Source organism: Mytilus californianus, unplaced genomic scaffold (assembly GCF_021869535.1).
Source record: "Mytilus californianus isolate M0D057914Y unplaced genomic scaffold, xbMytCali1.0.p SCAF_9, whole genome shotgun sequence".
In the NCBI taxonomy this organism is placed as follows: domain Eukaryota; kingdom Metazoa; phylum Mollusca; class Bivalvia; order Mytilida; family Mytilidae; genus Mytilus; species Mytilus californianus.
In genome coordinates this window covers 54,322,479-54,610,836 of record NW_026262745.1, presented here as the reverse complement: position 1 = coordinate 54,610,836, position 288,358 = coordinate 54,322,479, and the positions used below count along the sequence as shown (strand labels likewise).

The following is a 288,358-nucleotide window of genomic DNA, read 5'->3' as shown; positions in this document are numbered from 1 at the left end:
TTCATTGATCACGCTTGTGTCCTGTCATTTTCAACAAGGTAAACCCTACAATTTCAGTGAAAAGCTGTAAAGGGTTATATATAAACGTTATCATTGTTTAGTATTATGTCTCATTGTAGGTGTGTATTGCTGCAAATAACATTAATTTATTCCACTGAAAGGAAATACACCCTCATCAAAATATCCTTTTACAGTTCATTTTGAATGAACGATTTATCATATGTACTTTATCCGTAGTAATTATTACGTCCCTAGGAATTTTCATAAACAGTTATGCTTTGAAATATACTGTAGTCGAGAAAGCAAGTTATACAATCAAATATTTAACATTCCCTTTCCAATTGTGAAATGCACGATTGACTGAATAACATATATATGATTCTTATATGATTTTCATATCTACAAAACTTAAGTCGGGTTGGTCCATTTGATTTTTTCCCTTAATTTACACTTCGATGAACCATATTGCCGTAACGACTTTCTTAACCCTCCCATGTGGTGTACTGTAAATTCAAAAATTATTGTGTGCATTTATTATTGCAATTTTTGAGAATTAAATAATAATGGGAAATTGATTTATGCGATTTCAGGAAAATCGTAATACAGATATATGTATTAGATATTAGAATGCGAATTTTTATTATTGCGATACTCACCTAATCACATTATTCGCATTAAAATCATATGAAACTCCAAAATTAAAAGTTGAACATGTTTTATATACTTAGATGGCAAAGTTTTACTCTAAAAGAAGAGTACGTGAACTTCCTTTTCAAAGAAAATCCTTTATATTATCAAAATCTTCATAAATGTACCGATATTGAATTATTGGCTTCCCAGACACTTATTCACCGATATTTTCCCGTATACAGTGACCGTAACTACGAGACCTCTCGTTATAACTTCGGCCACCGCACAGCGCAAGTGCGAGGGGAAAACCGTGATAAAAGAATGTAAACACATGTGCTCGTGAAGGTAAATAGAAATAACAGATACTTAAAGAACAAATTTAATACAACAAATCATTTAAAAACTGTCAAGGAATAGTTTAATTAACAAATGGGTACGCATGAAAAAATATAAAAACTAATGTCATGACTTTTTCAATTCAATTATTTCTCACGTTTGCCACGTGCTCTGTTTTTATTGTTGATCAATGTCACGATCCGGTAAACTTCGGCAACAAACTCGAAAGTTAATAAGCTTGCGATAAACAACCACTGAATGAAATATTATTGGTCGATTATACGTTAAAGATGTGTAATAAACATAAAGAACGTGCATGCAAGACTGAATTTAGTAGATATGCATGCATTGATTCGATAATTTAGATAACATTAAAATTTCAAGAAACTCGTTTCATATGACTTTAAGAAAAACCTCGCAATCATTTTTGGATTTACAGTATTATTGCGTGATACAAATGCATTTTATACAAGGGTACCAAGCATATTGTTTGAAAAACAAATATTTAACTGTTATTTCTATGCTAATGCAGACACGACAAAAAGAAAATTAATGCATTAAAGCTTGGATAATGAGAAAACTAACTTATAAAAAATAAGTTAAAATTCCTTGATATTTCATAAATGATCTTGACAAATTAACGTCACGGCAAAACATGATGTCATGCGAATAAAACTAGCAAGCTGAAGATTAGTCCATTATATATACGCTACAAATTCAGATATTATCTCTTTAAAATAAGGTTTTTGAGGTAGGTGTAATTTCGTTTTAGATTGTTTTGCATTAATTAAACATTTATGGATTTCAGAAGTCAATATGACGGCTTACTCCTTAGTTAAGACATGTCAAATGTACTTTTGAAGGTAAATAGTAACCAATAAACAAAACATTAATAATTTAAAAAACTTTAATTATATTTTTATTCTGTTTGTATGTTAATTATATAACCGCGCACGTTTACATTTCATTAACCTCTCAAAATGTGTTTGATCTTGTAATACATTCTGGATATACACCATTCGCACTTAAATGATTTAGATAATTTTTGACAAATATTTAAAAGTCATCTTTATTAAAATTGACTCAGCTGGATACGTTTTAATTATAATTTTTGTTTATATCTTTTTAAGGTTAATAAAATTTGTCAATTAACACTCTTTACAAATAAATCGTTAATACATTATTATCTTGAAGATGTTAAACATGATCTTATTTAGCTACATATTGGTGTAAGCCTGTAATTTACCTTTATCCAAGTACCCAGTGTTTTAGATGGATGAAGATCTGATATACATGTATACCTATAGAAACATTCAATTCCGTTTTTCATTTGACAACATTTGAATGTCCATTAGTCTCAAAAGCTAAATTTCACATGGCATTTTCTAAAGTACGATAAAAGCAAGGTTGGTCTATAATTTGGAAACATACATACACAAATATTACTAAAAAACTGACAAATAGTCCAAAACTACAATACCGAAATACATACCAAAAAAATTTGATTGAAGTTTGATTCTTGGTAAAATGAGATTCTTGGTTGTAACAGTTACTAATAGATTTAACTCACACACGTTTATTATAGTGATTTATTTTAGCACGTCTTTAAGCAATTACTCAATTGGCGCACTTTGGACCATTGAACTTTTGAGTGTGTTTCCGATTGTTTTATGACCATATTTGTCTGGTAATTCCTTGACATGTGATGCATCATAGAGGTCTGAATGCAACTTGTTCAACAATTTTATAAATTCAGTGCAAGGATTTGTCATTTATTTATATACGGACTCCACTGAAATGACAATTTGCACTTAAGTGTTTGAAATGTAATGCTCAATAAAATAAACATAGTTTTGAAAATCTTTAACCGTTTTACCACTTTTCCGATTTCAGGGGTCTAATAGTGTCTCGTAGCATACCTACTCCTATAACGGAGCATACGCTACTTTTAAGACAAAAAGTTTTAATGTAATTTGTTTTGTTTCAAACAGGTATTACAGGGGAATAATATGAAATTCTATTTGGTTTGTATCTGTCAGTTTGGTTTAATTTGGTCAAAATAAAATCGAAAACATTCCAAATGTATTTTAAATACTTGCAGTTGAATCAATATTTGTGTTACCCTAATTTGAAATTAGCTGAAGAAGCGTTACGCATGTCCTCAGAGGGGTCAGTTATTAAAAGAAAAATCATGTCAGCATTGAAAAGTGAAACAAGGGATCTTGACCGATTCAGACAAGTAATCATTCATATCCAGGTAAAACCATGATTAACATATGTTTTTAAAACTATGACATGAAATCAAACAGAGCTGGAATTACTCAACTCCACGTGCTTCTAAGTCTATTTTTATTTATTTGTAGGACTCTGAACCGCGATGGTACTACGAACCGCGATGTTCACGCTGAAGTGCGATGGTTTGACGCTGAAGTGCGCTTTTGATCACGCTCAAATGAGATGGTGCTATTGTGATGCTATCTTGTTTATGGCTACGCTGAAGTGCGATGGTGGTAACGCTGAAGTGTGATGGTCTACACAAACTACATTTGCAATGCTTTTCATGCCGATGTAGAAGTCAATGTGTATGCTAAAGCAGTTTTTACGATTTTTAAGTTAAAAAGGGGCTCATAAACGTTTAATACTACCGGAAACGGGCAGGATTAGAGGATAGTGGAAAGGTAACCTTGTGCAGCGTTTTTTTCGAAATCTACAAAAGGTTAATTTTACTAACGATGGAGCGTGACATTTTTTTAAATACATACGGGTCCGCAGACAGACTCTCTTCATTATAATATTTAGGTAAACGAGGAACTCAGGCGAGAAACAACGTATAGATAAAATGATAATGAGGAATTATATAGATATAAGAAGGTGTGGTATGCGTGCCAATGAGACAACTCTCCATCCAAGTCACATTTTGTAAAAAAGTAAACCTTTATAGGTCAAAGTACGGCCTTCAACACGGAGTCTTAGCTCACAACGGACAGCAAGCTATAAAGGGTCCCAAAATGACTAGTTTAAAACAATTCAAACAGGAAAATCTATATAAAAATCTAGAAACGAGAAAACACTTATGAACCACATCAACAAACGACAACCACTGAACAACAGGTTCCAGACTTAGGACAGGTGCAAAGAAATGCAGCGGGTTTAAACTTTTAAACAGGCGCAAACCTTCACTCAACCTGAAACAGTGGTATAACATTCATATGGCAAAATTTGCGGTACTTTGCTAATTTGCATAGCGGCCATCTTGCCTTATCATGACGACAGCCATTACGATAGGATTACACATGCCCCTTAAATATAAATGCAAATACGCCAATTCCTGTGTCGAATCAACCATTTGTCTGCATATAGGTGAATTGTACATGTTTTTTGGCTTCTGCCCGTGAAACTAAAACATTGTCTTCTTTGAAAACTTTGGATTTTTTCAGTCTGAAAATCGGAAGCGTAACCGTAATATTGCTTTATAAAATAACGACAATTCGTAAAAAAGCAAGATTCAAATTAGAAATAAAGATACAAGACGATATTGTTCATGATTTGTCCGCATACAGGGAAACAGCTTGTAAGTTGAATTTTCAGGCTTAGTATCTTTTATCTTACCTGTTTCTTAAGTTTTCGGCTAAATTCTTTTAAAAACATGATGATTTCATCTAACCCATTTAGTAAATAGTCAAAATGTTAGCATTTTTTCCTTAGAATACCACAACATTTTTGTAAATATCCGCCAAAGGAAGTTTTCAAAGACACATTAGTTTTAGATCCAAGACGGAAAGGACTTGATTATCCACAAATTTGATATATTTTCTATTTTCAATCTACAACTAAGGGAAGTAATTTAATCAAAAGGGCCAAAGTCACGTGATGCAAATCACATGAATAAAGTACCTAGGATTTTGCCATATGTACATTGTACAACATAGAAAGACACACTATAAAATATCAATCGAAATGGCTTAACTCGATCAAAAAGAAATATTAACAAAAACAAGTAAACATACACTGAACGAATAGATTTGATATATGACACAATATAAATACAATATGTAAAACAATGTCAAAAATATATATTACGACAATAGAGATGATTTCAGCTTCCCAGTTGTGAACTTTCCATTTATATGTAGCAACATCCCAGCAGCGCCTGATTACGGAGTATATATCTCCCAGTTGAAACGATATTCCAGGGCTTGTATTTCCTATCATGATTTCCTTGATACAGGTTTGCTGCTCACAAGGTAGCTATGAAACCAAGATAGGAAATACAAGCCCTGGAATATCGTATCAACTGGGAGATATATACTCCGTAAGCAGGCGCTGCTGGAATGTTGCTACTTATAAATGGAAAGTTCACAACTGGGAAGCTGAAATCATCTCTTTTGTCGTAAAGTTTTGTTTTCCATCGACCCTCATTGTCAATTTCCAGATGTAAATCAAGATATGAGGTAGACTTGACTTTATCTTTTTGAATCCTTATCTCAAGATCGATGGAATGGATGCGTTCAACATAGTCATCTAATTTTGAATTATTTAGTGAGAGAACATCATCTATATAGCGGAAAGTAAAGTTGACGGATACTGCTAGCTAGTTCCTGTTTGAAATCAGTCTCATATGAATAAAGGAACAAGTCGGCAAGAAGGAGAGGCACAGTATGTTCCCATGGTTATTTAGATTGCGTGTAGTCTAAAATACGCACAAAATGCTAATACGTTCTACCGAGTCTATACATCGTTAATTGTTTATTTTGAACCTTTGTAATTTGGATTAACATTTTAGTATGCTATGAATCAAATATGAGAATTTAAGTCAAATAGGTGATCAATGAGTAATTTTGATAATATTCAACTAATCAAAAAGGGTTGTATTCTGTTTGAAGGCTTAACATATGCATGTTTCAGAGTGATCAGGCATATAAGTTTTTTTTTATAAAAATGTACAAAGAAAAATTAACAATGCATGAGATAGAATCAGGAAAACGCTTGAAAAAATAAACACTTCTTATGGGACTGTCGAAAGTCAGTAATTAGACTGTATTTCAGTTTTTGCCTTATTTGTTTTCAGCATTGATGGAATGTGGGTATCAATTTTTGATTGTTTCACATTTTGTTGAGCCTGGGAATTTCGTGTCTTATATTACGAAACTCTGAGGGGCAGTCAAGGTCGTTAAATACCCCTGGTAGAAATGTATATGGAATGGTAGTTTGCTCATTGTTAAAGGCCGAACAGCGGTTTAGGCTTTGTTGTTTAAATCCATGTTCTTATGTATCTGCGGATAATTGAAGTTCTCTCATTCACAATTATATCACAACGTATTAGTATTATAATATATCAAAATTGAAAATAAAAATAACTACAATGTCAAGTTGGATTTCGAATCTGGACCGTAATAAAGTTGACAAAAAGGACTTAGCACACATACATGTTTTTCGCATCTTCATTACATAACACGCCCCCTTTTTTGTAACTCGTCTGTTATGTTAAATATTTAAGTATTTACTTCTAGCTGATTGCATAACATAAATTGCAATGTCTTGTCTTGTCATGGGTTAATAATGAATTATGAACACTGTCATGAAGATGCTAAATGTCAACAGCATAATGAAATAAGATCAAGTGTCGAATAATTTCAATCATTTTAATAGGACTAAAAGTTTGAATGGTAAGTGTGTTTAATATGCATAATATGACATATGAGAATCACAATGACAAATCCTTAAATCAGTGTAAATTATGAACTCTATATATATAAGAAAGCATGCGCCCAGAAATATAGTTCAAAGTAGGCAAATGTATTTTCCTATATGAAAATATTTAACATAGATTAGTGCTTATTCATATTGTTAAACTATAATTCTTTCTATGTAGTCTTATTTTTATATGTTTTTACTTATTTTCAAGTATATTTACTCTGCTATACATGTATATCGAAACCTACCTTATGTTCATAAACTTCATTTTGTTAAGTTACTTTTCGTGGTTGGTTCAATTAGTTATTGTTTGTATTCAGACATGAATTTTTGTCCAATTTTGGTTTACAAGCTTTTCATGTTTTTAATATCTTTTGTACTTTCAAATACTGTGGATTCATTTATTTTCGTGATTACCAATTTTCGTTATTGAAGGAAAAAGTTATATTTCGTAGATATTAGATTTCATGGGTTTACAAAAGTATCCATGCATGTTTATACAAATATTACATTGTAGTACTTCGTTGAACATTTAGAAAACTGTGATTCACGTGTACCCACAAATTCCACTATCATTGGTATCCAACGAATACTAATACGTTTACAATATTTTGACCTCGAGCATCACTGACATTCGATTTATTGTTGAAATGCGCATCTGGTGCAATAAAAATGGTATCGTTAATGTTACCGTATCACAGTTTTTACTTAATAATAATCAAAATAGTTTGTGACTGAAAAATTATTGTGAAAAAGATATTTTATCGTTTTTCTATAGTTAAAGATATTTTTGTCTAAAATTAAACGTATGATCTGAGTGGAGAAGTTTTCTTCTGTGAATATGTTCACGTTTGGTAGTCCGTTTTAAAAAAGTGAAACACTTCCCTCTACAACTGCAAAAGTAAAAAACAAACCCTTTATAATTGACATTTTTCAAGATAAAAAGTCTCTAAAGCTAAAACAAAAAATTCTATGGCTTTATCATGTATCGGTATGAAGTTATAGCAAATGCAAAAATATTGAACGTAAAATTATCATTTGACCTTGACCTCAATTTTAAGCCCATAAAGGGAGTATTTTAAATCAATATCTAATTAGGTATCTATTTTGTGTAGTTCATGAGTTATATCTCATTACAACTTATTTTAAACATTAAAGGGGAGAAAACTCATATTAAAAGGGACGGTACTTTTTCGACTAAAATTTTAAAGTTATGAAATGTCGCAACGAACAATTCAGTAAAAGGCTTTGTCATAATTTATTATGGTTTGTGAGGGAAAACGAAAACAATCAAAAGTTAAAATTTGGATCATGACCTTGACGTTTGACCTTGATCTTGCATTTCTTTTGGTGGAACAAGGAAATTAAATCAAAATACCCCAGGTCTTTATGACTTGCAGTTCATGAGTAACATTTATTTATGACTTTGTAAAAAAGAGAAGGGGAAATAGCTCTTATATGGAGTCTACGTATCTCTTCGGTAAAATTTAACAAAACATCCTTAGGATTAACGAGCAATCTGGAAAAATAAATTTACCGATTTCTTTCACGGTTTCGAAGGAGTGGGCATAACAAGAAAATCAGTGTAAGGGGGAATAACTCTCACAGGAGAAAGTGTTAGGTTGCAAAAGCGTATTCATTGTTCGATGTCATGTACCAAAAATCTTTTCGATATCTTGCGGAAAAAAAAATCTAAATATCAAAAAGTGACGGAAGAAAAAAAATAATCAGAACACAATCAAAAGGTCTTTCCACGGAAAAGTGGAAAGAACCAAATATATAATCAAATTTGAATATACTAGAACCGCGCAAGGTTTTTTTATTCAAAATTTGAAAATCGACATTTGTTTTCTTTTTCACTACACAGCCAAGCTATAAAACAAATTGCTTTAAGTCATCCTACAAAACTGCAAAGTTTGACGAGGGTTCTATTTACAGTCGGTTTTCTTGATAATGATTGACTTTGTCAGATTTTATGGACTTTCCTTTTCTTAATTTGGCTTTGAGTTTGGTATTTTTGATATATTTTATTTTTGTTTTTGAAAACATCAATTCCCAACTAGTCCACTTGTTATTGTTAATAAATTGACATTTCATTGTTTATTAATGATAACGTTTGTCTATTACTGATAATCATTGAATAACGTGTTGATGAATTGTATGCTTTCTCACAAAATATTTACATAACCAAGAATTGATAAAGATCATAGTGTCACTTATCATCAGAAAGCAAGCTGATATGTTATCAAAAAGTATGATGTCGTCTCTAGTGCTCATAGACAAATAACTAAAAGCAACGATAATTTTGTATTTATAGGGAACTTAATTAAGTGAAAAATAGACTGATTGTATAATCTCATATTATATACAAAAAGAAAACACTGTCCAGTTATATTGAGACATTCTTCATGTTCTTTGAAATAAAAATGTTTTGACTCTTTTGAATATATTTTGGCTGAAGGAGTATTTAATGTCGGCGTTATGATATACGGACGAAGTGATTTATAAAGTAAATTTTAAAATATTTATTTAAGTTGGACATGTTTGACATGTCACTTATATGAATAATATGCAGAGCTTAACATTTTCATCGTATTTTATACAGACCGGGTCAAAAGTTATACATTTGATACCGTGAATTGATTTCAACAATACATGAACTATAAAGACTTAGTAAATACATTTGAATAATTTAAATTTTTATATCATAAACCTTATTTGTTATTTTTATATCAATTCATACGGTTAAAATATTTTTTTTAATTCTGACGTAAAACTACTTTAGAAAAATACAGAGGAAAAGTACCTATGTATATTTTCTTAACACATTCTCCGATACGACATTTAAACATCGTTTCAATCTAGAGGTGATTATAATGTAAAAGAATTAAATAAATGAAATTTAATTTCATAAACCTTCAATCAATGAAGTGAAATATTCTAAATATACCACGTAAAGATTGAGATGACTTCTTTTTCCTATGTGTAAAATGTGTTTTAACTGTCGAGAGTGGAGAAATATCGTAAAACACTCGATTCAGTGGTAGATTCTATATTTCTTCAACGTGTACCTCGTTTGATCTTCGTTCTTTATCGCTGCATTGAAGACCTGTTGGTGACCTTCTGCTGTTGTCTGTTCTATGGTCGGGTTGTTGTCTCTTTGACACATTCCCCATTTCCATTCTCAATTTTATTTTAAATTATTCGCCAAAAATACCAGCACGACAGATGCGAGTTTCGTCCATTAAAGACTAATCAGCGATGGTCGAATCAAAAAGTAAAAAGGCTAAATACAGTACAAAGTTGGGGATCATAAAGGGAAACAAATATGAAAGAATATAATATTGTTTTCGTCGAATACGAAGTACAACTATGTCGATATTCATAAGATCTGGACGCCTATGATATATATCACACACCTCCACATCTATCGTTTTTTTTTTTTTTTTTTTAACTATATGGCAATTAAAAGAAGGAAATACAAACTACTTCAGACTTCGGTTTATCTGACTGGTCGATTTAAAGACATATAGATCTCTGCCACTGCATCAAATGCGGTTCGATCTTCCTCCACTGAAGACTGATAATTTTTGAAAATTAAAACGTGTGGCTCGTCGAGCGTTTTTTTTTTTTTTTTTTTTTATAAAAAAATTAAATGTCGATGGTACAGAAACATCGTATTGCACTTTTGAGGTAGAATCTGTTTTGATTTTTAGACGATATGAAGACAAACTTTATCCTTCTTTTCCAATAATCTGCAAAAAGTTGTATTCTTTTTATTTAACATCATATGGCATTGTTGTATTTTTTCGTGACGACACCATAGTAAAATCTAAAGAAAGCTAGAAAATTTGACGTCATAGTTGAATTTTGACCGATAAAGAACGAAGATCAAACGAGGTACACGTTGAAGAAATATAGAATCTACCACTGAATCGAGTGTTTTACGATATTTCTCCACTCTCGACAGTTAAAAGTTCAAATTTAAATTGCGAGGCTCGCCGAATGTTCTAAAATATAACTTTCGAGAGTGCAGATATATCGTATTGCATAAGATTTGGTGGTAGAATCTGTTTCTCTAATAAATTTTAGACGATATGTAGACAAATTTAATTCTTCTTTTCCAATTATCTTTAGAAAATGTGTTCGTTTTATGTAACGTCATCCGACATTGTCCCCTTTTTACGTGACGTAGGAAATTCAGAGGAAAGCAAGAAAATACGACGTCATTATTAAATTTTGACTAATGAAGAAATGAGATTAAATGAACCATACGTTGATAGAATAAAATTAATCAACAGGTCAGGAAAAGAATAAATCGGCTCAGAAATAGAGAAATAAATATATTCAACAGGTCAGGAAACGGATAAATCAGTGAAGAATTAGAAAAACTTGCATATCTTATCGTAGGGAAAATATTTTACAGTGACGTGTATTCAAAGAATTCAAAATCATTCAGGATTGGGGACAGTCCTACATGTATGTTTAGTTATACGATATTTGAGGAAATGTCTTATTACTTACTTAATACTTAGGCCAGACAACCGCACGTATGGCAAACGCACGTATTCTCCAGACAACATAAATTCTTGTGAGCCTGACGTTGGTCTGCTGCATCAATGTCCGTGAGTGTATGTAATTCACTTACTCATCGACCTTCGTTCATGGTCTATGGGCATTTTTTGTATTTTTGTTTCTTTTTTGCTTATGTACTTAGTCTATATGCCAATTTGTTTTTCTTTGTTGAAATAGTGATTTGTTTTCAAAGTGATTAAGATTATAACACAATGCTGTCTGTTGTACCCTAATTTTTAACATTTTTACCTGTTACGCCGAGTTTTTTGCTTACACTTTGTTGTCAATATAAGGAAATTCTATGCGACTGTTATACAAGTGATAGGTTTAATTAGCTATAATATAAAACAGGTTTTTAATTGGTACCTGAATTTGCCGAAGAAAAGGCTGGTTCATCCTGGTTTTATAGCTATTTAAACCTCCTACTTGTATGATAGTTGTTTATAGTTCCGTTATATTGAAAAAATCGGGTGTTTACAACTTAAAACTAACACACTAAGAGACAAAAACAAAACAAAAGGCAAAGAAAATGAAATATATGCAAACAACAAAGGCATTTAATAGATGCCATAATGCATACAGTTATATTTATTGATGTCTGTACCGATTCGGACGTTCTTAACTCACATTGCTTAAGTTATCTTTTTTGTTATTTTTTCTGAATCGGATTTTATCCTCGTGAATATTTATTGAAATCCATATGGCCTTAAGGAAGAATAGCAACCACTACATCTTCGTTTTATATTAAAGAATAAACATTTTGACATGCATATCTTGTCATGGAATTTTACTTGTTTCAATAAAATTCAGATACGAGTTTTGCAAGAAATATTTTGCTTGTTAATTATCAGTGTACATAACACAAATTGAATAAAACTAGAATATATGTATTATCTAAACAAATGTCACTTGAAGTTGTTGGATAAAAGTTGTTTTCATTCTAATCAATAAACATGTTGCTTAATTGCTGCTTAATGTGTAGTGGTAACTAATCACGCATACTAATGATCAAAATAACAAGTTATATTATTTTACTTTACACTAGTTCAAGATGTACTTAGTCTATATAGTGTCTATATGTTGAGCAAGATTTAGTTTTCTCGTGAAAGGATCGGAACATTTTATTCATTCATATAAATAAACAAAATCAAAAATCAGATTCTTCCTGATTTTTTAATTGAATGCAATAAAACCCTAATGTATAAGTGACAAAACATTAATTGCTGGAATAACATTGATAATTAATGACAACGTAAAACATGACACGTCAGTACAGAAACAACAGGAACAAACATTCTCTCTTTTTTAAAAATAGTAGTCAATATTTTAAACGCGATATCTTAAACATAGAATAAAAAAAAATCCATAACAGAGAAATGGTACTCGCACTGCGATCAGTTAATCGGGAAAGTTCAAAATAGTGATAAGACACATCTTAAGAAAAAGGTTTATTCAAAGTTGTATAGCTTTCAGATTTTAAAATTTTGATGTCCCTTTGACGTCCATACCCAGTTTATGGTGGGGTTCTCGAGTCGCTCAGTCTTTGATTTTCTATGTTGAGTTTTGTGTACTGTTGTTTGTTTGTTTGTCTTTTTCTTTTTTAACCATGGCATTGTCAGTTTATTTTCGACTTATGAGTTTGAATGTTCATTTGGTATCATTTGCCTCTATTTTAACGTGTTAAAATTTCGATGTCATACGTATAAAAATTGATACGATGTACTCAACTCAATGTCAACTATTTTTTACAGTCTCAGCTTATATCATTATATATAACTATTATCGTCTGATCTGTTATTTTACCGAATTTGTCCTTTTCAAGATTGAAACATAATTTTGACTGAGTGATGCAATGAAATGTTATGCGAAATTTTGTCTATAGTACTGGACAGGATAAAACTTTACTCATGCCAAGTATTTCTTTATTTGAAACAAAGATAAATTCTGCACAATTTAGCAAAAACTAATAGGGGAAAATCAATGGTAGTATTACACTTTGTTTCCTGTCATTTCCAACGTAAAACGATACAACTGAAGTGAATTGTTTTTTAAAAGATAATATATATCAACGGTATGGTATTTTATTATTATGTTTCCTTGTAGGTTTTGGAAGCAACTTTATGATATAAATACTTATCAAAATATCTTTTTGTTAATGGCAACTTTATATTAAGGATTAATCATATTTACTATATCTGAAATTGTTATCAAACCATCTCACAGATTTGAAAACAGTTACGTTTTATAACGCACTCGAGCTTAAAAAAACTTATTAAATCCAATGTTTATCATTTTCACTCAATTTGAAACATGCACGCTTCACTTAATATGTACAAAATGTTTATATTTTAATTTCCATCTATTTGTACTTTTATAATATAAATTAGTGATGTTAATCAATTGACACAAAAAAAAATAATGAATAAATCTATTTTAACTTAAATAAATTCAGACTCAGTACGACTAGCTAGGTTACTTTACATAATTTGATTTTCATTTATATCTTACTTCAAAACTTTAATAATATTTAAAAATATTTTCAACTTTATAAAAATATGAAATAAATGAATTTTATAAATAAATAGAAAACGCGAATAGATAGTTGTCTTTAATTGAATACTGTATGATGCCCTCTATTTTTTCGTTATGTCATTTTGTCGTGGGGTTGCTATAGATATGTGTGCTCGAATGATTTGTTTATCATTGCTTTTGTTTAAAAAAGAGAGACGAAAGAAACTAACGGGATATCCAAACTCACTAGTTGACAACGAACTGGCAATGCCATGACAAAAACAAAATTGAATTAAATACAAACAACCGTATAAAATACTAGACCCACTTACGACTGAGCAGCACGATCCCAATCAAAAATTGGTGGTGTTCTGGAATAATAAGCACATCCTGCTCCACATGAGGCAATACATATTCAAAAATTGTTCATACATGCTCCTTTATATTTCAAATGTTTTACGTTATTTTGGGTTTTTACTCAAAAGTTTATGTGGATCCATTCGTGCGGAAATGTGTCCCTACCAGCTGAAGTGGATCACCTTCTTTTTTTTGTTGTTAAATCTTTTGTGATTGCAAAATAAAATCAGTGCATTAGATTATTATGCAACCCAAACTCCTGAGGATATATAGTTTAAAAGTAAACACAAAATTGAATAAAAAACCCAGACCGTGTTCACTGCAAAACACAGAAGAAGTACTGGTTGGACTCAATGCAAACCCATGCTTTGAAGTATTAATCAATCAGGTTTATGTCCTATCATTCTCAACGTAAAACACTACAATTTCAGTGAAATTTTGTAAAGGGTTATATATAAACCTTATCATAGTCTAGTATTATGTCTCATAGTAGGTGTGTATTGCTACAATCAATATATATTTATTCCACTGAAAGGAATTACACTCTCATTAAAATATCCTTTTATAGTAAATTTTGAATGAACAATTTATCATATGTACTTTATCCGTAGTAATTATGACGTCCCTAGAAATTTTCATAAACAGTTACGCTTTAAAATACTGTAGTCGATAAAACAAGTTATACAATCAAATGTGTAACATTCCCTTTCCATTTGTGAAATGCACGATTGACTGAATTACAAATATATAATTCTTATAAGAGTTTCATATCTACAACAACTTGGTCCAATTGATTTTCCCCCTGAATTTACACTTCGATGAACCATATTGCCGAAACGACTTTCGTAACCTTCACTGTGATGTACTAGTATTATTGCGTGATGCACATGCATTGGATATAAGGGTACCAAGCATATTGAGATTGAAAAACAAATTCATAACTGTTTTTTCTATGCTAATGCATACACAACAAAAAGAAATAAGGCATGAAAATAAGAAAACTAAAATAAGATAAAATTTCTTGCAATTTCATAAATGATCTTGACAAATTAACGTCACGGCAAAACATGATGTCAAGCGAATAAAACTCGCAAGCTAAAGATAAGTCCGTTACCTGCACGCTACAAAATCGGATATCATCTCATAGAAATAAAGTTTTTGAGGTTGGTGTTATTTAATTTTAGATTGTTTTCGTTAATTAAACATTTAATAAATTCAGAAGTCAATATGGCGGCTTACTCCTTAGTTACGACACGTCAAATGTAGTTTTGGTGGTAATGAGTAACCATTAAACAAAACGGTAATAATTGAAAAAACTTTAATTGTACATACAAATCTTTATATTTTTATTCTGTTTGTATGTTAATCGCCCCAGTTTACATATCATTAACCTCTCGAAATTTGTTTGATCTTGTAATACTCCTAAAGATACATCATTCGCACTTCAATCATTTAGATAAATTTTGACAAATATTTAAAAATTATTTTTATCAAATTTGACTCAACAGGATACGTTTTAAGTATAATTTTGGTTTATTTCTTTTAAAAAGTATTTTAGTGTTAATACAAGTTGTCAATTAACACACTTTACAAATAAACCGTTCATGCATTATTGTATGGAAGATGTTGAAGATGATCTTATATAGCTACATATTGGTGAAAGGCGGGAATTTTCCTTTATTTAAATACCCAGTGTTCTAAATGGATAAAAATCGGATATACATGTTTATCTATATGAACATTCAATTCTGTTTTTCATTTGATAACATTTGAATGTCCATTAGACTCAAAAGCTAAATTTCACAAGGCATTTTCTAAAGTAAGACAAAAGCAAGGTTGGTCCATGATTTGGAAACATACATACACAAATATAACTAAAAAATGACAAATAGTCTAAAACTACAAAACCGAAATAAATACAAAAAAAGTATAATTTGATTGAAGTTTGGTTCGTGGTAAAATGAGATTGTTGGTTTAACAGTTACTAATAGATTTAACTCACACACGTTCATTTTAGTGATTTATTTTAGCACGTCTTTAAGCAATTACTCGATTGGCGCACTTTGGATCACTAACGTTTGAGTGTGTTTCCGATTGTTTTATGACCATATTTGTCTGTTAATTCCTTGACTTGTGATGCATCATATAGGTCTGAATGCAACTTGTTCAACAAGTGTCCATAAGCTACCCGTAAAAGAGAGGTGTGAATAATTCATGTATATCTTACCTTCTGTTTAAAGGACAAATAAGGAACTCAAGGAATATGATGTTTGCCGTTTTGTTGTTCATTCATAATGTTAGGTTTTGCTCGCTTTGGATTTTAGCTTCGTGCATATGTTCCTAAATTTCATTTTGTTAAGTTACTTTTCGTGGTTGTGTCAATTAAATATTTTTTGTATTCAGACATGTATTTTTGTCCAAATTTGATTTACAAGCTCTTCATTTTTTTAATACCTTTTGAATTTTCAAATACTGTGGATTAATTTATTTTCGTGAGTACCAATTTTTGTTGATGAATGAAAAAGTTGTATCTCGGAGATATTATATTTCATGGTTTTACAAAAGTATCCATACATGCCTATTCAAGTATTACATTGTAGAACTTCGTTGAACATTTCGAAAATTGTGATTCACGTGTACCCATGAAATCCACTTTCATTGGTATCCAACGAGTAATAATGAGTTTACAATATTTTGACGTCGAATATCACTGATTTAATCACTGACAACATTTAATTTAATGTCGAAATGCGTTTCTGGTGCAATAAGATTGGTATCGTTAATGTTATCGCATCACAGTTTTTTCTTAATGATAATCAAAATATTTTTGACCGAAAAATAATTGTGAAAAAGATATTTTATCGTTTTTTTTTTATTGTTAAAGATATTTTTGTCTAAAATTAAACGTACAATCTGAGTGGATAAGTTTTCTTCTGTGAATATTTCCACGTCTGGTAGTCCAATCAAAGCGAACATCTTCACAAACTTATATAAGCTGTGCTTCAAACAACTTGAATCTATTGATTATATGTCTGATTTCAACAAGTTAAAAACTTCCCTTTCCAACAGCAAAAGTGAAAAACAAACCCTTTATATATGTTATAATTCTGTAAATAAAATACACTGAGAGGATGTATACCCCCGATTAGAGCTGTTGCAGAACTCACGTGCACGTATCGAGGACGTATCCGTATATAACGGAACGTATATGAAGTATTTGTGAATATGCTAAAATGAGTATTACATGTATTCGTAATAAACACGATATTTCATTCCCTTATCTTAACATGAAGGAGTGAAGTTATTTAAAAATAAGACGTGCCACTCGATAAATGTAGTAACTGTTTTAAAGTAGGATTTCGTTGAACTTTTTCATGATTAAAGGGAAGTTTGAAAAATTCCTAAATAGGCCGTTTAAATTCTATATCTTCTATAATGAATTATCAAAAATCAGACTTTTAAACTACATTGCCTATTTTGCAGTTTATATCTATCTATGTTGTGTACGAACTCTGACAATTAATCTCAGAATGTTTGCTTGAGTGTTTTAATCGTTCGCTATTAGGTATTATGTATAAAATTTCTTTACAAGGTAACAGTAATTGAGAAAACGAGTTGACCGTGGCGGCAACTGGTCCGATGTCCTATTCTTAATTCTAAACAGCATAATATGAATGGAGATTATCTTGGTGAAGGGTAATCCGTTTGTATGTTAGTGAATTGTTCTGCTAAAAACAAATAAATGTGTTGTGGTAAGAATGTTAAGTAAGAATTCACGACATAGACCTAATGAATAACTTCATTATTAATAGACAAAACATTCTGGCAAAATATTCATAGTTCGTATGACAATTAGAAAAAAATGGAATATAAAATTCAGCTACATGTACCATATATGAAAATCGGGACTTTTTTATTGTTTATTTTGGAGATTCATAGAACTCAAGTGGACCATACAAATAAATAATTATGAAATTAGAACAGAACAATCCCTGTTATACAAGAGGCGGAAGAACCCAAGGGGACATTCAAAAGTCGAAGTTTACTGGAATGGTTTTTAGTCTAGTATAGCGCCAGCTTTGTGTGACAGTTATTTATGAAATAAATATACTATCATCACAGCTTATATATGAAGAGATTTAAGAACTTCGTACAATTATTCAATGACGATAAAATGGTTTATGCGTCAGAGAAAGTTAGCAGAAACTGACAATGAAAGATTTTGTAATTTAACGGAATTTGTCTTTTGGTAACAGTAAAGGGAAGGGCGAATTTTTATGTTGAAAACACCCATCACTGATGGTATTTCATATATTTACATTTATCGTTCTTGTGACAGCCAAACCTAATAGGCTAATTTGACCACTGAAATGAACAGATCATGAATTGAGATTTTTAGTCCATTATTAATGTACATAAAAAAAACCATATTTATCATGTGAAATTCTTATCAAGAAAGAATATATATATATATCACTTCCTAGAGACTTGAAATAAAACATTCCGAAAAAGTTTCTGTAAACCACTATATGTACCGATAAACCAAGAAGACGAGTACACTGAAGTCGAACAAGGTCCACTTGATGAGCACGACAAATACAATGGACTTTCCTAAGAAGCTTCTGTATGTATCTAACAGTCAATGAAATAACAACATCAAAAATGGAATGTTCATCCGACTTATCCTTAAAGTTAACAAAAACACGCCTCGTGTATTATAAAAGGTGTGTTCAAATTCATGATCTTTTAGATTAAGGCGTGTTTGAGTTCAACGTTGTCCAATGGAATCCAAAATATAATCGTGTTTAAAATACTTGTTATTTTCACATTTTGTGACGCCTAATTTTGATTTCATTACTTAAAAAATTCAAAACAAATATCAAGTGAAACATTAACCAAGAACGATTGAATATCACTCCATAGAGACTTATAATAGAATATTCCAGAAAAGTTTCTGTAAACTATTATACGTATAGCTAAACCAATCAGATGACGAGTACACTAAAGCCGAGCAAGGTCCGCTTGATACGCACGACAAGTAAAATGGAACCTTCATGTGTAGATTCTATACGTATCGAACAGCCAATGAAATAACAGCACCACAAATTGAATGTTCCTCCAACGTATCCGATGTATCTATAAAGTATGCTGTTAATTCAACCAATCAAATGGTGTACATCGCACGTGGAGTAAAATGGAATGTTCCTCCAACGTATCCGTTGTATCTATAAAGTATGCTGTTTAACTCAACCAATCACATGTTATGCATTGCACGTGGAGTAAAACGGAATATTACCACGACGTATTTGACGTATAATTCAATCTCTGAAGTGAGTGTAACTAAGGGGCTGTTAAAATCTACATGAACCGCTTTAAAAAGAGGGCACTATTTTAATAAATATAAAAACACAGACAACTGGGCATAGGGATGGTGTTTCAGGTGTGTAACATTCAACACTCTCTATGATAGGGAGAGCAACACATTTTTGCTCCTTTTCAGCACATCTTAAAGCGCAAGCCGTGAAATCAACAGCAAGTATGTATATCATTATGTACATTTATTAATGAACCTTTAAAATTCAGTAAATTCCATTGTGTACAGAGATGCCTATATATCATGATTGATTGTTGTTTGTTTAATGTCTTGTGCCAAATATTTCATGTTCAGGACGAACAAAAACCTTTCAATAAATACAATAGGTATGTATTGAAAGGTATGGGAAACTGGGATATTGAAATTGTTTCACTTGTAAATTGTAGAGGGAAAAAAATATTTTTACGACAAGAGATAAAACTGACGTAAATCAGTTTTGCTTTGAAAAACATACGCAAACACTGTCATTTGAAATGGGTGTTTCATTAAAATACTCGCTTTAGTCTTTCATCAATGTTCTAAAAATATAAAAAATAAAATGTCCCCCCTCCCATTCTTTTACTTAGAATTATTGTAAAGTCCGCAATATTTGTATTTTTATGTTTCTGCTTTTATATAATATGTAATAAGTCAGGAATATGACAGTTGTTATCCATTCGTTTGATGTGTTTGAGCTTTTGATTTTGCCATTTGATTAGGGACTTTCCGTTTTGAATTTTTCTCGCAGTTCGGTATTTTTGTTATTTTACTTTTTAATGAAATTCTTCGTTAAATAAAACAAAGTTTTATAACTCACAGTATATTTGTTTTTCTCCATCAAGAAAACGGTAGACCATGTGAATAAAGTTGACGCGTTTTCGTCAATTTTATTCACATTGCTTCATTACGGATGTACTTGAAAGTTATATTCTGAAAGATAAAGGTTTCTTCATTTAAGATATGTGCTAACCTTTATAAAACTGAAAGTTATTGTATAATTGTTTGTCACGACGAATTTTTGAAAGTTCAATAAAACACTACTATTCTCAAAAATTATATGAAAATATTTCATGAAACGGTAGACAAGGAAATTTCAGAAGTTAAAGGTTTTAAAATAGTTACTGAAAATATTTATAAAAAGTGATTTGTTTTAACTTATGCATTTTAAAAATCCAAAAGTACTGGCTCGTCAAGTTTTTCGGCATAAAAAGAGAATCCGACTTTTATTTTAAATAACATTGTCATAAATAAGATAATAAGTATGCAATAATCTCATTCTAAAAATTAATCAAATGAAATTAAATGCGAGCACATTGATTTTTATATTCAAACACTCCTGCCATGTTATGATGACGAATTTCAAAGATATTTGACCCATATATTTTGTTTTTTTTCTAGTAATATGAAATTTGAATGTTGATACATACATATAGCTTTAAAATATAAAAATAACGAAATTGCTAGCAAGATAATAAACACTTTTTTTTTCCTGTATAAAACATTTAAAGGACGAAACAGGTGACCCAAACAAGCTTGAATATAAAAGGTGTACCTGACTTTCTTAACATAATAAGATTGTTAGTAATATTAAGAATATTATTCTTCAAAATACTGTTTCCGGTGCAGAGATGTAAGTCAATGCTTTTACAGAACAATCTCTTATATTTACGCGGAAACTCATTTCAATGTAAATTTATGCCTGCTTCTTTAAGATTCAAAATGATATTACCTACCAAAATCAGTAGTTTTGTGAAAATTTTTATTTAGTTAAAACGATTTTATTTTTTTTCTGAATTCTGTCAAAGTAAAGTTACTATTTAGGGATAAGTACTAAGCAAATCAACATACTCACACATTGTTTAACGAACATAAAGATGAACCGTAGCGCATTGCACGATATTAAATGCTCCAAGCTTGCATGCCTGCATGAACTAAAAATAGCCAAATATAATAATTTAACACTTTGTCAGGATTTTCTTTGTGAAAATGCCTAAATGACCTTGTTCTCCAAAATCCTACTTAATGTATTAAAACATAAGAAAAACGGTAGATATTTAATCTACACAAGTTTTGGGTCATTCTTAAGAGAGCAATGGTATTTCACTAATGATTTGCCTAAAATGCATATGCAGTCATTGTTCATAGAGCAAGTATTAAGGCAAAAATTGTATTTCCATGGAAAATGAAAAAGCACTACTTGTTTTGCACCAATGAAAAAAATATAGCGGTGCGACATAATTTCACTTTTTACTGGCCTTAATTTATAAATATTGCCGGATCGCACTGATTTTTTCCATTAAATTTAACTCAACACCTAAATGGCGTTCAGTCTTATGAAAAACAAGCTGAAAATATACATTTTTTTCGATCTAATTTTCCACAATAGTCTTAAGAACAAACATTTAGATGGCGTACATGGCAACAACCAAGTAACAGAAGCAACATTGATGTGCATATTACATATCAATAGAGGCATGGTATCAGATTTCAATGTTAGGTTTTCCGTTATTAATTTTTTATAGTACTTCTAGTGACTACATCCTATTTGCGGCAAAGTGTGTTTTTTTTTCCTTTCCTTTTTTTTTTTGGTATTAAATATATTACTTTATTGTCTGTTTAATAACCTAATTTTGTTTTTTCGTTTGTCTTGTGCCTTTTCATGTATAATAACCTATTAGACTCATGGTTTATTTGTCTACAATCTGTCTATTTTGTAAAAACTCTGTCTTCTTTATGTACTATACCATCAAATGCATGCGAAGTTAAAACAAAATGACTAGCTAAGAAACCATCTTTATACCAACAGTTTACATTATCTGTTTCTTTTCTGGTTATATTTTAGTGAACAAGCCTGTCAACATAAATAAAAAATAAAATTAAGCGAGGTCAACTTGAATGAACTTCCATTCTAAATTCTATTTTCAACTGATTTTTACAGTTTATACTTATATTGTACTGTTACACCACTGGCCCGGGTTAGGGGGAGGGTTTGACGACGAACATGTTTAACCCAGCCAGATTCTGCATGTACCTATCCAAGAGCCTATTATTCAATGACTGTCGTTTGTTGCTATATATAATACTTGTTTTTCATTTAAATGTTTTGTATATAAATTTGGCCGTTAGTTTTCTCGTTTGAATTTTTTTACATTTGTCTTAACTGGGCTTTTATAGCTTTTTCAAAAGATTTTGTTCATTTTTGAAGGCCGAACGATGACCTATTGTTGTAAATCTCTACGTCATTTGGTCTCTGTGGTCTCTGGTGGAAAGTTGTCTTATTGGCAATCATACCACATCTTTTTATTCCTATATTGTAAAATTTCAAAATAATGTGATTAGCCAAAGTGACGATTTTTAAATGATTTCTAAAGAAATTGTTTATCTGGGGTAACCTTCACTACCATCAGATATAAACAAAGAAAATTGTGATATATGATGGTTTAGTTGTATGTTGTGTTTTGTGTTCTATTGTTTGTCTGTTGGTCTTTTTTCTTTTTTTGTCAGTTTATTTTTGACTTACGAGTTTGAATGTCCCTCTGGTATCTTTCCTCTCTCTTTTGTAAGGTCCTATAAATCGATGTTTAAATGTTAAAATATGGAATAACATGCATTTTAAAATATTCTTACAAAAACCATGAGCCGGGTCCCATGGCGTCTGAGGGAATACACTTTTCAGAAAGAAAACAAACCATATAACAAAGAGAGAGCAATAACCAGAAATAAGACTTTACCTGCTGACATCAGTGAGAATACCAAGTAAGGCTTGTATGATGTAGTGACTAAATTTGATCATACAAAGAATGCTTAAGTAATTCTAGCATCGACAAAGTCAGCTCGCTTTCTTAGCCCAATTCGTCCTACAAAAACTAAAGTTGACAAAATTAATGTGGGGAAAATGAAACTAAAAACGGTATAGAATACTTTATTTGTTGAAAAACTTTCAAAATAATCAAACTTACATTGTAGGGGAGGTAATTCAAAATAAAATCATAACATTTCTCAAACACCAGTTTATGACCAAGAAAAAATTTCATTTCAAAGAAATGTACATACAGCTCTACACAATGTAAATTATAATCCTGGAGAATGCATCGTGACACTCTGTCAAGCGGCTTGGGTTCCTATTGAACCAGGAAGTCTTGATCCACGGGGTCTGAAAATTATTCAAAGACACAAAGAATAACATGATTTATACAAACAGTCAAACCGTTACACAGAACAGAGATGCTAGAAAAAGCATGATCTATATGAGATATATGATGAAAATTATGAGGAGAAAGATTATGAGAAAAATAGCTTTTACCAACAAAGCGGCCGGCCACAAAACAGCCTTTAGACCATTCATATGCAGGAAAATGACATCAAGACAGGGTAAAAATGAATCAAAATTATATATGATAACCTGTATCAGACTAGCAAATATGGTAAATGACTTTTTGTACAGAGTTTATTCGTCTGCCGAAAAGTCTACCTATGGTTATACTACATTGTACATGTATGTGGATCTAAAATCTGGTGCTCTCGATTGATACATTAAGGGTTATGGCAAAGGTGCTGAATTGATACATTAAGGGTTATGGCAAAGGTGCTGAATCATGGTTCTCCATTTACACTGTAACAGAGAAGATTTTATCTAACATTTTCTTTATATCCAGAATATAAAATAAAAAACCTAACGGGGTTTGTCAAACTGCACTGACATTTTCCATTAAATATGACTCAACACCCAAATGTCTTTCAGGTCTCCTGAAAAATACGTTAACATCTTCATTTCTATCCATTGAATTCTCCAATCAACTATTATTAAAAACAATAGTTTGCACCATGACTATAGAGATATAGGAAGATGTGGTATGAGTGCCAATGAGACAACTCTCCATCCAAGTTACAATTTATAAAAGTAAACCATTATAGGTCAAGGTACGGCCTTCAACACAGAAGTCAAAAGTAAATAAACAGGTTTAAACAAAGTTAAAGTATGATATCATTGTGAAATATATACATTGTTGTGCTGATATTCAGAGTAATTATGTATGTATATATATATATATATATATATATATATATATATATATATCTATATATATATATATATATATATATATATATAGCTGCAACCATGTTAACAGTAGCAACATTGATATGCATATTAAATATTCTACAAAAAGAGGCGTGGCTTGTAAAGTGCAGCCGAAAGTCGTCATAAAAGGACCCAACATGAAAATGTGAAATAATTCAACAGACATGAACCAACGCTAACCTCTGACTTACAGGCTCCTGATTTTGGACAGACGGGATTAAACAAGTTTTTGAGCGTTCAACCCTTCCCTATCCTGGGACAACACAACATGATAACAAACTGTAAAATTAAGTTGCAATTGTCTTTACTAAAAAAATAGTACGAGTCACGAAAACAACTAACACAATAATGATGGCTAATTGCAACTAATAGATACATCAAGTTCTCACAGACTAAACTATCAATCTGTTCAGAATAGATTAATGGTCTGTACACACAATTAGTACAAACGTAGAAAAGACATGTACGATACAAAGCAACTGGTGAAAGGCCAACAAAAATAATAGAATTAGCAAAAAAACTTAATTAAGAAACAAAGTCCTTCTTTTTATCACATTGGTTATTATTTTACTAAACATTTCGAAGAAGGAAGAATTGAATGATGATTTTGGTGTCTCTTAATACGAAGAGGCTTTTTCCTGGACTAGGTAGTGACATCCATGAAGACTTGCTTGCCCACCAAAGCCTTTTTTCTCTCTCTTGGAAAACTATTGCAGCTTCCTTCTTCGTGTATTTTAAGAACGCACACTTTAACCAACCTACAGCGTAAGTTAGATACGCATTATTAAAAATATATAGATTTTAAAATAAAGAAATGGCAAGAAAGATGCAAATAAGGGTTTGATTGTTCAATCTCAATAGCCATTTAAACCTGAATAAATACTGTCAGAAAGTGAAACTGAAGTTGCGACAACATTTGTAAATGAGGAAGACCAAACATTCCATGCAACCCTTCAATCATCCGTAGTCGAATGCAGTCCTTAAATATACATGTAGCAGATAAGACTTCCAAACACCATCTGAAAAATCTTTGGAATATTGCACACGACTAATTCTCACTTACGAAGGTTTTGTGGTGAATAATTGATGCTTAATCGAACAATGGTGAGGATAAACTAATGCTTCTGGAATTCCTGTCGACAAGATGTGAAAAGTCTTGAAAACAGCAATATCGAGGGTAAACTAATGCTTATGAACTTCCTGTCGACAAGATGTGAAAATTCTTGACAACAACAATGATGAGAATAAACTAATGCTTCTAGACTCACTGTCGACAAGATGTGAAAAGTTTTGACAATAGCAGAATGTATAGTTGCATTGAAAAAATATTTTACCACATTTTATCTTGGGTTGGCATCATAACGTTACAATGAGTTTTGATAAAATTAGTATGATTGAAAATCAAAATAAACATGGATTTTGAGCCTCATACTAGCATAACTAAGAAGTACGAAGATATAGGCATAATCCAAGACATATCATATTTTCTTAATGATATTGTTGCATTTGAAGAAGATGTTCATATAACACAGAAGAGAACTTATAATATTGACATCGTTAATAAATACATGTATTCCTTTCACTTCGTACCAAAATTGCGACTTAGTATCTGTATAAAAAAACACTCTCGTAAGATCCATTATGGTAAACTTGAACTAGAAAGATCTATGACGTTCTATATTTTTGATACCAAACTTATGCCATGCTTACAAGTCGACAAGCCAAATGAACGATTTTGACATCCTTGTTTTTCGTACAGCCACCGTTAGATTAAGCCTTGTTCTAGGAAAAAAAACTAATTACATCTGACATGTCTTGAATATTTCACCTTTTTATTTCAAGACAACACTTCGAACTTATTCCCGTTTCTGCAGAAAGCACTCAATAAATTTTTCGTTTTGGAGCGATTTTTACAAACTGCGTTCAGTACTTGAATTTAGATATAAGTTTCAATCCGATGCTCCGGTCTAGGACGCAAAAAAAAGCAATAGAGCAAAAGTACATTGTGCATACCAATATAAAACATAGTTTAGATATGTTCAACATGTTCAATAAAATTATGTGCAAACGTTTGACACGCATTGTATGATATTGCCCAAAAAAGAAAATAGTCTCATACCACCCCATATGTAGCTTCAGAAATCCTCGGAAGTATATTATGTACAAGTAGATCACATTGGAACTCATAGAGGGATGATGCTACTTTGACTATGCGGAATGTTTAAACCCATGGAAGTAAAAAGTTTGATGTTCAGAAAATTTCGAGCACCTTGCATGTTAAAAGTCCATAGGAGCAACTCTTTCTGCGAGGTCCATCAATTGATAGACATTTCCTTTTTTTTCTTCTTCTTCTTGTTGCCTACCTTGTTTTCCTAAAAATGGGCTTTCAATGATTTCAAAATATTTTCAAATGTAGTCAAAATGAACTGCTACTGTTTGTTTCTTTCATTTAAACAGCATGTTTTCGCTAATTGTACGATTCAGATATAATTATATGACTTTTTATTAACCCTTGTGAAAATTAACACTTTACAAAATGTCAATCATTGACCATTGACCTTAACTTGCAACATTGTTTTCGATTCTACGACCAGGAAAAAATGAAGTTTAAACATTTATCGAATCAAACAGTCATGATTTAGACTGTTGTTTGGGTGGCCCATGAATGTTACACACTTGTTGGCTTGGTCACTCCCCTTTGATTTATATTTTCACAGTGTTGGTTGTTAAATCACAAACATTGTCAATTATGTCTGTTTTGGTTGCTTACTCTATTTTGTCAATATAACAAAACTACAAACAACTGTCATAGAAGTGGATGTTTAGCAAGCTATACAACTAGGCTTAACACACCATTTTATTGAGAAAATGCCTTTACTAAGTCAATATGACGTCTGTTTTCCATTTTTCTTCGTTGGTTGATAGTCGAGCGTTTGATTTGTCAGTTTTATTAAGAATTCCTGCTTTTCTCAATTTACCTTTGAGTTTCGTTTATTTGTCAATACCTTATTGTCTAAATTTTGACAGTTTATATTAATTTATTCTGAATTAAACAAACAAAGTGTAAGATCTAAAAACTTATTCGCACCCTAAAACTAACATTCTTAATAATGTCTGAAGTTTGAATAACGTAAACCAGTCATTTAGGCAAACTTGATTTTTTCACAAAAAGAACATTGCCAAACAGTAAGTAAGACCATTAGACCACAATCGCCAACAATCTTGCAAAATTTGAAGTAAATTGTTTGCAGTTTACTCACGCATGTCAAGTAATTATGCGATATTTAAAATAAAATAAATCATTTTTTCTATGGGATTTCAGTGACAAAAGTGATTAAAACTTATTGTATATAGACCCTTGTATCCTTGTTCTTAATAATTGAAGTAAATCTCGTAAGAGCATACTCTACAGTTACACGAGAAGGTACTGACGTTGCTAATGTTAAATGGGTTTTTAAGCGACGTCAAACGATGACATATTAGGAAAGACGCGATTTCCGACTGATTTTAATCATTAACTTGAAAACGAGTACATGGACACCTCATTTTTAAAATGACATCTTTTTTAATTCATATCTTCATTGGGTGAAAAAAGTGTATAAGTCTATTTGTAAACAGACCCCAATACCATTGTTCTTAATAATTGAACTAAATCACTTCAGACATATTGTAAGTAGGATGCGATTATTAACCCACTAATTTGAAGAATAATTTGTCCATATATGTTCAACCTACATACCTATCTTATGGTTTTCTATATGTGTATTGTACAAACAAACTGAAACAATCTTGAATAGTTCTTAATTACAGGTAAAGATATAAAATGTCTTTGAATTTATAGCATTTGGCAAAATCTGAGTAGTTTATGCATTAACAGAAATATTTGCATTATATAAATCAGAAAAGGTTTGCAGATATCAACACTGCTCGAAACACATAAGAAAAGCACCACGAACCACATAAAAAAACCCGAGGTGCATTAAAGTATACCTGGATATTACATTTAACATGTAAAAGTGAATAGCTGTTAACCATGATGACACTACATGTTATGAGACAGAGACCGTGTTCTAAGATTGAAAACGGATACTACATGAAGTAATTGAGCGCAGGAACTGAGCCACACTCAATACATGTAATTTTAAATACTCGCTCTGATTCCCTAAAACTCACGGAAGTCATGTAAATGTCATTCAAATAAATTGAAACGCAGAAGTCTGAGTGTGCCGATTTTTGACCTGTTTATTAGATATGTCAATACTTCGAATGGCGTTAATTCCAACAACGCTAGGTTATTTAACAAAAAAAAAGGAAAAGAAAGCCAGAAATGTAACATTGGCAATCAATATTAAGCAGTTTTTTTTTTAATTCTACATCGAATTGGTAAATGGTCTTCAGAGTAATATCATTGTTAATATGTCTTATAGTTTCAATATTTTCCTTGTTAAGACAATTTTACTTTCATTAAATGATGCAGAAACAACAAAAATAATGAAAGTATTCGACGCGTTTTTTTTTGTTGTTGCTTACATTTTCTCTTTTTGAAATGATTCCAATATTTAAAGGTACAAGTTAACCATGTTAACTGAGCCCGACGACAATGTGGCGCATCTATAAGAAAGACTTGTCTACCAAAAGAGAATTGTTTGCAAAGGCGACCAAACAAGTAGGTTTATTTGGTTACAATAAACTATCTTAACATATCGTTTATACCATACTTACATGACTTATGCTTTTTAAGTCACGTGTATTTTGTAGTTTACTGGTAATGTCGTGTTTAGGCAGAATTGTCCTATGAGCTTTCACTTTCAATGAGATCAACAAACTCAATCGGTCTACCAAATAAATTTGAAAACATCCGGCAACAGACAAAGATGTGTCTGGAGTTCAATCTTTGTTTTCATTCTTCAACACACACTTAACTGGAAAATAATAGATATTATGACCTGTGACCCAATTTAGTGACGACAAATATGGCGTCCATGCGCAAACATTAAAGGCAACAACTGTCTCTATTAAAGTTCGATATCATGTTAATATCCACAGGGACATAACTAATTCAAGGACGATCATTATAGTATGCAATTATTATCATGAACAGAGACTTAATAGATATAGTTTTAAAAAAACAGAGTGTCCCTACCATATCTGTATTGAATTCAGGCGGATTTCCAGTATTGTTTACGCTTGTTCCATCTGCAATACTATGCAAAAGGGCGAAAGGAAAACGAATCCAAAAGACACAACAAAGACAACTGTAAAAACTGAGCAACATCAACATAAAGTACATTCAAAATAAATCTCTTTACTGAAAAAGCAAATAAAACAGAATACTTTGCATCTTGCTCCATTTGGCATGTACTCGAAAAGAATAACATTTTTTTTCTTCCCGTTTTGACGGTTTTAGTTTACCTGTATCGGACTTTAAAATGAACATTTGATTGTATTTTTATCTTGCTGTTTCGTCATATTCAAAGAATGCCTCATTAATTTTCATTGGTTGTCAATGTCTAATTTCTAAAACTGAGTCAATGCCACAGATGATGGGTGTTTCGTCCCAAAAGACATAATCAGCCAAGTAGTCAGCACTTTTGTGTTAACCTGTAATATCATTTTCTCTCGATATACTTTTTTAAAACGTTTTTTTATTTTTTTACTGTTTTAATACTTTCTAACTCTGTAGATAATTTGTCTTTCCGACTGTTTTTGAATCGAGCGCCAATGATGAGTCTTATTTAAACGAAACACGTCTTGCGTATCAAATTGATAGCTTAGTTTCATGGATGTTTTTTTACTATACGTACCGTTTTTTTTTAACACAAAGCAAAATAAAATGTAAAACCTTATTTTAGGCCTTTTAACAATAACTATAGCGATGCAATATAATGTACTCAATGATAGTATCGTTCGCACAATAACTTAAGTTGCGTTCAACTCTTTTACAAGGAAATTGTCAAAACAGTTCTTAAGATTAACTATTGAGGAATATAACACATATCATCTACTTTATAACTCTTTTTGATGACAATGAGCAAAATCAAATAAAATGACTAAGAAGGTAACACAAAACATTTACTTTTAAAGTCATTAGATGACATAGTAGAGAAATACATATATTATTTCTAGGAAGAATAGCATAAGCGTTAGACATAAGAGAGAATACAAAATTAATTACTAAGGAGAATACATGTTACGTCTGTTTTATATTGCATTTGATACCATTGGAGAAAATAGAAATATTACTACTATTGTTCATTCACAAAACCCAAGCTTGACCTGGCTTTCTTTTAACATGTTTAATGTTTCACAGTCTGCAAAGGCTCCTGTAAGAGAAATTTAAAAAAAATTACAGAAAATACAGATGGATCCAGGTGTTCATGTAGTTACAATCTGATTTTCAATGTGTACATTGTCGTTGGTTGACGTTTCTGTAAATGGTTTTGTTATAAACTAGGCCGTTAGTTGCCTCGTTTGAATTGATTAACATTTTGTTTAAAAAATCGGGCTTTTAAAGCCGACTATGCGGTTTGGGTTTTCTACGGACATGATTTATAACAAACCTTCTGAAATTGTCCGTTAATTAATTTTGAAATTATTAGAAACTAAAGTTTCAACTCCCTCAGGCAAAGTTGACCTTAGATGGATTTAGCTATTTTTTATGTCCTTTTTGGTAATATAGCTCTTCAACTGTTTCTGTTCTTGTACATCCTTGGCTTTCAAATATTCGGCTTTGAGCGTTCCTGATGAAGGTAAATCCAGAAAAGCGCTTCGGACGCATAAAATTTATAACGTGTTGTTTTCATTTTTCACAGCATTGGGTCGATACCTCTGCTGGTGGACTATCAGTCCCCGAGGGTATCATCAGCCCAGAAGTCAGTACTTCGGTAGGACATGATTTATAACAAACCTTTCTAAAATTGTCCGTTAATAAATTTTAGAATTATTAGAAACTAAGGTTTCAACTCCCTCAGGCAAAGTTGACCTTTTGTCTATATGCCTTTTTGTTTTTCTTTGTTGACATATTTGTTTGTTTTTATAGTGATTAAGATTATAACACAATGTTGACTGCTGTACCCCTGTTTTTGACATTTTTACAAATTATGTCTGTTTGTTTTGTTCACACATCGTTGTCAATATAATGGAATTTCATGCGACTGTCATACAAGTGACAGGTTTAGCTACCTATAAAACCAGGTTTAATCCACCATTTTCTACACAAGAAAATGCCTGTACCAAGTCAGGAATATGACTGTTATCCATTCGTTTGATGTGTGTGAGCTTTTGATTTTGCCATTTTATTAGGGAATTTTTCTCGGAGTTCGGTATTTTTGTTATTTTACTTTTTAGATGGGTTTGGTTATTTTTTATGTCCTTTTTGGTAGAATAGCTCTTCAATTGTTTCGGGTCTTGTATATCATTGGCTTTCAAATATTCGGCTTTGAGCGTTCCTGATGAATGTAAATCCAGAAAAGCGCTTCGGACGCATAAAATTTATAACGTGTTGTTTCCATTTATTCCATGTATGACAAAACGAGATACTTGAGTTTTGCATAATATATAAAAAAGAAGATGTAGTATCATTGCCAATGAGACAACTCTCAATAAGAGACCAAATGACACAGAAATTAACAAATATAGCTCACCGTACGGCCTTCAACAATGAGCAATGCCCATACCACAGTCATATATAAACGGCCCCGAAATGACAAATGTGAAACAACTCAAACGAGAAAACTAACGGCCTAATTTATGTACAAAATAATGAACGAAAAACAAATATGTAACACAGCAACAATCGACAACCACTGAATTACAGGCTCCTGACTTGAGACAGACACACACAGAATGTGGCGGGGTTAAACATGTTAGCGGGATCCCATCCCTCCCCTAACCTGGGACAGTGGTGTAACAATACAACATAAGAACAAACTATAAAAATCTGTTGAAAAAACAACTTAAAAAGCTATTCTCTCTTTCAGAGAGTATTTACTTGGCGTTATTGCATGTTGATCTTCGTATTGAAGGAACCAAAAAGTGCCTTTATCAGTTCTCCTCATTTATGCGAATATTCGTTTTCATATTTCTGTATTGGATGAACTTTGTATTTATTTAGACTTCCTCATATAGGTACCTAATTTGTTCTTACAAATGTTGCAAATAATAAAGCAAGAAATTCATTGAATCATACCATATTCAAACAAGTATAATTACATATGATGTGCAAGTAATATTTGTCTAATTGGTTTAGATTTTGTAGGTACCTAGTCTAAATTTTTTTTTAAAATATTTATTATGTAACTCTTTCAGGGGGTATTGACCTTAGTTGTTGTTTTAGTCCCCTTTTGATAATATAAGGCTTTAGATATTTAGGTGATTATATAGGACTTCATGTATTTATGTAGATAATCGTCATTGCCTTTCAGCGTTTTGGTTATAATCGTTCAAGATGAAAGTTTATCCTGAACAGCGCTTCAGAAAAAAAACACATATATAGAGGGTTATTTCCATTTGTTTAGCATTGCGTCGATACCACTGCTGGTAAACTGATTACCCCTGAGGGTATCACCAGTTTGCGTTTTGTGACATGATTTATAACATGTTGTTGAAATTAAATAAATTTTCCTTTGATATATTGAGAAGTTAATAAAAAAACTTAGGTTTCAACTCTCTAAGGCAAAGTTGACCAAACATTACTTTGGTAATTCCTTTAAGGCCTTTTTGAATATATAGCTCCGTACTTATTTAAGGAGTTTGGCTTTCAATGTTTTGGTTACTGTTGATTTATTTTTATTCGTTGGATACAATATTTGTGGATTTCGTGAAAAGAGGTGAACTACTAATTTGAATATTCAACAAATTACAAATTTTCTATAAGCTTGTATGCAGATTTTGGCAAAACCACGAAATCAAATATCCTAGAAAGTGCAATATTCCCTAAATCCACGAAAATTCGTAACACCGAAAATCCACAGCATAAGCGATCCTGATGAAGGTAAGTTTAGAAAAATGCTTTGGACGCAATCAATCTATTAAACTTTATTTCCATTCATCAAATATCTACTGCAAGATATGAATCAACCTTTCAAATTGTTTTTGACTAATTTGTTGACATTACAGTCTTATGGGTCCTTTTGTATTTCGCCATTAGGAGTACTTCATAGAGACTTTCAACACAAATTTCAACTGTTCTTCTTTTGTTACCATACCATATACATGATATAGTCCTTTACTTTTTTGGTTTTGCAAAATATAATTTAAACTTTTTGCAAGCTAGTTTGTATAACATATGTATCTATAAAAGCTGTAATAGGAGACCTAATGTACTTCTCTATAAAGTCTCAAATTGATTTTTATTAAAATAATCAAGAGATTGTTCAAAAATGATTATAGAATTACACAACACAAGTACAAGTACGATCTTTTAAAATGGTTAATTTTGTTTTTAATATACAGGCGAAGATACTTTAAACATAAAATATTGGTTAGTTGTAATTTACAATACTGTTTCTAATTTTACTTCAATGTAGGAGAGCGGTATTTGAAAAGATTCGCATCAAAAGCTAAGTGTAAATTACAATGCATGTTTATCCGTGGACGTGCTCATTGCTCAATATAGGCCAATGTCGTTTACACTTGTATCTTTATTCAAAGACGAGAGACAGAATTTTCCAAAGGGATAGTCGAATATGTCAATCGAAAATGAACCTACAATGCCAGGGCGAAAAAAAAATGACACAAAGACAAACAAAAGTCTACAAAACAAGCAAAACTGAAGACTTGGAAACACAAATCCCAAGCGTCGATCATGTATTGGTCGGTTTATTATTATAACCTTTTGTTTTTTATTATATATATAATTATTGCTTGTACGTGTTGTATCAATGCTTATTCATTGAGAGTTGTTAGTACCTCAGATATGATTGCTTTGCAAAACACACAAATAAGCTAACATTTGGTGAATTTTTGGATGTGGTTTAGCATTTAAGCTGTTGATATCAATCAAAAAGAACGAATAATCATTTGGATTTGGCATCACAATAGCTACATTATTGGCCTCTTTAGATGATTTCTAGTATAACATTTAAAATTTCAAAATATAAATAAATTTGGCTAAAACCAAGAGACAGATTCATAATCCCCTTTATCGACGTTGTTTATAATGCAATAGACTTCACAAGTACCAGGAGGAAATCACTTGGCAAACCGTTTTTAGACAATCTGGTACTTACTAAATTTGCTTGTCGATTTAATTTTTTCATATTCCTATATATATAAACTGATATAGAATTATGTGTTATAAATGTTATATACCATGTATGAAACCTAAATGAGACTTATATTACTGATTTTCCCTGCAATAATGTTTTTTTTCTAGTACCAATGTATTGCATTTAAAATTGTAAATAGTAAAATTTTTCGATCCTCTCAAAATTATGTGCTAATTTATATTGATATATGAAAAGATTAGCATAAATGTCTATCAAATATGATGTAGATTGGAAGACATAGATTACAATTTCCTGTTTAGTACTACTCGAATTGAAATAATATGTCTTACCTTATCATAAACAACATTTTGTACAGCAGCAGATAATGATTAAAAGGACAATAATCACAAAAAGTATACAACCAACCGCTAAACCAGCAATTTCCCTAAAACAATGTTCGATGAAAATTAACGAATTTGCAACAAATGACACTTTACATCTGAACAATATACTTTTTATCATTTAATTACCACATGTTATTATCTTTGTTTGCGGGAATTGATCAAAGATTCATATCATTAAAACAAACAAAAAATTTCAATTCAAGTTGCATTTTGTATGATGTGTTTCCTTTAATAAAATTATTTAGTTCTCCTACGCGATTATATCATATGTTTATCCGGTCAATTGGTAGAGATCGCAAAACATGTTCTCAATGATTTATATAGAAATATGTTTGCGTCAATTTGTGATGTAAGTTGAAAAGAGCGAAAGATACCAGAGGGACAGTCAAACTCATAGATCGAAAACAAACTGACAACGCCATGGTCAAAAATAAAAAGACAAACATACAAATAATAGTACAGATGACACAACATAGAAAACTAAAAACTAAGCAACACGAACCCCACCAAAACCTGGGGGTGATCTCAGGTGCTCCGGAAGGGTAAGCAGATCCTGCTCCACATGTGGCACCCGTCGTATTGCTTATGGTATTACAAATCCGGTAAGTAGTCTTATTCGGTAGGTCACATTCGTGAAAAGGGAAGGGTATTGTAGTTACGACATAAGGAACATATCCGATATCATCTGCGAAACGGTTATTCCATAACGGTCAACCAACTCGTGATGGCGTCCGTAAAATTTACGAAGGGATGATTTTAACTTCACCATTTGAAACTCTTGGTTTAATAGCTTTCTTGTGAGCAGCAATCCCCTATCAAGGAAATCATGATAGGAAATACAAGCCCGGGAATATCGTATCATTTGGGAGATATATACTCCGTATGCAGGCGCTGCTGGAATGTTGCTACATAGAAAAGAGATATCTTAGTTCATAGATAATTTGTTGTACTCGTGACTACTTTTTTATTATTTTTTTCAAGATGAAAAGCAATAAATTGCATTTCATGTATTCGTTAATAGAGATCTGGGATATGGTTTCATGTTGTATGCGTCAGTGAAAACAAAATCGACCCAACTATAGAAAAGTTGTAAATTAATTTCAAAGACTACCACAGATTATCACAGCGGCTTCAATAAAAGTTTACTAAATGATAAAAAGTTGAGATATGAATATGAAAGACTGTTTTAGGGGTCAAATCCTGAAGTTAAAGGACAGGTCAACATCTGCTGTGTATCAAAAAAGTGTTTCATACACATTATGTAATGAATAATTATGATATGATGGGTTGGGACTTGACCGCCGAGGACAAACATATTTCTCAACTGAATTGTTTCATGTCGGGGCCTTTTATAGCCGACTATACGGTATATCTTTTCTCATTGTTGAACGCCGTACGGTTGCCTATAATTGCTTATATCCAGATCATTTGAACTTTTGTGGATAGTTGTCTCATTGGCAGTCATACCACATCTCCTTATTTTTCATATATAATGTATAGGTTTACTTAATCGATGATATATACGTGTACTAGAATTGTCTACTCATAGCAAGAAAACACACATATTTCAATGTATTTGGAACCTTAACAGTTTTTGAAATATTGATAATTTAGAGAGTAAATATTGAATTGGAGAAAAGAATGACCCCACTTTGTTCTCGGCATCAACAGTAAAGCAAGTACACCCGAAAGATCTTTCAATGGCAAGAAATAATTAATATAGTTTGTGAGAGATACTAGGGTTGAAGAATGTATTCCTGGCATATTATTGTATTTGAAAGTGAAAAATGCAAAATTAAATTACTTCCTACGGAAACCATGAACATCACAATAATAAAAGATATAAATTATCAGGAACAGCGGTTATCGGAAGCATAGCATAAATACAATAAACAATAAACTGTTTTATGATGTTATTTGTTTCGTTTGGCTGAAGTCTCAAAGCCTTTTAGCCCAAACATCATTTTATTCATACTTAAAATTACTTTTTGTGTTCATATATAACAGTCTTAAGAAAACCACAAACTATCCAACTTAATTGTTGAAGGATCGCATAGAAATTGATTATCTAACAAAAAAATATGACAGTCTTATGCTTTGTGTAACGACACTGATACAAAATATAAGCAAAAAAGATGAACTCATATGTGTAAAAATGAATTTTTTTTTTATTTACATGTGTCTTGAGATATAAGTATACTCGCTAATAAAAGTACATTTACCGATCTGATAGTGAATTGTGTCCGGAGTCAGAATTCGTATTTGAAATTGTGGTACCTAAAATTTTGGTGGTATCTGAAATTGTAGTATGTGAAATCGTGGTGGTATCTGGAATTGTGGTATGTGAAATTGTGGTTGTATCTGAAATCGTGGTATCGTCTAGAATAGCTGTTTCTGTAAGATATATAGTGTATAAAATTTATTATAACTTAACTTTATATAAGCCAACGAAACACAAAAAAATAAAAAATGCGTTTAAATTAAAGATGAACGATACAGTATACGCAGTTAGACAATCACCAAACGGCCACTCAGAAATTGACAATTGTGAAAAGACTTTTTAGGAACTATCGTAGATATGATATTAATATAAACTCCCTTTAGGTTGCAATTCTGTAAATATAGACAATGCAAGTTCACATAGGATCTTTTACGGCTAAAACTGTGCCACATTTAGTATGAAGTTTCGTAAAAGATTATATGATAGAATGGAAAGTTTATATGCACTAACTGTTTTTTTCAAAACTCAAAATATGGGCCTGCAAGGGATACTTTCAACATTTATATGCCTCGAACGTCTAAGAGTTTAAACTTATACTAAAATTCTGTACTACCCCTCCTTTCACTTTGAGTCTTCCTCAGAATTCAATTTGGCTGCTATTCATGTGTATTTATACTGGTAAAATTCCCAAGTTGTGGCAACACAAACCCCACCATAACCTCGGAAGGATAAGCAATATTGCTCATGGATAACAAAAAACCTAACAGGTTTTAAATAATACAAAAATTGCAGTTTCAGCAATGAAATCCAATGTAAATAATCTTTTGATATGAGGCACTGTACTTCGCTGCATTCATAATTGATGTAAATGATTTATATATTCATCAAACGTCTAGTCTTCTTTAAAGGCTGTTAAGAACGTAACTGCCACATGATTTTAGACTTGCCTGATATCGAAGGCCATGTGATTGACCATTTTTTAGCTATGATGATTATACTGTGGGTGCATTTATTTTTGTGGGTATCAATTTTCGTGGATTGAGGAAAACTGATATTTTCGTGGATATTTGATAAAGTTGTTTTGCCAATCTCTGCGTACAAATCCTATAGAAAATTTGTTATTCGTTCACATTTAAATTCGTGGTTCACCTGTTCCCACGAAACCAACGCCAATTAGTATCCAACGAATAATAATGAGTCCACAGTATATTGTGAATTAACTTATTTATAATTGTCTTGTCGCGTGGAATAATAATTGATATATATTTATATAATATGCACAACTTAAAATGCAATGTCCTTCATTTGCAAAAATAGAAAAAAAGTGTTCAGTAAGAAATTACTAAATTGAATGTTAATATAAAGAATTTATTATTAGTAGTCTAACTTCTTTTATATTCGAGATGAACTAATGATAAAAACATTACCTCGTGTATATCTAGGAAGTTCGTACGCTGAAGCTTAAATGTTCTTCTTTATGTTTGGTTGTGTTTGCTATCTTATGAGCCTTTACCCTAAACTGTTTTTTGTTTTGTTTTGTAGAAAATATTAAAACAATGTAATTGAACAATATATTCACTAAAACTTAAAGTAACTTACCACAGTGTGTTCCTGTAAAACCTGTAGAACAGATACACATGTAAGGAAAAATCTGTGAACTGCATGTTCCTCCGTGTTGGCATGGATTAATGGAGCATGCTGAAAATAAGATAAAATGTTAAACCGATCAATATATTAACTAATTAAATTGTTTCTTATATCCTTTATTAGTCTATACCCATTAGTGACAAAAGTCTTTTGCTTATTTAAAAAATAAACGAAGGTGAAAGTAGTCCTTTAGCAACAAAAATCACAACAGATTACACGTTACAATATACATAAGCTCAGAAGTGAGGGTTTCGGTACTTACACATTTATAAAAATCCCCGATGATAAAGTAAGAAAATATTGCAAAGCTCTCAGGCAAAGTTGACCTAAGCTGAATTTGGCTTTTCTTTTAGGTTCATTGTAGTCGTGTAGTTCCTAACGTATCTGTATATTTAACATTCCTGGCGTGCATAACTATGGATTTAAGTGTTCTCGGTGATGGATTTTTTTTAAGTAACTGAAAGAGTCAATGATATTCCAGCACTTGTTTTTGAAAATCATGCACATGAATGCGTTCACTGTACCAGACTATATTTAGTAATATATTGTAGTGGGAGAATAATCTACTTATATCCAGTTGAATAGAAACATCTGTGGAAAAATCAGAATACATATGTTTAACGATGTAAATCATTTTTTTTTCATTGCAGCTTACATGATAATGATGTGTAGGTGCAGTTATGAAAAAAAATACACTAGTAAACCCAGATCACCATACACATGGTATCATTTATCTGTTGATGTGTGTTACTTATAAAGTTGTGTTCATTCGTTTAAATTGTTTAATGTAGCGTGTTTTGTACATTTACCAGGCCGTTAGTTTTCTCGTTACAATTGTTTTACGTTTGTCATTCCGGGGCCTTTTATAGCTAACTATGCGGTATAGGTTTTGATCATTGTTGAAGGCCGTACAGTGACCTTTAAGTGTTTACTTCTATGTCATTTGATCTCTCGAGAGTTGTCTCATTGGCAATCATACCACATCTTCTAATTTTTATATTTGAGATTAAAGTTTATGGGGTCAAATTTGTTCATATTAACTGTTTGTTCTCAAACTAAATTTAAATTGTTTCTTACTGAATTGCAACATCTGTGATTTTATTTTTCAGTGGAATTAGTATTTTTATGTAGAAGTTTATTGCTGATACTCAACATCTAAGATTATAATGTTCGGTGGTATTTTAATGAAACTTCAGTCAGAACAAACACTATGTAACAAGTGATCAGTATGCTTATTGACAACATATTTGTTGAATTTGGAGGTAGTTTTATCAACAAATTGCGCCTCTCCTTGTCGACCACTTCTTATTTTCATATGAGTCGGAGTTGCTAAAGACACTTGTCAAAAAACAAGAAGATCAAAGATGCCAAATCATTTAATGTTCATTCAGATATATTGATAATAAATTGTTCAAATAAGGCCTTCGAAAATAGTGGAATTAATTACTTTTGGAGTGTCAAGAACTCGTTGGAAGTACTTGATAAATTGCATGCATATATTGGTGATTTTGAATCTGTTCAAAGTTGTGATTTCTCTACCCTATATACCACATTGCCTCACATTCTCATTAAGAAACAATTCACACACCTAATTAAATGGGCATTTAAAAAGTCAGAATGTGAATATATATGTTCAAACTCTTTTAGGTCATTTTTTAGTAGCAATAAACAAAAAAACTATGTCAATTGGACATGCTTTGATACTATATATGCCCTTGAATTTTTACAAGATAACATTTTTGTTCGCTTTGGAGATTCCGTATATCGTCAGGTTATCGGAATTCCAATGGGGACTAACTGTGCACCACTTATTGCGGACCTTTTTTTGTATTGTTATGAGTTACAATTTATGACAAAATCAGCAAAGACCCATCGAAACAACATCTGATACACAAATTTAATAATACTTTTAGATATTTAGATGATATTTTGGCTCTCAATAATGACGACTTCAGTATGTATACTAAAGAAATTTATCCTGTTGAACTTACTTTAAATAAAGCTAATACTAACAATGACCACTGCCCTTTCCTCGATCTTGATATCTATATCATTAACGGAAAGCTTAATACTAAAATATATGATAAAAGAGATGATTTTTCATTTCCTATCGTTAATTATCCATTTTTGGATGGTGACGTTCCCTTGTCACCATCTTACGGTGTTTATATATCTCAACTTGTACGATTCGCTCGTGTATGTAACAATGTTTTAGATTTTAACGAGAGAAATTTATGTATTACTGAAAAATTATTACACCAGGGTTTTCGATATCACAAACTAGTCAAAACATTTACTAAATTTTATCATCGGTATAAGGACATCATTCGTAAATATAGCTCAACATGCAGACTTCTTATACGTTCAGGTATTTCACATCCAATTTTTTATGGAAATATTCTTTATAAAGCACAAAAATGTCAGTATTCACCTCTGAAGCTAACAAAACCTTTAAATAGACTTATTAAGAAGGGATATAGTTACGATACTGTTGTCAGGTCATTAAAGATTGCATATTTTGGTGTTAATATTGATTCACTTATAGGGTCTTTGCATCGGCACTAAACACATTTATTTAAAAACCAGTTGTTGGCATGACACGGGTTATGTTCTTCTCATATATATTATGATGGTATGATACTAAACCCCTAACGGGAAGGATTGTGCCTGATATTCATATGATGAAGACATAATCTTTCAATCAGTTTAATTGAAGTCTGGAGCTGGCATGTCAGTTAACTGCTAGTAGTCTGTTGTTATTTATGTATTATTGTCATTTTGTTTATTTTCTTTGGTTACATCTTCTGACATCAGACTCGGACTTCTCTTGAACTGAATTTTAATGTGCGTATTGTTATGCGTTTACTTTTCTACATTGGCTAGAGGTATAGGGGGAGGGTCGAGATCTCATAAACATGTTTAACCCCGCCGCATTTTTGCGCCTGTCCCAAGTCAGGAGCCTCTAGCCTTTGTCAGTCTTGTATTATTTTTAATTTTAGTTTCTTGTGTACAATTTGGAGTTTAGTATGGCGTTCATTATCACTGAACTAGTATATATATTTGTTTAGGGGCCAGCTGAAGGACGCCTCCGGGTGCGGGAATTTCTCGCTGCATTGAAGACCTGTTGGTGACCTTCTGCTGTTGTCTGTTCTATGGTCGGGTTGTTGTCTCTTTGACACATTCCCCATTTCCATTCTCAATTTTATGATGTTCTTTCTATTAACAATCCTAAGTTTTCTGATTGGGTTCCATTACTATATCCTCCAGAACTAGAAATAAAAGTAACAACAGACACGGCTTCCTTCTGCCTCATTTTGAGACTAATTTCTCGAGTTTGGCATAAGCGGTCATCTCAGCACCAGAATCAATGACAAACGAGACGATTTTGATTTTAAAATTATAAATTTCACCACCTTACCAGCAATATACCAATTCGCTTGCATATGGAATATACAGTTCCCAACTCATTCGGTATTCAAAAGCTTGCAGCTGCTACTCAAACTTTATAAAACGTCACCGGTGTCTGGGCAGAAATTTGACAAACCAGGATTATGTAAAAGAACGTCTCGTCTTTTTTCTTAAAAAGTTCATCGGAAGATACCAAGACCTTGTTGATAAATATTCCGTATCAAATTCACAAATAATACATGAAGGTCTTGAAGTATAGATTCTAGGTACTGACGTTGTTTATCATCTTAATTACATGTTATGGTGTTCTTTTTATTTGTCTTGGTATATTTTTAACCTTTACTGTTTATTCCATTTTTAGTAATACCCTTTTTGTGTGGCTCGGTATTTATACAACCGGCATTGTGTTATTGTGCTGTTGTCATTTTTTTGTATTCTTCTTCATTTTTGCTTATGTGCTTTGTCTATAGAGTGTCTATATGTCATTTTGTTTTTCTTTGTTGACATAAATGTTTTTTCTTAAAGTGATTAAGATTATAACACAATGTTGACTTCTGTACCCAGATTTTTGACATTTTTACCTACTATGTCTGATTGTATTGCTCACACATTGTTGTCAATATAATGGATGTTTATTCGACTGTCATACAAGTGAGTGGTTTGGCTAGCTATAAAAAAAAAAGGTTTAATCAACCATTTTCTACATAAGGAAATGCCTGTACCAAGTCAAGAATTAGACAGTTTGATGTGTTTGAGCTTTTGATTTTGCCATTTGAGAACGGACTTTTCGTTTTGAATTTTCCTTGGAGTTCGGTATTTTTGTTATTTTGCTTTTTAGACGTTCATTATGAAGTAATACTCTATTCGTATTTGTGACTAGCTTTGAGATTATTGTATTTATTGGCGCTTAGAAATCTCCAGCAGCGTATTTGATTACAAATTTCAAATATATAAAATGTACTGCATTACAAACAGTGATTTGCTTTCTTTCAGAAAAATGTAATTTAAACTTGTTGTAATGAAATTAATATAAAATATATCTCAATGAAAGCTTATAGATTATTTTTGAAGGTCTTTTAACTTAGATGCATGATGCATTTTTCTACACCACATAGCATGCGAAGCATAACAGCTTATAAGTCGTTGACAAAAAACGACACCTCATATATACATTTGATACGGTACATTATTATGATATAGTTAATTATTCAATTGATGAAAATCTACAGAGCAGATAATTTGTTTTTATCAATTTATGCACGTAAAACTTCTTCAGAACTTATGTACTTGCTAGTTTATACATTTGTAAATGGTTAATCCTCATTTCAATATATGAAGTATTTCTACCAGGCTTTAATTTATGAAGACAGAGGCGAATTTTTATATTTATTTCTTTTGGGGGCACTGAAGGTTGGACATGGCTGGGCTGGAGCTACATATATTGTTAATGCACAGACTTCTAGTGCCACTCATTACGATGCCTTAATTCCCCCATTTCTTGTCAAAATTCACTGCAACTGAAAGGTAATTACTAATACATTCAAACCTAACATGCAAACCTATCTCAAGATTCGATGGATTTCTAGGAGAAATATGGTTTCTTTTCTTTTCTGTTTATTTATATCTAGATATACTGAGGATTTGGACTCCAAATTGTGCATCACATAAACTATGTGCTCACGTTAATCATTTTATATCAACTGACTGTACCTCATATTGATAAATGCATCTTCTTTCTTCAAATGATAAGACTGGTCCTCATAAAGACACTTGCATTTTTATGGAAGCTAGATATTTTACAGTTCCTGACTCATGTATCCAATTAAAAGCGTTAAAAATCATATATGATGGAAAGGGGAGTATTTAGAGGCTATGACAGTGTCATTTGAAAAGTCATATATCAAAATAAATGAAAAACTTAATCAGAGAAGAGATAGCTATTACGTTTTCTAATAAGAAAAGTTGATCTTATTCAAATATAATACAGGCAACCCTCAAAATCAGTAAGACTATATTGAATGTGTATAGCTGTATTCGTATTGACGGTTATTCCTATGTTATACATACATTTTATATCAAATACATGGTGACTTTGTGTTTATCATAAGACTGTTTGCAAACAAATATTTGTAAGAAACGTGATGTACAATAAACCAATGGAAAGCATATGAAAGAAAAAGAACTTTACAAAACATTCATGTTTTGATACTTTAAATGGTAAAAAAGACAGAATGTCACATCTTCTTGTTGACATTTATGATTAGTTCTCTCGATTTGGATAAAAGGTTTATATTACATTAATGTCATATACAATGCTAAAAAAACATCTAGAACTTAAATAAGACATAAACGTGTATGTCACTATACAAAATTTGACGTCACGTTTATATATAGTTAACGTCTGTTGATTTGGGGATCAATGTTTCAAAGGATAGAGTAGGTAGTAGTACAGTAACTCTGACGCATGGTTTTGAGCGCTGATAATTATAATATAGACTTTCATTTGGAAAGAGGTTTTTCATTGAGTGTTTGACAGACCTATCAATATAACGTTGTTTGTAGAAACAAATGTAATATGGGAAACAGGCAAACTTAGTCCTCCATCTGTAGTCGAAATTTCAAATCAACATCAACATTATCATGATCGTTCAGGTTTTCCCCATCATTTAGAGACTTTCTGTTTTGAATTTTCATTGGAGGTCGGTATTTTTGTTATTTTACTTTTTAGTAGGTACTGTGTTAAGAATTAATGATTAAAGATAGGAATTAGAAATAAAACAACTTTCTCGGTTCATTATAAACTTAAGATGAGCAAGTTTGATTCAAGTGACAGATTTAGTAATAGTTTCGTCTCGATAACAAATCGAGCAAAAAATATATATGTGTCTGAAAAACGAACTATTTTTTTTCGGATTTTTCGAGGAGGAAAGATACCAAGTCGGCAAATAAAATCATAAGAGAAATAAAAAAGACATCACCATGGCCAAAAAGATAATCAACGAAAAGACAAACAACCAAGTAAAAACACTACACTAAGAAACACAAACCCTGCAAAAACAGGTTATGGATAGTTGCCTCATTGGCCATAATACAATAACTCCTTACTTTTATGTGAGCTCAGGTGCTTCGGACGGGAAATCGGCTCGTTCTCTGAGAGGCACCTGACGTGATATTCTTGCCAGGTACAACTACGTTGATAAGCCGCACCTTTATCGATGACCAAATCATGATGGCATCTGCCAAATGAGAAAGGGTTACTGATAACATTGAAGGCAAATTATAGCATCGAGGATGGCATCCCTTTGAAAGTTTCATGGACAACAAAAACAGTTCTTTTTGATCTTATCAGATAATTTAAACAAAATTACAAAAACGTTCAAGTTGTTATTCTCGCAACTAAACACGTTAAAATTTGTTTTATGTATTATTAAAAGAACTTATCTTTATCTACAAATTATATCAAAATCACAAAAAACACAATATAAATTAAAACTGTTCGACTCCCCTACAAGGTTCTTATCTCATTAAAAAAAGTGCATATGTCGAGTATTCATACTTGTATGTTTTCCATTTTTGTGAAAGCTTTACAATCGATAATACTGTTTTGCTGTAGAGATAAGCCAGATATTGAACAACCTTCAAATATTGCAAGCTTTAAGATTAAACTCAACAAAGTATTACCATTACTTAATATCTTGAAATTATCATGTATGAGAAGCGTATACAGTAACTTAATTGCAAATTTGAAATAGGTTGGTTATGATTTTCATTGCGGTTATTTTCTATCAACATGTCAAGCAACATATCGTTCACACGTCTGGACAAATTATGAATTAATTAAACTAAAAACATTTACGTACGATCTGGAAAAGGTCCTCCACAAATGATTTGTTCAAAACTTATGACGAAGATTGTAAAACACAAGATCATATTAAAACTTTCCATGATGTATTGCTTATGAAGTTTCGCACTTTACGTTAAACGATGTTGGCTCAGCTATTTCAATTTCTTATCTAAATTACTTGTGTGTATTTACCTGGAACACTGTACTAGGTTGACTGTATAAAACGTTAACCTTCAATAATCTTTAAATGAGTAAAATATTTCGATTCCTAAATTTGGATTAGTGAGAAAGTATCCTTCAATAAGTTTGTTGCACTAATATTATTAGTTACATGGTGTGCTAGTGACCTAATGCGATATATATGGGGTCAGTAAATTCCATATGGGGTTCGAGCGAAGCCGATGTAACGCATTTATCTTACCGACTATCTTCCCATGTGGTATTAAGACTATCGGCCTATCAAAGTGATTTAAAAGACTTCAATACTTAATTTTAACATGTTTAAGAACCTACTTCCATTTGTCTATACAAAAAAAAAACAAATGCCAACAATAAAAACGTGTTAGCTTTAAATTTAATTTATGAATGTATTTCAATCGTTTATTACCAGTTTCTTCGTCTGTTTAAACCTTTCAGATGTCATTTTTGTTTTAAAAGGGAAGTAACCGCTTACTAACCCCATATGGTTGCTAAACCTATATGGTAACTAACCGTATATTTTTTAGGACACCCTATATGAAATATATATGGTCACCACATGTAGTCGATTAACCAATCATATCACCATAAATCTATAGAAAGTAAGATATTATTAGTTAAACAGTGTGCTAGTGACCTAATACGATATATATTGGGTCAGTAAATTCCACATGGGGTGAGAACGAACCTCGAACCCCATATGAAATTTAATGATCCTATATACATCGTATTAGGTCACCAGCACACTGTGTAATGAATTCATCTTACTGACTGTCTTAACATTAGGCATTTAGACTAGTGGCATGTCAAAGTGATCAATTCTTCAATATAAAAAACCTACTTCCATTGATCTATATAAAAAAAAAATTGCCAACAATAACAAATTGTTAGCTTTTAATGTGTGTTCTGCATTTATTTCAATTGATCATCATCAATTTCTTCGTGTCCTATTTAAGTATAAAGTTCTAAGTAGAAATTAAGATTGTAGAACACGTCCATTTTAAGTCACTTAACGACATCCATGGATCAATGTCTAATATCGAGTGAAACTACCATGTGCTTGGATGTTGGCCTCAACCCTGCGTCTCGTCTCTCCAGTCATTTGTCCGATCTCCTGCTGTGGTATAATGTAGCTGTCACCACTCCCATTGCAATGCTGTTTCAAAATGACGTAAGTTTTGTAGAGGCGGTTCGGCTACCTGTAGACGACAGCCTAACATGTCCTAAACATCCTCTATCTAATTCAAATCCTAGCTCATGGGTGGCCGTAGAAGAGAAGTCACGGCATATCCTAAAAATAGGTACACATGTCTTGCAGCTAGTAAATGGTGATCAACTTGGGGGACAACGCCTGGCTAAAGGAACTTATCTGACGTATTTATCATCTGTTAAGTTTCCTCGTATGGTCACCAAGTCCAACTTGCAATCATGAGAGATGCACACCATGTCATTACTGAGCCTTTATCGTGAGGGACACTTGGTTGGTTGTTCCTTGGAGTATGTGCCGTATTTTTCGGTTTCCAAACTCCCAGTCGTTCATCTGTTATATGCAGTAGAAACTGGGTCTCGTCCGACCAATGGATCCTGCGTCAGGTCTTCGAGTTCTAACCATTTAGCGGTAAAAACCATGCCTTAATCATCCGATGATGTCAATCAGATATCAGAAGACGTTTAATTACTATCCTTGACTTCAGTCCTGCTCATTTTAACCAGTTCCGCACTGTTCTGGTTGACGTCTTTTCAGGTAACCATTGTCTTTTTAGAAAAGCTAGTTGCAAACGGCATTTGTTTAACAAGGCGATGCAGTGCCCTGTCTTCACGCTGCGAAGTTACATGTGGTATTTCGGATCTTTGCAAGTCGTTCACGGAAGTTTGTTTGGATGTGTTTTCTCCCAAGCCGGCAGACTTAAGTATAATGGTAGCCCATCTGATGTCCAATAGCTTTAAAGGACATTCATGTTGACCGCATACCGATAATTTGCCATCTTTAAGCCTCCGATATTCGATTTCGTACCATTTTTACAGAGAATGAATAAATGTTTCAAAACGCCGGTCTTAAATACCCAAATTTAAAGCGTGGACATACTGTTGTTTTGATATTTCATGTGAGTCATGGTTCACGTTCATGGTCCCTTAATTACATTGTCTTAATAACCGGTCATACCTGTATGATCACATCTTTTTAATAGAGCAATGGTCTGGTTAAAATCAATATTTGCATTCAAATTCAAATTCGTGGTAACATGGTATAATTTAATATATCGAGAGGGGGGGGGGTTATTTTATTTTAATTGTTTGTGGATAGAATACAGCGACTGACGTTAACGATTAAGATTTTTATGTATTTCTTCAAAATTACTTGGAATCAACTGCAATTGTACCTCTAATTGTGTCGAACTTTTCCGTCGTCTGATTACAGGTGTGACATTATTTCATACATACTGAAACTCTTTATAGCATTTCAAACAAAATTGATTTCTCAAAATCTAGGTGTTCTCTTAAAAATGATATGAAAAAAAGATAGATAAAATATTTCATTAGGAACTTGGAAATTTACCCGAAAACAGTACTATGAAAGTTATGCAGTTGCATATATTAGCACTTGGTTTTGTGTATATATCTTTATAAAAGGGGGAAATGTGGTATGATTTTGAATGATACCTTTACATCAAGTACAAACGACGAAGATGTCGAAAAGTTCAATACACCTGTAATTAAATTTCCGGTCATTGTCCAATGTACTGGTTTTTGACACACTTTTACCGCGAGTGTTTATCAAAGATATTCTTTGATCACTATAAAACATAATTGTTATAGATTATGATACCGTAATCATACATTAATGAGCTTGGTTGTACGGAAGTGAGGATTAAGTGAGCAACTCAAAACTACTAAATCAGCGTCTTTAATCTTTCGTATCTTCTCTTTGTTGAAAAAGATTTAAATAAAAGAAAATGAAAAGAATTCTCTCAAATCGATTGTTTACGAGAATGAACAACTTCGTCACCTTCATTCACCCTTAGATCAAGTGGAAACTATTCTCTCGGCTAAAACCACAGAAAAAATGTTACTGTACAACGAAATAACTAAGAGAAAAAAACAAATAATGTTGGTATAATAATTACGACCATTACATACAGATACTTGTTCTTATGTTTTGCTGTAACATTACTGTCCCAGGTTAGGGAACGGATGGCGCAACCGTAAACATGTTGAACCCTGCCACAGTATGTAAGTGCCTGTCCCAAGTAAAAAGCCTGTAAGTCAGTGGTTGCCATTTTTTTTGCTGTTTATCATATCTGTATTTGTTTATTGTTTTGTACGTAAATTAGACCGCTAGTTTTCTTGTTTTAATTGTGTTACATTTGTCATTTCGGGGCCTTTTATAGCTTGCTATTCGATATGCGGTTTGCTCATTGTTGAAGGCCGTACGTGGACCTATAGTTGCTAACCTTCTACATCATTTCGTGTCTGGTAGAGAGTTGTCTAATTGGCAATCATACAACATTTTCTTATTTTTATATTCGTCAACAAGGGTTTTCTTGTCAAGTAAAAGCTGTTCATCTAAGGTTATGATAACGACTGAAATCGACGAAACATTGACAACCACGAATTGGTTGACCAATACGATGTGTCTGTTTGGAGCTGAGACTCGCGAGGGATATGCATTTTTGGTTGTATATCTTATGAATATGAAAAGTTGTCTGATCTCAAGATGTATAAAATGAATCCTTTTCCATATCGTGACATTTTGATTACTGTAAAGTAACTTATTTTCGCAGATACTTTATTTTGCGTTTAAACCTTTCTAGTCCACTTCCCGGCGATTTAATTTCGCGATTTTCAAATATTTTTTTGAATAGTTATATAGGAAAGATCTATGTTTTACGTATTTGAGGCGATTTATATTCGCGTTATTTTTCTTCCCGGGACAGTCGCGAAAATTAATCGCTCTCGAAAATTAGTTTGTTTACAGTAAGTGTGGCGGTTTTATGGATGCATAGCAGGATACTCTTATTCTACATGTTCTATCAATGACCTCATCATAAATGTAGATACCAGGCTTAAAGCTGTGTACGCAGAACGCGCGTTTCGTCTACAAAAGATTAATTAGTGCCACTCGAATCATACAAATTAAAAAGGTCAAGAGCATTGGGGAACCAAAATTCCGAAAGGTTTTGCCAAATTTTTATAAAGTAATATATTCCTGGTAGGAACATTTTAAGTATTTCTAAAATTGCATCCTGTTAGAAAAAGCCTTGTATAAGGTACCACATGCAAGACTGCTTCACAAATGGACTACTTTGGGGAAAGAAATGTCCAACTGGAATGGATTAGACAGTTCCTTTCCAACAGAACACAGTATGTGATCCTTGAAAATTACAATACTGACCCTCTAGATGTGGTATCAGGATAACCAAGGGCACTGTGATGGGTCCCTTACTTTTTCTGGCCTACATCAACTACCCCAAGATGCAACAACACCAAGCGCTCGACATTTTGCAGATGACTGTCTCCTTTTCCGACGCATTAAGAAAACCGAAGATGCTGCAGAAAGATATCGCCTCGATGGAAGATAGGAAAAAGAAGTGGAAACTTGGTCTTCATTGCGAAAAATGTACAGTCGTTCGACGTCAATACCAGATGTCCTACACTCTACATGAACACACATTAAAAACAGTAGACATATCACATGGACAATAACATTAAGAATGGGAATGGGGAATGTGTCAAAGAGAAACAACCCGACCAAAGAGCTGAAAACAGCCAAAGGCCACCAATGAGTCTTCAATACAGCGAGAAAATCCCGCACCCGGAGGCGGACTTCAGTTGGCCTCTAAACAGAAATGTTTACTAGTCCAGCCAAAATGGACGTCACACTAAACTCCGAAACATATAAATGAACTAAAATTAAAATGACTAACAAAGGCCAGAGGCTCCTGACTTGGGACAGGCGCAAAAATGCGGCGGGGTTAAACATGTTTTTTTTTAGATATCAACCCTCCCCTATACCTCTAGCCATGGTAAAATAAACAAACACACAGTAATACGCACAGTAAAACTCAGTTTAAAAGAGTCCGAGTCCGATGTTAGAATAGGTCATAGAAGAAACTATTCAGCAAAATGACAATGATACATAAATTAACAAAGGACTACTAGCAGTAACTGACATGCCAGCTCCAGACCTCAATTAAACTGATTGAAAGATTATGTCTTCATCATATGAAAATCAAGCACAATCCCTCCCGTTAGGGGTTTAGTATCATACCATCATACAATATACGAGAAAAACATAACCCGTATCATGCCAACAACTGGTTTTAGAATAAATGTGTTTATTTCCGATGCAAAGACCCTATGAATGAATCAATATCAATTCCAAAATATGCCATCTTTAATGACCTGACAACAGTATCGTAACTATATCCCTTCTGAAAAAGTCTGTTTAAAGATTTGGTTAGCTTTCGAAGAGAATGACGATATGTTTGTGCTTTGTATAGAATATTACCATACAAGATTATATGTGAAATACCTGAACGTATAAGATGTCTGCATGTTGAATTATATTTACGAATGCTGTCCTTGTACCGATGATAAAATTTAGTAAATGTTTTGACTAGTTTGTGACATCGAACACCCTGGTGTAATAATGTTTCAGTAATACAGAGATTTCTTTCGTTAAAATCATATACAATGTTACATACACGAGCGAATCGAACAAGTTGGGATATATAAACACCATAAGATGGTGACAAGGGAACGTCACCATCTGCAAATGGATAATTAACAATAGGAAATGAAAAATCATCTCTTTTATCGTAAATTTTGGTATAAGGCTTCCCGTTAAAGATACAGATATCAAGATCCAGGTAAAGGCAGTGTTTATTGATAGTATTAGCTTTATTTAAAGTCAGTTCAGCAGGATAAATCTCTTTAGTATACATACTGATGTCGTCATTATTGAGAGGCAATATATCATCTAAATATCTAAAAGTGGTATTGAATTTTTGTATCAGATGTTGTTTCGATGGGTCTCTGCTGATTGTATTCATAAATTGTAACTCATAACAATACAGAAAATGCCCCGCAATAAGTGGTGCACAGTTAATACAAACACAACAGCCAGACATACGGTAAAGCCTCCAAAACACTTGGCTTTTCGTTTACAAAAAATCCTAATTAAAAAAAACGTGCCTGCTCTATCTCAAAAAAAATTTACAGTGTAAAGTACTATTTGTGAGACAAATTATATCAATATTATAGAGAGATCTACCAAGCCTTGCGGTCATAAAACTTTGGAGCACGATTTTTTTACTCAGACTCAGAAATCCACCAATCAAAATACTGGTTTTGGTGTTCTGAGCACAAATTTTGTACTTCGGGTATTGATTAAAATTTTATGACCGAGGGCCATGATCTATCTCAAAGTATGGACTATTTAATTTAAGGGGGTCTATAATTCAGTTTGAACGGTTCAGACTATATTTTTTTCCTTTTTTGCATTTGACCAAATCACTTCTTTACCTAAAAATTCATTATCCCGATTTTTTTTACATGTAATCCTGCCCCATTCTTACTATTTAAGCATAACACACAAATAAATAAATTTAGAAGGTGTATGAAAACAATTTTACAAATTATACACTGTCCACATCAGGGTCTATATATTTAGACAACGAAAATCAAGGGACGAAAACTGTGTCCCCGTACCAGCATTTGTAAAACAAATTCTAGAATATGGGAACGCCTTAAATCCCCTTCATAAGAGATATCGAGTAAGTACAGAGACGAGGAGATAGCTTTCTCTATATTTGCTATCAGGATAACTCTCCAGGATATGTAACTAAGTTACTGGACCAACTTCAGTTGGAACCGCTTCAGCATAGACGTGGGAAACAGAGTCTTGTGCTGTGTTATAAGACCCTACACCCACTGATTGCCATTGATCCAGCCTAGTAAAACGCATCAAGTGACAGTAAGTCCAAAGGCAAACACTTATTTAGACAAGCTAGATTTAAGAAAAACGTCTACTATCACTTCTTCTTCCGAGAACAACAAGAGAATGGAACAAATTACCAGAATATGTAGTGGAGATCGGATCATTGAAGGACTTCAAGACCAGTGAACATCATCTACTGGACCCAGCAACATAGACAGCAGGATATCCAGTGTACATATATGTAGTTGCAAATAGGACCATACTGATTTTACTGTAAATACCAGCCAGGTTTCCTTGACTTTAACTTTTGGCCAAAGGAGTAGCCTCCTGTCTGTTTGAGATGAGTATGAGTCAATAACGCTCAAGTAAAGAGTCCAGTCAATTACATTCAAGTAACCGAGAAGAAAGAGAAGGCCTAGTAAAATGAGTTCAGTAAAACTTGGGGCCTGAGGTTATTCAAAGGGTTTCACAGAGGATGCTTAGAGTTGAGTTAGTTGAGATAGTTGATTGAAATTTTTTAAACATTATAACTCGTTATATAGATGTATAAATCACAGTATCTTTGAATTTGGTGGAAAAGTTAGGCAACGGTCGTTTAGCTAGGTGGGATGTATAGATACGCACACACCTCTTCTCGGAATATAGATGGTAAAGTTGATGCTTCGTGTAGAGATAATGTCACACTATCTGCACGTTAAAGTACCCTTAAACATGTTTTAGGGATCTGCGTTCATTTCAATTTTATACACTTATCTAACATGTACTGTCCTTCCAAAATAGATGCCATTCAACTTTGGAATTCATTCTGAGAATACAATTTCGTCTCCGAAATGCTTTATGTTCTCTATACCAATTTTGTTCTTCTTATATCTTTACATAGATTTCGTTTAGTGTTACGCCTTCATGTTCAATTTCCAGAAAAGTCTGAACTTGATTCGAAATGTTTCTCAATAATTTCAATGACAATTATAACACAAATTAAATCAAATAATGATAGCTTCTATCAATCAAATAAAAGCCATTGTCTTTATTGATGCTTATATCGCAAAGTTTATTTTTGTTTCAGCAATTTAAAACGCGACTGTGGTTTTCCTTTTCACTACTCAGACAAGCTATTAAAAACAAATTGCTTTGATTCAATCCATGAAACTGTACAGTTTGACAGAGGTTCTATTCACATTCGGATTTTTTTTTGAAATCATCAATGCGCAAAGTTCCCTTGATATTGTTTTTATTTTTTTAAAAACGTTAAAGTGTTTTTTTATGATGATGTCTGTTAATTACTGATAATCATTGCACGATGTGTTGATGAATTGTATGCTAACTCGTCCAGTATTTACATAATAAAGAATAGAATAAAAAAGGTCATAGTGTCACTAAATTTCATGAAGCAAACTTATATGTTGTTTAAACGTATGATGTCGTCCTTAGTGCTCTATGACTAATATGTGACAGCAATGATATGTTCGTGTTTATGGGGTACTCAAATTTAATTAGAATGGGTTTATTGCATATTCATCAAATATGTACCGTACGAAAACGCTGTCCAATTATTTTGAGACATTCTTTGAAATAAGAGTGTTTTGACTCGTTTTGTATTTCGGTTTAAATAGTATTGAACGTCGACGTTATGATGTACGAACGAAGTGATTTATAAAGTATTGTTAAAACATTTTCAAGTTTCACATGTCGATTACATGAATAATATACAGAGCATAACATTTAAACTTATTTAAAACAGACCGTCTCAAATATTATACATTTGTTACCGTGAATTGATTTCAACAGTGTAAGAACTATGTTGAGCAGAAATGAATTTGAATAATTTTAATTTCTATACCTAAAACCTTTTCTGTAAATCTTCATATCATTTCAAGCGGTTAAAATATTTTTCAACACGTAAAACTGCCTTTGAAAAAAAAGATGAAAAGTAAATATGTACATTTCTTCAAAAGTCCTCCTATACGACAAATAAATATTATTTAAATTTTGTGGTGATTATTACAAAAAATACCAGAACGACAGACGAGCGTTTCGTCTATAAATGACTAATCGGTGATGCTCGAAAAGTAAGTAGGCCAAATACAGTTCAAGTTGAGTATCATCAAGAGTAAACATTCCGAAAGAATATAATATTGTCTTTGTCCTATACAAATTACTTATATATCGATATTCAAATGATTTAGACTCCTATGATATATCACACACCGCCACATCTATCGTTTTTTATTTACTATATGGCAAAAAAGGGAAATACAAACTACTTCAGACTAGTGTTTAGCTCACTGGTCGTTTATGAAAATATATAGATTCTACCACTGCATCGGAAGCGATACAATATTTCTCCAATCGAGAAAGATAATTCTTTAGTCTAAAACTGGAGGCTCGCCGAGAGTTTACAATATTTAAGATTTAACTGTCGAGAGTGCAGAAATGTCGTACTGCTCGAGATCTGATGGTAGAATATGTATCGCTAATGATTTTTTGACGATATGCAGACAAACCTAATCCTTCTTTTCCAAGTATCTGCAAAAGACGTGTTCTTTCTATGTAACGTCACCAGGCATGGTCACTTCATTTGGTGACGACACAATAGTAAATTCAGAGGAAAGCAGGAAAATATGACGTTATAATTGAATTTTGACCAATGAAGAACTGAGATCAAACGAACCACACGTTGATTAAGTAAAAACAATCAACAGTCAGGAAAACGGTTAATCTTCTCAGAACTAGAAAAATAAAAATATTCAACAGGTCAGGAAACGGATAAATCAGCGAAGAATTAAAGAAACTTGCATATCTTATCGAAACAAAAATATTTTACAGTGACGTGATAGAATTTTGTATTCAAAGAATTTAAAATCATGTAGGATTGGAGACAGTCCTATGTTTGTTTATACGATATTTGGGGAAACGTCTTAAAACTTAGTTTAAACTTAGGCCAGACGACCACATGTATGGTAAACTCACGTATTCTAAAGACTACATAAGCTCTTGTGTCTAGGAATTTATGTATTTCAATTACTCGTCGATTTTTGTTCAAGCTGTCAACTTCAAGTGACAGATCATACGGTACGGACAAGTACTAACCGTGTACAAGTTTAAATTGAACAAATTGGGATTTTATAATTTTGCAACAGGCTATTGTTGCATTCTTTTTGTATTTATATAAATGTTTACGAACTATAAAACTGAAATATACTGTAAATAAATGAATATTTGACCCGTTCGAAATGGAACTAAATTATGGAGTGGTCGTACATTCTTGTCAAATTCGCCAACTACTGAAGCGAAACTGAGAAGCCTTTTCATGCTAAAAAGGTGAATATTAATTTATGAATAATGTCAATCTAAAAAGTAAAATAACAAAAATACCGAACTCCAAGGAAAATTCAAATCGGAAAGCCCCTTATAAAATGGCAAAATCAAAAGCTGAAACACATCAAACAAATGGAAAACAACTGTCATATTCCTGACTTGGTACAGGCATTTCCTTACGTAGAAAATGGATAATTAAACCTGGTTTAATAATATACTATATTTGAATGAGCAAATATGTTGCCAATATAACTCAAAAAGTAAAGTGCAAGAGAAACTTAGGCTTTACCCAAAACAAACAGACGATATACTTTTTTGTTGTGACATTTCAAAATATATGTGATACGGTATATCCCCTTCTACATGTACAGTATGTTTGAATTAAACATAGGTTGGACTGACATAAAAAATAAGCAGATTTAGTTATATAATTGTCATTGCATTAATTTTCAAATGAAAGAACAAGAACAATATACAGTATGTGATAAATTTTCTTCTTGTTTAATTTTATATCGAGCGTGATTAAAACATTTTACGATTAAGAACAAAGGCAATTTGGGAATGCACACACCTTTTTCTATAGATTTTATTTGAGTGGTTTTCGTTGTCCTTGTAAATACTCTTTGAATTTAAACTTATTAATGCGTTTGTTGCTCTTATGTATACAAAAAAAAAATATATGAAAAAACTATCTTATTTTCCAATAACACGAAAAAACAAATATAGAACAAGATATCAGTGTAACAGGATACTGTTACGAAAGTCTCTCAAACGAACAGCAAGAAAATCCCCTCCCTCTAAAAATTGAACCCAGGACCTGTATAATGCTAGAGAAATGCCTTTAAAAATGTTTTTGGAACAGCCTTCCAAAACAATTTGTGCAGGGGTCTCCAAAACCCCGGCTTACCCAACAGGTATGACCGGGGGAAGGGGGGGGGGGGGGCATTTATCCGATATAGATATCATGAACACGATATAATGAACATACTGTTAAAAGTCTATGAATAAAGCTTAATTGTATTCCCCAAGGGCCTGTAATATGCTAGAAATGCCATTAAATGATTTTTTGGAACACCCTTAAAAACAAATATTGGGCAGGGGTTCCCCAAACCCAGGCTCAACCGCCTGGTCTAGGGGGCATGCGCCCGATAAAAGTATGCTAAAAAAGAAGATATAATGAAAAAAAAATGTTTAAAGTCTAAAAGTGAAGCTTCATTTTATCCTCCAGGGGTTGTATAGAGCTGGAAAGGCCTTTAAATATTTTTTTGGAACACTCTTCAAAACAATTTGGGCTGGGTCCCCCAGAAAGTCTTAACATGAAGCTTCAGTGTATCTCCCTGGGCATGCATAAACCTGGAAATGCCTTTAATTGTGTTTTTGAAACACACTTCAAAAACAATTTTGGCAGGGGTTCCCCGGACCCCAGCTTACCTGCCGGGTCTGGGGGGATGCGCTCAATATAGGTATGCTGAAAAAGAAGATATAATGAATGTCAATAGAATAAGAAAACTGAATAATCCTGAAAATGAAACATATCAAGCAGAAATTACTCTCATCCCCCAAAAAAAATTGCACCATCCCTCCCGGAAAAAACCAAAACATCCTATTGTTGTCTTACAACAGTTATTTAAGACCCCTTATCATTATGGTCATTAGGGCTCAAGTTGTGACAATTTGAAATTGTTTATTTCAATTTTCTCATAGACTTTTATAGTAAACCTCACCCCTTTTGCCCCCCCCCCTCCAAAAAAAAAAAAACCCAAAAAAACTTCCCTCCTACATATAACCAATTTAGGAATTTGACAGTTGTTGTTTTTCAATCGTTACATTGGTGGATAACGTTTTGTTTTGTCAGGTTTTTTTTTTGAATTATAGACCCCCTTAACATACACTGTAATATTGTATATATTTTGAGTTAGAGCTGGTAGACAATTCTATAATTTTGATATAGTTTTTCCTAAAAGTAGAACACTATTCTACAAAGTAAAAATCTTATTGAGAAAATGCAAGTATGATTTTTTTTATTTTCATTTATTGTCTAAAAGACATGAACTAGCCAGATGCGGATCCAAGATTTTAAAATAAGGGTCCCATACTAGGCAACATTTAGAGTGGGACATGTAAAAAGTCTATGCATTTACCATATAAGTAGCCCCAGGTCTACCCTAAATCCGTCTCTGCTATATATGAAAAAATGTGTTTTCGAACTGAAAAGAAAAAAATAACCAAATTTATTTAAACTTGGCATGACCTAAGCTTAGGGAATTATAAAAGATTTGACAAAGTTTCATAACGATACAATCTATGTTATAGACAATATGGCCATCTTTATATTTTAATTTTAGGTGTATTTTTTTTACATTTAATCCAAAAATTTCAACAATCAAGATTTGGGATTAAAACAATTAAGTACTGGAAAAATATGCTCTTTAAATGCCCTAATATATAATGTAGCATGTATTTAAAGCAACCGAACAATCCTTCAAGATTTATTACAATTATTCAAAATTTAAAATTTGTTTAGCCTGTGCCTGAAAATAAAGATTTTCAAATATAGGTTGCTTTACATGAAAATGTAATTTTTTCTACCAATTTAAAATTTTTAAGGTTTTTTAGTTTAAATCATTCTTCCACATGCATATATTTATATTTTAATGTACCTTAAATGGAAAACAAAATTACAAGTATCACACCACATCTGTATAAAATAGTCTTGGGCCATGTATGATTGAATCTCATTTTGGGTCAATTTAGGCAATAACACATATTTACACATTAAAATGCATACAGAAGCCACATTGTATCGTTGCTCGTTTCTTTACTAAGATGTCTGTTACAGGAAGTACAAGATATGCTGATGCAGAGTTTTTTCTCTTTTTAGCGGAAATCTTGCATCTAATTTTAGTCCCAATAGACATATACATGTACATTGTATTTGGTCCACTTACTATCCTACCAAATAAAATAAAGGTAGTATATGAAATGACACAGGTACATTTGTACACTTATCAAAATAATTTATTGTTGAAAACTTTATAAATCTTAAAAATCACTGTTTTTAGCATTAAATACATGTTTGCCTTTTAAATTTTTGTCCGAAATCCACCCAAAATAAACAGACGTCTATAATGACCGTGTTGAATTGCTGTGATACGATTTGGTGAGCAAAATAAATGTTTTTGTCCTTTAAATTCTCAAAATCACTGACATTTGTACAAAATTAAAGTTTTTCGCCATGAGTCAAGGTCAAAACTATCATAGAAACCAAATGGAAAGTATTGGAAATCGCATTTTGCTGTTTTTTTTGTCTCAAAACAATCTTTACCAGATGCATTTGTATTTGCATAGTAATTTCTCAAATAGAAGGTAAACATGGCTTTGAAAAACTGACCATTCGACTCAATGAACTACAATGCATTGAAACATTTGGAATTAGTGGGAAAACCGTCAATTTATATGGTGTCTGGGACTCTCATAATATATATTTTTGTTCAGCCTATGTATTAAATGTCAAATATATAACATAATCTTCAATTTGCATGCTCAGATTAAAAAAAATTGTTTATTGTTTATTGATTACACGATTCGACTTTATGTTTGGCCTTGTAAAAGTAGTTGAACAATTTTTGTCCATTGTTATGCATTGTACCTGTGCATTGATTTCACGTGAAATAGTGAAATTTCCAATGAAGAGACCAATGTCCTGTATAAAATTCATTTGAGCTCTTTGAAACCTGTCAAAACGGTTTATAGGAATGGGTTTCATGCCTCTCTCTATATATGCTCTTGGATTTTTTTTTATTCTGTATAATGCCATTGAAAAAATACTGCTTCGAAAAACTCAAAAAAATGTGTTATAAAAAGTTGGGACGGTAAATAGCTTAACATACAATGTACTCTTTTGTCCATAGATGAAGTCCATCTGTTGCCAATTGTATCTCAAAATACTGTTATCAATAAAAGAGAAACCAGTCCATTACAGACTTATACCTGACCATTTTGAATGAGCCTCGCCATTCTTAACGAACTGGACCTTTATGGATTTTCAATTATTATCAATTTAAATACATATTATGGGAAAATAAGTATTATGAAATTAAGAGTTCCAAAGAAGAAATATCTTATTTAACGCATATGAAAAGTTAAGATCTTTTGATAAAATCATTTTTAGAATAAATAAAAAGGAAACATAGATTACCAGCCAAAATTCAGTCAACTTTGATTTTTGTTCCATGAAAATATTTTTTTCCAAGTGGGGTATCTTTGATCACTGTATCACATATTTATTTTTATACCCCCGCATTCATGGTAAAGCGGGGGTATATACATGTAGTGATTGGAGTCCATCCGTTCGTTCTTCCGGTACGATATGTTTCACTTTTGTATCCACAACTCAAATCTCTTTAACCACTCATCATAATGGAATTAAACCTCATATTCCTTACCATACAATGCCATTTTGCACTTCATATTTTGTTTTTGGTCAACAGTATTTTTGGGCTTTCTATTTCTTTAACATGAACTTTGCCATCTTTTCATATGGGGTACTCATATTGTATCCGCAACTCCTCCTAAACCACTTATCATGATTTAATGAATCTTTCTTAGATTCGTTATCATATAAGACCATTGTGCAACTCATGTTTGCTTTAGGATTAAAATACTTTATGGAATTTTATTATAATAGTTAATATTTCTTTTCATGATAATGGAAAACCAATCTTTCTGAAAGGTATTTGTGTCTGTTTCTTAGAGATAAGGTAATAAATGCATACCCTTCCTCGATTTAAATGACTTTTTTTTCATCAAAAAAGTAGATACAATATCATTACATCAATTACATCAAAAGCTGGGACATTTTTAGTGACCCCAACCGATATTTGACACACATTAAGTCTTCTCCTTTTTTGCCAACCCACTCAAAATTCCAGGATCCCTTATTTTTTAACTAACTGAATGAAAGTTCATCTTATGGATAATTGTGTTTTTCACTATTGTTTTGTTGCTGTCTTGTGGACGAATATCTTAAATATTCGTTTAATCATCTATTATATTAATGGCTATATTTCGGGTAATTCAAGCACTCGTTTATTCGCATAGAAACAACTATTCGTTAATCTGAGCATAGAACGAATATTTTATATCACGAACTATAACTGTAGATAAAAAAGTTGAAAAAATAAGCGAAATTGTTTATCTCGTAATGCATGAAAAAAATGTGTTGTATTACAGTAAATAACACGTGATCTCGGTTGATCCTAAACACGTAGTAGTCCATCATGCATTGTTACCCATTTATTGGATAAAATGCGTCATACGTAATTTAACCATTGTCGTGACGTCAGCCTATTCATTTACCGTGGATTCTTTTTCTGGAATCAACGCTTCCTAAATCTGTCGCTGAAATGGACTCACCAAACTATATTCAATTGTTTCAATTGTGTGTCTAATTTCATTATGTTTAAATTGGCTAATTTACTGATTTCTGTTCACTAATGGAATTAATTTAAAAACTTACATTTCATTTTTGTTATTTTTATATGCCTTCACTGGGAATCGAACCCGTCCTTGAAATCTGTTATGTGTGACTGACATCAACATATCGACAAAACATCTCGGCTACCAATCGGTGACAATTTAAATGTCTATTTTATATATAGAAATGAACATATGATATACATCGGTACAACGGACACACATGACTTGTACCTTTATATATACATAATAGGCAATCCTATAGTATAAGTTGGTAGCCCCGAGGTTAGCATGGTTAAGATCAATGAGTTAAAGGTAGGGACTTGTCGGTTTATGTTCGAATCCCATAATTCTCTTTTTTGTCCCTATTCCTTAGTTTTCCTGTTGTTTTTGTCTTTTGTTTTCTTGTTTTGTATGTTATTGTGGATATTTTTGTAATAATATCGATTTTTACCGTTTATTTTGGACTATTATGGACTATTTCACATATTTGAAACGAAAACGATTACATTCTATTTGTCCATTTTTGTTTTATAAATATAGTATGATTTCATCTGTTTTGCTACATAATTTTACAAATGTTTATTCGCAAATTCCTATGCGAGAAAATCGTTATGTGACTAGAATTAGGCTTCTTGCTGGAAAAGTCGGTAACATACCTATTATTTATACTTTATATATGTTCTTTGGTCGGGTTGTTGTCTCTTTGACACATTCCCCATTTCAATTCTCAATCTTATTAGAAATAAGTTCGAATATGTCTTATTTTGTAAAAACTGATAATATTCAGATGCCTGATAATATAAAAATCTTTAAAGGCAGACGTGTTGTGTTATGTTTGTATATTTTAACCAATTAATTGTGATCTTAGATTTATTAATGCATCGTTGGACACGATAACATGGTTATTTAAACTCACTTACAATACCTTCTAAGTAAGAAAAAGCTTTAATTTTGAACAGACATTAACACAATAGTTTAACTTATAGATACAATGGATAAGCATTGATTCATGAAAATCAAACCATTCGCCCTCCGGGCTCATGGTTTCTTTTTCAAGAATCAACGCTTATCCATTGTATCTATATAACAGAAACAATTGTATTTGCAAGGATATCAGTTTACTAATTTATGCATATCCATATAAGGTAGTGTTCCCGACCTGTTTAAGGTTCATCTGGACCCTTTGGCTAAAATGGCTGCATTTTCACCTCAAATTTTACTCTGAGTACAGACAAACATGCATGCTCTAGATAAATAAAATTCAAATATTTTTTCTCTTTTAGAAAATTAAACAACTGGGTTAAATGGCCGAGTTTTACTCTGAGCACAGACTAACATGTGCATCTGGAAAAGTTCTAAGGCATAGCATGCCCGGGATAAATAAAATTCAAATGCATTTTATGTTTTAGAAAACATTTAAACTTATCTGGATTTTGCTGTGCACTTTTTTTCATTCCTCTAGATGGTGCCAAAATAAACAAATTTGAGAAAAAAGGTTTGAGAACTATCCCATAGGGAATAATTGAAGTGAACTGTATTGATTCCATAAATGAAATGTACATCTTAGAGGCATTTGAAAACCATCAATTTCCTAATAGCCAAGTTGCAATATCGTTGCATGAAGCTGCTAAAGCCAATACAATTTACGCATTTTGCTTTTCTTATTCTGTGCAGTTGGATTCTAGAAATATTTCTTAATTTGAGAAACAGATAACAACAGGTCACAACCATAAGATAAAGTCTGTTAAGTCTATTTTAAATTGTAAGATTCGAATATTGTATAGACATATGCATATCGGTGACGATTTGTGTTGTACATGTTGTTGGTTTGCTATCGAATTCATGTAAACCAAAAATTTTCGTCTATTCATATAAAATATTCGTACTTAGGGTTTATCATATTTTATATTTATTTGTAGACACTTCCTCGCTGCAAGGAATGCAAACACATAAGTGCAAAGAACATTTTTACTTTTATTTGAAGTAGGCATATTCATCAAAGAAAATAAATATTTCATTTCTTAATAACGTAATTAAAGATTCAGATATCATAAATATAGCATCACACCTCTTCTTTGGTGTATTCAGTAATGTATAATGAAAGGTGAGATGGTAAGCAATATAAGTGAAAGAAATATTGTTTACTTGTACCTCTGATGTCTTTATACCTGTGCATGTAGTATAAAGTTGAATGGTTCGTGTGAACTGATTTCTATTGTTCATGTTTTACTACGTTATGTACGTACCGTTAGCTTTTTCTATGATCAATTCAAGAATAAATGAAAAAAGTTCAAGTGCTAATATTGTTACGGTTCGGGTCTGTTTACCTCAATTTGTTATAAGACAAAATTAGTATTATAGGTCAACCTTGGTACATGTATCAGGTTTTATATTTCTTTCTAATGGTATTATAGATTCAAATACTGGTTTTTAACCATTGGTAGCATGACAAAGGCACTGGTTTTCTTTGAAACACAATGAAGGATAACAGAGTCAAAATCAACTCTCAATTCATTCAATATGTTCAAATAGATAATAATTCATTCAAATATATAAAGTAAAAACCCCAGAGCAATAAACTGTACAGAGACTCCCCTTGGAACGTCAAGCGTCAATCATGGTATTTGGTATTTCGGTTGTAAATGCAGTCTAGACGTAGTAAAATAATCTAGGTCACACAGGACAGTCTATATATTATACGGGGAAACCTACTCAGAATAATCTGGTGGTGATTTGTATGGATTGCGGGTGGTATTGCTCATGTATTTAAGCACAGGGTTAAGGTACAATAAGTCCCTTGTATCGGGTCGCAATCTTAGCACCAGAGCAGACGAAAGATGCCCTTTTTATACTTAGAGCCCACAACCCACATCCCCATGGTATCAGTGGGCCATTCTACGGTAATTGATTGGTTGATTGCCCACAGGGTTATAGGTCGTGTGTCGTCTTTTTTTGCCTTCAGTAAACGTAGGATAAGTCTAGGGAATAAAAGGAAAAGGGGACGATTGAAGCTTTGCATTAACAAGGGATATGCCCAGTTACAATATGTATCCCTTATATAAATATACTATAAAGGTGAGAAAGCGTGACAATGATAACCCGGGGAAAAAATAAAGCTGGGAACATGTCGGGACCCCCCTTTGGACAAACAGTGAGACGAACTCTATATCTTATCATTCCCAATAAATATAACAATAAATACATACAATAATAATATAATTCGGACACGATAACTGAAATATAACAGTGTTCGTACATACAATCTCAGTCACACAATAAATTATCCAGACTGTAACGGCCGCGACCGCGAGCAAAGTAAAACAGAAAAAGTGCAATCTGGATAATAAGAAAAGAATAATCTTGGCTTTACATAAATATACTTATCACCCTTAACCCTGACCCTTATTTGTAACATTACCCTCACCCACGGGAAGAGTTCGCCTCGAACTAAAAATAATAAGGAAATACTACCTACAAAATCCTATCTATTCTAATTTATACATATTCCTCGGTGGTGTTGGAAGTCGATATGTCTCTAAGTTCCAGAACTGTCCCGTCCGGTAGGTAACATCTTTCTTCTTTCATTATACGGCTGGTACCAATTGGTATTAGCCTCCTCTGGAACCAATAGGCACGGGTTCTTCTGCAGAGATTAATCTGTTCTTGTAGAGTTTTGACAAGTGGGTGTTTTAGGTATGAAGATGGTGCCCCAGCGAAAAACAGCCTTGGATCCAGAGATAAATCGTTGTAGATTTTATCGGTATGGTCAACCTCAATTTCTTTTAAGTTATTTCATTTATTGGCTGGTCGGGTGCAATCAATTTCTGCTGGTTCTATGGCTTGCTCTACATTGACGGTAAGGTCTAAAGGTGCTTCAGGTAATGGAGTTGATAGTGGGGGAGGTGATTGTAACGATAATGGTGATGGTACTGGTGATGGTACTGGTGGTGGTACTGGTGATGGTAGTGGTGATGGTATTGGTGGTGGTTCTGGTGATGGTAATGGTATCGATGATGGTGTTAATAATGGGATTGATGTTCTCTTGGACAAATCTATAGGTTCATCATTTGTTGACACTGCATATACTGGTGTAATGGTCTTTGTCAAATCAAGGTGTGTGTCTGTAGGTGTTGGAGGTTCTGGTGATGATGGAGGATTGGTATGTGTGCAGTCTGATGGTATTGGAGTTTCTGGTTGTGAAATAAATTGTCTGTCTGATGGGGAATACGTCATTGGGTCTTTGAAAGGTTCTGGTGATACAGGTTCTAAATATTTACTAAACAGGATGTCAGATGGTACTAAAAGTGATGGAGACAGTATAGGCGTGGTCATTTCATTCCTCAACCTCTTCATTGGTGAAGGTGTTCTTGGCTCATTGAGGAGCTCAGCAAAATCTGGCATTTGTTCGTCCAGAAGTGCTGTTATTTGTTGTATTGTTGCCTCAGACTGCATTTGACTGGTAATTGTAGAGGAATGGGTAATTACAGTTTGACTTCTTGAAGGAAAAGTATTTCCCACTCTTTCCACCGATGATCTGACACTGCCTGTATGTCTTGGTGTGTCCCCTGGGTAGAACTGATGATATTCATGTCTAGATGATTCATGTTGTCGGAGTCTGTATTTAACATCAGAACTACAAGTACAGGGGCAGTACCGGCACTGAATCTTAGTCCCATGGTTGTGGCGTCTATGTTTATGTAACTTTGTTGTGGTAGGAAAATCTTTTCCCACAGTCCTCACATTGATGATTCCATACTGGTCTATCCATGGTCTATAAAGTAAGAGGAAGAAAAACTCATAAGTAAAGAATAATAGGTTATTGTAGGTAGTGATCCATTGGTCACATGGTCCTGACATATTCATTTTTCGTATTATTCAATGATTTAACACGAGTTATATATAAGGCAGCTACAGGGTGTCTGATTAGGTTATAAAAGGTAGTTATATATATATACATAATAACACTCAGCTTCTTGCATTCCCTAAAAATAAAACATCGCAATGGTCCAACTTTTATTATAATTGGTAACTACATGAACTACATGTACCTCTACTGGTAATGTATAACATTACATAACAATACACAGTCAAAGATAATAGAAGAATTTTATACACTTCACTTAATTTAGTTTTGCAAATAAAATTTTAATTCATGTATTCAACATGAATAATTTGCGAATACTTTAATTATTGGTATGGTACTCATAAATAATATCACTGGTCATGTGATAGAAATTAATATATACACTTTCATGTGTAGATACATTCGAATTCATCTGTTTATATATCTCGATAATATATACATGCACCCTATAGAAATTTTCCAGATGCAATATGCATTCAATTACTAGAGCAATATCATGGACAGGTATTGGTCTCGTCCTGCTTATACTAATCAGGCAGAGGGCAACACTTGCACACAATAGATTTGTAAATAAAATTATATATACAACCAGACTTTATATTTTGTTTTGGTCCATAAAGACATAATTCAAGATTCTATATGCCATATTTTTTTTTATGACATCACATTTTGAAATATAAAAACACAACATCATGTTTATGCTAAACACTGTAATAACACGTTAGTAAAAATAAATATTCGTTATGGTCTGTCCGTTATTCATCAGTCTTGTCCTTTGTCTGACCCCTGGTATTTAGGGCTGGTTCTCCCAGAGGTTAGTACCACTTTTTTAAATAACCTTTACATGGTTTAAGTCGGTTGACATGAATAATGTTTGTCTTAGACTTTGGTCCTTCTTGAATTTGGTATAAAATGTCTGAAATTTGCTTTATTACAGTAAAGGGTCCCTCCCATTTGAACTGAAATTTAGGACTTCGTCCTTTATATTCTTTGAGTCCCTTAACATGACTCCGTCTCCCACTTTATATTGATCATTTTTACTGGTGAGATCATATTTGCGTTTCTGCCGAGCAGCTGCATGCACCAATCTATCCCTGACTACAGTATGCTCTTTGTCCATACGACTGGTCAATTGGTCTATATATTCTGGTCTCGATAGTTTACTATCAGGGGAGTGAACACCAAAAAATTAAATCAATGGGCACGTGAACTTCACGACCAAACCTCATGTTATTTTGGGATTCTCCTAAGATTTCATGGGGGCTGATCTATAAGCCAGCATTAATAAAGGAACATATGTATCCCAGTCTCTTTGGTTTTTGCTCAGCATATCTTCAATTGTACCATTTAATCTTTCAACTAGACAAGAACTTTGGGGGTGAAATGGGCTATTTCTGGTTTTGTCGATATGTAAAAGTTTACACAACTGTAAAAATAAATCTGAGGTGAACTGGGAACCTTGATCCGTATGGATTTGGGTGGGTAGTCCGTAACGGCATATAAATTCGGTCACCATTCTTTTAGCCACAGTAGAAGCATATATATTTGGTATTGGATATGCTTCGGCATAACGAGTAAAATAGTCTGTAATGACCATCAAATATATATTGCCATTGTGAGTTTGTGGTATAGGTCCTAATATATCAGTTGCAACTCTGTCTATGGTCTCTCCCACAATATAGGTTTTCATTGACGCCCTGGTACCCTTTGATGGTTCCTTACGTTTTTTGGCATTCTATGTACCTTTGACAATATTTATCTACAAACGTTTGGTAGCCCACCCAATAAAATCTATGACGCACACGAGCACTAGTCCGTTTAATACCCATGTGTCTAGTTACAGGGTCGTCATGTAGCAGTTTTAACACTTCACGTCTAAAGGTATGGGGTAAAATATACTGTAAACTTTGTGTATTGGTAATGGTATTTATCCATTTACGATACAAAATTCCCTCCACAACAACTAGCTTGTCCCATTGGTCCCAATATGCCTTATGTATTTTGCTAAGGTGAGATATTTCCTGCCATTGTGGTTTAACATCAGAATTAACTTTCCATTGCCTAACAATTTTTATGATATCGTCTTGCATTTGAGACTCCATCAGCTCATTTCTTGATTTCCCTTGTACCCAATTGGTAGCAATAGGGTTTGACTCTACTTGGTCTTGGTTATCAGCACTTATAGCTCTTATTTCCATGATTTCAAGACTATTGGATTTCTCATCAGCCTGTTTTTGGTTTTCCTGTTTTTCACAATGGGTACAATGACGTACTGCATGGTCTCCTAGATAAACCATCAGCATTACCATGTTTAAGTCCTGCTCTATATTTTATAGTATAATTATAGGTGCCCAAAATTTCTAACCACCTGGCTAATTGACCCTCTGGATTCTTAAAATTTGTAATCCATGTCAATGCTCCATGGTCGGTTCTAACACAGACATGTACACCATATAAATAACAGTGAAAATGTTTTATTGCATTTATAATAGCCAGTAGCTCCCGTCTAGTCACACAATAATTCCTTCCAGGTTTACTAAACGATTTACTGTAATAGGCAACTACATGTTCTTTGCCATCATCACCGATTTGGGAAAGAACTGCTCCACCTCCGGTACCGCTGGCATCTGTATCCAGTATAAATTCCTTATCTAGAGTAGGATATATTAATATTGGGCTAGTTGTCAAAGCATCTTTTAAAATTAAAAATGCTTAAGCACATTTAGAGGTCCATTTAAAAAGAACGTTTTTCTGGGTCAATCTATGTAAAGGGCTAGCAATTTTAGAAAAATCTCTTATAAATTTCATGTAGTAGGAACAGGTACCTAAGAAACTTCTGACTTCTTTTATATTGGTAGGGGTTGGCCATTCCTTTACAGCATCAACCTTTGACGGGTCAGGGGAAATATCTTCGCTGCTAACGACATGTCATAAAAAGGTAACTTGTTTCTGGAAAAGATAACACTTTTTGGGGGCTATTTTTAGGCCAGCAGTATATAATCTATCAAAAACAGTCTGGAGTCTGGTAACATGCTCCTCAAAAGATTTTGAAAATACAATTATATCGTCAAGGTAAACGATACAGATCTCCCATTGGAGTCCTGCCAAAACATATTCCATCAGTCTCTCAAAAGTTGCCCCTGCTTTACACAGGCCAAAAGGCATTCTTTTGAACTCAAATAGCCCCTGGGATGTAACAAAAGCAGTTGTCGGAGCATCTTGAGGGTCCATGGCGACTTGGTAATAACCGCTGACCAAATCTAGAGTACTAAACCATGAGTTATCCCTTAAAGCATCGAGGGAATCGTCTATTCTTCTTGCAAGGGATAGGAATCCTTTGCGCTATTTAAATTGACTCTGCGAAAATCACAACACACTCTGATAGATGAGTCTGCTTTCCTAATTATTACAAGAGGACTGCTGTAAGGTGACTGACTTGGTCGTATAATATCGTTATCCAACATTTTATTAATTTCGACCTCAACCTCCTTCCTTTGAGCGATGGGTAGTCGTCTAGGTGCTTGTTTCACAGGAGGGGCCCCATTGGTATTTATTTTAAGCTGAACAATATCAGTAAGACCTATATCATACTTGGACATGGAGACAGCATTTTGGTTTTTGTGAAGAAGATCTCTCAGAGTACCGGTTTGTTCAGGTGTCAAAAGATTCTTACACCTATCAAAAATCTCCTTAAATTGTGGTATTCCCTCAGATTCATCATTGGTGGTATCATTCATAATGGTCTGATCTGGTACCAGCTCATCATGGGCTGCCCAACTGTTTTTGGTTAATGTTTGTGGACTATCTGACAGGTTTATCACCCTTAAAGGTAGCTCATTTTGTTCCCCCCTGTATAAAGCTTTGGCCAGAAGAATGCCCTATTTTATAATAACTCAGCTGTCGAATCAATAACTAGGTTTGCCTTGCCAGTTGCTCCCTCATTAATGTTGGCTTTAACCATCATTTCACTACGAGGAGGTATGGTGACCTTCTGACAAATTGTAATTCTGAATAAACTAGGTAATTGACTCTCTAATTCGCAAGCAATGGTCTGATTGTTTAATGTTAAGGTACATTTGGCAATATCAATTACACATTTATTTTTCACCATAAAGTCATAGCCAAGAACAGCTGGTATTTCAATATCTGCAATAATCATCTCTCGCTGAATAATCTGGTTTCCTAATTTCATTGGTATGGACAGGACACCTAATGGTACCACATAACTGCCATTTGCCATTCGTAAGTTGCACTTATATGGCCTCAAACGTACTTTTACTTTTTGTGAAAAATTATTATATATAGAAGTGTTTAAGACACTCATTGAGGAACCAGTATCCATTAAACAATTAACATTTTGATTATGAATAGATGAAGTGATAAATATTCCTTCATTACTATCTTGTTTAAGTTGAAATAAGATGGGTCTAGGGTTATTTTCTTTCCCTACAGCTGAAAGTTGACCCTTACTTTTAGCTCCAATTAGTTTTCCTGGTCCCCAAGTTGTTGCCTTGGTTGTTTATTTAGGTTTTGTACATCATTTAGAACATTTTACTGATCAAAAAGCCTTTTTCTCCACTTTTGGGCAATATGGCCAGGTTTATGGCAGTAATAACAAAGGTTAGATTGGTCATCTTTTTCCCTGGTAAATGAGGTTTTGGTATTTTGTTCATTGGTCTGATATCTTAGGGAGGGCCTCCTTCTGCTTAAATGATAGGCCTCAAATTTGAGGGCAAGGTGAAGTGCCTCATCAATGGTATCAGTGCTGGTCTGGACAATTGCCTATCAAGCTCTTGGTCATTAAGTGCATTTCGGAATGTTCTGTATGCTAGGTTATCTTGAACATCTAGTGGGGCTGTTGGATTAGCCAGGCGTACAAGTCTTTTAATATCTTGGGCTAATTCTGGTAAGGACTCGCCTCTTTTCCTAATTCTAGCATCAATTTGGGTCATATACATTTCAGACTGGTTAGGAGGGGAGAACCTCTTATTTAGAGTTTGCATTAGTTTATTGTAACTTGGTGGGTTATTAGTATCTATATGTCCTACTGTGGCTAAAGCAGCCCCTTGCATGCAAGAAATAAGTTTTAATACTTTTATTTCATCAGGCCAGTTGTTAAGTTTTGAAACAGTGTCGAAATGAACCCTATAATCAATCCAGTCTGACTTGCCATCATACTGTGGATTCATTATTATTCGTTGGATACCAATTTTCGTGGATTTTGTGTTTATATGTTAACCACGAAATTAAAAGTTCAACGAATGGCAAATTTACTATAGGCTTGTATGCAAACATTGTCAAAAACCACGAAATTAAATATCCACGAACATGTAAGTTTTCCTTAATCCACGAAAATTGGTACCCACGAAAATAAATGAATCCACAGTATGTGAATGGTTTGGTATATTGACATTTGAGTTACTCTGGTGAGGGTTGTACGAGGCAACTGGTTTGCTCACAGTGTGTGGTACTTGTATAGCTATTGTAATAGGTACAAAGGCACTAGTGTTACTTGTACTGGTAGGTTGTACTGCTGGACTGTTTTAGGGCCATATAAGTTACTAATTCTTGGTAAATTTGGTTGGGAGATTACAGTGTTGTAATTACCACCATCTGGTATTATCGTTAAAGAGGTTTGTCCATTTGTTACACTTGGACTATTTATATGGGTTCTAACAGGTGATTTAGGAGAGTTTTCTTGTTCACTCTCTGTACTGAACCTTCTAGTCAGAATAGTTGCAATATTATTGAGTAGGTTATTATTGCTGTCTTAATGTCTCTTCATTGTTCCTTCATGATTTTCAAGCTGTCTTTTCATATTTTGTTCATTACTATGAAGTCTCACTACAAACCAGTAAAAGTCTGAAATGGCCTATATCTGTACTCGACTGTACTGATTTTTACTCGACCAGTCTGAATTGGTCTGAATTTTACTCGACATTACTCGACCCAAGTCTTAACCATACTCGACTGTACTGATTTGTACTTGACCCTTATCTTTGCCATTGAAAATAGTCTGAACTATTACTCGACCAGTCTGAAACAGTCTTAACCCATTCTCGACCTGTACTCGACCTATTTTTTTCAGTCTAAACCATACTCGACCAAAGGTCTGAACAATACTCGACTAGTCTGAACCATACTGGACCAAATAACCTCTACTTTTTCTAAATTTTGACTGTTAAAATAAATTTCTTTTTAACTGGCATGACAACAGCCACAATAAAATAAAGATATATATTATAAAAACAGATTTTTACATTCTCACATGATTCTCAGATTTATCGAATAGAGATAGTTAAATCAAATTATCTTATATAATAATTTAATTATATTAATTTTAAAGTTTTAGAGTTTTGTTAAAAAAAGATTTTCTTTTACCTAAAAACCACACCTATACTGAGGGTAATTAAACCTGGCAAACGGACAGAAAGTCACAGGACAAAAAGTCACAAGACATAAAGTCACAAATTTGATAGGACAAAAAGTCACAAATAATTTGTTGACAATTGTTTGAATATATACATGATATAAGAGAAAGTTCTTGAAATATTTTAGGTGCTTCTTTTTTGGCATGTGTTTTTTTTTTAATTAATTTTCCTAAATTCCTAAATAAAAACTACATAGGTTTCATGGTTACATACAAAAAATGTACAATAGTTATCTTTTTAATGAGGTAACAACAGCCAACAAAATCACTGAAATTGTTTAACCTTATTTTAGAAATATATCTATTGTTATAATTTGGGATATACATTGTATTATATACAATATATATCAAAAAGGGATAAAAATTAAAGAAATTAATAAAATTGTTCTTCTGATTAGTGGTGAAGTATAAAGTAATACCTCCTGCTTGGGGCAAACTAATGAAAAAGATCACACCTGGTCAGAGAGTATTAAATTCTAAATAACATGCATTCAAAATTGCAACATCCTGTGAAACTTAAATCGCAAGGCCTTTTGAATTCACTTGATAAGTAATACACGAGTTTAAGAAAAATAGGGCTTTCTTTTTACCTGTAAAACACACATGTACTGAGGTAATTAAACCTTATTAAAGTGCTTCTTGTATGCCATGTCTTTAATTTTGACAAAAATTATTTAAATTTAATTGAAATAAATTTTTACTGTAACTTTGGAACACATTTCCTTTTTTAAAAGTTTATCACAGGATTACTATGGAAGTTCTATTATCATGATTATATTAAATTCTTGGTTTAACAAAACAAAGGTGTCATTTTTAAAATTTATTAAGTTGCTTTATATGCTATTTTATATATATTTTAATAAAAAAAAATGTTCACTGCATTATTAACCAAACTCAAGTGACACCATAAATCTATACAAGGCTTAAGTAAATGGTGAAAATTGTCCAGTAACCATAAAATATATCTGAAACATTCAAAAAAATTTGAATAACATTGAAAATATTAGTCACAATTCAGTTTTGAGATTATTTGATCAGCTTGTTTTATTTTAATTTTAAAGGTGATATATATGTATGTATATAAGTGTTGATGAATATGGTGACGAAGTTATATTATGTTTATTGTGAAATTTTGGTTTCAATGCTATATTGAATACATTTTTAATTTCAAATTGTTGTTCAAATTTCTAGCCAGGGGAAATAGCTGTTGTTAAAAACAGTTCCTAAATTGATGAAATACAATAGATAGATACAAAAAATAGGTCTAGGTTGGTTAAGACTTGGTCGAGTATGGTTCAGACTATGTCGAGTATGGTTCAGACTAGGTCGAGTATGGTTCAGACTAAGTCGAGCATGGTTCAGACTAGGTCGAGCATGGTTCAGACACGTATACAATGGTTAAGTACTGGTCCAGTAAGGGTCAAGTACAAGTTCAGACTGTTAAGTATGGTTCAGACTACAGTCGAGTATTATTAAGTAAATTTCAGACCAATTCAGACTGGTCGAGTAAAAATCAGTACAGTCGAGTACAGATATAGGCCATTTCAGACTTTTACTGGTTTGTAGTGTCTATTATCAATATGTGTCATCTGGTATTCCATCTTATTGTCAAGATTTCCAATATCTGTTTAAACATTTGTATGTTTTTGGTATTAACATTCACCTGACTGGTCATTTTGTCAACTTGTATTTTAATTTCATTGAACTGAGATGTCTGGTAAAGACTATCCCCCTGAAATCTGACCTGTGATGGTAAAAGTATCTCAGGTGTGCTAACTCTTGAACTTCCACTAAGTGGAGAAATACTCCTACTTTCAATTTCATCTTCTGAACCCTCACCCCGATTCATTTTCAGTTTTTAATTATACAATTTATAATTATTTATGAAATTTGGTAAGTATATTATAACAATAAAATTTAACTTGGTCCTTAAATTTATTTTATAAGGTTAAGTTTTCACAGTCTCTCACAATTATGGTTTTAATTTTCGAGATCCCACTGCCGGACACCAAATGTTACGGTTCGGGTCTGTAGACCTCAAACTGTTATAAGACAAAATTAATATTATACATGTTATAGGACAACCTTGGTATCAGGTTTTATATTTCTTTCTACTGGTATTATAGATACAAATACTGGTTTTTAACCATTGGTAGCATGACAAAGGCACTGGTTTTCTTTGAAACACAATGAAGGATAACAGAGTCAAAATCAACTCTCAATTCATTTAATATGTTGAAATAGATAATAATTCATTCAAATATATAATGTAAAAACCCCAGAGCAATAAACTGTACAGAGACCCCCCTTGGAACGTCAAGCGTCAATCATGGTATTTGGTATTTCGGTTGTAAATGCAGTCTAGACGTAGTAAAATAATCTAGGTCACACAGGACAGTCTATATATTATAAGGGGAAACCTACTCAGAATAATCTGGTGGTGATTTGTATGGATTGCGGGTGGTATTGCTCATGTATTTAAGCACAGGGTTAAGGTACAATAAGTCCCTGGTATTGGGTCGCAATCTTAGAACCAGAGCAGACGAAAGACGCCCTTTTTATACTAAGAGCCCACAATCCACATCCCCATGGTATCAGTGGGCCATTCTACGGTAATTGATTGGTTATAGGTTATAGGTCGTGTGTCGTCTTTTTATCCCACGGCAAGCACATGCGCACACAAGGTAAATAAATGGCGGCCTTCAGTAAACGTAGGATAAGTATAGGAAATAAAAGGAAAAGGGGACGATGGAAGCTTTGCATTAACAAAGGATATGCCCAGTTACAATATATATCCCTTATATAAATATACTATAAAGGTGAGAAAGCTTGACAATGATAACCCGGGGAGAAATAAAGCTGGGAACATGTCGCCCCCCCCCCCCCCCTTTTGGACAAACAGTGAGACGAACTCTATATCTTATCATTCCCAATAAATATAACAATAAATACATACAATAATAATGTAATTCGGACACGATACCTGAAATATAACAGTGTTCGTACATACAATCTCAGTCACACAATAAATTATCCAGACTGTAACGGCCGCGACCGCGAGCAAAGTAAAACAGAAAAAGTGCAATCTAGATAATAAGAAAAGAATAATCTTGGCTTTACATAAATATACTTATCACCATTAACCCTTACCCTTATTTGTAACAATATTAAGTTGCATTCTCCTTCTTTTTCAGGCAGCTTTCCGGTGTCACAAGAGTCGTCAGTGTGAATCTTAAGTCATAATTGATTGTTTTGACCTGCAGGATATTTTGTGTTGATAACCGATCTTTGAAAGCCTATGTTTGATTTATTCGCTTCTTTTTTTATAGACGTAAGACGATTTGATATTAGAATATTGCTTGGAAACTTACTTGGTGTATGAAACGTACGTTCAACAAACGATGTCTATAAGGTTATTACTGTCTAGATTGATCTACACTTCACATACTTTGGTAACCATAGGAATAAAAGCGTTTATATTATATGTAATTGACAGAGTGGTATTCAAAATATGAGTTGACAGTAAGTTATCTACTGCATGCTCTCAATCATTTAGAATGCATCAACATTTACATTTAGAACAATAACAAAATCTATGTTTAATACCAAGTAATCTTTTTTACAACCGCAAAAGACAACCAACGTCCCCAAACAAACGGACATTCTGCATGAGCCTGTAAATAAATGGTTTTTTTTTGTTGCTAGAATTTGTTATTTTTTTACTGTTTACTACATAAACTAAGCCGTCAGTTTTCTCGTATTTTTTACATCTGTAAATTCAGAGCCTTTTATAGCTTGCTATACGATAAGGATTTACTCATTGTTGAAGGTTGTACGGTGACCGCTAGTTTCCTACTTCTAAGTTATTTCGTTTCTGGTGGAAAGTTGTCTCATTATCAATCATACCACATCTTCTATCTTCTAATTTGATATTCAGCTGTGAGAGAAATTTTTACTTTTTTAACATGGGATATTGTATTATGTAAATTTACTCTATAATCCTTTCGTGTTTAAATGTAAGCTGTTGCCATCTGAAAAATAAAACATGTTCAGCTGCAAATGTCTGCTCGTTTTCTCAGCAGGGAAATATAACCTTTCTGTCTAGTATTTGTCATAACTGATCATGTGCTGCGTAACTGTTGTTATAAATCCTTTGTTGTATCAGAACCAATCGTGCTCAATATGTTGTGAGCATTGTCTTTATTCTCTTCATTTCATTACATTCAGAAGGTTGTACGGTAACCTATTGTTAATTGTCAATTTCTACGTCACTTTAATTCGTTTTGAAAGTAGTCTCATTGACAATCATATCACATCATCCTTATTTTTGTATAGATAGCAAACCCCCTCCTAAAAACCCAAAGAAAACAATACAATACAAGAATAACAGTTCTTCCTTTTTTTCTCAGTACAAATCTCAGTATATTTAAAGGTGTTTTTTTTATTGTTTGGCATGTGTGTTTTATAGCTTTTATTCTAAATCGAGCTGTTTTCAAGAAACTGAGGGAATGACATGATCACAAAAGAACTAATTGTTTCTGGCTATGCTTTTATCATCCATCAAACAAATTCACATTGAATAAAAGTTTCACAATCGTAAAATGAAAACAATTCTTAAAATTAATAATCAGATTCTGGAATCTAAAGCTCCACATCAAGTAGCAACTTGTTCATGTATGTATGTATGTTCATGTATGTTCAAAACAAGAACAAGATCATGAAATAATAGAGACCTTCTACTTTCGGTAGTATCTTTAATTTCAAGATCACTTGAATACATGAAAGGTATACGCATTGAAATGATATTCTTTGAAATTATTCTTGTATACTCATTGAAACGTGGATTACTTAAAAAAATAATTCTTTCATGCCATGCTTTACGCTCATTTTATCATGTAAAGGCATTATATTTGTCAATATTTGTCAATGTCTTTAATTATATTGAGGGTTAGCGAGGTGAAAAATGTTGACAGATATAATGCCTACACATGTTAAAATGAGCATAGAGCATGGTATGATAGAATCGTTTCGATTCTAATAGAAAAAGTAAGAACTTTTGTACTTCGAAACGGGCCTATAAAACACGTTCGAAAGGCAGCCCTTATGATTTTATGAGGCCAAACGATACAGAAAATCTACCGTTTCACGATAAAAAATTAACACGTGCATGTTAACTTACTTTTAAAAAGATTGTATTTAATGTCCTAGCGAGATACACCAACACAAATGTCCATTTTGATCCCCAGCGTTGTTCAAAATACAACTGACTTTACAATTTCAATTTTGACGTCAATCACGTGCAGCCCATGTTCTATTGCAATTAGACATGGCTTTGTTGTTTCCATAGCAAAAGAAGAACGTCATATAAAAATAAGTGACAGAACATCATAAATATATCTAATATCAAATCAAAGAACTTTGCGAGATGGGTTTTTTTTCAAGAAGGTTTTATAGGTATTCTGCTTCATATGAGTAAAAAAACAAGTCAGCCAGTAGTGCTGCACAGCTAGTACCCATTCGAGTACCGACTATCTGCTCAATTATCATTTCAAAAGACATAAAAATTCGAAACAAACTTGTTTTGTTTCTTTTTTGTTTCCTTTATATTTGTGTAAATGTTTATGTACAGCTCAAAAGTGTACGACATATTTCAAGTAAAACGAATTTATGTTTATCTTCTGTTGATATGAAGTATTTTGCAATTTCGACAAGAAATGTAATCAATCAGTTCAAAAATGGAAAATTTTCACGAACTGTTTATGACTCTCTTTTATAGTGAATTCATTGGGTTTGTTTTGATCTATATTTTAGTCTGGGAAAACAGTTTTTTAATACTTGAGAATAGTTTTATACTAGTTATCAGTAACTACGAGTAGCCTTTCGGCCGATTCTTAGTAACCTTCGTCTTTAAAACTACAACATGTACTTCTTGCAGATTTGACGAGTTTAGACATGTCCAAGCTTTTTAACGTATTAGTGTGTTATACTGATGCGCAATCGTCCCGGGTTAAGGAGCGGTTCAGACAAGAACAGTTTTCACGAGTTTGTGATACTTACAAAATACATCAAATTAATCGAGTTGAACATAAACAGAAAGGGTCAGCAAAATATTTTATTGATTATAAACATAGATCGTAAAGTGCAGTATCATATACAATAGATATCTTGCACTGGGATTAAATAATAATAACAATAATTGGACATGTTGGATTCCTTCACGCTAGAACTTGCTAGATAACCGTTTACCTATCAAATACCATTGTATATATTGTGTATCATATATTTATACATAATATTTATAAATGCTATAATTCCTGATGTGTGTCCAAAACACAAACGTCCTGTGATGTAACACATATTTTTTTCCGAATCTACCGAATTTAAAGGTAAGGCACACGATTAAAAATATGTTACACACATTCTGTGTGTGCCTATTTGAAGTCAGCGGCCTGTTGTTAAATTGCTTTTGTTGGTTAGTCCTATTTGTTACTCGCTTATTGTTTTATGATACAGCATAAACCAAGCCGTCGATATTCTCATTTTAATCGTTTCATATTTTGTCCGACGGCTTTTTATAGACGTGGTCCTTGATTGTTTGTGGGTCGCACTGTGAACTTTAATTGTTTACATACGGGTCCATTATTCCTTTTTGTTACAGTAACGATATCTTAATGTGATATTTTATCTATTTTTTACAAATAAAACAAAGAATAGAATGCATACGTAATTACTCATAGGCACAACGTCCCAGTGTTTGAACAGTTCATTTAGTCGGTTATAGTCCGCCAAAAAAAAAATACTTGTGGCAAGACTTTATACCAAAAAAATCCCATGTTTCATGTCATGTATTGATTATTCATCAAAGCTCCAACACACAGGATCGATGTCATTTTCAGAATTACAAATTATTGAAACTTATTCAATCGTGTAAAAGAAATGGATGGCGGATAGTATTATTGCATTTCCTAAAGCGGTAAATAAGTCTAATGTTTTAATACTATTGAAAGATGAAAGAGACGTAACAGTCTTAACAGTCTCGGAAATATTTTCCACAGGCACTTTCCAACAAGAGACGTTTCTTTGGCAAAATATGTTTACATGAAAGTAATTTGCAGTTCAGGAACCCTTTGTTTTATATACCTACAAATTTGTTTTGATTTGAAAGAGAATATGTACATTAATTATGACTAAAAGCAAACTTTGATATTGTTATCCCATATTTATAACTGCCAAATTTGTTCCTTTCGAGATAAAACGCCAAGTATTTGTTTGTTTGCAGAACGACGGATTTTTATTCATAACCAAGATAACTTGGGTTCAATTATCTCAAATGAAATGTATATCATTTGAGGCAAAACATTTTAAATCTATATAAATTGCTCTAAAACGGTTGATACATCTGTGTTAGCTACATGATATATTCACTTTAAGAGTTCAATATTTAATAATGTTTGATGATAACACCTTTCGAGCTGCATATCGTTACACAGTTTAATTTAAGTGATTTTCACCCCTCCATATAAGGATAAGGGAATAACAAGCTCGGAAATATAGGGAACATGTGTAAGACTTATTTTGTCTCCAAATAAATCTTAGTTTTGCTGATATGTGTTCTATATATGTTTTCTGCAACTTCTTAATTTTCAACGTGTTCTGTTCATCAACAAGAAACATGTAATACGTATATATATGTAAGTTATGCATTAACATATGAAGATGATATCTGTGCGACATATTATGTGTTAACAGACAACATGCCCCGCTTGCAATATCATATTTTCGATTGTATACCGTATATTGCCTTATATGGTGAAAAATATTAACACCGTGATGAATATGAGTCTTCCGTTTCAAGTGCATGTGAGCCAAAAACTTTAACTAGAAAATGTATTGCTTTCTGACTATAACATTTCGGTTTTTTGTTAACCCTGAAATCAGTATCAGAACCGTAATTTTGCATATACTGAAATTCAAAAATCATTTCGATGTTTTTATCAACTGCAAAATACTCACAGAAGAAGACTTTTCTTTATGAGATACAAACTGGTAAAATCTTTCCTTTTGATTGATTCACAATTGTCAATTTGATGTTGAACAGCTTAGATGCGATTGTCTAAGTCGGAGTTCAGTATTTTTGTGATATTTCTTTTTTCATATATATAGCAAAGCAAGTTGACATCCAAATTATCTTCTGTTGGTATAATACAATGGTGAAACTGCGTAGATTCTGGTCACAATAATATAGCAACGAATAGACAACAAACAGGTGCCAGAATATAAAACAAATCCAGCAGCAACATTTTCTAAATTTGGGAGTGTGGGTGGGTTTTTGTTTATCCTGAATTTTCCCGGCAGCACTTGGCTCCTTGTCGCCAGCTTAATAAATGCCGATTCAGGAATTCAAATTTCATAATATCATATGCTAGTGCCACCTATCGGCGATACAATATATGACTGTAAGCCAATCACGCAGGTTAATTAAACCAAATAATCGAAAATATAAAATTTTGATATTACTAAATAAGATTTGTTTGTTAGCTCTTTTTTTTGTTTAAGTCAAGAGTCAAGAGTTGTCTTTCTTTACTTGTTATTGTAGTTCACAAATGCCAAGATTAACTGCATTTCATATACATGTTGTATGTATTGACTCGATTGTGTAGAGTTGACGTTTTTTTTTTATAATAAACAGATACAAATTACGGCTTATTCTAATAAATTGTAACTAAACCAATTTAGGAATATCAATTCTCATAAGTGTACACTTTCGGGTTCACGCTTAGAATATAGACCCAACGGTAACGTTTTGAGCAACACACGACCAAGTTGCGCCATATTTGACATTCTCGATACAGCTAATAACTTAAAGTAAACCGTTCATTAATTCCTCATTAAAATATACTTTAAAACTAGGATTAACTTCTAATAACTTATACACTATCTCAAAATCCAAAAGTAACAATATTTCATTACTTTCAATTCATAAAATGTTAACTACTATATAGAAAACCATACCACGTGAACATTTCATGCCATAGTAAAGTGACAATACCTTACTTGCATTTAACAAATTGCAATCGTCCCGTAAACACCCTATTTACAACTTATTAGTAGGGGCGTATGACAGTACCTGTCTCCATTGTGTAAAGTTATGAAAACCAAAATATATATAGTGATACAATTTTGCAAATAAATTGAATGCAAATAATAAAAACTTTACATTACTCAATCGGAAATAGGTTAAAATCATCGTTTTGTATTTCTTTAATATGATAACCCAAAGATGAATGATGTTTATGTACTCCTTACATGTTTGCACTCTTTGGATTCTTTTATCAATAAAAAAGTATTACAGAAAGTCGCAAGAAAAAATTAAAGGACAAAAAGCCACAATGTAGTTTTTGTCTCGTTTTAACAGAATCAAAAAGTGAGACCTAGATATGCTGTTTCCGACGACGGTTTCGTAAACAGTTTGTTAAGATGTGTGAAAAGGTCAATTTATAGGGAACCAGAAGATAAATCAATGATATTTGGTATGCAGTTGTATAATCATTGGCACATATCATTTCGAGGGAAATTATTTGGCCCAGCTCCTCTGCCAGGTTCTATTTAGTTTGAAATTTGTGCATTATTTACATGTTAAATATTGTGATTATGTCAGTTTACTTGGAACCACTTACGATCAGTCAATGATAATTTGCGTATCTTATTCATAGGGAAATTATTTGGCCCTATATCTTCAATCATGGTTAATTGACTTTGAATATTTTGGATATATTTTAAATGTTAAACTACTGCTATTTCAATTTCAACATTTGAATTTAACTTTAAAGGTAATAAGAGACATCTCTGTATCTAAAGTCTATTAAGATGATTTTTAGATTGTGTTTGCAAAAATTTAAAACAAAATCTTAGACTTTTACATATTAAATACATTTGAAGTAAAAATCAAGATTTATAATATTTTGTTAGAAAAACTTGCTATTTTAGAGACTTCAGAATTGTGAAGTTTAATGGCAACAAGAAACAATTATCCTTTCCATGGTACAAATATATCTAATCTCCATACCACAATGCTAATAGACTGTAAAATAACATGTTTCGAAATAACTGTAAGCATATTAATCTTGAATTTCGGTCCTGTTAATTTTATTAGTTTAAAATCTTAATCTAGAATATGTCCTCTATAAAACAAGTTTAACGTTGTGATAAAAGTATTAGTTTACATGGAAATGCATTCCCTGTTTTTGTACGGGCAGATGAAAACAGATCATGCACTCCTTCTTTGAGTCGCACGAAAGGGAAGCTACCCAAATTTCATATTTACAGAGGTTAAGTTTGCTGACTAGCGTACACCAAGAGCCCAAAAAGATGTAACTGGCTTGATTTTTATGTCATACAGAAAAAGAATCTGAACATATGCATTCCCCTGTACATGCCGTACGATAATATGAAAAGTTAACATTAAACAACTTTAATTTCAAATGAACAAGATTTATACATCCAACAATTTTTAAATCAGTTATGTTACATGTATATTTTTAAGATTCATTTTTATTGTCTGATAGTTTATGAGTAAGAGCGGCATTGATATTACCAGGCAGAAAAAGGTAATTTATATTAAGGCCACCTTTCCCTGTCATCGATTTACTCACAGAGACAAATCTTATAGTAGGTCTAATATTTCTGTTATTGCTTTACTCACAGAATCAAATCTCATAGTAGGGCAAATTTCCCATGTTATTATTTCATTTCCAGAGTTGCCAAATCCTACTGTTATATTTGAATATTAGAATCTATATATGTCATATACATACAAATACCATGAAATTAAACGTATTTTAAGGAAATTAAGAAATTTAAATTCATTTAACCAAGATTCTGTTGAAGGCATTGTTAAAAAATTTCCAATTTTGTGTATCAAGGGCTATTATGAAAAAGCAGTCTAACAATGTATATACAAATTTTATTGTAATTGTCATGCTAAAGGTGATTAATTGGTAATTTTGTATTGCTATAAAAATGTCCAAACTATGCTTTCATACAATTTTTCTTTAGAAAAGTCTTCTATATTCAAAAGAATCAGACATCAATTTGAATTAAAACATCTTATATTCAGTAAAATACAGGTGAAATTAAAATACGTTGTTAATAAGTTTCAATGGGAGATAATCTAAAATCATTATTCTTATGAATATAGAAGACCTCATTTTATTTAATGATATTTGTAATATTTTTCAGAAACAAACATGACAGCAATGTCATATAATAAAAAAAAATGGCTGAATATTTTCACAATTGCAGGAGCAGAGGGCATTTATCATTGTAATTGTAAAGACAAATTAAACACATTTAGCATGAACAAAATATACAGTTTTGCATCCACCTCAATTTAAGTTGTGATTTTAAATATCAAGTTTCAATGTTTCTAGTCAATAATTTCCAACAAAATATTTGAGATTCCGGGTGCTAGGATGATTGCTATAGAAACCAAAATGTGTCATTTTTGTTTCTCTTCTTCAGAGATTCTACCATATTGTTAAATTTACACAAAACAGTAATTACTCTTGAATGACTATGATGTGAAACCTATTGAGTATAAAATGACCTTCAATTTAATCTAAGGTCAAAGGTCATTGGTCATCTTGACCTTTGATCTTGCGTATATTAATTGGATTTTGTAAGAAAAGATAAAAGGAGGAAACAATACGTGAGGAAAGTGTTCAGGATTATTAAAGCCACTGTTTTGTTTACATGTCAACAGTAAGAAGTCAAGGTCTTGTTAAAAGTGCTTAGCAACCACCCGTATTTGATACAAAAGAACCTAGTAACCATATATGTGTGGATTCAGGACTGTATGGATTATTACAGAGACCCTACCTAAAAGGTAAGGGGTTAATCATATCACACTAGTCCGTAGCAACCATTCATGTATAGCGTAAAAGTGCCTAGCAACCATTTATTTATATTGGAAAATTGCCATGCAACTATTTATTTATATTGGAAAAAATGCCTAGCAACAATATATTGTTGGTTTCATTAAGACAAAAATCAGAACAAAACAAATATCAAACATGCAGTTTTCTTTAAATTAGTAATTCCATTGAAGAATACACATTGTATGTACCGAATTGTTGAATTACACTGACTTGATTGTACACGTGCATAATTCAGAATAGTTAATTATATTGAAAACTCAATTTCAAGGTTGAAAAATAAGGGTTTGATTACAAATCCAAATACAAAAATATGATGTGGTATGATTGCTGTTGAGACAACTCTCCACAAGAGAGCAAACGTTATTTTTAAGACGGATCCTTTGAATCAACAAAAAAAAACCCGAAACGAACAAAATTGTTTAGAGAACGACCAATCTATTTCTTTGATTAGGGTTGGACTGTTGAGCAGTAAGTGTCGAGTGGACTAAATAATCATTTTCACCCGTTTTAAGGCTGGATTACTTATTTAATTTTGTTTGTTCATCAAAAAAAATATTTTCCGTTGTGTATACAGTCAACTGTTTTTTTCAAATCTTATATATGCATCTGAATTTACAGAACATTCATTTGGGCAAATTTATTGATCGTTAGTTCTAGACACCATCACATTTATTTCATTCAGCATCCCTTATCCCATCACAAAATATAGATTGGTCCTTCCCTAGCTAATATAACTACTCTGAATCCGCTCAATTGCTACTTTTGTATTCTGTAGATAATATATAAAAAACTCCTTCTTAAAAACAAATACATTCTGCATGTTGTGTGTTCTGCAAAATTTACTTTTGTATCATGTAGATTTTATCTTGGCGTTCACATTTTTCCCTTTCTATTATAGTTTTAAAACAAATTGTAAAATCTCAAAAAGTAGCTTAAAAAAATTCGTTTTGGGCAATAACTGCTAAAGAAAGTTGATTAACTATTTCAGCAATGTTAACTCATTGGTAAATTTTATATTTAAGCTCATTTAAGCTGTATATTGCTTACTTTACCTATAAAAATTTTCAAGAACAGCCAAAAAATAAATGCCAATTTCAGTTATGTCAACGTATTTCAACTCTTTTCTCGTTGATCTGTTTTTTTTCCTGAAAATATATCTCTATCTATTATACATGTTATAGTTCTTAAAATAAAATCCAAAACGCAGAATTTGTTAAAAATCAATATTTGAGGACAATAAATGTTAAGGAGTTGATTTCCAATTAAATTATCTTAACTTTTTTTTTTGATCGTATATGACTGATCTATTTCCGCTAACATTTTCTTCAAATCTATAATACTTTTTAAGCTTGTTAAGAGAATAGCCAAAAAAACAGTTTACAGTTTATCTATTTATTTATTTAATGACAATTTGCCGCACCTGGGACTAGCATGACTAATACAGTCTCTTGGTCTCAGGTTGTCTATTCATTCATTTTTTTAGATATCAAAGGCTACTAGCTAATTTTATTTTAAAAGAAACCATTATTTTATTTAAATGTTTATTGTATTTCGATACTATGCGAATAAAAGTCTTTAATGTGGTCATCAAAAGAAATATTTTGTTTTATGGTGTAAAACATGAGTGATTAATATTGTACAGTGTGCAAATGATTACTTGTTTTACTTAGATAATAATCTTCATACTATAACGAGAAAATATTAATGTACATTGCACTAGAATGGACATGTATATATACTGTATTTTTTTTTGTGAATAATATCTTTTACATGTTTTATTTCAAATCACTGGATACTTAAACCCTAAGCAGTCCAGGGCAGGTGACAGAGGGGTCCATGCTTTTATTTTACATATCCCATTTGCCAGTGAAAATACAAATTGGTGAGAAAGAAATACTCTCTACATAATATATTCAATATAAAAACCAGCATCTGTTTTCAATAAGTTACTGTATTCTACACACCTTGAAATCTTTAAATACAATTATAAACATATATATAACTGTTATTTTTTTTTCTTTCTGACCATTTATCTGGTGTGAATAAATGATAAACAATTATGAAATCTTTTGTTATTTAAATTATGTTCCCGGTTAATCCCTGTTAAATATTAACAGCGACAGGACACGTGCTTCAAACAATTTAGAATTTTCGATGAAGGATTAATTGTGAAGTAAATGTATGCGCACGTATAAAGAAACACAATCTGTGGCGAGTAAAATACTGTTTCAAAAAAGGTAATACAATTATGTAGTATGTAATATAAATATGTATAAAATATAAACTACAAAATTAACTTATATGAATAATGGCGATTGTTGGTAAATAAAGATGTATTCAATACACTAGTTCAAAGTGAGCCTTTTGTATTCAAATGAGAACTGTAAATATAATACAGAGGCACAAGTTATGTCATAAAATGTATATATATCTGCAAAATGAACAAAGAATAAGCAAAGTCGACTCGTAATAGTAACTGCAATTTTTGTTTGATTAAGCGATCATTTTTGAAAAATACAGAGGATGGATGTTTCATTAAATGCTGTTTTGTTGAAATTAATGTCGTCCCTACCTTTCCAGATACTAAATCTTCCCGAAAACACTATACAATTTCCAATATTTATTTGCGTTTTATCAAGATCTTGAACATATCCAATAATCATGTTTTGGACATCAAAGTTAGGCGTTATATCTATGCACAGATGTAGCAATACTTTTATTTTTTAAATGAAGTTTTGAATTTTATAACAATAATAGAATAAATGCTATTGGGTTTAAAAAAATTCCATATAAGTTACATAGGCCATCGGACTTTTGCATTTGATACAATTTAAATTCAGTATAATGTATATTGGAATTGGAAAATATTGTTTGATACAGGCAGCTTGTGAAGTTTTTTCCGAACTGATTGCCAGTCTAGTTCCGTATTAAATGTTCTATTCCATTTAATTTCACATATTGCACTAGTACATCTATTTAGTATTTTTTGTAATGTTTTTTAATTGATTTTTTTCTGGGGGAACAAATTTTCTTTCCATATCATATATTTTGTTATTATGTGCTTCAAATTTGTTGGATAACTAATGGCACTTCTTAGTTCGTTAATCTAATGAGTGAGGAATGATTTCTTTATTAGATTGTATTCAAATACCCAAACACGTGTATCTATTAGTTTATCAACTATTTTTTTATTACTATAAATGGTTTCCGTTTCGATATTCCAAACATCTTTTGGAGATACGACTCTTGGTAAAGGAAGGAAAGAGGAAAGGTTTCCATTTCCATTTTATATTGTTGTTACCAAATATATTACATTGAGGTTCTGAAAAAAGAAATCACCAATTCACCAACATTCCAACTGACTCCATTTTCAGAAAACGACATCTGTAACAAACATAAACTTTTAGCTACCGCTTTACAAGCAGAACCAAATACAATGAAAGTACTAACTATGTATTGGCTTCCGAAGCTACACAAAACACCTTACAAATATAGATTTATTTCGTCTTCAAGCCATTGTTCCACTACTAAATTGTCTATTCTTCTTACCAGTACACTTGGTACAATAAAAAACCTGATAATAAATTGTTCAAATAAGGCCTTCGAAAATAGTGGAATTAATTACTTTTGGAGTGTCAAGAACTCGTTGGAAGTACTTGATAAATTACATGCATATATTGGTGATTTTGAATCTGTTCAAAGTTTTGATTTTTCTACCCTATATACCACGTTGCCTCACATTCTCATTAAGAAAAAATTCACACACCTAATTAAATGGGCATTTAAAAAGTCAGAATGTGAATATATATGTTCAAACTCTTTTAGGTCATTTTTTAGTAGCAATAAACAAAAAAACTATGTCAATTGGACATGCTTTGTTCTATATATGCCCTTGAATTTTTACTAGATAACATTTTTGTTCGCTTTGGAGATTCCGTATATCGTCAGGTTATCGGAATTCCAATGGGGACTAACTGTGCACCACTTATTGCGGACCTTTTTTGTATTGCTATGAGTTACAATTTATGACAAAAATCAGCAAAGACCCATCGAAACAACATCTGATACATAAATTTAATAATACTTTTAGATATTTGGATGATATTTTGGCTCTCAATAATGACGACTTCAGTATGTATACTAAAGAAATTTATCCTGTTGAACTTACTTTAAATAAAGCTAATACTAACAATGACCACTGCCCTTTCCTCGATCTTGATATCTATATCATTAATGGAAAGCTTAATACTAAAATATATGATAAAAGAGATGATTTTTCATTTCCTATCGTTAATTATCCATTTTTAGATGGTGACGTTCCCTTGTCACCATCTTACGGTGTTTATATATCTCAACTTGTACGATTCGCTCGTGTATGTAACAATGTTTTAGATTTTAACGAGAGAAATTTATGTATTACTGAAAAATTATTACACCAGGGTTTTCGATATCACAAACTAGTCAAAACATTTACTAAATTTTATCATCGGTATAAGGACATCATTCGTAAATATAGCTCAACATGCAGACTTCTTATACGTTCAGGTATTTCACATCCAATTTTTTATGGAAATATTCTTTATAAAGCACAAAAATGTCAGTATTCACCTCTGAAGCTAACAAAACCTTTAAATAGACTTATTAAGAAGGGATATAGTCAGGTCATTAAAGATTGCATATTTTGGCGTTAATATTGATTCACTTATAGGTTCTTTGCATCGGCACTAAACACAATTATTTAAAAACCAGTTGTTGGCATGACACGGGTTATGTTCTTCTCATATATGTTATGATGGTATGATACTAAACCCCTAACGGGAAGGATTGTGCCTGATATTCATATGATAAAGACATAATCTTTCAATCAGTTTAATTGAAGTCTGGAGCTGGCATGTCAGTTAACTGCTAGTAGTCTGTTGTTATTTATGTATTATTGTCATTTTGTTTATTTTCTTTGGTTACATCTTCTGACATCAGACTCGGACTTCTCTTGAACTGAATTTTAATGTGCGTATTGTTATGCGTTTACTTTTCTACATTGGCTAGAGGTATAGGGGGAGGGTTGAGATCTCATAAACATGTTTAACCCCGCCGCATTTTTGCGCCTGTCCCAAGTCAGGAGCCTCTAGCCTTTGTTAGTCTTGTATTATTTTTAATTTTAGTTTCTTGTGTACAATTTGGAGTTTAGTATGGCGTTCATTATCACTGAACTAGTATATATATTTGTTTAGGGGTCAGCTGAAGGACGCCTCCGGGTGCGGGAATTTCTCGCTGCATTGAAGACCTGTTGGTGACCTTCTGCTGTTGTCTGTTCTATGGTCGGGTTGTTGTCTCTTTGACACATTCCCCATTTCCATTCTCAATTTGATCTTCAAGAATGCTATTTTTTAACGTTCGGTCATTTTACTATAAAGTTCACAGTATGTGGTTTTGAACTAGCTGTCAGTAACTGTGAGTACTCTAAGATCTTTACTTAGTGTCTTTTTGTTGTTGGGATATACAAGTACCCGGCCACGTCCACTCTGTGTTTTTGTTAGATGTATTTCTATTTGTATCCATCTGATGAGTTAAGCCTTTTTCAACTGATTTTTATAGTTCGTTCTTATGTTGTACTGTTACACCACTGTCCAAGGTTAGGGGAGGGTTGGGATCCCGCTAACATGTTTATCCCCGCCACATTCTGTATGTATGTGCCTGTCCCCAATCAGGAGCCTGTAATTCAGTGGTTGTCGTTTGTTGATGTGTTACATATTTGTTTTTCGTTTATTTTTTTGTACATAAATTAGGCCGTCAGTTTTCTCGTTTGAATTGTTTTACATTTGTCATTTCGGGGCCTTTTATAGCTGACTTGTGGTATGGGCTTTGCTCATTGTTGAAGGCCGCACGGTGACCTATAAATGTTAATTTCTGTGTCATTTGGTCTCTTGTGGAGAGTTGTCTCATTGTCAATCATACCACATCTTCTTTTTTATGTTTTGGTAAAAATTTGACATAAACTTAATATTAATTCCATGTAGATCTTTATAGGTACATATAAAATATTCAATATCAAAATTTGTTGTCACAGTGCTTTAGCCAGTATTTTACAATTGCATTCCAACTTTGTGTTGGACTTTCTAAAATTCTATAAATGAATTATATGTTTGCTTTTTATGAAACTTTCAAAACTGATCATTTTGATCCCCCCTCAACTTTCATCTAGACAACATAATTTTTTGTCGACAAGGCTAACTTTAGAGCCCCAAACAAAAACCCAGAAAAGTGAATTTAATTCTTTTTCACCCTCAAATTTCCAAACGTGAATACAGTTTCGTATCATGCCAATTATGGAATCACTTATTTTACTGTTATTAATGTTATAACCATGATATGGTGAACCCCTAAATCTTTTATGTTGTCTTTGATCCAGGATATTTTTTTAACCTTGGTGTTTTGCCCTTTAGCCTCCAAATAAACAAACCTTTTGTTTTATCAAAGTTAATTTTGGAATCGGAGGCTTTTTCATATATTTCCAATACCCATGTGTTTTAATGCAAGTGTTGGCATTTTTGGATTGATTTTTTGTCCAGCTACAAAAATTATTACAAAAATTGAAGCCTTCCATAACCTTTATCAGCCATCCCTATTTGACTCTATCAAAAGCTTTCTTGTGATCTAGAAATATGAATTAATCCTCATTTTCTACATATTAAATAATATCCTGTGAAAGTCTATTTCCATCACTTATATTTTTCTCTTTTACAAACCCTTTTTGATCCGGGTGAACAATTTTATTCAACAACGGTTTTAGACGCTTTGCCAACACCTTTGATATAATTTATTATCCGTATTCAACAAGCTTAAAGGCCTCCATTTGTTGTTATAAATTATTGTTCCCCTTCCTTATTTGTAAAGTTAACATTACCTGGTATTGCGATTTACTGAGTTCATTGTTGTCAAATACTTCCTTAACTACTTTCTAATCAGTGAAATTAGTTTTGATAAGGTCCCAGTATATTTGACCAAATTTCGTATATATTCCGATATAATCCCATCCCTTCCTGGAGACTTATCTTTCTGAAGATTTTTAACTGTCTTTGTTAATTCATCAACGACAATTAGTCGTTCTATATTTTATCTATCATCGTCCGTCAGTTTCCTGTCAATACATCCGATACGTTTTTTCTGCGTTATTTACGTCCCAAACCTCAGTGCTAAACAACTTTGAGTAAAATTTAACCTGCTCTGATACTTTTGAATCAATGTCGTTTTTATATTTGCCGTCCGAGCATTTTAGACAATTAAATTATTTGTTTTTAGTTTTCTGTTTTTTTTTCTAAATTAAGAAATATTGTTATTTTAAATGAGAGCAAAAACTTCCATAATAAATCGAGCCGATTAATATTATAATTAATATAAAGATATTAATTTTGCCTAATCTTACTTGTTATAGTTACTCTTTTACTAACATATTTTCTTTAATAATTTCCAAAAAGACAAAAGTTATCACAAAATGACTTAGAATTGCAATATGTGCCGATTGTCAATTGACTTATTTGTAGACCTTTTTTTGTTGATTGATTTGGTTGTGTACATTTTCTCTTTATCGACCAAAAGATTTAGCAAAACGCAAATCATACAATCATCATTAGAAGGGGAAGTTGACTGAAGATTCATGCCAGATTTGACTTTCTTGTAGATCTTGTTAGGCTAATTAGTGTTGTTGTATAAAGTTTTTCTCGATTTATAGCAGTTTAAAAAAAAGGGTAAACCTCGTCGTTTAAAGTCATTTTTAGTATATTGTGATTTTCTTTGTAAAATACTTTTCAAGTAGAATAACTGTAAAATTTGCTAAAAGCTGACATTCAATTTCTGTTCTGAAATTTTAAGATAGATCAACACCTACCTACCATAATATACCGGTAAGATTATTTTCATATTGCCGACATTTGACTCCGGACTATATAATTTTCTGACAGGTTACATACTCTGTGGTAGGACATCCTGGTACTTAGTCAACAAGGAACAACAGAAGAAGTAAAATCAAACATATAATAGGTGCAACTTGGGGGAAAGGTAACAGTTTTCCGACGATTTTGTCGTGAAAAGAAAACATAAAACAGTTAATTTTCCCCCAAAATTGTACCGATTACAAAAGACTGAAGTAGACATTCTCATATACTGTAAATTCAGAAATTATTGCGTGCATTTATTATTGCGATTTTGTCATTTTAGACTAAAATGCGATTTTAGTTTTTGCGATATGAGAATGTCTACTTAAGTCTTTTGTAACGATATTGACCCCCCTCGTATTTCAATAATCATTTATATAGGAGTTCATATTAGTCTGAACCCAAATATGTATGGTTGCTGAGCACTTTTATATCAAGAAAGGGTCGTTGCTAAGAAATTTTGACATGACCTTGAACTTTGGCATTTATCCTTGTTACCAAATGAAAGCAATAATCGTTCAAAACATTTCTTCTATTCAATGTATTGGTATATAATAATGTAACCATTTCTGACAAAATCAAGGTCAAAGGTCAAAGTCATCAGTATCCTTATACCTTGGGATCAAACTTAAGGTTTTTTCAATTGATTTTCATCCTTTATCTGTCATAGTTTATGAGATATTTTAATAACAAGGTCAAAACTATGTTACAAAATAACAAATATTTCCCTTTCAGGTTCCCTTAGCAACCACCCTATCAACCTGAATCCCAAACCTTCAGTTATGAATTATTACTAGGCAACAGTGTTGGTTTACATTAATAACTTCAATGTAAATGGGTGTGGATGCAAAATTGTGTAATTAGTTCATACAAAATGCCTATAATTTGCCTTCTTGAATACAATGAAAACTCCCTTATTTCAATCAGTGTTGCAACCTTCTCCCTTTTTCATTAGAATTATGTTTTATCTTTTATCTAACTAATTTAATGTTATATTTTAATGAACAAATGTCATAATACTCATCAACATTGAAATGTGTGCATGATAACTTCCTGATAATGGGAATTTTTCTACCTCAAAAAATGCAATGCTATAGCTATCAAAAAACAAAATTTCAAGAAAATCAAAAAAAAATATACGTGCGAAACGCGGTTGGTGGATACAGAGAATTGCTATTAATAAGAAAATAAATAAATAAACTAAATTAGAAAAAATGAAACCAGAATCATTTATAGACGACAAATTTATTAATTCCTCGATAAAACAACAAAGTAAATAATAGATTTAATCGATAAAATGTAATTTAAGAACAACAAACATATACATAAACATATAATCAACAGAGGGTTCTTTCTTTAAGTATTCCAAAGTTATGTTTAATTCTAGTATAACTAAAAATTATTTTAATTCAAATGTATCATCAACAAAAAGGAGCATCTGAATGTGAACACGGTCTGACAACTTTGAACTTAATTTTTCATGTTTGGTCTGATTTCTTCGGAAACCATCTTAACATATCTGCACCGTAAGCTAGAACCTTCCAACTTATTTATCTTGACATGACTGAAATTTGTTTTCTTTTGAATAACATATACATATATTACAGTCTTTGGTTTTCTTTGTTGTGTTTTGTATACTGTTATTTGTCTTTATTTCTTTTTTCTTTTTTTGCCATGGCGTTGCCAGTTTATTTTCGACTTATGAGTTTGAACGTCCCTTTGGTATCTTTTCCTTTTCTTTAAAAATTTAATCCTTGTATCTATGATGAGTTTTTTTTTACGAATTATCTTAATTAATAAGTATACCAACAAACGCGTACAGTACAATAGTACACGTACTTAAAGATAAGTAATCTATACCTTGTACAGTTGTATTATGTTTCCATTTACTATTTAGGATACAGCTTTAAACTATTTAGAGTGGTCGTCGGTCGTGTTGACCATTTTTTAGCGTTCTCTGCAGTCTTTTCGGAATGTCCTTTCATCCTTTTTTTTTCGCCACGGGTATGTGTGTACTTTTTCGACATATTTCAGTATATACTTTCGTGATAAAATTAGTCATGCCCAGTAAAGATTCCTGTAAGTAAATTTGGTTTATTAACTTTTTTCATTCGAGCGTCACAGAATATTCTTTTATAGACAAAACACGCATCTAGCGTACACAAAATTTCCTCCTGGTATCTATGATGAGTTTATTTACATAGTCTTCAAAATGGTCAGAAATTTGTTGCTAATAGATTTACACCCTGCAAATATATATGTTCATATTGTATGTACGAACGAGACCTTCGTTTGGCGTACAACGTTTACCATAAGCTTGGAATATATGAAGCGTTTTTTACACTATCTTCCCAAAAACCAAAATAGCGTATAAGAAAGACATAAGACTCCGAAAGGATACCCAAACTCATAATTCCTAGACAAACTAACAACGCCATGACAAGACACATAGAACAACAAAACGACAACAGTCTACAAAATACAATATAGAAAACTATAGACGATACAGCACGAAACCAACAAAAATCCGTTGGGGATACCATGTGCTCTGGAATGGTAGCAGATCTTGTTCCACAGTTGCACACGTCACAGCGTTTCATTTAAAAATATCCCTATATAATGCGTTTATATCCATGATATCGTCTTTCTACACTTGTTTTGTTTCATTTCGATATAGAATTAAGCATTTTGTACTCTGGTTTAATTACGATCATAAATTCCTTGTTAATCAAATAAAAGTTGAAATGAGAAGGCATTAAGTAGTAAAATGTTAAGTAATTTACAACATAATCTGGAAGTTAGAATAAACAATGACATGGTATTGATAAGATATGTTTGCAACTTTCCTATTAAAATCATTATCTTTCTCTGTGATAATTCGCGATGTCAAATCACACGGCTGATTGGATGTTGTTAGTCGAGTATATTGAAAGCACGATGGCGTTATAAGACAATGTCATGTGCGTTGCATATGAAAATAGTGATACACATATTATATATGGTCTTTCAACTCAAGGTCGACAACTTTATCGGTGTGCTCTTCTTTTATTTTGACTACCTCGTTAGATCAAAAACCAAAATATAGCTGTACTTATCCCCTTTTTTGGAGTTTTGTTGTGGTCCCATTGTCCACCTTGGTATTGCAAACAACCAGTGTTTTATGGTAAACCATAAATTTTGCATGTTCATTCTCAGCATGCGGTTATACGCACTGCATTTACGAGCCAACATACATATGTCTATATAAGTCGACATTAGAATCACAGACGAACTTATTTTAAATGAAATCAACAGTGTAAAATATTTTTGTTGAGGTTTGCTAGCAACAATTGTCCTGAAAAATGAGTAAATGTGAACAAATGCTTTATGAGTATCAAATATACATGCATAATTTACAAGAAATATTGGTACTCTTCGTGAATTCAATGCCATTCAAATAGTTGTACATACAATTTGAACATTTGTTTTTTTCTGGGTAAAAATCTATTTGCAACCATTTTCCCGTCATTTTGAAGGCTATGCGACTGCCTCTTATTTTAATTATGTATTATTCCTAATTTGTATGAACATATTTACTCTAAGACGTTAAGCATATACCATTCAATATCTATGAAGAACAAAGATTGGTCGCTAACAAGTTTAGTTTTCAGATCATGTGTATATGTACATACCACCATATTGCGATGAACATTAGACGGTCACTAATCATTCGGATTGATATGTTTCATCCTTTTGATTCATAATATATATTTTCAATAATGAAATATACAAATCGTAAATATTTAAATTCAGTAAGTAATACAGAAAATCGGACACGGTAATTGCTTGTACCAAATTGACTATTGCAAATTGTAATATTTAGATAGTCACAGAATTTATATTAAGGTGTTTTTTGAAACATATACGATTGTATTTCTGTCATTTTTCTAACTTTTAATCTGTAAACACTATCTTCAGATGCATTGCCTGCAATCGATTTTATTTACAAGTAAGATGGGATTTTTTTTTTAAAGAAACAACATCTGTGCTCGTTTTGAATATGTTTTTGTTAACTACCTTACAGAAATGAGACAGCAAATGTTACATGTCTAGACGAGTTGAAGGTATAAAATCAGCTACATCGTCATCATTTGTAGAAATGCAGGTATAAACCATTTTATACAACAACAACCAATTAGTCAAGGCATGAATATACCATTTTCAGCGGTAATTTATCTTGGTGTAATTACCGGGATCTGTGATAATGTGATGGCATATAGAGGCAAACATAGAGGTAAAGAAAATTATGATTATGAATTTAAATTTCTTATATAAAAAATGAAATTAATAAAGTAAAGAATATTTAGATGAAAATGACAACAACGTTAATATCTTTCAGAAGCAGGCCCTGCAGGTGTGATATACACTCTCATTAGTTAAATTTGTTCCGATTGTCTGACGATTTTACATACTTACTAGAATACTGTGTTACAGTTAACTGTTCTCATGAAATTTAAGGAAACATGTTAAGAGGGTTTCTGATTTTGTTGTTTTCTTGAGAGGAAGAAGCTCAAAATATGCTGGTTTTCTGTAGTAGCGGGTAAATTTTGACCCTTATTTTGAGAAAGTATAACATTTTATATATTTTTTCTTATTAGTATTATTCTGTTGGCAGCCGTTTTGTGCAGATTTATGTTGTGTGTTTTAATTTTACGACTCATGATCTAGGCAGGCAATAAAGGAGCTTTATGTTCACGTAAAACCGGTTAAACCATACAACATTTTGTGTGTGCACCATGTAAGACCATCTCTAAAATATACTGTCCGTTTAAAATATATCATTTGTGCTTGGGTTTCTGATTTGGTTGTTTTCTAATATCAAAAGTTTACATAATGTATGCAAAGTTCTATTTACAATATCTGCCAAAGAACGAATTACATTGATAAATATAATACGATATACTGTAAATTAACTTATTCTCACGGATACTTTATTTCATGTTAAAGCCCTTTCTAGACCACTTCCCGGCGGTTTAACGTAGCGATTTTCAAATTTATTTGATGTATATATATAATATAAGATCCACGTTTTCCAAGTTCGCAACGATTTAAATTCGCGTTATTTTTCTATCTGTGAAAATAAATCACTCACGAAAATTAGTTTGTTTATAGTATTGTTTTTTTAGGACCTCCAGGACCACCAGGACCTCCGGGACCACCGGGACTAACGGGACTAACGGGACCTAAAGGCATGACCGGTATTTTTCCACATTGATATTTGTTTGTTGCAATGATTTGTCTATGTATACTTCTCCATTGATAATTGAAATTATCCAAAAGAAAACTGTATAAAAAAGGCTTTTGAATCCTTTAAAGTAATGATTAACATGGATTTTGATTGCATTATGTGTTGGTAGCTATTACTTGACTTTTTTTGATTATCTAAAATCAACATAAATTAAATTTTAAAAAGCGAAATAATTTAATTACAGGAGAACATAATTAAGCAGTTATCAGTATCTGCTTTAAAGCTTTCTTCTTCCTTGTAATTCTTATATTTATAATGTGTTTTGTTTTAAGGAAATAAATGTGCAAGAATAAACAAAACATCAGTTGAATTTACCTGACTTGTTCTCGATTATAGATATTGGTAAAATATATAAGATCTAGATTCACAGTGATTTCAATTGCGTTCACGTAATACATTTATGAGAATGTATATCTAAATGGAATTTCATTTTCACTTCACTATATATAAATGTGTACATATTAAACGACTAACGATTTATGAATCAGTTCCAATGTTTTCTTAAAAATAGCTTAGTGTTGAACACTGAAACGTCATATCTTATGTTCGTTTAATTGCTTCAGGCTATTTAAGATTTGACAGAAAACGTAATAATGTTATTCAGCAAAAAATCGTGGTCGGTAACTGCATTCATATAGAATTAATATCAAAAGCTTATTAAAATTATCTTAAGATATATTAAGACTGTATGTCGAAGAATGACTGTTGCATTGATGAATAGAATACGATACTAAATATTGTTTTTCTTTAAGGAGATCCAGGACCAACGGGAACTAAATGCATGGACGGTATGTATCCATAGTGATACTTGTTTGTTGCAATGCGTTGTTTTTGTTTGCTTCTCCATTATCAATTTTAATGTAATTTAAAAAGAAATCGAAATGATTATACTACAAATTCAGGGTCGAAACAATGTATACACTTATTAATACTTGATTTTCCAACCAGACCCTTCTTTTTCTTGTGTTTCTATCATAAGATTGGGATTAATAAAGACTAGCCAGACAACGTTATAACACTACATTACATTATATGAATCAGTTCAGATGTTTTCTTAAAATTAGCCAAGTGTTAAATACTGTAACGTAGTATCTAATGTGTGTTTAATTGCTTGAGAATAATAAAAGATTTGAAAGACAAAGTCATAACGGTATTAGCAATGATCCGTAGCTATATTCATATAAAATCAAATATCAAAAGCTTACATAAATTATGCAAAGTTCTATCTACAATATCTGCCGAAGAACGAATTACATTGATAAATATAATACGATATACTGTAAATTAATTTTTTTCACGGATAATTTATTTTGCGTATAGTCCTTTCTAGACCACTTCGCGGCGGTTTAAATTAGCAATTTTAAAATTTACTTGATGTATATACTGTAAATTCAGAAATTATTGCGAGGTTTTTATTATTGCGAATAATGCGACTGGTTGTGAATCGCAATAATAAGAACTCGCATTCTGATATCCGACAGATATAAATGTGTGCAACTTTTGTACAACTCGCAATAATTAATCTCGCATTTTTGTCCATTCAGCAAAAATCGCAATAATAAACGCACGCAATAATTTCTGAATTTACAGTATATAATATAAAATCCACGTTATACAAGTTCGCAACGATTTGAATTCGTGTTTTCTATCTGCGAAAGTTGCGAAAATAAATCATTCAGACACGAAAATTAGTTTGTTTATAGTATTGTTTTTTATGACCTCCAGGACTACCAGGATTGCCAGGAGGTCAAGGATATCGAGGATATCGAGGACCTCAGGGACCACCTGGAAAAACGGGACGAACGGGACCTAAAGGTATGACCTGTATTTTTTAACATTGATATTTGCTTGTTGCAATTCTTTGTCTATGTATACTTCTCCATTGATAATTGAAATTATTTAAAAAAAACTGTATAAAAAAGGCTTTTGAATCTTTTAAAGCAATGATTAACATGGATTTTGATTGCATTATGTGTTGGTAGTTACTACTGTACTTTATTTGATTATCTAAAATCAACTAAATTAAATTTTTAAAAAGTGAGATCATTTTATTTCAGAAGAACAATATCTGCTTTAAAGCTTTCTTCTTCCTTGTAATTCTTATATTTATAATGTGTTTTGTTTTAATGAAATAAATGTGCAAGAATAAACAAGACATCAATTGAATTTACCTGACTTGTTCTCGATTATAGATATTGGTAAAATATATAAGATCTAGATTCACAATGATTTCAATTGCGTTCACGTAATACATTTATGAGAATGTATATCTAAATGGAATTTCATTCTCACTTCATTATATATAAATGTATACAAATAAAACGCCTTAAAAGTTGCGAATCAGTTCCAATGTTTTCTTAAAATTACCTTAGTGTTAAACACTGAAACGTCATATCTTATGTTCGTTTAATTGCTTTAGGCTATTTAAGATTTGACAGAAAACGTTATAATGGTATTCAGCAAAAAATCGTGGTCGGTAACTGCATTCATATAGAATTAATATCAAAATCTTATTAAAATTATCTTAAGATATATTAAGACTGTATGTCGAAGCATGACTGTTGCATTGATGAATAGAATACGATACTAAATATTGTTTTTCTTTAAGGAGATCCAGGACCAACGGGAACTAAATGCATGGACGGTATGTATCCATATTGATACTTGTTTGTTGCAATGCGTTGTTTTTGTTTGCTTCTCCATTATCAATTTTAATGTAATTTAAAAAGAAATCGAAATGATTATACTACAAATTCTGGGTCGAAACAATGTATACACTTATTAATACTTGTTTTTCCAACCAGACCCTTCTCTTTCTTGTATTTCTATCATAAGATTGGGATTAATAAAGACTAGCCAGACAACGTTATAACACTATATTACATTATATGAATCAGTTCAGATGTTTTCTTAAAATTAGCTTAGTGTTAAATACTGTAACGTAGTATCTAATGTATGTTTAATTGCTTGGGAATAATAAAAGATTTGACAGAAAAAGTCATAACGGTATTAGTAATGGTCAGTAGCTAGATTCATATAAAATCAAATATCAAAAGCTTACATAAATTATGCAAAGTTTTGTTTGCAATATCAGCCGACGAACGAATTACATTGATAATATAATACGATATACTGTAAATTAACTTATTTTCCCGGATAATTTATTTCGCTTTTAGTCCTTTCTAGGCCAGTTCGCGGCGGTTTAAATTAGCGATTTTAAAATTTACTTGATGTATATATATTCACAAGTTCGCAACGACTTAAATTCGCGTTATGTTTCTATCTGTGAAAGTTGCGAAAATAAATCACTCACGAAAATTAGTTTGTTTATAGTATTGTTTTTATGACCTCCAGGAAAATCAGGAATGCAAGGACCTAAAGGACTTCCGGGACCACCGGGACAAACGGGACCTAAACGTACGACCTTTATTTTTCCACATTGATATTTGTTTGTTGCAATTCTTTGTCTATGTATAGTTCTCCTTAAATAATTGAAATCATTTAAAAAAAAGAACTGTATAAGAAAGGCTTTTGAATCCTTTAAAGTAATGATTAACATGGATTTTGATTGCATTATGTGTTGGTAGTTATTACTTGACTTTTTTTGATTATCTAAAATCAACATAAATTAAATTTTAAAAAGCGAAATAATTTAATTACAGGAGAACATAATTAAGCAGTTATCAGTATCTGCTTTAAAGCTTTCTTCTTCCTTGTAATTCTTATATTTATAATGTGTTTTGTTTTAAGGAAATAAATGTGCAAGAATAAACAAAACATCAGTTGAATTTACCTGACTTGTTCTCGATTATAGATATTGGTAAAATATAGAAGTTCTAGATTCACAGTGATTTCAATTGCGTTCACTTAATACATTTATGAGAATGTATATCTAAATGGAGTTTCATTTTCACTTCATTATATATAAATGTATACATATTAAACGGGTAAAAACAACTGCAACATCTGCTGAATCTATACAGGTCTGAAAAAAAAGAAGTACTCATTGACCTTCAACCTGAACTTTTCGTATTAAAGCTGTTGAATTGTTTTTAGATTTAGAGATAAAAGGACGACCGTTCAAAAGACTAGGAATAGCAAAGACGGAATAAGACAGGTCAACAACCCGGAAACAGCGAACTTGGGAGGCGGCAAACTTCAATTGTTAAACTATTTTTATAATTATTATTACCATCGATAAAACATTCGTTTTTTCTTGATAATGTGGAAATAATTTCTATTGAAATAAAAATAAAATATTTGAAGATATGCTTTAGTTTTCCGTTTTCTTGGAAGATTCCAATATATACGAGGTCGTACAGGCTAAATGGCACCCAATAAAATTACCGATAACTTTTCAGTAAACAAAAATAATGAGAGATAATCAGCCTAGCAGTACACTACACCTATGAAATATGTGCACTACAGATTTTGTATACCAATGTATTAATTGCCAAGTATTCTCATGTTCGAACCCTTAAATACTGGAGTGAACTCTACCAAATATATTGAAGATGGCAGAAAGAATGTGATGCGACTTGCACCAGGAAAAATATCTACCATTATCCCATACCATTTTTTATTTTTATCAAACCTATAAATAAATGTATTCTTGTAGCAGTAATTTTTAAATCATTTTATTACGAACTTTTATTAGAAAACTATATAGAAATATTGGGAGATATCCCTTGAACACCGAAAGATTATTTCCCACTCATTTCGACAGAAGCACCATATAGTAACTTTCTTTAATTATCAAGGATTATGCCCTTTGTTGCACAAATGTCTATATTAACTAACCTTTTATCAATCAAAAAGCACTGGAGAACATCAGTTCAATAGTTGCGGAAGTACCATGAAAAACCATCAAAGCAATGTTCGGAAGGAGAGAGATGAGACTCATAAAAAGTTTATGCTTTAATCATATTTGTAGCTCCATAAGCCCACCTCAACCCCCATAGTTTTACATTTAAATACGTCTAAATCAACACCAAGACAAGTTCCAATCCTCAATAGTACTCAATTTGTTGGAATAGAACTCTGTTTCCTTTTGAGCAACCATATACCAATGCAGTCCTCGAACACCAGGATATTTTACATAAAAGTTTCAGATACCAACGTCATGCTTTTGGAAGTCATAAATCTCAATTTTTTTCGAAGTGCAAACATATCTGGATTGATAATTTCCTTTACTTAAATTATATACTGAAGCAGATTGCAAGTTGACAAATACTAAATTCTTTGTACCACTTAAACAAAGGGGTGACTTTTAGGAACAATTAAATTTAACAAATTGTCCATTGGTATACAGTTTGGATACACAGAGCTGAAATAATTAATAACAAAACACCATTTAAGTTTTATACATTTTAACAAGAAAATGCATACTTTATGATGCATATAGAATATATACATTTCCATAGATAAAAAATACTTTAGTAAATCATAACAGGTGCTTTGGTGTAAACAACAAGAGCAAACAACTTAAAATACATCAATGAGGCAGCAACCTAACTACAAAATACATCAATTAAAACTGCAACCAAACTACATAAAACATTAATGAGACAGCAATCGAATATATAATACATTAACGAAACAGGAACCCAACTATAAAATACATCAATAAGACTGCAATTCAATTATAAAATACATCAACGAGGCAATTTCCACTATACAATACATCAATAAGGCAGCAACCCAACTATAAAATACACCAATGAGTCAGCTAGCTAACTACAAAATACAGCATTAAGATAGTAGTCCAACTACAATATAAAACAACAAGACAGCAACCTATTACAAAATATAACCAAATGACATCTAGAAGGCAACATAATTTAGTCTTATATAACAGTGTATAAACACTGGACACTTTAAATTTGCAAAACACTCATTTGCAAATCCGCCGCCACCATTTCTTAACAATATGGGGTCATGTAAATAACCGAAATGTGCAGAATAACATGGGATTCATTAAATACCAAGTGTTAAAGCTCTGGACTTTAAAGTTTATATGCAATTTGAATTTAAAAAAAGGATTTTTTTTTGTCCCATGGGATTTAAGTTATAAATATACAAATATGTGTATGTTACAATGAATTCTGTTTGGTAGTAAACTGTTATAAGTTTATAATATAATATAATAGTTAATGTAGTATTAGAAATGCTAGCCACTAAACTATAACTATAAAGGTTTGAAGGATTCTATTTGAAGTCAATCAAATAAAATCCTTTAACTGAAATAAAATAATGAAATGTTTAAATAAAAGAAAAAAGTATTGTTTTGAAATCTTTGTCTTGTTTATTTCATTATGAAAACTAGAATTGAAAAAAATATTTCATATTCTAGACTGAATAAATTGACAAAGCACAGTTTACTCCTTTCACGAGGTATTGTTTTCTTTGTTATTGTTTCATTGCAATACATGAATATGCAACCGATTTGAATTCTATACCATTTGTGGTGTTCATAATATTATGTTCATATTACAAATTTAATCAAATAAAAACTTTTCATGTTAAGTTTTAGTTTTCTTAAGTTTAAGTTATCTTGTTTCAGCTTGCTGTGTACAATTATTTAATCCACTATATAAGAGTCAAGTAAATAAATTATTCCATCCACTAGAACTATTCTTACAATTCTTAGAGAAAACATTTTTGCAATTTGTTCTTCAAAGATCTTCCTCTGTACATCTTTATTGGATGGAGGGGTGTAAATGAGTGGACAAAGCAAGTGTTCATTTGGACAACAAAATACTCATTTTTTTCTTCATTTGTCCCTTCTTTCAATTAATACTAATGTTGTTGCATTTACACAATTATGTTCTTGTGCATCTATGATAGGACTCAATTTTGTTTATACATGTAGTCATTATGTTGAAATTTCCTATTTCTTTTGTAGGAAAACACACATTCCATTTTATATAAAAAAAAAGCACACATTGCAGAAAAATATCAACTTTAAGTTTCCTCTTCAGTATTGACCTGTTGATGATCATGAAAACTAAGATGTCTGACCTATAAATACACAAAACTCAAAAATTTTTATAAATGGAGAGAAATACAGCAATAAAAATTGCTATTTTATCATGTTTATGAACATTTTGATAAACTTTCATTTGAATATCAATTGTGAGTACTCTTATCTCAGTGCTTTGTGTCTATGGTTTTTATATTAGTTGTTTTTGTGCCTTGTTGCAATCTTTTGAGTTGAACCAATTGCAACACATGTTTACAGTTTGTTCAAATGTTGTGCTGTTATTATAAAACCACTGTCCCTGGTTAGGGTTGGGTTGAGTGCTCACAACATGTTTTTTTTTAATAGTTGTTATTGGCTTTGAACTAGATGTAAGTAACTGTGAGTACTAACAGATCTGTACTTTGCGTCTGTTTTGTTATAGGGAAAGAACAAATTTCCAGCCACTTCCGGTCTGGTTTTTTTGGTAGCTGTTTTTCTGCTTTGTTGCATTCTGATGAGTTAAAAAAATTGAGAGTGGAAACGGGAATGTAGCAAAGAGACATCAACCTGTCCAAAGAGCAGAAAACAGCCCTTTTCAACTGATTTTTATATTGAACTGACACTTACACCACTGTTCTTGGTTAGGGGAGGGTTTGGCGCCAGCAAACATGTTAAAACATGCCACATTTTGCAAGTGTCTGTCCCAAGTCAGGGGCCTGTAATTCAGTGGTTGTAATTTGTTGCTATATTCATATTTGGTTTTCGTTTATTGTTTTGTGCAAAAATCAGGCACTTATCTTTCGCCTTTGAATTGTTTTACATTTGTTATTTCATAGCCCTTTTATAGCTTTCTATGCGGTATAGTTTTTGTTCATTGTCAAAGGCTGTACAGTGGACTATATTTGTTAACTTCTATGTCATTTGGTTTCTAGTGGAGAAAAGTCTCATTGGCAATCATACCACATCTTATTAATATATCAACCCGGCAATATTCTGATAGTCCAAAATCAGGAGCCTGTACATAGTTCAGTGATTGATGTTGGTTCATGTCTGTCATATTTGTTTTTCATAAATTGTTTTGTTATAAATTAGCCCGCTATATTTGAAGTTTTAGTTGTTTCAAATTTTGTATGTGGTGCCTTTTATAGATGACTATAGCATGTATAGGGTATGGGTTTTCTCATTATTTAAAGGTCACCATTGGCCCCTAATTGCATTGCTTACATCCACTTAATTAAACTATGGTGTATAGTTTTCTCATTTATCTTACCACATCTTCTTTTCATAATAATCATTATTCAAGGGCAATAACGTTTATAGAAGTGGACTTACCATTTAGGCTTTGTTGACTTCTGTAAATCTTGTTTTGTTGATAATTTTTTTTGTTTATAGTTTCCCTTTATCTTCTATAGTTCTTGCCCTACACATTAAAGGGTAAAAAGTATCATTTAATGACAATAACTACTATGAGTAGGCAACTGACAATTTTGGCCCATTTGTATATCTTTACTTGCTCATCATTTTTGCTGTTTAATATAATTGCTGTTCTATGAAAATGAGGTCACAGTAATATTAACCTTGGCAGACAGACATCTCCTTATTTTTATATGACACCTTGCAGTCATTCCATACACCAAAAAGTCGACCTATGCTTATAATATCTGATAAAATGACAAAACCAAGAAAACTAAGCATTGACCAAAGAACCATGAAATGCGGTCATAGTTATATGAATCTGCCAGACAGACATGCACACTTTACAATCATTATATACACCAAATATAATTAACCAATTGCTTAAAGTATATGATAAACTGACAAAACCATGAAAACTTATCATTGACCAATGAACCATGAAAATGAGGTCAACGTCATATAAAACATGCCAGACCCGGCCGGGGTTCGAATCAACGACCTTCTGCACTCGAGGCGAACACGCTACCACGAGAACACCAAGGCGGTATATAAGGAGTAGACCCAGGATTTAAAGTTTCTAAGTTTTTGCAAAAACTGGATCTAAACCATCATTGAAAAGCAATAACTTTTTTAATAAGATTTAAAAGTTTCTCTTTTAATATTATAGTTTTCAAGATAAAAAGGCAAATACATGAAATATGAAGAAAACAAAATTGGTAAAAATCTTTATTTACAACAACTCCTATGAGTCAGCTGCCAGTTTTGGTGCAAATGAACAGTAGATAGATTTCAACATTCTGAACATTTCTGCCCTTGTCAGATATTGTCTATCTATTTTGGCCTTTTATAGCTTACTATGCAGTATTGATTTTTTAGCCCATTGTTGAAGTCTGTACGGTGACCTATAGTTGTTTACTTCTACGTTTTTTGGTCTCTGTTGAAGAGCTTTCACATTGGCAATGATACCACATTTGTATATGAATATGTTTTAGTCATTCAGTCATGTAGGTGTAAGGGGACAACCATTTGATTTTCTGGTGGGATAAAAGGGGGGAGGATTTTGTTAATGCATCACATGGCCTGGTATGAGTTGAACAAAATAACCTTGCATAAGATAGGATGGACAGATGTACAATAGTAAAAAATATTTTTCGGGGGAAAAAAAACATGCATAGCCACTATACGTCTCTGCAAGGATTTGTCTTACTATATACTAATCCTTGGTCTCTCGTAGCAAGTTGAAAATTAATAGCCAATTCACAAAAAATCCTTCGACACTTCCACCCCACCCCACCCCATCCCCTTTCACTGCATCCAAATATCAAATGGAATGGTCGTCATCTTAGACTTAGTACGACCATATTTGCCAAAAGATGTACCTTATTCTTATTTGTTTGGGGGAGAGGGGTTTAACCGAACCCCTATTCAATCTAAATCAGTGAACTGAATTATTAAAATTGAGAATGGAAATGGGGAAGTCTGTTTGCAAGTAGTCCGGGGTAATGAGTCTACATATGTAATCATGAAAATTGATAGTCAACAGTATACCTTTTTTAGAATATCAGCTTACTGCAAATGGATTACTGTTGATAGGGGAATGAAATATTTATCAGATCAGATAAGATTTTCCCAGCAACGGAGAACCCCTTTCTTTGAGAAAATATAAATAGTGTCGGTGGTCTCACAAATTAATATAATAGATAAAAGAAGATGTGGTATGAGTGCCAATGAGACAACTCTCCATCCAAGTCAAAATTTATAAAAGTATTAATATAAATCTGAATTACAGGTACATCGATTAGCAGAGTTGGGTCAATTATCAAACTTGCATATTAATTTCGCAGTTATTTACGGTTAATTTGTAGCTGTATATATCACAAGGGTTTTAAGGCAGACCTGTGCTCAAGAATTAAGGTATACATTTGTGTATTTTACTGCTACAAGATATTTGATTTGTTAACCACGGCACCAGTTGCAGGGCAGAGTACCATACTTACAAGCCAGGCAAATATATGACTGCGAACCTGACAGTACTGGAACTTAATATTACCTGTATATCAAGTCCCAGCACCGTTAGCACACCGGTGCGTGTCAGTCTTATAATATAAAACTGGTTCATATCGTTTGAATTCATCGTTTTTTTTCGGATATTTTTTTTTACTGCGAGCGTTTAGCATTGATAGTAACAAAAATCCGATAAAACACGTTGAATGCAAACAATATGAACCTACGAAGTCTTATAAATATATAATAGGACTACGGTGTGTGTAAGTTGATAAAAAAGAGGGTCGTAAAAGGGTGTATGTGTGCACGGACGAAAGGGAAATAAAATGGCCACTTCAAAATGAACGGAAAACAATATTTAAAAACAGCTTTTACGTTAATTTTTACCATCTTGCCCGAAACACGGTGAATAATGAGCCTCAAACACAAAAACATGTGGAATAAAAATGGCCAACACGTTATACGAAAATAACCCTTTACCTACCTCAATAAAGTTTAATGTTAAGTCAAATTAAAAAATATTAGCGAGTCAATATAGATTTAAATTTGTTCAGATTGTCGGTAACTTGAATAATGCAAACCCTTACCGTCTTCGATCGATAGTGAGCGTAAAATAACGACTGTATTATTCGGGTTAGCACACTTCGCCAATGTAACAAGCTCTATCTATACTTAAGACTAAAGCGATAGGACCGTTGTCAACATGGTCAAATCCGACCTGCCACTTTGCAACCTGACCTGTAAAAATATAATTTGATTAAAAAACAATGCCAGTCAAAAGTGCTTTATCAGACTGGGAAGTTTTAAAATGTGACCTTGTGACCCTACTTGAGCCCCACCATTCATCTGTGTGTGTGTGTGTGTGTGTGTGTGTGTGTGTGTGTCGGTATGGCTAAAAAAGGGGGGCATTGGTTTTTTTCTTTGGACAAAGAACTTGTTTCCATCTTTATCGAAAAAAATAATTTATTTTTATAAGACCAATCAAAAACTTTTTTCAAAACTTAATGTCGTATTTTATTGTTTTCCCACTAATTTTCAATAAAAGCTAAATGTTTGTTTAACTTCCCTTCTGATTTTTTTTTCTCAAGAAATTATAGAATCAGTAAATGTATATATCTTATGAATGTCTGGGTGAGATCCAATTCAAGAATTTGTTTAGAAATCCTTGATGAGACCCTTTATAAAAGTTGCATACCATTATGACTAATTATACATAAATTTTTACATTGGTCACAGCAATACATTTAGAAATTCTAGTATACATCATCAAACAATCCATGTGTATTTATCTGTGACATTAACATAACTAAAACATTATATTATTTCCCAGTATTTATGTAAATCATTTTGATTTACAATTATATAGATCTAGAACTAATGCATTTATCTATTAGTCCCAAAATAGCTAATATTTAGATAAATATAATTGTCTCTTAATCTTTGGAATAATCTGATTTTAAATTAAATTCTTTTACTTCATAATTATGTCAAAGTAGATTCTTTAAAGTTATAAACTTTCAAATTAAAATGAATATTCCATTTTGATCTAAGGAAAAACTTTTTAAACAGTAATGACATGGTCAGTTAACTGATTTGTTGCATGGCTGATTACAGGTAAAGCAGTAATTTTCCATAAAGACAGTGCGTGTACCCTGGGGTGTGTATAATTTATTAGAAATACCTTAATTTTCTAGGGAACATCCTGTCTGTGTAATACAGATTGCAACTGATGACATTACACAGAGTTTCTTCTGTTAAATGAAGTTAAGTTTCTATATCAATTAACTATTGCAACACTACAAATTTTCTCGAAAAAAACTAATTATTAAATAAAATGAAATAAAGTTATATATATAAAAAAAAAAGAAAAAAAAAAGTAGCAAATAAACTTCTGTAACTTCGCATTGAGTAAACTTACTATACAAATCCTAGAGTAAACGTATAGATGTGTTTAAAAAGGCTAATTCCCAGTGGATTTATTTCACACTAGGACCTGAGATAACTATAACTAAGTCCATTGAAAAAAGTCTTCCAGTCTGTATACCTATAAAGTACAAAATTATGAACAGCTTCAAATATATGCCTATAAATTAAAGATGTACCATTTGTATCACGTATTGTTGAACATGTAATCAATTGTAAACCCAGAAAGAAGATTCAAAACCGCAGTTTGTTTTAAGATATCTTTTTCCAATCCGAAAATAGAAAATGAATACTGATTAAATGAAAAAATTCCAGTGAGAAAAAATTTTCTTTTCTCATGTTTCTACAGAATTAAGTATGTGAGTGTATAGGAATAAATTGTTCATTTACTCCTCCTCCCCTCCTTATAAAATAACAAAAAGTAACAATAAAAAGTCACGATTCAGTTTTGGGATATTTTATTTCTATGGATAGCAAAAGACTTATTTTTAAAAACGTTTCAGTATTTTTCTTAAACATTCTTAAAAGGAAACGGATTTGTAAAAACAAAATTTATTCATGAATATTAATATTGAACAATGATGGTTAGTAATTTACTGGCTTCATGGTGTCAAAAATTTCTTCTTTTTTATAAGTAATTGATGAAAAAAAAATCAGTTCCTAAACTAAAATACATTTATCTAAAAAAGATAAATACGTCAAGAGTTTTCTCTCATATATTTAAACAATTGTAAAATAATGTATTTAAACCTTTGAACTGCGACTTTCTGTCCGTTTACCTTGGTAAACGGACAGAAAGTCACAGGACAAAAAGTCACAAATTTGATAGGACAAAAAGTCACAGGACAAAAAGTCACAAATAATTTGTTGACAATTGTTTGAATATAGAAGGGAAAGCTCTTGAAATGTTTTCTTTTTATTACATATATTCATTTTACAGTTTAGGAAGTTGTTCATTAGCCTTGATAAATGAACATTTATTAAACTTTAATCATGCATAGGATATATTTCTTGGCACAATGAAGCCGTTTAAGTACCAAGCCACTTTGACGTTTTGTATTCTAATTCAAAGAAAAATAATCTCAAAACTGAATTGTGACTTTTTGTCCTGTGACTTTTTGTCCGTGACTTTTTGTCTGTCCTGTGACAATCTGTCCTACATTCGTTTACCAATACGTATTCCTTGTTAAGTGTTTTCATTTCCATTGCTCATTATATATTCGAATACTTATAATGTGATAATTACTAGTCACAATATTTCCGGATGCTTTATTTCAATTTTCATATAAAACAATCATATTACCCGTAGAAAACAGAGTTAAGTATAACTTTAGGAATTTAGTACTTAAAATTTTTAACAACAAAATTCTACACTTTCATTTACCTGGATCTTTTTTTTTCTCCGCTCCGAAGCCGCCATCCTATATCAAACATAGCCAACACCTCGCACATGCAAGTCGTATTCACGATGTTGAGGGATTGGCAATATACAATCAAAGTTAAGTAAGTAATGGACAGTGAATGGATGTTGAATGCCTGTAGATCTGAATTTGTAAATTGGTAAATTGAAATTTAACCTGTTTAGAACGTGTATCGTTGAATTGTCTAATAAACTTACACACATAATCTGGGCTCTTCTTTAGGTTCAGAAAACCATCAACATTTTGAAGATTACTTTCCGGCGCATACCTGAGTGAGGTTGCTTTAAAGTGAATTACACTTTTTTTTTCATTTATAAACTTTACAATTTTTTATTTAACTTTTATATTTACTTTCTTTATATATATTTTTTTTTTCATATTAAAAAGTTAAGAAATCCAATAGTAGTATTAATTTATCGTAGGACATGTAGAAAATTCCGTTCGTTCGGAACAAATATTAACTAAAGTAGTTTTATGCATATCAGCCGTGACTTTTAATCGTTAGGTAGGAGTATCGGTTGTTTGGTATTCATGAAACTGGGTCTGCATGAAAAAAGACTTATCATATAATATCAGAAACCTATGTTAACTGTTAGATGATAAGAAAATATATCTATAGGCCTAGTTGCAAATCTTTACAAATTATTTTTTTTTTTTTTTTATTAGACTGCCTGGGTGCTTCATATGTGTTTTAAGTGTTAGCGTTTTGTATGCTATAGTTGTGTTTTATAGACTGTTGTTCGTCATTTGGTCGTTTTTAAGTTTATGCCATGGCGTTGTCAGTTTGTCTTCGACGTATAAGTTTGATATATTCTGCATCTCTTGTGCTGTATTATAAAATTTATTTACACGAATGCTGCATCTTTACACATTCATCAATACACCAAATTTAAATAAAGCTTTCTTATAAAAATAAGGAGATGTGGTGACTATGATTGGTAATGAAACAACTATCCACCAGAATTCAAAAACCTGATATAATTAAATGTGACTTACTTTAGTCAGAGAGATCTTGAATATGTATTCAATCAGATACGAGGTGGGAAGGGGGTAGAGGCGGATTTAGGGGAGGGGGCAGGAGTCCCGCCCCCCTTTTGTGGGAAAAATTTGGTTGATTATTTAGGGAATCACTGGAGCGGGCCCCTTCTTATGGCAGTCAGTGCCCCCCTTATGAAAATTTCTGGATCTGCCACTGGTGGGAACTTCATAAAAAAATAAGGTTTTTTTGGTGATAAATAATGTATTTACAGTGACAGAGACAAAAATACGATAAAATTAACCGCCGAAAGCTTAACTCCACATAAGAGGGTGTGGATGGGGGTTTACAGAATAGAGAATAACGGGCAAAAATATAAAGAATAGAGAAAAATGGACCCCCAAAAAAATAAAGAATAGAGAATAATGAGATGCTAAAATATAAAAAATAGAGAATAATGAGCAAAAAGTGTAAGTATGTAGAAATATAGCCTAAAAAAGTTAAAGAATACAGAAAAGAAGCAATTTTCCTAAGAGTTACACAACATTTTTGTAAATATCCGCCAAAGGAAGTTTTCAAAGACACATTAGTTTTAGATCCAAGACGGAAAAGGACTGGATTATCCGCAAATTTGATAGAATTTATATTTTCAATCTACAACTAAGGAAGTAATTTAATCAAAAGAGGCAAAGTCACGTGGTACAAAACATATGGCTTTTGCCATATGTGGTATTTCACGCTGCCGCGATATGAACAAAGTCTGAGACAAAGTGCATGTTTTAGTAGTCAGCCGAAAACCACTAAGCTTTTTGCATCCATATGTTTTTAATCGGGATACTGACTGCATAGTAAAATATTAATGTACTTGTAATTTTAAAGTGTATTTAATCTCCTCGAGGGCTGTCGACGGCTCATTTTGGTCTAAAACGTAAACATAAATGATAAGATAAGTTTCCTTCCCCTGCATTCCTCGATCGCACTTGTAAACAGCACAGTGGTATACTGTAAGTTACAACACTTGACGTCAGTACTTAAAATTGGAAAAACTATTAAATAAGAAGGCACAGAAAATTAAAATACTGATATGTACACACACTGTTATTAACCACAGACATGATCTTTTTCTCAATTTGCCTAAATCGTTATTTCCGCAATACAACGAAGGTGATGAAAACCCACCAGATTGAAATAGTTTCCCAAATGAGTAACTATCCCTCACTTTTCTAGAGCAAAGTTTTTTTTTAATACACATTTGATTTGAAATGGCACATATTCATAAAAAATCAACAAATTATCCAAAAGATAAATAAATAGTCTTAGGACACCATGAGTCAATTTCACAAAAATACTTACGACTAAGATTGATCGTAAGTATACTGAATTGTTCATGACTTACGATCTATCTAATTTCTAAGTTTTTAATATTTTTTGATATTAATGGTATATAGGTTAAATAAATTTATTCATATATTTTTAACTGACTGATTAGAATTATTGAGGAATTTGAACCATTCCTAATTGACAAAAATAAAATTTATATATATCAGGGTGATATAAATGAGAAAAACTCAAGAAATTGTTATCAATAAAGATAAAAACATGCAGTTAAAATGGTCTTCAGTTGTTTTATATTAAATACTTTATACCTGTATTCTACAGTGCAAATCAAAGCAAAATAATTTAAATTATCTGATAGTAGCAATACAAAATAAATTTTCAGCAAAAGTTCTACAAACTTTACTATACTCTATTCAAAAATAAACATTATACATCAAGATAACAAAATAAAATTTAAAATCAGGGCGAATGGACCCAGGGCAAACAGATATTAGGGCTAACATGTAATTACAGGCGAATGTGAATCAGGGCGAACGGACCCGGATTAAAACTCCAAACTGATACAAAAATTTAACAATACTTTTAGATATTTGGATGATATATTGGCTCTCAATAATGACGACTTCAGTATGTATACTAAAGAAATTTATCCTGTTGAACTTACTTTAAATAAAGCTAATACTAACAATGACCACTGTCCTTTCCTCGATCTTGATATCTATATCATTAACGGGAAGCTTAAAACAAACATTTATGATAAAAGAGATGATTTTTCATTTCCTATCGTTAATTATCCATTTTTAGATGGTGACGTTCCATTGTCACCATCTTATGGTGTTTATATATCTCAACTTGTACGATTCGCTCGTGTATGTAACAACGTACTAGATTTTAGCGAGAGAAATTTATGTATTACACCAGGGTTTTCGATATCATAAACTAGTCAAAACATTTTATCATCGGTATAAGGACATCTTTCGTAAATATAACTCAACATGCAGATATCTTATACGTTCGGGTATTTCACATCCAATCTTTTACAAAGCACAAAAATGTCAGTATTCACCTCAAAAGCTAACAAAACTTTTAAACAGACTTATTAAGAAGGGATATAGTTACGATACTGTTGTCAGGCCATTAAAGATTGCATATTTTGGCTTTAACATTGATTCACTTATAGGGTCTTTGCATTGGAATTAAACATATTTATTCTAAAACCAGTTGTTGGCATGACACAGGTTATGTTCCTCTCATATATTTTATGATGGTATAATACTAAACCCCTAACAGGAGGGATTGTGCCTGATATTCATATGATGAAGACATAATCTTTCAATCAGTTTAACTGAGGTCTGGAGCTGGCATGTCAGTAACTGCTAGTAGTCTGTTGTTATTTATGTATTATTGTCATTTTGTTTATTTTCTTTTGTTTCCTATTCTGACATCGGACTCGGACTTCTCTTAAACTGAGTGTTACTGTGCGTACTGTTGTACGTTTGGTTTTTTTTTTACATTGGCTAGAGGTATTGGGGGAGGGTTGAGATCTCAAAAAACATGTTTAACCCCGCCGCATTTTTGCGCCTGTCCCAAGTCAGGAGCCTCTGGCCTTTGTTAGTCTTGTATCATTTTTAATTTTAGTTTCTTGTGTATAATTTGGAGTTAAGAATGACGTCCATTATCACTGAACTAGTATATATATTTGTTTAGGGGCCAGCTGAAGGACGTCTCCGGGGGCGGGAGTTTCTCGCTGCATTGAAGACCCATTGGTGGCCTTCGGCTGTTGTCTGCTCTATGGTCGGGTTGTTGTCTCTTTGACACATTCCCCATTTCCATTCTCAATTTTATCCAGTAGGGTAACTCCTATAAGTCAAAAGGTCATGTTTATAAATTTCGTCAGGTCACTAGTACCTCACTAACCAAAATGAAATAACATGTAACAGACAATTTACATCTTTAATTTCAACATAATTTTGGTTTTGGTTATGAATATCTTTCTTCTTCATTTTTGGATAAATACTCATAATCCAACAAATTTCCAGTTTGACCATCTTCAGTAGGCCTATCCCCACCAGAGACCAAATGATGCACAAGTTAGGTATAGGTAATGGTATGTCTGTCAACAATGAGCAAAAGCCATACCATCTAGCAAGCTATAAAAGGCCTTCAAATGACAAATGTAAAATAAATCAAACAAGAAATTTTAACGGTCTGACATTTATAATTTGGGCAACTGTTTAGAATTTAAAAAAAGCCTTAATACTGTAAATTTTTGTGTGCATTTACTATTGCTAATTTTGAATAATGGACAAAAATGCGAGATTGATTATTGTGATTTCTGGAAAATCTGCATACATATATATATACCAGATATAAGAATGCAATACAGCTCGCAGTCCCATTATTTGCATTAATAAAAACCTCGCAATAATTTCTGAATTTACAGTATTGTAAGATTCTCAAAGTGTACACATGGAGCTGTAAAACTGTTACATTAATCATGCTAATTAAACATGTTAAAGATTGACATACAATTTGGAGTAGCCCTATGGCATTGTATAGTGTAATGAATTCAGGGGATAATGGTACTACCTCTTTGATTTTAAAGTTGTCGGAATCAATCTTTAATATTAATTTGCATATACAAACGCATACACTCATGCAATAGACATATGATCTTCAAAAATAAGTGTTATCCATGCTATATATTTGACAAGATCTTAATCAAGTATTAATTTTGGTTTGTTTAAATATTTCGAAGGTTAGTATGACGTCCACCATGGGTTCATCTGAGTTAACAATACATCAGTACTTTGATTAAAGTTGGAAAAAAAATTTTGTACCAACAAAAAAAACTTGCCCCAACAAAAGACGAAGGATCCATGCCTTAAGACATAAACAAGGTTAATCTAGAATTATGTGTTTATCATTTTATTATGTTTAGGTTGCCAGCAAGATGAAAAGAACAATGCAGTTCAAAAGTCAAAATGTGGATACGGTGAGGTACAAGGTCCTACTAGTGCAAATTTTCATATCTTGCATGAATGCATTTGAAGTTTATATATCATGGAGGCAGAGACAGAAAAGAAACAATTCAATTTTCCTGCTTCTGAAGGATAAGTGAAACTCATCTTGTTCGGTAAGTTTTATGTCCGGTTTTGACAGTTTTTGTGCATTCATCTGTCCAGACCTTTGTCTGAATTGTATCCGTTTAAAGTGTTCGGTTACAGTTCACCATGAACTTCAGTTAGTAACTTGTGGTTTTACATGTATATACTTGAAATTTAGTACTTATGTTCAATTGATGTATTTTTTATACATTATACACCACATAACTGTTTTTACCCTGATTTCATGGATCACTGAACATAGAAATGTCATAATGTGAAATTATAGTACATTCTTATGTAAAAGTTTTAGGTTAAGGTACATACACGGTAGGTATAGTGTCCGGCTAGGATCACGGTTTTCTGAGTGAATCTGTCCATTTTTTTCGAGTGTAGATCGGGCTTTTTCGAGTGATAAAACATGCGATCAGGTCAATTAACTACTAATTCGTAATTATAAAAGTTTTTTACGTGACTACCCATCTTATTTTGAATATTATACATGTTTTGAGTAACAAAGAAGCACAATTTACTTGTATTTAACTATTAAATTCAGTGTTTTTTATTGTCCGGGCTTTTTCGAGAGGAACTGTGAAACCGTCCGGGTTTTTAAACAAATGGTCCGGGTTTTTTAACGAAAATTTTAATAAGAAAAAAGTTATTTCTGACTTTAAAAAATGACTTTTCTAGTATATAAATGTAATTTAATGAATGAAAATATCATATATTCTCAATAAATCACCAAAACATATTACTTCGTTGATCAAAATTAACTTTTTTTCAATTAAATGGAAGTTTTCTGTTCGGAAAACGTTCTACCACAACTTTCCAGTATTAAATTAGAAATTATTGGATCCTTTATAAAAATCATAATCTTTTCAACTTCATTTTATGGTATTTTTGTTGTCACAGTTAATAATATTTTTCGTGGTGAACCCCGGAGTTTTTATACGGTACGTATTATTGTATACCGTTGTCCGTGCGTCGTCAGCATGTCGGACAAAACTCAAAAACGCTGTTACCAATTTACATGAAACTTTTTTTGTATCTATTGTGGTATCCTCCTTTTCGAATTTTATAAATATTAGATTTTACGTTTTCGAGTTATAGGATTTTATTAAACAAACTAGAGGCTCTTAAGAGCCTGTGTCGCTCACCTTGGTCTATGTGATGCAGTGCATATCAAACAGTGACCACTCTTCTACATTAAAGACAAGAATATAATTCATGACAAAGTTCTCTGTTTTGGTGATGGTGACTTGTTTGTAGATCTTACTTTACTGAACATTCTTGCTGTTTACAGTTATCTCTATCTATAATGAACTTGTTCCATAAGTATTAAAGGAGAAGATTTCTGTAAAACAATGTTTGCGTTGCACATAATCTGCTATCCTTAACATTAAAATACAGTTATTAAGCTGCTCAGATTGTGATCTGTTCAACAGCAATTAAAACTCTAGACGTATATATCTGGTAAAAGTTAACGGACGACAACGGATAACGACGGACGCCAAGTGATGAGAAAATTTTATTTGACCCTTTAGGGCCAGTTGAGCTAAAAAGGCGTGATTTTACAGTTTTCGGACAATATTTTTAAAGTTCTTTGAGGAGTTTTCATGAAACTTTGGTGACTGCTTTATATAGATTAAGGTTACCTCCCTTTAAGTTTTTTTTTATAAATTTTTGATATGACATTGAGAAATTATTTATAGGTTTCATAACGAGTGATAATGAACTCGCTTGATATCAACTCGAGTTATTTAATTTCAATATAATATTAAACGATGCTCCGGCGAGTTTGATATCAAGCGTATCATGCGCCCATGGCGGAGATGTTTATTAAAAAACGGAGTAGGAAACCTACTGGACAGCAGAGAAGAATCAGAGAAATGCATTTAACTGAATCTATTTTAAAAGAGTAAAATCCATTTTATTCCTTTTTATAATCTTTTTTAATGTTTACCATAAATTGAATGCAGATTTCATAAAGAAACACACATATTTTACAATATTCCATGTTTTTATTCTTATAATTGATAAAATTTACATTTAATGTTTGGGAAATTTCCCAAAATATATGAAAGTTTTAAAATATTTGTGGTAAAGATGTATGTGACAACTTTTAATTCGGGAAATGACCCAAAATCATTTTCAACATTATTATTTATAACATATATGTTAGCAAAGAATGCTGACAAACAGATCTGAAACACATTTCGGGAAAAATCCCGACAAAAATAAACTAAGTGGAAAATGAATAACACAGATGTCTTCGAATATTTTGGGATTTATCCCGAAAACAGAACGTATATGCTAGAACTCATGACTAATAATTTCTTTTCACATTTCGGGAAAAATCCCGAAAATATAAATCTATTATCAGACACACACTTGTTACATAGATTTTTTTTACCCATTTCGGGAAAAATCCCAAAATAAAATCTGCAAGCAAATTTTTAAAATTATGCTACAGATTTCTTAAACATATTGGGAAAAATCCTGAAAAAACAAAATCTATAAGATATTACAACACAGAATTTTGATACATTTAGTAAGTTTTTATGTAAATTTGTTTCCAACATTTGTTAAAATTTTGATTCATAAAAAATATGTTTCTAACTGAAAAAAAATATGTATTTTGTTTATAACCATACTTTTCATTACAGGTCCGAAAAAAGTATTTTCTAAGAAATATTAAGGTTGCTCTCTACTGCATCTCTTTTGTCATGCTTTAGTAATTCTCTAAATATAATATCAACCAAATTTGTCCCACAAAAAGGGGGGCCTAGGCCTCCTCTAAATCCTCCTCTTATAAGTGGTCGATTTTAAACTGGCCTACACATAAACTTTCCATATAAACTGCAAAAGATTCTAAGTTATAAAACCATGATTTAGGGTTCAGGATAAAAAAAATCCCCAAGCACATGTATTGTCCAAAAGCTTATTCAACTGCATATAAAATATCCCTGACCTACTTTTAGTGGTTCTCCTTAAACTGAACTTATCACAAATCTTACAGTGTAAACTAAGGAAATTTTCAAAGTCAATATTCCATTACTGAGAGGCTGGTGAGGAGGGCGGTGCTCTATGGGATTGAGATGTGTGTCCATAACACATTATACCCTACTTCCACAATCAGATTTCCATATTCTAGTAACTTATTTGTAATTACTTAAAAAATCAATGACTTCATAATGAACACTTGAAAGTACAAAGTTTCAAGTTTATTTGACCATAACATCATAGTAAACTATTGTACACATAACCTTAACCTACTGTACTGTTTGTACATCTTGAAAACAAAATGATTGACATGATTGATAAAAACTAGTTTCAACTCATTACTTCAAATGCCAATGAAATTTTAAAATAGGAATAAAATGAAAAAAATCAAACTCAAAAATATTCAATAATGTAGCCTCATTTCATTTTCTTAATTTGCACAATTTTGTTTTTGTCACAGAAAATATGGAAGAAACTTTATCTTTAATTATATTTTTCTAAATTTCTTTGATGTTCTCCACAACAAAATATAACAAGAGTGCACACGCTGAAATGTATCGCCTTCTTTACTAATCATTGATGTTATGTTGATAGTCCTAATTGATAGTCCTAAATATAAAGCTTTACTACCACTATCACATAAACTTAACATGATCCAAGAAAATGAGGTCAAGGTCATATAAACCAAACAAGAAATACATGTACACCTTACAATCATTCAATACACTAAATATAGTTGACCTATTGCTTATAGTTTCTAAGAAATAGACTTAACCAAGAAAACTAAACATTGACCAATGAACCATGAAAATGAGGTCAAGGTCAGATGAACCATGCCAGGCAGACATATACAGCTTACAATTCTTCCATACAACAAATATAGTTGACCTATTGCTTATAGTTTAAGAAAAACAGACCAAAACACAAAACCTTAACACTGAGCAATGAACTGTGAAAATGAGGTCAAGGTCAAATAAAACTTGCGAGACTGACATGTACATCATAAAATATTTCCATACACCAAATATAGTTGACCTTTATTGCATATAGCATTAGAAAAAAAGACCACAACTCAAAAACTTAACTTTGACCCCTGAACCATGAAAATGAAGTCAAGGTCAGATGACACCTGCCAGCTAGACATGTACACCTTACAATCATTCCATACACCAAATATAGTAGACTTATTGCAAACAGTATAAGAAAAACAGACCAAAACACAAAAACTTAACTAACCACTGAACCATGAAAATGAGGTCAAGGCTAGATGACACCTGCCAGTTGGACATGTACACCTTACAGTCCTTCTGTACATCAAATATACAAGACCTATTGCTTATAGTATCTGTGATATGGACTTGACCACCAAACCTTAACCTTGTTCACTGATCCAAGAACTGAGGTCGAGGTCAAGTGAAAACTGTCTGACGGGCATGAGGACCTTGCAAGGTACTCACATACCAAATATAGTTAACCTATTACTCTTAATAAGAGAGAAATTAACATTACAAAAAATCTTAACTTTTTTTTTAAGTAGTCACTGAACCATGAAAATGAGGTCAAGGTCAATGGAAATGTGACACACGGAAACATCATAACATGAGGCATCTATATACAAAGTATGAAGCATCCAGGTCTTCCACCTTCTAAAATATAAAGCTTTTAAGAAGTTAGCTTTCTGCGACAAAAGTCGCAGGCTCGACGAAAAAGAAAAATACTGTTCTAAAATAAAATACATGTTCTATATAATATTACAAATACATACAATAAAATATAACTACAAATCATAGTAACATGTGAATAAATCTTCATGCTTGTTATATTCAGATGGAATTATTACATGTTAATGTAAATTGATCTGTTTCTTTCACTCCTGCCTATAAGAGAAAAGTAAAATAACATTTAGTAAAAATATAACAAAAACGTGCTATTCCGCTGAACATGCTAAATGTAAATATTAATGGTGAAATCAACAATTTTGATCATGTTGATAGGTTGAGACTATCACATTTGACATTTATAACAAAACTTCTTTTCCCCCTCTGACCATTTTGATTACCTTGTGTGACTTTTCACACAATCAACATGATCATAATGTACATAACTTTTCTGACATTTTTTATCAATAAAGATCACTACAAACTACTCAGAGTCTGAAAAGACCAGTTTTTGTGCTCGACCAGTAAAGTCGAGCACACATTTTACTCGACTAGTCTCGACATTGTCTCGACAGTACTTAACTGTACTTAATTGTACTCGACTAGGTCTCGACTTTACTTAATAAGTCTGATTCAGTACTTGATGATCTTGTTGTAGTCTGAAATGGTCTCGACCAAGGCTCGACCAGTCTCAACCTGTCTCGACCAGTCTCGACCCGTCTCGACCTGTCTTGACTAGTCTCGACTCAGTCTTAACCAGTCTCAACCTGTCTCGACTAGTCTGGACCTTCAAATTTAGCCTTCACTGGTATAAATCAGCCCATCTAACTAAATTAAATCAAGATCTTACAAAATTCCAGTTTATTTGTTAGTTTGATTCATTGCTGTGAAATGAAGGAATTCAATTAATAGGTAAAAAAAAAATGATTACATTCTGATAGGTATTTTTAATTTTTTTTATAACTTTTTCAAATCAACTTGGATTTTCATCTAACTATACAGCTACCTTGGTAATATATTAATCTTACTGAATCCCAGGTTGTTAAGAAGTTTGGTGTATTGCTATCAAATTTAAGAATTAAATTAATCTAGGTCAAAAAAGCTAGGATTTGCAGTTCGGACAAAATAGAGATAGTACACTTTAATTTTTTTTATAACTTTTTCAAATCAACTAGGATTTTCATCAACCTATGCAGCTATATTAGTAATATATTGATCTTACTGCATCATAGGTCATTATGTAGTTTGGTGTATTGCTGTCAAATTTAAGGATTAAATTAATCTAGGTCAAAAAAGCTAGAATTTGCATTTCAGACTATATTCAGATAGTACACTTTAAATCTTTTTATAACTTTTCAAAATCAACTTGGATTTTCATCTAACTATACAGCTACCTTGGTAATATATTGATCTTACTGAATCAAAGGTAATTATGTAGTTTGGTGTTTTGCTTTCAAATCTAATCTAGGTCAAAAAAGCTAGGATTTGCAATTTTGGACAAAATTCAGATAGTACACTTTAATTTTATTTATAACTTTTTCAAATCAAAATTGGATTTTCATCAAACTATGCAGCTATATTAGTAATATGTTGATCTTACTGAATCACAGGTCATAATGTAGTTTGGTGTATTGCTGTCAAATTTAAGGATTAAATTAATCTAGGTCAAAAAAGCTTGAATTTGCAGTTCGGACTATATTCAGATAGTACACTTTAATTTTTTTTTATAACTTTTTCAAATCAACTTAGATTTTTATCTAACTATACAGCTACCTTTGTAATATATTAATCTTACTGAATCCCAGGTTGTTAAGAAGTTTGGTGTATTGCTGTCAAATTTAAGAATTAAATTAATCTAGGTCCAAAAAGCTAGGATTTGCAGTTCAGACAAAATAGAGAAAGTACACTTTAATTTTTTTTATAACTTTTTCAAATCAACTACAATTTTCATCAAACTATACAGCTATCTTAGTAATATATTGATCTTACTGAATCATAGGTCATTATGTAGTTTGGTGTATTGCTGTCAAATTTAAGGATTAAATTAATCTAGGTCAAAAAAGCTTGAATTTGCAGTTCGGACTATATTCAGATAGTACACTTTAATTCTTTTTATAACTTTTTCAAATCAACTTAGATTTTTATCTATCTATACAGCTACCTTGGTAATATATTAATCTTACTGAATCCCAGGTTGTTAAGAAGTTTGGTGTATTGCTGTCAAATTTAAGAATTAAATTAATCTAGGTCCAAAAAGCTAGGATTTGCAGTTCAGACAAAATAGAGAAAGTACACTTTAATTTTTTTTATAACTTTTTCAAATCAACTAGGATTTTCATCAAACTATACAGCTATCTTAGTAATATATTGATCTTACTGAATCATAGGTCATTATGTAGTTTGGTGTATTGCTGTCAAATTAAGGATTAAATTAATCTAGGTCAAAAAAGCTTGAATTTGCAGTTCGGACTATATTCAGATAGTACACTTTAATTCTTTTTATAACTTTTTCAAATCAACTTAGATTTTTATCTAACTATACAGCTACCTTGGTAATATATTAATCTTACTGAATCCCAGGTTGTTAAGAAGTTTGGTGTATTGCTGTCAAATTTAAGAATTAAATTAATCTAGGTCCAAAAAGCTAGGATTTGCAGTTCAGACAAAATAGAGATAGTACACTTTAATTTTTTTTATAACTTTTTCAAATCAACTAGGATTTTCATCAACCTATACAGCTATCTTAGTAATATATTGATCTTACTGAATCATAGATCATTATGTAGTTTGGTGTATTGCTGTCAAATTTAAGGATTAAATTAATCTAGGTCAAATAAAATGCTCCGCAGGGCGCAGCTTGATACGACCGCAGAGGTCGAACCCTGAACAGTTGGGGCAAGTATGGACACAACATTCAAGCTTGATACAGCTCTGAATTTGGATTGTGATTAAATATTTGACACAGCATAGGTTTCTGACACAGAATGAATGTGGTCTAAGAACTTAAAAATTTTAAATTGGACATTCAACTATTATGGTCCAATATCCAAAATCTAAATACATGGTTAGATTCAGCATATCAAAGAACCCCAAGAATTCAATTTTTGATGAAATCAAACAAAGTTTAATTTTGGACCCTTTTGACCTCAATGTGGACAAAGTTGATAATGGGGCCCAAAAATCAAAAATCTAAATACATGGTTAGATTCAGCATATCAAAGAACCCCATATATTCAATTTTTGTTGAAATCAAACAAAGTTTAATTTTGGACCCCGATTTGGACCAACTTGAAAACTGGGCCCATAATCAAAAATCTAAATACATGTTTAGATTCAGCATATCAAAGAATCCTAAGAATTCAATTTTTGTTAAAATCAAACCAAGTTTAATTTTGGACCCTTTGGACCTTAATGTAGACCAATTTGAAAACAGAACCAAAAATTAAGAATCTAAATACACGGTTAGATTTGGCATATCAAAGAACCCCAATAATTCAATTTTTGATGAAATCAAACAAAGTTTAATTTTGGACCCTTTGGACCTCAATGTGGACCAATTTAAAAACGGGGCCCAAAATCCAAAAACTTAATACACGGTTAGAATCAGTATATTAAAGAACCCCAAGAATTCAAGAATAAAACCCCATTGAAATTGGTCAAGAAATAAGCAATTTATACGAAGTATCTTCTTTTGTACAATACTGTGCAATTGAATATTTCTTGCTATTGCGCAATACTGTACAATTGACAATTTCTTGCTATTGCGCAATATTGTGCTATTGGATATTTCTTGCTATTGCACAATACTGTGCAATTGAAGATTTCTTGCTATTGCGCAATACTGTGCAATTGAAGATTTCTTGCTATTGTGCAATACTGTGCAATTGAAAATTTCTTGCTATTGCACAATACTTATTTTATAATAATTTACACATCCTGTTTGGTGTGTATCTCCTACCATATCGTTATTATTTGCTTTTAAATATAAAACAGAAATAACCAACTTAAAATGGAAAATTTTAAAAGAAAAAAAAAAGGAAAAAAAAAAAATCCCCCCCCCCCAAATTTTTTGAACTCCCTTATGATTCATCACCCCCAAACTCAATCCCAGCCTTCCCTTTGTGGTATGGTACCTTGCAGTACAATTTCAGAGAGATCCATACACTTGAACACAAGTTATTGTCTGGAAACTAGAAAAATGCTTATTTTTGGCCCCTTTTTGGCCCCTTATTCCTAAATGTTTTGGGCAATTACCCCCAAAATCAATCCCAGCATTCCCTGTGTGATATGGAACCTTGTGGTACAATTTCAGAGAGATCCATACACTTGAACACAAGTTATTGTCTGGAAACTAGAAAAATGCTTATTTTTGGCCCCTTTTTGGCCCCTTATTCCTAAACGTTTTGGGCAATTACCCCCAAACTCAATTCCAGCTTTCCCTTTGTGATATGGAACCTTGTAGAACAATTTCAGAAAGATCCATACACTTACACACAAGTTATTGTCATGAAACTAAAAAAATGCTTGTTTTTTGCCCCTTTTTTGGCCCCTAATTCCTAATATTTTGAGGCAATTACCCCCAAAATTAATCCCAGTATTCCCTGGGTGATATGGAACCTTGTGGTACAATGTCAGAGAGATCCATACACTAACACACAAGTTATGTCTGGAAGTTACAAAAATGCTTATTTTGGGCCCCTTTTTGGCCCCTAATTCCTTAACTGTTGGTACCATAACCCCCAAAATCAATCCCAACCTTCCTTTTGTGGTATTGAACCTTATGGTAAAATTTCATAAAGATCCATTCACTTAAACTAAAGTTAGAGTGCGAAAACCAATGTGTCTTCGGACGACGCCGGACGACGCCGGACGACGCCAGACGACGACGACGACGACGACGACGACAACGACGACGACGACGACGACGCCAACGTCATACCAATATACGACCGCAAAAATTTTTTGCGGTCGTATAAAAAGCTAGAATTTGCAATTCGGACTATATTCAGATAGTACACTTTAAATCTTTTTATAACTTTTCAAAATCAACTTGGATTTTCATCAAACTATACAGCTACCTTGGTAATATATTGATCTTACTGAATCAAAGGTCATTATGTAGTTTGGTGTATTGCTGTTAAATTTAATCTAGGTCAAAAAAGCTAGGATTTGCAATTTTGGACAAAATTCAGATAGTACACTTTAATTTTTTTTTATAACTTTTTCAAATCAACCTGGATTTTCATCAAACTATGCAGCTATATTAGTAATATATTGATCTTGCTGAATCATAGGTCATTATGTAGTTTGGTGTATTGCTGTCAAATTTAAGGATTAAATTAATCTAGGTCAAAAAAGCTTGAATTTGCAGTTCGGACTATATTCAGATAGTACACTTTAATTCTTTTTATAACTTTTTCAAATCAACTTAGATTTTTATCTAACTATACAGCTACCTTGGTAATATATTAATCTTACTGAATCCCAGGTTGTTAAGAAGTTTGGTGTATTGCTGTCAAATTTAAGAATTAAATTAATCTAGGTCCAAAAAGCTAGGATTTGCAGTTCAGACAAAATAGAGAAAGTACACTTTAATTTTTTTTATAACTTTTTCAAATCAACTACAATTTTCATCAAACTATACAGCTATCTTAGTAATATATTGATCTTACTGAATCATAGGTCATTATGTAGTTTGGTGTATTGCTGTCAAATTTAAGGATTAAATTAATCTAGGTCAAAAAAGCTTGAATTTGCAGTTCGGACTATATTCAGATAGTACACTTTAATTCTTTTTATAACTTTTTCAAATCAACTTAGATTTTTATCTTACTATACAGCTACCTTGGTAATATATTAATCTTACTGAATCCCAGGTTGTTAAGAAGTTTGGTGTATTGCTGTCAAATTTAAGAATTAAATTAATCTAGGTCCAAAAAGCTAGGATTTGCAGTTCAGACAAAATAGAGATAGTACACTTTAATTTTTTTTATAACTTTTTCAAATCAACTAGGATTTTCATCAAACTATACAGCTATCTTAGAAATATATTGATCTTACTGAATCATAGGTCATTATGTAGTTTGGTGTATTGCTGTCAAATTTAAGGATTAAATTAATCTAGGTCAAAAAAGCTTGAATTTGCAGTTCGGACTATATTCAGATAGTACACTCTAATTCTTTTTATAACTTTTTCAAATCAACTTAGATTTTCATCTAACTATACAGCTACCTTGGTAATATATTAATCTTACTGAATTAAAGGTTGTTAAGAAGTTTGGTGTATTGCTGTCAAATTTAAGAATTAAATTAATCTAGGTCCAAAAAGCTAGGATTTGCAGTTCAGACAAAATAGAGATAGTACACTTTAATGTTTTTTTATCAGTACTTAAAATCCAAGTTGATTTGAAAAAGTTAAAAAAAAAAATTAAAGATGCCTATCTGAATTTAATCTTTTTTTTTACCTTTTAATTAAATTCTTTCATTTCACAGCAATGAATCAAACTACCAAATAGACTGATATCTTGTAAGATCTATATATAATTTAGTTAGATGAGCTGATTTACACCAGTGAAGACTAAATTTGAAGGTCCAGACTAGTCTAGACAGGTTGAGACTGGTTGAGACGAGTCGAGACTGGTTGAGACTGGTCGAGACTTGGTCGAGACCATTTCAGACTACAACAAGATCATCAAGTACTGAATCAGACTAATTAAGTAAAGCCGAGACCTAGTCGAGTACAATTAAGTACAGTTAAGTACTGTCGAGTAAAATGTGTGCTCGACTTTACTGGTCGAGCACAAAAACTGGTCTTTTCAGACTCGGAGCAGTTTGTAGTGGATAGTATAGCCAATAATAGTTTTCAAAATAATCTAGTGTAGAGCTGAGTTCTTTTGCCTTTCTCCAATTGAATGTTCCTGGCAACCTGCATTCTTTTATGTTACTTTTTTTCATTTAACAAATACTGATCAAGATTTAAAAGGGGAGCAATATTGAGTTTTCATGTTGCTTTCCAAAGTCAAGACCGTTCCTGTCACCTAAAGTTGTATCTTTATAAGGAGGCTTGAGGGTATAAAAATTCAGCAAAAATTTAAACTTTTTTTTTTTCATAACAAATTTTTATTTCTTACACTATTAGTTGTAACTTTATGATATGGTACAAAAATCAACCAAAAAAATCATTTCATTTTGGCCCCAGATGACTTTTGAATTGTTTATATCATTTAAAAAGCTCCAAATTATCTCCCTTTGATGAAAAAATGCCATTTTTTTGCATTAAAATTGAATATCTTTTTTAACTCATCGGTGACCTATATTTTTATTATTTTTTTCAAATAAGCTGTACTCAAATAAGCTGTACTAAACTAAACTATTCTAAAATTTAAGCGATTTCTGTAATTTAGTTCTTTTTTTATTTCGACATTCCCTTTTTTTCTCCTATTAGTTCAACAGAAAAAAAGAGACTTAACAAAAATGCATGCTTCTTTCGAAGGCAGATTGTGAGCTCAAATGAACGGTGACCCTAGATACTTTTATTTTATTTTTCTATTAAGTATAGGATAAAGTTTATTTCTAGAAAAAAATAGCGAAATCCTATATTTAAAAACAAATATTGAGATATACCCGCGAGCCCCCTTAAAGCTTTTGTTTCAGGGAATTTGGTGTTGACAGTAGATGTTTGTGTGTTTTTGGTTATTCAATTGACAATTGAGATGTTTATTAAATTCTACAATCACTTGTTGATCATTTCAAGACAGTTGACCTATAAAAATATGATGAAACCTTTTCAACTGATTTTTATAGTTTGTTCTTATGTTGTGCTGTAACACCACTGTCCCAGGTTAGGGGAGGGTTGAGCAACCAAAAACTTGTTTAACCTGCCACATTCTTTATGTGCCTGTCCCAAGTCAGGAGCCAGTATTTCCATGGAAGTTGTTGGTTTATGTATGTTATATATTTGATTTTCGCTACTTGTTTTGTTATAATAAATTATATAAATTAGGCCGTTAGTTTTCTCAAATGATTTTGTTCATATTTTTTCTGATCAAGACCTTTTATAGCGGACTATACAGTATGAGTTTTTCTCATTGTAGAAGGCTGTACAGTTACCTATAACTGCTTATATCCACTTTATTCAAACTTTGGTGGATAGTTGTCTCATTGGCAATCATGCACCTTCTCCTTATTTTTATATAAATATAGGTCAAAACTGCATAGATCTATGCTGTTAAGTTATTTTTTGTGTTGTTGAGTTGCGTTTCATCTGTAATAAACAGGTAAAAATTCTTGAAACAATATGTTTTATCTATGTGAACATCATGGATTATTTATTCCTTTCAAAATTCTGTGAATAAATAAATGGGGAATGCGTCCATGAGACACAGATTATGCCCCCGCTTGCATATAACATTTTAAAGGGTCATAAATCAAGAATGGTAAAAGTGACACACAGTACCCAAATGTCGCTTTTTCAAAGAATAAGGTCTTCAACACAGGGAGAAAATCACGCACTATAAGTGTTTCTCGTATCTCTTTTTTTTACATAGATTAGACCGTTGGTTTTCCCGTTTGACAGCTGGTTTCACACTAATCATTTTTGGGGTCCATAAATTAATAATAGCTTACTGTTCGGTGTGATCCAAGGCTCTGTGTTGAAGACCGTACTTTGACCTATAATGGTTTTTCTTTTACAAATTGTGACTTGGATGGAGAGTTGTCTCATTGGGACTCATACCACATCTTCTTATATCTATGTACAAACATACTGTGGATTCATTTTTATTCGTGGTATACCAATTTTCGTGGGTTTCGTGGGTCACAGAGAACCACGAATTTAAGAATTCAACGAAGAATAATCCCGAGAAATGTGTATGGAGTCGGATGTTTATTTCCGGTTATGTTATGCAGTTCTAGTATAGTGTTGACTAGCTATAAACATTGTAACATAACACGTGTTTTTATTGAAAGAAGATACAAGTATTTTGATTAAATCAATAATAAATATATCGGATATCAGTGATAATTTACTTTTTAAAATTGATTAAAACTGTTCATGGAAAATAACTGCAAGTTGTTAATTACCGTGTCATAGTTTGGTTTACTGGTGATTAAAAATCAATAGGATTAAGTACAGGGATATTGCCCGTAGGTAATATTGTTTTTGACAGGAACATTTATTTTCACACCTTTTACTTATATGACTGTTAATTATATCGTGATTAGGGAAATGAGCTTTCAATCATAGAGTTTTGAATGCCTTATAAAATTCCAACAAGAATTTATAAATTGTAAAACAAACAAATAATTAGTTGTCTCTGTCCATTATTGTAATAGAAGTTTTCAATGAACACTTTAACCTAGAATGACCAAGCGAGGATTTTGACAATTCAAAACTTTTTCAATGAATTCCTTCTTTTTTGTTTTTTTTTTTATTATTGATCAAACTAAGGAGGTTATATGATCTCCTAAATCAAAAAGAAATCACCGAATTACGAATCTGAATTTATTTTTTTTTGTAATCAGCGATCCACGAATTTACGTATACCACGAAACGTCTTTTTTTCTCTATCCACGAAAATTGATACTCACGAAAATAAATGAATCCACAGTACAAGGATAAAACTTAATGCCCTCCTCCGCTACGATGGGGCATAACAAAATGCATATACATATAAAGCAGCAGGACTCTTATTAAGACTGAATATGACAGTACCTTATTCTTTATTCTTTCATCTTATCCCCTGCATGATTGCTGACATGAATTTTGGTTCTTTATCTTTTACGTCCAGGCAATTTTGGTATGAAAGCACCATATTTCAAGCTAAGTGTACCCATGATTTGTCCTGGGTGTATTTTGATAAAAATGATAAATGTTGACTGCATCTTTTGGTGTCTCTCTTATAAAACAATAATGCAAAGTCTATGTGTGTTGTTTAAAATTACAAATCATAGGAATTAACCAGTAACATATATTGTATTATAATTTCACTTCTGAAACAATCCTGACCGGTGACTGTACAGTTTCAGCATCCTTTCCTTTGTTTTCCTAATTTTTCTGATATTTAGCTGAAAGCAGGATCAATATCTTCATGTGTGTGGCAAACAAGTACTAAAGACCAGAGAACCTGAAAAAAAATTATCTGTTACGTTCTCGACTAGTATCATTTATTTATCCATTAAAGAGATAGAGCTTTGTTAGAATTTTGAAAGGTGGAAGCAGTATAATTACTTTAATACACTAAAATATGTAATAAATAAAACAAGAATGTGTCCATGGGACACGGATGTCCCTGCTTGTAAATATATCTCTAATTTATCCTTTTTTCTATTAATAAAGTAACATAATATGAGAATGATGAATTGACTTGATCAGTCTTTGGTGTTAATAAGCATTGCCTGAGTATAAGTTTCATAACACTTGGTTGAGGCAAAGAAAAGCTAAAGTGCAATTAGGGTTTTGAACTAGTTTTCAATTACTTCAAGTTCCCTGATATTGATTCATGTTTTTTTTTATTGCAGTACGTACAGTAATAATCTGATGGTTTAAGAGAGCACAATACCACGACAACAACATGTTTATCAAAATATCATTTTCATTTTGTTCTTTCTTAATATTCCAAAACCACAGAGGAGAAAAATAAATTTCCATATGTTGCCCTGTTAATGAGTCGTAATGAAAATTATTCATCAAATACACATTTTGGTTATGTTGACTTATTTGTAGATCTTACTTTGCTGAACATTATTGCTGTTTATTATATGTAACAGTTTATCTCTATCTATAATAATAATCAAGATAGTAACCAAAAACTGCAAAATTTCCTTAAAATTACCAATTCTGGGACAGCAACCCAACAACGGGTGGTCTGATTTGTCTCAAAATTTCAGGGCAAATAGATCTTGACCTGATTAACAATTTTATCCCAGGTCAGATTGCTCTAAATGCTTTGGTATTAGAGATATCAGCCAAAATCTACATTTTACCCCTAGATTCTATTTTTAGCCATGGCGGCCATCTTGGTTGGTTTGCAGGGTCATCAGACACATTTTCTTAACTAGTTACCCCAATGATGATTGTGGCCAAGTTTGGTTAAATTTGGCCCAGTAGTTTCAGAGGAGAAGATTTTTGTAAAAGTTAATGGTCGACGACAGCCCTTTGGGCCAGGTGAGCTAAAAAAAGATGTACAACAGGTGTTTAGAAATAAAGAAGATAATGTACTCCAAAGAAAATTTTTTATTTATATTAGAGCTGCCATGAGAAAAAACATATGATTGATTTAATAGCAATATGGGAATTAAAATATTAATGTACAATGTAATGTATGTGCCTGTTCCAAGTCAGGAGCCTGTAATTCAGTGGTTGTCGTTTGTTGATGTGTTACATATTTGTTTTTCGTTCATTTTTTGTACATGTACATAATTAGGCCGTTATTTTTCTTGTTTTCTTGTTTTACATTTGTCATTTCAGGGCTTTTTATAGCTATGTGGTATGGGCTTTGCTCATTGTTGAAGGCTGTACGGTGACCTATAGTTGTTAATTTCTGTGTCATTTGGTCTCTTGTGGAGAGTTGTCTCATTGGAAATCATACCACATCATTTATAAGCATAAATCAAATAAAGTTAAGTACAACATTTAAAAGTGTTGATGCTAATAACATTTCTGATATATCCAATTTTCTTGAGGAGAATATCTAAAATATATGAATTTATGACGGCTTCGAACCCAGCTAACATGTTTAACCCTGCCACATTCTGTGCCTGTCCCAAGTTAGGAACCTGGACAATCAGTGGTTGTCGTTTGTTGCTGTGTTACATATTTGTTTTTCGTTATTTTTTTTGTATTTTTATAAGGCCTTTAGTATTGAATTGTTTTACATTTGTAATTTTGGGGCCTTTTATATATGACTATGCAGTATGAGCTTTGCTCATTGTTGAAGGCTGTACTGTGACCTATAGCTGACTGACAGACGGAGGGACAGGGGTAAAACAATATGCCCGCCAACTTTTAGTTGCAGGGACATACAGAGTTATACACTTTGTTTAAAATACTATTGAAAGATCATAATTTAAATTATTCATGTTTACAGAAGTCTTTTGTTAATGTTTATATTTGTATTGTGTTGTGTTGTTTTGTTTCTGTATCACATATAAGTCTAAAAGTTTTTGACCACCAAAATTTGCAAAGAACAATTTCAGTATTTCCCTCAAGGACCACCAGGAGAAAAAAGATTTCAAGAACTCTGTAATGGAGAGAAAGAATGGATATAGGGTTTAAAGAATAGAGAATATTGGACAAACATGTGCAGAATAAAGGGGCAAACAAATAAAGAATAGAGAATATTAAACAAACATGTGCAGAATAAAGGGACAAACAAATAAAGAATAGAGAATATTGAACAAACATGTGCAGAATAAAGGGGCAAACAAATAAAGAATAGAGAATATTGGAAAAATAATACAGAATATTGAATAATAGGGCACAAAAATACAGTAAATTATTAAGACATGATAGAGATAATATAAATGGGCAAAATAAATAATGAATAGAGAGAAAAATGGTCTAATATTTAAAGAATAAAGACAATAAGGATCCCCTAATCCAAACCCTCATTTAGCAGAACAGTAAAAATGATAATTATCTACTTTCATGTGGACATTTTCAAACAATTTCATACATTCCCATATCTTTAACTATTTGATCATTACTTACATCTGTCCATTATTATGTTGTCTTTTAGATCACATTGCATTTGAAGCTGATGTTCAATACTTGCACAGTTGTACACCTAGAAAAAAAATCTGCAAAAATAAGATAAAACAGTCTTGTGTAACTGTCATACTAGTTTAGATACAGAATCGTGTGACTTTCTAACAGAAAATTTACATCACATCAATGAGAAATTGCAAAAAGTAAATAAAATTATTCATTTGTCGCTTTCGTTGTTGAGGTTACATGAGTGCATTAGCTGCCTTATTTTTACATGTTCACAAATCAGTATTCGGGAGAGCAGTAAATATATAGAGGCTCTGCACCCTCCCCCTGAAATTGTGTGCTCTGAAGGGAACCAGGTGCTTTTTCTAAGTAAGGAAAGAGTTTAAAAATTATCCATCATGTCCTCACATCTAATTATTAAAAGATGAATTAATTGATTATTGAAATGTGTATCAGAGTCAGAACTTCTCAATGTTCATTTTTTGGGGGAATATTTATTACCCTAATTTAATGTTTTTATTGTCTTTAATTAAGTGACTGACACAGTACTGAGGATAACATTTTCATATCTCTTCATTTATATCTACAAATTCTAATGATGTTTCACATCCTGGGGGATATAAACCCATGAAATTGAAATTTTTCACACATAATTGACTAATAGTAGTAATTGGGAATGTAAACATGTAATAATTTTTTTCCCAGTAGGCAGTTTAACCAAAATTAAGATACAGACAAGACATAATAAATCTATTATACTATATACACAGCATGAACAGGACATGTGCTCCTATCATAATGATGAACTGAGTCTATACTGTCCCTTTAACAAATAATGCAAAGTTAAAAATTTTTGTTATTTAGATTCTGTGAATTTTTTTAATTTTAAACATTCTTAGTTTGTTTGAAATAGATATAAGTTGTATACTTAATCATCTGTAGAAGTTTTTTATTAATGAAAAAAAAAGAATTAGCTTAACTGATTAATCTATAAAGATTATAGTCGATCCAGGTAATTTCGTACAGGCAGTTGGTCCGAGAACACAGTTTTTTTGTAGTGCATTTCTTTTAGACAATAAGTGGAAATAAAAAAAATCCAAACTGAGCTTTCTCAATAATATTTTTACAGTGTGTTGTACTACTTAACTTTTGGGACAAATTATATAAAAATTATAGAAAAACTTCATCAGCTCTAACTCAAAATATGGACAATTTTATGTTAAGGGGGTCTTGAAATCTTGACAGCTTCCAAAATTGATGCTAATTTTTAACCTTTTTCAGCTGGAACAAATCACTATTTTACTTTAAAATTCATAATTCAAATTTTTTAACAGTGTAATTTTATCCCCCAACTTGCTATTTGAGACATAAAACATGAAGAAATAAATTTGGAAGGGGGATAAAAAAAAATTGGCAAGTAACACCCTGTCCACACTAGTTAGGGACTATATTCGTGGACAATGAAAATCAAAGGACGATAACTGTGTGCCCAGACCAGGTAATTACTGTACATTTTGCTTGTTTATTAAACAGGGAACCAAATGACTTTCATTTAGGACCAAAAGTGTACGGAATTACCCTGACTGACTCTAATGTAAGATCAACCTCCTCTCCAAGGTAAGATATGTACATGCATTCATAAACTGGGGCTCGAGTAGGAGATACACCCTTATGTCACAAGGCTTTTACCCTAATGATCGAAGCGTGTCTAGAAATTGCTTCAGATTACTTTTAAGCAAATAGAACAGTTTTGAACATTTAAAAGATCCCAAGTACATGTAAATATTAATGACTCACATTTTAGATGACCAACAATGTATTAAGAAATTTTCAAAGAACATATATATAGGATTTAATATTGTCTGCCATGAAATTATGTCCACCAGACACTATTTCACAGTAAATTGTGTCCACGGACTTAATGTTATTATGAAATATTGTCCAAACAATGTTTGCCTATAGTATACAATTGTGTCCAGATGTGAAAAATTGTCCTTCAATGAAGGGACAATATTTCATATGAAAAAAGTGTCCTTCATAGAAATGACAGTATGTCAAGAGAAAAAGTGCCCACTATCAATACCTACTATGTTTACATAGCTTCAATTCTTTATTTAAATTAAAGTTTAAAAATTAGAATATAGGTTTTGTCTCTATTAAAGCATGGCATGTAAACTGGAGTAGTGAATTCATACTAAATGTGACCATCACCATGTGTAGTTAAACATGAATTATACAATAAAACATGTACTAATACACACAAAAACAGAAATATATTAAATAGTACTTAAAAATATGAACAATGTTGATAAAAATACATGTATTTTATTTCAATTTACATAAACTGTTATCACAGAGATATGTCTTGCCTTTTTGTAATTTTGATAAAGCAATATTGTTGAAATTAAAATAGCAATACTTTAACATGTAAGTTATGTTAAATATTCAAAGCAATGAACCATGACTGAAGGTACATGGCTGAACAATCTCCATGGAAATGAGATGTGCTAATGTTAAATTATACAAAAGCTTCTTTTTATGCATACCAAATATAATTGACTTATCTAAGTCATTCCCTTAAAAAAAACCTAAACACAAACATTAACTTGGTAAACTATGTAAAAGTTTCAAAGTCAATGAACCATGATGAGGGGGTGGGGCTTTATAATCTCCATGGAAACAAGACTAAGTCTTGCAAATTTATGCCAATAAATTTGCATACCGAACATCATTGACTTAACATTAGCAGTTCATCTTAAACTGATCTAATCAGTATCACAAACTAATACATATAAACTAAGCAAATGTTTCAAAGTCAATAGACCATGACTGAGGGGAAGGGGCCAAATAATCTCCATGGAAATGAGATATGCCATTATGCTAATACAACTGCATACCAAATATCATTGACCTACAAATGTACCACTAGCGGTTCCCCATAAACTGACTCAGACCTAATCACAAACTAATACATGTATAAAACTAAGCAAAATTTTCAAGGTCAATAGACCATGACTCAGGGGGCAGGGCCAAATAATCTCTATGGAAATGAGATATGCCAATGCTTATACAACTGCATACCAAATATCATTGACCTACCACTTGTGTTTCACCATAAACTAGACCTAATCTCAAACTAATACATTGTTGACGCCGCTGCCGCCGTCAGCAAACCTATAATGTCTCGCTTTTTTACTCTTGTCAAGGCGAGCTAAAAATCATGTAATTTTCAAGAATTTTCTCATAAATACTGTTCTTTCTTCATTTGGTATTCTTGTACTTTATATAGGGGTTGTGACAGTTGATGCTGGTGGATACTTTTTGTTGACATCTTTATAGCCAAGATAATTGAATATGCTTTGGAATTTAACACCTTCCATTTGGTGTTTTTATCAAATTATAACAGGTTCTTGATTGGTTTGTTTTAGTAATAGAACATTTAATATAGCCAAAATACGTGAGTGACTTTTTTATGATCTCCCTTTAAAGGACACCTTTTACTGTGAAAAGGTCCTCTTATTGAAAATCAACCTTGCAGGACAGAATTTAATAGTACTTTCTCATGAAATAATGAATTGAAGGACACTTTTTCACAGCATCGGACAAATTAAAATATTTACATTTTCTGTGAAAAAGTGTCAAGGTGGTTGATAGTAAAAAAAGGTATTGTTACTTAAATGACTAGTAATGGATTGTTGAGACTTGTTATATGTCAATACATTTTAGAAAATTGTAATTATGGAGAATAATAAAGACTTTTTTACAGTGGGCCCCAAATCCCCAAATACCTGTGTCAGATGTAGGTGAATAGAAAATAGGGATTGTATGCAAGTAAAGCCTAGATTTTTGTAAAAAAAAAAAAAAAACAAAGACTTTTATCTGTTATAGTTTGATCTATTACAGATTTTCATTGTAAAATTTAACTCACTAACAAGTAGTATGTCCATGCCAGCATTTATTGTTTACAAAGAGTCCTACACAACCTGAAATCAAATACAATCCAAAGTCAAACACACCCAAAGCCAAAGGCAAAGGTGTACTTGAATAGGTCTATATTTGGTAGTCTTGATTTAATGAATAACTTTATTTCTGAATTTTAAATTGGTATTATTAAACTGTGTAAGAGAAATTATTGCTCTATCTAATAAGCATTGACCAGTTGACATTATTATGGTCAAGCAGATACCAAAAAATATTCGGAATCCAGATTTTCCCCATACTTGTCAGGTAACCAGAGGATTTCCAAACCGAAGTGATTCGTCTAAAAAAGGTGGAATTTTAATACAGAATAGGTGACGGGTAACAGTTCTGTGGATGGAACAAACATCCTCACCTTCAAACTGGTAAAGTTCAACTTCTACAAGAGTCCTGGGGCGTGTTTTTTTGTTCTCCGGTAGTGAGCCAGAAGAGGTCCATTTCTGTTTTTTTGCATAGGGAAGATCTTCTGGCTCTCTTCCAACTCTTCTTTTTTGATAGGTAGTTTAGACGGCAGAGGCACATAACAAACATGGCGTCGTTTAGTCTAAATGACATTAATAAATTTATGAATGCAGATATATAAGAATGTGAGCTGTGTTATAAACGTTTTTATGGTATGACAGTTTAGTAGGACATCCCTGTAGGACGATAAGCTGAATAAATATAAGAACTACACGGACAATAACAGTTAAGGGACGACTATTTGATATTCTAGGGAAGGGATTTTGATTGATTGGTGTTTAACGCTACTTTCAACACTAAGTTGGGATATTCCGTGGTGGTCAGTTTAAATTTATAGATGAAGGATGGGGAAGGGAAGAGGGCATTACTAACTTTTTATTTAATCTGTCGCTAATTATGCCTATTTTTCAGCTCTTACCATCCAACCATATTCATATATGAAATCCTCCTGCCCCCCCCCCCCCCCCCCCCCCCCCCCCCCCCCCCACGCCCCCATCCGAATAAATGAATGGTTGTTCTTCTTATGATTTAACACAAGTTTAAATTGATTGATTGTTTGTTGCTAATTTTTAACGCCTAGTGACAAATATGTCATGCATGTTCAGGACTCGGTTCAGGAAACACGAGTTTAAAAGTCAGGTAAATAAATAAAAACGAAGAAATGTATGATTGCTAATGAGGCAACTATCCACCGGAGTTCAAATATGAAGTGGATGTAAGCAATTAATAGGCAACCGTAATTAAGGCCTTCAACAATGACAAAACCCGATACTGTGAAAAGTGTGAGAAACAATTCATACGAAAAAACTTACGGCCTAATTATACATAACAAAATAATTTACAAAATATCAAATATGAGTCGAGACATGAACCAACAACAACAACTAAACTACAGGCTCCTGACTTGGGACAGGCACACAAAGAATATGGCAGGGTTGATATAAAAACGAAGATTGCCAATGAGACAACCCTCCACAAGAGACCAATGACACAGCAATTAACAGCTATAGGTCACCGTACGGCCTTCAACAATAAGCAAAGCCCATACCGCATAGTCAGCTATAAAAGGCTCCGAAATCACAAATGTCAAAACAATTCAAACGAGAAAACTAACGGTCTAACTAATGTACAAAAAAATGAACGAAAAACAAATATGTAACACAGCAACAAACGACAACCACTGAATTACAGGCTCCTGACTTGTGACAGGCACATACATACAGAATGTGGCGGGGTTAAACATGTTAGCGGGATCCGGCCCAACCAGCCCCCTAACCTTGGACAGTGGTATAACAGTACAATAACATGTTTGTGAGCGTTCAACCCTCCCCGAAGCAGGACAGTGGTGTAACAGTACAATATAAGAATAACCTGCACAAATCAATTGCAATTAGATTAACTCAAAAGATCAGTGCGAGACACACAAAAAAAATTACATTAAGACAATAGATACAAAGCACCGAAATAAGAGTATTTGCAATTACTGGAAGTTTGTTTAAAGCTAATTGCAACTACAGTACTGAAATAAATCGTGTTCTCCCAGACTGAAGTATCAATCAGTACACAACCAACGGATTTATTAAAAAAAAAAGAAGAAAAAACAGTCTGAGAAATGTCTGGTATACATTGTATACTTGCATATAGATCCATATACAATGAAAATTTTTGAAAAGTGGTGGTCCGAAGGTTTTGACCATCGAAATTATGCAATACAGAGCTCCAGATAAGCTGCGTATTTGCGTGATCACGCAATAAAAATAATTAAAAACCCAATGCAATTGCCCATTGTGGGTTCAATAACCCAATTAATTCAAAGGAAAACCCAATTATATGCCAAAAACATGGGTTCTTAACGCTTTTATTCGCTATCGTTTGCGTTATTTAACCTTACTTGATTACAGTCGTCGCGTAAATCTATTTTTATAATATTTATAATTGGAAATGTCCTTTCGTTCTAAAAATAGAGCCCTGCATCAAGTAGCTGTAATGGGTCCCTGTTGGAATTTTCCGTTGCTCAAAATGTACACGTGTTTATGAAAACATTTCGATCTTCTCTGCGTTTATCCAATTAGCGTGTGACATGCTGTCATATTTTGTCGAATTGCTCGGGATTTATCATAACATACAATGAATTAAAACGGTAAAAATATTGAAAAGAAGCATGTTTTCGGTTTCTTTTTGATAGCTGAGGGAAAGTTATGATGATAACAAGACTCAGCTAGTGATTTTAGGAAGCGGCCATTGAACGCACGGGCGCGTTTGCGTACCATAACGAGAACATTGCTAAAGCGATAAACACGGGGTTTCGTCTAAAACGAAATCAGTTGGAAAAAGTGAAAGGCTAAATCAATTATGACATGATATGTAGTTTGAAAGCATCGGAAACCAAAAGTTCTGATAAGGGACAACTTAACCCAGATTTAGGTAAATTGAATTAAACGAAAACATTTATATATTATTTTTTTCATTTTAGTTGATGAGTGAATACACATATCCGTTTTTACGTCAATGTAGCTTGACACTTTCTTTGTTTTGGTCTAATTGTTCTAGATGCTTAAGATAGTTGTCTTATTGGCAAGTGCAGTATAACATTGTCATTTATTTACTTGATGTTGCAGAATTATTTGTAAATTTCAGTTGAATGTGGTCTCCGTCATTATAAACCACCCTATAAACCTCAAGGTTTTGGGGTATATCTTAAATCTGGAAACTACTTTTTATTTTTATTAAAAAGTAGATATGGCAAATAGGTGAAAGAACTGGCAAAACTTTCTTACAGCACCTAAATTTCACATATATTACACAAAAATCTAAACACTTAGCCACACCTACCCCAACTATAATTAAACTGTAGGGTGATCATATGGGATCTAGAAAGGCAATTAGTTCCTGTCCAACTAGTGACACCAGTTGCAGTTTACATAAGTTTTGAGAAAATACAAAACTGACAGAACGTTTAAAACGGGACACAAATTAAATGTACAATTGCTCGTCAGTGAATAAACCAAATAAAACAGCTAGCACATATTCTACAAAGAAAAAAACACATTTAAGATGGAAACACATCTGGGGTTGATATAATGTGATTATAACATGCCTAAATATTCAATATTGTGTTGATGAAAAAACCCAATACATTAAGGAGCTTAGTGGTGAAAAACCCAATTTGATATTTGCTTGAGGGGTGAATTGGAATTGATAATGCAATTAAAAAACTTTATCACCCAATTACATAAAAAAATGGTGGGTAAAAACCCCAATTTGTGAATTCTTATCTGGAGCTCTGGCAATAGAAATAATAGTTAGGACCAGAAGATTTTCTTCAAGGACCACCAGAGAAAAATGATTTTGAGAACTTTCCGATATCTTTGCCTTATACAAAAATAATCCAGTTTGGTTACTTTAAAAAATTGGATAGACAAGATGTCCTTTTTGATCATATTCGAGACAAACATTGACGAATTTTTGTACAGTTTAAGATTATTCTTAAAAATCAAGTAGTGGGGGTTTACGCCTGATTTGTCTAGCAAAATTGAGTTAGAGGAAAGAACAAAGAAAAATGTCACGAACAGAGCACACTTTTACAGTCATGTCTACCGGACGTATCTTAATTTTCTATAAAGTTTAACTTCATTTAATATGTCATCCAACATAACAAAAATCTGCTATATTCGACGGCAAATTGAATTTTTGTTTTATTGATCTTCCGTAGAATATCTCCGGAAGAGGTCCAGATTCATTTTTTTGGACTCTTCACCAGAAGACATTCTGGAGATGTGCAGAAGTGACCAATAAAACACGCCCCTGAGTTGCAGTGCGATAGAAGAACGTCTGTTATCCAAATGCAATCAGGGAACCAGTTCATGTAAGACAAACTTGTTGTGACCTTGAACTTGAAGATGCAGAGATGCTGAATGAAAACTTGTCAGTACGACAGTAGCCTGTTGTTGAAATGATTTCAATTTATATATATGGTAAACATTTAGTTAAAACAAGTGTGAGAGCAATTTACGTTTAAAGGGGGACTGGATTTTTTGTTTTGAATCTTTGTTTCTTTTCTTTTTTTTTTTTTTGGGGGGGGGGGGGGGGGGGGGGGGGGGAGGTGAAAGGTATAGATAACTAAGGGACCTACCATTTGGTTTTCATAGGGGGCTAGGATGAAAAATTTTGTCCTTCATTCTATTAGTTGTTATGTATTTTTCACTCTATTCGGTCCTGCCTTTTTTGTTTTGAAATTGAGAATGGAAATGGAGAATGTGTCAAAAAGACAGCAACCCTACCAAAGAGCAGAAACCAGCAGAAGGCCACCAATGGGTCTTCAACATAGCGAGAAAATCCCGCACCAGGAGGCTTGCTTCAGCTAGCCCCAAAACAATAATGTGTACTAGTTCATTAGTTTATCCTGACTTTTTTTTACATACATGTAAATAGTCATCCTGCCTTTTTTTCGGCAAAGTGTCTCATCCCACCTTTTGATTACTCAAAACTCCTGTCCTGTTTTTTTTTTCGAATTTCATCCTGATTTTTTTATATTATAGTCTAGTTGCATAATCAATAATATTTATTGTTCGAAAAGAGTATGTTTAAGTTTATTGAAAAATTCGCCCAATATTTGTAAAATGTATTTGCTGCAAACAAATATAAATTATTTTTCATTTGCATAGTAGAATACTGGAATACATTGTACTTACATGACTTATCTTATTGATATTTGTTAACAATTTTATTAATTCTAATCAGTCAATTTGATAACAATATGAATTTATATCTTTTTCAAGTTTTAAAATTGGTACATCATTTTTTGTTACTCATTCCAAGCTGACTTTATAGCTAGTTTATCAAAAAAAAATGTTGTTTTTATTATAAATCCATTACAACAATCAGTGAGAATTATCATTTTTAACAATTAATGCTCTAAAACAAATTTTAAGCCAACAACTTTTAAATATTTCCATGTGTTTTCATAAATTTCCAGAATTTATACCATATGAATAAGTTTATTAAAATTTAATACCCATTAAACAATATGTTTTAATAGAAGTACTAGGGAGAACAGACCTAGGGCGAACAGACTCTGTGGGTGAATGAACTCTGGGTTAACAGACCTAGGGGAAACATGTAATCAGGGCAGAGGGATTTTGTTAATGCGATTAAATATTCTTACCAGTACAGGCTATACATCAAAGAATATAATGTAATAAAACCTCTTTATCCAAATCTTCATATTGTATATATGTTCCAGACCATATGAGTATTTGGACCGTACACATATACTCGTGCAGTCGGACCATATGTGTACGGTCAGACCATTTGAGTATACTCATACAGTCTATGACTAACTGGCCCCTATATGTATTTGTACCATAAGGGTTAATTTTAGACAAACATTTATCAAAATTTTTATTGAATATATACATACAAATTATTATAATTACAATTAGATGAATCAAGTGAAATATATCATTATATCATCAACCCTAATAATCTGGAAACAACTGGTATTATTAGAGTAACAAAGCTACCTTACTCATTCTTTGCACTAGTTTTCGACGCGTTTTTATTATATTTTCTCATTGTTTTTTCAAGGGATTTTTTTTTATAGTTTTTGTCCAGTATCTGTGACGGTTTTTGTAGAAAAGTTCCTAAATATACTAAAATATTTTCTTCCAACATTATGTTTATTCCAATAACTTTAATTTCAGTGAGCATAATTAAATCTCATGTATTAACTGACATGCTAAATATACAGGAGCTTAACAGAATAAAGCTGTGATTTATAATGATACTGTTCCACAACATTTTAGGGTCAGAGAAATTTAATGCTTGATTGGGAGCAATTATTTGTGGTCACTTAAACTGAAGAAATTTATTGCTTTTAATTGATTGACCATTTGTGCAGCTGGTAAGAACATAATCAGCTGATTTACTAAAATAACATGAGTAAGTGCCTGAGATTCCTCTTTTTCTTTTATTCTTTAGATTTCTTTATCAATTATTTACTATGGTCAAAAAGTTAAATCTACTATATTCTGCCTTTGTTATTTATGTGGTCAAACAATAAACTTGCTTAGTCCATTGTACTCTTGAATTTATTTAAAATTGATATCCCTCAATCCATAGGACATACAAAAAATGTAACATTAAGACATCTACCATGTCTACTGGGAATTGAAAGTAATAGAGAAACTATTTTGATAATATGGCACAATACTAAGATCATATATATTATTATTAGAATTCATACATGTATTTCTATACACCCTCTTCAGAAAATGAAATTTTATCTAATGGTTCTATTAAATTCTAGTAGGTTAATTGGGTACAAGATATTTTTAGAGATTTAGCACAGTATAGTGGCTCAAGGGTACACTGAGTGGAGGACAAACTTTTGAAATACTTAACTAGCAAACAAAACAAGTCTATAGTCTTTACAATGCTTTATACATGTAGTCAACAGTTTATACAAAATCAGCATCCTCTTTCATTTTCATTTTTTATTTTCAACATTTTAAATATGTTTTTGTTAATGCCTAAAAGTGCTGAAATAAAAAAAGTTTAAAAGGCCAATGCCAATTATTAGTATGAAGTAGAAACCTTTATGATATATATGTAAGTATTTATATTATTCATATGTAAGTGGCAATAAGTGAAATTAGGCATTAAGCTTAAATCCTTGTCAATAAGGTAATGCCCAGGTAGACTAAGTCTATCATCTAGAAATGATGTTAACAGTCATTATAAAAAATGTATTCTTAAATCCTGAAAAAATATGTCCAGGCTTTAAATGCAAGTAAATAAAAAGGCATTTATTCAAAGTTAAAATACATTTGGTACATAATCATGATAATAACATAACAAGAACTGCTGGACTTTTAAATGTAAACTAACTGAAATGATGCCACTATTCTAGCCAAGTTAGTCTAACCTTGGATATAATCAAAGCTGTATATTCACCATCCTTGTCACTTTGTAGTTTAGGGATGCATACCAAAAGTTGTGTAAAAATCAATTAAATCAAAAGTCACCATTGAAGCACATTTTGACGTGAGAACTCTAATGTTACAAACTTTTGTTAGTTTTTTTATTAGCTCACCTGGACCAAAGGGCCAACTGAGCTTTTCATGTCACTTGAGGTCCGTCGTCATCGTCCGTTGTCGTCAGTTAACTTTTACAAAAATCTTCTCCTCTGAAACTATTGGGCCAAAGTTAACCAAACTTGGCCACAAACATCATTGGGGAAAATAGTTTTCACAGACAAATCAGACAACTAATTGTTGGGTTGCTGCTCCTGAGTTAATAATTTAAGAAAATTTTGCAGTTTTTGGTTATTATCTTGAATATTATTATGGATAGAGATACATTATAAACAGCAATAAGGTTCAGCAAAGTAAGATCTACAATTAGGTCAAGATGACCAAAATGGTCAATTGACCCCTTAAGGAGTTATAGTCTATTTTAAGGATTTTTCGTAAATTTTTGTAATCTGAAACTACTGGGCCAAATACATGAATTAGAATCAAATTTTCCCACTTTTTTTTTTTCAATTTTGCCTATTATCTTGAAAACTATAATAGATAGAGAGAAACTTTAAAATGCAAAAATGATCAGAAAAAATACTCTTTTGTGTTTGGAGCAAGAGCTAAATAAGATCATGAAGATAGAGAGAAACTAAACAGACTTCATTGATCAGCAATATAAGATACAAAAAAAAATTTAGTAAAGAACTAGCTATTAAAAAAACATACACAAGATAATTTAAACCATCTAGTGAAGGTATACACATGTATATATATATATGTGACAAAATATTCCCTTCAAACTATCCTGAACCAGTTATTTCAAGACAGAATTACATTTGTATAGAGTCATTATGCATTAATTAGGGAATGATGTGTAAATTTCAAACACACTGTTGTTGAACTTTTAAAGAAATATTTGATAGAGAATCATTGTAATTATCTTTTTATATAATTTATATTACTGTATCTAAACTTCAAAGTGAATTAACTTGCCATTTTCTTCTTTGAACTGTTTTCCTCCACTGCATGGTTCTTCACAAAATCACCACAGAAACAATAGTAATAAAGATAGTAATAAGAGTAGTGTATTCTTGATGAATTTCAACATTTTATATTCCTCTACACATTTTATGATGTCCAAGTGATGAGGTCATGACATCAATATGAATCCATATAGTAACCAATGAGATAAAAGAGAAATTCATTTTATGTCTTCCTAGATCTTTGGATAAAAACAGGTCACATTTACTTGTACATGTTGTGTGTATTATGCTTAAAAAACATAAAAACACAAGTTAATATTATACATATATATATATATACTCACCACATTGATTCAATGGACATAATTAAGTATAATGGTAGTAGGTCTATTAGTGTAAATAAAAGTGAAATCATAAGAAGGATTAGAATACACAGTATTATATGTTCATAATGACATACAGCCTTACAGGGAGAGAATTTTGAAAAAAAATATTGTAAGTAATAATTTCATACTTAATGCCAATAATTGGTTTATATTTTTGTGTATGGTCTGCTTAAAGTTTTATTTTGAGGAGGATTAAGGGGATGGGGCTAATGGGCCCGGGCGAAATTGACTAGTATGCATGTTGTGTGTTGCATGTTGCATGTTGCGTGAACATTGCGTGTTACATTGATCTTCGATTATTTCTTTTACAATTTTTGTAAAATTGGAAGAATTTTTAATTAGGATATACAAAAACTGTTTGTAAAATTGGAAGAATTTTAATTTGGATATATACAAATATTTTTGGTAAAATTTCTCATCAGTCATCGTTTAAATTCACCCTTTAAAATGTCTTTGACTTATATCATGGAGTCTGCTGCCTTCTATCAATATCTGTCTTTCATATTATTATACCCCACGCAACGAGTTGCGGAGGGTATAATGTTTTTGACCCGTCTGTCTGTCCGTCTGTCCATCTGTCTGTCCGTCCGTCTGTCCGTCCGTCAGTCCGTCAGTCCTATTTCTTGTCATCGCAACTCCTCTCAAACCATACAACAGAATTTCACGAAACCTTTTTAGATAATAAGGACATACTATGTAGTTGTGCATATCGACAGGAAATTACGATTCAATTTTTTTTTCTAGGAGTTATACACCCCTTTGAACTTATTGACTTTAATGTACTACTGCAACAGTTTGTCATCGCAACTCCTCTCATACCACACAACAGAATTTCATGAAACCTTTCCAGATAAAAAGGACATACTACGTAGATGTGCATATCGACAGGAAATTACGATTCAATTTTTTTCCAGGAGTTACGCCCCTTTGAACTTATTTGCCCAATATACTACTGCAACCTTTTGTCATCGCAACTCCTCTCAAACCACACAACAGAATTTCATGAAACCTTTTCAGATAATAAGGACATACTACGTAGATGTGCATTTCGACAGGAAATTACGATTCAATTTTTTTTCCAGGAGTTACGCCCCTTTGAACTTATTTGCCCAATATACTACTGCAACCTTTTGTCATGGCAACTCCTCTCAAACCACACAACAGAATTTCATGAAACCTTTTCAGATAATAAGGACATACTAGGTAGATGTGCATATCGACAGGAAATTAGGATTCAATTTTTTTTTTATACAATTTTTTTTTCTTACAGTTATTTTATTTCTCCAGTGACAATGTGGGGACGTGGGGTATGTGAGGTCGCTAACTAAGGTTCTTTAATTAAAGTTTAAAATATTGTCATTGAGCTTAAGTTTGTAAACTATATTTGATCTCTTATCAGTTTTTAATTGCTGACAATAATTTGCTATTTTCAGGAGTGTTGATATTACTAATTAATTGTTTTTATGTACTTTAGCAGACTGACCCATTGACTGTTAAATTTAATGTATTGTGCAGCTGTCATGGTTGTGAATCAACTCTAATCATCTCTCATTACTAGCCCTATATTATATGATTTCGTTGTTTTTATATCCTGTTCCTCAAGTTGTGTGATCTGGAACTACATTCTACTTTTAAATTGATTCATATTAGAAAGTATCAAAGCCCTGGTCAATATTAACAATATTGTTTTAAATGTTAAAATGTGAAAAAGTCGAGTATGTATAGTGATGACTTTCCGAAAAGGGAGGGGGACTGGGACATGCCCGCTACATTTTTTAACTGTAAGTTGGAGAGGGCAGAACCAAATTTGACCCCAAAATCCTGATTTCATACAGATTTCCAAGATAAAGACCCCCACACTTACAGATTAGAAAAATGAAGCAGGCCTGTCCTCCTTTCGGAAAAAATGGATCCGCCTCTGATTAGCTACTTCCATTCGATACGCCTATGCTAATGAATGTGTCTCTCTTTAACTATATGTATTTGTATATATATGATGGAATTTGTAGATAACAAATATGTATATATGAAATTTGAATCAATTCAATTATAAGAGAGCATTTCACCTTTAGCTTGATAAATTTTTTATTTATTTTAGCCAAATATAAAAACCTCTATGTTGAGAGAAAATCTCTGTTATTGAAAATAATTAACCATGTTAACAGGTCATAAAATTCTATCAAATTATCCCATATCATCTAATTAATACTACTATAGATCAGTCTCTAGAATCCAAGTTTTGATGACTTTTGTTGATAGGTTAATTAAAAATTTCAAATGAATTGAAGGATACACTATATATATATACATATGTATGTCATCATATAGTTTCATGTTTGGTCCATTTATTACCAAGCATAATATAGTACAGAATAAATATGACTCATGTACATTCAGTTATAACATTAAACCTCATGTAAATTTAACAAATGAATATTAAAAATTTTTAGCCTTCATTTTTCAGATTCTGTTACTTTAACATAAAAAAAAGTTAAATTTACAGACACTGGTAAAAACATATATAAAATACATAAATTTGTTCTCATGACAGAAAAAAAATCAAACCACCATTCATCTATCATGTAATGAAGGTATTGTTATATAATTGTGAATGACGTCATAGAAATAGCAATCAAAAAACAAAAAAAGAAAGAAAAGACTTCCCTAATGTACAAAAAAATTAACTTTATCTACATGCAACACGCAACATACAAAATAGCAGTACCCGGCCCGGGCACCCCTTTTTGAAAAAAATTTGGTTGATTAATTTTTTGAGGGATCGAAACACTGAAGCAAGTTTGAGCGGGCCCCTTTTGAAAATTCTGGTACTGCCACTGCATACCACAGACATACAGAAACTAAGGATGTTTTATAATTTAAAAAAATTCTAATATATCAATTAAAACTTTTTATATTGATATATATATATGCATTAGTGATAAATTTAATAATCTGTCACCTAAGGATATTTGCCTATAGATGTTTTATGTCCCCTCTTTGGGCATTATGCTTTCTGATGAGTCATGAGTATGCGTCTGTTCCTCCATCCGTCTTTCCGGCTTCAAGTTTAAGTTTTTGATGAAGTTGAAGTCCAATCAACTTGAAACTTAGTACATGTTCCCTATGATATGATCTTTCTTATTTTAATGCCAAATTAGAGTTTTGACCCCAATTTCATTGTTCACTGAACATATAAAAATGATAGTACCAGTGGGTCATCTGTGTGCTATGGACACATTATTGTTGTTGATTTAAATGCAAAAAAAAGTATTAAGAATTAGTTTCTGAATTTCACGAGTTGATAATTGCCTACAATTTAAAATTCAAGAATTTTGCATACAAGTATAATGAGTATGCCACTTGAAAAAAAAAATTGACATGGATGAGATTTTAGATGGGGTTTACAAAATAGAGAATAACGGGCAAAATGTGCAGAATAAAGGTAAAAAAAAATAATAAATAGGGAAAAGTAGGAAACCAAAATAAATATTAGAGAATAATAGTGTGCTGAAATATAAAGAATAGAGATTAAAAAAAATTAACAAAAGATTACAGAAAAACAATCCAATATACGTGTATTAAAGGATAAAGATATACAGAACCCCTATCTAGACCTTAATAAATCAAGCCATAAACACATAAATGACAAATACCCTAATAATTGTTTTTAGGTCAGACAAGAGTTCGTCTGCAAAAGACTCATAAGTGACTTCCGAATAACAAAAGTTTAAAAGGCCAAATAATGTACAAAACTAAAAACTTGGATAATCAAGAGAAAAACAGAGAAAGACAGAATTCATACATAAAATACAAAACTTAGAACGTCAGCACGATCTGGGAATAGGACTTGCATTATTTCCTTATTTTAATTGACAATTGATCCTTTAAAGCAGTTATTGCCCTTGAAAGAATATTTTACCAAATTTTTTTTTGGTTTTTTGGTTTTTAAATTGTTTTAATCATGGAAGTATTATATTTGATTTACTTCCATGGTTGAATTAAGTTTTTCATAGTAAGCCAAGGAAGTGTCTTCATAAGAATACCAGTTTACATGTGTTGTTTACATTAATGTCATTAATTAGTTCTGCACAGTTAAACATTAGAAGGAACTATTAGGTTCATATAAATTATTTAATAGCTGTTTCACTAATAGGTTTTTATGGAATTTGTCACCTATTGTAGAATCTGTTTTAATAAGATGCCAGTATTTCCTGAATACTTTTTGAAGTTTTCTGCTTAAGCATGTTAAGAATTCGAATGATAATTTGTAATGAATGGTATATTATATATATCTATTTTCAACTTTGTTCTTTTTCTTAGTAAAGACATAATTTCATAGAAATTGTTCCAATATCCACCTATTTAGGTGAAAATCATATCTCTGGTCTGATTTCATAGACAAAATTTCATAGAAATTAATCTAATATCCACCTGCATTAGTGCAAATCACCATTTTTAATTAATGTGCCTTCAAGCAGTTCATGTGTAAAAAAAAAGCTAAGGATGATAAACATTTTCAGCATGAAGTCTTATGTCATTCTGTTCTTATTTCAGATTGACATATCCATAGGACATGCAGTTAGCCTAGACAAATATATAGGAAGAGAAAGGTCTCTGATTTAATTCTCTGTGAAGTTCAAGGTCTTTCTTAGTCTAAATATGGGAAGATTTGAAAGGTAAGTTTGAAAATTTGTAAGTGTACAAAAATATGTTATGTCTAACAAAATGTGCTGTTTCACAAATAAAATACTCTGTCTCTCAGACACTTCCCTCATGGAAAATTGGTGGCTGAATACTGTCTTAATTATTTCTGAATTATATCTGAATAATCGTCTGAATATGTCTGAATGTTGTATTTGTGTCTATTTCTGAATATTTACTGAATTTCGGACTATTCAGCCAGTATTCAGAAACAGAAATATTCAGAAAATTTATGGTTTAAATGATGCTGTATTTAAGAAATATTCAGCCATTTTTTAAGACATATTCAGCAATATTCAGAAATCTTCAGCCAATATTCTTCCAATCTTCAGCCATACTAAGAAATATTCAGACATATTAAGAAATATTCAGACATATATAGAAATATTCAGACATATTCAGAAATATTCAGATATATTCAGAAATATTCAACCATATTAAGAACTATTCAGACAAATTAATCCAATCTTCAGCCTTATTAAGACATATTCAGCCATAATAAGAACTATTAATTCAGCCATATTAAAAACCATTCAGCAAAAGTGCATCCTTGTTCAGTCAGTGTTTTGTACTACAACTTCCAACAATAGTATTGCTGTGCAACTATTTTTTACTTAATTACCTTATACTATCCAACCTTCTCCACTTATAGGTCCCTTCTCTCATGAAAATATTTTTCTGAATTTTTTCTGAACATGATGTTGGAATTTTGCTGACGCAATATTACATATATTTAAGTAAACCCTTTTCTTAAAAATGCCTGAATTTGGCACGGTCCAGCAAGTTTTCAGCAAATTTTCAGTTAAAAATTCAGCAGTACCTTTTCAGTAAGTATTCAGCATTAATGCTGAATTGCTCTGAACACCTTGCTGAAATTTTCAGAACCTATTATAAAACCTTTTGCTTAAAAATGGCTGAATTTGGCACATTCCAGCAAGTTTTCAGCAAATTTTCAGCAACAATTCAGCAAGACATTTTCATATTCAGCAATAATTCAGCATTACTTCTGAATTTTTCTGAACATCTTGCTGAAATATTCAGAACCTATTATAAAACCTTTTGCTTAAAATGGCTGAATTTGGCACATTCCAGCAATTTTCAGCAAAATTTCAGTAACATTTCAGCAAGATGTTTTCAGTAAATATTCAGCATTGATTTTGATTTTTTCTGAACATCTTGCTGAAATATTCAGAACCCTTTAAAACATTTTCTCAAAAATGGCTGAATTTAACACGCTGCAGTAGGTTTTCCACAAATTTTCAGTAAAAATTAAACTAAGACACTTCAGGTAATTATTCAAAAAAATTTCAGCATTTCTTTCTGCAATGTTCAACAAACAGAAGAATATTTAAGCGAATGTTCAGTAAAAATTTTAAAGAATCTATACTCAGTCATTATTCAGTCTTCAGCTATTGTTCAGGATGGGTTCAGACCATTTTCAGCTTTAGCTTACATTTTTCAGGAAAGGTTCAGATGATTGTCAGTTTATAATTCTGGAACGTTTCCATAGGTTTTTAGATAATATGAGCTTTTTAATATTCTGTCTGAAAGACACTTTTTTATCAAAAACCAATAAGCATTATTTAAGAAATACAATAATTGAAATTCCATGGTGCCATATGTGAAATAGAATAAATAGATTGGTCTTTGTCTTTTTATTATTGCTATTTATTTTGTGTCTTATAATTGCAATCCTTTAAAAACTGATGATTAGTTTGTGTTATGTTGTGACATCATTGACCCAGCATTGTGACATAAGAAATTTATGAGAAAGTGCAAAAATTTTAAAGTCGGATTTACATAAAACAGTATAGATTTTGCTCATTTAAGCTTAATCTTCAACTGACCAGTAATGGTTTGTATCTTTGAATTGTTTGCTCAGCATCAATCATGCCAGATCTAATTTTTTTTTCATTTGTATTATAAACTTATGACTGTCCCAAGTGAAAGCTTCCGTGCTGCTGTTGATACTTGGGCTAAGTATTGTACACCGTTAGGTTACCACACGAAAGGAGCACTACAGTAAATCTACATGTAATCTCACGTCTTTCACTTGTAACATTAACAATATTGCTAGGACAAATTCATCAACCTATAGTACTTTTAAAAACTAAATTTAGTGTGTGTGTCCCTGAATCAACAATCAAACTCTGCATTGACCAAAAGAACAGTGAAAATGAGGTGAAAGTCAAATCACACCTTCCAGTTGGACATATACACCTTACAAACATTCCATACACCAAATATAGTTGACAAATTATTGCTCACAGTATCAAATACTGATTTAATCACAAAAAATGAGCTTAACATCATCCATGAATCAAGGTCAATTGAGTCTTGTATTTTTTCATGAATTTCAAGTTCATGGGGTTTAAAACAATGTGTCTTGTTCAATTTTTCAAACTAAAAAATAATGAAGTCTAAACTGTCTTTCAGGCTCTTTCCTGTCCTTCAACCGTTTGAAATTTTCTTTAGTAATAGGGAAAATCAGCATTATATTTTCAATGGTCTGATCATATATTGTGAATCATGAATTATTCATGAACTTTTATCTCTATTAATTCAGAAATTGAGAATCATTTGTAAATAGTTATCAAAGGTACCGAGATTATAATTTAATACGCCAGACGTGTGTTTCGTCTACATATAATAAGACTCATCAGTGATGCTCAGATCAAAATATTTTTAAAGCCAAACAAGTACAAGTTGAAGAGCGTTGAGGACCCAAAATTCCAAAAAGTTTTGCCAAATACGGCTCAGATCATAATCTATTCCTGGGATAAGAAAATCCTTAGTTTGTAATATATCAAATAAAAATCAGATAATAATATGTAAACTTCTCTTTGTTTCTGTAATCAAAATTGATGTTTCAGAGCTTCAAACTAGATCAGTTCAATTTCTGCTTGAATTTCAAAAAGTTTTCATGGAAGATGCAGGACTTTCACCTGCAAGAAAATACAATTCACAAAGAATCCAATGTCTTACTTATTTTCTAATTAAATATAAATTATCCTAACACCATTTTTTTTTAATTGATTGATTTAATTTCATGAAAAAATTTAATTTAAGAAGGGAATTGAAAAAAGTAATAACATTTAACACATTATTTTTAAGAGAGTTTTATGTATTGAAAGGTGCAGATCCATGATTTTGTTCAAGGAAAGGGACCCTGACAAGCCAATGGCAATGTTTGGTGTTAATACTTGTAAAAAGTATATGCTTTTATCATATATGAAGCACCTGGCATATGTGGGACCCTGAAACAGTATCTGCCACTGACTGATACTTTCATAAAGAAAAGCATTGTGGCTTGTCACAATCATGGCACATTGTGCCATGATTAAGAGTCTACATTTGTAAGTTCAGGTTGGGGGCATAATATGGGTCATTTCCTAAATCTTGCTTCTTTGTATTTTTTTCCCATTATTTCTCTCACATTCTCCCCTACATTCAACCCCTATAACTCACATCCCAAAACTTGCAAAAGCATGCCCCCCCCCTTTTTTCCCCCTAAAACTCAAAGTAAAAACTGCTGGTTCCTAAAATACGGTTCATTTTACATTTACCAAATCCTGCTTCTTTGGAATTTGTTTCCACTTCCTTTTTTTTATTAATTCTCTCACTTAACTTTCATCCCCTCTTTTAGTCCCATATTAACCCCTATGATGCCTATCTATATCTCACATTCCAAAACGCGAAAAAGCATGTCACCCCCTTTTTTCCCTTCAACTTCAAGTAAAAAACCAGTAGCTGATTCAAAACTTTTCATATGCTCCAGTCATGCCTCAGTGATTCCCTATTTCCCTATATAATCAACCAAATTTTTCCCATGAAAGGGGGGGACCAGGCCCCCCTTGGATCCACCAATGAAAACAGCTGGTTCCTAAACAAACAAGGAACCCCCTTCCTCCTCTGATTTTCTATGAGTTAGTTGAATGGTCAATGCTTAATGATATACACAAGTTCAATACACAATTTCAAGGATTTTCTTTATTTTCATTTTTTTTTGGGCTTGACTTGCTCAAAAATAGTATTTTTAGTTTGTCTCAATAAATTTATATCTTCAAATTTGATTAAAAAATAGCAATAAACATTTCAGTTCAAACTGTAATATACTTATCTGATAAAAAAAAAAGCCTTCATTTCACAAATCGTATTTCGTGCGCCTATATAGTGTTTTGCTGACGTAATTTGTTAAGCGTTTCCGGTTCAGAAAGGTTTCACATTATTAAACTGGTACCCACTTGTAATAACCTACTTTCAAGGAACATATAGTGTAGTAGCCAGCAGGGGATCAGCTTATCAGATCATGTCGACGTTTTTACTCCCAACATAACTGACTGTATTGTCAATGCTTGTAAATAACACTGCATTGTTTAGTTTACAACAACGATTGACTAATCTGATATTTTTCTTAGTTCTTTTTTATGCCGAAATGCAATAAAGTAAGGCATATTTAAGAACTTGGAGAGAGATTCAGAAAACTTCTTCTACTGATAAAACTAACACTGGCAGTGCACCAGCAAAAACAGATAGGATATCGAACATGTCGCAAATAATGTCAACGTAAGTATCCTTACCCTTTTCAAATTTTGAAATTCTATAAATACTTCAACACCAAGACACATTGATGCCTGACAAGATCTCCAGGGTCAATATCTTTTAATATAACATAGGTCTTTGCTGGTATAATATTGGTAGGCCTCTCAAGTCTAATAAAAATGAATTCTAGACATTCCGGCACCTTGTCAAATCGGCACCGTTATAGACAGTTCGGCACCATCAAATCGGACCTGGATAATTCGGCACCCAAATTTAACAGATTATGTTTGAAAATAAATCATGGAAATTTATTGTTGAAACAACAAACTCGTTATAATTTGTAATTGATGTAAGATCCTCAGGTTTTAATGTGATTATCAATCGAAACATTATTAATAGAGTAGTGAGAAAACTTCAAACAGAAAGCCAGCTGATTATTGTTTATTGTAGATTTCACAGGTACCTGTGGACATGATTACATTTGGGGGCCCCTGAGTGGGAGTCGATTGTCTGACATAACTTCTGAATGATTTAGAAAAATTCAGACAATATTCAGATCTATAAGATTATAATTTTGTTATTTCCAGTTTTCTGAATTTTGTCTGACATAACTTCTGAATGATTAAGAATAATTCAGACAATATTCAGATATTTAGGGGTGTATTTAATTTAATTGTTGGTTTCTGAATTGATCTTACTTTTTTTCTTAATAATTCAGACAAATAAGACAGTATTCAGAAGTTCTGAATATGTCTGAAACTTTTTCTGACTAAATAAGAAGTATTAAGACAAAATTCAGAACTATAAGACAATATTCAGTCATTATCAATAAACAGGTCAGACAGGATTCAGACACCTGATTTGTTCTAAGACACATTTCAGCCAAAATTCAGAAAATTTCAGCCTCATTCAGCTAATATTCAGAAATTCATGAGGGTTATGTAGCAATAAGGCCACTATATTTGTGTATGAAATGATTATAAGCTGTTTTTGCCTGACGGGTTAAACTGACCATGCCTATATTTTCATGGATCATTTATGGATCAAGTTTAAGTGATAATTGTAGTAAAAGCGTCATATTTTCAATCATAAGTAAAGCAGGCATAGTTGTTAATTTCTGTGTCATTTGGGCTCTTGTGGAGAGTTGTCACATTGGCAATTATACCACATCTTCTTTTTTGAATGTTGCATTTGTATAATCAAGCGTACTGCCAGCACACATTAGCTGGCCAGTTGTTTATTAGCATTCATGTTCACAAATAGTGCAAATTAGGGACATGATAAGGAAGACCTTTGTTATGCCCCCGCAGTAGTTTTACCCTTGTCTGTCTGTACGTAAGTCTTTCCATACTTCCCAAAGTTGGTTTCCGTTCTCTAACTTCAGTTTGCCTCACCCAAATGTTATGAAACTGATACACAATGCTTAATTATTACCACAAAACACAGATCAAGTTTGAATTTTGGTGGCGTCATTTAGTTTAACCGTTCTAGAGTTATGCCCCTTTACAAACAAAAAAATTGCTGAATTTTTCGTTTCCGTTCTTTAACTTTAGTTTGCCTCAACCAAATGCTATAAAACTTATACACAACGCGTATTACCACAAAATACAGATCAAGTATGAATTAAGGGGGCATCACTTTAATTGTTCTGCAGGTATGCCCCTTTACAAATGAAAAAGATGCTTATATTTATAGTTTCCGTTCTCTAACTTTAGTTTGCCTCAACAAAATGCAATGACACTTATACACAATGCTTTTTATAAATCACAAAATATAGATCAAGTTTGAATTTTAGGGGTCACTTTAACTGTTCTAGAATTATGCCCCTTCACAAATTGAAACAGTGCTGAATTTTTCATTTCCATTCACTAACTTTAGTTTGCCTCAACCAAATGCTATGAAACTTGTACACAATACTTATTACCACAAAATACAGATCAAGTTTGAATTTTGGAGTTGTCACTTAATTTTCTAGAGTGATGCCCCTTTGCAAATGGAAAACTTGCTGATTTTTTTGTTTCCGTTCTCTAAATTAAGTTTGCATCAACCAAATTTTATGGAACTTATACACAATACCTGTTACCACTAAACTCAGATCAAGTGTTTTTGATAAAGTCACTTTTACTGTTCTTCAGTTATGTCCCTTTATAACTTTATATGATATGCAAGCGGGGGCATCATCTGTGGTCCATGGACACATTCCCCATTTAATTTTTTGTTTAACATCGATTTTTTACTTTTTTGGTGTCAGAGCAGATAAATTAGGGTTGGAAGGGCAATCAAAACACATCTTTTTTGTTGTTAGCCCTATTTAAAACTATAGTAAAGAGATGGAAACTTTGAATAGTAAAAATGATTAACACCATAAGACCTACATATAAGTCACATGGCCAAAATCATCAGTTGAGTTATTGCCTGTCAGTGATGGGTTTGTTTGGTTTTTTTTATGGAAAATAGAAACTTTAAAAAGCAAATATGATTATTGTGAGCTTTTAAATTAGATATTTTTTTTAAATCCAAGTTGATTTGAAATAGTTATAGAAATTTTTAAAGTTGACTGCCTGAAATTTAGTTCAAACTAAAAATTGTAGCTTTTATACCTATTAAAATTAAATCCTTAAGTTTGAAAGCAATAAACCATATATTATAAAATAACCTGTTCAATACATAATTGATATAGTTGTACTGATTTAAGACCAGTCAAGACTAAATTTAAAGGTCAAGACAGGTGGAGACTGGGTCAAGACTAAGTAGAGACTGGTCGGGACTGGTTGAGCAATTGACAAGACCATATTCTGACTTTACCAAGATTATCAAGTACTCTTAGACTCTTTAGGTTAAATTGTAGACCAAAGTCAAGTACAGTTAAGTACAGTCTAGATTATATTGAGTCTTTTCAAGTAAAATTGTGCTCACTTTGAAAGTCAATTTTACAGTGACAGCAGCAATCACAGGCGTTACACTGTGTTCTTTGGAACCCTTACAAATTTTTCTTAAAACCATTTAAATTTGCCTTGTTTGTTTTCAGACAATTATTGGTAAAGTAACATAATTAAATTAATAGGATTAGAACTTTGCCCCCCTTTAAAAGAAGAAGATATCTATAGTATGATTGCTAATCCTAATGATAACTCTAAAAGTAAAAAAAAAAATGTTTTATTTTTTAAAACTTTTCCAGTTTGCCCCATTTGTTTGTAGGTAATAATCGGTAAAGTAACACACATATATATCAAAAAACGAAAACACCAGATTAGAAAAAATGATGCAGTATGATAGCTAAGGAGACAACTGCCCTAATCTGAACAAAATTTAAATATCATCAGTGTGGTAAGGCTTCAATTATTGAACAAAACAAATGACATACAGTAACATGAGTAAGCTATGAAAGGACCTGTGATAACAAATTCATCTATTATCATGATTATAAGAAATAACAAAATATGCCGGGAAAAAAAATCATGAATAATATGCCTGAAGGACTTTAAAATATTGAACTTGAATTGACTTTTCTTTGTAGGATACATAGAAATCTTGGAGGACAAATTGACTTGAGTCTTAAAAGACACAGATATGAAGATAAACAAGAGGAAAAGAATGCAAAACATAGTTTAAAGGACTGCATACTTCCTGATATCTTTCAAATTATTGTGTCTTTTTGGTATAAATGTAATAATGCAATATCATCTTATTTGTATAGGCATGTATACATCCTGCAAATCTTGTTGGTACCTTTTAGCTCCTTTTAATGCAACCACTATTTATAAAACATTGTCCTGATTGTATTTCTATATGTGAGTTTATTAGTTAACTAGCGCTTGCCGCGTAGTAATTGCATATATATGCATTATTAAATACCATACCTATCATCAATCTTAGTCTTTTTAATTAAGAAATAATTTTTAAAACAAGTTTTTTTAATGGAATTTTATTTTCTATGTTTAACCTGTAATATGCACTTAGTCAAATATAGCATGTTGCAAAAGAGATGCAATAGAGAGCAAACATTATATTTCATGTTTACATAAAAACCTTCTAAATGTATCAAAACTCTGTGTTGTAAAATCTGAAAGATTTTGTTTTTCAGGATTTTTCCCAATATGTTTAAGAAATCTGTAGCATAATTTTTGCTTGTAGATTTTATTTCGGGATTTTTCCCGAAATGGGTAAAAAAAAAACTATGCACCAAGTGTGTGCCTGATAATAGATTTATATTTTCGGGATTTTTCCCGAAATGTGAAAGAAATTATTAGTCATGAGTTCTAGCGTATACATAGATTTTCGGGATAAATCCCCAAATATTTGAAGACATCTGTGTTATACATTTTGTACTTAGTTTATTTTTGTCAGGATTTTTCCCGAAATGTGTTTCAGATCTGTTTGTCAAAACGCTTTTCCAACAATTTTTAATATGTTATAAAAAATAATGTTGAAAATGATTTCGGGACATTTCCCGAATAACAACAAGTGTCACATACATATTTACCACTAATATTTTAAAACTTTCATATATTTTGGGAAATTTCCCAAACATTAAATTTAAGTTTTATCAATTTTAAGAATAAAAACATGGAATATTGTAAAAATTGTGTGTTTCTTTATGAAATCTGCATTCATTTATAGTAAACATTGAAAAAGATTATAAAAAGGAATAAAATGGATTTTACTCTTTTAAAATAGAGTCAGTTATTTGTTTTTGTTAGATATATTTCTATTTGTATCCATCTGATGAGTTAAGCCTTTTTCAACTGATTTTTATAGTTCGTTCTTATGTTGTACTGTTACACCACTGTCCCAGGTTAGGTGGAGGGTTGGGATCCCGCTAACATGTTTAACCCCGCCACATTCTGTATGTATGTGCCTGTCCCAAGTCAGGAGCCTGTTATTCAGTGGTTGTCGTTTGTTGATGTGTACATATTTGTTTTTCGTTTATTTTTTTACATACATTAGGCCGTTAGCTTTCTCGTTTGAATTGTTTTACATTTGTCATTTCGAGGCCTTTTATAGCTGACTATGCGGTATGGGCTTTGCTCATTGTTGAAGGCCGTACGGTGACTTATAGTTGTTAATTTTTGTGTCATTGGTCTCTTGTGGAGAGTTGTCTTATTATCTATGTAATAAAAAATATTCTACTAAAAGACACTTTATCCGACCAGTTTTTATTCCCATTGACAATAACATCTGAATTAAATTTCATATATAGTTAACAATGAAATGAATAATTCATCAGCTTAATTCACTCTTTGTACGTACGTCTCAATCCAAATTGTCTATGCTTACATTAGATTGTTGACATAATGAAATATATACTGTACATGTAATTTATTAAATGTGACAAACAACAATATATACAGATGGCTGATAATGTTTATAAAGTCTAAGTGTTAGTACACCTTTATTAAACTGATGAATGCATTGGTTTCGTGCCTTTAAAAGTACATAATTTGAACCCTTTTTTATTGTTTCTAAACGTAAATACACTGACACATAACATTCTAAGCTATAGGAAATTTGTATAATCACTCGATAAAACACGGACGCACTCGAAAAAGCCCGGACTGCTCTCGAAAAAACCCGAACACATAGAAATGAATTTAGTCTCAAAGTATCGTTTTTCAATGCAACAACAAGAATTTGTGTAAAGTGTCTGTATATCTAAGGATATGTGGATTCCATGTATGCATTTCCATCAAAGTTTGCATTGGTATGTGTATACAAATGGCTATATTCTGTTTTTTGGAATAAAAGCATTGTAAGGCTAAATTCAACTTTTTGAACGAAAAATAATGTCGGATTGATAATATCTTTTTATCTCAAATACTAACACACCTTGTATATCCTTGTATATTAAGCTCAAGCTTCTATATCACGTCTTTTCAGAAAGTAAGTCTGTTTGTTTACATTTTTGATCATATTCACTCGAAAAAAAAGTGGTCACACTCGAAAAAACCCGATCAAATCACTCGAAAAACCACGATCCTAGCCGGACAATATACCTACCGTGACATAGCTTACCATGAAGTTGAATTTCGTGCACATGTTCCTTATGTGGTGAACTTTTAAATTCAATGCCAAACTAAGATGTTGAGCCTGATTACATGATTGACTAAACATTGACACATGCTAGTGTTCGCGGGCATGGTGTCATGTACTATGAATTTTAATAATACTCGCTGAGTATGGAGTTTATGTCAATGTTTAATAATAGTGGGATATTTGAATAACATCCTGACAACTGCTTGTTAATCATGTTAATACATGTATTAAAATTAATATCTGACACATTGGTGTTTTGTGAACTCGGAAGTAAGTTATTTGATAGAATAATAATGTTTTGAGATTTTCAAATATAAAATATCCCATTTTTACAAAAATAATCAATATTAAAAAAAAAGAAGATTTAGGATATATGTATATACATATATAAAAATGAGACAACAACCGAAAAACACAAAAATAAGAAAAAACACACAACATAATTTTTTGTATCAATGTTATAACGTCCAAAGAGTTCGAGGTATTTTCTCATTGAAATAAAACAGAAGTCGAACTCTTACAGAAGCTTAAAGTATTGCTGTTTCTGTAGTTGGCATTTTGTATATTGCAAATTCTTGTGAAAAATGGAATGTAATTATAATGCCTAAAGTTTTAACATTGATCTATATATATATAACTGGGGAAAATACCCAAATGTTATAGAGAAGAATACATAAATTGATTGTTATATAATATTAAAATAAGAAGATGTGGTATTATTGCTAATTTGACAACTCTCCATCAGAGACCAAATGATGTAGGAGGTTAGCAACTAGTAATATGATGAATAAACATATATTGATATGTAAACTGTGACGTAGACAACAATAAGGATTTTGCTTCTAACTATTGAAACTATTAATTTTTTGGGGGGAGGGATATCTTGAAAATAAATAGATTTATGTAAGTAGCTTACTTAAGCCTAATAATAGAGTTTAAGACTGTTGGTCATATTTATAGATGTTTTATTGATTCCAAATGTTGTAAATAATTGTGTATCAAAAAAGTATTCTAGAATTCATAGATACACATATGTTGATACTTACATTATCTGCTTTGTTGTTTAAATGTTTAGTTTCGAACAGTTATAGAACAATATATTGCATTAACATATCCAAGGAAAAAAAAGATATTCAACTAAAAAGAATCATCAACCATAGAAACAATACTAGGAGATTGATAACTAAAACACAAAAAACACTGTACTTAATTTCATTGATGTTTAAATAAATCAATCATCCCATGGGATTTGCCATGGGATTATTATAGTCCCATGGGATTTCGAAAATCCCATGTTTTCTTAATCAAATAGCAAAATATATTAAACAATAACAGCAAAGAAGCAATGAATTTATTGAATCCCATGTAATTCTACACATTTTGGTTACATACATGACACTGTAGCTCTAAGGAAAGGCGGCGGCGGATTTGCAAATGAGTGCTTTGCAAATTAAAAGTGTCCAGTGTTTATATAATGGTTGTCTCACTGCCAATCATACCACATCTTCTTATTTTGAACAGTATTTATTAAGTGTTTGACTGTTTGTTGGTGTTTTAACAACTACTAACAAGGAATGTCTCTTACTTTGGTGAGGAACATCTATTTTTCTTTTTAAATCTAAACCCCTTTTTAATCTCGGTCAGTAGATTACCAAAAAGTACATATATGAGAACATACAATAAAAAGAAGTGCAACAAAGCACCATACTCTCAAATGACACCAAAGATGACAAAAATACAATTATATGAATAGCAAGCTAAAAAGTACATTTATATGTACATGTAGCTGTAAATAAACCACAAAATGAACATCTGTAATTTTGTAAAAGTTATAACAATTAAATCTCTTTCCTTCTTTTGTTTAGTTTTTAATATCTTTTTTAAAGATTGATATTACTCATAATGTAAAATTTCTTGTTTATTTGTTGTTGACTATTTGCAACAAAATCACTTTAACATAAAAATAAAATACACATTTCAAAAGGCATCTTTTTAACTTATTTTTATAGCTTGTTCTTATATCGTACTGTTACATCAGGTAAGGGGGTGTGGCACCAGCAAACATGTTTAACCCGCCACATTCTGTATGTGCCTGTCCGATGTCAGGAGCCTGTAAATTAGTGGATGTCGTTTGTTGCTGTATATTGTTATTCATATTTGTTATTCTGTGTTTTGTACAAAAAACTGGAATGTAATATTTTCGTTTGAATTGTTTAACAGTTGTCACCAATGGCCTTTTATAACTTACTATGCTGTATGGGTTTTGCTCATTGTTAAAGGTCATACAGTAATCTATAGTTGCTTAATTCTATGTCATTTGGTCTCTGGCGAAGAGTGGTCTCATTGAGTCATTGGCAATCATATCACATCTTGTTATTTTGATATACTATATATATATATATATATATGTGTGTGTGTATATATATTAAACAGTTTTAATTTTTGTCCACGCTGTGCATAAAATAGGGGACAAAAATAAGGCTGAAAATGCACCAAATATTTATATTCAATATGAATATTCACATTTTGTCTATTACAACAACAAATTGTTCAAAAATGTTCTCCATAGTATCCTACCGGTTTCACTGTTTAACATAGTATAACATCATCACTTGCAGTGGTTGTCAAGAAAATTATATTGGACAAACTGGCAATACCATTAGAAAACGAATGACAGTACATAGACAGCAAATGCGAGTCCCGAGCACAAGAAAAATCCCACTTAGCGAACATATTGATAGATGCGCTGGATCAAATCATCCAAATTTCTTCATTTTTCCATTCTATCAGTGTTCAGATAATACAACGGAACCAATGAGAATTAATAAAGAAAATTATTTTATTAAGAAATACCGTCCTAAATTAAATAGATGAAATGAGAATCTGGAAGGCATTTCTTTATAATTAAGTACTTTCACTTTCGTTTTAAGTACCTACGTTGTGCTATATTATGACGTTCAGGACTAAGTAATAATGTCGCTGATGGACGTTACCCCTGACGACGTCGCCAGCAACCATTCCTTGAAGATCTGTTAAACAGGCAACCGGTAGGATACTATTGAGAACATTTTTGAACAATTTGTTGTTGTAATAGACAAAATGTGAATATTCATATTGAATATAAATATTTGGTGCATTTTCAGCCTTATTTTTTTTCCTATGTATATATATATATATATATAGATATATATATAGAGTCTATAAGAATCTACCAACCAGTAAACTTAATAGGTATTGGATCATCAAAATTGACAATACTACACAAACAGGGAAAATTATATGAGTCTAAAAGATTGTGTAACAATACCGATAAATAGATGGAAAACAAAACACTAAAAAGTGTTGAATATCATCGCACAAAGATGGAAAAACTGAACAGATGATATAAATTATACAATAATTGTAAATATTTCGGCTCAACAAATGGCCTTCCTCAGTGTTAAAAGTTTTAACAATACTGATATATAATGTATAAGGTGTAAACATAGATCAATAATAATACAGGTAAGTTTTGGTCGATTGATTTTAATCCAAAATCCTGAATATCATAATATAAACATTAGACTGTAAATTTAATTATTTCTTTCTATTGATTCCATCTGGATGGAGGACACCCAGTGTTTTTATCCAAAACTTCTCCCAATATATATATATATTGGCAGGATGCATGACCATAAACATGATAAATGTTCATAACTGATTTTAAAACAAATTCAATGTTAGAACCAATAAACCCAATATTCAAAGATCTCACTTCAGCGTTGAATTGATAATATTAAGGAGGATATGAGTGCCAAAAGAATAATATAATGTAAGCCGATATCATGCAGCGATCTAACTAAAATTCTTCAAAAAATCAAAATGACGCTGCATCAAGATACCACACGTCAGTCAAATATTTCAAAGTTCGAAGTCAAGAATAATACATTAAATGTTATCTTTTGTAGGTTTAAAAAGTACATTTAATCAGTTGTTTTCTTATTATATGAAGATTTCAATGACACTTTAACTAAAATGTTTCTCTTGAGGATCAATGATCTTGGAAAAGCTCCTATCATCCATATCTGTCTGCAACAAAGATAGAAAACTTAAAAATAAGGAGTTGGAGTATAATTATGATTAAGAAAACTATCCATAACGACCAAACAATAAAAAATATGAATATGTTTTGGTCACAGTACGGACTTTTACAATGAGTAAAACCCATTACGTATTGAAAGCTTTACAAGCCCTTGTTGTGAAAATGTTGAACAGTTTAAAAGAAAACAACCAAAGAATGCTTTAAACAACAAGAAGCAACGTAACATTGATATGTCCATATACTCCGTTTGCAGGCTCTGCTGGAATGTTGATACATAGAAAGAGAAATTTCACAATTGGGAAGTTGAAATCATCTCTTAAAGTACGAAAATAAAAACTGTCTTCCCCAGATGATATTTCATGACCATGTAAAAGAGTAGTTTAACGTTTCGAGAAATTCCATGAAGGTGAATGTATAAAAGAAATATTTAAGATATAAAAGATGCAGCCCGGACTGTATCTAAATGTTGACTGCACAAAAAAAAGTCGATCAATCGGTACAATACTAAAAGATTTTATTTCAGATGTTTTCTCTAGATCATAAAGAATGGTCTGTCAAAAAGTTTCATAACATGATGTAATAGCTTGACAAAGTCCCTAAGATCTAAAAAAAATCTTTTTTCCAGACTGTACCTAAATGTTTACTGCAAAACAGCACATTCCGTTTATTAGTAAAACACGAAGAACATTTTGCTCTTGGATACTGTTTTTATAGAATGTCACAGAGGATGCGTTTCCATGATTTTACACCTAAATATTTCATTTTTCAACGCAAATTGATAATAACTATAACTATGCACTAAGTTATGATGGCTATATATTTGCTCACACATATCGATGTTTGCTTGGAATATATGTTCAGATCTAATTATTTTTTTTTTGGTAAAAACTCATGGAAACCCATCCTTTGTGACGCTAATCGAAATTGAAATTCCTATGAAACCCTTGTTTCTTCGTTGATGTTTTTTTTTCAAATAAAAAAAAGTAAAACCATATCCTGCTGAGAAAACTGAGCTATTACTTATGGCTCACAAACATGTGTAACCCCGTACATTCTGTATGTGCCTGTCTCAACTCAGGGGCCTGTAGTTAATGGCTGTCGTTGCTTTTTGTCTGTTATATTTGTTTTTCACAAATGTTTTATAATAATTAGAACTCTGGTGAATAGTTGTCTCATCAACAATCATATCACATGTCATTATTTTTATATTATATTTTTTTCATTCTAAAGTCTTAAATCCATCAATTGATCGTATATCTTGATATTGAATCGGTGCTTTTATTATCTCGTAGGTTTTGTAAGTGTCTCTTTTTCATGGGCATTTCATTTGAGTGAAGTTTAGTACTTGTCCTCGAATGGGTTGTTAACGTCTGTTTTTGTTTTGGTCTCTTTATCTTTAGAATTTCGCATTTAAACATTTTTTTTAATGTGTTATACAAAAATTCAACGATTTAGAGGCTGCGTTTGTCAATTACGAATGAGCTCATGATGATTGTTCCATTGTCATGATTATTGTTGTACTTAACTTTTGTCACATCAGAAATGATTTTTCATCATATCATACTTAATATTGTCTATATGTGTATATTTAGCCTGATATGAGTTGGAAAAAATGGATGGACCATGGAAAAGGCATTACAACATTGTAATAATGCTTTTGGTGCAACAACGTCCTTCGCAGTATGTAAAGAAAGTGTTCCATCTATACCATCAGAAATCTTTATCGATAATTGCGTATTAGATATCCAGGTTAGTATTTCTTGTTCTTTTGTCAAAACCAAACTAAAGAAAACTAGCATTTGAACATGTAAAATTTGAGATCTGTGTCTCTTATTGTCTTATCAAATAAAATAAAAAATGTTTATCTGCTACATATTTGTTCATATCGGCTACAAACGGTCACAAATTACGCCGATTAGAATGTGATACTTCTACTCTATCTACCTGAAATCAAGACCAATAATATGTATTCCTTGCTTCAATGATTAAGGTAACTCCACTATGTCAAACTGTCCTTTCACTAAACACTTGAAAACATACAATAACGACTGGTTATACAACGTTGACATAGGAGTACATTGTTGTTTCTGTTTTACTTAGAATGTTCTTTAATCTACTTCTATATATAATATTCTACCTTAAGGATGTTCGCTACTCTTGTTTTTGACTTTTTGTCAGATATTCGGAATCCTCTAGTTTTATCCATGTTAGTGCCAATAAAAATTTTGCCCGCTAACCCCTATTTTTCTTTTCATAATCTTATTCCATATAGTTTAAATAGCCATATTTGAAAGTGCTATAAAATCCTTGTTATTTTTTCATAATTTTTTTAAAGAAAAAGGGTGCCAATGTTAAATGTATGAAAAGTCTAGAGAGAATTATTTCCCGCCAAATTTTCAATGGCTTATATCTCGAAAACAAGCACACGGACCCTTAATTTTTTTCTGCTTTTTAAGTTCCTTTATTTATATACTATCAATTTATAACAGTCTTTTAAAAAGCTTGTTATTTTGAAACAGAGTAGCAAACATCCTTAACAGTTTATGACATTTGTGGGACATGAAACCTACATAACTCTAATTTGTCAAAAGTAAAATCACAAAAATACCGAACTCCGTTTAAAATTCAAAACGGAAAGTCCCTTATCAAATGGCAATATCAAAAGCTCAAACACATCAAACGAATGGAAAACAACTGTCATATTCCTGACTTGGTAAATGATTATCGTATCTTAAACTAAGTAAATATTTAATCAATTGATTTGGTGTCTGGAAAAGGTAAATAAAAAATGTAACCTTACGACCAAAACAAACAAATGAATATAAAGGTCAAGAATTGGCAGTTGTCTATAAAACATTTCAAGCTCTATGCAATCGTTTGTAACGAAGTGAATATTTTTACATAGACAACAACAGTTATGCTTTAAACATAAAATTCCTCAACACAAAAACCAATCAGATTCTTGAAAAAAAACATCTAAATCAAAATCATTGACTAGGTTCTGACATTGAGCATACGAATGAGCATGGGTTGAATAAGTCTTCTAAACCACATGCAATGGCTGAACGATTTACATCTTAACAAAGATAATTCATCTCTAACCGATTGGACAATTCATAACAAAAGGTAGACATGTTTTATAATACTAACACATGTGTAAATCCTTTTCCCCTTTATTTTGTAGATGACAGATGATACTAATTGGGTACATGTTAGTACTGAAAATTATGCATCTGCATGTCTTGGTGAAGCAATGAAAATGGAAAACTTAACACAAGCAAATGCTACAGGGACTGGTGGTACAGAGACCATTTTTGATGTAATCGCTTCCTCTACGTGCCCGAAAAATTGTTCAGGAAATGAATTATGTGCTAATGGTGTGTTGTAATGTCATTAATTAACAGTAAGATTACTGTGCAATAGATTGATTGTTTATTATGTGCTTTAAATTCCTATATCTGAAGCAAATTGAATATGAGAAAATTTACAATCATTCGAGTAGTAATTAGGTTCTGTAAAGTGGTCAATAGATATTAAGGTTGGAAATTATGATAAGGGAAATTGTGTCGTTCAACAAGCAATCCTATGTATTTTAAAAAGAGAGTTTGACGTTTAGAGACCATGACATTCTCCTCAGACAAGACGTTCTCTTCCCGCTGTGACGTCGCTGCGTATTCATACACTACGCACTGCCAAAGGGATGCCACTATCTAGAAAGGTTGTTACTTCTAAATTGACCAAAGTACTATACCAGAGTCGCCATTTTTGATGAAATGCCTATTATGCAATATAGACAAACGAAATGAAAAACATTAATATAATGTACATATAGTGTGCGACAGTCATAGTACTGTGACAGGACCGGCCTCATGCAGTGACAGCAAAAAAATACGAAAATAAAATACCGATATATGGACTACATCAGTAAATAGAAAAATACGCTTCATATGGGATTGGTCTTGGCAAATGAAATACACGAGATAGTTCGTAAGATCGATAATCATATACAATGCATATAGAATATTTTACATTCGAAACGAGAATACATGAGATTTTTCTAAGTTGATTATTTAATATGTAATGCAAAATGCATTGCTGATCCTAAAAACTACTATATCTGAATATAATTTCGTCATAAATGATGATGCGATACATTGACGTCAAAATGGCTATACTGAAATTTAAGACTGAGAGGTCTAATTCAACTAAATCATAAATGATATTCTACCAACGTGATAAAGTTTTTGACTAAAACTTGTAAGTGTTATATTTTATCATTTAGTAATGCACAAGATGTAATCTAAATCTAATAGTATTTATATTGCCGCATAAACTGTATCTTACCATATGAAATATGGTACACCCGAATCCGTTTATTTGTCATATATGTACATATATGTATTAGCACAGGGAGAAATGACCACATTAACAATAAACTGACATTTTTATTACAGGACAATGTAACTGCACCGATGGATTTTTCGGATCCGATTGTTCTTTAGAAAAATTCCAATCACCTGTGTTGGCATCAGACTCCTTCAATGGAGTTTGCGATACAAGTTTACGGAGTTGTCATTCATATATTGTACCTGGACTTAATTTTGTCAAAGGAAATCTTGTTTGTCGTTTTAGACCTTTCAAGGTATATTTAATTCTTGTTAGAATGAATGTTATAATTGCATTTATGTAATCAAATGCTCGTGATAATCAACCACTGTACAGTTTATGAGTTATGTGATCTATTTCAGACAGGAACTGTTTAAGCCAAACTAAAGGTTTAAACGACTTACCTTCAAAGTATTTTTTCCAAGATGTTATTCATCTTCTTTTTATCTGTATTCACTATTATATTAGTTTTCTTCTTTTTTCCAAGTTTTGCTTTGTTCAAATAATGGCATCAACTGTACCAATTTTACTATACCAGATGCGCATTTCGATAACGAATGTCTCTTCTTTGATGCTCGAGGCCAATAAATCTAAAAAGTTTATGTTACTTCATTTTTTACTACTAGTATCTAATTAAAATCTTTAAACATGTATTTCTTTTCTTAAGAATGAATACAAGTTTATATTTTGGAAATGTAATGTGTTTTTTCTATAGAAACGTGGAACATTTTTCATTATACATGTTATATCATTTGGAAAATCCTGACCAAAAAACGTATCGAAACGACGTTGTACACTTGACATAGTATTTTCTCATATCCTTTTGCTATTTAAAGATTATCTTGAATGAAAGTGTTGACGGTGGTCGAACTGAGGAAATGCCAGGAAAATATTTTGGTCAATTTTATATGCACTGTCCAGCCCCAGCATCACGAAGAAAACGATCGACAACAGACGAAGGTTCTGCTTTGTGTTATCGTCTTAGCGTTTCCAATGATGGAAAGAATTTACCCAAGAACTAACCATCCTGATTTATAATTCACAATGCTTGTACTGTAATTTCACAAGTATGGAATGTAAAGAACTGGTAAGCAATTTATGATCTAGAAACAACGGTATGTAATAAATATAAAATTAATATTTCCAATATTGTTAATCTTTATGGCAGAGATCATTTTTATTAATTTTATATTTCAGTGGATTTTTAATCATTTGTTTTTCTTTTCTTTTTTATTCCGTGATAAAGCATTCCTTAAAAGTTTAACAAAATTTGTTGGTGTCTGGGAAAATAATAATGAGCCATGATTTTGTCAAAGATCGTCTAGTTCTTTTTCTCAGAAAGTTAATTGGACAGTACACATGTATTTATATTTTACTTAATTGGTGCTTTATCATAAAGGTTTATATCAAATTACAATTTACTATATTGTATGTACTATCAACTACAAATACTTGTTGGCGTCTTATTCGTTTATTTGTATGTGTGTTAGAATTTCTAAATCAGTTGTGTTTGTATGTCTGTAATTTATGTTTACACATTTTCGACTACTGGATCCCAATTATTGTGACGTTGAACAATTCTGTATATTAATTGGGTTGCGCACCCAATTTTGTCAATATAACGGCTCTATGAACAAATGAAACGAAATGACGAACAGCAGTACATAATACTCAACATAGAAAACTAAACACTAAGCAATACGAACCCAACAAAAAAACAGGGGTTAATATCATGTGCTCCTGAAGGGTAAACATATCCTGCTCCACTACTGACACCCGTGGTGTTGCTTATACAGGTACAAATATTGTGATAAATCTAATTAATTCGGTAAGTCACATTCGTGGAAAAAAGGACCAGGTTGTATTATAATATTTCGAACATATCCGTCATTATCTGTGAAATAAATTTTTGATAACGGTCGACCAGCTCGTGATGGCGTCCGTAAAAAATTCAAAGTTTGTAAAAGAGGGACGAAAGATACCAGAGGGACAGTCAAACTCATAGATCGAAAACAAACTGACAACGCCATGGCCAAAAATAAAAAGACAAACAGACAAATAATAGTACAGATGACACAACATAGAAAACTGAAGACTAAGCAACACGAACCCAACCAAAAACTGGGGGTGATCTCGGGTGCTCCGGAAGGGTAAGCAGATCCTGCTTCACATGTGGCACCCGTCGTGTTGCTTATGTTATTACAAATCCGGTAAATAGTCTAATTCGGTAGGTCACATTCGTGAAAAGGGAAGGGTAATGTAGTTACGACATAAGGAACATATCCGATATCATCTGTGAAACGGTTATTCCATAACGGTCAACCAACTCGTGATGGCGTCCGTACAATTTACGAAGGGATGATGTCAACTTCACCATTTGGAACTCTTGGTTTAATAGCTTCCTTGTGAGCAGCAATTCCTCTATCAAGGAAATCAAGGAACCGCTGTTCGAAACTCATAAATCGATAGAGATAATAACAAATCCGGGTTACAAACTAAAACTGAGGGAAACGCATCAAATATAAGAGGAGAACAATGACACAACAAAAACACAACATTAAAATGTAACACACACAGAAAAGAACTATAATATAACAATGGCCATTTTCCTGACTTGGTACAGGACATTTTAAGAAAAAAATGGTGGATTGAACCTGGTTTTGTGGCATGCAAAACCTCCCGCTTTTATGGCAACGTCAAACACAACACCAAAACGACAACATCACATGACAGGACCACAAAACAAATAAATGGGAGAACATATAGGACAAAGAAACACACGAATAATAGCTTACAAAAGGTACTAGGCTTAAAATTCAATACGCCAGACGTGCGTCTCGTCCACACAAGACCAACCAGTGACGCTCAGATGAAAAAAGTTTGAAAGCCAAAACAAGTACAAAGCTGAAGAGCACCGAGGACCAAAACTTCCAAAAAGTTGCGCCTAACACGGCCAGGGTTTTCTGCCTCGGACAAGAACATCCTTATTATTTAGAATAATTTAAAATTTTGCAAACAGTAAATTTTATAAAATGACTATATAATAGATATACATGATAAAACCGAAGTGGGGACTTACTACAGAATAAAAACGGATACATTACATAAAACAACTTAATCCAACACTTAAAAATACACAGCCGAGTTAGCCAAAGCCTCAACGCACAAAGTAACGTCACATTTGAAATTCTAAAAAAACACACAAAGTGACGTCACATTTGAATTTGTAAAAATATTTCCCAAAAATAAGATAGGATTAGGATTGATTCAAGATTAGATTTGTTATACTGACATTACATTTATTAATAACAATGAAATTTAAACCATCTTTAGACCATCTTTAAGTTTATTGTTTTCTGTTTAGTATTAAATTTATAACTCAGATCAATTTATTACATCGCCAATGGCTGTCAGCAGGGTTTAAGAACATTTGTTGTTCGACCTGTTAGTCAAATGCGTTTTGTTAAAATATAGTTTCCTTTTTCACTTTTTTAGTCTTTTGGAAAATGTTGTTTGTGCTGTATTTAGACTCCTCTACCAAGAAATTTGTTTTGCATGCACACGTATAAAAAATGCGGTTTTTATCCAACGCAATCATAGGTTTGAACGTTGTTTTCAATTTAGACTTGTATATATATATCCTTAACAACTAACAAAAAACAGCTGATCTACAAGATATACCATCTATACTTACCATAATACATCATATACTGTGTTACAACCCTAGATAAAGACGACGAGGAAATGCATTACTCGACTAACGAAACCTAAAAAAAAATATGTAGCTAAGTTGGTCGAATGGTCTAGGGGACTGGAAAAACGTGCAGGCGATGTTGCCACGATTTTTCAGATGCAGGGGTTTCGAAACCCTCTGAGGGAAGAACAAAACATGTTTAGATCTAACATTGTTGGGCTAAATTTGAGACGATGTATATATAAATAATGGTGTTAGCCCTGTATAACCACCGATCATCCAATGGAGAACGTGTCGTAAAGTTGTCACATATATTTTAGATATATTAAACAGTTTTTGATAGTCAGACGAAGAACGAGTTGTAATTGCAAACACACATAAAACCCGTGTTTTCCATCTCTAAGTCTACTTAGCCTTTAATGGAATTAACATGTATTTTAAGTAAATTTCAAATAAACTTTTTTATAACGAAGATAACCTAATTACAAACGTAATAACATTTTAAAAAAATACAGATCATCGTTATCATTTAGTTTTATTATTGCATTCCTTTAAATAAAATCATCATAGATACCAGGATTGAAATTTTGTATTTGCGCCAGACGTCCGTTTTGTCTACAAAAGACTCATCATTGACGCTCGAATAAAAAAAAGTTAAAAAGGCCAAATAAAGTACGACGTTGAAGAGCATTGAGAACCAAAAATTCCTAAACGTTTTGCCAAATACAGCTAAGGTAATTTATTCCTGAGGTAGAAAAGCCTTAGTATTTCAAAAATTCAAAGTTTTGTAAACAGTTAATTTATAATTATGACCATTTCAATGATAATTCATGTCAACACAGAAGTGCTGACTACTACTTTTTACGCTTTTCAGATTTTATAACAGGTGAAAACTGAAACATTTTTTAGTATTTGCGATTGTAAAAAATTCTCAATATAATAACTAGTTGAAGGTGGATGTGTAATGTTTTTGATTTATCTTTAAAAATTTGTATTATTATTCAGTGTTTTTTTTTTGGGGGGGGGGGGGGGGGGGGGTTATATTTTTTACTGGTGTTGCTTTTTACGTTGGGAAACCTAAATAGCTGGGATATTAAGAATATGTTCTCACAATAACGTTATGTAACATGCAAGAATATTTTTTCTTTGTAGGATAGGTGTCCAGTTTTCTTAGGTAATTAAATTAGTATTATATTTCATAAAAGAAGACATTTCGGATTTGAAATGTAAAAACGAATGCAAAGTCAACATAGCATTTATAATAACATTGATTCTTTTTTTAAATGTAGGAAAGAAGAAAAGGAAATCTTGTTTCTGTCTTGTTTAAACGATTTTTTTTTTCGACAGTTCATGTTAAGAAGAGTAACAGTTTCTTTTCTACAACAGCATAATCCTTACTTTCGAAATTTAAATAATGAGATAATTCATTATAGTTATAATTAGTTTAACCTGTTTACTGTACACTTCAATTTTTATTTAATTTTAAATGTTGTAATCAAATGTCAATGTTGTACATCTCTAGTACTTTAGTATGATAGATATTTTACATTATTACATTGCTTGCAATGAACTACCGTGATTTCACAGTGAAATAAAAACCGATAATTTCACATGTGAAATGAACTCGGTTATTTCACTCCTCTTACGTCATACAACAATAGGTGTTGTCAAGACGTTGTTGATGACGTCGCATCAAAGCAACTGTGAATGCGTAGAAAAAGATATAGTTCCTTACATTTTCTAGTTAAATTCCACTAAATAAAAACCATTGTCAATGTAATAAAAAGAATAAATAATCAAGGAATTCAAATATCAAAAAATATTCAACTCATGACCGAACAACACTGATAATTAACTCATGCACTACACGCATTCGTGAATTAATGCGTTGCTCAGTCACTCATTGAATATTTTTCTCTATTTGAATTCTTTTATTACTTATTCTATGAATCCCTTCTACTTCATGAAATGCCTGTACCAAGTCAGTAATATGGCAGTTGTTATCCATTCGTTGGATCTGTTTGAACTTTTTATTTTGCCATTTGATTAAGGACTTTCCGTTTTGAATTTTCCTCGGAGTTTGGTATTTTTGTTATTTTACTTTTTGCATCAACCAGAGACATATGTCAGAAATATATATATATGTCTCTACACCAATGGAATGTTTTATCTTAATGCTAAAATTATACATTTTGATTTTGAAATGTATATATAGCCTTTTGTTACTATATACCTGTCTTTTGTATAGTGCCAGTTGTGGCAATAAACTCAGATAATAACACTACTTTAATTGCTGGATTATGTGATGGTTTTGCAACTTTCACTATTATATTACTGATTGTCATAGTAATAAAGAAATATTCAAAGAGGCAAGTATCAAATACTATCAGATATTTACATCTGTATAATAAAATGAATGTTCCACAATCCCTTCAACTGTTAAATCAATGAATGAGACTTATTATACACTTATATCATATTAACTGGCTGTGAGGACATCAGCAAGTTTATTGTTACAGAGATGGAAAATAATGACAAGAAAAACACCAAAACTTAACTTATAAAAAAAAAGGATGTCACATATAGTTTAAATGTGCCATTTGCAGACAAAAGACATGTTGTATATATTTTCTGGTTGTTGATGAGGATGGTACAAAGGCCATAAATATATAATTCTTTTAAACTGACTTCGTGTATAAGTGACTATAAATGAATGGGGTTAATGCATATATGCACTCATTTCAATGAACTTCTAGTTATAATGCATTTATATTACAGGAGCAACCAAACCGAACCTGCAATTTCAAGCACAGGACAAATGAAAAACAGCTTACTGAAATGAATTTCGAGTATATATATATATATATATATATATACATACATAAATCATGAATCATTATCAATAAAAAAACAAGAACAGAATGACATGACTTAATTTATAGAAAATTGTTAATGTTGAATTTTCATGATGTATAAATTGATTGCTTTATGTGCCTCTGAATAATCATTATAATTCTTATTATACTTTTTATACAATTGTTCAAATTATTATTATCATTATTATTGAATTGAATATGTATATATTTTCCTTCTGTTTTTCACAATTACTTTTAAATAAATATAGATCTTATCATATTTATTAATTTTATTAAATTATAGTCTTGGTGGTTTTAGATATTTTTGTAATGTTATAGTTTACACCAAAAACCATTCTTATTGCTAAGGCCCATATTTGATAACTCAATTTTTACATTACCACTTTCTTAATCAGGACAAGAATAGCGGAAATACAATAGATACTCAACAACATATAATCTGTATACAGGATATAGATTATCAGCTCTTCTAACTTTTGATATAAAAAACTTTATATCAATGCAATCACTATTGCTTGCATTCTACGACATCCTTCGCAGCTCAATCAATCAATTATCTCTAATCTTTTACTTCAAAATAATCCTCGGTGATGGGACCCGAATTCCATCCAATTGATGTATAGACGTTGTTAAATTTGAAATCAAATACAACATGAAACTTCACTGTAAAGTTGTCCTTGGTCTAAGTAGTTAAACTACTTTATCACTAGCCTGTCAACACTTAAGTTGTAAGTTCAAACCATGCAAGTGGCAGGTGAGTGTTAGACTTCAATTTTAATTGACTAGGATTGCCAAAAGTTGATGGTTCTCTCCTGTCCCTCCAGCTTCCTCCACCAACAAAAATTGGCTGCTATGAAATAGCCAAAAGTGTTGAAAGTGGCGTTAAACAACAAAATCAGTCAATGCTCTCTAATCTTTTCTGTGTCACTTTTAGTGTTTTGGTATTTTACAATAACCATGCATATAATATAAAAAATAAAAATATTGATCCATTTTATGTATTATTTAAGTTCAAATACAAGTAGGTCTCTGAGGCATACATAAATTGTAATGTGCTGTCTGGTCCCAAAAATCTGTTCCTTTCCAACCACACCAACCCTATAAAAAAAAGATTTCTGATAAACATATTTTCAAGCATTAACAATAATTGAGATATTTCAGTTTAAAATACTGTGATTTCTTAATTAGTGTAGCAAAGAAAGTGGCCTTAAAGTAATCTACTATTTTGTTGTACAGTTTATAATAGTCCTTCACTACAGCACTTAATGTTGATCAAGATAAGAATTGTTTTTGGTGTTTATTTTTATGTATTACTGGAAATGTAGGATATACACCCAAGAACCAGCAAAAAAAAATAACACAAAAAATCAAAAAAACATCTTGAGGTCAACATACTGTCTTCAACAATAGACAGGTGCATTTACAATGGTGAGCTCTAAATTGCTCAGAGTCAATAAAGTTGTGAATAAATAAAACAGAAACTATCAAGGATTTGCAATTTGCAGCCAAATTCACCCCAAATTCTCTAAATGACAATAATTTAATTTTGGATGTAACGCATTTTCTGATTGGCTGACGTTGTTTTGTTTATCAGCTCATAGACATAATATTGTCATGTGACCGTGACATCATCAACGTTTTTTCATGGTTTACTCCAATTTAAAATGAAATTTAGAATTAAATTATAAGAAATGACTGTAATATTTTTTCTGTCTATTCGAAATAACATAACAAATGTGGTGCACACTTTAAAATAAACCGCTACGCAGGTTATTCAGTGTGCACCACATTTTTGATGTTATTTCTTCATAGACAGAAAAAATATTACAGTCATTCCTTAAATAAAATTAAGAGATTAAAAAAAACAACAAAAACAGTAATGAATTAAAATAAGTCAACCAGTTTTATTACCTTAGAAATACATATAGTATATAGATGGTATTAGTACTATCATAAAGTCTTTTTCAAGTAAACATATATATTGCTTCATCTTCTTTTTTATGAAAAATTGAAGAATTATATAATCACACATTTTTAATATCAAGCAATTCACTCCAACCAAGCAATATGTTTTTATAGGGCAGTCATTATACATATTCTACAGATTCCATCAGAATTTTTGCTGTAACATTTTATTTTAGTAGTTTTATTTGTCTGCGAAATAAATCTTACCTTATCTTGAATAACTTTCAACTCTTCTGCACCAGTATAGTGAGGGTCTAGGATCAAAAACTTCAAATCCCCTGTCACATCGTTAAAATCTACTCCTAATATTGTGTGTGCTAATACCCCTCCTCCTGGAAAAGGTTACACAAATTGTCAATAAATATTCAACATGTTCATGCTTCATATTTTGTCTCTCAACAGATATTTTTCAGTATCAAAATACAGAAAACCTGATAAGTATATATTCCTTCAATAAGTATTGTTGATTTTATGGTTCACCAAGCAAACATGCAAACTCAAATTCATTGTTCTCTGTACACACACAAATATAAACATGATATATATATACTGAAACAGTGAATTCTGTTTCAGCTATTTTATATTTTTTACCATTTTTTTGCTAGGACTAAAACATTGAATATTGGTCCTAGGTTTTAGGAAAAGATGTTTACTCTGTGGACACAAAAAATGAAAATATGATGCAATAATGATATCTTAGTTTGTCAAAAACAGGTAACCTTTATGTAATATTTGAAAGAAGTGGTGGCTGTGGCTGGAATCCAGGATTACGTTAAAATTTAACTGTGATTGCTCAATCCTGACATTTAAGCTAAAAATAGGCTAATGCTGAAAAAGTTTGCAGTTGCTTATATCTTGATGTTTTCATTGGCAAAGTTTCAAACAAACCTAATTAAAATTTTATTGACCTTACAGTGTGTACAATGTACACTGTACAATTGTTGGCTACCCTATTCAGGAGTAACAATTTTCAATGGCAGTCAATCAAAATAAGTATGAATGTAGATCCAGTTCACTGACAATTGAGCAAACTATAATTATGTGCAATGACTTCACATTCAAATAATTTGCTGTAAACCTTTAACAACATCCTAACTTTTGATTGATCCTTCAAAAATTTGAGGATAAACCATCATTTTGATAAACCATCATTTTGAAAAATGATGAACCATCATTTTGATAAACCATCATTTTGATAAAACATATAAGAAGAAAATAGAAATTTCTTGAATACAAGTATATTGATAATTATGTCACTTTCACCTTTTAGTTTAAATGTGTTCGTGCTAACAAAAGATTAAATGAACTTCCTCCCATAGAAAGAAACCTTACCAATCATTATAGGTGTTCCTTGTGTTGTGAAATGCTGAGCCAATTCTCTCCCTTTAGAAGACAAATCAGCACCAGCACTGACAAACATTATCTTTGAGGTTACCTGAAATAAAGGAATAATAATGGGTGCAATAAAAGAAATTTACACATAGAATAACAAAAACATAGCTGATTTGTCTCACAAAAATTCTTCTACATGAGTCAGTCACAGTTACCTTGTGATGATTTTTTTGTATTTTAGTTTCTTATTTTTTTGGCTTTCAAGAGTTGTGGATAAACTTTCTCCCATGTAACTGCCAGAAACAGCATGCATAAGTCTCACATTAGCTACTTTGTCCAGAATAGACAAATAAGATGTGGAATGATTGCTAACTAGTTAACAATCCACCAAAGGATATAAACATGTATGGATTTGAAAAGTTTTGGTGACTTACCCCTATTAAATGGTCCAACACATAACTGCATTCCATAGACCCAATCCACTGCCTGGATCCAACAAACTTTGGATCTTTGTCTCCTACATCTACTAATGCCTACAATTTGTAATTGCAGTGTATTAATTTGTACATATACCTTTTAAATCTAGTTATTAAAATTAGCTACAATTTATACAGATTTTCATATTCCATTTAATTCAATTATGCATTCAGTCTGAAAAGAAATACCAGTGACAAGTTGCCTGCTGTATGACCATGTGACCTCTTAAGTAACATGTCTGTATATTACTGTAGTCTGAACCAGGATGGTTGTGTTTTCTTATACTGTAAGTTCTGACCTCTTAAGAAACATGTCTGTATATTACTGCAGTCTGAACCAGGATGGTTGTGTTTTCTTATACCGTAAGCTCCAAAATTTTTGCATGAACTTATTTTTACAATTGTTGAACAATTGACAATAAAGTGCTGTGTCATGAGCACATGATACACCCGTCACTTTTAAAAAGAATAAAGTTCCATAACTCCTCAATGTCATGTCAGAAATTTATAAAAAAAACTAAAGGGAGGTTACTGTGGATTCATTTATTTTCGTTGGTACCAATTTTCGTGGGTTAAGGAAAACTTACATGTTTGTGGATATTTAATTTTGTGGTTTTGCCAAAGTCTGCATACAAGCCTATAGAAAATTTGTTATTCGTTGAACATTTAATTTCGTGGTTCACCTGTACCAACGAAATCCACGAAAATTGGTATCCCACGAATAATAATGAATCCACAGTATTTGAATAGATATAAAGCAGTCACTAAAGTTTCATGAAAACTGCTCAAAGCATTTTTGAGTTATTGTCCAAAAACTGGAAAATCCCCTTTTCATGAATAAAACCCCATAACTCTGAAACGTAAAATCTAAAATTTATAAAAATCGAAAGGAAGCTCATGTCAATAGATATAAACAATTCACCAAAGTTTCATGCAAATTGGTTAATGCATTTTTTGAGTTATTGTCTGATATATTGATGACGGTCAGACAGACAGACAGACAGACGGACAAATAGATGGACACACAGAGGGATGGACGGAGGGACAACGGTATACCATAATACGTCCCATAAACAGGCATATGAAAATGTGAGATTGATTATTGCAATTACAGAAAATACTGCATACAAATATTGCTATCAAATTTTGTTTTTGTGTGAAACCTTTCCTGTTACATTCTTCCCAATAAAACAAACATCAGAAACATCTCTGAATTAGCAGTAACTTTAATCATTCTTGAGAAGCGTAAGTTGACACACTCTTAATATACAATCTGAACATAAAACACCAATGTCTAATTATTACCTGCTGTATTTCTTTATGACCTGGTATAGGTTTCTCAGTATAACCCTGAAGTCTGAACCAGGATATAAGAGTCTGTAGAGAACGGTAAGCACATCCCCACTTATTGTCATCAAATCTGTCCTGCATGTAATGATGGTAGCTGTATAATCCTTGTACAATATATGGAGTACCATCTTTCACTAGGAGAAAAGATGTGAGTTAAAAAAATTTAAACCATGAATATATTCATCACATGGTTGTTGTTATGTGTGTTTATTTTGTAGTTTTGAAAAAACAAGTATTTAAAAATATTTCATCTGATACAATGTTCAGCTAACACACTATTTAATTTACTGTGGATTCATTTATTTTCATGGTCAATTTTCGTGGATTGAGGAAAAAATACATTTTCGTGGATATCTGATTTCGATGTTTTGCCAATCTCTGAATACAAAGCCAATAGAAAATTTGTAGTTTGTTAAACATTTGAATTCACGGTTCACCTCTACCCACAGTAAATGTCATGTTCAGTGAACTGTGAAATCTGGGTCAAAACCATAATTTGGCATATATTCTAAAAAGCTTAAATCATAATGAACATGTGCATTAAGTATCAAGTTGATGTGACCACATTTTCATGATAAAGTGAATTTTAATGTGCGTATTGTTATGCGTTTACTTTTCTACATTGGCTAGAGGTATAGGGGGAGGGTTGAGATCTCATAAACATGTTTAACCCCGCCGCATTTTTGCGCCTGTCCCAAGTCAGGAGCCTCTAGCCTTTGTTAGTCTTGTATTATTTTGAATTTTAGTTTCTTGTGTACAATTTGGAGTTTAGTATGACGTTCATTATCACTGAACTAGTATATATATTTGTTTAGGGGCCAGCTGAAGGACGCCTCCGGGTGCGGGAATTTCTCGCTGCATTGAAGACCTGTTGGTGGCCTTCTGCTGTTGTCTGTTCTGTGGTCGGGTTGTTGTCTCTTTGACACATTCCCCATTTCCATTCTCAATTTTATTAAATCAAATATTTAACCTAGATACACATTCAGGGACTGATGTTTAGCTGTGGTTTGAAAATCACACCCAATTCATATAGACATTGGTTTATGCGAAAATCCCTACCCATACAAAAAAAAGTCATATATTTCATAGGAAAATCATAATCTATTCATATATTTCCCAGCTTTCAGCTAGACATACAATCTGTACATGTCATCTTAATTAGATGTTAACCATACAGGATCATTCATATTAATTACATAAAAAGATCAGTACACAGTTTTTACAGATATCTTGGCAGAAAATGAACATTTATGACCCATTGACACATAAATGTCTGTCTACCCATTGGTTAATTACCTCCATGAAATAGCACCCATTGATATATTTGACATTCCAAAAAAAGTGACATGTCTGTGTATACCTTTATATAGGAAGAGACCCACCTCCTGTGTATTACCCACAGAAATTTTTTTCTATTGTGTCCAACACTCTCATACTTTTTTCTTGGAAAAGCCCATTGTTTCTATTTTCAAATGGTATAGATACCAGTACATAATTCTGTGTAAAATACTGGCAGTTTTTATTATATTTAATTTACATTTACATGGTCTCAACAAAAGTAAATCTGAAATTGAGATTTAATGTACAGTACTTCTGGATAATTATACATCCAGTATATGAACATTAACTAAAATAGGAGACAAAAAAAACTTTGATCGCTGACAATTTTAGTCAACAAGAAATAGATGGTTGCCTATAATTGCATACATCCACTTCATTTGAAATTTGTTGTATAGTTGTGTCATTGGCAATCATACCACATTTTCTTATTTTTACGAAGATTGCATAGATATCAATAAGACCAAATTGGTTGGTAAGTACTTTTTTGCAATAAAAAAATACATGTTTTCCCTTGAAATCACTCAATTTCACTTCTTTCTGTATATAGAGACAATAATAGTGCATTGACTTGACATATCAACAATATAAGGATGAGGCTTAGAAACAGGGAAATGCGAGGCTCTGCCGAGCTTTTTCCCCCGTTTCAAGCCGAATCCTTATATCGTTGATATGTCAAGTCAATACACTATTATTGTCTTTATACTGCAATCTAGATAAAAAACATTTTCAATTGTTGTTTATTGTGTTAATGTTATTTATTCGATTTAAATATTGGGAAGAAGTCCCCTTTAAAAAGGCCTCATATCTGGTGGAGAAATATACAACACAATGAAATGTACATAACCTGTTGAAACCAATCAATGGTGAACGAATTCGTTTGAGTATGAACTAAAATATCAACAATAAGCATAAAATATAATGATTTATGGGTTTCAAACAAAAAATATTAACAAGTGAAATATGTTTTTCCAAAAATTGTAAAAGAAATTAGTTTGAGTCGTTCCACGCTTCGTTGTATACATTGGAAACAAGGACAGGTTGAAGAGGTTGTCATGAATAATGAAATATAGTTTCGGCTCTCCTATTTAAATATTCATGAGGAAAAGTGATATCTGGTCAATGACTGTATATGACATAGAAATATAAAGTCAACGCATTTTGACTGCTCAAATAGAACGAGTGCAGTATAAATGTGTTTATGTAACTCACTCATCATTTATATCAAAAAAGTAAAAACAATGTTGGAAGCAAACAAACATCCACCATATCTATCTAAGCAAGAAACACTGTGGAGCAAGATCAGCTTACCTTTCCAGAGCACCTGAGATCACCCCTGGTTTTTGGTGGGGTTCCTGTTGCTCAGTCTTTAGTTTTCTATTGTGTATTTATGTACTGTTGTTTGTCTTCTGGTCTTTTTGTTTTGTAGCCATAGTGTTGTCAGTTTATTTTCGACTTATGAGTTTGAATGTCCCTTTGGTATCTTTCACCCGTCTTTTATGAAATGAATTTGGTTTGTATGTTTGTATTTTTGTCAAAGCTTCCTACCTCCAGAAGATGATAAACCTGCATGTGGATTTATCAAGTAGCCGTATTTTTCAAGGTCTTCCAAGAACATGTGCTTATTGTTTCTTCTGAAAACTGGTTTATCATCATTTAGACAAAACATTTTGTGTAAATCTCTTCGTCTTTCAACTGAAATTAAATTCAAAAACATTTCTGTTACTGTAAATTCAGACATTATTGCGATGTTTTTATTATTGCTAATAATGTGACTGGGTGAGTATTGCAATAATAATAACTCGCATTCTGATATCTGAAACATACATCTGTTTGTAGATTTTCCGGAAATTGCAATAATTATCTCTTATTTTTGGCAATTATTAAAAAATTGCAATAATTTCTGAATTTACAGTATTATGCTTTGATTTTACCTGAATAACATTTCAACAAACACACAACTACATTTAAATGTACATGTATATTGTGTATTCTACTTTTCAATGTTTACATTGTTAATAAATTACCGAAATGAAAAATAATTCATAGTTTTTGATCAAAAGAAAGTTTTTCTTTGCTTTTAAAAACATGCTATTAGCTGAATAAACTGAAAAAAACTTCTTTTTTTTTTCTCCGAGACAAATTTCCTTGCTGTCTGTATTTTTTGTTTGTGGATTCATCATTTTTTTTGTGGATACCAATTTTCAAAATTGTATTTTCATATATTGATTTTGTTGCTTTGTCAAATTTTACATACAAACCTACAAAAAATTTATGTACACTAAACTCTTAAATTTGTGGTTTGCTATTAACTGCAAAATCCACAAAAATTGGTAACCAACCAATAATAATGAATCCACAGTAGAAAAAAGGCTACAAAATTTAACAAGAGTGCACACGCTGAAATGTCTCGCCTTCTTTACTAATCATTGATATTATGTTGATAGTCCTAAATATAAAGCTTTATTACAACTGTCACATAAACTTAACATTAACCAAGAAAACTAAACATTGACCAATGAACCAGGAAAATGAGGTCAAGGTCAGATGAACCATGCTAGGCAGGCATGTACAGCTAACAATTCTTCCATACAACAAATATAGTTGACCTATTACTTATAGTTTAAGAAAAACAGACCAAAACACAAAACTTAAAACTGAGCAATGAACCTTGAAAATGAGGTCAAGGTAAAAAAAAAACCTGCGTGACTGACAAATAGATCATAAAATATTTCCATACACCAAATATAGTTGAACTATTGCATATAGTATTAGAAAAAAAGACCAAAACTCAAAAACTTAACTTCATCAGAAGGGATTGACAAATATGGCCATTTTTTTTTTATTTCCTCTTGAGTACAGACAAACCTGTGCACAAGGAAAAGTTTTAAGGCATTGCAGAAACTGGATAAATATTTGTCAATTCCCTGAGATGAACCCGAAAGACCCCCCCCACCCCAAAAAAAAAACAAAAAAAACTAAAATTATCTTCAATCTTTGATCAAAATATTGTAAAAAGTCATATTTTCATATTATCTATTTATCTATTTATGTTGCTATGCTAAAATATTTTTTACTTATCTCAATACTTATCTTATTTCATATGCATCAAAAATCAGTAAATGTGATTCTGTTGTGCAAACAAAATTTCAAAAGTTCTTCAATCTGTACATATTCAGCCAATTAATCTTTATGAAGGGACTGGAGTGAACTGTATTCTATGTTAAACATTCATGCATGAGTGACCTTATTTTAACATTTTCACACCTTCCAATGTTTTTGTTAATCACGGTTTAGTAATGATCCCTTAAAAGTTTTTATTATTTATTATCATTATTAATGTTATTTAAAGATTTTTATAAAATAATCTATTTCAATGTAAGTAATCAGCAGTTAAATAATAAAATACATTCCATACACCAAATATAGTTGACCTATTACTTATAGCATCTGAGAAGAAGACCAAACAACAGAAACTTAACATTGACCAATGAACCATGAAAATAAGCTCAAGGTCAGATGAAACCTGTCAGACAGACGTGCACACCTTACAATCATTCCATACACCACATATAGTTGACCTATAACTTATAGTATCTGAGAAGAGGACCAAACAAGAGCAACTTAACATTGACCAATGAACCATGAAAATGAGGTCAAGGACAAATGACACCTGCCAGACAGACATGTACACCTTACAATCATTCCATACACCAAATATAGTTGACCTATTACTTATAGTTTAAGAAAAACAGACCAAAACACAAAACTTAAAACTGAGCAATGAACCTTGAAAATGAGGTCAAGGTAAAAAAAAAACCTGCGTGACTGACAAATAGATCATAAAATATTTCCATACACCAAATATAGTTGAACTATTGCATATAGTATTAGAAAAAAAGACCAAAACTCAAAAACTTAACTTCATCAGAAGGAATTGACAAATATGGCCATTTTTTTTTTTATTTCCTCTTGAGTACAGACAAACCTGTGCACAAGGAAAAGTTTTAAGGCATTGCAGAAACTGGATAAATATTTGTCAATTCCCTGAGATGAACCCGAAAGACCCCCCCCCCCCCACCCCAAAAAAAAAACAAAAAAAACTAAAATTATCTTCAATCTTTGATCAAAATATTGTAAAAAGTCATATTTTCATATTATCTATTTATCTATTTATGTTGCTATGCTAAAATATTTTTTACTTATCTCAATACTTATCTTATTTCATATGCATCAAAAATCAGTAAATGTGATTCTGTTGTGCAAACAAAATTTCAAAAGTTCTTCAATCTGTACATATTCAGCCAATTAATCTTTATGAAGGGACTGGAGTGAACTGTATTCTATGTTAAACATTCATGCATGAGTGACCTTATTTTAACATTTTCACACCTTCCAATGTTTTTGTTAATCACGGTTTAGTAATGATCCCTTAAAAGTTTTTATTATTTATTATCATTATTAATGTTATTTAAAGATTTTTATAAAATAATCTATTTCAATGTAAGTAATCAGCAGTTAAATAATAAAATACATTCCATACACCAAATATAGTTGACCTATTACTTATAGCATCTGAGAAGAAGACCAAACAACAGAAACTTAACATTGACCAATGAACCATGAAAATAAGCTCAAGGTCAGATGAAACCTGTCAGACAGACGTGCACACCTTACAATCATTCCATACACCACATATAGTTGACCTATAACTTATAGTATCTGAGAAGAGGACCAAACAAGAGCAACTTAACATTGACCAATGAACCATGAAAATGAGGTCAAGGACAAATGACACCTGCCAGACAGACATGTACACCTTACAATCATTCCATACACCAAATATAGTTGACCTATTGCTTATAGTATTAGAAAAACAGACCAAAACACAAAAACTTAACATTGACAAATGAACCATGAAAATGAGGTCAAGGACAAATGACACCTGCCAGTCAGACATGTACACCTTACAATCATTCCATACACCAAATATAGTTGACCTATTGCTTATAGTATTAGAAAAACAGACCAAAACACAAAAACTTAACATTGACCAATGAACCATGAAAATAGGTCAAGGACAAATGACACCTGCCAGACAGACATGTACACCTTACAATCATTCCATACACCAAATATAGTTGGCCAATGGCTTATAGTATTAGAAAAACAGACCAAAACACAAAAACTTAACATTGACCAATGAACCGTGAAAATGAGGTCAAGGTCAGATGAAACCTGCCAGACTGACATGTATCCCTTATAATCATTCCATACACACCATATAGCTGACCTACTGCTTGTAGTATCTGAGAAACGGACCTAATCATGTAACTTTATCCTTGATCATTGATCCATGAAATGAGGCTGAGGTCAGGTGAACCCTGTCTGATGGACATGTAGTTGTTGCAAGGAACCCATATACCAAATATAGTTATCCTATTACTCATAATAAGTGAGAAATTTACATAACAAAAAAACTAAACTTTTTTTTCAAGCAGTCGCTGAACCATGAAAATAAGGTCAAGGACATTGGACATATGACAGACGGAAAGTTCGTAACATAAGGTATCTGCATACAAAGTATGAAGCATCCAGGTCTTCTACCTTCTGAAATATAAAGCTTTATACAAAAAGTTTACGCCGCCGTCGCCGCCGCTGGATAGTAATACCTATGTCTCACTTTCTGCGACTTTCGACGCAGGCGAGAAAAAAATACTATTCCACTACTAACTATAAAAGTCAGCTGATAAAAGTAGGAGAAACTTATATAAAAATAAGAAGATGTGGTGTGATTGCCAATGAGACATCTCTGCACAAGAGACCAAATGACACAGAAATTAACAACTATAGCTCACCGTACAGCCTTCAACACAAAATGACAAATGTAAAACATTTCAAACGAGAAAAATAATGGCCATATTTATGTACAAAATAATGAATGAAAAACAAATATACAGCAACAAACGACAACCACTGAAATACCGGCTCCTGACTTGGGACAGGCACATACAGAATAATAAACCCTTGTATTGCATCACATCTAACATTAGTGGGATCATTATCCAAAATTTTAAGAAACTGTCAGAAGAAGGTAAAAAAGCTCATAAATCTTTACCTAAATCATCATCAGACATTTTTGAAGGATAAGTTACAGTAAGAAAAGTATTCAGGCTTAATGGCTGGAAATGGTATGGTTGTGGTGTCTGAAAATCTCCTCTCTAAAACAAATGAATAATATTATTATCAAAATAATCAATTGGCAATATTTAGACACTAAATTGCAATCTTGCTAATCTATCGTAATCGAAATTACAAATATAAAATCTCAATCTTTATTTTCAGTAGGGTTAGGTATGCTCAATCCTTAATTTCATGTCTTTTCTGTACTGTTTTTGTATTTTTATGTTGGTTTTTTTTTCAAATTGACTATGTAATGTCTGTCTCTCTTAAACGTGTTTTTTTTTTATTCTGACATTTTTTTTCAAATGATCATAGAGAAATATAAAAGAATATTTATCTATTTCATTTTATCTTATTAAATCACTTTAAATTTATAAAAGTGAACAACCAAATCAGGAAACTATAGCATTGAGTAACATGGGCATAAGATTTACAAGAGCCCGACAAACAATAAATTATTGTGTTTATGCAAAACGTACAGGATTTCTTAACCAACAAATTGAACTAAATTTGAAAAATTGTACAAATCAGGGAAGTTTTATCCTCATTTCTAGGTGTCTACTGCCGTATCCGAAAGAAGAAAAAAAAATTTGCAGAAAAGTGCTGAATCCAATGAAAAAAAACCAATTACCTTGGAATGCTGCATCAAACAGTTGGTCATTGCCTTTAATTGACGACACACACTTGTTGACATAGCTACAGCTAGTTTACTAACAGTAGTATCAGTTGTCACTGTGGATATTGTGTCAATACATAATGTAAGGTCCACTGATTTAGTGTTTACTGTAAAATAAAAACTGAGAATGGTCAATTTGTAAAAGTGTATGTCACTTTCAGACCTGGCCTTGCAGTCATTAAAATTTGGAGTACAATTATCATACTTAGACTCAGAATTTAAAATCATTATACTGGATTTGGAGATTTTAGCACAAAATTGTATTCCGAGTAATGAGTAAAGTTTTATGACCGTAAGCCCTTATGATTAATAAAATAACCATAAACAAATCATTGTATGTATTAAATAGAAACACATTTAATAATTAAAATGTCAATATTATGCACAAATACTATAAATCTACTAGATTTCACGACTTTCACAAGTAGTAAAAAAAAAACAAATATAGATAAATTGTTGCTAAAATATAAAATAATACTTGGATCTTTCATTTATAAATACATCAAAGAAAAAAGGAAAATTGCAAAAATACATCATTGCTAAGTCAGCTCATCTCGTTATTTTTATTTTTAAAGTATATTATATATTTAAGCTGCTATTTAACATAAAATATTATTATATTTTGTTATTAAAACATCATATATTCACCCTGCTATTAGTTTTTTAACTTATTAAATATGAAAAGAAATGTACATAATTCATAGGGAGGAAACAGGAACAGCCAAACATTCCTAATGCTTGGTGTAAAATATCAACAAACATAATGCCTACACATGTTAAAATGAACAAAGAGCATGACATGAAGGAATTATTTCTTTTAAATAATGTATCAGCAAAAATACGTTTGTTGACAACCAAGCTTAGTATATGTTAAAAATGAACTCAATCCAAAGGACAAACTAGATCTTGTATTTCAAGTTCAAAACAGTAAACATAAATATACATAAAAAGTTTTCAGCAGGCTAATGCAAGTATTTTTAAGAACTAAATGTTTTCTCATTACCAGTGCAAATAAACTCATCATAGATACCAGGATTAAAATTTTGTACGCCATGCATGTGTTTTGTCTGCAAGAGACTCATCAGTGACGCTCGAATAAAAAAAATTTAAAAGGCGAAATAAAGTATGAAGTTGAAGAGCATTTAGGAGTCAAAATTGCTAAAGATTTTGCCACATACAGCTAAGGCAATCTATTCCTGAGGTAGAAAATCCTTTGTATTTTGAATTTTAAAAACAGTTAATTCATAATTATGACCATATCAATGATAATTCATGTCAACATGTCAAGCACTGTCAAACTGTTGTCATGCTTGTTTTTTTTAGGAAAGATCAAACTCAGGAACTATCAAATTTTATAAAACATTGCTTATATTTCTATATGCCAATGTTTACTAATCAAACTTTCATTTCTTTTCATTTATCTTTTCCTGATTTTAAATTGTTTTTTCTGTTTTTCATTGGATGAGTGAATACATTTGATATTTGACTGCCCGTACAAGACATCAATGACCTCTAAAATGTTTATGCGATAAGAGAAAATGGCTGATATCAGCAACTAGGTCTGTAGAAATTTTGCTAACCACACTTATTAAAGTTAACTGAATGTTAGCAGCACATTTAAACAGAAAATGTTTGGAATGTATTTTATTTTATCATAAATACACTAAAAGAAGAAATGTGTTTATGCTGTTATCAAACTACAACAATAAAAATTTACAAAGATATTTCTTTTATCTGTAATAATAGATCTCAAATAAATTCTGGATTTACAGTCTATAGATATGACAAAGCTGTCAAAATATATGTAAAATAAATCCCTAACCATTCCAAGAAAGCTAAAATCTGTATAAATCTCATGCACATACCAATATTATGGTATATAACTGGGGCACAAGGTGGGATATTTTCATCTGTAGGTGTTCCACTTCTCTTAAAGTATGTTGTAAATTGTAACGTTTCCTGAAAAATTAAACACATCATACATGTTATTATAAACATAAAAAGATGTAAGCAAAAATCACAACATTTAAAGGAAATGTGGACTCTATAGTTTTTTATGTGTTTGATGTCTGTAAAATCTTCAGGTTAATAACTACGATGAATGAATATTGAGTCGATGTAAGGGAGACAAAAAACTTATGCAATATTAGGAAATAAATTAATTAATTAGGAAATAAGAAATATATAAAGTAAAAAAATACCAAATGTTTATCTTTTTTCTTCCTGGTCCTTTTGTAAATTCCACCATCCTCCTCTATCAAGTCATACAAATCTACACATTTACTGTCTTTAGTTAACGTTATACCACATGACTGGTTTCCACCAATCAATACATTGCTCTGTTGAAGTTTATACATTATACAGCCAGACTTTATTATTTTACATTGTCTGTCTATTTCTTTACTCAAGCTCTTTTTCCATGATTCTGAAATGAGTTGAGAACAAAAACATAATGTTCAATCCGAATAATATTATCTAAGCACATTGTTTTGAACTTAATGGAAAGTATATGAACATTCCATAGTATTAACTTACACTTTATTTGCAAAATTTAAGCACTGAGTAGACAAATATCCCTACCCCTATCCCTGTTAGCTTAAGTGAAAATACATATATCTTTATATCTAGAAGACCTAGATGAGAGAAAGACACGAAGAAGAGAGGCGAAAGATACCAAAGGGACATTCAGACTCATAAGTCGAAAACAAACTGACAATGCCATGGCTAAAAAAGAAAAAGACTAACAGTACACAAAACACAACACAGAAAATTGAAGACTGACCAACACAAACCCCACCAAAAACTGGGGGTGATCTCAGGTGCTCCGGAAGGGAATTCTAAATTGCATAACAAGTTACAACTAATGTTATGCTAGATGGCTAATTTCATACCAATATTTGCTGAAGAATATTTTTACCACAAAAAATTTCAATATGACATAAAAGGAAACATTGAGAGAAGACAAATGTATTGAGGAACCACAAGAACATAAACAAGAGGTTCATAAGGGCCTAATTCCTTTCCCTGGCAAAAACATGGTTATTTGATAATTTTTTACCTTTTTCAAAATAAGTATCTAAACAAACAGCATTTTTTTAAGGGCATTCATTTAGTTAGATCAAGAGGAATAAATTATATCCCTGATTCAAATAGCCCTCCACTACATGTAAGTTGTCATCACAATATCAAAGACCATTGTAGTTATCTGTAGAACTCAAATTTAATTGTTTCTTTTTTACTTTTTACAGTAAATGTATCTCTATTTTCAAGATGATCAATCAGAAAAACTAACCAAAAATCACTATTCAAGGGCAATAACTTCTACAAGAAGTCATCTGTTGATTTGGGTGTAATGGGATGTATACACTTCTTGACATTCTGGGCATTTTTGCACTATTAGATTTATCTCTATCTATTAAAGTTTTCAAGATGTTTAACAATAAAAGCATTTTACCCTTACATTCTATTTCTATACATGTTAGATATGGTAAACAGTATCATTCAATATAATGTTCAATATTTGGCAAATTTCACATTTTTGTGATACATTCCTCCTTTGAAATCTATCATGGAAAAGTGAGCAGGATAAGAAGAAAATGGACTTACATGTGTGAATGTTTACAGTCACAAAACTCTTACCTACCTTCATTGTCTCCTATATCTACAGTCACATCAATACAACATGTATTCCTGGCTATGATACATGTATTTACAACACTCTTCCCTACCTTCATTGTCTCCTATATCTACAGTCACATCAATACAACATGTATTCCTGGATATGATACATGTATTTACAACACTCTTCCCTACCTTCACTGTCTCCTATATCTACAGTCACATCAATACAACATGTATTCCTGGCTATGATACATGTATTTACAACACTCTTCCCTACTTTCATTGTCTCCTATATCTACAGTCACATCAATACAACATGTATTCCTGGCTATGATACATGTATTTACAACACTCTTCCCTACCTTCACTGTCTCCTATATCTACAGTCACATCAATACAACATGTATTCCTGGATATGATACATGTATTTACAACACTCTTCCCTACCTTCACTGTCTCCTATATCTACAGTCACATCAATACAACATGTATTCCTGGCTATGACACATGTATTGACAACACTCTCCTCTGAAATGTTTACAGTAACAGAACTCTTCCCATCCTCTGCTGTCCAAAAGTTAAAATTATCTTCAGATAAAAGATTGGTCAGGTTATCTGGTAAGGTTAGAATTAGTAACTGGGAAAACTGTGTAGATAACTGAAATATATAAGAATTATCACAAGGTATTTAGCATACTGGTAATAAAACCCATCATTGTTTTGATTTGGTTCTACTTTTGGGTTTTTAATGCTCTACATAGTTTTGTTGTAAGTTTTGAACTTTCATATATTTTGGCCTTAAGCATCCCTGATGGTGTCACGGAATAGAAGTTCCTTCATAATATAAGTTCCAAAAGGAAAAAATATTCTGGAATATTATTTCCACAGGAATAAATATTACAGTATATGTTCCTAACGGAATAAATGGTATAGAATATTTGTTCCAACAGGAATAGATATTATGACATTGTTTATAACAAAGTTTCCAGTGGAACTTCTGTTAGGCGGAACAAATATACGTTTACAATGATACATTAATTGTCAAATTCACATCTGATGCAATAAAATTGGTACTGTTAATATTATATAAACTACCACTGGGTCAACACTTCTGCAGGTGGACTGTTAATCCACAATGGTATCACCAGCCAAATATCTTGATACATCTGGTATGAAAATGGGATGATGTTTTAATGAAATATGTTGTTATAAATCATTGAAAATCCGATAAATCCAAATTAAGGAATGTATCTCCCTTTTCCATAGTTCTGATTCATTGTCTTGATAATGCACTACTTTTAGGTCATTTTATATTTAGTTTTGAACTTTTAAATATTTAGGCCTCATGCATCACTGAAGAGGCATGAATTTTAAAAGGCGCATCTGGTGCAGTAAAATTGGTACCATTAATGTTATCATATATACTCCTCTGTGTTATTTTACATGTAACATACCTTTTTCAGTAAATCTTTACTTTTGTGATGGAAGTAACCCACTATGAACACACCTGAAATAGAGATTCCATTGTATGACAAAAATGCTGCCAATGGCAAATAAACAAAATAGTTTTTGGGCCATACAAAATTGGGTACAAAAGCCTAGTTTATGAAGTTGAAGTAGAAGAAATATTGTTCATTCAGGGAAGTTTCAAACTTAATTAATATTAACATGTATGGTTTAAAAAACATATTATCTAAAATGGCTTCCAGAAAAATTTAAGATAGCTGGACATTATATTTTGATCTCGTTTTTTGATCTCTTTATACTTGGTAACTAAAGGTATTCAAGACAATCAAGGAAACCACTGGGTAATAAGGGTAATGTTCAATTTGGTCACAACACATAAAGAAGATTTTTATTTACACTTTTGATATGTATGGATTTCTGTAAACTGACCGTATCTCATGCTTAATTTGAAAGCAGTTCCCTTCACTGAGAGCTCATTATTCTGTCAGGTATTTGAACAGCTGTATCTTACCTGTCGAAAAACCAATTAACCTTGATATATAGTTTTTACTGGTTTAGTGATAGTGTTTAATTAGGGCTTGTTTATACAGTAAATATTCCTCATTGAACTTGCAGCAAGGGAGGTGAGTTTTTGAACCATGTTTAAGTAGATATAAGAAGATGTGGTATGAGTGCCAATGAGACAACTCTCCATCCAAGTCAAAATTTATAAAAGTAACCCATTATAGATCTTGTTGTGACTTTGTGATGAAGAACAGCAATAAAAGCACTATACTATTATCTTTGTTTTTTTTATACATGTGTGGACGTGTAGTGAATTGATACACCATATCCTTTCTTTTCAACCATAATCCTTAAAGTACATTGAATTTTATAAGACGTTTCATGATCAGGCAATGGCAATTTATGTCAAATTGTATGTAACAATCAAAATTGTTTTATTTTTACGTTGTGTACATCTTAATTCTGTAAATCAACTCAAATTCTCCATGGCTTTTTCAAATATTAAAAAAATTGTAATTCAAGATAAAAAATTCTAACCTCCAGGTAGATATGTATCAATGTCTTCCAATTCTGCTAACACATTATTAGACATACAACGGACACATGCAGAAACTGTCAAAATATCATCACTTGAGTAACCTATCAATAACCCCACCGCTTTGTCATCTTTACAACTGATCTGTTGTAGTTGCTGAAAAGTCAGAAATATCAAATTTTAACATTTTAAATAAACAGTGCATTAGCATGATGAATTCATACAACTACTGTAAATTCAGAAATTACTGCATGCATTTATTATTGAGATTTTTGAAGACTGAACAATAAACTGTTATCACAGAGATATGTCTCGCCTTTTTGTAATTTTGATAATGCAAATGTTGAAATTAAAATAGTAATACTTTAACATGTAAGTTATGCAAAAGTTTCAAAGTCGATGAACCATGACTGAGGGGGCGGGCCAAATATTCTCCATGGAAATGAGATGTGCTAATGCTTATACAATTGAACACCAATTTACATTGGCCTACCACTAATGGTTCCCCTTGAACTGACCTAATCACAAACTAATACATGTAAACTTAGCAAAATTTTCAAAGTCTATAGACCATGACTTATGGGGCGGAGCCAAATAATCTCCATGGAAATGAGATATGCCAATGCTTATACAACTGCATACCAAATATCATTGACCTACCACTAGTGGTTCCCCATAAATTGACCTAATCACAAACTAATACATGTAAACTATGAAAAGTTTCAAAGTCAATAGACCTTGACTGAGGGGGCAGGGCCAAATAATCTTCATGGTAATGAGATGTGCCAATGCTAATACAACTGCATACCAAATATCATTGACCTACCACTAGTGGTTCACCATGAACTAGACCTAATCACAAATTAATACATTGTTTACGCTGCCGCTGACGCCGGGAACAGCATACCTATGTCTCGCTTTTTGACTCCGTCAAGGCGAGACAAAAATGGGAGATTAATGATAGCGATTTCAGAAAAATCTTCATACATGTCATACAGATATATATACATGTATCAGGTGTATCATAATGGGTGTTGTTATTATTGCCATACTTACCCTGTCACATTATTGTGGGTCTCATTTGGGTGTAAGTGTGATGCGGGTTTAGCCGATTTTTTGTAAGCGTGACACATGAAAAGTCAAATACTTTGCGTTAAAACCGGAAACGAAGTCAGGCGGGACATGTGAAATTACAAGCGCTATTATTACAATGATGAGCGGGATACGGGATTCTGACAAAACAATAAGCGGGATCCGGGATCAGACTCCCCCAATGAGACCCCCCATTATTCGCATTAATAAAAAGCTCACATTAATTTGTGAATTTACAGTATTATTGACTATAATGTAAGGTACTGGGGAATGTTATATTGAAACAAATGGGTATTAAATTGTGCAGTGTAATTTATAAGTAAATACTTAATTTGTGGCAAGATTGACAAATATTTTATAATGATTTTTTTTTACAATTGTGGCAGTAATCCACTATACTTATTACTATGATCACAAGTCAAAATTCAAGCTTTTACCAAATATTATCTTTTAAACTTAATGGTAGTGTTCTTACGCATAGTAACTTGGCTCGCAGCGAGCAAGCGAAACATTTTACATTTGTAATCAAAGATATGGCATTAATTTACTATTTTTATGGATTTCACAAGCCAAAGTTTCACTTTTTGCCAATAAATTACAGGGGGAGGCATTTCATTAGCCAAAACATAGTTTTACAAGTTAGGTGTGTACATATGTTGGTACTAGGGTGATATATATCCAGTAAAGCAACTGATTTTATGTGAAAGCTCTGGAATTTGAAATGAGTTTATCATTGTTTACATTTTTTTGTGTACAAGTGTTACGGCAGGGAATGTATGTAATTACTCATGGGTTACCTTCTCCATGCTATATATCATGTAATTCCCGTATTAAGGATCATTTCTGGTAACCAAATATTCATATTTAAACATCTGATATGCCTGGTATACATAGGGAAATACTTTAACTGCAATTGTTTACTGACCGGCGATTTTGCCGTCTGCCATTTTGTGGGGAATGAAACGTTGATTTTATCTCTCTTAATACCAATTCGTCCCCTGGACAATTGATCTAATATTGTATTTTTAATACCACACATTTAATATCTTATGGTCATACCCTGCCGGACACAAATATATTGTAAATATTTAGATGGTTGTGATGAACTATGTTTTAATGTTATTTACTTCTATTTACTTGCGAATATCGTCTGCTAAATTAATGCGCATGCAGTGGTGTCCGATTGCATATTTCAAGTTATTTTATTGATATTATGAGCTCTATTGTTTAGTTTTAATGTTTTATGTTAAAGGACAATCATAGGACAACTCAAGATGATTTCAATTCTATGTTTTTCAATATCGTAATTTTGTATAGTTCCAGCTTCCCGGAAAGGACAAGTAACTATTGGATTAGTATGTCACGTGACACTTATGACTTTTGTATATAAACGCGTGAGCATTCAGTAATGGCAGATAGCCCAGAGTTCTGCTGGCGGCAAGTTCAAAAAGTTCACTATCATTAAAATTGTAAACAAAGCAGTAAAAATAGGCTTAAGGTGAGCATAAGGATAAATATGGAATATTAGTAGCCGTCTTTTTGTACAGTAAGCTATCTCCCACCACGTCGGACACCACAAATATGAATTTAGATCGTAATTTAGTTCCTATGCACTATGATATATTATACTGTATGCAAGTATTAGAATTGTCATAATTCGTTATTTATTCAAATATATTTAAACAGTTCCACAAATAAAACTGTTAACATTGAAATGATATTCTATCTTTATCAATCTTGGATACATATAAAAAAAAAAGGAATATGCATTTACACTGGTAAAACAACTTGAGCTGGAGGACGCTCGTTCAAAATTAAAACTATGGAAAGCCGTTAGCAACACAAATAGCACAGTAACAAATAAATACAAAGGAAGCCGTTTAATACACATACATTAACCAAACAGAGGAACTATATTTAAACACAAACTGAGGTGCTCCGGGGAGCAGATACTGCATTTTATGAGTGTTCGTATGTAAACTGCCCAGTATAGGACAGGATACTCTCGGGTTGCTTACAATAAACATGATAAAAAGATAGTCATAGGCAGAGGCACATGTACAGAAAGTAAAAATTCTGTGATTTATTTTTTTAAACTTTCTATGGTAAAAAGTAGAGAATTTTTTTTTATTTTAAATTTTCACCTGAAATAGAAATGAAAAGCAGATATGACGACATATTTTTGTGTCTTTAAGTTAGTGTCTCATTGATGTCATTAACCAAATGCTACTTCTATTCAATGATTATTTCCCAAAAGGATTTGTAATTGGTAATACTTAGTATATGTAAGAGAATGATAATCCCTTTCTTCATGATTAAGTACATATTCCAAAATAATGTTTTAAATAGCTCTTATAACAAGAAGTTGAAAAAGAGTTAAGGGATTGCTTCAGTAATTTTAATCAGAGGATAACTCTTTCCAAAGATAAATGTTTAAACCATATAGTAAACATCTGAAACAAAGCATTTTTATTACTTTAATTTGTCTTTAATAAATTGATTCACCAACTATCAATATTTCCATATGTTCTCTTTCAAAAATTTCCTCCCTCAGCTCATACACCTTATCGCTATTTAGTTCAATCACTTAGACAAATTCCTGTTTGTGTCAAGTGTCGATAAAACAGTAATGAGCTGAGGGAGGAAAAAGTTTATGAAAATAATTTTAATAGATTATGATCCAATTTCTTGAAACACAATGTAAAGTAATAAAAATGCTTTGTTTTTAAAAAGATTTGCTATGGTTTAAACATGTCTCTTTAAAAAGTTTTATGCATAATACATAGTTAAAACAGGGTCCCAGATAACTTCAACTGGTTTGTAACATATTGAAAAAAAATGTGTAATTTCAGAACTTATAAATCAGGATTGGAATAAATGATCATATTAACATATATAGTCCAAAAAATTATGACGTCTTGAAAGGCTATTATATTTTTTGTCTTTGACGCCTTACATCAACGGAAGGAGTCAAAGCAAAAATTTAAAATAGCCTTCCAAGACGTCATAATTATTTGGACTAATTTACATAGTGATAAGTAAGGTGCATTACTGACATGACTAATGACCTTTGTTGTGGCAACGCTTGACCTCAACCAGAATTTTTTAAGTAACTGTTTTTTTTTTCCAGATTTGACTAAATAGAAATAAGGTTTATTAGACACTCCACAAAGATTTGATTAAGGACCCCTGTCACTTTTTAGAAAAGTGTTTGTATAGTTGAAAGTCCAACGGGACTATAACTGATCATAACTTTAATGGTTCTTGTAAGGTTGTGTTTGGTGATGTGCAGTTCATACACAAAACCGTGTGAGCAGTGGACATGGTGGATGTCACAGTCTTAGAGCCATAGAGGAGTCGTCGTAGAGAGAGGGTTACCATATTGACGATGTTACAGTTACTTAAAGATAACGGTATAGTATTCTCAGATATGGTTTTGTTGATAAAAAATAAAAGAAATTAATAAATGAACACTTTGTTTTGTCAAACCTTCGCAACAGACGAATGACAGATGATTATTCGTGGCATCTTCTCCTAACACTTCGCACATGAAGTCTACACTTCCGGTTTTAGTATGCGTATGAATCTCAAAATGAAAGTGAAAGTAAGAAAAAAAATAACCTTAATTTTTCGAACTAGTTACAAGGGTGTATTGCCCATTCATACTAAATTAATAATTTCAGTATGAGCTATATAATTGGAATATAACAAATACGTAGTAAAAATAAATAAATACTACCTTTAAATACGAAATAATATATATGCACTATATTTTTCTAGTAAAGACTTCTCTTTGAAGTCGTCTGCTAATTACTTTCGCTTTGTCCTAAATGACCACAGCATCTGATCATCGTTTAACATTTACCCAGGTGTTAAGTTCTACAGCTTTATCAGCATGTATAAGTCGAACCTTAACTGCACCACTAGATGTTCTCAAAATAACAAAACAAGTAGGCACAGTTGAGTCAAAAAGCAGTCTACAGAGTCTATGTAAACATCTGAGAAAACATGATGGGGTACGCGGATGCTGGAAAGGAAACATGATAGGCTGTATAAAAGTCTTACCTCACTCCTGGATTCATTATCTGATTTATCAACAATTAAAATGGGAATTTTCAGATGAGCTTGGTAGATTGTCAATAGGAAAAAGACTTGCCACAGGAATTGCTGCAGGAATTGTGTCTACAGTAGCAGTTTATCCATTAGACTTAGTCAAAACCAGAACTATTATTCAGCCATATGATAAAAGATTATCTGCATATAAAGGAGTTACAGATACATTCCAAAAAATCTTATTTAACGAAGGAAAGGGTACTTTTTACAAAGGACTACTAACCACTCTAATTGGTAAGAAAATGCACCCCCTTTCCCTAAAAAATATGAATAAGTAGATAAAAAAGAGAGTGTACAAAGTGTAAAACAACATAAGGTTTAAGAATTTTTTGGAAGACAAATACTTAGTAAAACCAGTTTAAAGAATAATTAAAATGAGATGAAGTATGATCGGGTATAGGTCAATAAGACATCATATATATATATATATATATATATATAAACAAGTCTAAATTGAAAACAACGTTCAAACCTATGATTGCGTTGGATAAAAACCGCAATTTTTATACGTGTGCATGCAAAACAAATTTCTTGGTAGAGGGGTCTAAATACAGCACAAACAACATTTTCCAAAAGACCAAAAGTGAAAAAGTATATTTTAACAAAACGCATTTGACTAGCAGGTCGAACAACGGATGTTCTTAAACCCTGCTGACTGCCATGGCGATTGCCAAATAAACTGATCACAGATGTAACAAAATGGATCTTAATTTTAATCTAATACCAAATAGAAAACAAAAAACTTGCGGAAAAGATGGTAAACCGCAAACATGAGGTGCAAAAATTTGTACACCATATCCGGATTTCGACAATTAATGTCTCTTCAGTGATGTTAGGAATCGAAACGGTATTTGGAAGGCCATATAATTTACCTCAATTTGGGATTGACTCTTGAATTTTGAAGAGTCGAAATAGGATGAACGGATCATATAAACCCGAAGGCAACTATAATACAAGCCCAAACGAAAAAATATAAACAAGTCTAAATTGAAAACAACGTTCAAACCTATGATTGCGTTGGATAAAAACTGCAATTTTTATACGTGTGCATGCAAAACAAATTTCTTGGTAGAGGGGTCTAAATACAGCACAAACAACATTTTCCAAAAGACCAAAAAGTGAAAAAGTATATTTTAACAAAACGCATTTGACTAGCAGGTCGAACAACGGATGTTCTTAAACCCTGCTGACTGCCATGGCGATTGCCAAATAAACGGATCACAGATGTAACAAAATGGATCTTAATTTTAATCTAATACCAAATAGAAAACAAAAAACTTGCGGAAAAGATGGTATACCGCAAACATGAGGTGCAAAAATTTGTACACCATATCCGGATTTCGACAATTAATGTCTCTTCAGTGATGTTAGGAATTGAAACGGTATTTGGAAGGCCATATAATTTACCTCAATTTGGGATTGACTCTTGAATTTTGAAGAGTCGAAATAGGATGAACGGATCATATAAACCCGAAGGCAAATATAATACAAGCCCAAACGAAAAAATATAAACAAGTCTAAATTGAAAACAACGTTCAAACCTATGATTGCGTTGGATAAAAACCGCAATTTTTATACGTGTGCATGCAAAACAAATTTCTTGGTAGAGGGGTCTAAATACAGCACAAACAACATTTTCCAAAAGACCAAAAAGTGAAAAAGTATATTTTAACAAAACGCATTTGACTAGCAGGTCGAACAACGGATGTTCTTTAACCCTGCTGACTGCCATGGCGATTGCCAAATAAACGGATCACAGATGTAACAAAATGGATCTTAATTTTAATCTAATACCAAATAGAAAACAAAAAACTTGCGGAAAAGATGGTATACCGCAAACATGAGGTGCAAAAATTTGTACACCATATCCGGATTTCGACAATTAATGTCTCTTCAGTGATGTTGGGAATCGAAACGGTATTTGGAAGGCCATATAATTTACCTCAATTTGGGATTGACTCTTTGAATTTTGTATATATATATATATTCCTATGGCACCTAAAATAGAGACATTAAGCAAATGCTTATAGAAAAGTTTTGCCTCTTTTTTTGTTTTTATGTTCAAAATGCTCTCAATAAAGGTAAGTTAAATGATAATATGTAATATATTAGTCCTAATGTGGTTTGGATTCATCTATATATATATAAAAAGAAAAGTTCTATCATTATTTTATGGCATAAAGCAACCATCAATCAATCATTCAATCTCCAATCTTGTTTTCTGATTTTTCTTGTTTTTGTTCCAGGATCTGTACCCTATGCCATTACCACATTTTTAATGTATGAGGTCCTTGATCAGTTATGGATACAACCAAGATACAACCATTCAACTGTTGAAGTTATGCTTCATGGATGTCTAGCCTCCACTGCTGCTATGACTGTTTCATTTCCATTCGATGTTGTCAGAAGAAAAATGCAGGTATCAACATAACCATTGGGTGTTTATATATTTTAGCTTATATTTATAATAGTTTCATTACATGTATGTTTTATAAAAATCTGTACTTTTAATTGGCTGACGACAAGCGCAAGTCTTTCAAAAATGAGATTTCTCAATAAAATGCAACACTCATGACTGCACATGCTTCCCATAAAGACATCACAACAATGCATAATAAATACAAACGAAAAGCTATAATTTGCAATTTCATCGTTGTTGCATAAAAGTGTAATTATAAAAACTAAATGCTTTTTTTTGTAATTTTATATGGCTGTACAAGCATTGATCGTGCACACATTTTTACTATGAAGCACTTTTGGAATTCATACCAAATGTGCTTGGTCAACACTTTAACACCCTAATAAAATTGCAAAAGGAAGCATTAAATTCTCAAATACTGGCTAAGACAAGGGATCTATATTATCGAAATGAAGCCATCTTTCACCAAAAAAGAAAGACAACTAATACATTAATATTTGTTCAATTTTAAATATTGCTATGCATGTGTAGTCTTTCTCAAGTTCTCAACAGAATTCATAGTTGCAGCATTTTTTTTGTGTACTAGTATCCTTTCATTATTTTCAAATATTTTGAAGAAACCAGATGGATGAATGACTGTTAAATGCCCAGCAGCAAATTAAATACATATTCAGAACAAGGTCATGGTAATGATATATGAATAAACACCCTGCTTTGTATTAGACCATCACACTGAGCCCGATTTTGAACGTGTTATTTCACCACTATAGTCCACAGGAAGACATGTCACCCTACCAGGAAACAATATTCTGAAATATTTTGTCAAATTTTATTTACAGGCACAAAGTCCAGTTTTGGTCAATAATGGTGGAGTGGATGTTACATTTAAAGGACCCAAAGATTGTTTCAGGGCTATAGCACAATTCCAAGGAATAAAAGGTTTTTGGCAAGGATTGACTCCAGCTTTGATCAGGGTATCTTCATGTTACATGTAGAATCAAATCAAAGAGCCATTAAATATCTAAATAATGAAGAAAGGTTGCACTTATATCAAATTTAAATTTTTTCAAATCCTTAACTAACAAAGTCTTAAATTTTTACTTCAATCGGTCATTCTTGTGTATTGTTTGACAATTTTTTCCATTAAGGTGGTACATAACACTACAGGGAGATAACTCTGTAAAAATCAGTTGAACGGTTTAATCACATTCTATTGTTAAGGAAATATTAAGCTTCTTTTATATTTTTGTCAAAGGGTCAAAGTAAATATTTTGTCAAAATTTTATGAAAATTAAACGAGCCAAATTAATTTTAGTCAAGGTGTTTGGTACCACCTTAAGTACAATTCACCAAAAGAAAACCAAAATTCTTAGTAACCTACTTTGATTGATTTTTTTAAAATGGACTTTATAACCTGTTGCCAAAAAAATAACTTTCAGTAGAAGAAATGTATACATGTATATGAGGCAACTAAGGCATCAACCTCAAAGCAATGATATTAAATTCCGAAAAATGGACAACTGAATTTCAGCTGATTTTGACAACAAATAACATTGGTTTATATGTACATTTAATTTGATTATATAACAACTATATTCTTGCCTCGATAACTTTCTACAGTTTAATTTCAGGTGTTTCCATACCATGCTTTGATGTTTTTATCCTTTGATTTGTGTAAGAAGTTATGCCTATACCAAAATGGATATTCCCAAAGTATGATTGACCATGCAATGGACCAGAATATTGATTTAGATGAACTACAAGAAATATTAGACTACGACATTGAACTTCCACAGGATCAAATTTCTAATGAAAGTTGAAATACAGTGTTCACCTACAAGAGGATAAATACACATATTACTATGAATTGGTGTAATACAAATACCCTGACAACTCACAAGAATGTCAATACATTTTTATTAAACATTTTTTAATTTTAAAAAGTTAAAACTTATTTCTCAATAATTCCATTTTTAACGTTAAATTCATTCCAATGTTTTATGTTCAGTGTGGCTCATGGCAACCAAATTGTTTATACATGTTTAAACCAATTTTATGACATCAAGACCAGACAAGAGTATGAATTCCCACACAGGTGAACTAGTTCTGTAAGTGATGTTGAAATATTTTATCTGGACAAAATTGTTCATGCATTATACATTAATTATATGTAATGAAATAGAAAAACAAAGGATATGGGGTATCCATCCATGACACAAAATCAGATCATGCACAGCAAAAAATACACAAAAGCAAAGGAACAGCGCTTTTATTGCTGTTCTTCATCTTAAAGTCACAGTGAGGCCTTCATAATTAAGGTTATTTTTACAAAGTTTATTGATGTGTAAACTTGGCCTTTCAGTCACAAATTTTGAACCAATTCATTTTCACAGAAAACCATTCACTTGTTCATACTTTGCCTCCAACCTTATGGCAGAGAGTATTCCATGTTTTTATTAATCCAAAAAATTCATAACTGTTCCCGCAGAACCCAGTGTCTCGCCTGATTTCACTGTTGTCTATGTTTTCATTGTTATTATAACTTGAATCCTGGACTGTATCTTAATTTTAATGTTAACCATCAAAAAAACTAAGTTCATTTATCAATAAAATACAGAATAAACTGCTTCGCCGAGCGCAGCTGGATACGACCGCAGAGGTCCAACCCTGAACAATTGGGGCAAAAATGGACACAATATTCAAGCTTGATACAGGTCTGAATTTGGATTGTAATTAAATATTTGACACATTATAGGTTTCTGACACAGAATAAATGTAGTCAAAGAACTTGAAATTGGTTATATGATTTGAATTTATATTCAATTAAAGATTTCTTGCTGTTGTGCAATACACTGTGCTGTTGGGCAATACTTAGTAAATCTGTTTTCAGCCTATATACAAAAAATTAGGAAAATAAATTGTGACCCTTAATTTTTTTTTTTGGAAAATTGATAATTTCTTAAATCTTGAGAGGAAAAAATTGACCCCCCCCCCCCCCCCCCCCCCCCTCCAAAAAAAAATATTTGAAGAAATTTTCTTTTTGTAAAACGTGGTACCATACACTTAAACACAAGTTATTGTCTGAAAACTAGAAAATTGCTTGTTTTGGCCCCTTTTTGGCCCCTTATTCCTAAATGGTTGGGACCATCACCCACAAAAACAATCACAACCTTCCTTGAGGGGCGTAAAGGGGGGTATCTGCACGGAAGAACGCGAAATAAAATTGCCATTTCACGATGAACGAACAATTAAAAATTTCTTGCACATTGATCTTTTTACTGATTTCACGAAACACGGTGAATAAGAACCTTTTTCACGGCTGCAAGTGAAATAAAAATGGCAAAACACGTTGCACAAAAATAATCCTTTACCACCCTCTTCCTTTTGTGGTATTGAACCTGTTGATTAAATTTCATAGAGATCCATACACTTAAACTAAAGATATTGTCCGGAAACCCAACGTCTTCGGACGACGATGTGATAGCATTATACGAACACAAATTTTTTGTGGTCGTATAAAAATGAAACAAATATTTCCAAATTTTGCTCTGGATACCGTCTTTTGGCCGTACAAATGCCCCTTTCCAAATTACATAACATTCCATACAATTTTGACAAATTTATTCATATTTAAAACTTTAACCACAGAACGAACCTAGATTTTGATGCCTATGACACAATCTAGGATTGCTATGTCTAGCCTTCGGAACATAAATGTTGCAGGCTCGACAAAAAGTGCTTCGAATGCAAATTGAGGTTTCTTATTTTTATTTTCAGCATTTTTTATTATGGCAATTAACAAACAGCATTATAAGTGGTCAAATATATATTTTTATACCATAATTATAAAATTACATATATTAAGCAGATCGATCACAATATTTTATCATATGTCAAAATATTTGTAAGTACATAATTGTGAAACTCAATAACAAATGAGGCAATAACTTAATATATATTTTTAAACAGAGCAGTCTAATACCTTAGCATATTATGTATTTGTATTCACATTTATTCTAGTTCAGTTTGTTTAGGATTGATTGTATTTTTTGCAAAACAGCATGTGTACTAACTAAGCCCCACAACTTAACATTTAGATTGATTAATTGGTTGTTGATGTGAAGCACCACTTTCAGCATACCTGGCCAAATCATGGTGGCCATTTTTTATAGAGGTTTCCGTAGTACCCTAGGAGAACCATCAACCTTCAGCAGAAAACTGGCAATCCTAGTCCATTAAGGTCAGTGTCTAATGGACCTTGCCAAGATTAGGGTTAAAACTCACAAACAAAAGGGTTTACAGGCTTGGTCATTGTAAATGAACTACTTAGACCACTCAGCCACCAAGGCCCATCTAAAATTTAGAAATTGTTATAATGAATTTGTGGAAAAAGGTACTTTTTGAATGAAATATAATACGATCCTCTTTTAAGTCTAAGGATTCAATATAAAAAAAAATCAATTGAAAATAAAATTCTTAATAATGATTGTCTTCGAAAACATGCAATTGTTGCTCATTAAAGAACTAGATAATCTTTTGTTAAAATGTAACTTCTGCATTTTTTTATTTCCTGTTTTTTAAAAAAAATAATTTTAAATTGAAGCAAGAAGATGTGGCTATTTGAAATAATACTCTGCTGTGAAAAGCTTAAACTGATGGAAAAGCATTAAATTAAATTTTGAATGATCCAACTATGCAAAAATATCACTAGATACCAACATTTTATTTAAATGTTTTATTTGCTTAAAAGTGATCTGGTGACCTGAGGAAATGTTTAAAAGCGACCTTCAGGGGTACCTAATGAACCCCACCTATACTTGAAACAAAAAAAAAACATTATTCTAGCTTGAGTTGTAAGGCATTGTGTTACTAGACGTCTTTTGCCATCATTTAAGGGGTTTTAAGATGGAAATATTCTATCAATATAAGATTTATGATAAAATAAACTTCATAGAAAAACATAACAAAAGTTGCTCAAATGTAAAATGTAGGTCACAATCACTGAATTGTCTCTTGATATATCTTGTAATATCTTAAATATTATATAATAGAATCCTAATTTGAGATTTTCAATGGCACAAAAATACTTTTTTTAAGAATTGAAGAACATTGTGACTTAAATATTCTGTTGAACAATGATGTATTATATTGTAGGATTTTAATGGTGAAAGATACAAGTATCATGTTCATGGGATACTGAAAAATGAACCTCATTCACAAAACTAATCAATGTCAGATCATCAAAAGTAAATCTATTTGCTACCACCACATTCATGCCATGCAATAAAATAATAGAAAAGTCATCTGCTCCTGCTTTCATTTAACAAAAATAAATTAGTTACTGTTTCTATTAATAATTTAGGTCTTTCCAACAGAACCAAGAAATAATTTCAATAGAACCAAGGTATTTCCATTTTTAAATCTGATGTCAAACATAACCACATGAAATCAATTTGTGAAATTTACACACTGTGGAATCATTTATTTTCAAGGGACCAAAATTTTTCGTAGAATGAGGAAAACTTCTGTTTTCGTATAGGAAATGTGTACTTCTTGAAGGTGGATCATCTGTACATACATGTATTTCCTGAGATAGTTTAACTTTCTTACAATGTGCCAAAATGTAGATTTTACCATGCTTTTTTCAATAATATTATGAAAAGTAAGGGTCACTAACTCACTGTGCTATTTTTCAAAATACAAGTCGTGCAAAACTGCCGACTTTTGCATAGATTATTCATGAAAAAACACTTTTTTGAGGTTAAAAAGAATTAAATGGGATAGAATTTTGAAATAAAATATGAGAAGATATGTATTATAATATGCTTTAAGAAAATAAAAAGAAAAAATGGTGTCACAGAATTTGTTTTCTTGCTTCAAGTAAAAAATGAAAATTTCCTTAACATTCCTTTATAAAAATTATATTAAAAGAATTATCTCCCCTTATATGGGGAAGTTGAAAAATTGAATTAAACAAAAGTTTGGAATTTGTTAAATCAGACTACAAAATGCAATAAATCACTAATTTTATTTATTTAAATAAACAGTATTACACATTAAATACCAGTCTGTCGAAATCAAGATTTAAGCAAAGAACTAGACCAACTGCTATTTTACACAATCCAAGATGGCGGTATACAGTTAATCTACCTAATATTTAAAATTGTAGTTTACCTATACCCACAAAATCCAAGTAAATTGGTATCTCACAAATAATAAAGAATCAACAGTATGATAAATAAAATAAAATTGTTGGAATTTTTTATTTAGTTTAAGGTTACATTAATTCTTAGAGTTCAATTTCTATTTATTTTTTGTGAGCTCTTTTTTTTTTTATGAAATACAGCTGACCTATTGAAACCTGTATGGGAGGTCAAGGTCATTAAACAATCCCATAGTATTATTAATTGTCATGGATGTACTATTTTATTAGCATTCATTTTCGTTATCTGTACATATGTATAAAAAACATCTGAAACAATAAGTATGAACTACCACCTTTTAGAAAGGTAATTAACAACTATAACCATAATTTAAATTAATACAGCATTAAGCAATTAATTCAAATGATAAATTATTACAAAATTTTCTACATTTTGGCTTGTTTTTAATACTTGAATCATTTATACACAGAAGACTATATCAAGTTTTAAAGACATATCAATATAAATGCATAAAATGTTGGTTTTTTTCACAATACATGTATCACATTTTATGTCGCTTTAGTAATTTATATTAAGATATACACCAATCTCGATTAATTTTTTCATGAATGAGTTATATCGGTTGAATCGAGGAAGGGGGAGGAATTTAACTGTTTTATGTATTCTATACACAACAAAATCATCAGAAAACAGTTGAATTATTTTCCAAAACTGCATCGATTGTAATCTTGATTTGATCTCTCTTGGTTGCTCTTACTTGTCAAGAGTACCAGAATGTCCGACCACTCCGAAGTCAAAAGTCATTGATATCAAAATAGTCTATTCAAGATGATGAAAAATTACTAGTTTATATATATATATGTAGAGTATTACAATACTGTAGTGTATCGATGTACTGACAAAGATTTAAATTAGTATTTAAATTGCGGAAGACTTCAAAATGTATATTCTTGTAAAAATGTATGAAAATAACAACACCAATATAAATATTAAAGCTTTCAGTGATGAATTATATTTCTATATCATAAAATCCAAACACATATTAGATGGTGATTTTCTGAAGGTCTGGATGGGGTTTAACGAATATATAGAATAATGGGCAAAATAATAAAGAATAGAGAAAAATGGCGAAAATTATAAACAATAGTAAAAAAATGGCTGAAAAATTATATGAAGACAGAAACGAAGACCCCATTCCAGACCCTCATGTAGAAATGAAGACCCGATTCCTGACCCTAGTGTAGAAATGTATCTAATAATACAATGTGTTATACAAATGTATCAGCATTTAAAAAATATAATCATTACATGTACAATGTAATTATAAAACTGGCACTATTAAGTAAGTCATAAACAATCATAAAAAAGCTGGAAACAATATGGTCCATTTCTATAAGGAATGACAATAAATGTTTTCCTGAGAAACCTGGTAATTAAATCACAATAGTCAAGCAATTTGCAAAATCTTAATCTTATTACATTAATAGCACTATGAAAAACAAGATTATATCATGTTTTAAATTTGTCCTAAAACCAATTTAATAATAAATCATATATATATATGTTTACAAAGTCATCTGTTGATTTTGACCTGTATTCAAATCTATACATAAATATTCTTTATTAAAGTTTAATTTGTTACATTTTTTATAATGTTAAATATTCATGTTTGTAAATAGCAAATAACACAATTAGAAATACTGCACTTTTTTACTGGCATGTTGTTACACAAATTACAACTGCTCTAGAATAAACAGGCCATCGAAAACAAGATTGGTTTCTGTTTTTCGGTATTTTTTTTTTCACTTTCCATGTACTATAAGCACTGATTTACAAGTACTAAAAATTGACAAACCAGGCTTGGGTCTAGTATTTGAGGTTAGAGTCGTGTGACCTTACAACATGTACAAGTTCAAGGAGCAAGGTGAAAAAAATTTTGAATGTTTTATGCCAAAATTTCTCCCCTGAATATGCCTTTACTAACCACACAAATAATAACCAAAATAAAATTACCTCCAATTTTTTCTCCTTATTGATGTCAGAGTATAATTACTTAACATCTGACATGCAAATCCTTACATGGTTTCTCTTTCCTGCTTTTGTGTGAAATTTCATTGAAATCAACCAGACAGTTGTACTTACAAAATCATTGACAAGACAAAAAAATAAACAGGGTGGTTTCTATACGCACCCGAAACTTTGTTTTTTGCAGGTATAAAAGCAATGATAATAAATCAAAATAATGGCCAAGTAAAGCATTATGAACAAAAATATATAAAGGTAAATAAACAAATGTGGCTTAGCTAAAAGTTTCAGTCAAGAGTCTCTTTTTTTTCTATATTAGAACCTGATACACATTTCACAATTATATAAATGTTGCAAACTATATTTACACTTTAACCTTAATCGTAGCATATTTTGCAAAACATTTCTTTTATTTCTTATTATACTTAAAGACATATCCAACAGCACTGCAGAAACTATTACACATATTTTGGTCAACATGTTAAAATGTTTTCATTTCAAATTGCAACAGAAATAAATAAACATGTAGATATATACAACAGCTTTACTCACATCAAGCTGTTGAACAAAGTTCACACATTAACTTTGGTATCCTACAAATGAAAGCTCTGCCCTTTCTTCATAAGACAGTGGCACTCCAGTCCAGTTTTTAAAGGAGTTGCTAATCAGAAAAACAAGGTTTATCAAATTTTCATCTCTACATAGGTCAATATAAAATTACCATACAATTAATCACAGAAATGTACTGTTTTGGTAGAGACTTAACACTGTGTTCGATATATTCATTGTCAATAAAGAGGAATTTGAAGACTAACTCGGACAGAGGTCACACAGGACCAATAAATGGATAATTTCCTCTCTCCATCAGTCCACCTAATGTCTGTAATAAATCTTGAAATGATGGACGTCCATCTGCATCCTTAAAAGAGAAAGTCAATAAATTATTTTACTATATACTTGGTAGTGAATACAAGTGAGTTGTATGTGTAATACAATTAATAGTGGGAGGGTTAAGAGATGGTGTCATCCCAAATTCTCGGAATGAGCTCTGAATTTCAAATTCCCCCAAAAAATAAAGCATTCATTCTTGGATCACAAAAAGTTAATCAGTAGTTCCTTAGTCCCAATAAGTGTCAATTCTGAATTCCTGCAAAAATAAAGGCCCAATCCAGATGTCCTGAAAAAGTTCTTTCTGACCCTCATCAATGGCAATCATGCTTTATCAGCTACCAGCTGGGAGAGACATTGATATCAGTCACTGTTGCAAAGGCTTTATCTTATCCAATAATCCATATGACATAATTTCTATCAGTCATGGTTGCAAAGGCTTATCTTATCCAATAATCCGTATGACATAATTTCTATCAATCATGGTTGCAAAGGCTTATCTTATCCAATAATCCGTATGACATCATTTCTATCATTCATGGTTGCAAAGGCTTTATCTTATCCAATAATCCGTATGACATCATTTCTATCAGTCATGGTTGCAAAGGCTTTATCTTATCCAATAATCCGTATGACATCATTTCTATCAGTCATGGTTGCAAAGGCTTTATCAAACCCTTAATTTGCATGATTTTACCTCATGTCATGTGAAAAACTCTACTTGGCTTCTGTAGGAGATTTTTCCATTTTTTTCTTTCAATTCATTGATTATTTCCTCAAATTTATTTTTTTAAGACTGATTGTTTTACAACCTTTAAGTAGATCCAGAGATGAGATATAACAAATTACTGATGATTCATTATTATTTGTGGGTACTATTTTTCATGGATTTCATGAGTAAAGGTGAACCAACAATTTAAGTTTTCAACTAAGTTCAAAAATTCTAAAGGCTTGTATGCAGATTACATGGAATATGTCAAAACCATGAAATGAAGGGTCCATGAAAATCTTTTTTTTCCTCCACCCACGAAAATTAGTACCAATGAAAATGAATGAATCTACAGTAAGCACTAAAATACTGAGCCATACGGTTGCCTATAATTGCTTACATCCACTTTATTTGAACTTTGGTGGATAGTTATCTCATTGGCAATCATACCACATCTCCTTATTTTTATATTGTTTTGTCTGAACCACAATCATCCCATATTCATTATTCAAAAGAGATGAGAATATTTGCTCATATTCAGGATTTCTGAAAACAAATATCTGCTTGAATAAAAACACATCTGATGGCCAATTATTTACTCACATGACTAAAACACTTCATCATAACTTGATAAACTTTTTCTGGACAACTTTGAGGCTGTTCTAATCGTCTACGAGACTGACAGACATAATCAACGACGTCAACATTCTTCATTTTATCATATGGCATTTGACCTCCGGTGAAAGTTTCCCACATAAGCACTCCTGCAATATAAACATACACTTGTTACCAAGAACAAAAATTTGTGTGAGATAACCAATGGTTTTGGATGTCGACAAACCTCTGCGATATAATTAATTTGTAGTTAATGTGTCATAAAAATTTCAATCTTAGTTCATCTTCTACATGTAGTATAAGGGCAATTAAAAATTTAATTTGTAGTTAATGCCTGTAATAAAAATACCAATCCTAATTCATCTTCTAGTATAAGGGCAATTAAAAATTTAAAAAAAAGAATGTGAGAGGGTATCAAGGGAGGTATTTTACATACATGGGTGTTAGATCATTTATGGTTGTATGTCCATTTGATGTAAGCAAAATAACTCGTAGTATAAAATCTTGGTTTTAGGGGAACTTCTGAAGTCATATCCTTCCACATCAATTGTAATATGGATTAGACCTAGAGCCAAAAATATTTATTTACAGTTTTTTTATTTCACATTTGTAAATACTATTAGCAGTTTGCTTGTTTTATTTTTTAAATTGTTATTTCAGTTTTTTTTTTACTAATTAACAGAATGCAATGTTCTTCATAATAAGGTGTATTTTTATAGAACAGATGTTAGAGCATATTTCTGTTCATGAACAACAGCTGTAATAAAAAAAAAGTACATTAAATCAGATTTCAAAAATTAGTAAAACATCATCTAAAGATTTCTGTTAGTAAATTTTTAGTAGAACATAAATGTACACACACTGCTTTTTTCAGTATGGCCTGCAGTAGAATGTGCCAGTCAAGTTATTAATAAACGTATTTACACTTTTGGTATTTAGCTGAATTTTGTCTCTGAATGACCTTAGATCTGTCTCTGAATAGCCTTCTGATGTCAAGCAACAATCACTTTTTAATTATGACGTCAAATTTTTTAAATTGTGATGTCAAATTTTACGGGAACTTGTGTGATTTTAAGTAATGGCGGACAAATTTGCATTCAAGTGCAAATACGTCTTTTAAACGTTTTATAAAATGATGGCTTCGAAATACTGTTTCTCTGATAATTGATATTATTGCTATTTTCTCAAATTTTGCTTTGATCTTTTTAATTGATAATTTTTCATATCACGCTACTCAAGTGATACAGGTTTTTTTCAGTGATGTTATAAGAGAATGTATGATGTTATTAGCCTGAGTCATTGACATTGCCTAGGAAAACAGCAATAAACAGATTATCAACGATCTATCAAACTCCAGGATGTTTCTCAGCTATATCTCATCTCAGTGCTTTCACCCTTTGATGAGATTGTAGCTGAGAAACACCCTCTCTTATGAAATACCATTAATAATCTGTACTTGTTAATTTGATTGAATATTCACTGCTTTCTTTTTCCCTTATTAATGACATTGTCTTTGTTTATACACCTTATCGCTATTTGTCCGCCATTACTGGATATCACACAGGTTCCCGTAAAATTTTGACGTCATAAAACAAAATATCTGACGCCACAATGGAAAAGTGATTGTTGTTGACGTCAAAAGTTCAAGCGGCCGGGTCAGCCGGGAATAGCAATAAGGTGTATTAATGGCAACATCTTTATTTTGATACAATTTCAATGTTCAAGTTTTCTTGAAGGAAAGCAGTGTGTCATAGGTAAACTACTCTCCCTTTGCAAGTAATTGTCACATTTTATCACTTATCTGTAATCATTCTAAAGGGGAGGCCTAAAATCTGAGGGAAATATCATAGTTTGACTCCAAAAAAAAGGTAAATCTTAAGGTTGTACCCCTAACCGCAACTCGTTTATCAGCCCCTGCCGCGTCCTATTTATAAGTGATAATAAAAGTCACAAACCTTACAAAAAAAATATTGGTGGGTTAGTTCTATACAAGTAGATATCAGTCACCTATCATGTGACAAGGGGTAGCATAGGACATTTAATTATCGTTTATAATAAAAATGAAATATTTGTTAAATAACACTGTTCAGTTATGTTTTTTATACATTGGTATACATACCAAATGCCCATACATCAGATTTACTGCTAAAACGAGTAAAATTTAATACTTCAGGTGGAGCCCATTTTACTGGGAATTTTGTTCCTTGAGAGCTTGTGTATTCATCATCCAATACATATCTGGAAGTATAAACAAAACAATTTAAATCATATCTATATAGAAATAAGAAGATATGGTATGAGTGCCAATGAGACAACTCTCCATCCAAGTCACAATGTGTAATAAAAAGTAAACAATTATAGGTCAAAGTACAGCCTTCAATGCGGAGCTTTGGCTCACACCGAACAGCAAGCTATAAAGGGCCCCAAATCGACTAGTGTAAAACAATTCAAACAGGAAAACCAACGGTCTAATCTATATAAAAAACTAGAAACGAGAAACACTTAAGAACCACATCAACAAATAACAACCACTGAACAACAGGTGGATATACTACACTACAAAACTAGTGACATTGCTGATATCTTACATGATTCACATGTATAGTCATAAATCCTATCAAGACCACATGGATTGTTTTAGGGCTATTCTAGTAAAAAAAACGATATGGGGTTGGGGGGTTGGATGGCACTTTTTGTATGGCCATCACCCATACAATTGCATATTTCTTTGCATACATAACCACACAATTTGAACCTTTTGACCTGCCCCTACCCATACAAAAATAATTTAAGTGCCTTCCAACACACCCCCATATATTTTTTTCTAAAATAGCCCTTATGTTTTTCCAAAGTGGCTGTCAATTGATACTTTTTGAAAACAGGAATCAATTTGAAATGGCAACAACTACAAAATTGCATTGCAGTCCTAATTCATATTTTGGGAATTTGCGTTTGCATGTGTTTGCATGTTGTGTCATCTGTACTATTATTTGTCTGTTTGTCTTTTTATTTTTGGCCATGGCGTCGTCAGTTTGTTTTCGATCTATGAGTTTGACTGTCCCTTTAGTATCTTTCGTCCCTCTTTTATTGATGGACAGGGAATACTAAAAGGCATCTGCATCCTTAATTAGGGTCCTAAATTAAAGTGTGATACTTTTGCTCATAAATGCTACTTATATTAAATGTTAATAAGTATAATTTTGTATTGTCATAAATCAAGTAGATTTTGTTCAATTAATTCACATGTTGTCATGTTAAGGCCCTTTATAGCTGACTTTACAGTATAGTTTCAGCTCATTGTTTAAAGTCATACAGTGACCTGTTGTTGCTTAAATCTACTTAATTTGGACTCTGTTGGATGGTTTTCTCATTTGCAATCATGCAACATCACCTTATTTTATTTAAGAAATTAAATCAGTTAAATTACAATGGAATTTTTTTAAGATTTTTATAAGTTTATCTTCTAGTCAAACAATTCATGCATGTTCCAAACGAGAACAAATTATCAGTGTAGGTAGGGTCGACAAGGTAAGGTCTACAGAGATAAAGGGTGGAAAATTTGGACTTCCACTGCAAAATGAGGAAAAGTTAGATGGGTGCAGAAATTTTTCCTTGCAAAAAGCCACTAAATGAAGATTACAGGTATTTTATTGTAATAGTCATGATTCTCGAGGCTACACATTATGTAAACAAGGAAAAATAGCGTCCATGACATGTGGTCATGCACATGTTACATAATTATATCTGACAAAAGTCAGATTTCTCTGTTAAGAAGGGATTTAGAAGATCACTACATTCCTTACCTTGCTAAACCAAAATCAGCAACCTTTACAACCATGCTTTCTCCAACCAAACAATTTCTTGCTGCAAGATCTCGATGAATGAATTTCCGTTTTTCTAAATAAGCCATGCCATTACACACTTGAGAACAAATGTCCAATAATGTTGCAGTTTTAGGCATTAATCTAGCCTTATGTCTTCTTAAATAAGTTAAAAGTGAACCTGTAAAATTTTTAAAGGAAATATATATCTACATTCATAAATTCTTTCATCAAAATTCTAAATTAAATAATCTATTATAAAACATGATATATAGATTTATAATAAGAATTTATAATATTATAGCATGATATCAGCAAGAATAAATGGTTATTTTTTTCTTAGGGGATGGCTGCAATATAGGATTATACTGTTACTATTCCTAGCCCTACTAGATCCATGATCCCACCTTAATGAAGCCTAAACATAACCCTGACCTAACCTTACCCTTACCAAACCTAAACCCTTAAATGAACTTTAACCCTAAATAACAAGGTCTCTTAAGTCCTAATGTAGAAGACAACGCGGGGTATACAACAACTACAAGCAGTCCAAGGACATTGAAAATAGACAAAAACAAATAGAGGACAACATATGCATTGTCTTCAACAATTTCGACAAGTAACAATACCACTTAACAAGTTCTAAGTCACCAAGAGTCTTAAGATGGTACCAAACACATTGACTAAAATTAATTTGGCTCATTTAATTTTCATAAAACTTTTGACAAAATATTTACTTTGACCCTTTGACAAAAATATAAAAATTTCAAAAAACTTGAACCACAGTTTATCGGAAAAATTTCATTGGATATATAGCAGTTTGACAAACACTAATTTTGATCATTGAGAAGCTTAATATTTCCTTAACAATAGAATATGATTAAAACGTTCAGCTGAGTTTTACAGAGTTATCTCCCTGTAGTGTTATGTACCACCTTATTAAACTAGTTGTGAAAATTTTTGACACAGTTTACCAGATCTGCCATTAGAACAAAATTCTTCAAAGAGCAAAAAATTTAGCATACAAATAAATACATGTACAACCACTTACAAGGATTCTGGAAGGGACTTTATCATGATGCCAGTTTAAATTACTTTTGGCACATTCAACCCTCCCATTTTTTTTCTCAATAACATAAGGTACAAAATAAATCTAGACTGAACAATAAAATCTAAATATTGAATATTAGTGACATTGGTATTACAGATAACAACAAAAACACAGATTGGTTACACTTAAGGAACCGAGATCACTCTGATGTCTGTTTGGACTGCTTTCCATATAGAAAACAGGGAGATTTTGTCGACAAGACTTGAGGTAACAAGATTCTGTCTCAAAATTGTAATAGATTGATATTCAAGGAGATAAACAGGGTTCTCCCCAGGATTTTTTGATAGCGCTGTGGTAAGCGCGTGATTTTTTCGACTATTCTCAGTAACTTTGTCGCAGCGCGCGGTTCATTTGTAATGGGTTTATTATGATGTTTTAATACAATATACTGCTGATGTTTGCTCTTGTTATGTTGTCCTGATGGAAGTTACCCATTTGTTTGTAAATGTTATTGTTTGAAAATAGATGAAGAATCATTTTTTTATCTCCATTGTAAATTTAGATAATCAAGCAAAAATAAGTATAGAAATAAATTCCATGAAGGGTCAACACCAGACTGGTGATGTGAAAATTTCTTAACAGGTGATGCTATAGAACAAGTAGGACCCACATTGACAATCACATCATTGTTATTTTCTGTGTTGGGTTTTGTAACCCACTGGAGCAGTGTACTATTAACCTAATGACGTTTGACAGGAGTCGACATTTTGGAACATTATGAATATGTTGATCTTGCAAAGAAGCCATTTTGTAAAATTTATTAAACTGGTCCCGCAATGTTACTTTATACAACGCAAATAACACATTCATATATAGTAAACCAGACGATCACGTGATCGAGGTAAAAGATAAACAGGAAATTATTTTTTTTTAAAATCGAAAAAAATATAGCGACGCGATTGATTTGGATAGCGCTGCGCTCAGTTCAATAGAACAGCGGAAAATTGTGAAAGCGCTGAATACTCGAACTTGATCTGAGTTTTGTGGTACTAAGCATTTTGTTTAAGTTTCATGACATTTGGTTGAGCCAAACTAAAGTTAGAGAATGGAAAAAATTTTGAGGCATACCTTACTGCCCCCTCCGCTACAGCGGGGGCATAAAAAGGCAAAAAATAAAAAGCTGACATACATTTCTTTCGAACTTACCATAAGGCATTAATTCTGTTACAATAATAAGTGGTCGTCTTTTAGTTACAATACCATACAACTGTACTAAATTTGGATGATTTAATTGTCTGAAAATTAAATGAATATTCAACAATTAAACAAGCTTTTATGAGACATTTACTACCATTTGACCAATTCTTTATGTATATATTTAAGACTTGTCAGACTGATTGTCCTTGGTATAGTAACGATTTTACGAATATTGAGATTTTGGTGCTCATGTCAGATATTTGGTTGACTGCTGAATTCATTTCTGTGTCTATCCATAATTTCCTGTTTGTTGTTGGTTGCTGTCTATAATAATAAATTTTTTCTTATTCTTTCATACATAAATCAGGCTTGGTTGTTTGGTTTGAACTGTTCTACATTTTGTGGCTTACTATATGCAATGGGTTTTGTTCATTGTTGAAGACTGTATGGTGACCTGTTGTTGCTAATATCTACATCATTTGGTCTTGGGTGGATATTTGTCTCATTGGAAATCTTACCACATCTTCTTATTTTCATATTCTTTAGTTTAAAGATCAAGAACATACAATGTGGCTATTAGTCCATTGTTAAATGCACTCTGGATATTTATTTTGATAAAACTGTTTTAAGTAGCTTTCAGGTTGTCATTTTCTCAACATTTCCTTTTAATACATGTAATATTTATGATATTATTCCAGTTCTAGTTTGTTTATCACGAAATTTGGACTACATTAAGTGATATCCCATACTTTTACTATAATAGATTTGGCCGTTAAATTTTCATAAAATTTTGACAAAATATTTACTTTGACCTGTTGACAAAAATATAAAAATTTCAAGAAATTTGAACCTAACAATTTACAGAAATAATTTCATTGGATACATATAGCAGTGTGACAAACACTAATTTTGATCATTGAGAAGCTTGATTTCTCTTTACTAATAGTATGTGAATATAATGTTCAGCTGATTTTTTAAGTTAACTCCCTTAGGTGTTCTGTATCCCCTTAAATTTCTTCTTTAGAGCTTTCTTCAGACACATTATTTGTTCATTTGTTTACATATCAGACTTTCACAACCCTCTGCAAAGTCTGTTCAGAGACACTATTTTTTTCCTTTTTGATGGACTTTCATTGTTCTTCTTGGTTCTTCTATGATTCCATCTTTCCTTCATATCTATCATTATCATTTTTTTGCATTAAAAGCCATTTTTGACACTGTATTTTATCTTTTTTTTGTATGTCAAAACTTTCATCACAGTTCTAACATAAAGAATGAAGTTGCCATCAGTCATTGTGTGTAGGTTCTATTTTGTATTTCCAAAAATGTTTCTTCTTTCTTTATATATTTCAGACTTTACTCAGTTCTTGCTTTCTTATTGAATTATTTTTTTTCTATTTTTTCACCACTGTTTTCATTTTTTTGTTTGTCCTTATAGCTTCCTACTTTTTTCTATCCTTCTTGTAAATCTATTTTTAGCCCATTGTGTATCAGACTTACGTCATAGTTCTTGCTTCCTCTATGAAACTGTCTTCAGACATTGTGCCTTCCTTCATCATCTTAACTGCTACAACCTTTCCTTTCCATTTACCCTGGTTTACAGTCTAAAATGAACAGATTTTTTTTCAAATTTCAATTACAACTAATTTCAGAAATAATAGCAATGTTTAAATCGACGCAATCGATGCAACAAGATATTTATCCTATTAAAAAAAACTTAATTTATGTTAGAAATAAACTATTACAGTATGAATTGAATAGTAGAAACATTAAAAAACTCTCCAGATATCTAAAGGTCAACATAATTATAGTCTTCAACAATTGATTAGTGATGATACTGTATGTTAAGCTCATAATGGCCCCATGTCTTCAGAATTTGTGAATAAATTAAAAAGAGACTGCCTTAGATATACAATCAATACTTTTTTCACTAAATAATAAACAAAAATATTAAAACATAACCAATGACAAGGACTAAGGATTATGCCATCTTTCATTACTATCTAAAAGTACAATTTTCAAAGACTACAGGAAATACAAGATTTCCACATAGAAAGTAGAATACCAAAGAACGATAACGCTGACGAATATGGGACACAACTCTTGTGTAGAAAAAAATTGTAAGGGTTCCACGGAACCCAGTGTCTCGCCTACTTTTCCTGCTAGTCACAGGCTCAACAAAAAAGGGGAAAAAAAGTTTGGTAAAAATCCAGAATGGTTTATGAATCTAATAAATGTTTTAAAAACTTTAACTACAGTCTGTATGTAATGTTAACTGGAAGAAAAACTAAGTCCATTTATAAGTTATATAAGGAAAAACAGGAACATTTTTACAAAATTTCCTTCTAAATACTAGCTTTTGATCCTAAACAAGCTTCTGTCCAAGTTTGGTACAAATCTGAGATAGTTTAAGAAAGTTATTAAAATTTTTAAAACTTTAACCACAGAGTGAATGTAATGTTAACTGGCAGAAAAATTAAGTCCATTTATAAGTAAAATACTGAAAAACAGGATTTTTTTTTTTCAAAATTTAATTCTGGATACTACATGTATCTTATGATCATAAACAGTAGAAATCCAGAATAGTTTAAGACAGTTATTAAAATTTCAAAAACTTTAACCACAGAGTGAATATTTGTGGACGCCGCCACCGCCGCAGCCGCCTTAGAAGACAGGATGTAGGATTACTATGTCTCGCTTTTGCGACAAAAATTGCTGGCTCAACAAAAAAGAGGTCATGCAAAGTTATTTCACCCTCATTCTTTTACAAAATCAATTCATCTGTTCAACATTTAAATTAAACAAGAGTGCACACGCTGAAATGTCTCGCCTTCTTTACTAACCATTGATTTTATGTTAATAGTCCTAAATATAAAGTTTTACTACAAGTAACACATAAACTTAACATGATCCAAGAAAATGAGGTCAAGGTCAGATAAACCAAACGAGAAATACATGTACACCTTAAAATCATTCAATAAACCAAACATAGTTGACCTAGCTATTGCTTATAGTTTCTAAAAAACAGTCTTAACCAAGAAAACTTAACATTGACCAATGAACCAGGAAAATGAGGTCAAGGTCAGATGAACCATGCCAGACAGACATGTACACCTTACAATCAATGTATGCATTAAACATAGTTGACCTATTGATTATAGTATCTAAGAAACAAACTTAACCATGAAAACTTAACATTGACCAATGAACCATGAAAATGAGGTCAAGGTCAGATGATACCTGCGAGACAGACATAAACACCTTACAATCCTTCCATACAGCAAATATAGTTGATCTATTGCTTAAAGTTGAAGAAAAACAGACCAAAACACAAAAACTTAATACTCAGAAATGAACCGTGAAAATGAGGTCAAGGTCAAATAAAACCAGCGAGACTGACATGTACCTCATAAAATATTTCCATACACCAAATATAGTTGACCTATTGCATATAGTATTAGAAAAAAAGACCAAAACACAAAAACTTAACTTTGACCACTGAACCAAGAAAATGAGGTCAAGGTCAGATGACACCTACAGTTAAACATGTACACCTTACAATCATTCCATATACCAAATATAGTAGACCTACTGCTTATAGTATCTGATATATGGACTTGACCACAAAAACTAAACCTTGTTCACTGATCCATGAAATGAGGTCGAGGTCAAATGAAAAGTGTCTGACGGGCATGAGGACCATGCAAGGTACGCACATACTAAATATAGTTATCCTATTACTCATAATAAGAAAGAAATTAACATTACAAAAAATGTTGACTTTTTTTTTCAAGTAGTCACTGAACCATGAAAATGAGGTCAAGGATAATGGACATATGACAGACAGAAAATTTGTAACAGAAGTCATCTATATACAAAGTATGAAGCATCCAGGTCTTCTAGCTTTTAAAATATAAAGCTTTTAAGAAGTTAGCTAACGCTGCCGCCGCCGCTGTAGCCGCCGAATCACTATCCCTATGTCGAGCTTTCCGCGACAAAAGTCACAGGCTCAACAAAAATTAAATCTTTCTTATTTCACTACTTTTGATAAATAAAATCTCAATAAACTTTGTCACATATTTTTCTAACATTGCATTTCTTTAAACTTTTACTTACACCGAAACATCCAGCCCCTAGTTGTTGTTCTATTACTATTTCTGTGGGATCTATTTCATATTTACCTAAAACATCAATGCATACATTAAATTATCTCATCAATTACAATTTAACATCTAATGCAAGATGCTAAAAAAAATAAAATTGGAAGACATCTTCAAAATTCTACTCATCTGTATTTTGTGACAAGTAAGTAATATTGTGCAAACATATTAAAGCACCTCATGATACAATTAATTTGAATTTTGTTGACCATCATACAGCAATAAAAAAGACAATACATTTTTGCAATGAAGCATTTTATTTATCATCTTGTAATGCAAAAATCTCATGAACTGATCAAATCTTCCATAAATACCAGACCAGTTTCAGTTGCATATTTAATATGGAAACAATTTTCATTATTATAAAAAACTATCGACTATAGTCACAAAAAATCTTACCAGGAAAATATTTGTGTCATGAACATTTCTGTAACTTACGATCAGACTTGGTCGTAACATTTTTTTTGTGAAAAGATCGCTGACTTCTATGAAACAGCAACCACAAATGTTTTTCATATTCCCAGATATACATTAAACTTACTATGACCAAATCCTGCAGTAGCTGGTGCTGTTTTTCCTCCCTCTGGTGCGGGAGGACTTCTTAATCTAGTTGATAATCCTGAAAAAATTAAGAACAGTCACCTATATGCAAAATATATATGCATGCGTAAAAAAGTTAATTAGACAAAAGATTTGTACATAATTTAAGAAAACAATAATGGATTTCATACCCAACAAATAACAAATTTCTATCAATTTACATCTCAAATAAAATGCTTCGCTTGGCGCAGCTTGATACGACCGCAGAGGTCAAACCCTGAACAGTTGGGACAAGTATGGACACAACATTCAAGCTTGATACAGCTCTGAATTTGGATTGTGATTAAATATTTGACACAGCATAGGTTTCTGACACAGAAAGAATGTGGTCTAAGAACTTGATTTTTTTTAATTTACCTATTATGGTCCAATGTCCAAAATCTAAACACATGTTTAGATTCAGCATATCAAAGAACCCCAAGAATTCAATTTTTGTTAAAATCAAACTAAGTTTAATTTTGGACCCTTTGGACCTTAATGTAGACCAATTTAAAAAACAGGACCCAAAATTAAAAATATAAATACACGGTTAGATTTGGAATATCAAAGAACCCCAATAATTCAATTTTTGATGAAATATTACAAAGTTTAATTTTGGACCCTTTTGAACTCAATATGAACCAATTTGATAGCGGGGCCCACAAATAAAAAATCTAAATACATGGTTAGATTCAGCATATCAAGGAACCCCATTTATTCAATTTTTGTTGAAATCAAAAAAAGTTTAATTTTGGACTCCAACTTGGACCAACTTGAAAACTGGGCCCATAATCAAAAATCTAAACACATGTTTAGATTCAGCATATCAAAGAACCCCAAGAATTCAATTTTTGTTAAAATCAAACGACCGGTAAGTTTAATTTTGGACCCTTTAGACCTTAATGTAGACCAATTTAAAAAACAGGACCCAAAATTAAAAATCTAAATACACAGTTAGATTTGGCATATCAAAGAACCCCAATAATTCAATTTTTGATGAAATCAAACGAAGTTTAATTTTAGACCCTTTTGACCTCAATATGAACCAATTTGATAGCGGGGTCCACAAAAAAAAATAAATCTAAATACATGGTTAGATTCAGCATATCAAAGAACCCCATATATTCAATTTTTGTTACAAAGGTTAATTTTGGACCCCAATTTGGACCAACTTGAAAACTGGGCCAAAAATCAAAAATCTAAATACATGTTTAGATTCAGCATATCAAAGAACCCTATATATTCAATTTTTGTTAAAATCAAACAAAGTTTAATTTTGGACCCTTTGGACCTTAATGTAGACCAATTTGAAAACTGGACCCAAAATTAAAAATCTAAATACACGGTTAGATTCGGCATAACAAATAAATAAATGTGGTCAAAGATTTTACAAATCTAATGCGCCATACTGTGCAATTAAAGATTAATTCTTGAAATTTTTCAATATTTGAAATTTGAAAAAAAAATAATATTTGAAGAATAATTCTTTTTAATTTCTGAAATCTGAAATGAGAAAAAATTGACCCCCCCCCCCGCCCCACTTTTTTCCCCCAAAAAATTTTTTCCCTCAAGATATGGTCATAATCTCAATTCAAATTTCCAATGGAGTTTGCAACCATAATTACCCATTTAAATTTACCATAGTGCTAACTTAATCTATTCTATAATAGAATTTAAAATATAGTGTCAAATCTTTCATATGGATTTTTTTGTAAAAAAAAAAGATGCAACATTTGCAGATATTTTTACTGGTCTTCCTTTATAAATATGCATTTCTGTAAACATAATTTAAAAGCAGTGTAAGGGAAGTAACCAAAACCTTGTATTTGGATTACCTCCCTTACACTGTTTTAAATTATCTTAATTGTTCATTAACCATTACTTTATACATAACTTAAAAGCAGTGTAAGGGAGGTAATTTCAATGATGTATTTGATTTATCTCCCTTAAACTGCTTTAAATTATGTTTTGTACTACAAGTATTTGTCCATTAACCAGGACAACCTTGTTTTTCCCCCTTTTTTGCCCCTAATTCCTAAACGGTTTGAGCCATAACCCCCCAAAGCAAATCCTAACCATCCCTTTGTGGTATGGAAACTTGTAGTATAATTTCAGAGAGATCCATACACCGTTCCACAGTTATTGTCTGGAAACTAGAAAATGCTTAATTTTGGCCCCTAATTCCTTAACTGTTGGTACCATAACCCCCAAAATCAATCCCAACCTTCCTTTAGTGGTATTTAACCTTATGCTAAAATTTCAAAGAGATCTATTCACTTAAACTAGAGTTAGAGTGCGAAAACCAATGTGTCTTCGGACAACGACGACGACAACAACGACGCCAACGTCATACCAATATACGACAGCAAAATTTTTTTGCGGGCGTATAAAAAGTTCAGAACTCCGGGAAAATACTGTTTGTTTGAAGTAGTTTTTAATTATTAGTTGATACATTTTCAATAAGTTATTAGAGGAAACCAAAATTCCTAACCACAGCCCTTTGGTGTCAAAATATGTGCATTTTTAACTATCTATTTGATTTGATGCAGTCTCCAAAATCTACAGTAGAGACTGAAATAAGTAGATGTGACCAGCTACCAAGATATCTAACTGTGGTCCATCTAAGACAAACTGTGTTTTAAAATTACCCATAGTCCTTTCAATCTAAAATGACAGACTCCATAGTCTTGTGGTAGTGTGCTGATCTTAAGGTGGGAGATTGTGGATTTGATCTCAGACCAGGTCAAACCATAGACTTGAACATTAGTATTTGCTGCTAAGCACTCAGCATTTAGAGCAAAGACTGCACAGCTCAGAGTCAGAATAATGCGTCTGGGTAGGGTGACATGTCTTCCTGTCAACTGTTACCTAGTGAACTAGCACTTTAAAATCTGGCTCAGAGTGACAGTCTACAACATAGCAGGGTATGTATTCACATCATATTATCATGTTCTCATCCTGAATGTGCACTTAATATTCCAGAGGACATTAAACAACAGTCCATCCATCCACCAACCTAAAATTCTATTACTGACCAGCTGAATCATGTTTGTGACCTACCTGCTGAATCATGTTTGTGACCTACCTGCTGAATCATGTTTGTGACCTACCTGCTGAATCATTTTTGTGACCTACCTGCTGAATCATGTTTGTGACCTACCTGCTGAATCATGTTTGTGATAATGAACTAAATCCTGGACTGATGGGAATGCATGCTTTTCTGCTATGTAGAACATTCCTTCAGTATTTTTCTTTATATGATAATGTTTAACTGTTCCATCACTGAAAATACAAATCATAAAAATTATTAATGATTATTTTTAATTTTATTATAACTCTGTTCCTAAAATAGAGTACTCAAGTCAAATTTAAATAGAAAACAACACCACAACATCTTACAGATGGAAATAATATTTTTAAATTTAATGGATTTTTTTATAAAGCAATTTCAAAGAAAAACTAAAAGCATATTAAGCAAAAAAAAAGTATTTTTTGCATATAATATATTTACTTTGATCTTGTTCAAAATGCTGTGAACACTGGTAGATTGAATTTTATTTCAATTTTTGTTGTTGTTAAATTTGCATCAATGAGATTCCTGTATGCAGTTTTTTTCAATATGTGTTTATTTTTTCCCAACTGATGTAAATTGATAACATATAAAAATTTCTACAATGATAGTACAAATTAAAGGACATCTACAGGTCAATATATTGTCTTCAACAATAGACTTGTGCCTAAACAGTACATTCAGTATGTCAAGCTCTATTTCCCTAGGCCTGGATGTTTTAAAAAAATTGTAAATAAATCTAACAGAAAAGATCTGCCAATAACACCACATTCCCCGAAAGTAAAAAGATACAGTATTATATATATATCAAAAGACACCCACCGACTAGGTTCCATATACCTATATAGTGTGCAGAAAGTGTAAGGAGGTTAGAGCTGTGTTAGAGTGAGGAGGAAACTATAATTCTTAATAATAATCTTTTTACCACATGACACCGTATATAATGGATGCAATAATTCTCCAGAAACCATCACCAGAGATATACCAATTAATATTTAACAAATGTTTAAAGTATATTTTAACTTAAAATACTTACACATAACTATAAATAAAACAAAATGTTTCTAAATAAACATGACTTATTCTTTGTATTTCAATTCCAGCTTCCTCAATATGAATAAATTGAGATGACAATGAGATAGCAAACCCACAACAAAAAAAGCAACTGGGACAAGATGTTGTTTTCAAGAGAATATACGATTAAAAAGAAATCAATACTATTCATTTTCAGAGCAACTATCGAATCTTATCAAATAATTATCATATTATTACTTTTCATGAATTTTTCAATCATACTAATGAGTATTTGCTTCAGAAAAACAAGAGGCTCTCAAGAGCCTGAATCGCTCAACTGTATTTCAGAGGAGAAGATTTTTAAATGTTAGCAAACTTGATGAACAAATTGTGTAAAATTGTCTTTAAACGGCAATAACTCCTTAAGGGGTCAATTGACAATTTTGATCATATTCACTTTTTTGTAGATCTTACTTTGCTGAACATTATTGCTGCTTACAGTTTACATATATCTATAGTAATATTCAAAATAATAAAAAAAAACTGCAAAATTTTGTTAAAACTACCAATTCAGTGGCAGCAAATTTAGTGGCAGCAACCCAACAATGGGTTGTTCGATTCGTCTGATAATTTCAGGGCAGATAGATCTTGACCAATTAAACAATTTTACCACATGTCACATTTGCTCTAAAAGATCTAGTTTTTGAGATATAAACAAAAAACTGCATTTGACCCTTATGTTCTATTTTTAGCCATGGCGGCCATGTTTGTCCATGGATAAAAACTTCCAATACAATTTATAGACAAGATACCCTAAGGAACATGTAGTTAAAGTTTGAAGGTAATTGGCCCAGTAGTTTCAGAGGAGAAGATTTTTAAATGTTAGCAAACTTGATGAACAAATTATGTAAAATTGTCTTTAAAGGGCAATAACTCCTTAAGGGGTCAATTGACAATTATGGTTTTATTAACTTTTTTGTAGATCTTACTTTGCTGAACATTATTGCTGCTTACAGTTTATATATATCTATAATAACATTCAAAACAAGAAATGATTGTAACAGGATGCTGTTACGAAGTCTCCCAAACGAAGCTCCCATAATTCGTAATTCCCAGGGTCGCCTGACATTGGGCAAAGTCCAGTAAAAATTGGTTTGGTCCAGTAAAGTTATATGCATTAATGATGCCAGCTGGGGACTAACCCTGTATATCATTCAAATCATCTTGGCATGACAAACCAGAATATATATGGTTTAGGGGTGGGGATCTCAACCATTTACAAGATACTAGAACATTGGGGGTGGGGGAACCACTGGGGACTGACCCTATACGTCATTCAAATGTTTGAGACATGACGAACAGGAATATATATGGTTTAGGGGTGGGGATCTCAACCATTTACAAGATACTAGAACATTGGGGGTGGGGGGAACCCCTGGGGACTGACCATATACGTCATTCAAATGTTCGAGACATGACGAACAGGAATATGTATGGTATAGGGGTGGGGATCTCGACCATTTACAAGATATTAGAACTTTCTCAAATGGCAGGGGGTGGGGATGACCCCTGGGGACTAACCCTGTATATCATTCAAACCATCTTAGCATGACAAACCAGAATATATATGGTTTAGGGGTGGGGATCTTGACCACATACAAGGTATTAGAACTTTCTTAAATGGCAGGTGGTGGGGGTGACCCCTGGGGACTAACCCTGAATTTCATTTGATGTGCTTTATCATGACAAACCAGAATATATATGGTTTAGGGGGGGATCTCGACCATTTACAAGATATTAGAACTTTCTCAAATGGCAGGGGGTCTGGATGACCCCTGGGGACTAACCCTGTATATCATTCAAACCATCCTAGCATGACAAACCAGAATATATATGGTTTAGGGGTGGGGATCTTGACCACTTAGAAGATATTAGAACTTTCTTAAATGGCAGGGGGTGGGGGTGACCCCTGGGGACTAACCCTGTATCACATTTGATGTGCTTTATCATGACAAACCAGAATATATATGGTTTAGGGGTGGGGATCTCGACCATTTACAAGATATTAGAACTTTCTCAAATGGCAGGGGGTCGGGATGACCCCCTGGGACTAACCCTGTATATCATTCAAACCATCTTAGCATGACAAACCAGAATATATATGGTTTAGGGGTGGGGATCTTGACCACTTACAAGGTATTAGAACTTTCTTAAATGGCAGGGGGTGGGGGTGACCCCTGGGGACTAACCCTGTATTTCATTTGATGTGCTTCATCATGACAAACCAGAATATATATGGTTTAGGGGTGGGGATCTCGACCATTTACAAGATATTAGAACTTTCTCAAATGGCAGGGGGTCTGGATGACCCCTGGGGACTAACCCTGTATATCATTCAAACCATCTTAGCATGACAAACCAGAATATATATGGTTTAGGGGTGGGGATCTTGACCACTTACAAGGTATTAGAACTTTCTTAAATGGCAGGGGGTGGGGGTGACCCCTGGGGACTAACCCTGTATTTCATTTAATGGGATTTATCATTTAAAACATTTTCAATTAAAAAGATTGTGTCTATCACAAACGGTTTTCAATTGATAATCATTTGAAAATTTAAAAAAATAAAATCCCATAGGGTTCTATAGTAAAACCCTCTTTTCTTTTTGCCCCTCAAAGTACCCCTTTATAAACCCCATAGCACAAACAAAACCCTGATTGCACCACTAGACATGTTAGTCTAACATATTGTGAAACCCTAAGTTAATCTGACAAGCGGTTTTAGAGAACGGGTGCGGACAAGTTCAAATTTAAAAGCGGCGGAAGAAGAAGAAGAAGAAGAAGAAGAAGAAGAAGAAGAAGAAGAAGAAGAAGAAGAAGAAGAATAATAATAATAATAAGAACTGAGCAAAAACAATAAGTCTTCCCAAACTTCGTTTGGGAGACTTAATAATAACAAAAAACTGCAAAGTTTTGTTAAAACATCCAATTCGGTGGCAGCAACCCAACAATAGGATGTTTGATTCTTCTGAAAATTTCAGGGCCGATAGATCTTGACCAATTAAACAATTTTACCCCATGTTACATTTGCTCTAAAAGATTTAGTTTTTGAGATATAAGCCAAAAACTGCATTTGACCCTTATGTTCTATTTTTAGCCATGGCGGCCATGTTTGTCCATGGATACAAACTTCGGATACAATTTATAAACAAGATACCCTAAGAAACATTTAGTTAAAGTTTGAAGGTAATTGGCCCAGTAGTTTCAGAGGAGAAGATTTTTAAATGTTAGCAAACTTGATGAACAAATTGTGTAAAATTATCTTTAAAGGCAATAACTCCTTAAGGGGTCAATTGACAATTATGGTCATATTAACTTTTTTGTAAATCTTACTTTGCTGAACATTATTGCTGCTTACAGTTTATATATATCTATAATAATATTCAAAATAATAACAAAAAATTGCAAAATTTTGTTAAAACTACCAATTTGGTGGCAGCAACCCAACAATGGGTTGTTCGATTCGTCTGAAAATTTCAGAACTGATAGATCTTGACCAATTGAACAATTTTACCCCATGTCAGATTTGCTCTAAAAGCTTTAGTTTTTGAGATATAAGCCAAAAACTGCATTTGACCCCTATGTTCTATATTTAGCCATGGCAGCCATGTTTGTCGATGGATCAAAACTTCGGATACAATTTATAAACTAGATACCCTAAGGAACATTTAATTAAAGTTTGAAGGTATTTGGCCCAGTAGTTTCAGAGGAGAAGATTTTTGAAATAGTTTACGACGACAGACGACAACAGACGACGACGACAGACGACGACGGACGCCAAGTGATGGCATAAGCTCACATGGGGCCCTTTGGGCCCCGGTGAGCTAAAAAATAAATAAACTGTTGGCACAGAGATATGTCTCGCCTGTCGGCATAAAATTCAGAAAAAGACAATCTGATGGACAGCAACATGGTTTATCAATTCAGTTGCTGGACCATTATCTAGTGGGCAGGGCCTGAAAATAATCGCCAAACTGGTATGAACTGATAGTAATGCAACTTCATACAAAATATCATTGATCTATCACAAGTAGTTCTTATCAAACTGACTTAAGCTGATAACTTAACAATGAAAATTGCTAAATAATTCAGTTACTGGACCATGACATAGGGGGCAGGGCCTGGATATAGTCATCAAACTGATATGAACTGATAGTAATACAACTTCATACAAAATATCATTGATCTATCACAATTAGTTCCTATCAAACTAACTTAAGCAGAATACTTTACATTGAAAATTGCTAATTAATTCAAAGTCACTGAATCATGACCTAGGGGGCAGGGCCTTGAAATAGTTGTCAAACTGATATGTACTGATAGTAATACAACTTTATATTAAATATCAATGATCTATCACAATTCAAGTAGTTCCTTTGAAAATAACTTATTTAAGCAGAAAACTTAACAATTTTTGACACTGCAGCCATCACCAGAAAAGCAATCCCATTGTCTCGCTTTCCACGACCTTTTGTCACAGGCGAGACAAAAACAAACAAAAAAACTTAAAAAAAAAAAACACAGAATAAGCAGAAATGACGTATCACAAAAATAAACCTTAAAAATGAATTCAAAGAAGATGCAAGCAGTTATAGTGTATAAATTACACCATTCCCATAAAATAACTACAAAAATAGTAATACATGTAATACACATCTGAATATTACAAAATTACTGTAAGATTATATAATTTCTAAAATGACTGGCACATGCTTCTACTTGTAATGGATACAGACTTCACTCAAATTTACTTCCTCTTAAGTTCTTAGGTTCTCGGAAACAGTAATTAATAATTATTATAACAAAAATAGATATCAGCAAGAAGAAACCTTCATCATGTTCATGGCTTCAGAAGCCTACTGGAAACTACAGTTTTAATCCCCTTCCCACAATTACTCACAAGATGTACTTTTGATCCATAAAAAAAATCACCAGATAGATAATTAGTGTTATTCTACTATTCTAAACAAATTTTCAGATTGTTCTACAATTACATTACATATTTGTATCTGACAAGAAATTTGAATGAAGTCTGAAAAGGGGAAATTTGCAATAAAGCAGTATTTTTAGTACCTGAATTTTGAACTAATGCTTGACCTAGGCCTACAAGTAACATTCACAGTAAGGCCAAATTATAGGAATATGTATTATTATATTTTCAACATAAACACTATTAACCTTAAAAAATATTATATATTTTTTTTTTTTTGTTAGTTAGATAACATAACATAAAATCTATAGGATATGGCTAAAATTGCTATGTATTATAGGCATGTCCTAAGTAAGGAAAGACAATCTATGAGTTACTAATCCCTTTTTTGTAATACAGTCATATAGTGATGTTAATCATATTATATACTATGAATTCATTATTATTCATGAGATACCAATTTTCGTTGATTTCACAAAAATTTGTATCCACAAAAATATATGAATCCACAGTAATCAGATATCAGTTCATCATTTTTCTTTTCTTTTATAGAATATCATTCATTCAAAGTCATTTAAGGCATGCATAAAAAGCATGGTTGTTTATTTAAATATAAATTAAAATGGTCTTTTAAAATTAGTGTATGTATTTAATGTTTTAATATATTATTATGAATTCAAAAATATTTCAACATCATAAAGGAATGGTTGAACTTTAAAATTTTTTTAAAATACTATGTTCATTTTCATAATCCTGAACTATGCATTTGTAGTTATAAATTAGTAAATGTTCAATTCATAGGTCATATATGCAAATGATGATCTGTTTGTAAGAAAGACAACATTTCTTATAAAGACTCATTCTCTCCAAATGTTTAAAATAAGGAGGATTTCAACTTGTCATTCAATTAAGAAATCTTTTTTTTTTATTATTTATTTGAATGGGAGATGATAACCAAACTTTGATTATATAAATGTATCGAATTGGCAGCTTGTATTAATCTAATAATCAAATACCAATATGAAAGTTAATGTTAAAATATTAAAAATAGCAGCGTACAATCATATTTATGCCATATCATATTGTAATAATCATGACAATACCTACCTTTCTGATGTATAGAGAGACAAAGTAAACATTCCAGGTGTACTTGATTCCCTCACTAGGAAACATCCTTCTCTTCCTTCCTTTCTTAATACTTGCTCACTTCTTTCTCGAGAATAACTCTTACAAAACCAACTAAAAATATCAACATTTTTATAGATATATTAAAGTATATTTCCTCATTTAGAAAAAAATCTCATTTTTTAAATTACTTAGAACTAATTGAACAGAATTTTCAATATATACACATTTAATAGTCCTAATATGTTAATATATACCGTAATTTTCAGACTATAAGTCCATGTAAAGGTTAAGTCAAAGGACCAATATTTGGCCAAAAGCTGTAAAAAATTCTATGATTGTTCAAAACAATGGAAAGATTGAGAGTCCAAAAAGAATTCACTAGTAGGTCTTGGTATGTGATCAATAAAGAAGGTATTTTATTGTATTTAAAACGTAATTTTTACTGCTTATGCAGTAAAAGTATCATAAATGTAGTTTTGATCTTTTTTTTTTCTTTGAAATACATGTAACCATCTCTCACTTTGAGGAATTTGTTTGTTTTCCTGATGGTATATCAGTTTCCAGTGATTTTGGGTAAATCATAAAGTAGTTCCTGTGTAGCAATATTTTACATGGCACCAATCATTTTTCTGTAAAAGCAATACCAAAAGCAATCCCTTTAGGAACTTTACCTTGTGAAATGACACATTCTTGGAAGTTAATGACTTGCACACCTACGCGAAATCAGAGAAATATTTTTTGCATTTTGTGTATTAAAACATACTCCTTCAAGCATACTTGCAACCTTTATAAGCAATTGAATATACATTAATTATGCTTATGTACTTACTCAAATATTTCTAAATCAAACTTTTTCTTGACATAATTAGCTGGAATATATCCTTGCAGTCTGTAAAAAAAAATAAACATACAACTGTTATTAACTAAGACTTTTATTGCAAAAATAAATCTTAGCATGACTATAGTATCTAAGTATGGCAAATCTATCTTATAAAATGCTCCTCGAAAGATACAATTACCTTCAGTTCAGTAAACGATAAACTTGTACAGGAATAATATTCAAGTATAGTAAACCTCTCTTATAAAATGCTCCTCAAGGGTACCATTACTCTTGTACATTCAGTTTACAGTAAATTTGTACAGGAATAATATTCAAGTATAGTAAACCTCTCTTATAAAATGCTCCTCAAGAGTACCATTACTCTTGTACATACAGTTTACAGTAAATTTGTACAGGAATAATATTCAAGTATAGTAAACCTCTCTTATAAAATGCTCCTCAAGAGTACCATTACTCTTGTACATACAGTTTACAGTAAATTTGTACAGGAATAATATGTAAGTACACATGAAGTATAGAAAACCTCTCTTATAAAATGCTCCTCAAGGGTACCATTACTCTTGTACATACAGTTTACAGTAAATTTGTACAGGAATAATATGTAAGTATAGTAAACCTCTCTTATAAAATGCTCCTCAAGGGTACCATTACTCTTGTACATTCAGTTTACAGTAAATTTGTACAGGAATAATATTCAAGTATAGTAAACCTCTCTTATAAAATGCTCCTCAAGAGTACCATTGCTCTTGTACATACAGTTTACAGTAAATTTGTACAGGAATAATATTCAAGTATAGTAAACCTCTCTTATAAAATGCTCCTCAAGAGTACCATTACTCTTGTACATACAGTTTACAGTAAATTTGTACAGGAATAATATTCAAGTATAGTAAACCTCTCTTATAAAATGCTCCTCAAGAGTACCATTACTCTTGTACATACAGTTTACAGTAAATTTGTACAGGAATAATATTCAAGTATAGTAAACCTCTCTTATAAAATGCTCCTCAAGAGTACCATTACTCTTGTACATACAGTTTACAGTAAATTTGTACAGGAATAATATTCAAGTATAGTAAACCTCTCTTATAAAATGCTCCTCAAGGGTACCATTGCTCTTGTACATTCAGTTTACAGTAAATTTGTACAGGAATAATATTCAAGTATAGTAAACCTCTCTTATAAAATGCTCCTCAAGGGTACCATTGCTCTTGTACATTCAGTTTACAGTAAATTTGTACAGGAATAATATTCAAGTATAGTAAACCTCTCTTATAAAATGCTCCTCAAGGGTACCATTGCTCTTGTACATTCAGTTTACAGTAAATTTGTACAGGAATAATATTCAAGTATAGTAAACCTCTCTTATAAAATGCTCCTCAAGAGTACCATTACTCTTGTACATACAGTTTACAGTAAATTTGTACAGGAATAATATTCAAGTATAGTAAACCTCTCTTATAAAATGCTCCTCAAGATTACCATTACTCTTGTACATACAGTTTACAGTAAATTTGTACAGGAATGTATTTGTAAATCAATGACATCAATTTGTCATCTGATTTCACCTTTTATACAAGTTACATTTCCTCTATTTATGAGAAACTACAATGCAATCTCACGGTATACAAAATATGAAATTATATTACAACAGTACAAATAGAATAATCTACAAAAAGCTTATATAAACCACAAACCATTAAAGTATTTAATTTCTGTTCCTCAAAAACTTCAAAGAGATTATGTATATAAAATTAAGGAGATGTGGTATAATTGGAATTAGACACATATCCAACAGGAACGAAAGGATATAAACAACTATAAGGAACTGTATGGCCTTCAACAATGAGCAAAACCTTTACCATATAGTAAAATATAATAGGCCCAGCATGTCTGTCAAAAATTTAAACTCATGATACCAGTGATTTTAATATTTCAAATTGTTCAATGTCATGAAGTCAACTTTCAGTTTTATAAACCTTAAAGAGGTATACCGCTGCATTTTTATGCACCTGTCCTAAGTCAGGAATCTGATGTTCAGTAGTTGTCGTTTGTTGATGTGGTTCATAAGTGTTTCTCGTTTCTTGTTTTTTCTATAGATTAGACTGTTGGTTTTCCTGTTTGAATGGTTTTACACTAGTAATTTTTGGGGCCCTTTAAAGCTTACTGTTCGGTGTGAGCCAAGGCTCCGTGTTGAAGACAGTACTTTGACCTATAAAGGTTTACTTTTATAAATTTTGACTTGGATGGAGAGTTGTCTCATTGACACTCATACCACATCTTCTTATATCTATATACATAAGGAATCACAATTGTGTTCTATATATTTACCAGAAATTGAGAGTATTCTAATGAAGAACATATATGACGCACTTTTTTACCTCTTGAATTGAAAATAACTATGATAAATCTATCAAATAACATCCTTTAGATGATTTATTGATTGATGGATGGCTGCTCAGTGTCCAGTGACAAATATTTAATGCATATCCAGGACAATAACATGTTAGTGGGATATTTATTCTAGACAGACACACTGAGTGAGGCTTTTAATATGCTAGCTTTTCCTCAAATGTGACCTACCAAATTACACTTATCACAGGTTTTGTTCTTAAATGAGCAACACCACAGTTGCTATTTATGGAGTAGGATATGATTACCCTTCTGGAGCACCTCAGATCGCCCTCATTTTTTGATAAATTTCCTGTTGATCAGTCTTTAGTTTTCTATGTTGTATTTTGTGTGCTTTAGTTTTCTATGTTGTATTTTGTGTACAATTGTTTGTCTTTTCGTCTTTTTTGTCATGGCAATGTCAGCTTATTTTAGACTTAGGAGTTTGAATATCCCTTTGGTATCTTTTGCCTCTCTTTTACAAGGTAACAGTCTGCATAAGGACATATCATCCTACTCATGACACATTATTCTGACTTCAAGCCAACCAGTCTGCTCATACTACAAAATTTGGCAGACAAAAAGTGATATTCAACAGAAAACTTGTGTGTACTGTATGAACAGTCTTGGTTAACGTATTAACTGATCTTCATAGTTTATTGTGTTGTACTGTTACATAGACAATAACTGTTTAGTGTCTTTAAATATCAGCTGAATTTGTATAGGCTAAGAAACACGTGTAATGCGAGCTTCAGCAATCTATTACTCCTGTTTCAAACGGAGTACAGATACAGCTCTTTAAACACAACCACATCTTCGTACTTTTAAATTGGATTGGACAACTTACCCTGCCTTATTTTGAGCTAGCCACTAATGATCTGTATAAACAGTCTTAAGCTTGGGTCGGACAACTAACCCTCCATATTTTGAGCTAGCCATCAATGATCTGTATGAACAGACTTGGGTCAGACAACTTACCCTGCCTTATTTTGAGCTAGCCACTAATGATCTGTATGAACAGACTTTGGTCGGACAACTTTCCCTGCCTTATTTTGAGCTAGCCACTAATGATCTGTATAAACAGTCTTGGGTTAGACAACTTACTCTGCCTTATTTTGAGCTAGCCACTAATGATCTGTATGAACAGTCTTGGGTCAGACAACTTACCCTGCCTTATTTTGAGCTAGCCACTAATGATCTGTATGAACAGTCTTGGGTCCGACAACTTACCCTGATTATTTTGATCTAGCCATCAATGATCTGTATGAACCGACTTGGGTCAGACAATTTACCCTGCCTTATTTTGAGCTAGCCACCAATGATCTGTATGCACAGTCTTGGGTTGGACAACTTACCCTGCCTTATTTTGAGCTAGCCACCAATGATCTGTATGCACAGTCTTGGGTTGGACAACTTACCCTGCCTTATTTTGAGCTAGCCATCAATGATCTGTATGAACAGACTTGGGTCAGACAACTTACCCTGCCTTATTTTGAGCTAGCCACCAATGATCTGTATGCACAGTCTTGGGTTGGACAACTTACCCTGCCTTATTTTGAGCTAGCCACCAATGATCTGTATGCACAGTCTTGGGTTGGACAACTTACCCTGCCTTATTTTGAGCTAGCCATCAATGATCTGTATGAACAGACTTGGGTCAGACAACTTACCCTGCCTTATTTTGAGCTAGCCACCAATGATCTGTATGCACAGTCTTGGGTTGGACAACTTACCCTGCCTTATTTTGAGCTAGCCACCAATGATCTGTATGCACAGTCTTGGGTTGGACAACTTACCCTGCCTTATTTTGAGCTAGCCACTAATGATCTGTATGCACAGTCTTGGGTTGGACAACTTACCCTGCCTCATTTTGAGCTAGCCACAAATGATCTGTATGAACAGTCTTGGGTTAGTCAACTTACCCTGCCTTATTTTGAGCTAGCCACCAATGATCTCTGGTATCATCTACAACTTCATATTCTTCTCCCTATAGAAAAAACCATAATACTAACATGACTACATTCAATGCAGATAATAACATAACAAACTAGCATTCTATGTATATAGATACATATTACCACTGTGCTACAATGTTAGGTTTTTACTGTAATATAAAGGGCCATATGTATCCTGTTTATTTCATTTTTTTATATTGTTCAATTAAGGTGGTACCTAACACTACAGGGAGACAACTCTGTAAAAATCAGATAAACGTTTTAATTACGTTGTATTGTTAATGAAATATTAAGCTTCTCAATGATCAAAATTAGTGTTTGTCAAACTGTTATATAACCAATGAAATTTTTCTGATAAAGTGGTTGGTTCAAATTTTTTGAAATTTTTATATTTTTGTCAAAGGGTTAAAGTAAACATTTTGTCAAAATTTTATGAAAATTAAACGAGCCAAATTAATATTAGTCAAGGTGTTGGGTACCACCTTAATACCTGAGTACATGGAATATACAATTAAAGTATAAACAGTTGTTTCAGTTTACATCCTAAATAATCACTGATTTATAGTTATACAATTATATTTTTTCTCTTTTAAGAAACTACCAACTAAATATCTAGCACTAAAAAGAACTTTTTTTTATATCAAAAAGGAAAAGAAAGTATACTAGTCCCAGCATATATATATCAATCAAAATTCAATAAAAAAACTATTCTGTTTATCATGTTTTTGAAATTCATTCTTTCTTTTCAAAAAGATATATAAATTCAACAAAGTTAAGCAACTTTAATCAATAAATTAAAACAATGCATTTACATGGAAATATTTACATTAAGCATGGAGATCTAACCAAAAGTCTGTTAAAGTGCATGTGGAAAGCATAATTTTCCCTTTCAGGATCATTATTCTTCAGTCAGCTGTGCCATTCATGCGTCCATAGTTATTATCCTAAGATTACGGATTACGGTCATAGCTTTTCCGCTCATGTTGAATCCCGCCTCCGATCCGTAGCTCCAACAAATATCTCTTATTTTGTCGAAAGTCAAAATGTTTTGATGTACGCTATCGCGTAACAAGTACCGGAAGTGAAAGAAAATACTTCTTAGAAAGTTGTCTGTTTGAAATAACATACAACCAATCTGTAAAGTCAATGCTATATACTCTTTTCTAAAAGTAATAAATCATTAATATCTTTGAATTTCTTTACTTATAAATGAAAAATTGCTGATTAATTGACTTGGTAAAAATTGAAAATAGCCGATGATAAAAGTGACTATTGTGAAAATCAGGGGGACTAGATATTGCTTTTGACAGCCTGGCAACGTGAAGGGACGGATGGAAAAGCGACTTTTTCACCCCAGTCACCTGCTAGCCTGAGCCCTCGCCATCAACGACAAAAAAGTCATACCATTATACGACCGCTTTTACAGTCGTATAAAAATAACTATATCAAAAGAGAACAGAATCATCTTTTAAAATGCTGGAATAAATCAATTAGAAATTCTAAAAGAAATAGTTGTGATGATTTTTTTTAACATTAAAACCTTTTTGACTAACTTGCCTTTTGAATTTCAATCCTGATTGATTGATTTATGATTGCTTTATGTCGCATCAGCAAAAAAGGCTATATCACTGCAAAATTTTATTTCTGAAAATCATATCAATTAATATCACTTCTGTTCTCTTCTTATATATAGAGCTAATAAACCTTTCTTCTATTTAATTGTAAGGAAAATACAAAATTTACCTGCTGAAGTTCAAGGTCACCATCTTCTACAGGAGTAAAGTTATAAATAGCAATATAGAATTTCTTGTCGCGAGACTGATTATTGTCCTCAGGCTTTGGTGGAAGTGGTTTGTTTATCACAGATTGCTGTTTTGATACAGATGGTACAGTTGCATCATCTGAAAATTTTTATTGGACTAATTATATTACCATAATAAGTGTTTGAAGCACAAAAAAATTTAATAAACAAAAAAATTGCAATATGCAATTTCAGTTCAGGTTAGTATTTACTGTAAATTCAGAAATTATTGTGTGCATTTATTATTGGGTTGTTGAAGTATGGACAAAAAATGCGATTTTAATAACTGCGATTTCAGGAAAATCTGCATATAAATATATGTATCAGATATCAAAATGAGATTTCTTATTATTGCAATACTCACCCAGTCGTATTATTCGCATTAATAATAAATGGGGAATGTGTCCATTGGGACACAGATGTTGCCCCCGCTTGCATATCATATAAAGTTATAAAGGGACATAACTGAAGAATGCTAAAAGTAAAGCTACCCAAATTTGTACTTGATCTGAGTTTTGTGGTAATAAGTATTGTGTATAAGTTTCATAAAATTTGGTTGAGGCAAACTTAAGTTAAAGATGGAAAACGAAAAATTCAGCAATTTATCTATTTGTAATGGGGCATAACTCTAGAATGATTAAAGTGAAAACCCCAATATTCAAACTTGATCTGTGTTTTGTGGTAATAAGCATTGTGTATAAGTTTCATAACATTTGGTTGAGGCAAACTAAAGTTAGAGAATGGAAACCAACTTTGGGACATACAGACGGACAAGGGTAAAACTTAATGCCCCCTCCGCTACCGCGGGGACATAAAAACCTCGCAATAATTACTGAATTTACAGTATTGGAAATTCCTTACATTTCTCATTTAAGGAATGTGAAGAGACTTACATTTTTTTAAGCATGACATTATTGCATTTGAATGTCAATTACAAGATTAATTGTATTTTCCCACATTTGTTTAAGTATAGCTGGAAAACATTGTATTGAAGGGTATGGATCGTATGAATATATAATAGGGTCACTTATAGTTCCAAATGGGTGTACTATCTGATAATAAAGCATAAGGTCACTTTCTAGCTGTTGTGTAACGAATGAACACTCAACTTACATTTTGGATGTATATGCGATATTTTTTATACACACATTTTCAAGGTGTACTTCCAAGCACCTTACCCTGGAGACGGGATTGTGCACTTGGCATCGACTGACACAGGTTTCTAGAGGGTTTTGATCGATTATATCGTTTTATTTATCTCTTGTTTTTTCTGGCTGGCCATCTATGAAAGGGTGTATTTAGTCAAAGTTGGTTTGGTTTGGTTGTATTTAGGATAATACATGTATATACATAGGAATTGTACGATTTTGAATAATGTATGTATTGCAATAATAATATTTGTGAATATTTATAAAACAATCTGGCGTCCATCGAGCATGATGGGCTGTCGGCAAACTTAGTTTATGTTTATGTTGTTCATATTTCGGGTGGACCTTCAACGGCTTTCACTCAGGTAGATAGAATATTGTGCATTTTTTGAACTGTTGTGAATTTCAAAATTGATTGGGGTCATCTTCATTTATAGTGATAATACATGCATGACATGTATGTACTGTTTTATCACAACTTCACAAGTATTTTTTTCCCTCTCTTTATGCACTCTCTCCACACAAGGCATCTAATTTAAAGTCCCCATTCTAACAGGACATGAGTGAGTATTTATACATCCCACACACCAAACATTGCCAAACAGAAGACCCACTTTGGCAAGGGTTTTACTGTCAGTCAGATGAAAACCAAAAGTGAGCATATTTCTATACCCCAGTCATCCTTTGGGAATCCCAAATATTGAGGATGGCTATCTACCTTTCTCTGGTGTAGTTAAACTACACCCTACAGCATTCCTGTCTATCTGATCACAGCAGGAATAGCGTCCCAATGATTTAGTCCAAACACCAGGGTGGTACTTTGGAAAGAAACAAGCATGTTTCTTCCCTGCAGCTGCAAAGTAAGAAAAACAAATAGATAATTAATTTTTCTGACAAAATTGATATTAAATGAGGGGCAATAGGAGGGGATGTTATCCTGAATTCCCCCAAAAATAAGGCATTCTTTCCAGGATAACAAAAAATTAATCATTAATTCCTGAGTCCTGATAAGTGTAAAACCTGAATTCCTGCAAATATAAAAGCCCAATCCATACATCACGAAAAAGGTCCTTCCTCCTCTCTCAAAAGATACAACAGAAAAAAATTTCAATCACATTCAGAATAGATCTGTTTGTTTTTCTGTGTTAAATATTAATGGCACAGTTTTCATCTACATTGCCAATATTTATAGGGCCGCTAGTTTTTATTGGTGGAAAAAGCCAGGTTCCGGGAGAGACCATGACCTTGACAGGAAAACATTCAGGATAGACCAATATAGTGTTATACAAATATCATCTCTATTTACTGCTAGTCCAAAAAAACTATATTAGATAATGGTAGTTGGCAAATTAAAAGTGTACTTAAACAGATAGTTCCTTTCACATAAATGTTTATATTTATATGATTCTGCATCAAACACTCTAATCACAATTATCATACTCCTCAACCTTTCCTTCCAGGACTGAAAATTATATAGTTTTCTTTAGGTTTGCTGAAAAAAATCTGCACTTGATTCAAATAATAATATAAATTTGGCAACTACATCCTGGTTTCATGATTAATTATATATGGTACAGATTACTTAATTAGCTTGACAAGACTAACTTATCTGGGATGGAGTGCTTTCAGTTAACTTTTAAATTCTAAATTATATCTGGTAAAATCATTCCAAAAGGAAGAAAAGATGATCTAAACTATTGAGTTATATGGGTAAGATCACTCAAACACTTTAACAAAGTTCAAGTTAGAAACACTTCACTAATTTTTTTTTTATAGTTAATTAAAAATGCATTTCCGTCTATATGCCATTTTAATTTTCTTTGTTGATTAAGATTATAACAAAATGTTGACTGCTGCACCCCTATTTTTGACATTTTTTCCTATTATGTCTGAATTATATGCGACTGTCATACAAGTGAGAGGATTAGATAGCTATAAAACCAGGTTTAATCCACCATTTTCTACATAAGGAAATGCCTGTACCAAGTCAGGAATATGACAGTTGTTTTCCATATTCGTTTGATGTGTTTGAGCTTTTGAATTTGCCATTTGATATGGGACTTTCCGTTATGAATTTTCCTTGTTCTTTTTTTTTTTTTTTTTTTTTATTTTTTTCATGTTTATTAATTTAAAACTAACAAAACTGATGTCAAAGACCAATATTTTTTTCAACCACCTTCAGGATAGTGTGTGTTAGTGTATTACACATATCACATACCTGTCAACTTTTCAAAATCTCAATGGGGGATTTTAAGCACAAGAGGACCTAATGCTCCTCTTATAATGTCATAAGTGTTTTTAATCTAATACTATATTGTTTGAATGAGTATGTATATTATCAGCACAAGTTCAAGAAAACTGTAAGATAAAAATAATGATAACCAACATGACATCTCTTTTTATTAATACGACGATTAAAATATTGTAACAAAAAGTTTTACTTATCATCTGCTTAGAAGTACTGTGAATTAACTAAAATTTGGGGTTATCAATTTTCTCAGATGGAGGCCTAGAGAACAGACATTTCATGGGTTGCTTAAATTTGTAGATCACTGCTTAAAAAATAAATGGGGAATGTGTCCATAGGACACAGATGATGCCCCCAGCTTGCATATAACCTTATTAAGAGACATAACTCAAGAACGGTAAAAGTGACACTACCCAAATTTGTACTTGATCTGAGTTTTGTGGTAAAAAGCATTGTGTATAAGTTTTATATCATTTGGAAGAGGCAAACTTAAGTTAGAGAATAAAAACGAGGATTTAGCAATTTTTCCATTTGTAAAAAGGGCATAACTCTAGAACAGTAAAAGTGAGGCCACCAAATTCAAACTTGATCTGTGTTTTGAGGTAATAAGCATTTCACATAAGTTTCATAACATTAAAATTAATATTTGTTTGAGGCCAACTAAAGTTTGAGAATGGAAACAATAATTTCAGCAATTTTTCCATTTGTAAAGGGGCATATCTCTAGAAAGGTAAAAGTAACGCTACCAAAATTCAAACTTGATCTGTGTTTTGTTGTAATAAGCATTGTTTAAAAGTTTCATAACATTTGCATTGGTTGAGGCAAACTAAAGTTAAAGAACAGAAACAAAAAATTCAGCAATTTTTCCATTTGTAAAGGGGCACAACTCTAGAACGGTAAAAGAGACGCCACCAAAATTCAAACTTGATCTGTGTTTAGCAGTAATAAGCTTTGTGTATAAGTTTCATAACATTTGGTTGAGGCAAACTTAAGTTAGAGAACGGAAACGAAAAATTCAGCAATTTTTCCATTTGTAAAGGGGCATAACTCTAGAAAGGTAAACGTGATGCCAACAAAATTCAAACTTGGTCTGTGTTTAGTGGTATTTAGCATTGTGTATAAGTTTCATAACATTTTGTTGAGGCAAACTAAAGTTAGAGAACAGAAACCAATTTTGAGACGTACAGACGGACGTACGGATGTACAGACGGACAAGGGTAAAACTTAATCCCTCTCCGCTACGGCGGGGGCATAAAAAGTTTAAGATAATGTTAAAGTGATCTAGTCTTATATCCACTTCATTTGGTCTCTGCTCAACTGGCAATCATACCACATCTTATTTTCATATTATTCTAATATTTACACACATATATAAGATGCATGTTTGCCATTACCTTGTCCAATGCTTTATACCAAGTTATCCAGTGTCCACTAACTATAAAGAAATAATTGCCATGAATTTGTACTTGAGAATGTAAGAAAGTTTTTATCCCAAAATGAAAGACATTACATAACCAGAATAAAAGATATGTCTTACCATCCCTGAGTTCTTCTATCCATTCCTTTCTTTGGTCATCCTTCAGGGCAACAATATATAATGTAAAAAATTCTGCTCCTTCCCCATATACTACCTGTAACAACCATATAATATAGAAATTTTTCCCATTATCAACTTCTGTCATAGAATTTAAATAGACACATGTTCATGTTATATAAACATAAAAAAAATCATGAAAATAAAAAAATTTCTGTAAATTATCCTATTTTTAACTGGAAGTGTTTGTAGTACCTTACTTTATTCACTAATTGACTTTAAAACAGATGGATCCAAAGATTTATTTATTGGGGAATATCATATTAACATAGGCCATGGGCTGAGATTACAGGTACAAATGTATAAATATATTTTTTCTTCTTGTTTTTCCACCTCATAAAAAATCATTAACTTTTATCTTAAACGACACATTTTGGTTACTTTAATTAATAATTTACACTGAGCTTTTGATCATCACCACATTTTATCTTATTCTGATGTGCGCATTAGATTGCAGCGGTGCACCAGATTATAAAGTGAAACTATAACTGTGAGCTACATCTCATAAGGTCAGTATAATAATAAGAAGGAATTATTTAAATCTGGAATAATTTTGAATTCTGGAAAATTGATAAGCAATGTATGATGAAAACTAACTCAATTAAGGTGGGTTAGCTATACATGCATGGATAGCTTAAGGGAGATTAGTAAATTCATACTGAAATATCAGTCAAAAGTAAAATGAACCTTAGCCATGTTCTTCAGTTATGTTAGTTTTCATCATTCATTTCATCAATTTTCCAGAATTCCAAATTATTCCAGATTCAAACAATTCCTTGTTTAATGATTTTTTATCAAAAACCTTAGTTGAATAGAAGAGTCAGTATCTGGAGTTATATACATGTAACATGTATAATAAAGCAATGTTAAATATTTTTTTATCAATAATAAGATCTTACACAAACAATTTATAAACCTTATAAAACACTTGAAAATTGTCTTGTCTTACCTTGACCAAAAAGACTTTTTACATTCCAAAGTTACATAATTAAGACGTGTGGTAAATTTCAATCTGATTTCAGTACCGATACTGTGTTCACGCCTCTCTTACAAGGATCTGACGACACTCTGTTTTACTTTCTGTTCTGGTAATACCTGTACATCAGCCAAGGAAATTCCAGCTATTTGAAGATGTGTTTCCATGTGACAAAATCTGAGGATCCCGTAAGGTATTTTGAACAGAAAGTACAATGGAGCGCTGTCAGATCCTTGTAAACAGAGCATGGACAGAGGATTGTATTTTAATCAAGATTGGATAATTTCAAATAAACTGTAACCCAACAACACAAGTTTTCACAACAATTTTCATCTAAAAGTTACATATAGCTTTTAATTTTCAAAGGAGGAAATAAACCTACCTATTCAAAATGAATATTTACTGCATACAATTTTATAAAAAAAATATAAATAAATAAGGAGATGTGCTATAACTGCCAATGAGGCAACTATTCATAAAAGACAAAAAAAATACTGAAAGTGAATACCTCACCTTTTTGTTGCTTAACTGTCACGTGGCTCCTATGGACTAAACTATTTATTTCTTAGCAAGCAAGTTGGTTGAGATATAGGGCTCAATTCTATCAACCCAATCTGACCACATTTAAGAAAAATTTTGCAAACCATTTGAATGTTAAACAGTGATGAAAGGAGTCCAACAGCGGCAAGAGTTCAAGACTCAGAAATCTAAAAACCTATGATAAGATTGTGTATCATTTCACATCCTGGCAACATGGGTAAGCCTTGTCAGACACTGGAAATCTAAGCTGATGGTTGCCCTGCTGCCAAGTTTAGATTTTTGATACTGTATTTACAAAAATATGGGTCAATTTTCTTTTTTCTAGACAACTTTAAGTCAATCATTAATTTAGCCTCCCCTAAAAGAGTTGTTTCCTGTGTTCTCTTCCTATCCAAAATTTTCCTGCCTACACTTACTGATTTTAGGCTTTTTTGGTTAAGCATCTATTGTCAAGAACATTTCTTAATATAATCTATGCAAAATATAATCAAAATCAAAATCTTCTTAACCTACCTTCCTATCTTTTTTTTTCTGCCAGAAGGTTAAGAAACAAGTACTGTAAATTTAGAAATTGTTGCAATTTTTTTAAGTGTGAAAAATGCAACAGCATAATCATGATCATGTTTGCAATTATGCAAACTCGCATTTATAATTTCAATAGTGATTTTCCTTCACAAAATATATGTAATAACAATAATTAGATTTTATATTTTTTTACCATTAATCAGTGATTCATAATGATAATGCACACATTAATTTCTGAATTTATTTACAGTAGATATTTTCAACTTACCTGAAAAACGTTGACTTTGTTGTCTAAGGTTTTGTCTTCCACAGCCTCCACTACTTTTATTTTCTCAAGTTTTATTGCACCTTTCAATTTACCTACTTTCTATTACAAAAAAAAAAAGAAAAATCATGTAAATATCGATAATGTCTATATCAAAATGAGGGTTCTATGACAGACTATTACAATTAATGTATATTTATTCAACTTTAGGGAAACTGTATAAATGGTTTAGTAAATTCCTAAACTCTATTATATTGTTTAATTCTGAAACATGCAATGATGTACTGCCTGTTAGAGGAACTCCTATGTAAGTAACTGTCAGTTCACAGAATCATTATCAAAAGTATGGAGTAATCATTTTCAAGCGAAGTAATCAAATTCATTGCCCTTAATTAAGCAATGATTATCAGTGGATTGGCTTAATGCTTTTAGTTAAAAGTTAAAGATTGAAACTTCGATTGAAAGAAATGTCCAGCTGTCTCAAATTGTTTTTAGAAGCTCTGGTTTAGGGTTGTATTTTTAAAGCATATGCATTAAATTACAAATATCTGCATCAATTGTCTTCTGCAAATTCTTGATATAATTGGTTGAAAGAAATGTATCTATCATTAAAAAGTTTCAATTGTTATTTATGCTAAAAAGCTGGAAATAGTGGGTAAAGTTTTAAGGTGAGTTGCCTCGTTCATTGTCATTTAGCCATCTTTTGTTAAAAATCAAATTTTTCTTAATTCATTGATTTAACTAATTCACGTAATTGGTGAGTGAATATCATGAATATACATAGCAATAAGCATGATAAGCATCAATATCTATCAGATAAATAGAGAATATTATATGGCTTTTTCAATATCAACTCGAGACACCAATATACATGATATAATCCCAAGAGCTCTGCTTGAGAAATTATATTGGTTGAGGGTTGATACGGTGTGTGATATTGAAAAGCCACATCATATACACTTTATTATATATCTCATGTGACGTGACGTCATACAGATTAGGGGTTTTATAAAGCCTTTGCAACGGTGACTGATGTCGATGATGTGATGTCATACAGATTAAGGGTGTGATAAAGCCTTTGCAACCGAGACTGATATGGATATCATCAGGGATGGTTGATACAGCACGATTGCCATTGATCGTATTACACATACAATTTACATGTATTTTAATACTACTAAGTATAAATGTCAATGTCAATCAGATAAATGTCAATATCTTCCTACTAAGTCACAGGCTTATATTTTCCTACAAAGTTTCCTGTTATCATCATCATGGTACTTGTAATTGATTAATGATTTTAGAAAATTTACAAACGTCTACAATCATGACAATCAGGGTTTCCCCTGGACCAATTTCTTTTTCCCCACCTCTTTCGCCACTCTCATTTTTTGCCAAATGTTTTTGTTAAGAACTTTTCCTTCTTGCTAACAAAAAAAAAAATCAGTTTGCAGTATTGTTGTCTCCTTTATTATAATTCTACATATCTATTGCATATCCTACATTGTAATAATAAATGAACCCTCAATTAGAATGAATATTTCGAGAACTTTTTTAAAGATACTGTAAAGTTTTACATCTGGGAAACTCTGGGTTCATCTTCAATCATTTTAATGAATACTTCTTGTCTCGTTTAGGGTCTAAGAATAAAATCAGAGATTTTTCCTATATTTGAACCCTTTCTTCATGTTCTTCATAACAATTTTTTTTTTCCGAACCATAGTTAAAAGTAAAAGTTGAGACGTAAATTATGTTTAAAACAGGTGCGCCACTAAAACAATTGTGACTTCAAAACAATTATCTCCATCAAATCTGTAAAAACAGTCCTTAAGGTGGTTAGTGAAACCATTTTACCACACATTGTCATTAAACAATACAATGAGCACCTTTTTTAATTAGTCGATTGTTGCCGATTGTTATCAAATTATTGCTTTTTTGACAAAATTGATAGGTGTGATGAGTTCTTGAAAGGTGAAATCCAAGTATTGTCTGATCAGGGGAAAAGTCAGAGGAAGCTGAAACAAATATAAGAAGATTGAGGAAGTCAATATATTTCTTTCGCCATTCATGATTTTTAATCGCCACAATTAAATTTTTGTCTTCAATGGCAAAGAAACATGAGAAAAGATCAATAAGAATATGATCGTGACTTGGAAACTGATCTGACTTACAACTAGGCATATTATTATCTTAATATACATTTTTATGTAAATATTGTTATATCTTGAAATAAAAATAATCATCTAAATTTTTCATGTTTTGTCTATGATTTGAATTATTGGGGCTCCAGTAGGCATGGTAGGGTACCTCCTTAAGTCACAAGGTCACATTCAAAATTGCCTCAGGTCACCAGGTCACTTTACAAGCAAATTTGACAGGTTAATGTTTAACAACAAACTTGTTTTAAAGGTTATAGGTCCAGTCAGTTGGCAAGGTCCACAGTCAAACCTCCAAGGTAGTAGATGGTATTTGATCTTGATGGAGCCATACAATTATATACATGTAAAATTAAGTTTATAACAAAAATTATTTGGATGCTGTATACATATTTATACAAAGATCATAATATGGACATAATGGATAACAGATAACCATATCCCATGAGTCCAAATATCTATCTTAAATCTAACAACTTCATCTTGCATGTCAAATCCCAAAGTAAAAAAATGCAATCTGCTGACAAATGTCAAAATTTCAATGTAACTAAATATAAATGTATTTTCTACTTCTGGATAAATATCTATCTTTTCCCAGAAGTAGTTACTTCCTCTAAATTCAGAAGTGCTTTTAACTTAACAGGAAGGTATTTGTAGTATGAAAGTCAAATGTTTGTGGTGGCATAAAGTGTTTATTCTCTTATCGTGTACACATGTACTGGAACATGCATCATGATGTTGTTTTGCTGAATAATCAGGATATTTTGAGTGCACTATTATTAGGAGCCCATGCAAATAAGAAATATACAATCACTCAAGTGTGGGAGGGGGGGGACTCTGGGAATCAGGAGTTAGACATGATAGAGAACCATATTTTGACAAATTACAGTCATTTTACCTATAAATTACTTTTTGGGGGCCACTTCCCGTGTGCCCCCATAAGAATCCTCGCCTGTTCTGTTATTGTTTGCTGTTATTGTTTTTCATTATACATTTTATATTGTAGTATCAATCAGGTTGTTGCTTTTCCCTAATGCACTTTTTCCCTTTTGTCTTCCAAGGGATTTTTAACATGTTTAAAAGTTTACAATGCTTTATAGCTTTACTCATTGTTGAAGGACCTATAGTGCACTGTAGAAGTACTTGTTGTTGGCACACACATGGACTAGATGCTCTAAGGATCCTGTATCAACCACTTGTTGATTTTGAATTAATTTGATACTGTGCAACAAGAACATAAATTTGTGTTGAATGAAAACTGTCTGGGCCAAAATGTTGTTTCTTGATTACTTTTGATGGACAAAATTATAATTATTTTCATGATATATGTAATAGGCAAACTTAAAAAAAAGTTAGAATTGTGATTTAGGGGAAACAACTCCTGTAAGATCTTGTGTTCACTTTTGCTGTTCAAAGATTCAGTCCATCTATTACAATGTATTTATCAGATTATAGTTTGCAGATTATTAGGTGAAATCATTAAAATTGGTCAAAAATCTTCTTTGTTGGTAAAAAGAGAAAAACCAGTGAAGTCCATCCATGTAGACCATGTAGAGATATATTTCGGACTACATTAACAATTTTTATGCACATTAGAGTAAAAATCAACTCACCTCTAATGTACCATCTTTATAGCTCAAAGTATCATTATCTAATATGAACCAGCGACTTTTATAGTTCTGTGCAGTTATTCTGCTTTTGTTCACAGAACGCTTCATCATAAAATCTTGCTTTTTTTGTGAATCCATTTTTAGCTATTTTTGTTATTCACAGTCCAATTTCTACATCATACACAACTAAAAAAAATTTTGTTGACAGCAACTAAGTCTGGTCTATTGCTTATCAGCATTTACCACCAAATCATTATATCCAATCAAAACAGTCATTCTCATATCCTTTTTCATGTGAACCAAATGGCTTAACATCTGGAAAGAAAAAGTATTTATGCAATAGAACATGATACCAACTTGAAGGCAGTATTATATTATATACAAGTCAATATAATATTTCCAAGGTCATATAACATGTCAATGCCTTCAGTACAATGTACATGCATGTAATATCATATCTGAATATTAAAAAAATTCACAGTACATACATATATCAGTCAGATATATAACTCTATAGGGTTATTACAGAAAATAACATACATTTGTTACTGTGGACTAAAAAATCAAAGAACTGTGATAACATATGTATGTTACATGTTTCAAAGGGACAATATACATCATTAGTTTAATTAAAATGTATACAAGTTCAATTGATATTAATATTGGCTTTATGTATACTTAACTACAGAAAGATATAACAGTTCATAGTTTGTCAATTATGCATAGTACACCTATGTTATTACAGAAAAAATATGCCTGTAATAACTAAAGGATGTTATCACAGCTACTCCAAAGCATTTGCTCAGACATAGATCATGCTTAATTACAATGTATTTTAATTTATTGTAAGAAATAATGACCAGAGCATGTAATGAGGTTCTGCGCAAGCTTCCCAGTAATTCCCAAGTGTCTCGTATAATAAGTTACATTCCTTTAATAACTAAGCCTTGTTATTACAGCTAAGTCTAAATCTAAAAAGCCTTGTCTCATTGATTTACCATGGTTAATCAAAAATGTATTAATCTAATTTAAAAATTAGTTATCAAGGCTATGCATTTAGTTTCTGTGCAAAGTCTCAAGAGTTCCCTAGAGCCCACTATAGATTAAAATATTTTACAAATAACAAACATATGTTATTACAGATTTAGAAAATTTAAGGAATAAAGAGTAGACAACTCGTGAAAGTATCTGTAATAACACATGCAAGTTATTTCCTGTAATAACCCTATAGAGTTATATCCCTGACTGTATATACACGGTACATGTACAGTTTTTGTACTTTCAAATTTAAACAAAAAAGTAGATTAAAAAGGACTTTTACTTTTTAATTTCATGGCAATTTAAATTCTTAAATAAATGGGGAATGTGTCCATGGGACACAGATGATGCCCCCGCTTGCATATCTAATAAAGTTATAAAGGGATATAACTGAAGAACCGTAAAAGTGACGCTACCCTAACTTGTACATGATCTGAGTTTTGTGGTAATAAGCATTGTGTATAAGTGTCATAATATTTGGTTAAGGCAAACTAAAGTTAGAGAACAGAAACGAAAAAATTCAGCAATTTTTATGCTTATATAAAGGGGCATAACTCAAGAACAGTAAAAGTGACGCCACCCAATTTCAAACTTGATCTGTATTATGTGGTAATAAGCATTGGGTATAAGTTTCATAATATTTGGTTGAGGCAAACTAAAGTTAGAGAACAGAATTGAAAAATTCAGCAATGTTTATGTTTATAAAGGGGCATAACTCAAGAACGGTATAAGTGACGCCACCTAATTTCAAATTTGATCTGTATTATGTGGTAATAAGCATTGTGTATAAGTTTCATAACATTTGGTTGAGGCAAACTAAAGTTAGGGAACGGAAACCAGCTTTTGGACGTACGAACGTACGTACGGACGGACAAGGGTAAAACTTAATGCCCCCTCCGCTGCGGCGGGGGCATAAAAAGCTTTTAAATGCCATTTGAAACATGGTAAACATTTCTGATGTGCAGTATCAAATTAAGAGCCATTTTACATGTTTGAGACCCTACACCTACAATTAGATTAAAACTTACCTTATCTATGCTGTAAATTTGAATTAAACCACATCAGAGGTATTGTTGGGACCCACTGCAAGACATATTTAAACACTTATGTATTACACCTAGTGTACACAGGGTTCAAATTCATAACATATTGACATGTTCTAGTCCTGGATATGCATGTAAGGCCGTTACTTTTCTCAATTGAATTGTTATTATATTTTTTTATGTCAGGACCTTATAAAGCTGACTACACAGTATAGGTTTTTCTCATTGTTGAAGACCGTAAGGTTGCCTATAATTGCTTATATCCACATCATTTGAACTTTGGTTGATAGTTGTCTCATTCATTGTCATTGGCAATGTTTAAAACAGCCAAGAATAAATGTTTGACATTCATATTTAAGGAATGATGACAAAAAAGGAGAAACCAGATATTGTAATAAACTGAGGTACACAGTAATTCTATACATAATATGTCTTTAAAATTTTATTTTTTTTCCCCAGGCCAACCAGAATCTTTTACATCAAAAATCAGTAAATCAACAAATTAAAAACCCTGGCCTTAATAGACAAAATTTGCATTTCACCCCTATGTTCTATTTTCAGACATGTCAGCCATATTGGTCATGTTGGTTGGCAGCCGGGATCATCAGACAAAACATTTTAACACGATACCCTAATGATGATTGTGGCCAAGTATGGTTCCAATAAGCAGAGTAGTTTCAAAGGAGAAGATATTTGTAATAAAAGTTAGTATAAAATGCAGTAAATTTGACATTTATTGAAATACAAATCTATGTGATTATTGAAGACCTGAAATTAGAACATTGTACTTTAAATATCAGCATAGATTCAAAGTGCTTACAATAGACATAAGAAGATGTGGTATGAGTGCCAATGAAACAACCCTCCATCCAAGTCAAAATTTATAAAAGTAAACCATTATAGGTCAAAGTACAGTCTTCAACACGGAGCCTTGGCTCACACCGAACAGCAAGCTATAAAGGGCCCCAAAAATAACTAGTGTAAAACCATTCAAACGGGAAAACCAACAGTTTAACATGTTTAACCCTGCCAACATGGCCAAATTCTTTATGAGCCTGTTTAGTATTGGCTACTGTTGATTGCTGTCTGCCATATTTGTTTTTTGTTTATTTTTTTTTTTATAGCATCAGTCTGGTGTTTTTTCTTTTGAACTGTTTCACATTGAGTCATGCCAGGGCCTTTTATAACTTACTACATGTTCATATGGTATGGGTTTAATTTGCTCATTGTTGAATGTCTTTCAAGTGCCTATATGTGACCAGCCATCAGATTTTCAGGCAGAGGTACCAGGGTCAAAATGAGTTTTTAGCATTTTTATGAAGTATACAGAGATTCAAAACACCCTGACAAGTTATTTTGCTAGATTCTGCAAAATAACTTGATTATGGTCATTTTTGTTACTTTCGATTTTATTACAAATTTTATTTTTTTTCCAATTTTCTTATGTATATGTTCATCTATTATCATGATTATAGTTATCTTTAAACTTGTCATATATTTTTGTTTGTGTGTGGTTTTTATTTTTTTTTTTTGGGGGGGGGGGGGGGGGGGGGGTCCATTCAAAATGTAATTGTAGCTTTAGTAACTAAATAACAACAGAATTTTTATTTCCATATTAACCATTAGTTTGCCATAGCAACAATGTACCGAAATCTGCAATCTAAATAATAATGAACTAATCATATTTTTCTTTCTCTCGAGGAAAACTACATCAATGCTAAGAAAGTGAATACCAAGATATATAATAAACCATCAAAAAGCTGTGGGTTATTCAATATACTTTCTAATATTATCTTATTGTGAATACATTTTGTACATGTATCCTAACAAAGTGCTAATGCAGAATAAGATGAAATAGTCAAACAGCAAGATCAATAACCATGATAACCATGATAATATAAGGGTATGTAGGTGAAAGGGGTGTAAGAACACTTTCAACAATACATACATCTTGTTTATGCACTTCTAAGACAGACATAGATTAAAAAAAACCTAGGAACTAACATTTGATGAGATACTATATATTGGGGTCCTAAAGTGTAGGCATATTTTTCTTGACTTACATGTACCGGTATATTTTTTATACATCTGTTCATATTTTCCATTACAATGTGAAACAATGAGATTTACTCCAAAAATTGAATGTGCATGCTGCAATATGTATTGGTTTATCTTAAACTGATCTGATCACCAACTTTAACATGTGAACTATGCAAAACATTCAAATTCAATAGACCATGACTGTGGGGAAGGAGCCAAATAATCTCCAAGGAAATGAGATGTGCCAATGCTAATGCATCTACATACCAAATACTAATGACCTACCACTATCATGACTATCACAAACTAATACCTAATCACAAACTAATACATGTAAACTTAAGCAAGAGTTTCAAAGTAATAGACCATGACTGAGGAGACATGGCCAGATAATTTCCATGAAAATGAGATGTGCCAATGCTAACACAACTGCATACCAAATATCATTGACCTACCACTAGTGTCCATGGTTATTCGTCATGTCCATAAACTGACCTAATCACAAACTAATACATTGTTGACGCCGCCTCCGCCATCGACGTCAAAAACAGCATACCTAAGTCTCGCTTTTTGACTCCATCAAGGCAAGACAAAAATATAAACATTGCACTTTGAAATGCCTACAATGATCTAAAGTTTATTTCAGACCCCATTGAGAACTACATTTTTGTAATTTAATTTCAGATCAATGCAATGAAATCTACAAGATAAATTTTGTGAATTTAAAACACGATTTTAATCGGGATATTATCCTAAAATATAAATTTTATATAAAAAATCTACTTGCTTTGTATATCTTAATATACTTCAAATTTCCTCAAGTAAAAAAAAATGGAACTTTATTTTACCACATTATATAACTTGACATGTAAAAGCAGGTGTCCCGATTAAGCTACGTGACTTTACATAGACGTTTTCTCATTATGACGTTTACCGCCATAAGCCTGGAAATGTCATGGGGGGTCACATATTTGTTTACATCAAAGTCCTTTGGTCTCTGGTGGATACTTGTCTCACTGACAATTATATCAAATATCCTTAACATACATGTACTTCATGTACATGTAACAGTCAAGTTTACACAAATTTATATTTATATGAATTTCTGTACTTAATTGCACCCCTACCCCCTCTTTCCCCATTGCAACCTTGGTAGTGCCATAATATCAAATTATAATTGCTAATTGAGTGAATATTTTTATGCATAGGTTAAATTATGATTACCATTTGAATTAATGAAATCTTTACAATGACAAGTGTCAACGATTGGATTTTGAAAAAAAAAACTCTTTGGAAATCTGTTTATTTGGATATTTCAAGTATCATTATTTCAGAGCATACTCATTTTCAATAATGACTGCAGGGTTCTCACTTAAGATTTTTGAAGGCGAGTCCAGGGACCCTTATTTTTGCCCATGGCGAGTCCAACAGCAAGAAGATGAAATCTTATTGCTATATAATTTATCTTTTCAGTCCCCATGAAAAGCATGAAATGACATCAAACTAAGATTATTTTTCAACTTTTGTTATAAAATGTATGTGCTCAGTTGATACAACATTTTACAATCTTGATGCATCTTTGGACTCGCTAATTAGTATTAATTATTGAATCTACATATACATTTTAATGACACTGCCTATAAATAACAAGATAAAATTTTTGTCAGTGAAAGAAGTATTCCACTATTTTTCTGTGCTTGCAAGATGACTACGTTTATCAATTAAATTTGGAAATAGGTGGTCAATTAAGGTACAGTCAAGCATTTATATACATGTACAGAACATGTAGTATTTACAAAAGATATATATTGCAACTAAATAAGACTGAAAATGCAACTTGGAGAAACTAGGTTATAATGGTAGTCAGGTAGTGTGGAACTTTGTCTAAAATATACATGAGCACACAGAATATCAGGTCCGTTCGCAGCCCAATACACGTTCGCACCCTACACCTTCACAGCCCACACGCATGACATGTTTGCCACCTGGGTCCGTTCCCACCCTTTTTTTTTATTCAAAAACCTGATGAATTATTAGATGTTTTTTAGATGTTTATATCAAAATATGTTTATTTTCATAAATAAAAATTTGGGAATTTTTAAATGAAATATTGTTTTAATTGAATTTGATGATTAATTAGTATATGTTAATTATGAATGATTACTGTTAATAAGTTATTTACACAGCTAAACTTGGTGCTATTGTCATGTGTTTGAAAATCGTGATTGTTGTTTCAACTAGCTTTGATGTAAATTCTGCACTGGTGTTATTGTTATGTGTTTGACAATCGTGATTGTTGTTTTAACTTGCTTTGATGTAAATTCTGCATGTAGTTAGCATGTATTAAGCTTGGTATGAGTAAAAACAATGAAGGTTCAAAATGTTATTGTTGTTGAGTTTAATATTTGTTTGGTATCTTAACATTAAAAAAATATTCAAAACAAAAAAAACTTTTTAGAAAGTCACTTTCGCCCGTGAAAGGTGGCAAATGTGAATGGGATGCGAATGTATTTTTGGCGAACGGACCCAGATTCAGCACACAGATAATTATCTTTGACACACAACTAGGAAGGAAATAGAAAGTTAAACTGATATAGATGTCAAACATCATGGTTTTATGATCTACATGTATATTGCTACATCTTTCTCCTCTGAAAAACAACTAAATGAAAGTAAAGTCAATCGCTATTTGTAACTTTTTATTTTTATCAGAAAAGGAAAGAAATTGCTAGGGTCAGGGTTTGAAATACATGTAAGGTCGAGGGTCAGGAAACAAAATTCAAACATGTATTTTTATTTCAGCCAAGTACTTTGAGCTTGATTTCACTAATTGAGAGCATTCTAAATTTAATTATTGTTTATTTGTTCTTTTGTTTTGTTATTTATTTAACATTAATTGGCAAGAGTAACACCAGTCTGAAGTTTAAATGAATGATCCATACTGTTTCTTGAGTTTTGAAAGTATGTGAAAATTACTTCCTTTAAGAAGTAACATATTAAAATTGAAAACATGAAAGAGATCCATATATAATTGTAATTATTTAAGTTATATAGATAATAGATTGTTGCTTGCTTAACTTATAAGAAAAAATGTCAAATTAAAATTCAACAGCATTGACTTACTTAAGACAGTTTAAAAAGTGGACCCCTAAATGGTTGGTGACCGATTCAAACCAATCTTTATAAATTAGTTTCCCGAACTAAATTTATAATTATATCGACAATAACATATAATTAAAATCTTTATACCAACAAAGGTTAAATAATGGAACAAAGCTTTTCCATTGTTAAAAAGTGCTATTGGTAATTCAGTTTTATTATCAAACATTAATCTTCTCTCAACAAAAATATACTGATATATAAACCATGTAAACACCACTATTAGGCATAAGCTAAGTAATGGGCATGTCAGCTTCAACTTACATGACAAATAGACAAGAAGTAACATACTCCAGTGATTCTGAGATTAATAAATCTTAGTGATCAGGATGATTGATGGTTATATATTAAAATACTTAGGAAGTTGAACACTGGATAAAACCAGGAAGTTAAAACTACTGTTAACCAATGAAATTTTTCCAAATTTTCTCATAAGTAGCTATTGGAAACAGAAAGTGCTTTCACTAAATAAGAAATGCATACAATCTTTCCATTATGTAGATATTAATGTTTCTTTTGATAAGATTCCTTTGGGGATTATTGAAGACCAAACCCTACTGCTTTCGCTTCAAACGAAACTTCCGAAGAAATTGAACTGGAGTTACCTCCCTGGAAGTACACACAATTTGATAAACAAAACGAAATATCAAAATGAAATAGTCAGTATCCTATCATTTGAGGCTATTTGATACCGTTGAAAGCATATATTTATATATTCCTTCCTTGATATTTTCTTTTCATTATCAAGTATTGATAGAATTAAGAAAATTAAATCTTCGTTTTGTAAAAAAAATCTTTGAGACAAAGACCGAATATACACAACACAGCCAGGTTTAATCTAAAAGAGTAACTGTGCAGCTCATTTATCTGATTGTTCTTTGATAGTTCTCATCTTTAGAGTAAGCAGAAAATCGTAAAAGAAACCAAAAACAAAGACCCTTTTATTCTTTACATATGTAGAAAAAAGTACTCGATATGATATAATTTTAAAAAGCGGTCTCACTAATTAGCGACAAGAAGAATAATTTTAGCGACAAGAAGCGACAAGAAAACATTTTTTTATTAATTAAAATTACTTATTCCATATAAATATTAAAAGAATATGCAAAAGAAAACAATTTTAGCGACAAGAAAGTTAATATTCTATCAATAAATAGATAGAAAAAAAATTGAAACATAGATCTAATTGCTACATTTATTTGTGATATTTTATTATTTATTATGTATAACAGCAAGTATTACGTTTACCCTGTCGTAATATGAGGCAGGCGTTACCTGTGAAAGGGGACGAAGTCTGTATGAATTATTTTTTTGTAATTCAAACATATTTTAACTTCAAAATCTGTTCAAAAAGAAACGGAAATACCCTTACGTTTCCGATTTCGGTTCTGTTGTTCGGAATTTTAGTTGTGACGTTATTTATGTTATGACGTCATATTCAATGTAAACAAAGAAACGCTATCAGGTAACGTTTTTTTTCATATCAAGCCATTCAATGGAATTGGTATTGCGTTCCTTCCTATATTTTACTAGACTGATAAATATATATTTTACTCAGACTCATGCAAACGAGACCGGAAAAGGGAAGTAGATTTCTGCGCAAATGCGGGAAAATAAAAAAGTCTGAAAATAAAAAAGTTAACGATTATGAGTTCATTAGTAGAATGTAAAATTTCGGGAAATTTTCCCGATTTTTTTTTTTTTTTTTTTTATTGATTTTTCTACCGTAATAGGGGACTTCGTCCCCTTATTATGATATTAATTTTACTTGTGTTTTAGAACAATAATATATTTATCTTATAATTTGTTTTTAAAACTCTCTTTGTACACTATATAATAAACTTGCAAATGCATTATTTGTGCATCATTGTCCAGAAAATACAGACACAAATTGTGAAGTACAAAGAACTGAAATCAAACAAGAGGAAAACATAAATGTGAATATTTTTATTCATTTTATTTTTTGTATTGCCTCATTTAACGATATTTATCATGTTAACTTTATGAATAGTTTAATGTTGATTGAAGATTAAAGGAAATTTATGACATTCTTGAGTTTTCAACAGGTGTTCACTATTTGCAATGATTGTATATTCTGGTGCGTGTAATTGTATAGTCTGACGCGTGTACAAAGTTGAAGGTGTTAATTGGATGTTATTGTAGCAATAAAACAATAATAAAAAAACTAAGCAATCCCTTTCTTCCTCACAAATGTTTAATTTCTTCATCTATCAATATAATAAAAAAAAAATATCAATTGATTCCTGTCCATATATTAAAAAAAATCAAATGCATATTTTTGATATTTATTTGGAATAAGTAGTCTTAATAAAAAAAAATGTTTTCTTGTCGCTAAATAGTCTTCATTGTCGCTTCTTGTCGCTAATGTTATTCTTCTTGTCACTTCTTGACGCTTCTTGTCGCTTCTTGACGCTTCTTGTCGCTTCTTGACGCTTCTTGTCGCTAATTAGTGAGACCCTTAAAAAGAACTGATCATGACCCAACCGAAATCTGGGTCTGTTCGACCAAAATCACGTTCGCTCCCTTTCACGTTTGCACCCAAATTGGATTTGTGTTGAATATTTTTTAAATCGTGTTTTAGTTTGTTTGTTTATTGCTATAAATAAGTTTTTTTTATTGTTTCAAAATAAAGTGACATTTTAAAAAACGTAAACAGGTTTCCTACTTGCACTTCAATAACCACACACAGTCATTCAAGGCTCTGGCTACGGTTACATTGAAATGTAACAATGATAAAAAAGTTATTGGTACATTGGAGACTAATTGCCGGAATTGAGGGTTGGGTAAGCAGTCAGGGGACTTACTTAAATGAGTGATTTTCTATATCACTGATTCAAGTAACATTATGTCTACAAAGGTTGGAAGTAAGAGTTGTCTTTCTTTAATAATCACCTATCTAAGTAGTACAAATAATCACTAGACTAAGTGATTCAATTTTATTGTAGCTTTAAACATTGTTAAATCATAGACATATAATACAAGAGATTCGCAACTCGGCAAAATCCCGTAAAAAAACGCGGCCACTAGTTAAACCTCGCGAGATCTCTTTAGGTAATACAGTCATTAATAAAAGTATTAAAAGTACTAGAAGTAAGGACGAATGTTTAAGCATAACATAAACTGTTTCAGTGTTAAATTTATCATAATTAATTAAATAATTTGAGTTCCTATATAATTATTTATTTTATTGTAATTTTGATTTTAGATTTGTATTATTGAAAAAGAAACATAATTTGATATTGTATTAAAAAAAAAACTGATATTAAATAATTAACACTAAAACATAAATTGTATCAGAGTTCATTTTATTTGATAGTTTCATACATGTCATAATGGTTTCTATTGAATATACACCTGTCTCAGAGACATAATTTCACAGTGTGACATGTATATTAGGTTTGAATTATTCGATGACCAGGTAAATCACAAACATGTTATATATAATGAGTTTTAATTGACACCTTGTAAACAAGAAGTTGTTACACCACAGGTGTCCGCACTCTTTCCAAAAATACAATTCACAAAATGTAAAATTAATGTGGAAAAAAATTTAATTTATTTGTTAATTAATTGTTAATCATGATAGGCTTTGTTTTTTATTCTTGATATTTATAAATTATTAAAATTTTATTTATTTTTTTATTCATCATTATTTGGGCTTGCATTGAGTTTTTTCTGTAGGATTGTCGGTAAATGTTTGATTTCTAAGTGTTGTTTGACAGTTTCGTCATAGGCTTGCATTGAGTTGTTTTTTAAATGATTGTCGGTAAATTTATGGTTTCTTCATGTTCGAAGTGTGTATTGAGAATTAATATTTCAGAAAATTACAATTAATTTCTCATTTGAATAAAGCTTCATTCATATGCACGCAATATGGAAAATTCCGATTTTATTTCGTGGGATGACAATCTTAATAGTTACGACTTAGATATACTCCTAGTTGAATAAACTGATAACGAACTCTTTGTTGATAGTGAAATTGAAGAAGACATAAGCGAGAGACCCACCAACAAAAACAATTGACAATACTGCATACAAAGATGGATATGTGTGTCTTTTATTATCAAATATATATATATATATATATCTTTTGCAGTCACCATTGAAATGTCCTCAATACGATTTTAATTTAAAAATGAATTGGGTTCATGTTTTGAATGAGAAGCGTAGTCTGAAACAACAACAGATGCATGAAGCTCATTCATATTACGACCAGCAGAAGGTTTCCTTTACTAGGAAAATTTTACTCCTTTTGTAAATTTACTGTATTCGTTCATCTTTGACACCCTAAAAAGAAGAAAAAAACAATGACTTCAGAATAGGAGAAAATAAACAACTTTGCCATAAACAGAATGAAAAAATGAATAAATTGCCTAACAAAATGCAGGCTATAAATTTCATAGTGCACAAAAATGAAGGACTTATTTAAGGAAATTTGTCCATGAACAATTTCAATATTTAGACAGTTTAATAAAAAAAAAAGAAAAGAAAAGAAAAAAAAATTGGGAGTAATATATATCCCCATAATATGACATATTTATTTGTAAATTTCTAGTTTTGACGAAACAGATTGGTAAAATTAGCATAGCTGGCTTTGTGTATAAATAACAAAATAATAGTCACCTTTGTTGATATTTTTAGAAATAACTGTTGGATCAAATTTTACGAAACTGGTCTTATTTTCACGACATAACAACTGAGAGTAATATAGCCCATACAATTGAATATTTATTCGCACATCTCCAAGTTTTACGAGATAAAATGATAGTACCAGCACAGGTGGCTTCGGGTATCAATAAGAAAAAATCGCCACATTTGTTGATAATTTTGAAAAAAAACCCACTATTGAATCAAATTTTTACGAAAATAGTCTTATTTTCACGAAACAACATGTGGGAGTATTTTTGCCCCATAAAATTATATATTTATTAGCATATTTCCAAGTTTTAAGAAAAAAATTGGGAGACCAAATGGTTTCTACGGCAATAGGAGGTGAAGTAAAATGAGCTGAGTTTTAACTGTGTTTGTATTTGATTAATCTCATCATTAGAACACATTTTATCAATAAAAAATTATTAGAATTAGTTTTTTGTAACTTTTAAATATACTTGCATGCTTTAGCTGTAAAAGGTATCGGTATTATCCATTAGACAAATCGTGAGGCATAGAACCTTTTTCACAACAATAGTGGGTACCCATAAATCCATCGGAATAATCGGCTTTCCGGTGGCCACGTCATTTCATTGGCTGTTATATAGACTCTACTAGAGTTGCGAATCTCTTGTATTATATGTCTCTGGTTAAATGTACAATACTAATGATCCAGAGACTAATTATGTTGCTTAAATTATCAGAACCAACATCTGTGTTGATAGGATGACCTGTCATGTCAGGTGATGACCTTGTACTAAATTTGAGATAATGACATAAAAATCACTTGTTTAAGTATCATACCTCAATTTCCTTCCAAAAAATCACTTCTTTAAATATCATTATTTTAATAAAACCCACTAATTTCTACACCCCCGAACAGTGAAATTTTGATGGCCAACAGTAGAATTTTATTACATAATCTGTAAGATGAAACCTTGAATTTTACAGGAAAAATTCTCCCACTGCTGGGAAAAATCTGTTCAGAAAGTATCAGTTCATTATGTAAAGCCTTTATTATAGCATTTTTTCAACTAAAATAGAATGATTGCATTAAAGGCATAAACCTTGCTACTTAAAAGAAGCAAAAGGTTCATTTTTTTCAATTTTACTAATGAAAAGATATTATCTAAACCTATGTGTTTAAAATTTTGGTAAAACTTCAAAATCACAATTTGTGACAAAACTTGGAATTTGCTACTTAAATAAGTGATTAAAAAATCACTTATTTCAATAAGTCCCCCGACTGGTAAGGAACTGATTAATTACGAATGTAACAATGATATTCGTGTCTACGGTTACGTTGTGTTATTGTTACGTTAGATTTATTAAACTTTAACCTTCTATAGTTTTGTTGCTTAATTTTTCGATATGTACTTGATAATAATAGAAATAATCATAATATTGATAATATTATTAGTATAATTATTATTATTATTATTATTATACAACAAATAGTGTTTAAATAGTTTTAAGTATTAATTGTTTTAATGTTCTTCAAGATACTACTACAGTTAAGTAGTGCCAAAGGCGAAAAATATAGTGCAATGGTTCCATGTTAAGAAGAAAAGTGTTCACTTCAATGTATTTAACTGCGCTAGACATGCCAGAGACATATTTACATATATGTCTCTGACTGCACACCTACCCTTACATGTATTACTGTCATTATACTTTGCACAATGGATGAAGTGATTCCTCTTACCAAATTTGTTTTGGGTGAAAAATTTAAAACTTGGGATGTGTTCGAATCGAAACTAAAATAATATCAAGACTCAAATTTTATACAGTTATACAAACGCAGTTATAGAAAAATTGATATATCAAAAGCAAAGTTTGCTAGCTGTGAACTGAAATACTACGAACTTCTGTATACATGTATCTATGTAGACGTAATTTCTTTTCAAAATTAGATGGAGCACTTCCAACCAAAAGCAAGTTTTTTTCCTATATAAATATCAATGGGTCATAATATCCATGCGAATATTAAATAATTTTATTCGTGTTACAAAATTGAAGTTTAAAGTGACACAGACTTTAAGTTTCCCAGCGTTTTTTTCCAACGATATACATGTATTTGCTATTTTGCCTTGCTAGTTTTATGAATATAATAAATCTGTGAATCTAACTTTTCAAACTTTCTTGTCTTGTTTTTGTTATGAAATTGTGAAATAATTCTTAAAACCTGATGTACCTGATCTAAAGCATTGTGATATTAAAAGACAACATGAAACAACCTCGCATGTTTCCAACAAAAATATTGGACGAAAATATAAACATCCCAAGAGTGAAAAAATAATTTTCACCTGAAGCATGGCAGCATTGAAAGTTACTATAACTTCAAAAAGGGATATTGAAGAGAATTGTAAACATACTCCCAAAACAACATACTGGATGTGTAGAAACTGCCATTGTAAATAAAAATTAAAAAAATTGTATGTAATATATTGTAAAATTCAAATAAAAGTTTTCAAGTTTTATTTTAATACATATTACTACATTGTACTAGTCCCAGCATGCATTAACGCAACAATAACACAACGTAACCATAGCCACAAATATTATTGTTACATTTCGTAATTAATCGGTTCCTTGCCCAACCCTGCATTCCGGCAATTAGTCTCCAATGTAACCGTAGCCAGTGCCATCATTCAAATCATATAAATGTTTTATTTAAAATACAGCATTAAAATGTTTAGAGTTGTAGTAGCTTCTTTATAAAATTTAAGGTTCATCAAAAGGAATTGAAAAATATGGCCGTGTTTACACCACAAAATCTTCTATGAATACAGACAAACTAATGCATGGCAGGACCTAGATATATAAAAGTTATATGTAGTCTATGTTTCAGAAAATTAAAAACTTACACTGATTTTGATGTGCATTTTTTCCAGTCTGCAGAAGATAGCAAAATAAACAAACACATGAGTTTCATTTGATATGGTTCACTCAGTTACAGTTTAAATCACCTATTGTTTGCAGATGTCTATTGTCCATCTATTGTCCATTTAAATCAATACCACTCACAACATTTATTATTTGAGTATGATGAGGGGAGCTTCTCAAACTTCTTTCCCAACTTATAGATATAAGAAGATGTGGTATGAGTGCCAATGAGACAACTCTCCATCCAAGTCAAAATTTATAAAAGTAGTAAAATAGTTTATTTTGGCACCTTCTGCAGGAATGAAAAAAAAATGAATAGCAAAATTCAGAAAAGTTTATAATTTTCTGAAACATAAAATGGATTTAAAATTTAATTATCTAATTCCTGTTATGCCTTAAAACTTTTCCAGGTGCACAGATTTGTCTCTACTCAGAGTAAAATTTGTGGTGTAAATACGGCCATATTCATGATATTACATGTATTAGCCAAAAGGTTATGATGAACCTTAACAGGGCACTAAAATATTTAAAAAAAAAACAACCTGAAACATCACATTATACACCATTCACACACCAATACTATCTAATATGCACCAATATAAACAGTTTATTTAAGAATTAATGTATTAAAATTAAGTCACAAAATTAATGTAATCAAAGTTCAAAGTCTACTGTGGCAGAAAATTGTCAACTGGTTTGTCTGATGGTCCATACAGTCTTCATCAAATAAATATTATTTTAAATTCCCGAATTTTAAGTAATGAAAATAGAAATATATTGATTTATACATCTAAAAAACATCAAATAATTCAATTGGTATTTAAATAAAAATGGGGCGAACATGTGGGGTGCGAATTTGTAGGGTGCAAACTTGTATTGGGAGGGAACTGACCCGATACAGACTCAACCACATATACATGTACATTGTCATTGTATATAAACACAGGCACTTGTTTCTATCCATGGGAAGGTCGACTATCCTTGTTTACATCTATTGAAGTACAAAAATGTAAGCCCTCTTTAGTTTTTTATATAAATTTCTGATATGACATTGAGGAGTAATAAAACTATATTCGTTGAAAAATCGTTGAAAACAGTCCATTTTTCACACTTTTGAAAGTTACAAAGTTACACTTTTTAAAAATGAAGTCCAGAATTTTATTCGTTAAAAAATCGAGGCCTCAAACTTAGTTAAACTTGAGGTAGCTTTAATAGCACCGAATTATTCTTGGTTTGTGTCAGTGGGAACCACTGTGTGTGCATGGTTTTTTTTTAGAAGGGAGGTCTATTTGAGCAGTTGTCACAGTATTTTTAGTTCATCATATAACATTGTATAAATTCAATTAAAACATAAAGATGAGCTTTTTAAAAATGAAGTCCAAGTTAAAAGATTATTATACTAAATTCTTAGAAGCAATTGAAAAAAGGTTGTTGAAAAAATATATAATGGAATAAGTTTAAGGTCAGATAGATATAAGTTGTAGTTGACAGACATCAGTTGTTACATCTGTTTCTACTTACTGAGGGTCTGGATGGGGGGTTAGTCATTTCTGTATTCTTTAATTATTAAGGCCATTTTTCTCTATTTACTATAGATTTTGCCAATTTAATGATTCTCTATTCTTTGTATTTTAGCACCCAACTATTCTCTATTCTTTATTTTTTTATCTTTTATTTTCGCTATTCTTTTTTTTTCTCTATTTTTCTCTATTCTACATGTTCTATATTCTTTTTTTTCTGAATTTTTGCCCCATTTTTCTGTAAACTCCATCCAGACCCTCTTTACTGTGTCTCGGAACTAACTCACCATAAAGTTCTTATTTTAATGTTTCAGCCTGAATACTCAATAGGAAAAAAGTTTTTGTACAGATGTTAAAAAAAATCAGATTGACAATAAATGCAATTTTCAGTCAAACTGTTATAAAGGTAACTACATGCAACATTATTTTTCAGACATCAGAAGATGGCAGAAAGTCAGGGTGTTAGTGCTTTTCCTTTACCTCCTATGCAGTATGTGCATTTATATACAGATGAAAATGTAAAGAAAGGGAGGGCACCACCTCCACCTCCTGTATCTCAGGTAATTATATATTCAGACAGGAAGGGTACCACAACCTACACCGCCTGTCTCTCAGGTAATTATATATTCAGACAGGAAGGGTACCACAACCTCCACCTCCTGTCTCTCAGGTAATTATATATTCAGACAGGAAGGGTACCACAACCTACACCTCCTGTCTCTCAGGTAATTATATATTCAGACAGGAAGGGTACCACAACCTACACCTCCTGTCTCTCAGGTAATTATATATTCAGACAGGAAGGGTACCACAACCTACACCGCCTGTCTCTCAGGTAATTATATATTCAGACAGGAAGGGTACCACAACCTACACCTGTCTCTCAGGTAATTATATATTCAGACAGGAAGGGTACCACAACCTACACCTGTCTCTCAGGTAATTATATATTCAGACAGGAAGGGTACCACAACCTCCACCTCCTGTCTCTCAGGTAATTATATATTCAGACAGTAAGGGTACCACAACCTCCACCTCCTGTCTCTCAGGTAATTATATATTCAGACAGGAAGGGTACCACAACCTACACCTCCTGTCTCTCAGGTAATTATATATTCAGACAGGAAGGGTACCACAACCTACACCTCCTGTCTCTCAGGTAATTATATATTCAGACAGGAAGGGTACCACAACCTCCACCTCCTGTCTCTCAGGTAATTACGTATTCAGACAGGAAGGGTACCACAACCTACACCTCCTGTCTCTCAGGTAATTACATATTCAGACAGGGAGGGTACCACCACCACCTCCTATCTCTCAGGTAATTACATATTCGGACAGGGAGGGTACCACCACCACCTCCTGTCTCAAGTTATTACATATTAAGTCAGAAAGAGTACCACCTTCACCTCCAATCACATAGGAAATTATATATATTCAGACAGGAAGGGCACCATTTCCACTAATGATATATTCAGTCAGGAAGGGTACACCCTTCATCTCCAGACACTCAGGTTATTATATATTCAGACAGGGAAGGCAACACATCCAGTCACTCGGGTAATTATATATTCAGTCAGGAATGGGACCACCTTCACCTCCTGTCCCTCAGGTAATTACAAATTCAGACAGGGAGGGCACCTCTTTCACCTGTCTCAGGGAATTACATATTCGGACAGGGAGGTCACCACTTTGACCTCTAGTCACTTAGGTAATTGCATATTCAGTCAGGAAGAGTACCACCTTCAGCTTCTTTCCCTCAGGTTATTACATTTTCAGTCAGCTATATCTTACATAAGAGGTCTGATTTACTCCATAGTTTTTGTAAGTTACCTAATTCCATGTAAGCTTTTGTGGTCACTTGGCATCTGTTGTCCCTTTTCATCTGTTAACTTTTATGAAATTGTCATCTCTGAAACTACTAGGCCAATTGGAACCAAACTAGACCACAATCATCTGTTTAAAAAATTCTGTCTGATGAACCTGCCTGCCAAGGCTAAAAATAGAACATGAGGGTAAAACAAAAGTATTGTCCATTATCTTTAAAACCATTATAGACAAAGAAAATCTGACAGGGGCATGCAGAAATTTTCAGAACAACAAGATCTGAAAATAAAAAGATGTGGTATGATTGCCAATGAGACAACTTTCCACCAGAGACCAAATGACATAGACAATGATAGATGTTAACAACTATAGGTCACCATACCACCTTCAACAATGAGCAAAATCCATTTATTTTCACTAAAACTTTCAGACATTTCCATTTAGGAATTATTGTCCTCATTAGGCAGGGGACAATCTGCAAAATGGGGAATAGTTCCCCAAATGAATTTATGGATACTTTTCTAGTTCAAAACTTTTTTTTTAATCCACATTTTATACAGGATATGGCACATATTCATGAAAAATGCAGCAAATTTCCCAAAAGATAAACAGTCATAAAGTGATTCCCTGAAAAGCTACAAGACATACATTGACAATTTTCAAGGCTACCAATTTTTTCTACTTTTTTTGTTTGTTTTGTCTACAAAAGACTCATCAGTGACCCTCAAATATAAAAATGCAAAACAAGGCTGAATAAAGTAAGAAGTTGAAGAGCACTGAGAAACCAAAATTCCGAAAAGTTTGCTAAATACAGCTAGGGTAATCTATTCCTGGGTAGAAAGAGAGAAACTGTAAATAGTGAAAATTATTAGCAGGACAAGATTTACTATGAAAACAACATGGCTCCTATCAGAAGGAGTTATTGCCTTTCAATGAAAATGCTTATCTAGTTTGTTACTATTTTGCCTGTGACTATGAGAAATAATCTTGTTGCATTGTATCAATTTTATGGAAATAAACTATGTGAATGATACTGGCTCCTTGGAGCCTCAAGTTGGTTTAAAAAAAAACCATAAATATATATAGAAGGATTTTGAACTTTTAACTGCATTCTATACACATAATTCATGTAATTTTCATTCTGAAAAATAAAAAAAAAATCTATCATCTGTTGGAGTTTATCCACCATAGTGAATGCATATTTGGAATAAAAATATATACAATAGTGTAATATATCAACATAAAAAGACACATATGCATGCATCACAAAAAACAATATGCTATCATGTGGCATATTTTAAAAAATGTGGCCTTATTAATAAACATTTGATCATTTCTAGGCTAGCGGTCTTTTTGTAAACCTTTATTATATATCATGTTGTTGTATTTTATTTTCAGGACAATTACACTATGTTTGGGGTACCATTTAATGTTGATGATCAAATTATACAACCATTGGAATCTCAAGGATTCCGAAGACTGCATCCACAAAGTTTTGACCACAAGAGGGAGCTGAAAAAACTGAATCACTCAATTCTTGTTAACTTCCTCGACCTTATTGATATTCTCATCAAATCACCTGACTCTCAGAAAAGGACCGAAAAATTGGAAGATTTAAATCTGTTGTTTATTCACATGCATCATTTGATTAATGAATTCAGACCTCATCAAGCTAGAGAAACATTGCGAGTCATGATGGAAAAACAGAAGAAACAAAGACATGAAATAGCCGAAAGATTTCAGTTACATTTAGAAAAAGTTAAAGAACTTATTCAGTCAAGTTTACAAAATATCCCTGATGATTTAAGTTTCGATTCTAAAACTTTAGTAAAAACTGAACTGCTCCAGTTCTCTTGTCAGCAGGAAGATGTTAGTGTTAAATCTGAACCATGTGACCAACTCGATCGCATGATGTGTGACATTGTAGATAGTATGACTTAATTTAAATAAACATGAACATTTGTATTTATTTTATAATCTGTGAAAAGTTTGCTTTCATGAACAGGGAACTTCCGATGCAACGGTTATTTGTACAATTTATGAACAGTAATTTCAGAAATTATTACAATTCAGAAATTATTGCTCGGTTTAAATTTATGCAACTAGGTGAGAATAGCAATAAAAAGAACTCACATTCTGATATCTGATATATATATTACATATATTACACAAGTCTAAATTGAAAACAACGTTCAAACCTATGATTGCGTTGGATAAAAACCGCAATTTGCTTTATATATATGTGTGCATGCAAAACAAATTTCTTGTTAGAGGGGTCTAAATACAGCACAAACAACATTATCCAAAAGACCAAAAAAGTGAAAAAGTATATTTTAACAAAACTCATTTGACTAACAGGTCGAACAACAAATGTTCTTAAACCCTGCTGACTGCCATTGGCGATTGCCAAATAAACGGATCACCGATGTAATAAATGGATCTTAATTATAAATTTACTACTAAACAGAAAACAATAAACTAGCGGAAAAGATGGTATACCACAAACAAAAGGTGCAAAGGTTTTTGTACACCATATCCGGATTTCGATTATTAATGTCTCTTCAGTGATGTTAGGAATTGAAACGTTATTTGGAAAGCCATACAATTTACCTCAATTTAGGATAGACTCTTTAATTTTGAGAAGTCAAAATAGGATGAACGGATCATATAAACCCCAAGGCAAATATAATACAAGCCCAAACGAAAAAATATAAACAAGTCTAAATTGAAAACAATGTTCAAACCTATGATTGCGTTGGATAAAAACCGCAATTTTTATACGTGTGCATGCAAAACAAATTTCTTGTTAGAGGGGTCTATATACAGCACAAACAACATTTACCAAAAGACCAAAAAAGTGAAAAAGTATATTTTAACAAAACGCATTTGACTAAAATGTTGTTTACATATATTACATATATATATATATATATATATATATACTGTATGCAGATTTTCCTTAAAAATCAAAATAAATATCTCACATTTTTGTCCATTCTTCAAAAATCCCATAAATAAATGCATGCAATAATTTATGAATTAACAGTATCAATTGGACCATTCAAGATAATATTAGTGGAGAATTCTTGTGTCACCTCCCCTGTGGTTTCAGCATATAGAGATCTTTATAAAAATAAGGTATGATTGCCTTATGAGACAACTACTGTAAATTCAGAAATTATTGCATGCATAAAAGCCATTTATTATTGCGATTTTTGAAGAATGGACAAAAATGCGAGATAAATTATTGCGGTTTCAGGAATAATTGCATACAGATATATATATGTATCAGATATCAAAATGCAAGTTCTTATTATTACAATACTCAATCCAGTTCAATTATTTGCAATTATAAAAACCTCGCAATAATTTCTGAATTTACAGTATTCATCAAAAGACAATAATTTAAACAAGTACAGGTTACCATTATCACATTCAACAATGAGCCAAACCAATACTAAAATTGAGAATGGAATACTCTTCAATGATTAGTAATAATGTTAACTTTCTGTGAAACCAGTTGTAAAACAATTTCTTTTGAAATACAATAGTCATAACACTATAGAATAATGACTGAAATGGAAAGTTTTGAATACTTTGTCTCAGAGTGGAGAACAAATTATAAATAGCAGTGTAAGACGAGACATTTCACTGTATGCACTTTTTTGTTGATATAATGCAGTGGAAACATACCTTTTATATAATCATTTGCAGTCATATTACATTAGATAATATTACAATCCAAGCAGTAAGGACATTATTGTTGCTGCTAAAGAAAATTGTTTTTCATAGTTTTATGCATGTCTACGGACTGTCCATTGACAGTGATTGTATATGTGTTTGTGCATCTTCCAAGTTTTTTGGATTTTTTTGTCTTGCCTTGACGGAGTCAAAAAGCGAGACATAGGTATGTTGTTTCCAGCAGCGGCGTCAACAATGTATTAGTTTGTGATTAGGTCTAGTTCATGGTGAACCACAAGTGGTAGGTCAATGATATTTGGTATGCAGTTGTATTAGCATTGGCACATCTCATTACCATGGAGATTATTTGGCCCCATCCCCTCAGTCAAGGTCTATTGACTTTGAAACTTTTCATAGTTTACATGTATTAGTTTGTGATTAGGTCAATTTATGGGGAACCACTAGTGTTAGGTCAATGATATTTGGTATGCAGTTGTATAAGCATTGGCATATCTCATTTCCGAGATTATTAGGCTCCGCCCCCTTAGTCATGGTCTATAGACTTTGAAAATTTTGCTAAGTTTACATGTATTAGTTTGTGATTAGGTCAGTTCAAGGGGAACCATTAGTGGTAGGCCAATGTTAATTGGTGTTCAGTTGTATAAGCATTAGCACATCTCATTTCCATGGAGAATATTTGGTCCCGCCCCCCTCAGTCATGGTCTATTTACTTTGAAACTTTTGTTTAGTTTACATGTATTAGTTTGTGATTAGATCAGTTTAAAATGAACTGCTAATGTTAAGTCAATGATATTTGGTATGCAAATTTATTGGCTGCGATTTGCAAGTATCATTTCCATGGAGATTATATAGCCCCACCCCTGATCATGGTTCATTGACTTTGAAACTTTTACATAGTTTACATGTTAATGTTTGTGTTTAGGTTTGTTTAAAAGGAACGACTTATAATAAGTCAATGGTATTTGGTATGCAGTTGTATTAGCATTGGTACATCTCGTTCCATGGAGATTGTTTAGCCATGTATCTTCAGTCATGGTTTATAGACTTTGAATATTTGCATAATTTACATGTTAAAGTATTGCTATTTTAATTTCAACATTTGCATTATCAAAATTATAAAAAGGCGAGACATATCTCTTTGATAACAGTTTATATTTGTTATTCTTGACTTATGTTACTTAAGATCTTTAATATCCTGAAAATAATAGTGAAGGGGAAAATTGGACCCGATGGACATATCGATATGTGCTAAGCCGACGTGTGTGAAGTATTTTTTAAAGTTTCCATTTGAAAGCAAGTATCTTTAAGAGAATCAGCAAGATTATTTAAAGAGGAAGATGTATTACGTCATGTGAGTGAATTGATTGTTAATCCTATGTTTCTAACTGGTAGAAACTTGAATATGAAGTTTAAAAGCCTAATATCATAAATATTTGATTGAGATATAGAAATATATGTAGCAAATCGAATATTTGGACTTGAAGAACAACCGTTAGTTCAATTGTATTTGAATAAACCAGCCCCTGAAATAAATAAAAATATCCCCTTTCCTGGAGATTCTAATTGACAACATATTTGTTGAATTTGGAGGAAAGACTTTTTTCAACAAAAAGTCGGCATTCCTATGGGAATGAACTCTGTGCCTCTCCTTGCCAACCTCTTCTTATTTTCATATGAGTCGGAGTTCCTTCAGACACTTATCAAAAACAAGAAGATCAAAGAAGCCAGATCATTTAATTTTACATTCAGATATATTGATGATGTTCTTTCCATTAACAATCCAATCTTTTCTGATTGGGTTCCATTAATATATATCCTCCAGAACTAGAGAAATTAAAAAAAGAACAGACACGGCTTCTTCCACCTCATTTTTGTTGAGCCGTCGACAGAAGTCGCAGAAAGTGGGACATTGGGATAGTGATCCGGCGGCCACGGCAGTGTTAACAAACTTCTTAAAAGGTTAGTATTTCATAAGGTAGAAGACCTGGAACCTTCATACTTTGTATATAGATGCCTTATGTTATGAAGTTTCCGTCTGTCATATGTCTATTGTCCTTGACCTAATTTTCATTGTTCAATAACTACTTGAAAAAAGTTAAGATTTTTAGTATTCTTAATTTCTCTCTTATTATGAGTAATAAGATAACTATATTTGGTACGTGCTTACCTTGCAAGGTCCTCCTGCATGTCAGACAGTTTTCACTTGACCTCGAACCCATTTCATGGATCAATGAACAAGGTTAAGTTTTTGTGGTCAAGTCTATATCTAAGATGCTATAAGCAATCGGTCCACTATATTTGGTGTATGGAATGCTTGTAGCGTGTACATGTCGAACAGTAACAGTAAAGCAGCGAGACGTTTCAGTGTATGCACTCTTGTTAGACTTATACCTCGAATTTGATATAAGCAGTCATCTCAGTACCAGAATCTATGAAGTCATCAGTAGTATACCGCTGTTCAATAGTTATAATTCGATAAAACAAAAACAAATCAGGGTAACAAACTAAAACCGAGGGAAACATCAACTATAAGAGGAAACAACGACACAACAGAAACACTGACCTACGACAAAAGCAAACGCCAACATACATAGAAACGGACTGTGTGATAACTGCCATATTCCTGGCTTGGTACAGGACATTTTAAGAAAACATGGTGGGCTGAACCTGGTTTTATGGATAGCCAAATCTCCCACTTATACAAACAAATTTAAAACGCGGCCCATTCTACTTCACCTCCCTATTGCCGTAGAACTCATATGATTGTATTATATGTCTCTGACTATACTGACAAATAAGACATATGTGAAATGTAACAAAAATACAGAATTCAAACCACAAACGAAATAAGCAGACAACAACTCAGCACAAAATGACCCACCGGACCCACACGTATAAGAAAGCAACAACAAAATGCCCGAAAACGGGATATATAAATACCAAACCACGTCGTCTCCAACAGCGAACATAAGACATAACAAAATATCGAACTGGACTTCCAAAAGAAACATCATAACTAAATACATGAATGTTGGATATATACATAACGAGACACGTCGTATAGCAATGACAAACGAGACGATTTTAATTATAAATTTCCTCCACCTTAGCAGCAATATTTTAAGTCTTTCAACTTCCTCTGCATATGGGATGTACATTTCCGAACTCATTCGGTATTCATCGCTTGCAGCTGCTACTTAGACTTTAGAAACACGTCACCAGTGTCTGAGCAGAAAGTTGATGAACCAGGGTTATGTCAAAAAACGTCTCGTCCTTGATCTAAAAAAGATCATTGGAAGATACCAATAGATTGTTGATTTATATTCCGTATCAACTTCACAAATAATACATGATGGTCTTGAAGTAACGATTCGAAGTACTGAATCAGACGTTATTGTTTATCATATAATTACGTGCTATAGTGTTCGATTTATTTGTCTTTAAAATTTATATTTTTAAACTTAAAGTTTATTGTTTAGTCCATTTTTGGTTATACAATTTTGGCGTGGCTCGGTATTTATACATTGTGTTGACTGTACCCCAATTTTTGGCATTTTTAACTATTATGTCTGTTTGGTTTGCTCACACATAGCTGTCAATAAAAAGGAATTCTATGCGACTGCCACACAAGTGAGAAGTTTTATTAGCTAGCTATAAAACCAGGTTTAATCCACCATTTTCTACATAAGGAAATGCATGTACCAAGTCATATATGACAGTTATTTTCCTTTTGTTTGATGTGTTTGAGCTTTTGATTTTGCCATTTGATAAAGGACTTTCCGTTTTGAATTTTCCTTGGAATTCGGTATTTTTGTTATTTTACTTTTTGGATAGTTGTCTTATTTGCAATCATACCACATGTCCTTATTTTATTACTTCGAGACGGAGTATTAAATCTTAAATCTAACTATTTTGAAAATTCGAGTTTAAGACATGGTCCTTGTAGTTTTAATGTTACTAGAGATCTCATTATTGCTCATTATTAAAAGATCATGAATATTACTAAGAATAAAATGAAATATCCCTATGTTCTATTATTTCCACGATCAAGTGTTAATTGTTAGAGATTGCCAGTCTCAGAACCCGTATAAGCGTTATATATGTTTATGCCATCTGACAAAGCAACAACAAAAAAATGTCCTCAAATATCGTTGTGAGACGTTGAGACTCTACCAAAATATTTTTGAAAAAAGATGAAAACAACACTTTATAAATTTCATGCGTCCGAAGCTCTTTTTCTTCACCAGGAACGCTCAAAGCCGAATATTTGAAAACCAAACCTGATGTAAAAACATTCTAAAACATCTGAAAGTTGCAACTTAACATATTAAAGTTCCTCCTATGTACTTGCATTTCAACTTGTTTAATTAGCCTTACCAGCTGTTCGATTCATATTACAAAAAGTTCCCGAGATATGCATATAGAATGTAGTGAAGGAACTTGTCATATATTGACATTATTATATCATGAATATTGCTTATTATCACTCATTATTATATTATGAATATTGCTTATTATCAAAAGTCTGTAATAATCTAACGGCCAGATTAATGATATAAGAGTCAACAACAACAAAAAATTCATATCAGCTCTTCTGTGTTGACATGAATTATCATTGATTTTGTCATAATTATAATCTTACATTATAAACAGTTGTTACATGAAAGGAGTTGAATGTTGACTTTTACCTTAGCAAAAAGCTATCCAAGACAGAGAGAAACTGTAAACCGCAAATATAATCGGCAAGACAATATCTACAAATTTGCATAAGAAAGTCTTATCAAGGAACGTTTCTTTGTCATATCTTTTCTTAGATGCCAACCAGACTGAAAAGTTTATGATGGGCTATATCCGAGATGATGTAAAATTGTATTGATATGAATTGACAGGGGTTTCCAAACATTATTTGTATAACGAATTAAGTTTTGAAAGGATGAGTAAATATAGTGTCATGCAGATGTGATGAATGTCAAACGGCTCTTGTATAAGACAAAAAAGAAGCTCATTTGGGGAGACATCAGTTAGAGAAGGCGGTGTATAATTACGATGATCATTGCTGCTTCTGCATCGTGGGCCTGAGTTGAAAACATTCAGCACATTCACTGAGCAGCAGGACTAGATAGAATACTTATACCACCAATTGTATCATTACATCTACAAGGTGTCTCAGTTCCTAGTTCTGGAAAACAGATGTATTCTTTTTTGTCTACGGAGAGGTAATTCCAAGTGGTAATTGTTAGTCATATGGTTAATTTTTCAAGGATGCAAAATCGCATTAAAAGGATTGGATGATCAGCAAATTAAAATATTGATGAACAATATTATGTGCATGTGCATTATTGTTAAAATAAATGAATTATCAAAAGGAAGCTCATAACATTATCTTTTTTCTTTGATTTGACGACATGTTATATGTAATCGAAAATACTACTTAATAGATTTCGAGCGCCCGAAGTGCTTTTCTGGCTTTATCTTCACCAGGAACGCTCAAAGGCAAATATTTGCAAGCTAAGGATCTTGAGATTTATTCGCGATTTGACGTTTGAATCTAATGGATGGTGTTTATTTGTGTATGGTCTTTTTCCGATGAATTCTTTCCATAAAATATTCGCGGTAGTTATATTAGCCCGTATCAATTCTTACCGCAAATACACTAGGTATATACTTATTATTAAATACTGGTGTAGATTTGAAAATCTCCCGACTGAAATCAGTCTGTTGAAAGACGCTTATAAATGCAGCCAACAGCTTCACAAATCTGACATAACTTCTTGGTTCTCATTTGTTAAAAAGGTATTAGAAGTTTTTAAAATTATGTATGTGAAGTTAGCAGCCGGTTCGTTATTCGATATTCGATATTCAATATCCAACCGGCTGCTAGCAGTCGGTTGGATATTCAAAATTTAGTTGAAAATCATAAAAAAATTAAATACTTGATAACATCAAAAGCACAATTTTCATAGTTAAGAGGACTGATAAGATACGTAGGAAATCGTTTAATGACCTCTTCAAGCTGTCGTAAATTCTCGTTGTCGTCGAATATAAACCCTTTTCTAAGTTGCATATTTGTCTTTATATAATATAGATTTTTATTAATAAAACAACTTCAAATATGTACTTTTATATAGGATATTTCTTAACACAAAAGGAAAAACCTATAACTCTAGAAACATTAAGAAATATAAATAAAAATATTTATGGAAAGCCCAAAAAAGAAATATATAGTGAAAACCTACCTGAGACCGCTTAAATGAGGGTGAGACCCCCCCCCCCCCGGTCTTTCAATATCCATAAAATTCAGCGCAATCATAGACTCTGTATATGTAAAGGTTGTATTAGAAGGATTTCCTAGAATAATGTCATCTTCGATATCTACGGAGGGCTTAGATTGTCACTTTTCAGCTAAAAATTGTCAAAATTTTAGGACAAAGGGCACAGGGCAATGGTGAGAGCCCCCTGATCTCTCAATCTTTCTAATATTATGCAGACATTTAGTTAATAGGTAGATACAAACGTGACTAAAAGGAATTTGGGTACACTTCCTGTCTTCTATGTTTACGGAGCGCCCAAAGTGCCAGTTGGATATTCAAAATATATAGTGAAAACCTACCTGAGACCGCTTAAATGAGGGTGAGACCCCCCCGGTCTTTCAATATCCATAAAATTCAGCGCAATCATAGACTCTGTATATGTAAAGGTTGTATTAGAAGGATTTCCTAGAATAATGTCATCTTCGATATCTACGGAGGGCTTAGATTGTCACTTTTCAGCTAAAAATTGTCAAAATTTTAGGACAAAGGGCACAGGGCAATGGTGAGAGCCCCCTGATCTCTCAATCTTTCTAATATTATGCAGACATTTAGTTAATAGGTAGATACAAACGTGACTAAAAGGAATTTGGGTACACTTCCTGTCTTCTATGTTTACGGAGCGCCCAAAGTGCCAGTTGGATATTCAAAATATATAGTGAAAACCTACCTGAGACCGCTTAAATGAGGGTGAGACCCCCCCGGTCTTTCAATATCCATAAAATTCAGCGCAATCATAGACTCTGTATATGTAAAGGTTGTATTAGAAGGATTTCCTAGAATAATGTCATCTTCGATATCTACGGAGGGCTTAGATTGTCACTTTTCAGCTAAAAATTGTCAAAATTTTAGGACAAAGGGCACAGGGCAATGGTGAGAGCCCCCTGATCTCTCAATCTTTCTAATATTATGCAGACATTTAGTTAATAGGTAGATACAAACGTGACTAAAAGGAATTTGGGTACACTTCCTGTCTTCTATGTTTACGGAGCGCCCAAAGTGCCAGTTGGATATTCAAAATATATAGTGAAAACCTACCTGAGACCGCTTAAATGAGGGTGAGACCCCCCCGGTCTTTCAATATCCATAAAATTCAGCGCAATCATAGACTCTGTATATGTAAAGGTTGTATTAGAAGGATTTCCTAGAATAATGTCATCTTCGATATCTACGGAGGGCTTAGATTGTCACTTTTCAGCTAAAAATTGTCAAAATTTTAGGACAAAGGGCACAGGGCAATGGTGAGAGCCCCCTGATCTCTCAATCTTTCTAATATTATGCAGACATTTAGTTAATAGGTAGATACAAACGTGACTAAAAGGAATTTGGGTACACTTCCTGTCTTCTATGTTTACGGAGCGCCCAAAGTGCCAGTTGGATATTCAAAATATATAGTGAAAACCTACCTGAGACCGCTTAAATGAGGGTGAGACCCCCCCGGTCTTTCAATATCCATAAAATTCAGCGCAATCATAGACTCTGTATATGTAAAGGTTGTATTAGAAGGATTTCCTAGAATAATGTCATCTTCGATATCTACGGAGGGCTTAGATTGTCACTTTTCAGCTAAAAATTGTCAAAATTTTAGGACAAAGGGCACAGGGCAATGGTGAGAGCCCCCTGATCTCTCAATCTTTCTAATATTATGCAGACATTTAGTTAATAGGTAGATACAAACGTGACTAAAAGGAATTTGGGTACACTTCCTGTCTTCTATGTTTACGGAGCGCCCAAAGTGCCAGTTGGATATTCAAAATATATAGTGAAAACCTACCTGAGACCGCTTAAATGAGGGTGAGACCCCCCCGGTCTTTCAATATCCATAAAATTCAGCGCAATCATAGACTCTGTATATGTAAAGGTTGTATTAGAAGGATTTCCTAGAATAATGTCATCTTCGATATCTACGGAGGGCTTAGATTGTCACTTTTCAGCTAAAAATTGTCAAAATTTTAGGACAAAGGGCACAGGGCAATGGTGAGAGCCCCCTGATCTCTCAATCTTTCTAATATTATGCAGACATTTAGTTAATAGGTAGATACAAACGTGACTAAAAGGAATTTGGGTACACTTCCTGTCTTCTATGTTTACGGAGCGCCCAAAGTGCCAGTTGGATATTCAAAATATATAGTGAAAACCTACCTGAGACCGCTTAAATGAGGGTGAGACCCCCCCGGTCTTTCAATATCCATAAAATTCAGCGCAATCATAGACTCTGTATATGTAAAGGTTGTATTAGAAGGATTTCCTAGAATAATGTCATCTTCGATATCTACGGAGGGCTTAGATTGTCACTTTTCAGCTAAAAATTGTCAAAATTTTAGGACAAAGGGCACAGGGCAATGGTGAGAGCCCCCTGATCTCTCAATCTTTCTAATATTATGCAGACATTTAGTTAATAGGTAGATACAAACGTGACTAAAAGGAATTTGGGTACACTTCCTGTCTTCTATGTTTACGGAGCGCCCAAAGTGCCAGTTGGATATTCAAAATATATAGTGAAAACCTACCTGAGACCGCTTAAATGAGGGTGAGACCCCCCCGGTCTTTCAATATCCATAAAATTCAGCGCAATCATAGACTCTGTATATGTAAAGGTTGTATTAGAAGGATTTCCTAGAATAATGTCATCTTCGATATCTACGGAGGGCTTAGATTGTCACTTTTCAGCTAAAAATTGTCAAAATTTTAGGACAAAGGGCACAGGGCAATGGTGAGAGCCCCCTGATCTCTCAATCTTTCTAATATTATGCAGACATTTAGTTAATAGGTAGATACAAACGTGACTAAAAGGAATTTGGGTACACTTCCTGTCTTCTATGTTTACGGAGCGCCCAAAGTGCCAGTTGGATATTCAAAATATATAGTGAAAACCTACCTGAGACCGCTTAAATGAGGGTGAGACCCCCCCGGTCTTTCAATATCCATAAAATTCAGCGCAATCATAGACTCTGTATATGTAAAGGTTGTATTAGAAGGATTTCCTAGAATAATGTCATCTTCGATATCTACGGAGGGCTTAGATTGTCACTTTTCAGCTAAAAATTGTCAAAATTTTAGGACAAAGGGCACAGGGCAATGGTGAGAGCCCCCTGATCTCTCAATCTTTCTAATATTATGCAGACATTTAGTTAATAGGTAGATACAAACGTGACTAAAAGGAATTTGGGTACACTTCCTGTCTTCTATGTTTACGGAGCGCCCAAAGTGCCAGTTGGATATTCAAAATATATAGTGAAAACCTACCTGAGACCGCTTAAATGAGGGTGAGACCCCCCCGGTCTTTCAATATCCATAAAATTCAGCGCAATCATAGACTCTGTATATGTAAAGGTTGTATTAGAAGGATTTCCTAGAATAATGTCATCTTCGATATCTACGGAGGGCTTAGATTGTCACTTTTCAGCTAAAAATTGTCAAAATTTTAGGACAAAGGGCACAGGGCAATGGTGAGAGCCCCCTGATCTCTCAATCTTTCTAATATTATGCAGACATTTAGTTAATAGGTAGATACAAACGTGACTAAAAGGAATTTGGGTACACTTCCTGTCTTCTATGTTTACGGAGCGCCCAAAGTGCCAGTTGGATATTCAAAATATATAGTGAAAACCTACCTGAGACCGCTTAAATGAGGGTGAGACCCCCCCGGTCTTTCAATATCCATAAAATTCAGCGCAATCATAGACTCTGTATATGTAAAGGTTGTATTAGAAGGATTTCCTAGAATAATGTCATCTTCGATATCTACGGAGGGCTTAGATTGTCACTTTTCAGCTAAAAATTGTCAAAATTTTAGGACAAAGGGCACAGGGCAATGGTGAGAGCCCCCTGATCTCTCAATCTTTCTAATATTATGCAGACATTTAGTTAATAGGTAGATACAAACGTGACTAAAAGGAATTTGGGTACACTTCCTGTCTTCTATGTTTACGGAGCGCCCAAAGTGCCAGTTGGATATTCAAAATATATAGTGAAAACCTACCTGAGACCGCTTAAATGAGGGTGAGACCCCCCCGGTCTTTCAATATCCATAAAATTCAGCGCAATCATAGACTCTGTATATGTAAAGGTTGTATTAGAAGGATTTCCTAGAATAATGTCATCTTCGATATCTACGGAGGGCTTAGATTGTCACTTTTCAGCTAAAAATTGTCAAAATTTTAGGACAAAGGGCACAGGGCAATGGTGAGAGCCCCCTGATCTCTCAATCTTTCTAATATTATGCAGACATTTAGTTAATAGGTAGATACAAACGTGACTAAAAGGAATTTGGGTACACTTCCTGTCTTCTATGTTTACGGAGCGCCCAAAGTGCCAGTTGGATATTCAAAATATATAGTGAAAACCTACCTGAGACCGCTTAAATGAGGGTGAGACCCCCCCGGTCTTTCAATATCCATAAAATTCAGCGCAATCATAGACTCTGTATATGTAAAGGTTGTATTAGAAGGATTTCCTAGAATAATGTCATCTTCGATATCTACGGAGGGCTTAGATTGTCACTTTTCAGCTAAAAATTGTCAAAATTTTAGGACAAAGGGCACAGGGCAATGGTGAGAGCCCCCTGATCTCTCAATCTTTCTAATATTATGCAGACATTTAGTTAATAGGTAGATACAAACGTGACTAAAAGGAATTTGGGTACACTTCCTGTCTTCTATGTTTACGGAGCGCCCAAAGTGCCAGTTGGATATTCAAAATATATAGTGAAAACCTACCTGAGACCGCTTAAATGAGGGTGAGACCCCCCCGGTCTTTCAATATCCATAAAATTCAGCGCAATCATAGACTCTGTATATGTAAAGGTTGTATTAGAAGGATTTCCTAGAATAATGTCATCTTCGATATCTACGGAGGGCTTAGATTGTCACTTTTCAGCTAAAAATTGTCAAAATTTTAGGACAAAGGGCACAGGGCAATGGTGAGAGCCCCCTGATCTCTCAATCTTTCTAATATTATGCAGACATTTAGTTAATAGGTAGATACAAACGTGACTAAAAGGAATTTGGGTACACTTCCTGTCTTCTATGTTTACGGAGCGCCCAAAGTGCCAGTTGGATATTCAAAATATATAGTGAAAACCTACCTGAGACCGCTTAAATGAGGGTGAGACCCCCCCGGTCTTTCAATATCCATAAAATTCAGCGCAATCATAGACTCTGTATATGTAAAGGTTGTATTAGAAGGATTTCCTAGAATAATGTCATCTTCGATATCTACGGAGGGCTTAGATTGTCACTTTTCAGCTAAAAATTGTCAAAATTTTAGGACAAAGGGCACAGGGCAATGGTGAGAGCCCCCTGATCTCTCAATCTTTCTAATATTA

General features: G+C 32.0%; 6 protein-coding genes and 1 long non-coding RNA gene across 12 annotated transcripts; 4 read left to right on the top strand and 3 right to left on the bottom strand.

Annotated features, from left to right (window-relative positions):
* Positions 1-65,994: 65,994 nt before the first annotated feature.
* On the bottom strand, positions 65,995-66,654 carry LOC127715955 (uncharacterized). The gene has a single exon (XM_052222060.1). It carries the CDS (start codon positions 66,652-66,654, stop codon positions 65,995-65,997), a length of 660 nt encoding a protein of 219 aa, XP_052078020.1.
* A 12,834-nt stretch (positions 66,655-79,488) lies between these two features.
* On the top strand, positions 79,489-102,919 carry LOC127714949 (cuticle collagen 14-like). Of its 4 annotated transcripts, none has more exons than XM_052220968.1 (8): positions 79,489-79,594; positions 97,427-97,636; positions 98,529-98,600; positions 99,403-99,438; positions 100,376-100,465; positions 101,259-101,294; positions 102,005-102,067; positions 102,707-102,919. In XM_052220968.1, the coding sequence occupies exons 2-8, from the start codon at positions 97,549-97,551 to the stop codon at positions 102,760-102,762; spliced, it is 441 nt and encodes a 146-aa protein (XP_052076928.1). In that variant the 5' UTR covers positions 79,489-79,594; positions 97,427-97,548; the 3' UTR covers positions 102,763-102,919. The 4 variants fall into 4 exon arrangements, with proteins under 4 accessions (XP_052076928.1, XP_052076931.1, XP_052076930.1 ...); XM_052220970.1 differs by lacking the exon at positions 79,489-79,594 and adding an exon at positions 79,855-79,882; XM_052220969.1 differs by lacking the exon at positions 79,489-79,594 and adding an exon at positions 93,393-93,487.
* Positions 102,920-121,402: 18,483 nt separating this feature from the next.
* Positions 121,403-187,663, top strand: LOC127714950 (uncharacterized). Its single transcript, XR_007988012.1, has 2 exons — positions 121,403-121,617; positions 187,311-187,663. It is a non-coding gene; the product is annotated as an uncharacterized LOC127714950 (long non-coding RNA).
* LOC127714941 (ufm1-specific protease 2-like) lies at positions 179,284-202,419 on the bottom strand. Its single transcript, XM_052220961.1, has 14 exons — positions 202,336-202,419; positions 197,757-197,910; positions 196,703-196,755; positions 195,696-195,906; positions 193,829-194,052; positions 193,493-193,586; positions 191,583-191,734; positions 190,887-190,989; positions 186,317-186,463; positions 183,386-183,564; positions 182,039-182,137; positions 181,605-181,707; positions 180,480-180,604; positions 179,284-179,405 (listed from the first exon to the last, which is right to left on the bottom strand). The coding sequence occupies exons 1-14, from the start codon at positions 202,372-202,374 to the stop codon at positions 179,319-179,321; spliced, it is 1,770 nt and encodes a 589-aa protein (XP_052076921.1). The 5' UTR covers positions 202,375-202,419; the 3' UTR covers positions 179,284-179,318.
* Positions 202,420-202,621: 202 nt separating this feature from the next.
* Positions 202,622-208,370, top strand: LOC127714943 (solute carrier family 25 member 43-like). The gene is made up of 4 exons (XM_052220963.1): positions 202,622-203,193; positions 205,206-205,378; positions 206,218-206,352; positions 207,010-208,370. The coding sequence occupies exons 1-4, from the start codon at positions 202,677-202,679 to the stop codon at positions 207,196-207,198; spliced, it is 1,014 nt and encodes a 337-aa protein (XP_052076923.1). The 5' UTR covers positions 202,622-202,676; the 3' UTR covers positions 207,199-208,370.
* Positions 208,371-209,129: 759 nt separating this feature from the next.
* On the bottom strand, positions 209,130-262,733 carry LOC127714939 (tyrosine-protein kinase Tec-like). 3 transcript variants are annotated; one of them, XM_052220959.1, is made up of 19 exons: positions 262,602-262,733; positions 254,842-255,153; positions 251,076-251,174; positions 248,710-248,803; positions 245,643-245,777; positions 243,719-243,876; positions 241,943-242,007; positions 237,618-237,677; positions 236,768-236,899; positions 235,804-235,833; positions 229,748-229,869; positions 226,550-226,627; positions 225,965-226,029; positions 223,349-223,452; positions 221,858-221,946; positions 219,583-219,781; positions 217,899-218,017; positions 215,768-215,928; positions 209,130-214,486 (listed from the first exon to the last, which is right to left on the bottom strand). In XM_052220959.1, the coding sequence occupies exons 2-19, from the start codon at positions 254,974-254,976 to the stop codon at positions 214,394-214,396; spliced, it is 1,938 nt and encodes a 645-aa protein (XP_052076919.1). In that variant the 5' UTR covers positions 254,977-255,153; positions 262,602-262,733; the 3' UTR covers positions 209,130-214,393. The 3 variants fall into 3 exon arrangements, with proteins under 3 accessions (XP_052076919.1, XP_052076918.1, XP_052076920.1); XM_052220958.1 differs by lacking the exon at positions 262,602-262,733 and adding an exon at positions 262,383-262,533; XM_052220960.1 differs by lacking the exons at positions 235,804-235,833; positions 262,602-262,733 and adding an exon at positions 262,383-262,531.
* A 181-nt stretch (positions 262,734-262,914) lies between these two features.
* Positions 262,915-274,987, top strand: LOC127714945 (mediator of RNA polymerase II transcription subunit 7-like). The gene is made up of 3 exons (XM_052220965.1): positions 262,915-263,017; positions 271,629-271,755; positions 274,421-274,987. Exons 2-3 carry the CDS (start codon positions 271,639-271,641, stop codon positions 274,961-274,963), a joined length of 660 nt encoding a protein of 219 aa, XP_052076925.1. The 5' UTR covers positions 262,915-263,017; positions 271,629-271,638; the 3' UTR covers positions 274,964-274,987.
* The last annotated feature ends 13,371 nt before the right edge of the window (positions 274,988-288,358 follow it).

Excerpts from the sequence above, each read along its gene's own strand:
- LOC127714941 (XM_052220961.1), bottom strand. The coding sequence starts at position 202,374 with ATGCCACGAATAATCATCTGTCATTCGTCTGTTGCGAAG. Across the intron at positions 193,587-193,828 it reads AGAAAAAAGATAAACATTTG|GAAACGTTACAATTTACAAC; the intron begins GTATTTTTTTAC and ends TTAATTTTTCAG. Across the intron at positions 190,990-191,582 it reads GTTTGATGCAGCATTCCAAG|AGAGGAGATTTTCAGACACC; the intron begins GTAATTGGTTTT and ends CATTTGTTTTAG.
- LOC127714939 (XM_052220959.1), bottom strand. The coding sequence starts at position 254,976 with ATGGATTCACAAAAAAAGCAAGATTTTATGATGAAGCGTTCTGTGAAC. Across the intron at positions 251,175-254,841 it reads ATAAAGATGGTACATTAGAG|AAAGTAGGTAAATTGAAAGG; the intron begins GTGAGTTGATTT and ends TTTTTGTAATAG. Across the intron at positions 235,834-236,767 it reads TCTCTCTATACATCAGAAAG|GCCTAGGTCAAGCATTAGTT; the intron begins GTAGGTATTGTC and ends TGTTACTTGTAG.
- LOC127714949 (XM_052220968.1), top strand. The coding sequence starts at position 97,549 with ATGAATATACCATTTTCAGCGGTAATTTATCTTGGTGTAATTACCGGG. Across the intron at positions 99,439-100,375 it reads GGGAACTAAATGCATGGACG|GACTACCAGGATTGCCAGGA; the intron begins GTATGTATCCAT and ends TATGACCTCCAG. Across the intron at positions 102,068-102,706 it reads GGGACAAACGGGACCTAAAC|ATTTAGAGATAAAAGGACGA; the intron begins GTACGACCTTTA and ends AATTGTTTTTAG.
- LOC127714945 (XM_052220965.1), top strand. The coding sequence starts at position 271,639 with ATGGCAGAAAGTCAGGGTGTTAGTGCTTTTCCTTTACCTCCTATGCAG. Across the intron at positions 271,756-274,420 it reads CTCCACCTCCTGTATCTCAG|GACAATTACACTATGTTTGG; the intron begins GTAATTATATAT and ends TTTTATTTTCAG.
- LOC127715955 (XM_052222060.1), bottom strand. The coding sequence starts at position 66,654 with ATGCAGTCTGAGGCAACAATACAACAAATAACAGCACTTCTGGACGAA.
- LOC127714943 (XM_052220963.1), top strand. The coding sequence starts at position 202,677 with ATGACCACAGCATCTGATCATCGTTTAACATTTACCCAGGTGTTAAGT. Across the intron at positions 203,194-205,205 it reads ACTACTAACCACTCTAATTG|GATCTGTACCCTATGCCATT; the intron begins GTAAGAAAATGC and ends TTTTTGTTCCAG. Across the intron at positions 205,379-206,217 it reads TTGTCAGAAGAAAAATGCAG|GCACAAAGTCCAGTTTTGGT; the intron begins GTATCAACATAA and ends TTTTATTTACAG.